Source organism: Oenanthe melanoleuca, chromosome 3 (assembly GCF_029582105.1).
Source record: "Oenanthe melanoleuca isolate GR-GAL-2019-014 chromosome 3, OMel1.0, whole genome shotgun sequence".
NCBI classification, from domain to species: Eukaryota; Metazoa; Chordata; class Aves; order Passeriformes; family Muscicapidae; genus Oenanthe; species Oenanthe melanoleuca.
Genome location: NC_079336.1, coordinates 80,557,044 through 80,811,123, shown reverse-complemented (window position 1 = coordinate 80,811,123; position 254,080 = coordinate 80,557,044). Strand labels below are relative to the sequence as shown.

At 37.2% G+C, this 254,080-nt stretch overlaps 3 protein-coding genes across 3 annotated transcripts; all 3 read left to right on the top strand.

Annotated features, from left to right (window-relative positions):
• The first annotated feature begins 10,692 nt into the window (after nucleotides 1–10,692).
• On the top strand, nucleotides 10,693–159,299 carry KIF6 (kinesin family member 6). The gene is made up of 22 exons (XM_056487306.1): nucleotides 10,693–10,778; nucleotides 11,611–11,717; nucleotides 13,733–13,807; nucleotides 25,729–25,876; nucleotides 28,418–28,527; nucleotides 35,924–36,053; nucleotides 44,239–44,445; nucleotides 49,383–49,526; nucleotides 53,779–53,865; nucleotides 56,825–56,928; nucleotides 71,673–71,778; nucleotides 72,633–72,759; nucleotides 74,737–74,949; nucleotides 103,013–103,115; nucleotides 108,034–108,089; nucleotides 129,510–129,560; nucleotides 143,543–143,624; nucleotides 144,602–144,737; nucleotides 146,205–146,293; nucleotides 153,032–153,121; nucleotides 155,052–155,158; nucleotides 157,916–159,299. The coding sequence occupies exons 1-22, from the start codon at nucleotides 10,713–10,715 to the stop codon at nucleotides 157,930–157,932; spliced, it is 2,355 nt and encodes a 784-aa protein (XP_056343281.1). The 5' UTR covers nucleotides 10,693–10,712; the 3' UTR covers nucleotides 157,933–159,299.
• Nucleotides 159,300–165,096: 5,797 nt separating this feature from the next.
• On the top strand, nucleotides 165,097–174,005 carry LOC130251033 (potassium channel subfamily K member 16-like). The gene is made up of 5 exons (XM_056487364.1): nucleotides 165,097–165,309; nucleotides 169,282–169,396; nucleotides 169,914–170,080; nucleotides 172,383–172,548; nucleotides 173,782–174,005. Exons 1-5 carry the CDS (start codon nucleotides 165,097–165,099, stop codon nucleotides 174,003–174,005), a joined length of 885 nt encoding a protein of 294 aa, XP_056343339.1.
• A 4,548-nt stretch (nucleotides 174,006–178,553) lies between these two features.
• On the top strand, nucleotides 178,554–204,635 carry KCNK17 (potassium two pore domain channel subfamily K member 17). The gene is made up of 5 exons (XM_056487363.1): nucleotides 178,554–178,805; nucleotides 189,913–190,027; nucleotides 198,230–198,396; nucleotides 199,539–199,707; nucleotides 201,467–204,635. The coding sequence occupies exons 1-5, from the start codon at nucleotides 178,602–178,604 to the stop codon at nucleotides 201,721–201,723; spliced, it is 912 nt and encodes a 303-aa protein (XP_056343338.1). The 5' UTR covers nucleotides 178,554–178,601; the 3' UTR covers nucleotides 201,724–204,635.
• The last annotated feature ends 49,445 nt before the right edge of the window (nucleotides 204,636–254,080 follow it).

Sequence of the window (254,080 nt, the reverse complement as noted above, 5' to 3'; positions counted from 1 at the left end):
AACTCAGAGAATCTTTTTTGTGGGCATGAATGCAAAAGTACATCAGTGGCCCACAGAGCTGAACCAGTAAACGTGAAAAGAGTAATAACCTATAGCTAGTTACATCACATTTTTAATTACACTGAAAGATTGTCAAGGTTGGAAAATCAAATGCTGAAAAATTATAGATAGCAAACATTTTATGATGTGGATATGTTTAGCCACTACCCATGTATAACAGCTGTGGCAGAATGTGGGATGGGATCCAGCTGTCTGCATTTCAGTTCAAGACACTTAGCTCAAGACAGCTCTCTCCTTGCAGCTCTTGCCACAGTTGATGTGAGCCTGCTGCAAGCTCAGTGATGAAGCAAGCACCTAAAAATGCAAGCACACAGTTGGAGCTGGTGCAAGTGTTTTGGTTCACCAATGCTTACGCTCTTTACTGGCATTATTTCTGTATTTGCTAATTAAAGAAACAAATTCCCAACAGTTCCAAATCTTTTGCCCATGTACTCCTGCTGAATTTTTGAGATATCAACATAATCCCCAAGGTTGCCTGAGTACACTTTTACTCTGCTGCTATCAAAATATTATACTTCTCTCCTCTGGTGAAGCTGCCATTTCAAGAAGTGATGTAATTTAGCTGTGACATATTCATGCGTCTTCTCAGGCAGGAAAATGTAGGAGAGTTCTTGAGCTTTGTTTCTGAAATATGCTACAGTATTATGGACATAGGCAAATAGTCTTGGCACAAGTATTCTTGGAATTTATACAAACTGTAGAGACTGCTATGCTTCAGCCACAAGTTTTATTATCACACAAGCCATAAATGACCTTTTGTGTTATCCCACCTGAAGAAGAAGAAATTAAGACAGCCTGTCTATAAGATAAGAGCACGGGTTCTTGACTGGTAATGTCAAGAAATATTTCCTAATTAAAATGAAACCACAACATATAGGCATTCATTTTCCTTTGTATCTATTAATAGCACAACTAAGAAGTCATTCTTATGTGATATTTAACATTCATTGTGAACACTGTTTCCAGCATCTACACTGTAGTCTATACTAACATGTATAGAATCAATTTACAGGATTAAACAGAAGGCGACCAAAGTCCAAATTACATTTATTTCTTCCTAGACAGAAGAAAAGCTAGTGTTATAAATTAATCAACGTTTGAAGGCAACATACTCATTTAAGAATCAGATTTTAGACTGGTCTTGGGGGGGCAGTGAAATATGACAGAAGTATAATCAGTCTTCTAGTGAAGACTGGCAAGAAAAAAACTGTTTTACAGACTTGCACTAAGCATACTGACTTCTCCAGTGTCTGAGTCACTGCTGATTTACACGTGGTTCAAGATATTCAATATTCCACAGCACCAGGATTTTGTGTCTGAAGTAAAGCAATGATGCTGGGTGTGTGTGTGTGGGTGTGGGTGTGGGTGGGTGTCATATTATGTAATGGGATGGCTATTGTACTTAAATAAAAAATAAAAATAAATAAAACAACAAAAAAAACCACCCCAGACAAAAACACTTCACGAAAATCCAGTGAGCTGTAAATGAGCTGGAAATTCTGAAAAATGAACCAGAATCCCCGAGTGTGGTCCTTAGGATCCCAAAGCAGCTTGAAATAAACAAAGTTGGGATGCTCAGCACATTCTAAGACCAAGGTACAACATATTGTCAAACATGCCCTAAATTAGTCCATTTTGTTCTGATATAATCTTTATAGAAGACACACCATTAGTGAAATTATTAGTGATGAACCAGTTAAGATAAAATTTGCTAACCAATTTCACAAAAACAGTCTATTGTACTTTTCATTTGTCATCTCCTTTGATCATTTCAAGTACAGACAGAAAGGTAACAGCCTTAAACAAATATTTGTATAATTTTTGTTCATGTCATAGATTTCATATCATAAAAGCTTTTACTATAAAATTCTTGTCCCAGTTAGATACAGGAATTATCTAAAACCTAAAAGTTTTGTTCTTTCTTCTCCCACCTTCTCCCCTTGCCATTAATTTCGCAGATCAAAGAAGATATAACAATTTAATTGCCCTTGATCAATTTTGTCAAGACATGAAAACACAATTTGTTTAAAAAAGAAATTCTTCAAACTTCTGAAGACTCAGTAGTCTCTAGCTGAGATGTAAAATCATTCAATATTGTATGTAAGAATTAAAATATTATGCAATGATAATAATAGTATCTGTTTGGAGGAAGAGACCCTTTCTAAAGCCTTAAACATATGATTAGATAAAAATTACATCAACTTAAATAATTTGAAAAAGTAAATTGAGGGCTGGAAGGTATGGAATGGCCTGTGAACCTGCAGGAAGAGATGGGGTTGTGTGGGGACTGCTCACCAGTGGATCACAACCACAAGGTTACCACCAGAGGACTGGCATCAATGCCTGGCTTCCTTGAAAAAACTGAGTGAAGGCACTTCTACTTCCTCCCCATCTCTGGAACATGACGAAAACCACTCTATATTACAGCCAGCCATAGTAACTCTCTGAAGCCATTCCAGAAGCACAGGACCACTGGAGTGCAGTAATGTTTGGAAGCAGCAGGGGGGATCACAAGCAAGAGGCTTCTTTCAATCAAGTCTTCTGAGGGTAGTTAACTTATCTGAGAGGCTAGCCATGAGCATCCCCAGAAATTAGAGAGTGTAAAAGGAATCCAAATGCAGGAGAATTATTAGAAATTGGTGAATGAAGTACTTTGTGAACTGTGCTGACAGAAGCGCACAGAGCAGCTGACTGTGGCAAAGATGTTTTTTACAACAAATAGCTAAACCAGCTTCTTTTCTTCACACTAGTATTACAAATCAGATTTTGTTAATGTCTGTAAATCTCTTTAAGATCATCCAATGGAAATTTCTATTCAAGTTTTATAAAAATATTATATAAAGGAAAAGTTACAGCGCCAGAATATATACAATGAATCTATGGGAAATCATTATTCTTCCATGTTTCAAGAATTGTTTGACAAGTTTTGAAATTATTTCTCTGGGAACTTGTCTGAGTAAATGTGCTTATCCCTTGCCTTTTGTTAGCTCATGTTTGCATTTACTATTCATTAATAATAGATGAACACAACAGCCTAAAGTACTTGATTCTTTTACGAACTGTAGATAACTCCACATTTCAGTTCTACATAACATCAACAGCATAGGGAAAACTGGAATGTGGCAAGAAGCCCAGGAAAAGGCAAGTTGAGTTGGATTGGGATTTAGCTGGAAGGATAATAATCCTGCAAGCCAATATTCATTAAGTAATTTTATGTGTAGCAGAAGAAAATCATGATACGCACTTGGCATCTGGAGATTTTAAAATGCTAAGAAAAATATTTCAATAACTGTACAAATCAGTTACCAATTGTGACGCAAAACAATTATTTCTACGTCACTTGATTCAACATGATTCTGTTTTATTCAGCACTATTCTGAAACTCCAACACATAATCTAAAGAACTGTTTATCAGACAGTTTATCAGACAGCCTAGCTGTTTTCTGAGATGTTATACAATCCTTCTTCCCATTTTCCTTCTGCAGCCATCATTTGCCCTACATCCAAACCATGTTCGCTTCAGCAATGTGAGATTAAAATTCTAAAGGTTCTTTGGCATACACTGGGACCTAGGCAAAGCCTATGAGGGCATGCAAATATATATCAAAACTGTAAAATAAGAATTCAAAACAGCCGATAACTAATAACAAAAGTGATAAAAAATGGCATACCTAAACTGCCCTTCTGGATTAAATTCATATCTGTTCTCAAACTATTAAATATGAGCCAAAATAACACTACCACCTTCCAAAGGTGTTTCATCCTTTTGTAGCTCATTATTTGTACCAGACTGCATGTTTTAGTGACTCTTCTGATAAGCCTTTCAATGCAAACTGCAAATAATATAAGCTCCACTGAAAAGCAAATGTTATATTGCTAGCAACAATTTAGTTGCTGAGCTAGGCATGTGACTAACCCAGGAGGACAGTTGCATCTCAAGGAAGACTTTTGGATTATCCAGTTTAAGAAAGGTCATTGCTACTCCATCTATCTGGATATCTTTTCATTAGTGAAGAAGATAATATTTATCTGAATATTGGTAATAGACAGAGATTTGGGGTTGTTCCCTTTGTTTTTCAGGTAGGATTTCTTGTTCATGAATTTCAGTGGATTAGGACTGACCTCTGAAAATGTAATGGAGTCCTTACATACCTTACTAGATTTATACAACGCAAAGTTGGGTTTTTTTAGTCTAAAAAATCATGGCCTTTTCGCAGACAATAACTGCTAAAAATGTTATCTGTTGTTTTAAAAGTGTCTATGTGCTAGTCATTTGCAAGAAAAAATATGTTCTGAAGAGAGTCTCAGAAATTAATTTATTTACTGCCCAAAATTCTTTATTCATGTCAACAATCTCATATACCTATGTTTCCAAATATCCTATCTAGTACTTCATGTTTATTACCTCTGGATAAATCTGTCTGGAGTGTGTGCAAACCACTGACCTCTCTCATGAGTCACAGAATAATGCAAACTTGAGAAGAACAGGTCCTGATTTTGTCAACAGTTCTCCAGTAAAAGATATGCTATTAGTTTAATAATGACATAATCTAAAAAATCAGTGCTGGCATATATTTGTCTGTCAAATTACCATCAAGACCTATAGGAAGTTGCTTTCTGAATTGAGGATCCTAAGTACATGGAATTTAAATATGTGAATTTATAACTCACCACCATAGTTTGTAAACAAACTATGAAAGATTAAAACTTTTGACAGTGTTTACAATAAGACTTAAGTATGGAGAAGAAATAATGGACATAAAGTGGAGTACAGTTACTAACCTAGGAAAAGGAATTTATTCTGTTTTCACCTTTGGCTGGTTTACTCTGTTGTCTTTAGCCATATGTGAGAAACAGGTAACATGCATATGGTCATTTGTGCTTGTAATATTAGAGACACAGCTTTAATTTGATGAGGATTTAATTCCAAATGCAAGAGAATTGCAGCTCACTAGTTCATTATAATCTTGGGGATTCTTAAGTGAAAGATTCCAGGGAAGTCTAAACAACGACATGTACACAATCCATGGCCAAGCTAGAGACAGAAGATCAACACTGGGTAAATGAACATTTTGTATTTTAATACAGTTACTCAGACAAGAAGTCTGCCTCTTCACATTGGCAAATAACTGATGTCTGCAGTCCCTGGATACCAACCCTTGCCCATTTATGAGATTTCTCAACTGCAGATGCACAACATCAACACGTGACAAAATTACGCAGCCTTAAAAGTATCTGACATTTGAGACATAGAATCACAGAACAGTTGGGTTGGCAAGGACTTTAAAGATCATCTAGTTCCAACCTCCCTGCCCTGGGCAGGGACATATTCTACTAGACCAGGCTGAATTTGCAATACTAGTTGAATAAGCAATAGTAGTTTACTTATTTTAAACTAAAAACTGAATATTAAAAAAAACAAAAAAAATCAAAAAAACAAAGCAAAAAAACCACAAAACCAAAACAACCAAAGTAATCCTCTTTACCTGAAAATATTTAGAAATATAAGGATTTAAAATACTGTTGCACTGTGCTCACATGGGAGATACTCTATTTGATTTCAAACAGTTCAAGAGTGCATTTAATTTCGGAATTCACAGAATTGTATGGGGAAAAGCAGTGTTGTCATGTTTACAACAAGGCACAAACACATGGAAAACTGTAGTGAGAAGGTTGGTCTTGGTATTTAGTGCCTCACTACTTAATAAACCATTTTCTCTGGCTTCACTGCAGATTGTGCTTGCAAAATTTGACATATTGTTTAATTATTCCACAGCTTAATTTTTTCCTTGAAGAAAAAGGCAGGTACCAACTCTAAACATGCTAATGTCTGGCACACTTGGCTGCAGCATATTATTACATCCAAGTTGAAGAACTTGTGAGCCTGTGGAAATATTAGCATAATAAAATAATGTTCATTATGACAGTTTCCTAACATCCGTGAACCTGGGTAAAATAATTTCCCTCAGTTTTAGGTATGCTAATCTACTTAGATTATAATGCAAATTTTTGCTTCCTTACAGATGGCCATCTTTTCTTCTACAACTCCCTTCATCATCCCCTAAAAATATTTCTTATTTGCTCACTCAAGTAGTGGTCACCCCATCCTAATCCATCTTCTTATGAGATCAGCTATTCTCCTTCCATATTTTTCTTAATTACTCTTCTGTGTCTATTCACTTTCTTCATACTAGCTCCACATTCCATCTATTCCATCCAAACAATAAGGCTGAACAAAGAGCCCTCAAGAGGTTTGCTACCTCTGTTTACCTTTGCCTCCAAAGTAACACTTTATTTTACTTTCTCCTTTTCAGTTTTACATTACCTAAACCATGAACTTTATTTTTACTGGCTGGAGTTCTCCTTTATATTCTAGAGACTCTTTCACTACAGCTTCCTGCATCATGCCCTCTATTTTCACTTAGAAATAATTATGAAACTGAGATCACAACCTTTATCCTTACCTTTTTGAGCTACTATTTAATTTTACTCCATGGCTGTAATCACCTTCCGTTGCATTGCTGAATTTTCCCCACATCTGCCCTCAATGAATGACAGCGTCTCCACCCTCCCCTCTCAGTCAATCCCACACACAGACTCTGAGTGTTGTTGCTTGATATCATCCTTTCAGTTATCACTCTACACTATCAGCATCTGTGCCTGCTCCAGCAACTCTCCTGTCTCTAGCACATTACTTTGTTCGTCTTTAAGGTCTTTGTCCATACTCTAACACCTTATTCATGACCAGCTTGCTTGGTTTCTGTCTATGATCTGTCAATGGTGTCAACTTCATTTTACCCTTTCAAACATACATTTCCCTGCTTTCTGTGATGCTAGTTTCATTCCCCAAAAGAGCTCTGCAAAGATCTGTAGAATTACGTAATTCTTTTTCCTTAAATTCCCTTTACAGTAATAGCGTGATAGGAAAATCTTAGCCTTCGATTATTCTGCTAATATTACCCATTATTTCTATTGATTTTCCTCTTTTCCAGCATTGCCCATCCTAAATTTAGCAAGAGCCATTTGGTACACCTCTAAATTTACATAGTGCCCAACAAAACTTCTAATCCTTGGCTTCAATTTAAGATCTATTGTAAAGCAATGGTATTTAATAATTCAATTTTATAATGTTTTGTTGAAGGTAATGGAATTTTAATCCTCTTAAAAAAAAAAAGCATGCACAAACTAGTTATACAATGACTATAAAAGAAATTATTCATTGAGCAGAATTGAATATAAGATTCTAAATTTCTCACCAGTTTTCAGATAAAAAAGCCCAAACCCTATGGACTTTTCTACTCTTGGTCACCTAGAATGTTATCTCTCCTTAGTCAGAGACAAATCAACAATGGACTTTGGAAGGTTTCGTAATAAAAATCAGTAAGAAAAACTATTATGCTAAAGATAAATGTGGGAAGGAGGTAGAGAAAATTGTGCAGATAGCATTTGCAATGAAATAGAATTATGTTTATGTCTCCTGATAACACTTCTCATGCTAGTTTGCAACAAAGGATCCAGTTTACATTTAAAAGATGAACACCTCACCCCCCAACTGCAGGCCCCCAAACCAGAAAAGAAATGCCCAACTTGAACAAAAAGATTTGCTGTCTGTTGCAGTCAGAGTCCTACAAATCCCTGAATTTCTCATTTCATTCCACGGAATTTTTGTTTAGTCTAAAAGAGCCAAGCAATTGAAGACATAGAACTATGAATATTCATAAACCCTGATGAGGACATTTTCAGATTTTCTAGTTTGACTGAGACTACCAAGACACACATTTTTAGGGCACATATAAATGTGTTGGGTAAGAATGTGAGAACAGTGACATTTTAAGGTACTTTCCAGATGTTTTTCTTATATACATGAAGATGCAGCCCCATTTCATAAGAAACAGATTGTGACAGTAGCCTAAAAGAGGAAAACATCTCTGTCCTCATCTCAGGGCTGGACTATTAAAAGCTGAACAAGGCAGTTTTGTCTACATCACAGCATTAAACATTTGAAGGCTGAACACAAAGCAGAAGAAACAAGGCTTTGGGATGACGCTTGAAATATCAAAAAACATGGTCTCAACTTTTTTACATTCCATTCAAATACAGAAACCAAATTTTCTTGTACTATTTCTGGCAGCGCTCACATAAAAACTCAACAGATATTACACCTAAATTTAGGCCACATTTCAGACTTTAATTTCTGGTCATTTAAGAAGTGTTTCTGGTCATGTAAAAGATACGTATTTGCCATTGATATTTTCAGGAACTGGATGATGAGACAAACTCAGGCCTTGGGAAGAGTTTTGGCCCTTCATCCTGCCTAGTTGATCTATGGAAAGATTTGTGTTCTAAGATCTAACCATTAGCTCAGCCAAATGGCATGATAGTTGCCAAGAATAAGTAAAGTCTATGACAAGTAAAACTTTGGGAAAAAAAGAGAGAGGACTTGAAAGTCTGTGCTATCATAAAACTTTCAAGTCTATTTATTTAGAAGCATAGTAAGTTACTAGGTGACATAATGGAGCATGAGTCCTTGAATTGCCAGGTCCAGTATATATTATGACCAATATTATTTTTCTAATTGGAAGAAATTGACAAAAGTAAAGGCACACGATTCTTGTGATGCTCTATTACTACAGAATGCAATGGCTGACCTTCTTAAAACATGCAATTGCCAGATCCTAAAAGTTATTCAGTCATATAATTATTTCAAATCTATAGGTTGCTTGTGTTGTGTGGTGCATTTCCTCAAATCCAGGAGCTGAAGAAAATTGACACATCTTTGAGGTTTAACGTAAATGTAAATGCTGAAAATTCCTCAAGTACCAGGGAATACAGAAAAAAGACCTCAAACAGTAAATTTAAAGCAAACCAAAGCTTTTCATGTCCTCAGCATAAGATATAATCTCTAGACCTGCACATTTTCAGTTAGCTGTCACCTTCAGGCTTTTCTTGAAAGGCCATTCTTCTATTCTGGAAGCAGCTTGAGTCTAAGCTGGCTCACTGGCTTCTGTGTGCCACAGCATATTCAGACTACTCCATAATAAAAGTGTGCCTTCACTCTGCAACTGGCTCAGAGTTTACAGCTCAGGCTTTAGGTTGAAGAAAAGCACCTAAAACATTTGCAGAGCAGACTTGGCCCCAGAATAAACAGTCACTCACCCAGCTCCATACCCCAGCTACTCCAGCTACTGAACACGGGCAGACACGAAAAGGCTTTCCTCACAATTAACTGCAATATTATCATGTCTGCTGCCCAACTAATTCACAATCCAGCTAAGCTGCTAAATAACACAGCTGACTGTTAAATTTTTCAGCTTTCTAAATAGAAATTCAGAATACTATATTGTCCTGCATCATTTCAATTCCAAACCAAGCAAACTAACATTTCAGTTCCCGAAACTTCAATTCAACATCACAATTCTTTCAGAGTTCTGGAACTGAAATTATTTATGCTTCCCTCCCAAATCCTGATCTCTTAGTCTAAATTCATTGAACACTGTATGTTCTGCTTCTTTCTTGGCTGCAGTTGTTTTGCAACAGTTTTTGACCTGTTGTCATTTCTGCTTCTAACATCACCTTCAACATCCCCATCCCTACTGACAAGAGACAAATTTTTCATAATTTTGGAGCAATGCCAAGAAGATAATTACTATTTATTCCATTATCCCATTCCAATGTCCTGTTTTTCCTTCACTCTTTATTTAATAGCCAAGTAATATTTTCCATTTGTTTTCATTTTTACCCTTTTGACTTTTTGCACTTGACTTTAAATGGTGATCATCCCTTTTCTATTTTATTCCCTGAAGGCTCACAACTTATGCCTCATACACTTTCTGAGATAGTTATTTGCTCAGCTGAGAAGGAGAACCTTTTCCCTACTATTTTTCCTATTCGGAATACAAGTTCAACATATTTTTACCATATCTGAGTTAGAAAAATTCTATCCTTCTCTGTAAACAATTCATTCCTGATTTTCCACTTAATTTAAATTAGTGTGCTTGCAATCACTGTAAACTGATCCCTGTCGCTATATCCCACCAAAACTAAGGCCAAAATAGAATCATGTTGTTTGTGCGACTCTTCACAGAATAATGTAACCGCTTCACAGAATGGAGTTCTGCTCTTATCGCTAAGTTTACTTCTCATAGCAAGACAGCATCTTATTTTTACACTAGAAGTTGTTTGGTTTAATTTCACAACCATTTTTATACTAGAATTAAGGAGCTGATAGTGTTTCACGTGCATGGCGGCAGAAGACCTTCCCTTGAGCCTTACACAGGTGAGCTGAGCCGGGACATCGCTGCGGACAGACAGGAGCGGCACAGAGCTGAGGCGGGGAATGCCCGCACGCCCCTCAATCCCCGCACCTCTGCGGAGCACAGCTGCTGGGGAGCCGGCATGGCAGGCTGGGCCACCGGGCACCTGGGCAAGCGGGCGGGCACCTGGGCAAGCGGGCGGGCACCTGGGCAAGCGGGCGGGCACCTGGGGCTGGAGGGCACCTGGGGCTGGAGGGCGCCTGGGGCTGGCGGACTCCCTGAGGGGGGCGAGGGCCGCTCCCGCTCCCTGAGGGCCGCTCCGCGAGGCCGCGCGGCGGCGCGTGCCCGCCGGCCGTGCCCGGTTACCGTTGCCGGGGCCCGGCGGCGGCGGCGGCGGCGATGGTGAAAGAGACGATCCGGGTGTACGCGCGGGTGAAGCCGCCGGGCAGGCGGCAGCCGGCGGGGGTAGGCGGGGAGCTGTGCCCCGGGGATGCGCTAGGAATGCACCGGGCAGGACGGGGAGAGCCACCCGCGTTCCCCGCTCAGTCCGGGCAGCGGGGCGCGGCCCCTGCCCTGCTAGAGGCTCGGGCGGCGGGCGGGTGTGCTGCGAGGGGCTCTTGCGCTCCGAAGCCTTCGGAAGTTCATAAAATCACGAAGTAGAGAAGTTTAGGCTGTAACTTTTGGGAGAGTGGCTGAGGAACTTACTTCCAGCCTAACTATTAGAGAAAGACTTCGCAGGCAAACGCTTGGCACGCGTCAGTGGGTTTGCGCAGCTCAACACAGTGTTCTGAGCAAGGGAGGGGAAAGTGTTGCTCCCGGGCTACAGCTGCCTTCCCAAGGGATAATAAAGATAATGGAAGTGTCCCTCAGGAACCGTGCATTTGGGTCTCTTAATTGCCTTCTTGTTTTAAACTAGCTCTTCTCCTCGCAGCCTCTGTCAAGTCGTAGCCTTTCCTAATGTGTACTCTTCCAGATTTTTTGGAGAGGTTTGCATTAGGGCCGTGCTTTGTGTTTTTTATACTATCGCAGATATTAAAGTGGTTTAGTAAGCAAATTATGGCAAAGAGGCTGCGCTTTTGTTTCAAATATTATTGCAGTGTTTACATGGTGACAGGATAATGCTGGTATGTGTAGGTTTTGTTGTGCAGTAGTTAAGGAAGATCTGCTCTCGTACTTGGTGCAATTTGTAACAAGTCTGTCTCCAGACAATTGCAGGTGCTAAGCTTATGTAAGTGTTATGTCTAAGGGTAATGCTATTGATGAAGTTATTCTGTGAATTTGTATCCATCCTTATTAGAGTTATTCAGTTGATAATGAGGAGCCTTTGTCCAGTCTGGAGATTACTGTGCCACGTGACTTAGCAGATGGCTTCATCAATAATAAACGAGAAAGCTACAAGTTCAAGTGAGTAGAAGCCTTGTCTGTGTACCTTCTGCCTTTAGTGATTAGCAATGCTGTGTGTAGTGATACAGAGATATAGAATTAGGAAAAGTCTAATTTTAAAATCAGATTATGGTATAGACGGGTTTATTTTTCTATAACTCCCTTAACAAGAGAAATACCTCAGGATATGCTCTTCACTACAATGGGTCTGATATCACTGGATAAAATTGTCATACTACTGTCTGTCCGTTGCAAGTCATTATGCATTTCTAAATCTTTTCTCAAAGATTCATTTATCATTTCTTCTGTTTTTGCACCTTGCTTTTGCATGCAGGACTGCGTGTTCTCTTGTGATCTAATGAGTTGCCATGGGCTGGCTAAGGCAGTCTTGATGTAAAGCATTCTGTTTAGAAACTGTTTCAGACATAGCCAAAGCAAAGTAAAGAACACCAGAAATTGTTGAAAGAAATAAATCCTTGGTTGTAGAGTGTAAATATTTTTTAGAAACTTAAAGTCAGTACAGCACTATCAAACATTTTTATTACTTCAACGGAAAAGTGAGGCAACACTTTAAAATTTTTATGACGAATAATGCTATATCTATAATCACTTCTAATGATGAGGTCAAGACTGACTTTTTCCAATTTGGATATGCTTTACTTTTTATTGTAAACAACAAGTAATTTGTTTCTCTATGCTATTAAAAAAAAGAGCTCCACATAAACAACTGCAGCTCATAATAATGTAGTTTTACATCAGCTAAGGTAACCCGCTTAGAAAGAGAGGAGCTGCCCTCTCCAAATAGATTCATACACAGCACTACCTTAGGCTGTAGATGCCCAAGCCTGGCTTAATGAATGCTGATATTTTTGTCTGACTTTTTAATTTATTGAAAACTCTGTAGAGATGCATTTTGAGAAACCCTATGCCTTATTATCCTTAAGACAATGCAAGAATAATTGTTTGAGTTACTTGACTAATTATCAGGATAGAATTAATGCTTTTATCTTTTGTGTATTGCATTTGTCTGTGATTCTGTACCCACTGCATGGGTCAGCACTGTGCCTTTCTACACACCCTGGGAATTTCTGTGTGAGAATAGAGTTCCTAACAGGGGGACAACACAGTAGGGCACCAGCAGCACCAGGGGGCTGCTGGAACATGTGGATGACAACTTCCTAACATACAGTTAAGCCAATCAAGATATTTGCAAAAATGGATGAACTGTTGAGGGATATCAAGCCTGGAGGCAGTTTTGACTGCAGTGGCTGTGAGATAATGAAATTCAGGATACTGAGAGAAGGGAGTAAGGCGAAAAGCAGGACCACAACCCTGAACTTCATAAATGCAAACTGGCTTGTTCATGGATCTGCTTGAAAGAATTCTCCGAGACACATTCCTGGAGAGATGACCAGGAAACTGGCTGATGTTGAAGGAGAATGATCACCTTCTCCAAGTCCAAGAACAGTCCATCCATATGAGCAGAAAATAATGCAGAGGCAGCAGGAGGACTGGAATAAATGGTCCCTTCCAACCTCAAGAATTCTGATTCTGTAAAATAACTGCAGATATTATATATAGAAAGTGACAAAACATATTTAATTAAATATCTCATTGTGACCTATAGTAATTGTGCAGCAGAATGAAGGAAATGGCCTGAAAAAATGTGAGCATGGCTGTGCTGGTGAGATGCTGTATTTGGTTATAGTGTAATCTATTTATCCAGGATTCACTGTGGTGCCAGTTACAAACACTAATTCTCTTGATAGATTTAAAATACGGTTTCTTTTTTTCTAAGCCACATCATTTTATCAGAGGATTTTATTGTACAGATCTTGTCAAAGCAGCTCTGTGTACAGCTTATTTATGTACAATAGCACAACAGCAAGCTGTGGTTAAGGCTACAGGGAAAACATTGTACTAAGTTATGTAAGCCTAATGATGTAAACATTGACAATTACAAATACAAACAAAAATGTATGAATCAAGTACTGTTTTAACATTCTGAGCAATTATTATTTGCTTCATATTTTCAGATTTCAGAAAATTTTTAATCAAGAGGCAAAACAAGATGTGATTTTTGACAGCATTGCCAAACCAGTAGCAGAATGGTACGTTGTTGATCTTGCAAGTAACCAGGGAAAAGCTATTTCTGCTTTTGTTGTATTACTTGAAGGAGAGCTGTCATGCCTTTGTCTCGTTGTTGTAAAAGTGGATTGATGTTCTAATTTACTAAATACTGACATGTCTGAATCCAGGAGATATACAGCGTCCTGAGTTTTTTTTGCATACTAAGGTTCCATTTTTGACTCTTAAAATAGTAATGCTACTGTTGCCTCTTTTGTTATGTAGCAATAGAAATCCATGCCAAATTCTTTTTTTTTTTGTCTGTAATACAAGCTGACTTCATTGCCTTAGAATAGTATTTTCCTTATAGTTTCATGTAGAGGCAAACCTAATGAAAATTTTATCCCCTCATATTATTTTCTTTAAGCTAGGGACTCTCATTAATGTTTGTGGAGATATTCCTAAATCTTGTCCTTATTTCTTTTGTTTTAACATGCAAGGCAGTGTTTTTGGCACCGTTTTTTTTTTCCCTCTTCCATTTTCATAATCAAACAATGCTCATATCTGACAGTTTTCAAAGGCAAATGTTTAAGACTGGTTAAGACTTCTGTATTCATTGTGTGGATTGAAAGCCACTCTGAAACAGACGGATTTTCCAATGGAAAATAGATTTAATGCCATTCTCTTTTCTCAGTTTACTATCTGTATTGCTGAAGTTTGTAGTGGTTTTAATGTGGGGGAAAATTCCATGCTGGAGGAAGCAGAATTTCTGCATAACGTTTGCCTATTTATCAAACTTACTGCTCAAAATCCAGACTTGTAGTGAGTTGGGAAGTATTACTTCAAGTGCTAACTTCTTTCTCATTCATTGTCTGACTCATCTGTTGGTTTAAGCCACGATTCTGCCAGTTATTTCTCAATCTATTGCACAGTCCTGTGTTTAGCACTGGAGGAAGACAAATATCTTCAGCTGGACACTGAGCCTTTCTCAAGCTGTTAAATGGAAGAAAAATATATCTATCTCTTTATAATTTCATTTTCTTTCTCCCCACCCCTCCTGATTTGTTCTCTAAAGTCCCACATAAAGAAGAAAGCTAATTCACAGTGAAAATGAAGAACCAGTGAATTTGAAAATTTATTAGAATAAGCTTATTTTTAAGCTTAAGACTTTAAAGTAACGCTTGCTATTTTCTCATCCAAAAGATATTTCTTTGCTTATCTGACATTATCACATATAGCATCACATTAACTCATATGCTTAATTTTAAATATTTCTGAGTTAATGTTGACTGCAATAAAAAAGTCTTTATCTAATTTGAATGTGTTTGGAAAGAGAGGAGTTAAAACTCTCACTGTTACATCCTATGGACTTAACTAGTAAGAAACTTTTTTTCCATTTGCAGTATTTTGCTAGAATATTGAAATGTTCTCCAGTTGAACAGTTCATCTATACAGTCCTCTAATAAATAGGAAGGGGTATTCTTCTCCTTTATTTCAGTGTTAGCTGATAAAAGAGTTGTTTTATATATTCATTTTCTCCATTATGTAGACTTTGGTTTCAGGGTTTAGATATTTTTAAGTACTTGAAAGTACTCAAATGCTACTAAAATCAATGGTATTTAGGCAGGCAATTATCTCCAAATAGCTGAGTATTTAATGCTAAAATTGACTTATAAAACCATTCTTAATGAAATCAAGATTTTTGCCTCTGAGCGTTATAATGTGGTAAAACTTCTAAATTGTGTTTGTGTTGTTACTGATAATTTTACTTGTGTTTTTATAAAAGACAATAACTGAAGTATGTTCATGTTTTTATCTACTGCTTTAATTTTTACCTCTTTTTAGATAAAAGTATGTATTTCAAAATATCTTCAGAGTCATGAGGTTCCTTGGCTAATGGAGTCCTGAACTGGGCCTGAAATTTATTTCACTCTGTAGTTAATGATACCATTTTCCTTTCCATCATGGGACAATAAGAATTGCCCTGTTTCTCTTAAAGACCACAGTTTATCACAGCAAAATGTCCTTCATTATTTGTTTCTTTCACAGTCAATATTCTCTTGCATGAAAATGTTGTTGCAAGTACACACATTTCTGTTGTTGGAGTCCCTTTACTAAGGGAACAGTTTTGATGTGTGTATTGCCAGGGAAAAGAAAATAGCAGGACAATATCAATGAAATAGTTTAGTAACATTTTGAGGTTCTTTGTCATGCATTCTTACAGTCCTCAGAAAATTCAGTTAGAGACTTGAATGCTCAGGAAAAAAATAAAATCTTGGGCATTTTTTAAACTAAAACCATAAAGGCAATGCTCAGGATTCTAAAATCTTTCTAGTTTGTTCTTGGATGGATGGAAATTGAATGCAACTTTCTTTTCTCTTTCCTTTTTTTTTTTTTTTTTTCCTTTTTAAGTGTGTTTTCTTTGATGTTGGGCCACTGCTTCTCTTTCTCTAAGTCCAGTTACATTGTCATTTTTCCTGTGGTTTCAGAGGCACCAGACATTAGGTTTTTTAATTTGCTTCTTCAGTCAAAAGTGCCAGCCTCTGCAAACCATTATAAGCATATGATTTGCTTGAACTTTATTACTTTTTTTCTATCCAAGAGTCATCTCTTACATTGTTTCTTTTCCTTCTAATTTTAAATATATATTCTTAATAATGTTATTTTATGCAGAGTCAGCTTGATGTTTATGAAGCTGCACTAATTCTGTTACTCTATCAATAACATAATAAAATAGCACCCTACTTTAAAAGTTTGCTAATGATTAAGCATTCCTTTAGCCTCACAAATATACAAGGCTGCTCTCAAATTGTTTCAAATATTAGTATTATGATTATGTACACAATCAGAAATTAGGTAGAAAATATTAATTATCTTGAATTAGCTAAGTTTTCAGTTCTCATATGGCCAAGTTTTGGTATTAGATTTCTCGATTTGTTAAAGAAAAACATTTGAAAATATATTCTCTTCAGTTGTCTCATGCAAATAAGAAATAGCTCAGTTATTTATAAAGCTAATGGCAATCACCTGTGATCTTGTGAAAAATCTGATGGCCTTGGGGGATAATGCTCCCATTGCTGCAGGTGCTGGCTTCTTCTATGCGCTATATTTATCCTAAGAATTAGCATCCTTAACATATAGACCACTTCAGTTTACTTGCAAATGGTTTTGTGGGGCTTTTTTTTCTGCTGTGTATTCCTACAGAAAATGTAGTAAAAATATTTTTATTAAGAATTATTCATTTTCTACCTGGATATATTTGTCACAAAGTGTTGGAAGGAGTGGTTTGGCTCATCTGCAACACAACGACCTGTAGAATCTATATAGAGCAAAAGAATACATTGTTTTGGATGTCATCTTGAAAGAAATGTAGCCTAAACTTTCCCCTCAATTGAGAAATTAGTAATGCTGTTCTTTCTCAAAGTGAGTACAATTATGAGGCAATAAAAAGTGAGAAGTGTCATTGATGTTTCTTCTCAAATGACTATTAGTTGCTGTTTTGATTTAAATTGTGCAATTTAGAATTGTTCAAGAAGGTTGCTTAATTTAAGCTACAGTTTGAGATCTTTGGTTCAGAATTACTTTGTGTCGCTTATCTGTTATGGTGTTTATGATGAGATTATAAATGTATTTAGAGATCTTAGTCAAAACAAGAAAATATATTAATTCTTTTTCTGTAGGAAAACTTCTGAAATTTCTAAGGAAACTTGCCTGCACTAATTTATCAGAAACAGCTATATGCACATTTGGAAATCAGTTTTCTTTTTTAAAGATGAGGCATTACCAATTTGGATTTGTTCCACAAATCTGGTGAAGACATAAAGAAAAGAAGTCATACTGAGATACTTTGTTTATTTTAATTAAAAGAAATTATAGTCTGACCTCCAAGTGTTAGAAGACATCTGAGAGCCGAGTCTCTGTGAAGACAAATTCTCCTGAAAACTTATTTTCAAGAACATTGAAATTAAGTTCTTCTTTTTATCTTCAATATAATCTGGAAGGGGAGTGAAGTGGGGGAAGGGGCGAGGAGGGTTAATTTTTTTAGGACTGTGTTAATTTTTTTTTTAAATATCAATGAATTGAGGTTTCTTGAGATAGAAGGAAGGAAGGAGGGCCACTGATGAAAACTTTCAGGTCAGCAAGAACTGAGATAGAGGACCAATAGTATCCAAATATCAAAGATACTCGTGTCTGCTTTTTTCATTAGTCCGGTATTTTATAGTTATTGAATATCTGTTTTGATTATATACCTTTGTTACTAGTAATTTAAAATTAAGACAGCAGAACTCAGGTAAAAATACTAATATGAAGGCAAAATAAACAAAATTAAAGTAAATAAGTTTTTAAGATGAAAATTATTTCTTGTTCTCAGGATTTTTTCTTATCTACTTAAAAACACCTAATTAAAAAAACCCTTGATGAGGGGTTTTCATTGTTTTTTTATTCATACTCTAAACTTTGTACAAAACTTTCACTTTGAACTTTTTGAACCTATTAGAATAGTTAGGTAAGAAGGGGTCTCTGTAGATCATCTGGACCAATCTTTTGAGGAAAGCAGGTCTGGCTTCTAGATGACATTTCTCAGGCCCTTGTCCAATAGAGCTTCAAAAATGTCCAAAGATGGCAATCCCACAGTCCATCTAGGAACCTGTTCCAAAGCTTAACTACTCTCACTGTGAAGAGTGTTTTCCTTATGCTCACTTGAATTTTCTTCTCCTGCAACATGTGAACAACTGCTTTGTGTTCTACCAGTGTAAACCTCTAGGAGGAGTTTGAGTCCATCTCTAGTGATCCATTGCAGAAGGTGGTAATTAGGTACATGTCAGGCTTTCTCTTCCCTGTGTTGATAGGAAACAGTTCACTCGGCTTCTTGTGCGGGATGTGCCACAGCCTGAACTCAATTGGTTCTATCAGTCTGACTCCAGTTTCTTTAGAGCACTTTTCATCTATTGGAGAGCCCCAAACTGGGAACAGAACTCAAGGAGGAGAGCTTTTCTTTTCTTTTTCTTATTTTTTTCTTCTTTTTTTTTTCTTTTTCAAATTTTGAAGGTAGCTGTTCTGTTCAATTCAGCAAAAATGGTGCAGCAACAAAGGAAGCAGAGTTCTTGGTTATGCTTAGGCAAAAGCCTCCCTAAAATCTCATTAACAATGAGCACAGAAAAAAACGAAAAGTTCTGTGTCCATAAGCTTTAAATAGAACAAATGATCTTCACTGGAAATTAAAACAAAATGTAGTCAGAAAACCCAACCACAATAAAACAACCTCAGTCTGCTTTCAACCTCTGTCTACTGTCACTGGGCTTTTACCACTATTTATATTGTCTCAGATACTCAAGGACAAAGTACTGAATGATATTTTAGACTATAGTAACTACCCATAAATTGTCTAGCTCTCACTTGAGGAATTTCTCACTTGAGGAATGTTAGGCAGTTGTAAACATAACATATCTATCAATATAAGTGGAATTGCTTCCATGAGTTATGCTTCTGTATCACACTATATTTAGGAATTAGACATCTTTGAGGAATGAGACAAGGCAGTGGAGTGACTGGAAATGCCAGTACATAACTCTGTGACAGCATTCATTTAAACAGGGGTCTGAACTGAATTTTCAGATTTTAAGTTCATATCTCACTATGTGTGTTTTTAAATCACCACTAATTACAAGTAAGTTAGAACTTGCAAGTTACTTGATAAGTGAGTAAAAAAATTTGAGGGGAAAAAAGCCACATGGTATTCCTCTCCTTTACATTCATGTATAAAATTGTACTTTGCTTGATAATTTATAGTTTCTCAAAGTCCAAAGTGCAGAATAGAATGCATGTCATAACTAATTTTTCATAAAGCCAAAATTGATTTTCTTGAGCAACCATCATTACATAAATTTTATGTAACAGAACTTGGGTTATTAAGTGGTATTAAGGTTTTACTGCAAGTGGAATATATAAAGAACATTTACTTCAGTTTATGTTGGAGAAGATGAAACTGAGGAATCTTGCAAATACCAGGAGTCTCCCGCAAGTTTACTTTGTTTTTCTATTATATGTCTCTTTTTCAAAACTAGAGAAGTATTAAAATTAAGAATATTCCATGTTAATTGGAAAAAATATTTGTAGAATGTATGTTGGGAGTTTCTAAGGTATTAGTTGTACTTTCGATGCATGCAGATAAGCATGTACACTACAATCCTGTAGTCTTTTCAAGCATTTACAGCAGCAAAAAAATCTGCTGTAATCAAATTTGCCCCCTAAAACTCAGTGACATAGTGTCAAAGTGGTCATTGAACTGAGTAAGATATGGATCATGGTCTTACTTAATACTTTCCAGGTAGAGAATTCTTTCTTAGTGGAGGGGAAATATCCCTTAGTATTCTGCTTAGAAAAAATACTAAAAGTATTGCAATTCCTATCTCAAACCCTCTTGTTGGAGGAGGTTTTTTGATAGTCTATCATAGCTGGAGGTAAAACTTGAACAGTTTTGATTTATCCCATCACATTGCTGCCATCCATAATATATGATTAGCTTTATTTAGCAGTGGTATCAAGTCAATCTCCTTAGTCAGCTGTGTGCACAAACCAACTTTTGCTTGGAAAAGGTGAGATTTAAATTCTAAGCAACATAGAGGGTGTGTTCAATGCTTTCTTTTTGTTTAAACTTGTTGCTTTTAGCTCTGTAAGGTGAAGCACAAGCTGTTGTGTTCCTAAAATCCAGCAGTTAAGTTTTCAGTGCTTGATCAGAAAAGAATCATTCAGTTATTTGGGTAAAATGTAAGAACAGGTTTAATCCTTTTCTAAATTATAATCATCTTCAACAGGACATATAATTTGATGATAAATTATAATGCCGAATAAAAGGATAAAGAAGATTTAGGAATTTAATAAACAATAATTATTCATACTTTGGGAGTTGCTTGCCTGCAATTTATGTGTTATTTGCTTTTTCCCATGCACTGTCTTATTCTGATCTCCACCAAACAAAATCTTTTTGCACAGTTTTGTGTTATTCGATGATATTAACTTTGCTGAAGGGACTTCCTTATTGCATAAATGCTTCTTCATGAACTCATCATACTTGGCAGATAATCATGACATTTCTTCATCAATATTTTGCTTTAAATTGACTTTTCTTATGTGATCAAAAGACAAGACTAACATTTGTCATCCCATCCACCTCAACATACAGGAAATGTGTGTAGATGTGGTTACATAGATGTATGTGTTTACATTTCCAATATACCAAGCAAACATTATTTTTCATTCTTATATTCGGTTTTGCAGTATTTGAGTCTTCATATGACCACATGTATTTTCACTGAAACATAAAAATGAATATTCAATTAAAAAAGTTATATTTGGCAAGTGTTGACATAATTATCATTTATCTTACAAAATCTAGAAATCCTGGTTCTGGTATCATGAGTTAAATCTAAAATTTTAATATCTAATTTGTTTTGTTCTGCTCTTTGAATTTGCAGCTTTTGACTTTTGGGGCCTTTCTTGTCAGTCATGAAACAGATCTTCCATACATTAATAAGCCATGAAGAAAGCTCAGTATATTAAATGAGATTGAAATGATTGAATGGAAATGAAAACTTTTTGCAGACCTATTGCATGTCTGTGTTTTCCCTGAAATGTCATGTTTTTTTGTGGAAATCTTGCATTGAATTTGAAGTCTTGCCCAGGTTTCTTTGAGATTTCCTTATATGCAGAAATTCAGGCCAATGAGATTTGTCCCCATTCAATGCATCACAGGTATGAACTTCAACAAGTCAGACTTACTGCTCATGCACGTGGGAAATTAAATTTTCTTTGACAAGTTTAAGGTGGTCCATATTTTCTAGATAGAAATATGGACTATGTGGTTATAAGCAGTACAAGCAAAGCCAAATCTAGAAACTGTTAGAAACTGACTTTTTAATATATATTATTTTCTTCTTATAGAAACTAAGTCTATCACAAAGTCCTACAAATATATGCCTGCATGTTTTAGTGAGTAATGAAAATTATCCCTCTGAATTCTGTAATGGAATGAAGCAAGAATACAAATTTATAGAAGATTTTAGTGATTGTATTTTAAAGTTATTTTTCTCTGTAGTACGTGTTTTTAGGTCTAGCTTGGTGTTGATAAAAACACAAGATCCTCCAGTAACTCTTGCAATCATACCTTTGGTAAAATATGCTAGAGATAGATTTCTCCAACAGTATTTCAGCTAATCTGTCTGGAAGGCTTCTATGAACATCTGAACAGGGTGCTATACAATGTTGTATAAGTGCATGAAAGATCTTTTCTGCAAAGCCTCCCCTTGGATTGTGGGTCTTTGATGTATTTTGTTTGAAGTAGTAGAGACTACTTATTCAACAAAATATCTCCTTAACCATGCCAAAATTCATCTTTCCAAGAAAAAAATACGTAAAATTCTTGATATTCTGATAGCACGAAGAGGTCATGTGTATGATTTTAATTTACACATAGTTTTAAGTCTTCACATGATTACTATCACTATCCATGTGAACCTGTATAGTTTCAAATACTACTGAGTTTAATAAAAATTTGTGACTTTTGTTCAGAGACTCTGAAGAGGAAAGATGCAGGCTTTGTCTGTGGGAACTGACATCTTGGAAAGTAGGTTTTGCTGAAAAGGCAGAAAAGAGCTGCTAATTCTCTACCAACCTTTCTCAGCAAAGAATCACTTCCACTACTCTTGGGAGCAGTTTAATTTGCAAATGAAAATCCTTGAGGATCCCTTTTGTAGATGCTATTTGGAGAATATGCTCTTCTCTAGTCTTTTCATAATGGGTGTTGCCAACTTTTTTGGTACCTGCTGTAGTTATATTTTAGGATGAAAAGGACAAATATTTTCTGCTCACTATACTGACTTCTCGCATCTGAGGGACCCATCATTTTGCCAAGGGTAATTATGTAGTATTGTTTGATGTTTTCTTAAACAGCATTTTATGAGTCGCTAATGATTTATGAAAGTTTTTGAGCTTTTTATTTTCCTAAAGGAATTGTGCATCTTGGGTTGAAAATACTATGTAAAAATCTTAAACTTTCTGAGCATTTAGTAAATAGGTATTGATTTATTGATTGATTCGGTATTGATCCATCTACATATGTTACCCATTCAATGTTAAACTCCTTGGGACAATGAACTAAAATTAGATTGATGGAGTTTTGGTTGGGGTTTTTTTGCCTTGAAGTATTTAGAAGTGGAAAAGCACAAAGTGTATTTCCAGCAAGTATTTCCTATTGTGATAAGCTGTCCTTAAGGCTCATTGCTAAACCAGCTGTATTCCAAATGAATACAGCTGATTCCAAATGAAGTTACTTAAAATAAATGTGAATTAGGCACATCAGGCATGGATTTCTATGACTTAATCCATGTTATTACATACAGACCTTCAAAATTTACATTGACTAATATTCAGAATATTATACTTAGAATGGTAGTTACACATCTCCAATTTTGAAATGTGTTCTTTCATAAATACATGTGTATGCACAAAGCATTAACTTCTGTGTAGTTCATAAGTTTAATTCTTTCTCCACAAGCTGATGCAGTGGAGGCTTTTCATTTTCACTGCTTCTTCCTCCCTACTCTTTTTCAGGAGGCAAGATCATAGTGTACAGCTTGATTCTGAGCCAATGAGCTTTGTAGCCATGCCTGAACTCCTAGTCCTTTGTCTCTTATAAAAGTGTTTTGCTTCTCATACTTAGAAACGAAATTTTTTCTCCATCCTCTCCTCATGGAGTTGCATGTTACTCTTAGAAGGCTTTGCCAGCAGTTTCACTGGTATTATTTGTAGTCTTTCCTCACAGGCTTCCTTCGTACCTCAAGCAGGCTGTCCTTAAATTGACTTGGTGGTAGCTATAATACACTCTGAATGAAAGAAGTGCATGCAGGATACAATTATTTGTGTGTGTATATATAATTATACACACACACACACATGCTCATACATAAATTTAGAAAATAAGGTTGACTTTTTGCTCAGAATTTAAAGAACATAACTGTGGAATCAAAATAATCTATGCAATGCAATATTAAGATAACATATAATTGCATTGGATTAGAAGAATGCATTATTGACATGGGTATGAGTTGCCACGGTTTTCTGGAACTTTTCAGGGCTCTGCTGATGCACTGCAGAAAATATAAAAATATAAAAATATATATTAATCAAATAGCAGAAAGAAAACTCACTGACTTTTGCAGCTGTTTTGACAGCATATGGTATGTGACATTTTATCCTGTGTTTACATGTGAGGTGATTCTAATCAACAGTTTTTTCTGGAGTATAGGCATGTTGAGTTAATAGTTTGCAGCCACGCATTGACTAGTTTTTAACAGGTTGCAAGGCACACCTTTAAAGAGGAGAAGGAGTAAGAAAATTTAACAACCCCAGTTGCTATCTCTGAAGAGCCAGACAGGTTTTCTGTACAAGCTGAAGAGCAACTGTGCTGTCAGACCAAGGTTCCATCTGGAGCACTATGTGGTCTCTCCCAGGGACTAACAGAGATGCTCAGAGAAAAGCAGTAAACAGAGTAAGCATGTAGGGCTGCCTCCCCTATGTATCCTCTTAGTTTTTAGTTATTTGTAGTTAAGGGACTTTCTGATTTCTCTGTCAATAGTAGCCATGAAAAAAAATTATTTGGTGATTTAGTCTAAACTCTGCTGAAGCCTCTGTGACATTTTAATGTCCAAAACATGGCGCGGCAAAGAGTTTCACAGCTTAATTACAATTTCCTTGAAGAATCATTTCCCCTTGCCAGGTTTGAATCTGCCATGTCTGAACTTCTGTTGATACCCCCTACATTCTGACAACTCATTACTGTCATCAGCATTCAGATATTGTGACAGTGGGCACTAGAAATTCCTAAGATAGATGAATGAGGTGTTTTATCATAAAAATTGTTTTGATTTTTAACATCTGGAATCTAATATCTGTATATATTCCGTCCTTGCCCATTTTGGGAGCAGATGTTCACTGTTCCTCCTTTCAACATATTTCAATGTTTCTGTTTTTGTCTTTGTCATCCTACTGTAATGGATTAAAATATGCAATTTGGCAACTACTCAGGCCTTTAAATAAACTTTAATAAGCTGGAGAATCATTGCATCTCTTGTGGCGCCAGACCAGCAGCTATCTATATACATGTTTCTTTTCCTCTTATGCAAGGGTTGTTTCCCTCTTTTTATTTATTAGAATCTTAGCTTCTTTATCATTTTTTCTTTAAACAAAATGCACGAGATAATTTTTGCTTTTCAATTAGTTGAACAAAATTGGTAGGTGCTTAAGCATAGTAAATCCAATCTGAAATTTAAGATTATTAAGTTGGTCTACTGTTCAGTGGAAATCAGATGGAAGTCAATGGTGGCAGTGTGGTGAATTTAAAAAAGATATTTGAACTGGACTCTTATTAGGCACTTCTTCAAACAAAAGTAAAAGGTGCTAAAAAGATGATGAGTCTGAATGCCATTTCATACTATGCCATTAATAGCTATTTTGTCTGTTCCATTAAAGCTTCTTGTACAATCATAATTATAACAGAAAAGTTTGCTGTTATCTATGTGGGTTTGTATGTTTTCATAGTAAATGAAGATTTTATTACATTGATTTAAGCACAGGTTCTCCTGCATACCCTTATCCAAGCATAACCTGATAGTTTAGTATAGTTGTGTTCTCAGTATAAAAACTGTACCCTAGTAAAACAGTATCCTTATGTGAGTTTCTAACCACAATATAGTTTTCTCTGTTTGCATTTAATGAAGTCCTATGTGAAATATTTCTTGATTCTTCTAGTGTATGAATGGCACAATTCCTGATATGTACAGTCTTTAATGAGACAGTTGCTATGTAATTAGGAGTTACTCTTAATTTTATTTTGTATCTATACAAAGTTGATAATGGACAATATGTTCTGCCTTAAATATTAATTATCTTCCTTTTCTTAATTGTATAGTGTTTTGGCTGGATACAATGGTACTATCTTTGCATATGGTCAGACAGGCAGTGGCAAAACTTTTACCATCACAGGAGGAGCTGAACGTTACAGTGATCGAGGCATCATTCCTAGGACTTTATCTTATATTTTTGATCAATTGCAGAAGGTATGAAACATTATTTTTCTGGTTTTTTTAAATGTCTGGTTTCAAATATTTAACTATTGTTAAAGGTTGTTTTTGTAATAGAGTTAGTGGTTAAACTATTATGTATATCTATCTAACTTGACATGGTACTTACTGTGGGCAAGAATATATTTGTAGTTGTTTTGGCTACCTGGTTTATTGCAAAAGTCTGAAAAAAAGTCTAAACCAGCTTGTGGAGGCTTTTGTAGTTTTAAAACCCAGGCTATTTTTAGTTGGTGCAGCATACCTTCAGATCACACAAGTGGTTCTTGTCTAACACTTATATCAGCTCCACTCTGGTTTTGTATTGCATGCATTGCATTTCATTTTTACTTTCCATACACTGAAATGACTCAGTAAGCAAAAGGATGTGCCAGAGTTAGCACACTGATTGTTTGTTATGTTTACTATATTTGTGAGAAATTTAATTTTCTTTTAGTGTTTGAAATACTTACATGAGTGAACACAGTCAGTTATTCCAGTGCTTTTATAATTACAGGCAGCAAAAGTGAAGAGAGGAAGAGTCTTGTGTAATTTATGTTTTGTCTCTTCATTTACTCCAGCACACCTATGACTCATTAATCTTCACATTTTATCAAAGTTATTTAATTAAGCCAATTTAAATATTATTTTACATTAACATAAATCATTCCACTGTGCATTTATACTCTCTCAGTCACGTACTGGAGAGTACCAGTCTGTTTGCATAAGGGTGTATGTCTCAGTCACATTAATATGCCTTGTTTTAGTAAGGATTAACAACAGTAAGTAATTACTTTGGCTCTTTAGAAGTATGGCTTTGGCAGGTAAATGTACACAGCATATGGCAGGTGCACAAAAGCTTGCCATTGTGGGAATGATAAAAGCCCCACATCATGTTATCTTAGACCTTCTGCTGCACTCACACAACCTCCATGAAGGACTTTTGTTGTGGAAAGTGAACAGTGTTGTGGAAGTGATCGTGTAATTGCCAGCAACAGTGTCAACACATCAACATTATTTTCTAATTTTAATTATGTAATAAAAACAAAATAGGATGAATAATATGTTTGTCACCTTCTCAGCACAGAAATACCAATATTCCTCTCTTCAGGCTGGGTTTTAGATCAAAAGCTGTATGTAGTTATGCTTATAAGCATCTCAATTTTCCTGCTTCCAAATCATTGTTTCATATAATTTTTTTTATTAGAGCCTTTTAAAGAATCTCTTTTTGGTGTTTTATCTTTCCTCTTGCCTTTTTTTAATATCTTTCCCCTGTTTCATTTCTTTATACCTACAACTGTGGTTTGGAAGGCGGAGAAGAATCATTTGCCTTCTAACCCTAAGTAGGATGAAACAGGAGAAAGTGAAATCAGGGACATGAAATACAAGACTTGTTAAGCTCTTACTTGGACAAAGACAGTGCAATTTAAAACCAAAGATATAAAACTTATTACCCTAAATGAGAAACAAATCAAACCCTTTGTTTTTAATAACATCTCCTTTTAATTTAAAAATTCTCTTATTTCCACAGCATCCTGTTTGAGCTATTCCTTACTACATTTTTTCCATCCATTTGTAGTGTATCTTTTGAATTACGTCCCTTAAAATACTGAACTGTCAAAACAAATTTTAAAAAAAGATAAATTATTGTTAAATGAAAGTGACAAGTTATATCTCAAACTATTTTGAAAAAAAAAAAAAGTGATGGATTGAATTATTAAATTTCTACTGTGTTATGAGTGCTTTCACAGTGGCTTTGTCTGCTGCAAAGAAGTGACTGATTTTTTTTTTCTTTAATTTTGGAAATCATAACCCACTATTTTGAGGTTTATGTTGTTTGGATTTGGCTTTGGGGCAGGGGAAAATTCTGTCTGCAGAACTCAGTTGTGTTAAATTACTTTTTGGCAATGTAATTTACCAAAAGAATTGTGATTGCAGAGAACAGCTGACATCATATAACGTGTTCTAATGTTATGATGAAGAGAGTGAAAAACAGTATGTCACTGGTGTTTATAAATTAAGTAAATCTTATTTTTGTTGCTTTTTTTACTTTCTTTTTGGTTTTTTTTTCTTTAAGCATAGTCTTTCTATCCATAATATGAGCGTTTAGCTTTTTATAATAACATTGTTTTTATAGTGCAGAAGTGAAAAAAGTCGCGTTGCTTAGTTCTGTAAGCAGTTCCCATGTTCTAAATATATACAGACTTTTTAAAGTATACAGAATCAATTAAAAATCCCAGACTAAACTCTTGGTCATGGTGAGGTTTTGTGGGGGATTTTTGTTTTAGTGAGTTTTGTGTGTGTGTCTGTCTCTGTTTTGATTGGGGTTTTTTGTATTTTTTATTCCTTTCTTCTTTTTGAGTCCTTATGCATATGGTGACACATAAATCTGAAAGCATCACAAATTGAAAATGTGCACCATAGCCAGGAAAAGAGACAATGTGAGAAAATTACCTAGAAGCCATAGAAATAAATTTGTCTTCTAATCTACCTCTGACTTCTGTTTATAGCACTATTTTTTTTTTTTCTTTTCTTATCCAGGATAGCAGTAAAGTATATACAACTCATATTTCCTACTTAGAAATCTACAATGAATGTGGTTATGATCTGCTGGACCCAAGGCATGAGGCCTCCAGAATGGAAGATTTGCCGTAAGTAATACAATTACAGAAAATCATCAAAATCAAGAGGAATCTTTTTCATATACCCTATTATATTGTTTGGGGAATTTTTGAAGTTATGCTACTCAGTATTAGTTTAATCAGAATACCTTGTTTTCACAATTTTATCAACAGTGCCTATATATTCTGCTATTTGGTGTGTATGGAGGCTAGGGAGTAACTGAAGGTGAAAGGATTAAAGTGTTTGCTGCTATTACACAGAAGAGGTTTCTTGCAGCCACTGACAAGGAGAAGGTGCACTTGTTTTTCTCATGGCAGCCTGTCTCTTTGTATGACACATATGACTGTGTGTGGCAGAGATATGTAACAGGTGGTATTTCCTTGCAATAGTAATGAGAAAATGTCTCTATCTGGACCTTTTCCTTCAAGGATAATTATTTTTCTAGAATATGCAACTATGAAATAAGGTAAGTTGCATCTAGAAAATAGGCCACAAGAAGCTCCAAAGAACAGTATACTTCCTTCAGAATGGATGGTTGTTATAATAATTGTCATTGATACTAATGCATGGAGAAGGGTAGCAAATGATGGTTTGTAGGTCATGAACACTCCAACTGATGAAGTTAAAGACTGCTAATATATAGGAAATCCAAATCCTAGTCTCCAACAATACCTTATAGTCTGTGTCATTTTTAAATAGCTAAACAAACACTGTATAGGTGTGAATAAGTGAGTTGTTTACTGGATTCACAAGTGCCCTGAAATAATGCTGGGCACAATGAATTTTGTCACTCAACAAGCTGGTACCAGACACTTACAAAAAGCGATGAAATCACTGCTGATACAGGAGCAGGAAACATACAAAACTTTCAATAGGGCAATGAAAGGAAATCATTAGAATTTTATTTTGAAATAACTAATTATGTCATTCACATATTATTATACTGTTTTATTTATTTTAAAAAATCTTCCAACAGAGTATTTTTTTGTGTTTAAATGCAGCTTTATTTTTCCAGTATGGGGTATCTAGGACAATAAGTACTTTAAGGTTTTACTGTACATGGACATTATTATTTCCACTGCATCATTGGTCAATAAAAATATGTTCTGTAAGCTATAAGCTATACCTACGTGACTCGTATTTAGCATGTGTAAAAGTATTTAATTAATAAAGTATGTTTTGTTTATTTCTTAATATTGTAGTCTAGGGATTCAAAACTTAAAAATATATTGTATCATTCTGAGCTAAAAAGAGAGTGAAAGTTGCTGGAATGGGTAGTTGCATGATTAACTATTTCAATTACTTGATTAATGTACTTAAGTTATAAAGTAGAGGTTACATATAAGTAAATAGTAATCATATTTTAAAATTTATCAGTGTTTATTACCATATATATATATATATTAAGAATTTTATGTCCTTAAAATCTCTTAATATTTTAGTGATAGCAAAATACAAAATAATAACTTTAGGTTTACTTGAAAGTCTGTATTTAGTGAGAATATGAAAAAGAATTTATGTTTTTGTACTTTTAAGGTGTCATAATGTGCATAATTTCTGTTAAACTCCACAGTGGATCATTTAAGCTTTAAGCACCATAAAAAGCCAAAGGGTATTCACCCAATGTTCTTAATAAGTGTTAGCAGTCAGTGCTGATACTTTCTGAAGTATTTAAGATGGACAAGAAGACTGTTGAAGAAATGTGTCATTTTAGAAGAATAAGAAAAAGATTAGTTAACTTCATATAATGTGTAGATTGTTCTGGAACAGTATTGTTATCCATATTCTTGCACAAGAGGGGGATATAGTTTGAATCAAAGATACCTTCTTCTGACCAGGAAACTGCACTCTTAGCTTTGTGTTACCAGTTTAGTGTAAGGACTAAACACAGATTGCATTCAGGTGATAAAATCTATGAAAAGCTTGTGGATACGTTACAGACTTGTTGATATTACTTGAAAAAAATATATTAAAATTGTATTTGATGCCTAAGGCAAAGTGTGGAATAAACATTTTTTTAATTGTCCGTTGCTTCTAAACATTACATGATTAGACTTGGAATCTCAGTTTCTGAAGTCAAGGTTTTGTGTGTAGGCATACTTTGTATATTCTGTAGCCTATGAAATTTTTCATCTAAGCACTGCTTACTCATTTCATCCAAATCTGCCTGATGAGAAGGAAAAAGGCTCTCACAAGAACAATCAGTACTTTTCTGGAAACAAATTCCTGACAAGTGCATGAATGTGGGCCATACAGCTGCACATCAGTATGTCTCTCTATATGTATGCGTGTACAGATTCCTACGCAGAATTATGTAATTATTTACATATCCATGCATATATAGGGATATATATACATATACCTATTTATATACATACATTTATATATTAACATATGTATACATTAATAGGTATCATAACAACTAAGGTTGGTTTTGAAATCTCATTGAACTTCTATTTTAGCAGAAAAAACTAATTTTCTTGATGTTTAGTTAGAATATTACTAATGACCTATTGAAGATATCATTTGATATACCTTAATGTTTCATACAATACTTAGTTTAGTTTACAATTATAACTTGTTTCATTATACAAATCTGACAGTGTTTTAATTTTGTGACACTGTAGATTAAATATAGCATATGCAGATGCAAAAAATATTTGGAGAATCTTACTTGGTAGAATAAAGAAATTTAATTTAATATTGAGAATCTAATTCTATTTGTAGCTGTAGAGAATTCCACATTCATACAATGAAATTATGATTGTTTTCAACACATAAAGGTATGAAATTATTGCTATAAAATAAAGCTGGTAGAAGACTATTTAAATACTTACTGCCACCTTATGTTTTCATAAAATTTTTGCAGGAGTGTTCAAATTAGGAATACTTTTCTAAAGCTCTTAATTTACTGTGCATTTGTGTAAGAGCCTTTTATCTCCAACAAGTTCTTGCTTGTAGTGTATTTGTAATTTACATAGCCCAATGTTACTGAATTTCACTTTGGTTACAACCTACCAGTAAAACTCTTCTTAACATCTTGTTGTTTATTCAGAAGTAAGAAATTTTTGATGACATATATAACACAAAAGTACAGACTGAGGTTACAGAACCATTAGTCAAGAATGACTAGATTAATTCGTAGGTAACCAATAAGTTACTGCATTACTGTCTGATGGCAGGTGACCCTCTTGCATGGGAAGACACACTACAGTTAAGTGCCTGTGTCGCCTTAGACAGTCTAAACTACAGTAATTGAGGAGCTACTTGTCAGAGAGCTCAGACAACCATCACTTTGGGGTGAGGTGGCCAGGGGAAAATAGAATCTAAACTTCAAGTCAGCAAAAGGGATTCCCTATGTTTGTGTGAAGATCCTTTAAAGTCCTCTTTGACGGGGAAAAGTATGATGCTGTCTGACTTTAAGAAAACCACATTTTAACCTGAGAGCCAATTAACTTCAAACATCAGCAACAACGTCTTTATCAACATATGTTAGTAACGTGCAGAACTGTTATGTTCCATGGGGTCAGTATGACATAATTTCCCTTTAAAACAAAACCTGTTACTGCTTATTGGTAAATGACCTCAAAGGAGTCTGTACTCTTCTGTTTCTCTACTGCCCTCCAAGGGCTTTAAGAATTATCAAATTTCTGACGTGGAAAGCGAAAACAAATGCTATAATAATGCCTGTTTTCCTTAACAAAGAAGAATAAAAATAAAATAAGGTTAAAGGAATAATTTTCAACATATAAGAAATATATTTTATTCAGTCTGATTTTTTGATGCAAATAAATCTGATTCTCCAGTTCCAACAGTGTTAACATCAGCTCATTTTAATGGCTGTACCAACTATGTAATCTGGAAACTGACCACCATAAACCTTCAAAAACTATATTTTCAGTGTTCTGAGAATTATCTGAGAACTATTAAAACTCCTACGGCTATTAATATTACTAGTTCACTTTTTTATTTATTAAACACATTATTTCAAAATTAAGTGTTCATTGTGTTACTACTGAATACCAAAGGTTAAGAGAATACAAAGTTTTGTAAGGTAAGACTTTTTATTAATGAAGGGACAGCTAAACACTATTCAAGAAATTGAATAATTTCTTCTAATATAATGATTTTTTAAAATTACAGTTCAAACAAATTAGACTTTAAATGCATACAATAACTTCAACATACAAGATATATTGGTTATTCACATCCATGTTTTATGTTGATTTGTTTCCTGGAACAGAGTATAAAGTCCAGTGAAGCTTTTTTAAGGTAACTTTTCCACAAGCATTTGATAAGTGAATGTCAGTTTATTTAACAAATATTTTTTTAGTAAGTGAGGTTATTGAAGTTGCCTGCAAATTCTAACAGATTTTGTATGTTTTGTTGGTAATGAGCCACCGATCTCGTTGTTTCAGTTTTGATTCCTTGTTCTACATGGTGGGGTGAGGGGGGAGAGAGAAGTGTAGTGCACAGCTTTTTCCAGATCTCAGTAAGAAAGGTTTAGCAACAAATGGCTTAATAGGGTAGCTGCTTTGTAAGACAGAATAAGAGGAGGAAGGTGGATGGCAAGAAAATCTTGCCTCTCATCATGTGCTGGGTGCTGTGCATCCATGCAGCATTGGACAGAGCCTCAATGGATTTCCCCATGGTGCACTGAACAAGAGCAGTACAGTACTGGCTGTGAAGAGAAGGTCTCCCTTTTGCTCTTTTGAGCCTTTGTATAATTTCCTTACAAGAAAACAGCTTCTAGAAGGTGTTCTCCTGAGAACTCAGTGAATTTATCTGGCAGCCAGGGGATCTGTGCAGCACAACTCAGGCCCGAATGCCCGGCTGTGTGTGCAGTGCCTCACAGGCTGTGCCTGCTTAGGTTCACTGTTACGTGGATCATTAACTCCCAAATATATAGCGGTCTCCAGTCATGTCCATAGCATCCAGAAGCCCAAACTGTGTTTTTGTTGTCTCAAAACAAAATCCATTGGAGACAGTGGGAAGGATTTCCTATCGCAATATGGCTTGTCAAGCAATCAGTCTGTGTGAGCACTTACTCATCTCATACATCTGTCTGTCTCATAAGGGAGATTAGGCTCTAAGTCTCTACTTGAAAGGAGAATGAAATCTGTGTGCTATTGAAAGTTGCCTCTTAAGTGTTAACTTGTCCTCTATTGTGGTGTTCAGGGAGTTGTACTTCTGAATGATCATTTTTTGGGATGGTACACATAAGATGCTTATCTCGACCTTCTCTCCTAAAAGCTAAAATTCTTTGCAGTTTTACAAAACCTTACCTGTATGTATCCATTAGTTTATTCTGTTCTTCTGAACATACTCCAAGATGCATACTTACTGCTTTTCTCTTTTATTGTTTTCCTAAACTTATTTTTGGCTCTATAGTCTCCTCACAATGAAGTAGTATCACTATATCCTGCCTATTGGCAAAGAAGTCATTTATCTTCATATGTTGTTTATTTGCATCACTATGATTAATTTTTAAATGTTTATAAAGCTTTTGAGATTAGTTTAGATTTCTTCAATTCTAAGCCCTAGAGACATATATAATAATAGGCAACTTGACTTTTGATGATCATTTGTTTTCTAAAATATATTGTGTGTTTTTATTATTATTTATAGTACACAAATTAACGAGGTGGTATTAATTAATCAAAGAAAGTTTTAAGGTCAATGTTTGCCAGTAACAAGAATTTAGTAAGTGAAAGCATTCAGTGTGCAAGGCTCTCCTGCTTTGATGGCAGATCAATTGATGCAGGAAAAGGCACAAGTTAATAAGAGTATGCTGTAATCAGGACCACTCTGGGCTTTAGTGTGTGATGCACACACTGATGCAGAAGCAATACAACTTTACCTTATCAAAAGTTTGATATGCAAGAGCAGAATTAAGCTCTGGAGTTTATACTTTTAATGGGGAAGCTAAGGTTTGTGATTATATGAGAAATGTCTTGTACCACCACACAAAAATAACGCTAACAGTGGGAGGCAATTATACTTGGAAAAGCAATTGTTATGACTACCAAAGAAGCTTTGTGTGAACTTTTACATGCAATTTTTCTTTAAAAGAGTGAGTGCATTACAATGTGTTAAAATTATTTCCCTATATCCATTTGAATGTTTTGACCGTCAGCCTGTGAACTACTCCCACAATATCTAAGAGTAATACTATGAAATTCTGCTTTGATGCTTGATTTCATTCTCCGTTTGGGGCGGGGGGAAAGCCCAGTAAAGCAGAACAAAACCAAATCTCTCTGTTTTGTAGCAACTTGAAGTAATTAACATGAAAGAACTACCTACTGATAAAAACTCAAGCCCCATACTCCCTCTTGTGGTTTATCTTGAAGAACATGAAAAAATATTTATATACATATACATATACATTTAGGATATATGTATAGATAGAAAAAATTATCAATACTTACACAGAAAATAAAATTTTAGTTTAAATAAAAACAAATTCCTACTTTCAAAAAAAAATCCAATATGTTTTAAATTGTATCAGAACATGTAATTCACCCTGAAGTATGTGTTATTTATCCTCAGATTTAGTGTACCTCTGTTTTAGCAGATTCTTCTCTCATAGTTTTCCAAATCCAGTGAGGCTCTCCATGTTGGTTACTATAGAATTTCCCAAATGAGGATCCCTTATGGCTACTCAGCAATGCCAAAAAAGTTTAGTTCTCAGTAACCATTTAGAAAGAAAAAAATTCTTATGTTAAAGGGCTTTTCAAAGAAGTGAAAAGGAATTTCAGTAATATTTAACAGCTTTTCTGGAGCTTTTACTGTATCCTTACTGCTTGCATCCAATTCCTTTCTGAGAGCTTTAGTCTTGTAGAAGCTAAGAACATTTCTAACAGGGGGAATAAATAAAATCATTCTGTTAGCTTGTTTTTAATTTAAGAAAGGGATAATTTACAGTTGTAGTTACTACCATTTAAGAAGGATGAAAAGAGAAATAATCTTGACAAATGCAAAGCTATTAGAAACATGTTGACTACAGATGTGTTGATTCTGAAATATTCCATGCCTATTTGTACGTCAAAATAATGGTATGCTTCATGTATCATCTGTACTTGGTAATAACAAACAAACCCTTATGTATTATTTATTTTTGATGATTCATCTAATCTCTTACTCTTGAGATTTTACTATATCTCACTTTAAAAAAATCCCAAAGCTTTCTCTAAAACTTAGTTTTTCTTATATTCCTTTTCTATGTGAAGTTTCATAATAAAGGAATGAAAAGGAGGTGACAGTAAAAAAAGAAATAAATACTTTGTGTATAATTTTTTTTTCATGTTCTTTCATTATGGTTGGGTGTGAGTTTTAGATTGCACCTTTTAGTTGTGTTCAAAATGAAAGTATGAAACAACATGACATTAAAACTAGTTTTCACTGTAGTTTTTATTTTCCATGTAGAAAAGTGACAATAATGGAAGACTCTGATCAAAACATCCATCTGAAAAACTTGTCTCTTCAGCAAGCAACCAATGAAGAGGAAGCCTTAAACCTACTCTTCTTAGGGGACACGAACAGAATGATTGCTGAGGTGAGATTTGCTGCTCCAAATCTTTCATAACACCATTGGAGTAAAATGGTCAAAAACATCTCTCCTCCTCTCTCAAATAAGATGTATGTTTTAGAAGTCCTTGGACATAAATTAAATTAAATTTGAGTGTATTTCCACAGTGAATTTAAATAAGCATTTCTCAGATTATAATGCTCCATAGTGGATCTCTTTGGCGGTTCTTGATGTTACTGAAATTCAAATAAGTATAATACAAAAATCATTGTAAACTATAGACTGAGTTTTGAATGTGGCATGTATCAACACACATAGACATGTAAAGATAAAAAAATGTCCTTGAAAAGCATTGTCAAACATTCCCAGTGAAGTTTATTCCTTGAAGTGTTCAACGCCAGGTTGGATGAGCAACCTGTTCTAGTGGAAGGTGTGAGGGGTGTGAGCAGATTGGGGGACTGGAACAAAATGGTTTTTAAGGTCCAGCTGAAATAATTCTATGATTCTATGCTTAAGCACTCAATTGCTTTTGAAGAAATTCATGTAAGTCCCCTCTTTTTTCCTTCTTATTGCATCAACACGTGGTGTTGTGTGCAACAACACAAAACAACCTCCCCAACAAAAAAAAAAAACCCAAACCAAACAAATAAACAAAACTCACCAAAAACCAAAAACCCAAATTGTAGTTCAAAGGAAGTTCAAAATAAATATGTGCCAATATTCAAACACAAGGGTGTTTTTACTGATTCTGAAAGATTCAAATTAAATGTTTCCGTATCTGACATCTGTAAATTTCTTTTTTCCCTTGGATATGGGATGTAAATATAAAAGTGTATTGTATAATATGGACACTGGCAATGTATCTTTACTACTACTAGAGTTAATTCTCTTTTAGAACTTTTTGGATTTTCTTCCTCTGCATCTCCAAAAGGACATATCATAAATCATTGACAAGAAAGACTCTTAAGAGTATATGAATAATCAGGTAGTTCTGTCTTCCTGCTGGATGACCACATACACCTGAACACAGGGAAAGAAGCATTTGATTACAAACTGTAAATAGGGAACACAAATATTTCTTCTTTCTCAAGGATGAGTATTTCAAGTTGTATTTTGAGGTAGGAAAATGTTAAAGCAAGAGATAATCAACATAAGAGCTGATCATAAACCTGCGCATTGAGGAAAGGAACTGCTTCATGATATTGAAATAGAAAAATTGATACTGTGTGGAGGGGAGGAACTTGACAAAGTGTAATAGAGGAGAAAAGGGTTAATCTAGAGATCTAAGAAAGAGGACTTGTGACATAAAACATAACTTCTCCAGAGATCCATATTTTTAAATCTTGACTTATGATAATACTTTCTGACCTCTGAAGATTAGAACTGTCTTAAATAAACTTTAAGGAAAATGAAGCAAGATTAATAAACCTAAATAGAAAAGAAAGTAAAATAAATGCTGGATTCATCTTTTTTAATGATGATGGATCACATATGAGATCTGTAGCCTCTACAATTGCAGTCTAGTGCCTTAACCCTGAATAACTCTTCTTTGAAGAGCTGACTGTTTTGAAAAAAAGGACATCAGTTTTATTTCTGCTTTGCCTATGCTAATGCAGCCTAACTTGTGGTTTGAGGGGTGCACTTTTCACTCAACACTGATTGTGCTAAAAAGAAAGTCATCACAATGTTAAAAGTATTTTATAGGCAAAATTTCTTTGTTCCTTTATTCATTACATTTCATAACCTAAGGGAATGTTTATAACCAAATGTTTCTTTCCCGCATGTAACTATATAGCCCAAGAGAAGGAAAAAAAGGAAATTAATCTAATTTGTGCTGCATTGTTTTATTAGGCAATGTAGGACTGGTCCTTTGCTCTAGTTTTGATGTGTACTATGAGTTGTGGAAATGGTAAGATGGGAGACATTTGTGCACTGGTAATTCATAATTCAAAAATCCAAGTAGGACTTTTTTGTCTCGTATTGTACACTGGCAATTCATAATGAAAAATCCAAGTAGGACTTTTTTGTCTCGTATTTTGCCAGAGAGAAATAGGCAGAGATCAAAACAAAAAAAACTGAGTCTTTTTTTGGCAGCTCTACTAAATGTAAGGACTAGATTTTTGTGTGCTTTCCAATAAAGCATTTTCTTGATACATTTGAATGCAACAGGTTATAAAATCCGAACATTTTTCTTATATTTTCTATCTGTTAAGACAACTTTATGATTTCAGTATCTGAAATGCATGCTGAGGATTTAAAAATCAAATTGGCAATATAAGCAGATGGTAGAAGCAACATCTAAAACAGTTCCTGTGTAGGAGTGAGTGTTCGGCCATTTAGGTAGTGTTCTCAAAACACTTTATTTTGTTATACTAATAATAAAACTTCACTGAAGCAGTCTTTTCTAAGTTCTTGTGATGGAAATCTTATATGACCTCTGGCTTTTGAAGTAATATGCCTAAATCTCTGTGATTTTGAAAATTCTTAGTGGTTTTTTAAAATTTCTCTCAAATCAGTAGAGTAAGGTAGCCTACCAAGGATGTGCAGCAACTGTAAAATCTTTTCTGAGATTAGTACGTCTGAAGACTGCAGTTGCATGTGCAGTTAGAATTTATTTTTCCTCTAATGAAAAAAATTGTTTTAATGAGGAAGGAAATGTTTCAGTGCATGATTTTATACCTATAGCACTCCTTTTTTAAAATTTGGGACACAGTGTATACTACCCAGTATTTGTTCCATCATTTAAAATGTTTGAAGTACACTTAGGGCAATCAGTAAGCTTTTGGCATTTTAAATATGTTTATTTCAGGAAAGAATGAAACTTAATGTTTAAGGATAGTTGCAGGAACTGACTTGTGACCTGTGAATTGAACTCATTGTATTTATTGTACATTAGTATTCTCTTGAATAAATTTTAAAACCACTGGTAGTATTTGACTACGTTTTTATTGGATGAGACAGGAAAAGTAGGATTTTAGTGTGTTAGCATATGAGATGAAATACCACCTTTGACAAAAATGAGCACTATCAGGGATAGTGCTGCAGTCCAGAAGAAATTGCAACTTTCTACTTTCTTAGGTTCCTCTTTTTTCAATTGTTAACTTATTTCCACTCGAACAAACCTGTTATATTATGTTATTACCACCAAATGGCATCATTATTTCAGCACAGGTGCTTTAATTTCCATATGTGGTAAAAAAATTACTGGTCATACATACTACTTTGAAAAGTCCTTAAAATGCTTTGGGATTTATATGGATAAAAGGCATTATATAACATAAGGTTTAAGAACGTCATTACCAGGGAATATTAATTACTTTAAAAGTTAACATAGTTTAACTGGGAAACCGTACTTGTGATAAATATGGAAAGATAAAGTATTGCTTTCAGGAAGTGATTGCACCTTTTCTGATTCTTTCAGTTTCAACAATGACAAGTGTACCTAAGCACAACTGAAGAGCCCCTTCACCTGTGACATATTATTTAGCAAACATACTGAGGTCTCTCTCATCTACCAGGTATAAAGACAGGCACCTCCTATTCTTCAATTTACATCCTCTTCCTTATAGCATAGTTCTTTTGGGACCAGTGGAGGTTATGGTCATTAGGCAAAGCTATCCATCTAAACTGTGAAAAGACAGCATGTAGCTGTCAGAGCATTGTCTTACAGATATCCCTCTGATTGTAGCATGAGAATGGAGAAAATTGATTTGATATCAATCTTGGATGCCTTTACTACTTTCTTTTTTTTCTCTTGCTCTTCTTTGAAAAGCTCAGAAGCAAAAAACACCTTAAGAAGAAAAAGAAGCATTCCTTAAAATAAAATTTTGTACCTGTTCACTGAGACATTCTCTTAAAAAAATGTGAGCACTCGGTCTCTCTTTATGCATTGGCCAGTCACTAATCACTCACACAGGAAAAAAATGTTCTGCTGTCTAAATATTTTGATTCAAGGAAGAAAAGATTCCTCTGGAATGGTATAAGTTGCCAAGTGGAGATTGCTTGCAGTATGGGCTGAACAACTGCATTTATCACCTGCAAAATTGTTTCATCTCAGTGGTCCTGAACTCTTTCATGTATTATCTCTATCAGGGTGTTTTGGCAGCCATGATCATCACATTATTCTTCCAGATAGTAGCAGCTTCTGTTAATCTAGTGGTGATTTTCAAACAGTATTTCATATGTCTTTGTCCTATTTAAGAAACTTTCTCTTTCTTAGATCCTCAATCCTTAATAACTCTATTCAGTAGCATCCATTTCTGGCTATTTTTAGTGGAAACAACATTTGTAACAGCAGCTGCAACAAATAAAAGGTTTAGGAAATGCATAAATTCCTGTATAGGGAAGAAATCCTGCAGTATTTTGCTGATTTAAGATAGGTAAGAATTAGATTAAGATGGACATCTTAGGTTCCAGCAAGTTTTTGGATGGTTCTTGACCTTGTATTTCTTGACAAAAATATCCAACTCAGAAGCTTCTTGCAGTATGACTGTGATATAGATTCTCATTTAAGTAGACACTGTCTTCTTTCAACCATTGTATAAATAGATGTAGTAGTTTAAGTCACAAATCTTCTATACAGTTTATTTAATTTCAGAAAACACAGGTATATTTTTGTCCTATATATTTTGCTTGTATGGCTTGAAATACACCTTGTACACATTTCCATGATCAAATGAAATGCTGATGCCTAACCAAGTCATGATCTTAAATGTAACTGAATGTATCCTATACCATGCCACAAATGGGCAGCAGTAGACCTGACATTAAGTCCTTTGTAGTGTTCACGTGATATCACAAAGCATCTGAAGTCTGCTTATGCGGTTTATGATGTCACAGAATTCCTGGAAAAAATTATTCTTTGTAAGTAACTGCTGCTCATCAGTTGTTCTATATATAACTCTCACAATAGCAACCATCTGCTGACGACCAGGCCACTCCCCTCTTTCTTTTTTTTTCCTTCATCAAATCAAATTAGTGTGAGGATGATTTCATATACATATGGTTTGAATACTGCTAACAAAGCCAACATGAACTCTGAAAACCACTAAAGGAACATTTTAGTAGGCTCTGAGACACTGTCCAGAAAATGTTATTTGTTTTCTGTTTTCCAATTTTCTAAACAGATGAATGGTGATACTCAGAAGTTGCATATGCAAGATAACAATCAAATAACAAAAGAAAAAGCTTGTTTTTGGACTGGAGATACCAACAAATCATCATTTCTGTTGTGTGCTTTACATCTACTTGTGTCATAAAAGTAGCAAAATGTGAAGGGATTATGCAATTAGCATTTCATGATCACATTCCATTTAACAGTTTAAATATTTATTACTTTATTCTTTCTGCAAGAGTTCTAACTGAGCTTTCTATATATGGGAATTGCAAAGCGGAGATAGAATAATAGTGTAAAAAGCAGTATTGGTGTCTTGATTAAACCATGGTTCTACTCTGAAGGACTTTAGAAAAATATTAGTTTGGGATTCTAGCCAATGGCTTCCAAATCAACTTCACTCATTTTTTCATTTACATTAGGAAAAGAAGCTGGGGAGAGAAAAGCAATGGAATTTCTAATGACTAGTCCAGCCAAATCTACTTGGAATATGCAAAATAAAGTTGTGGCTAGTGTATTGCAATAGACCTTTGCAATAAAAACCTAGTAGAGCAAATATTACCATGCGCTTTTCAGAACTCAGAATTCTGAAATTATTTTCTTTTAGGGCTTGAAACATTTTTTGCCTCTGTCAGCAGTACACAGGTGTGACTTAAAGCACATTTTGAAATGCATGAGGTTTTGCTGCAGCATGAAACTCAAGTTTGCTTAAGAATGCTTATTCAGAAGTGTGATGACTTCTTCAGCTTCTGTCTTAGCAGCTTTGCTTTGTGCTTCCACCTCTATTCATATTTGATCTGGCTTAGACTTATCTGCAGTACAGGGTGACCATGTCTGTAGTGCAAAATGTCCCTGAATATCGGTTCTGTCAGGGAGAATCTCCTTAATATTAATTCTGTTGTGGTTTTTTAGCTGGAAAAAATAAAATATCCAGTCCTGCTTCACAGAGCTGCAAATAAAAAGAGTCATAGCTGTCCTAGTAAAATAAGTGAAACTGGCTCTGATTATTCATGGAATCAAAATTGCTGAATAAAGTACATTTTCACAGCATATAACTTTTTCTTAGTATAGCTGCATTTTAAGTAAGTTTGGGAGTGCTTTCTTGCTTGACAACTTTCCCTCAGCCTTTTTATTTTCATTCCAGCACTACAACTCACTTCCCCCTCATTTGCCCAGCATCACTTCTGAGGACAGCATGGCATGTGACTGCACTCTAATGCTCATTTCACAGGATCATGTATTCCAAAATTCTTCATCTGTATAGACTAACGATCAAAACTCTTTTCCTTCTCCCTCTGAACTTGCCTTTATTAGGTAAGGCAGCCCAAAAGAAAATACTGCTACAGCTGAAATTACCTTACAGAATCTTCACCAACAGCTGCAAGTGTATGCTATTCCTGCACACTGCCTTCACATACTAAATGCATTCTGCCACAACTGTTTTCTACAGAGGTGTTATGGCTGAAACAAGAAACTGATCCAGGTTAAATATCTATGGTTTACAGCTTTTTGGGGTAGGTTTTTTTTGGTTTTGTTTTGCTTTAGGTTTTTTGGTTTTGTTTTTTTTTTTTAATTTTATTTTGACCTGCATCAATTTCCAAAATCCGTTTGGTTGTGCTGGCACTATTAAGGCTGAAAAAAGGGGGAAGTTGGAGTGGAGACAATTGAACCAAATGGTCCATATTAATCCTGTTAAGGGACTGTTCAGTTTGCAGTCTTTCTGTTAAGAGCTGTCCTTTCTGGATCAGTAAGACATCATCTTCAGTATTTGCAATGGGCAGGCCATTTTAACATCTGCAGTGCTGCATGCTAAAGCAGATTATGTAAAAAAAAAAGCAACATGTTGGTATATCTGGTCTGAACCACAGGATAGGTCTACATTAAAAATTACTGCAGAATAAAGAGGAAAATAGTAGAGACAAGAGATTAATATAAACAGTTTAGCCAGGATGTTTCTATTTATGTTTTTGGTAGCTATAAATAAATATAGATTTAGTTCCTGACTCAATTATATTGATTTATTATTTTCCTACTCTATTTTTTTTCAGGTCCAGCATTAATGTCCTGAAAGCAATGTAGTCATTATAGTTTATGAATAAAAAATATTATCTCTATGCTAAACCTTTAATCTCCATATATAGTCTAAAGCTTTAGCTGTTTCTAAAATGAGGATAGTGAAGAATTATTTCAGATTTAAGTTTTTAAATACACCTTGATAGAACTAAACAAAAGGTGTTTTAGATGCTTAAAGACAATTTACATGTTTTTTAAGGAAGATACATGTGTGATGGCACATGGTCATTTGAAATCTAAAGCTAAATGACTGATGGCTGTTTAAAATTTTCAGATCAGCAATTAAATTATATTGAAAATACCTCTGAAGTGATTCTAATACTGCACATTTCTAAAACTTAACCAAGAATTTCCATGTTTTAAGTTAAGGGAGTGTGGCTGTAGCTATTCCCAAGGAAATATATTTAAAACCAAACATTTTATGAAAACTGTCATGACACCTGAAAATCTGATACTGATTTTGCCAGGAGAATTTTTTCATGAAAGTAGTAAGGCAAAAGTCTAAAGCCTTATAGGAAATTGTTGTCCATGTTACACTGGTAGATATTTGTCAGGGAAAAAAACAAAAAACAAAAAACCAAACCAAACCAAACCAAACCAAACCAAAACAAAACAAAACAAAAAAACTAACCAACCAAACAACAACAACAAAAAACCCCCAAAGATGTACCAATGGGGAAATTAATAACTTATCTGAGATCAGCATTCAGAACTTTCCTTCAGCCAAGGTGCTTTTCTAGTATTCTTCATGTAGTAAGGCCACTTGTTTGGCTGATGTTAGAGTATTTTGAAACAACCTTCATTGCTTGAAGTAAAATTTATCAAGATTAAATCTATCCAAGTATTTGTCCAGAATGATGTGAATGTCAGGTAAATCCTTTTGGGTTCTTTTTGAATTTTCATTGCAGGTCCCATAGCTAAAAAATCAGATAGATTATTTCATTGCCAGATTATTGAGCAATAAGAAGCTAAATTTATTTATCCATTGAACACTGAGAGTTTGTTTTTTTTTTCTTGTCATTGTAGACACCAATGAATCAAGCCTCAAGCCGGTCTCACTGCATTTTCACTATTCACATCTGCAGCAAGGAACCTGGATCTGCAACTATCCGACGCTCCAAGCTGCATTTAGTAGACCTTGCTGGATCAGAACGTGTTGCAAAGACTGGAATTGGAGGTCACTTACTGACAGAAGCCAAATATATCAACCTGTCATTACATTATTTGGAGCAGGTAAAATTCAAACAGAGAAATTAAACTCCTGTTTAACAACGTGCAATGGTTTGGAAAACTTGATTCCAATATTCACTTCATCATAGGATATTTATTGCTGTTTTTGGGTTTTGTTTTTTTATTTTTTCCTAATTGTGGAATTGATAGGTCTTTATTTCAAATAAAATATTTTAAGTTAGAGAAAGCTTAGCAATTAAGCAGTAAGAGTATAGTAGGTATACAGGGCACTATTTCCAAAATATCTTACTTGTTTTCTTTGGAATGCTAAAGATAATTACGAGATTTCAGCTATATTTCTCCTAAAAATGTTCATCCCTTCCACAGCTGGGATCAGGACATATCACTGAAAAGAAAGTGTTTGGACTTTATTTGCTTCAAGCATTGTAATATGGTAAATTATTAGGCTTTCATCTCATATGTTGCTTTATTCCTCTACAAATTTAATTCTTTGGTCTTTTTGAGACAGAAGTTATCTTTGGTAATGTATTTATGGAGTGATTACCATGATCAGATTTATAACAATACAACTCAAAAATAAAACAACAGTAATAGTGATAATAAATCTCCACAAATCATTGTTATTCACCTGTTGTTGCTGAAAAGATTTAGCCTCTTGATTTGAGGTGTACTAAAATCCCTGTTCTTCTTACACTGTTTTTTAAAATTCTTCCTCTTTGGAAAAGGCAAATATTGAGCAAATAGATTGCTACTAACTTATCTTTTAAAAAAAATATTTACTTCAGACAGCAGCAGTGAAAGGAAACTTTGGAGATATTTCCAGTAGAAAGGTTTGGTTAATTATGATGATTATTATTAATATGTGTTTTGGAATAATTAGATAATTGTTACATTTATCATTAAAATTAATTATTTTAGTACTATACTATAAAAATAATTTTAAGGCTGTAGTGTATATCTCTCTCTGACCTACCATGATGTTTTATATGCTTGATGTTTATGATGCTTATCAATTTATGGTAAGAAACACTTGGCAATGAATGAAATCTCTTTTGTGAATGCTTTGCTATTATGTTGCAATCACTGAAGATTTTCAAGTGTCCATTTCAGATCTCACACCTGTAAGATAATTTAATTTCTTCCTAAGACTGAATATATAATATTGTTTTCACAGTACAGTAAACTGTGCCTGTTACTAGAAATTAATTATTTTGGGGGTTCTGGTGGAGGATAAAGAATTTTCTCCTAAGGCTTCTTTAAATATTTCTGTGTGAAAACATTCAGATCTGTGAGGCTGTCTTTTAGGGGGATAAGGAGGGTAGGAAGAAGAAAAAAGGCTTAACTCTAAAATTCAAATCTGTACTTTTTAATTTACATTATGGTACATGTGCTATTTAAAATATAGAGTTGAAGAGATCATTAAATCTGAAAATTTTGTGGGTGTGTATATGTGCAAATGATTAGGAAATATAACAGTTCTACTTGCTGGGAAGAATATTTTTAATTTTTGTGCTACGTTTTTTTCTGTTAAAAATAAATCTCTTGGATTTCATTTTATTTATGATCGGAGATATTTCATCTGTCAAAGGAAGAAGCTTAAGGTACAGCAGGTGGCAGTCAGTCATTTACTATCACACTGGATTTTTTTCATGCCCCTCATTTGTTTAAATATTACCTTGAAGAAAAATGTCTGTATTTGAGTTGTACTCAAGGGAAGTGATAAGGATCAGTGACTCTGAAATGGACATTTTCAGAATCATACAAATCACTCAGGATCCCTTCTTATTTATTATATGATTTTTATGTATTTAGCAGGGGAAAATATTATTTTTTTCATGCAACTTATAATTCCTATTTTAGAGAAATACTGTTGGAAATAGGCATATTGGGTTCTGTCTGAGATTGTGTATAAAGAGTAATGATTTCTAATATTGAATAAAAGACCACCAAAGACAGTAAAAATATATTTTTGTTTAGTGGGAATTGAACCATTCAATCTTGAACTTGCAGTGAATAATATTAAAGTGCACAAATGCCTTAAAATCAGCTTATTAAAATTCTCAACTCTCTAGCTGTCTAGTGGTGGTCTAGTGTTGATTTATGCCATTTTGAAATACTTTTCACAGTAAAATAGTCATATAATAATATATAATAATATAATACATATATTATAATTATAATAATAATTATAGTCATATAATAGTCATAGTTAAATTAGCTGTATTGTAATAACAATGGGAACACAGTTCTCTGTGTTCTACTTGATCTACTTGTTGAATATCCACAGCGTGTTAAAAAGGTCTTCAAATAAATCCACTGCACTTTTACTCCAAGCGGCCTCTGTGTTTAGAGAACACTGAAGACAGTTTCATGCAGCTGATCTGAAATGATAGCAGGAACTTGGAAGTCCTTAATTCCATATCTGGGTAGCTTTTTTTGTCTGAGAGATGTTGTACTCATGTCCTGGAATTACGACTGCAGTGTAACTGTGCATATGTAGATATCCCCTTATAGACAAATATAGAGGATCCTGGATCAGATTTAGAGTTGCAAATTAACAGTTATACTGCCATGTGATTTGACACTGTATTGGAATTATAGGGTACAATGTTCTCACTTCTTAAATGAATGTTTGTTAACCATCTTTAACATGTGTTCCATTTAGGAATGTTCAAAGATTTTATACATTAGAGAATGAATGCTACCCATATTTACCAAAGGGGTTTTTTAATTAGTATTTGTTTGTTTGTTTGCATGTTTTGTTCAGGTTTGTTTTTTCTTTTGGTTTATTTTTTGGTTTTGTTGGTTGGGGTTTTTTTTCTGTAAAGAACAGAATTTAAGCTTCTAAACTCTACTAGAAATGGAAGTAGGATGGGAAACATAAAAAAGAAGATACCTCTGAAGCAGTAATATGGCTTCAGAGCATGTGATGCACTAAACAGCAAGATAGAGGAGTACCTGACAGCTCTTTTTGCAAGTGATGCACCTCAAAATCCCCATCTCTTGAGGATTCGCTGAGAACATGCTGGTGTGAGATACTGGTGTAAATCTGTTCCGTGCACAAAGGATGTGGACAGAAGCAGGGACTCTTGGGCTCACTTCAGATCATGTAAGAACCACTTGTGAGTCCAGCACTTTTCTTTATGCTTAGCAGTGTTTCCACATGTCAGTGGAGTTATTTATGAGTCATTGTACCTGCTCTATGTTTCATATAGGATGTAACTTTACAAAAACTGACAATAATTCTGACAGCAACTAGGCCTTAAAGTGGTTTGTTTGACCCACTCAAAATGAAACTTTCTGCCTTAGTAATATTATTAAGCTTAAATTTACAAGTATTTTAAAAAAAGAAAAAGAAAACCGTCCTTTTTATATCTAAAGGATAATAACACCTTCTTTAATGAGACAATTTTCTGGTTATCACATTTGGTGCCTCTTAGAGAATCCAGGTTCAGTTTGTGTGCAGTCACTTTGTCAAATAGTATTACTTCTTTCTCCTTCAGATTCTCCTCTCTATATTCCAGATTCCTTGATTGGCTTGTAAAGATTGATTTAGTGATTAAGGTGAGGTTTTACTAATGGCACTTTTGACTAAAATCGTCTGCACTATGGGACTGTCACATGACAGGACAATGGGTTCTCTGACATGAGAGCTGGTCACAGCTTTTCAGCATTAGTGTGGGAGGGTCCAGATTCTAACTGGGCTGCAGGCTTCCTGCATGAACTTCAGAAAGAATGAACTTCCCCGTAAGAATGTTTCCATTTGTAATGGAAATAACATATCTTCTCTCTGGCTCTTTTCCCATCTTGTCTATTCTTATTATGGTCTCTGTGGGGCACAGGCTGAGAATGTGCTTATTAATGTATGTGCTAGACTACTATGGGCTTTCTATATAATATTATTAACCAACAAAGCTTTAACATGTTTCTGTATAGCAAGTTGTAACATAGGAGATTTGAAGACCTTGATCTGAAAATGGGTTTCCAAATTCCTTTACCAGATAGTAATTTTCTTATTTTGCATTTGTGTCTCTCAGGGCTGCTAGTGTAAGATTTATAGTTTTAACTTTTCACTTTCTGAAGACCATTAAGAGAAACTAATGCCACAAAAAAGTCACTACTAAATTTTCTAAAATAAATTTTTTTGTAAATGTAGCATAAACAAAATATACACTGGTATGTAACATTTATTAAAGAAAAATCAACTCCTAATCATTTAGGAAAGCTTGCACCATTCAAATAGCTAAAGTTTTTCAGTACAGTGCTTGGCCAGGTAACAGTTCAAATCTTTTATATCACAGGACATCATGGGGTAATCTAGCTTTTTATTTAATAATTAGGTCTCATAATGTAAACAGCTGAGGAGGGAAACTGAGAATAGTAGGTGTACAATTTCCTTTTTGGCCAAGGTATATATATTCTAAACTGAATAATTTCTTTCCAGCAGTACATTGTAATCATGCACCCTTTTATTTGTGCTTTGCTTTCCAAGACATTTTCTCAGAAATAAATATATTGTACCATCTAAGAAGTGAGTGTTTTAAGAATGTGTAATTTTTAAAGCATGCTTCAGCAAATATTGAGGAAGTTTTTACTTTAATGCTATCCATATTTTATAGTTATGACAAAAAAAGTATGAAGAAGATTTTCAGTAAATTCCTGTCTTAGGAAAACCTGTGGGTTTGAGTTTATCGTATTCAGTTTTCATGTTGCTGAGAGACTGTAAGGTTAGGGCATGATAAAATTTAATGTATTTGGTCTTTCAGGTCCAGCTCCTACAAAGATGTATAAACATGCTGAAATTTAACTTGGAATTCTTTCAATAAAGCCAGTGGGTTTACAGCTAGCAGTGGGGGTGCATAAGCATTGTTTCATTGCACCAAAATTCCTGAGCAGATTAGATTTGTTCTTTATATGTGTCAAGCATTAATTAATATACATATAAGTTTAAAAGTCTTTTATTTTTGTTATTATTTCAGGTAATAATTGCTCTTGCAGAGAAAAACCGGTCCCACATTCCTTACCGAAACTCTATGATGACCTCAGTGCTAAGAGACAGCCTGGGAGGAAACTGTATGACTACCATGATAGCAACACTTGCTATGGACAAAAGAAACATAGATGTATGTTCTTTCTATCTATCTTGAACAAAAATCTTGTCACTTCTCTATAGATCCTGCTATTTGACTTTTAGTATAGATTAAAATTCAAACGTGTAAGCTTTTATTCTTTTCCTTTTGAAAGAACATTTTGATTTTGTTTCTAGGAGATAATTTTATCAGTGGAAATTGCTGTAAGATAGAAGCAGATCATTTAGAAAATGTGATTTTCTCTTAGTAATCACAAGTCAAGTAGCATTTGGGAAATAACTTGCACCTAGTAATGAACTACTCTTTTTTTCAATTTACTGATTTCCTGGTGAATAAGGTTTTGAGTTATAAAAGTGCATTTCCACTCCAAACCTTGGCAGAACTTCTGCTAGACTTCTTTGGAGTCAAGATTTTATAGATTATGGTAGACAAATGGAGAGTTCACTAAGAAAGAAAGAGAACTGGGGAGGTAGTTTGGGATTCATGGACATTTTTCAAGTATTTTGTGCCCTGTCACTGATTTCCTGCCCTGGTATTATGTGTAGTGATGTTTTCTTCTCTCTGTTTACAAATAGGTCTGTAGTTTTTATCAAAAGGTTGTAGTGAATGGGGCTGCATCTGGCTGGAGACTGCTCTGCAGTGATATTCCTCAAGGTTTGGTTCCAGCCCCAGTTCTGTTCAATTCATTCATCAATAGTCTGGATGCAGGAGTTGGGTGCCCCATCAGCAAGTTTGCTAGTGATACCAAACTGGGAGGTGCTGTTGACTCTCTTGAGGGACAGAAAGCCTTGCAGAGGAATCTAGATAGATTGGAGCATTGGACTAAGATTAATGGGATGAAATTTAGCAAGAGTTCTGCACTTATAGTGCAATACAAGCGCAGTTTGGGAGACCAGTGGATGGAAAGTAGCCTTGCAGAAATGGATCCAGGGGTGCTGGTCAGATGAGCAGCAAGCCCAAGTGAGACCAAGCAGCCAAGAGGGAACCACATTCTGGGAGCATCAAACAGAGCACAAGCAAGAGGTGTTTATCCTGATGTCTGCTGTTCTCACTTTGAGCACTTCTGTGCAGTTCTGGGCCTCACAGGTAAAGAAGGATGTGAAGGTCCTTGAGTGCAGCCAGAGGAGGGCAACAAAGCTGGATAAAGTCTGGAAAAGTCTGTGCAGAGCAGCTGAGGAATTTGGGCTTGTCTAGTTTGGAGCAGAGAAAGCTAAGGGTGACCTCATTCCTCTCTGCATGTCCCTGAGGAGGGAAAGTGGAGAGAGAGGTGTTGAGCTCTTCTCCCTGGTATCCAGTGATAGAGTGTGTGGGAATGGTTCGAAGACATGCCAGGGGAGGTTCAGGCTGGACATTAGGAAGCATTTCTTTGAAAGGATGGTCAAATACTGGACCAGGCTGGAGAGGTGGTTGATGCCCCAAACCTTTTAGTATTTAAGAGGTGTTTGTACAGTGCCCATAACAACATGCTTGTACTTGGTCAAGCAGTTGTACAAGCTGATCATTGTAGGTCCCTTCCAACTGAAATAGTCTAGTCTATTTTATTCTAAAGCATGTAGCAATGTGAATGCATAGAACACTGCTCAAAGCTATTTATAATCTGTTTGTTTCCTGATTTTCCTAATATAAAAGCATTCTATTATGAAGAAACAAGAAAAGAAAAACTATTTAGTCTAAGACTGTTTTTTGTAATATGGTGGAAAACGTATTCAAACCATACTTCATCTAGTTATAGACTTATTCTTTAGAAAAATGGACTTTGCTCTTAAATGAAAACATATTGTTCAGACTTGCAAACATAGTTATGCAAACATATTGTCTGGTTACAAATGCAGCTGGATAAGTTTGTTAATTTTGTTTTCACCTCATCAGAAGATCAGAAGCCTTTCATATATAGTTCGTAAGGTATGTGTATCTCACATTGTGTTCTAGATTTCTATTTTGGAAATACTTAGATCAAGCAATTATCCACAGTAAGCTCTGACAATTTTCATATTCTTGCTTTAACATATACTATTTACATAACAGATCTTACTCTTTGATCCTCCCCTCCCCCCAAAAAAACCTCCCTTTCTTGCTCCCCAAAATCTGAAATTTCCAAGGTGGATGATAAGCTAATATATCAGAATAGTATAAAAAAATAAATTGCTAATCATCAGAAAATGTCAGAATTGGAATAGGTGCATGAGTTATTATCCATAATTACATTAGGTTTGCATGTTGATTTTTTCCACAGTGTACATTTTATTCATGAACAATGCACAAGACAGAACTACCCCCAGTATGAAGTTCTCTACTAAAAGCCACTTTCTTAAAGACCTAGTATTGTTTCTTGTAATGAAAACAATGAAGCAGAGACTAAGAAAGGGCACTCATATGAAAAGGACAAATAGATGATTATTATCCTAGAGAACTAGATTATATTCCTACTTCTACCAGTGAGTTTGTACAGAATTTCTTAGGTCACTACATCACATATATCTGTGCTAGTGTTTTTGAGTGCTTGGATGAAGATATTGATTCTGAATTGTAGATATACTACTCAATATAGCTGTAACTGAAGTAGAATGGAAGCTGTTTAGAACAGCAGATCATAAAATGAAAATAAATGAATATAATTTTTTGGTAAAGTGTAATCGTTCCACACACTTGCAGCAAAGAAGGTTAAGTGATTAATTCAGTAAAGCCCTGAAATGCTGTGATGATAAACATGGTATAAAAATGGTTAGGAAATTAGATGTCTGACTTGATTACCATTTTCATGGCATAGAATAAACAAATTGTAGGCTAGCATATTGAAATTTGAGAACTGAATTGATTGCCTACTCATTAATTTAACACGTGCTGTACACTAAACAGGGCAAAGAAATCTAGTGGAAATGTATGTGCATATACTGTACATATAGCTGTACTTACTATATGTATAGAACTTAACTAAAATCACATTGGCTGATCATCATTGTAAAGGAACAGCAGAGGCAGATAAAGTGCCCAACAAATACCATGTGCAACTCACTTAATTGTAAGGCCTTCCTTTTCTTTTATTCTCTGTGTATATATTGTGTCTGTAGCAAGAAACATCTTTTTCATGTACCCCTTATTCAGGGTTCCAAACTGAAACCTCCAAGCACTTAAAGAGACAGAAGTTGTGTGGAAAAAAGGGCATGAACATAATACTTAAACTGGTATTTTCTTCTGTTGGAGGACTGAAAACTGCAGAATTGCTTCCATTCTAAAAATCAATTCTGTTACATTAGTGAATTAATTTAGGAGCTATGTACAAATTCTCTTTAAAATGCAGTCTGCCAAATCCCATAAGGGTTTATCATACAGTTTCTCAAGCATCATTTTAATTTCTAAGGCTACTGACTAATATTTTAGGTTTAATTATTTGACCTAACTGGAGACAATTGCTGACTTTTGTTTCATTAAATATATAAGTTGTATAGCAGGGTCTGGCATTTCAATATCAGCTGATCTGGAATATGAGAACAATACATATCAGGATTTTTGATTTCTTTCTGTGCACTTAATGGGAGTACACAATGGCTGTCACAGAGTTTCCCCAACCAACTGTCTTGCATCTTTTTTTTTTTTTTTTCTGCCTTCCATTCCTACTGATCCCCATCTTAGTTCATCTGACAGATTTTTATCTGGTATCACAATTCTCCTGTATACTTCCTCGTTCCAATTCTCCAAGCTTGTTTCTCAGTTGTTCTGGATTTCCACTATTCATCCCTTCATCTCTTTTCGCAGCTTCTTTTACATAAAATTACCTATTCCCCTTTTCCACCAAAAAACCAAACAACCCAAAAAAAAAACCCCAACAAAACAACCCATAACAACAACAACAAAAAATAAAAACCAAACCCACAAAAAAACAAAAACAAAACCACACCAAAAAAACGAAACTAACAACAATAAAACCCCAACTTTTATTAGATTTCTTTTGTTCTCATCATTCAAAGGTTATTGCCTTCTGAGTAGCATAGCTTTGTTATCCTATTGTTCCAGCTGGGGACTTACCTGAAACACAGTTGGTCAGGGGATAAACTGTATCATCAAAATATGTCCTATGATTTACAGTTTTATATGCCTCTGTCATTAATATGTTAACCTGATTTCCCTCAAATATTGTTATTTTGGAATATGAAATGATAGAATATTTCTGTAACATACTCAGAAAATGGAAACATGCTTTAATGACTTAATTAGCAGTCTGGCTACTAACCTGGTGCAAAGGTAATTGGAATTCTCTCCTCTCTCTCTCTTTTTTTTCCCCTTACAGGAATCTATATCAACCTGCAGATTTGCACAGCGAGTTGCTCTTATTAAAAATGAAGCAGTTCTTAATGAAGAAATTGACCCCAGATTGGTGAGAGCCTTGTCTTGGGACAAGGGGAATGTTGTGGATTTTATACTGAAACGTCCAATTAAATTGTTTTCAGATGCAAGCTCCAATTTTTTTCTATAAAATAACTGCCACTTAAATTTTTTCTTTTGGACACAATTATAATTTAGTGAATCTTTATCCAGTCTCTAAAGGCTTTTTCAACTCTTAAAGCATCTAATGAGAAACGGTCACTTTCATTATCATCTTTATGATAATTCCTAAATCATAGATCACTGGATGGTTCTAAAACTCTTTAACAATGTACTAAGACTTCTAGTCAATTGATGAAGGCACACAGCTGCACTGAAAACATTTGTGTATTAAAAAGCTAAGAAACATACCAATACTGAGTTTTTCCCTGAAATTGATTCGAGGACCATTTTAGATAGGAAGAAATAGCTCTGTGAAGTTACTGTTAGGAAAAACGAGGAAGACTAGAAAAGGAGACAGAAATAGCTAATTATATAGCTAATGATTTCATTCATTGTTACATGATAGTAATTAGAATACTTAATTTACTGTTAATAATCGTGCTTTTATTTCTTCTTGTCTCTTGTTCTTGAAGTTCAGAGGGAATAAAAAATCCTTGTCAGGTTTTCAACTGGTTTTCATTTTTGTTATTATTTATTTTTCTTTCCAAGCAATTTCTAATAGCAGTAGCATCACAGATTTTTTTAAAAAGAAAAAAGACCAAAAAATAAACCCAGGAGGTATTGAACAGCTTCTTCATTTCTATCTCTCTCTATTTTTCTCTCTCCATAACTTTCTACTAACAAATCATACAAAACATTTCTTACATGGCCACAGAAAACTTTGACTGAGGTAAAGTACAGGCAGGCTCCTGAACATTTACAACATCCTGTGGAGTATACTCCACAAGTTTGGTATGTCTCACTCTGCAGGATCATTTAGCAAGTAAAGCAAAAGTGGACTCATGAGAGTTAGAAAACCATCCCCTCTTGTAGAAAAGGCAGGGGAACACAAGTAACTTGAATTTATATGGCCCTGTGCTCATTGTGGAATTTGTTGCCCATCTTAACTATATTCCCAGGGTGCAACCCTATTATTCAAAGTGCTGGATTTAAGATCTTTCTCATAAAAATCAAATGTTATTGTATTAATTTTATGAAAAATCAAAACACAGTTTATTGGCAGTATCTATTGTCTGTGAATTGATAGCATGCTTTATAAAGGGAGTTCACAATACCTCTTGGTGGATCTGAGTTAAGTCAGATTGTTGTGTAAACTTTATTCTTCATAAAGGAGAATTCCTGACTTTTTATCTTACTGAGAAGATGAATTTGTACCTGTTGTACTTTTAAGTGACTCATCTTTGAACCTCTCTCACTCATGGCTAAAGGACATAATTTAAACTGAAAATCAAGGTGTTGAATGAGATCTCCTCTATTCTAGCATTCATGGAAAAATAGAAATAAAGTTATTTTGCTTCTGTAGGTTTTTGTTTGTTTTAATAATACTTGAGAATTTATCTTCTATGGATATCCTGAAATTGGTATTTCTGTTGTTGTCAGATTGAAGTTAATTGTCCTAACAAATTTAAACACTGAATAGAGATTGTTACTGTGATTCAGCTGTCCACAATTTTCCACTCCAGCCCCAAATTTCATTTTCTTGACTCAGTAGCTGGCACAAACTACACCAAAGTGTGGCTCCAAAATGGGGTAATATAAAATTGGGTTAAATGTTTGGCCTGTAATATTCTCTATATATTCTATGACCTTGCTGCTTCTCTAATTAATAGTTATTACTTTAGTATATTATTAAATAAACTATTATGTTAGACTTTCATACTTTATTGTAAAAAATAGTTAGCTATAGATTTTGAGTTAAAAGAAATAATCATATGCATGTTTAAAATAATTTTTAAAGTACACATTTAGAAAGTTATGATTAAATTTAACCATTAAAAGAAAAAGAAATGTTTGAAGGAGTTTTAACATTCAGTGAAAATATGTGTCACCGATTTCAACAATCTCATTTCTGGAAAGTGCATGCAATCAAGAGTGATTAATTTTTTTCCTTGAAAACATTCTTCTCTTGAAAACTTATTTTGCACATGGAATCAGTGTACACATCAGTATCCACCTAAGTATATTACTGGCCTACTGATACATTTGTGCCATGTAAAGGGAGGCTTCAATAAATGATCAACCACAAAGTACCCAAGAATGTGTTCATTCATGTCTTAGACTTAGGTAAATGCATATTGCCCACTGCTTTGTAGAATTTGGCTTTGAGAGTTTAATGATAAGTAAAATTTAGTTTTATAAAGACTTTTTTTCCCAAAGTACAGATTCCAACAAGGACTTTCTTACACATTAGCATTCATTAATACAATTTAATTTCAGTATGTTGCTTTATGCCTTCAGTTTGCTGCTAGCAACCTAGCTGGCTGATACATCCTACAAGTATACTATGCTATAATTCTAATAATAGTGAAATGTCACATGGAAAATAAAAAAAAATAAGATTAAAATTAAGATAGTGTTTTGAAACTTGTATTTCTAAAAGGGAAAGCAAAAAAAATCACTTTTGTTGTATAGTTGGCTCTTCTCTAACAAAGATGTCAGTTCTTAAATATGTTTTCATCATTAAGAGGCAAAAATAATGAGTCAGAATTATCTTTTTATTCCTATGTCAAATTGTATTTCTCTTTTGCAAAACTCTTTTGAACCCTTTTTGTACAGCCAAGTCTTCTAACACAAGAATTTACTGAATTTGGAACACTTTTTCTTGGGTTTATAAATGGAAAAAATGGGGAAAAAGATGCTTGGTGTATTTAAGGTATTTTGACAGTTTTTAGAAAACAGACCTTGTTTTTAAAAAAAGAGAAAACTAAAATATAATACTTACCTAAACTCAGCTTTCTACTGGAAAAATCATAAACCAGCTATTAATTTGTATGCCTTGCTGTTTGTAGATGATTATCCAGCTGAAAAAGGAGATCCAGGATTTGAAGGATGAGTTGGTGCTGGTGACTGGAAAGCAAAGAACATCAGAGCTTTCCCAAGAAGAGCTACTTCAGTAATGTCTTACATTGTTTTCATTTTTTTCTTTTATTATTATGCTTTTCATCAGTTTCTTTGTTGGCATAAATATTTAAATTCATCTCAGAGTTTTAAACTTCCTTGAGTGAATAATAAAGTGGAGTTAGGTGCCAGTTTAGAATGGCAGATTTCCATGAAAAGGTCTATGAGGCTGCTGGCTGTGTTTTTGCAGCCTCAGCATTGAGGAAGTGAAGTAAAGTAAATGCAAAGGATGGGAATGCCTGTCAAATGCCAGGCAGAAAGAAGTGTTGTATAATAGGGCAGAATGAAAAACAGTCTCTCTCAAAACTGGATATGCAATCTGAGTAGAGTTCAAAAAATATTCTTGTGCTGAGAAGTATCCTGCTGCAGTGTTAGTTTGACATAAACCAAAAGAAATCTCACATTTCTGTTCCACAGTTAATCAATGTCTCAAAAGCCAATTTTTTTTTTAACTGAACATGCTGCTGAGATACAGTGTTAATTCATGTAAATACTGTAACATTGTGCAGCTTTTGGTAACAGGTCAGTAGAGCATATGAGAACTTTCTACATATGATGTATTTAATTTGTTCTAAATGCTCTAAATTAGGTTTCCAGGCTTGAAAAATTAATTCTGTGATATGGACCTATTCAATTGCTGTACCTCATTTCTATAAAGAAAGCAGTAACTGCCTTATTTTCTTTGATTAGTACGTTAACATCAATCAAACCGAAGCTGAGGGAATATTTAGTCTTTAATTTCTCAAGGGAATGGTTCAGAAGACAACTACCAGTGCTAACAATTTCTGCCGACACACAGGAGAGTCTGAAAACATGAGGACAAGTTGCCAACTTGAACCTTGAATTTCTCATGTAGATTGTTGTCCTTATTAATAATTTCCATCAGAAATTATTAGCATATTCTCCTAACCAGAAATGTCTCTGCAGTTCCTACTGAATTAATATATATTTATCAGCTGCCCAAACATGAGAGTCAAATGCACAAATAACAGAGTAACAGAGTAGCACTAGATGTGAGCAAGACTAGCCAGAGAAAGAAAAGTACCTTTCTTTTTCATTATATGCAGAATTAAATGCCCCTTATTTGTTAGTTTCTTTTTACCCTGGCAGAAAGGTAGAAAGAAACCCTTCTTTTTACTGTTGAGAAGATTATTGACTTTCAGTGATTTTATTCAGACATACTTAAATAATCTGTATAGTGGTTTAAATAAGTGTTTTCTTTATTGTAAAAATCTGTCACATGAATTTTCCACTGTGGTCTTATTTGCTCCTTACTTTGTATAGAGAAACTGGGGTTTTGGAAATTGTTTGGGTTTTCTAAGACCACAGTCACAAACCTTATTTCCCAAGAATATTACTGTTTTGCCATGGAAATGGCAGTCTTATAAATTGGAATGAATGGGTTATAAATAGTAATGGATTAATGGTTGATTACATTTTTCATTATGATTATGCACAGGAAAACTAGAAATGTACCATATGCATACAATTGCACTATAGAATACAAGTGGGAGGCCCGGTTTCAGAAATGTGACTTAAAAGTGTATTAGTTGTATGTTTTTCCTTATTATCTATGTAGCACAATATATCATGTATTACACTATCAGAAAATATTTCTTCTGAGATCATAACAAGGAATTTTGCATCCCATTACTCCAGAAGGAAGCAGGGTAGAGACTTTAATAAGTTTCTACCTGCATTAAGTTACAAAATGAAAAGTAACTTTCAGGGTTACATTAGGTCAATACAAATTTTTAAGGTTTCTGAATTTATCATTTATTTATATTTATTCAGGCTCATGTAGCATAGCACATGTATTCATTGTTTAAGAAATAAGTTCTTTCTTGGATCAAATGCTGTGGAATTAAAATACAGAATAGCACTTAGGTACTGCAGACTGGGATATAATAATTTTCCTGAGGATCAAGCAAGGAGGGCCTCAAACAATTAACCTCACCAGTCATATGATGGCATTTTTCAGGGATCATTTTCTTAATATGATTTAAAGTTAAAAAAAAAAATTGGTTATACAGAGTTTTTTCAAACAGAGGGGCAAAGAGAGTGCTAGAGAATAACTGTCACGTACGTGAGTCAGACTGGCTTGTCAGTACTTTGGGCTGCAGTTACATGGAGTGTTTAAAGCTAAGTCAATCTTTTCTAGAACAATTCAAGGGAGGGAAAATATCAAATGTCAGGGTTTATGAGTTTTGCATTTGTCTGTGTTCATGCAAACAGAGTGCTTGCAGATAAACAACTGATGTGGCTCAAACACCCAAATGAAAATATAATGAAATGAAAGGATAAAAAGCCACTACTTCAATGAAAGCATCTTTTTGTGGTTTTGAACATTTACACTTTTTGAGCTTGCTTTCATATGGCAATAACATTTGTGACCATGCTGATTTGCATGTCTGAGCTTGAGGTCTGTAAATGTTCCTAGGATTTATGACAATCAGCAGATAGCATCTGAGTGTTCTGTCTCCAGTTAGAGTCTGTCAACACATAACAGCAAAACTTCATGACAGTTGTGTTTATGGGGACTGGACATCTGAGTTTGGAGCTACTCATTATCTGGAGAGTTTGTACACATTAAAGAATAAATATACAAGCGAGTAACCCAAACAGAAATATGGACCTGAATGATGGCTGATAAAATCATGATTGACTAATACTGGAAAATATCTATGTTGGGATTTGCATCTGGTTTTGCATCTATAATGAAACCTAAATAATATTATTTGTCAGGAGCCATACAGATTAGTTTGTTATGACAGGCAGAGGAAGAAAAGAAGCATGGTATAGGTGATAAAGCAACATACTCTGTTGTGCTTTATTTCAAGTGGCCACCCAAGAAAGATTCTTAAGTAGTATTGTAGGGATTATTTTATATTATTATATGTTTTTATATGATTTTTTTAAATGTCAAAAAGGAAAGTCTAATTAAGGTCATTATGAATTTCAAATCCTACTTAGACATTTTTGCTTAGTTAGAATATTTTCTGTTTAAACTTAAATAAACTGTATCTCATCATGTGTGTATATATATCTATATATATGTATATCTATATAAATAATTCAAGTTTATATAGTTCTTTTCCAAATTCTTAGACTTTGACCAAATTCTAACAGTGGTTAATTTTATTGCAACTAATGGACTAGTAAGGAGAAATGTTACAAAGGATAGTCTTAGAAAAATTCATGTGTTTTCTTCTTTTCTGATTCATCATATTTTAACAGACGTCACACCAAAATTAATCTGTTGAAAGTATTCTGATCCTTCTGATCCTGGGGTTTTTTTTTATTTTTTGATGCTGAACACAGATGGTCAAAGGTACAAAACATATCAGTGAAAATCTCCATGAACTGAGGACACATTTATTTTCTTGTCCCACACAACACTTTATCTCAGACACTTTTTGGTAGACGACAGATGCCAAAATGAAACAGAGTCCAGTTGTTTAGATCCAATATTTTTTTAGTCTAACACAATGCTTGTGGTGCTGCATAGGTTTTTTTGTTCTCTACATACGTTGTAGGAATTAAGTGTAAGTGATTGCCCAGGAATAAGCGTTAACAATATGTGAAAATTATATTTTGTATGTTTCTTGACTTACTAAGTCAAGAAATGTCAAACATTTCTTGCAACAATGAGTTTCATTCCAATTTTTTACATTCAGAACATTCCAAATTAAATTGGCGAGCTACTCGATGCAGTTGAAATTGCTAAATATTTACAGGTAGCATATAAATAAGCTGATTTTCATTCTTGATTGGTTTTGCCTCAGTTAAATCAAATAAGTGTCTTCAAGGATTTATTTTCTTTTTTATCTTTTTCATTTAATGGAAGGAAGAAATCCGTCAAATAGGCTTTCCTCATAATTGTTGTAATGTGCTACAACGTCACATTACCATTCACTAAATTTAAAACAAAATGGAAAACAAATGCGCTTGACTTTTCTTGGGAGTGGTAAATTATAATATGATGCAGCTTATCAGTTGTGTGACTAAAGCTACAACTCTCTGGAATTGAGAATTCTGTGTTAAAAGGTGAGCATTTGCATTACTGCATCTTATTTTTGATTTTATTATTTTGTTCTCATAAATGTTAAACATAAATAAATTTTTCTGCTCTCATTTTGTTTATCTAAAAAGCAAAGCTTAAAAAATTCGGCTAGACTACATAAGTGCTTCAGAATGTAGTTCGTAAAATGCTTCCAAAATCTGAATTGCTTGCTTTGGATCATACCTTCTACTTCCTCAGCAGTAAAGGACTGATCTAAATACTTCTTTGAGCTGAAGAATTAGTTTCATGTTTAAGGGGAAAAAAAAATTAGAACAGGAGTTCTTTGAACTATTTTTTAAAAATGAAAAACTTCATACATCCCAAATACAAGGAAATTTTGCTCTTTGGGCTTCCACATTATGGTTTAGAATTGAATTAAATTATCTTTAAATTAGTTTTTTCATGAATTGTATGCCAAAAGTAGAAGGGAAAGTCCGTTTTGCTTGAATCGTTTGGGATTTTTTATTTTTAATAATATAAATGAGCTCACTAGCAATTTACAGTGTGTGCACAGAAAGTCAGGATTTCAAATCAAGGCCCTATGTTCCAGAGCACCCACGCTTCCAGAGCCTTTGCCAGCTGGAAATCTCTAAGAACAGGACTGGAAGTACTGGCTTAGCACTTTAATTTATTAATAACTTTACCTTATTTCTTTCAGATACATATGTTATTACAGACGCTTCTATTTTTTACTTCAACAGTCATATATTGTTCATCTTACTCAAGTCCTGGAGATCTCATTACTTCTGTCTTTCATTTTTTCTGTTTCAATGTTGTGACATCTGTATGCTATCATAGCATTAACAATATTGTACTGTTGTACAATATAGAGCTTTAACAGTTACTCAGTTAAGCTGTTGAGCAAATGGCTTCCTTTACAAAGTAGATGTCAATGTTCAATTTCAATTGCAAGGTGGAAGAAATAAAGGCATATCACCTTGCCTTTTGTCAACACAGCTTTGCAGACCATAGATCTGTGTAGAAGGTAGAAGATTGACTGACATGAGCTGTGTAGGCAATATTCAAGAAAAAACAAACTACCTTAGCTATAAAGTAGTCTTAAAATGTCTCACATTAACTGCTTGCTTAGATGCCTGATTTAGAATGCTATTAAATCAATGTATTCTTGGAAAGGACATTTTTTCTTCTACAAGTTATGAAAACTGTGGCAACAGCACAGAAAGATCAGAATCTTAATGCATGTACCTACATGCTTAAAATGTTAATAATTTTCTATGATCCTGCTTTTTGTTCCAAGGCCCCTGAAAGTAGGGGGGAAAATCTCATTTAAACTGATCACCTTTTACATTGAAACTATTCAGAGATAATAAACTGTAAAGTTCTATTCAAAGGATAGCAAGTTTGTTTCAGTATGGGGGTGAGAGTGAGGTAATGGTGTGCTATGTCCTGTTTTTTAGTGTTCAGAATTATACTGGTCATCTAATGTTATATGGTTTCAACAATAATAGTGAAACAAACTCATATTAGTGAGGTGTATGGAGAAAAGATAACATAGCTTCAGTTGATTATTTGTATGTTTGAAAAAAATCTTGAAGCCAATTGTCAAATGAATGTGACCAAATGTGATAATAGAAGCATTTTGAATCTCACTGAAATTCATTGAATATTTGGTCAGCTGAGTTCTTCTGAAAGTACCACTAAATACGTGTTTGAATCACTGGCACTTTAAATACCTTTCCCTTTCCCTTTCCCTTTCCCTTTCCCTTTCCCTTTCCCTTTCCCTTTCCCTTTCCCTTTCCCTTTCCCTTTCCCTTTCCCTTTCCCTTTCCCTTTCCCTTTCCCTTTCCCTTTCCCTTTCCCTTTCCCTTTCCCTTTCCTTTCCTTTCCTTTCCTTTCCTTTCCTTTCCTTTCCTTTCCTTTCCTTTCCTTTCCTTTCCTTTCCTTTCCTTTCCTTTCCTTTCCTTTCCTTTCCTTTCCTTTCCTTTCCTTTCCTTTCCTTTCCTTTCCTTTCCTTTCCTTTCCTTTCCTTTCCTTTCCTTTCCTTTCCTTTCCTTTCCTTTCCTTTCCTTTCCTTTCCTTTCCTTTCCTTTCCTTTCCTTTCCTTTCCTTTCCTTTCCTTTCCTTTCCTTCTTATACATCTAATTAATAACCTGTAAGTGATACTTTACAGATTTTTTTAAACTACTTCTGTCTTCTATACTTTAGGATTATCTTGGTGTTCATCCATAGGAGTACAAAGTAGTTTGACCTCTTTGAATTGTGGTTATGCTTGTCCTATGTAATTTAATTTTATTTCAAATTCTTCCTAATTTGCAGATATTTTGATTTTTCAAATTTTGATAAACTCAAGGTTGGTTTTGTCTTGCTACTTTTAGATATACTCCAGTGATTAAAACATAACTACTGTTATGGCCACAAGTATTAGCTGGCAGTAAATAGCATTCCTTTCTGTATACGCTTTTGGGTTGTTTTTACAAAGTGCTGTTAAAGAAGGAAATCATCTACTCAGCAAGCTACTTGACATGTTTCTCTTAGCAAAAAAATAAAATTTGCATGTGTAGAATTACAGGCAGTAGGCACCTTTTCCCCTCATAAGCCAGTCTTGGACATTTTATTGTCTAGTACAAATCACCCCTTTTCTTACCGATACAAAGAGCTGTGTGCATTTCATCATTGAAATGAATGATTTTCAGCGTGTAGAAATTCATCTTACATCTGTTTGCCACATGGTAGATAGCCACCTAATTCAGAAGAATCTCCTGTAATATGTAGTTGTTAAGAGAGCAGTGTATAGATATTTTTTTAAAACTGTAAAAATCTTCCAGACTGTAGAAATGTAAGAGACTCAAAGACTTACTTCTCTTAATACCCTGGTCTAAAAGACCAAATCAATGCAGCCTATACCAGGGCTATGATAATAAAACTATTCTATGAAATATCTACTGAAGGGATTGTACAAAGGCTTATGTAACTGCTTCCACTATTAGTTACCTTAATTATTATTATTTCAGGAGTTAGCACACTGTTGTTAAATGAGAGGTTAAGCAGTTATTTCTGGATACATAATACAGCATTATCCTCTATAAATGTCAGCTGTACTGTCATGTGCACCACCGGTCAGTAATGTATAACAGCTCTTCTCAGGGCAAGCTGGATGTATTTTGAGTACTTTTACCTTCTGTCATTTCATTCACAACTATTCCTGGAAATACCTTTCCTTTTTTCCCTTATCTTCCATAGCATTATTCATAAAATCCAATACTTTGAATCTCCACAGTCTTCCCATACTGATGTACACTTGAAGCTAACTTAGCTTCAAGTTAGCTGTTCTTAAATGTAATAGTCACTATCATGCATTTTTTAGATCAATGGATTCATAAAATTTGTAGAGATGCTGAGTTCCTATTTAAACAACATAGACATCATTTTTAAACTTAATGATAATTTTTTGGAATGTATATATTTTAAAACAAATTTATACCAATTATGTTACCAATAGGAAAATTATTGCAAAGTCAAGGTAAACAAACTTGTTTAATTAAAAGTATCTCTGATTACCACAAGTCGTTTATTAGCTGCCTTGTTAGCAGCCTATTTTTCATAAACTTGGATTTTTTCTTGTGACAGAGTTCACAACTGACACACAAAATTAATTGTTATTTAAGTGAACTTAATTTTGATACATAATGTGCAATGTCAGTGATCAGGGGTTAAAAGGCAAGTTCTCTCAGAAATGAATCATGGCACATAAAGCAAGGTCAAAACAAGTCCTTCCAAATCTGTGTTTTGAGACGGTGCATCTTGCAAGTTATTGAGAGCTCCAAACTTTAAAAACATACTCAGTTGGCTGGGAGTGCTTTCCTGATGCATTTCAGCTGTGTAATTTGTATTCTGGTTCATCCAAACAAATGACTGATTCAGAAGCAGAGTTTTTAAAAAAATATAGGTGCTTGTTATTTAATGAATGGGTAAAAGTGAAGTAGTACACTACTCAGTTAATCATACTGCAGTTATGCTATCAAAAAAAAAATTGTATGGAATCTGAAGTAATGTGAGTAGAAAGGTTGTGTGATTTATGTGTGGTCTAAACAGTAAGCAGTCTTCATTAAAGAAGAATTTCCGAAGGGTAGAAAGTAACAGAAGAGAAATAAAATTGATAATGTAAAAGCTGTCCCTAAGCTGCAGTACAGTGTGTGTTTACATTATTTGCAAAAGAAAAGATATAAAGGGGGAAAAGTTGGACCAAGAATTTGGGCCTGATTTACAATCACTAATGAAAGAGCACTGTTAGTTTAACACATTTCTATCCCAACTGTTTATAACTGTTCTACTGTGAGTTTTTCTCCAAGCATCAGCATAAGGACTTGTGCTTGACACAGCTTGTGGTTTCACATTCTGGTATCATGCTTCAAACCTGCCTGGGTCAGAACTGTAATACCTTTCTTTTTGTACATATTTTTACATATTGTTAATATGTAAAAGGTCACTATCAAAATTAGTTTTAAATTAATCTTGGAAATCACTTATTACTTGTCCTTTGACATGGACTTAAAAACTTTCGTGTGTGTGTAATCTTTTGTTCATTTTAGGGTCTTGTTTGGCTTTTTTTTCCCTGATGAGCACTGGGAAGGAAAGCCCCATTTTTTGTTTATTGCTGTTTTTCACAGAAAATGGGTCTCTCTTTAATACTTTCATATTCTTCATCCTTTGGAGAATTTCTGTTGGGAAGACTATTTTTTTCTGAAACAGCAGGGTTCTGGCAACAGCCTTCAGCACACTCTTGCTCTTATTAATGTAAGTTTGGCTGCTCTCAGGGCAGAACCTTGTACTAGTAGAATAATAGAAATCTATTAAACGTTACTTTGTATGTTTCCTTTGCTTTAATAACATTAAATAATATTTAATGCTCAGTAATTTGCCTTACAAGATACAAGACAAAAGAGAAAAAAAAGAATAACTTTGGATGTCCATGAGTTATAAGAGACATTTTCATATGATACTTATTTTCCTGTCATGTGAAATTTGCTGTGGTCATCCACGTTCCAGTTTTGATTAGCACAAATTCTCCATGAAAACATTATTGAGAGCCTTAGTAAGCTAAAATGAATGAAGAATGCAGCATCTGGCTTGCTAATATTATTAACTACAACAAATGAACGATAATTAGTTTTATATTTGTTTATACATAAAAATAGAATTTTTAGGGTTTCTAAAATATACTTTTAGGTTTGGGGGTTTTTTTAATACTAGTTTAATACTTTCAGTGCAAGTATCTTGTGGCTAGGTACTTCTATTTTGGAATAATGGAACCTTTTCTGAACTAACTTGCGAGCATAACAAAATTCCCTCTAATTTAATAAATTGAATTTACCATCTTATGTTAGAAGAGTACCAAATTCTGAAATCCATATACATGCTGCATATTTCCACTGAAGTAGTTAAGTGCAACAAGTAAGCAATTCAGTAATTTTCAATTCAGTGCCTGTATCCAACTCCGTAATTAGGTTTCCATTGAATTTCAGTTAATTTAACAGCTTTCATCATAGTTTTTTTCCTATTAAGCTGACTGTAAAAGCAGAGCAGTGTGAATTCTTAGAGCTAAGTATTTTTTTATAAGGGTCTCTCCAGCGTGAAATAAAATTCCTGGTGTTGATCTTCAGATGATAGTACAGAGCATCTCTTTATCTGGTTTTCTGCTCCAGTGAGTGACATGCATTTGTTATGAGGTTTTTGGTGTCATTTCATGTCTTTGGCTTGATTATCTTGAATTTTAACTTTAGTTGGGGGATTTATTCTAGATGTTTTGTTGGGGGATTTATAATATTCTAGAATAGTTTTATTCTTTTTGCTACCAATTGATACCTTTCAGAGCTCATTTTGTAAGTTTAACAGAGAAATAGAATGTCAGAATGGGAATTTATTTCTTCTACAGTCCATCTTTCATATAACAGGGAGGTCCAGGACTGCTGTAGTGCTAGTCTTCAAAAATATAGTCAAGAAAGGAAAACATAATATCATACTGTAAGTGGCAGTGTTCACATATATTCAATGTCATGGAGAGTAGTTTTGGTATGTTGGTAGTTGATTTTTTTTTTCTTCTTGATTCTGGCTGGTTTTCATTATATGCCTGAACCAAAGCATTTGGCCTTTTTTTTTACTTCCCTCTAGTTTATGAGTTACCTTGGCCCTCTCAGTTATGTTGTAGAACCTATGTATATGATTCTCCTAAATTATTTTCCCCCTGATTTTTGGAAATTTGTGTAATAGGGAAATTAAGGTTCCGCCTGGGTTGTTTTTGCGAGAAGAAAAGCTCAGTCACATACTTAGAAATTTTTCATACATGGTGTATATTCTATTCCCAGCATGCTCTTTCCATTAGCAAGTTCATTATCAAAATGCCCTCCTTTGGGCAGCTTTATTTTCTAATTTGTGTTTTGAGAGGACATGAAAATGTTGACCATTTTGCTTGGCATAACAGCATAAGTAAATAAAAGAATTAATTGTTCAGGACTTGTTAAAAGAAACTCTAGTTCACAGCTCTTACAGAAAATAGGACATACTGACTCTCTAGGTGTATGGTCTCCGGGCTGAGGCACAATAGATGACTAAAAATGCTTTTTTGTTATTTTACGATGACTGAGTTGAAAAAAAACGTTGAAAAGTCCTTTAGAAAAATAATATTTTGATTTTACCTCATGATTTCATATTACTTTTGTTCTGCCACATACCTGTGCCTCTGAGTAGGCCAGTAAAGAAAGATTTGCTAGAAAGTTCTCTAGACTTCTTGTTATCTATGAATTTCTTGCTACTCTTGAACTGCTAGACCCTACTTTGTTCAGTTTTGGGGTGTTTCATCTGTTTTTCTGGTTCAATTCTTACTGACACATTTTCTAGCAAAATTCCTTGGTTTCAGAAAACTGGTTTAATGTACATTCTCCTTGTAGAAAACTAAGGATCAAACATAGGTGACTATGTCAGAATATGATAGTATTGCTAAGGAGAAGGTATTGTCCATCTCGTAAAAGTAACAGAATTAAAAACACAAGCTATTTTGGCTCTCCTTTATTTCCAAAAAGGTTTTTATCACTATCTCTCTATTGGAGGATGACTACAGCCTGTGCATGGTTTTGACCAGAAAGAATGTGTTGGACTTGTAACTGTGGGTGCCATATGAATTTCATAAATCTTTTACTGCCCATTTTATATAATTCTGTGCTCTAGTTTTCATATATCCCATAATTTTATGGAGTATTTAGCGATAAATAGTAAACAGATTTAGTCAGGAATATGAGAAATAAAAGGATATTCATCCTGTAAATTCTATTTGTTTCTGTGCCACCTAGCAGACACCATGTCTAATATATGTTAGTAAAAAGAAAAGGTACAGTCATTATTTTTTTATGCTTATTCTCATCTGTATTTTTTTCCTGTGCCTTGTGATTTTTTATTGTCTCCTTGAATAATCTTGTGAATGTTTCTGAAAACAAAGTAGCATTGCATTTTTTTAATTTGTAAAACTGAAGTTCTAAACTGTATAAAATCATGCATTATTTTGACAGTCCTTGAGCTGCTAAATCACTTAAATGAAGGATGGTTCAGTTTACTAAGATCTACTCATCGAGAAGAGAATCTTCAAGTTGCATCTTATTCACATTGTTTATTTTGTACCTTTGCTTAACGCTTCAATTTTCTGGAAGAACTGCCAGAATATTTAGCATGATACCAGACTCTTAACTTATTTCAGAAAAAGTTCTGGCATTTTTTACATGGAAACCTAAAAGAGTGAGGGAGGCTGTGATTTCTTTTCCTAGTATTCATGGAGACTAGAATTGGTGGTTTTCTTTCATTTATTTATTTTTATTTTATCCATAGTGTTTACACTTGGATGGTCTGTTCCTTTTCTTATTCTCATTCTTAAAGATGAAATATTGAAAATTTACCTAAAAATACACTGACAATCTAGGGTTTCCTACAACTGGGAAAGAGGCTGAATTATTTTATAATTTCAGATTTACACTATGATATTTCAGACTTGACTCAGTCTTTTCGTGCTCATATCTCTTTTGGCTGCTATGTACTACTTGGAAATCAAGAAATGAATTATACTGTTGTGTTTTTTCAAGAATTCAAAACAGTTAATATAAGAGAGAGGAAATAGCAGTTTATAACTACAGCTTGTCAAGTTTGTTACCCTAAGAAAATGAACCTTGACCCTTGACTGGAATAAAATTTTTAAAAATAGAGCATAATATTTCAGGAATTATAAATTCTTCATCTTTCTCTTGAAATATTTTCACATTATGGCAATTGTAATTGTGCAAGTTAGTGCATTTTTTAATTGATTCCCATAGCCTAAATCTGTTGTAATCTGAGTATGGGTAAATCCCTGGCAACTGGGTAATCTTTGAAAGATTAAAACATCTCCTTCATAATTTCTAATTCAAGATAAAGGCCCATTTTTATAGATGAATTCATATAGTCAGTCTAGACAATCTAATTATCAAAAAAGACTTTTATTTGTTTCCTCTTACTGAAACCAATAAGGTGCTTAAGATAGTGACAAGTACTTTGACTTAATATAGTGACTTACTGTGTCTGTGTAATCACAATCATATTCTCATTATTAGTATAAATGCCTCTCTTTCCCAGTGCTTGCATATATGCTTGCCTCTATGGATGAAGAATTAATTCTGCTCTTTGTGCTTAGGGTGTCTGCAGAGACTATGAGTAACTTTGTACTATTGGCTTCTGCTCTGTTGTGCTCTTAATGCTGTAACAACATCCCGTAGCAATAAGTAAAATTTTGTTTTTTCAGCTGAGAAGCAAGTCAATGCCAATGATACTTCTGAAGTTAATATTTCTCTTTAAATATCCTCTCCTTCAAGCTCTTCAATGTACAGCTCACATTGACTTCAGGGAATATGAAAAATTCAGAAGTTGTCAGTTTTGGACATTGGATGAGTGGAATAGAGAACTTATATGTCTCTTCTTATTTAACTGAAATTATGAAAATGAGAAAGCAAATTTTTTCTGAAATTAACCCACTTGTTTCCTTTTTCTTCTGTTTTGAGTATTGCCACTTTGCTATCTCTAGAGGAGATAAATACCAAAACTTTCTGTTAAGTTTTCCAATTTTCATTCCAGTGTTGCAGCTACTGATTTTCAGATATTTATCTCTTGAAAATAATGTTGGGATTTTTTTTCTGATTGTTATGTATCTCATTGTTTCACTCTCCAGCAGGGATTTCCTACTACTGTAATGTGGAGAATTTCAGTGAGAGAAGTCTTCAGAAGCAGGGAAATACCACAAAACATACTCTAGGGTCAGCTTTGGATGCTGTGATATTATAATGCCTAAATTTTTTCTATGTGATTACAACAAAGTGATTCTGATAATAAAATGGCAACACAATTCCCAGTCCTGTAACTGAAGAGGATAAATGACTACGAAGAGATGTTCAGAAGGCTTGCATATTAGGTGGGGAGCTGAGCAAAACTAGTCCAAAAGAAACACTAGGCACAGAGATGAACTCTTGGGCAGTTGGGCACTTGATGCAGCTACCTTAGATTCCCTGGCTCAGGCTCAGAACTTAATTTCATCTTCTGAGGATGATAACTTAAATAAACATTTTAAATTATAAAATTATGCTTTACAGGGCATATGCCTGTCATTGTTGCCCACCACTTGCCTATTAAATAATTGAAATAGCATTTATCAGAAATTAGTAAGCCATATATCTGAACCTAGTTGATGGAGTTTGAATTTGCACTTGCAGTTTCCCAGAAATATACCTTAGTAAGTGGGTTAAAAGTCTAGTTTGGGCTTAGAAATCTTCTTCCTTTTGTCTTGAGAATTAAGTGCAATACATCCTGAAATATGAGACCTGGAAAGATGGTGACAGCATATAAGAGGAAGTCTGGCTCTATCTATATAGATGTGACATCCAGTCTAGAACATGGTATATTATGCCTGTATAGGTTTCCGGTCTGATAATTTTAGTTTGGTTTTGAAAAATTAAGAGGGTGCTTCTCTATGCCAGATTGTCACATGAAGACCAAATTACTGAAATAATTGTTTCTCCCTGAGGAATATTTGGTCAGTTGTTTGTATAGAACACATTGCAAGAGATTAAAATGCTGATTACATTTCTCTCCACAGAGGAAGAGCAGTAGATCTTTGAGAAGTGTATAAATATTTGCATTAAAAGATATTTTGCCTCACTTGGTAAATAGAGCAGGTAATTTATGCATGAAAGCTATTGTATCTGCTGACTATTGTAATAGAAAAAGAAGGCGACTTTCCTTTTGCACAAATAATCGTATATAATAACAAATCCTATGCCCAAACCTCTTAAAATCTAGTCTCTGAAAAAGCAGGTTTTAAGTCTTTTCAATTATGAGGTAGCAGAAGAGCAAAAGGTTACAAAATAAATGAGAAAAAAAAAAAAAGCTTTTTTCTTAGATGCTTTTAGTTTCAGAACTATTCCTTAGCAAGTGCCAGTATATTCAGATATGTAGTTGGAGAATCTTCAGGATCAAATCCAGGTTTCATTAATCAGAGCAAAATACTTTTCAAATGCATAGACCTTGAAGAAAAATAGCCTATTAATATCAGGCAGCTTGGTACATTTTTTATTGTATTTGACATGCCACTTTGCACAGTTGTCTACTTGTTTGTGAAATTTTTTTCTTCTCTTAAAAAATGTTATTTCCAGGTTGGATGAGTTAATTGAAACATTTCTCAAAGATAATGATCCTGACAGCTCTCTGGATGTTGGTGCTGACATGCGCAAGATCAAGTATTGCTTCGTTCATATGAAGGTACTTTTTTTAAACAGAGATGAAAGTGAGCCGGCATTCTGAAAGTAAATTGGAGATATTAATCGTTGAAAAGTGCTAAGAGAAATGCAATGCAGTTGAGAGGTACTGGAAAATGGTAAAACAATCGAACTTTAAAGTACATGGAGGACTCATGGAAAATTTAAATTTAGCTGGGAAAATTCAACAGCATTTTGTGGAAATGTCAGCAAGGATCCCAGCATACAGTAAATTGTATGAGAGCACTGGAAGTTAGTGTAATTAAAACAAGTTGTTATGATATGGATAGATATTCCCATCTGTATTTCCAGCATTATGGAGGCTTTATTTGGAACAAATTACATTGAAGGAGGTAAAAATGTAAATTAAAAACACTACATCCCTTTATCTGATACACTAATTATTCTGATGGTGTTGCAAGACATTCTGAATCGTTGAGAAAACAAGATACACTTGGTAATTGTGAAACTATAGAAGATAATGCTTTTCTGTATTTTGGGATATAGTTTTTCCAATATAATAGTGTATACATTCTTGGTCTTAATTTATTGTTCTTAAATAATTAGTTTTTAATTATATTTTTAATACTGAAAGTTCTGTGATACTAGAGAACACTGTTCAGTTCATGTGTAGAAAAAGTAAAATAAACCACACCCTTGCTAGTGAATATTTAAAAATCCAGTTTGTTTCATACTTGATACAATGGATATAATTTGACAGTCAACTGTGGCATGATTTTCTGCTGTCAAGAGTATAGAAAGATTTACCTTTCTTACTATAGCTAGGCTCTCTCAGAATAGAATACAGAGCTGGAGAGAAAGTTGAAGGGGTGTGCTTTTTTTTGTTTCTCCTAATAGCAAATTATAAATCATCCAGTGACTTCAGGTAAAAAACTGCTCTCGCAAGACATCTCTGAAGAAAAAAACAGTGATGAAGAACTGGAAAAATTGAAAGGAGTTCTGCAACAAAGAGACAATGAAATCAGTATCCTTTGTGGGGAAAAAGTATTATTTGGGTTTGAGATGATGTGACTTAGAACCATTTTTCTTTGTGTGAGAGAGGCTGTACTGTGTTAAAGGAAATACTCATTTCCCAGCTTTTATGTGACAGGACTTCTGCTTTGCACCTGATTCTCTTTCCATTTTTACCAAAATCAAAATTCTGGATCCAAGCACCACTTAGTTTTAGAATGGTCCAGCCAATAACGAAATATTGTGGATCAGGCCACACCTAAAAGATTCTCCTCATGCAAATTAACTACCTTTTAGTGGGGGAAATTCTAATGCTATACAAAGACCAATCTATTACCTTACAAAGAATAGAATTTCCTGTATGTGTTATTTTTAGCCAAATGAAGTGTTGCTCTGGGGACTACTGGGCAATTTGCCCTTAGAACAAATAAAAAACTTGTACTTTTTGCATTTAAATTTAAAGCTTTTTGCACATAAGAGTGCTGAACTGCTCAGATGTGCTTTGTCCGTTTCACTGCCTCACAGGAAACACGAGTAGCTGCACTGCAGTGCAATGGGTGGGAGGTATTTTTAGCAGGCTGATAGAACTGTGGGCAAACCACAGCCACTGTGACCCCAGCTTTGTGGCTACTCAGAGGGCAAAGTTTGTAATACAGCCAAGAAATTAAAATATGGGGTTGTTGAATGTAAAGGTAGCAGGGGTTTTTTCACGGTTATTAGTCAAGAGCAAACTGAGTTTGCATTCTTTGTGCTCAACAATTCCAGCTCAATTTTATATGTCAAATGAGAATGGCATTTTTCACTGGGGTCTTGTATGTTACTTGCCTGAATTGAGGTGACAGGAAAGCTTCCCTATTTCTGCTCTGTCACAGATGATAAGATTTTGTTTTTCCAAGGTGCAGTTTCAGATAAATTTAGATAAAACACTGACTCATTTGTTTCAAAAATATTCTTCAATTTTTTAAATATAAATGTTAATATCTAAATTCCCAGAAACATTTCCTCCTGAAATAAATTATTTCATTAGTATTAGATAAAAAGCCAAAGGTCTCTATCAAATGCACTTGTGCTCAACAGATTTATACAGCTTTGCTCACAGAAATAAAAGGAGGAAACTCATGTAAATCCATGTTAAATAGAAAGAATATAGGAAGACTTTGAAGACAAGACTGATTTAGGGAGCCTGCAGTGGCTAAATGACAGTACATTAATAACATGTCTAATATGATGAAGTGGTAGGAAGTATGGAAGCTGTTGAATAAACTACAACTTCCTTCTTGCCTACAGTAGCTAGAAGCTATCATAAAAACTGAATTGGAAAGGGTTTTATTGTTATTACCTAGTCCAGTTAATAATATTCCCCAAAGACTACTTAGATTTTCTGCTGTTCATTAAGAAGATTAATTAAAAAGAACAGCATATAAAAATCATATCTCAAGGATTTCAGCGTATGTAATTGAATGTATGCAGGATTTCCATTATACATCCTCTATAAGCTGTTAGGCAAAATGTATTTATATCTAATATACTTTCAGTAAATTCATAGTGTTATTGCAAGAAATTTCCAGACTTTTTCTGAATTTTAGTAAACCTTTTGTGAAAAGTATACAGATGGGCTACACTTGCAAGGTTACCTGTAAATTTCTTTTGTTTGCAAGTCTTTTTTTGTTACAGAATTTCAAAATCAAAGAGGCACTACCACAATGGCAGTAAGATCCCATTTGTCTGTAAATACTTTTATCAGGAGTTGATTGAATGGGGTCAGCAATTGTGATCAATGTGTGACTTTGTTATTGTCTTAATAGGAATTAAACTGCTGTTTGGAAAAAAGGTAGATGAAAATAATTGCAAAGAATATGTCCAGCTTTAATTTCACATTCACACATATGCTTCCATACTGTGAATTGTTTCACTTTGAAAAAAAAATGCTTATGGACAAACAATGTTTGTTGCTTTAAAAAAAAAAAAAAATCCTTAATATATCTTGCAGATATTCTGGTAAATATGCTAAAAAATGAAAAAAAGAAAGCACGAGATGCTCTTTCCCAGCTTAATGCCACCTCTGCTGGTTCTTCAGTCTTGGAGCAGTCTCCTTCTATGAGCTTGGAAGAAAGTCAGAGTCCATCTAGATGTTTTAGTCTGAAAGAGGCAGAAGTTTTCAGCTCTTCTGTTCCCAGACTACCTTTTCTTTCCGAAGCAACAGGTTAGTGTAATTAATTAAGTGAGCAATTATTGGATTATTCCAATGTTATTGACAGTATAGCCTTCAAATGTGAACCAAAGCAAAGAAGCTTTATTTTCAGTACCAGACATATTGTGCTAATATATCTACCAATGCAGGGTTTTAAATTTAAAGTCCTCTAAGATGCTGCTGCCTTTTAAAACTTACATAAATACTCTGTTGAACAGCCCTATGAAACCATAGTATGAATTCAGTTGCAGTCCCTTGATTCTTTCAATAAATTCACAGTAAAAAATAGGGGGTTGAGCATAATTCATTAAGAAATAGAAGGAAATAATATTTTCCCCTGAAATATCCATTTTAATTTATCCTGATAATTCAGGATTTAAGTTCATGTTTAAATCATTGTAGAAGCAACTCAAACAATTGAAATTATATTGACCAGTTAAGAATTGCATAAGTAGAGCAGTTTTATAGTGGTTATTTGAAAAGGGTTAAATGTTGAGCATTACAATTTTCTTTCCTTACATTATTTGAGCTGGTTATTTATGAAAAGTAGGGAACAGTATTTTTGCAAGTTGTTCATTTCAAAATCCGCATTAAAAAAACCTTCCAATAACTGCAGATTGATTTTTCTTGCATGGTTTCATGTTTTCTTCATTTTCTAGTTGAATTGTTAAAATAAAAAGATTTTTTGGTGTTAGTAGGTTCTAGAAGTGTTTATGTTTCTGTCAGTAAAGAGCATGCCTCATCCTTGATTATCAGAGATGGCTATTGCATGTTCATGACTTATATTTCTGTATACTTTTTATGCGTTTTGGGGGGTAGCTAGCTGAAAGAAGAGTTTTCAGTGTGAAACTCAGACATGGCAGCTGGCAAGTAGAAACTTCTATTTGGCTAGAGTACTCCTGAGAATGGAATTCTTAAACTTTTAATGTTGCTAATTATCCTCTGAAATTGCATTGTAATTGATCTAGTCAGTTGTCACCCTTGGTATTTGTTTCAGTTGCTCAGCTACTGAGGAATTCCCTTTGCCTTCTATTTCTCCTATTTACTATGCTTCTTCTTATTTTACAGGAAGAATTTATTTGATTTGGTGTAACAATAGTATAAATTAGATATAATCATGTTCTTGGAATACAAAGCTTTTCATTACCTTAGAAATATGCTAGCAAATAAAAGCTATGTTTTATCAACAAATAGCTGATGTAGTTACCTCTTTTATACAGTGCCACTCATTCTTCAGTCTTTAAAAAATACGCTCATAAGCATTAGCAAAATCTTAGTATTGATCACTGCATTCCCTTTTCGCAAACACTTGTGTGGTTATGCTCTTAGGAGTTTTGAATGTAGAGTAGGAACCAGCATGTCAGCTGAAACTGACTGTATTGTAGAACTGGATTATTTCCTGCACTCTGCGCTGGCAAGGCCAGGTTGGATGGGGCCCTGAGCAGCCTGGTCTAGTGGAAGATGTCCCTGCTCTTGGCTGGGGGGTTAGAACTCAATCATCTTCGAGGTCCCTTCCAACCCAAACTATTTTGTGGTCCTCTGCTAAGTTTGGATGATGCATCATTCTCACTTGACACAGAGCCTCATTTTTTCATACATTGAACGCCTGAAAATTATCATCATTATAAAATTATCCACTCATTTCAAAATCCATCTGAACTGTATACATATATATGCCATTTTTAAAAATTCACTAAAGACTGTGAAAGTGCTTGGGCCTGGGTCAGGGTCAAACTCCAAGGCAGAAGCTTTAGTGTACTATTAAAACTATTCTTCATCATTTAAACTCTTTGCATACTTTGCATCATTTATGAAAATTTCAATTTACAGCATAAAAGCTATATGGTAGGTTAATATTTGAACAATGTATGTTCCTTTAATTCTGTACTCTCAAACTTGCCATCAGCCTGATTTAATCCAATATAATGTGGTATTTCTAGTGTCTCTAATGTATTTTCCATTTTCCTATCTCATTTCCTTATCCTGAAAATTAAATTAGGAAATCAAAAATAGTATAGAAAAAAAATACTTAGTTGAACAAAATAGTTGTTGGAATAGTTGAAAATGGAACGTTTATCTAGTAATTTGTTTTAAAAAAAACAAGTATTTAGAGCTACTCATTTATTTTGCAGTTGATTTATCGTGTAGCTTTAATGCTTGCTTGCCCAGAAACAGATCTTTACCATTTGGTGATAGAAGATAGAATAATATTCTTAACATTTTTTCCCATATGGTCTAGGACCATATCTACATTGAAGGATATTTATAACTATGTTTCTTGTCTATCCTATCCAGGATAGGATATTTATTGCTTTAAGCAGGAGAAAGGCAGTCATATTATTTCACTGCTGAGCTTGATGTAATGATCTGTGATAACAGGAAATTTATCTTCATCTCATCACAGTAGCAAAACAATTCCTGGTCCAAATTTGTCTCACAATAGGCTGACTTTGGAAGTAAATGAGCAGTGACTTCTACAGCAGAAAATGTTTTACAGGTACAGCTGTAATTTATCTCTTTTTAAGTCCATCCTGCATGGAATATGCATGGTCTTTTCAGAAGAAACTGAGTGAACATAATATACCTTCAAAGGTTTGACATGTGGTAATATTTACCTTCCTGTAAATTCTGCCTTTTCTCCACCACGTGTATGCCTGGAACTCTAAACAGAAGCCTTTAATGGCTGTACAGACTCTGGGATTAACAAGGCCTAAGATTTGATTTCCACGTCGGTTTTTGGGCACCATTATATAATATTATTGGCTGAAAATACTAAGTTGTAAAGAGCTTATTCCGTTGAATCATAGAATGTTTTTGGGTTATGTAAGAGTTCTTAAGAATCATCTAGTTTCAAACCCCCTGCCATGGACAGGAATACCACTTGCTAGGCCAGGTTGCTCAGGGCCCCACCCAAGCTGCCCTGGAACACTTCTACAGATGGGGTATCCACAGCCTCTCTGAGCAACATGTTCCTGTGCCTCACCACCCTCTGAGTAGAGAATTTCTTCTAAACATCTATTCTAAACATACTGTCTCTCAGTTTAAAACCATTGCCCTTATCCTGTCACTATTTGTCTGTATAAAAAGTTCCTCTCCCTCCTTTCTATAAGCCCCTTTAGATAACAGAAGAAGACAATGACATCTCCCTGGATCATTCTCTTCTCCATGCTGAGCAACAATAACTTTCTTTGTCTGTGTCTGATTTAATGTTGAAAGGTACTTTTTCAGAACAGGTATGTCTTTAGCTGCTTGTTTGAATAGCATATTTGAAATAATATCACTAGCAAAATATTGTTGAACAGGTTTGACATCACTGGAGACCTAACCAAGACCAGATGAAATTGGACATGTGGACCATTGTTGTGTTTTGTATTGTGCTTTTTGCAGTTTATGTCAGTCTGGATTAAGCTGTTCTTGATTGCCACAGCAGAGGAGTATGCAAATGCAATGTCCTAGTAATGCCTTAGCTTCCCCTTCTGGTATTGGGTTACATAGCATTGAATTCTACATTAGTTAAAAATGTTTTATATGATGTCAGTTTATATGATGTCAGATTTCTTTTTCTTGAATCCCTGAAGACTGACTTCTTTTAGGAAGGAGTGGTAGGTGGGCAGGCAGTGGGGAAGCAGTGGAAGGCTGCCTGCTGCTGTCATTTTGTCAAGTCAGATGGCATAAAACAGTGAACTAACACTGAACAGACCAGAACTTGTTATCTTAGTCCAAGTGTTTCACCATGAAAGGAGATAACTTGCCTTTTAATACCCATCTTCCATCACAGAGAGCTATAAATTATAAATCCATAACTACCTGAGGGAGAGTGAGCAAAATAGTCTAACATAGTAGCTGTTATTATTGCATCATAATATTTTTCTTGAATCTGAAACAGACATAAGTGGTATGGATTTAAATTATGTTTCAGATGAACATTCCAGAAAATGCAAAGATAAGTTATGGGCATAATAACCTGAGCTTTACAAATTCTTCAAGAATTTTGCTTTTAATATAATCATTTAGTTAATAATAGGGTATTTTCTGCAGCTTTAATTGTGTTAATAATTCATTCCTTCTAGAGATATAATTGTAGAACTGCATATAATCGTTCTTAGGAGTTGAGTCAATAATAAATCAGTAGTTTCAGGATAAATCAGAGAATAAATGAATGCAGTAAAACAAGAAAAAAATCAGACTTTATCAGACAATAGAGTGATAAATATTGTGTTATATTTTACTTTTATTGCATTATATTACTTCTCCTGTAGAGAGAAGTCTTATTTTGAAATCAGTCTCTGATTTCAAAGACTGCTACTTGCCTCTTAGGATAATTCAGTCAGCATAAAAGGCGTATGATACTGTTTTTCCTCCTGCTAGATTTGTTTTTCTCCTGAAATATAAACAGTTTGGTTACTAGAAAACAGTGTGACTATTATGACATTTAAAGAATACAATAAATCTTAGTAAGAGGTTCAAATGGTTGTATGTGCTGATGAATTCGAGAGTGATTATTTTGCTCTCACAAGATTTTGTTGCAATCATGTTTTGACCAATTTGAGCCATTTCCATTTTCTTTCATGGAATACTTGTGAAGTATTTACCTCCTGTGTATCCCATTCAAGATTTAAGATCGCTTTTTTGCTTGGCTCTATGCAAACACCTTTATGAAAAAGTATTCCTGCTGCAAGGCTGACAAGCTGGCTTTGAAATGTAAGGTGAGAGATGGTTTCTATAAACTGATGGTGCTTATGAATAGCATGAAAGTAGTGATGTTAACACACATACTGCTTATTTCTGAATGCTAAATATTTTTTTCTTGTATTAAGACATTTTAAAATATTTATCTTGTCTATTTTATATATTTATGTAATATTTTGGGGAAAATTGTTCCTTCTATTGCTGAAAACCCACAGAAAGCTCCCTAATGGAAAGGACTGACTTAGGTTTTCCATCAGAATCTCTTCTATGTCTTTCACTTCAGAAAAAATAAAAAGCAGGTCTCAAAACTTCAGAAAAATTAAATGCTTAGCAAACCCATGTGTTTCTTGTAGTATTTTCTGTGTCCAGTAGTGCTTTTAGATATCTGGGGGCAGAGTTTTGGCACTGTGCTCATGACAGACCTTTTGTTAACAAACACATGTAGTCATTTCATTGCCATTTGGCCAATAAAAGAGACCACTGGTGCATTTAGGGCACTGTTCAGAATTACTGTTGATCTTTCTCATTAGTCAGAAAAGAAAGTATGTTCTACATTTTCTGTTAAAGGTCCAGGAAAAAGTACATATTCTGTTTGGTCTCCAGCTGAACTTCTACCAGCTCCTAGTAAGATGTAGTGCATTTTTCATTGCTACTATCACATCTTTGTAACAACTACTTAAAACAAGATGTGTTGTTTTGCTAATTTCTTAAGCACTAATGTTTTCTATAATGTAGAGAGATTATTTGCTATAATATGTTTTTCATTGTTGCCAAGTTTAAGGACCAAGCAGGAAGTATCAGACTTCGCTGCTTGATTTAGTTGTTTTAAAACGTCTTCAAAATAAATTCAGCTAATGTTAACAGCCAGCATAAACTTTTGAATAATTTTATTGAACTTCACTTTTGATAAGCTTAACAAAATTGTTTTCTGGTATTTCAAGTTATCTGATAGAGCATGTATTGCTAGGGCTCCATTTTATGTCATATGTATGAATGGCTATCATCAGTGAGACTTATGTTTGTAGCATGTAGTTGTGGAAATTTATTACTTTGTCATGTGCTGTTGTACATTTTGGTATCTCTGTTTTAAAGACCACAGTTTTATTCCCTTTTTTAATCTTGTGACGTGAGCAAAAAGTAAAAATTAAAACTCAAGGTAGTTTCTAAAAGAGAATTACTCTATTTAAATGTACACTGACTGCAATAAATACCAAGCAGACTAACTCTGCAAACTTATAGGAGACTCAGCTAGCTTCTGGGGCTTGCTCTTTTGTTGTTTTTTGGGGTTTTTTTCAAAATGTATTCTTCTATCTGTACTGCTTTGAAAAGCTTTATTTTGTTGGAATTCACTGTGACTTTTGCTTGAGTGAACTCACTGAGATTAGTCAAAGAATTGAACTCACTGAGATTAGTGAACAACAAAAAAAGACTGTGTTTAGAGGTTTGAGACTCAAGAAACATCTCTGTAAGAACAACAGATGACTATTCTTTGCGACAAAGAAGTATAATTACATGCTATAGAATCTAAAGTGAGCTCTTGCAATTGATATTCAGTGATAAAACCCTGCATGTTACATTTTTTGTCATCTTAACTGAGTGTTTATAAATATAAACATAGGGTTATTTTTAGGAGATGAAGCCCAGATTTTCCTCTTTGGAGCTTGGTCCCCATTTGCAACTTCAAAGGCAAATTTTGTAACTCGTAAGGATTTAATAAAAGTGAGGAGCAAATCATTGCAGTACTTTCACTGATTTTTCAGAGACACTGTAACTTACTTATATATTGAAAATGTTGTTATGTGAAACAATTTACTGCTTCCATCAACAGCTTTTTCCTTCTCCACATTTATTTGGTTTTACAAAACATTTCTATTTTTTCTAAGATTCTCATCATGTTGTTCTTTCCACTTCTCAAGTGGGAATCTCTTCTGATGTAGAACGTATGTTTGGAAGCTTGTTAAAGATGCTTTTGGCAGTTTTTACTGCCTTCCTCTTGAATCATTTTAGATGGGGAAACTTTCCAGTATTTTTATGCTAGTTTACTGTTCTCTTATCCAGATTAGTCTGCTAAATGTAACCTAGTGTTCCTTGGAACTTCTCTGCTATTTCAAATCTTTTTGGCTTCCTATTTCATTAGCTGTATTTTTGCTGTCTAAAAATAATAATAGATCCTTCAAACTAACTCCTTAAAGTTTTTGTGGGGTTTTTTCAGTGGCTAAAGCTTTTCAACTCTTGATATTTTAGAGATAAAATATGCTTCCGAAAGTTTCTGCATGCTTGAAGGGTGATCAAATCCCTTTATATATTGACTGTTGGGTTTGGCAAATAAGTTTTGTAAAACTTCTTCCATATTGTTGCTGTTATGAGCACCAGTCCCAAGAGACTATAGTGCCTTTTAACAGAGCCACTACATGCATATTACGTATGCTTATGGGTAATCTAAATACAAGAAAGCTCTTCTATTACCTTAAACTTCAGATATTCTGTACAGATATTACTAATTATGCTAAATAATGCAACAGTCTAGAGTCCTGTCTTCCTTTTGTTTGTGTATTTAACCTAAAAAAATTATTTTTTCATTCTGTTCCTAGCAGAAACAGATATTTTCTTTAGACTCTAGTCTCAGCATATCTGAATATAAAACCAGAGTAGGAATTATTGGAAATATCCAACAAATCCCTACCTTTTTTTACTGATATTTGCAGTACATTTAAGCAGGCTAAGTTTCATACAAGTGTTTCAGGCCAATTTCATGCTTCTGTTCCTTCATGATTTTTACACTGAAATTTTGTATGCCTGTTTGCCTCAGTGACAATTGGCTCTTAAGTTTCCGATGCTTTTGTTGAAAAAATCATTGCACAGTTCACTTACATCAAAGATGCATCATCTTTTTGTCTCTTACAGTTTTAACTCTGAAATATCTATTTAATACCTGTGCCTTTGATTCATTAATTTTCAGCCCTGCTATAAGTTTAGAAGGATACATTCAAAAAAACAACATTATGTTCACAGGATATATTGTATTAAGGTTAATTTGACAAAAATTAGACCATTATTGACATCTGTGTGAAAGAAAAGAGTAACCACATAAATGGAAAAGAGATAATGACTGGAGATGGAGTGATACTTGGTTTTCCACACTTATACAGGGAGTTTGGTAGATTTTATTTCTAGATCAGGTAAAAGCTCTCACTGATTTTCACTGCAGGGCTGGTCTTACAAATCTTTGGCTGAGATGCTCTGCTGTAACCATCTACCAAGATACACTGAAATCTGTCTTTGATCTTTTTGTTCATAGAGTCAGGTAGCAGCTGGTCTAAGACTTCCTTAAGTTAAGGCAATTTTGGCATTTGAAATGATTACACTGTTATACCAAGAGCTGAAGTTGTCCTTTGTAAACCTGTGCATATCAGGGATCCTTCACATGTAGGTAATTATGGCCATTTTCCTGTAGCAGAAGTTGCTTGACTCAAGAAATTATTTAACATGTGTAAGCATTTAGCAGTAATTCCAGCTCTTCTTCAAATCATTTGTATCTGACTTGAATGCACTAAATGGTGGAGTGGGCATGGCAAAGTTCTGTCGAATTTTGTGTTCTGTTAGTGTGCTTATGTTTAATCTTCCCTCCCTTAATAGTTTCTCTGTTTTCCATTTCTCCTGGTAGTATTCTTGCTAGTGGTGAGTTATTTGGTGATGTTTGCACGAAAAATTTGCTGAAAGATTTTGTTGTTGTTGTTGTTGTTGCTGTTGATAATGATACTATGCTAAATAGTCGCACAAATTGCCCTATCATACTGTGAGCCCCTACCTGATTTTCAGCATACTTTTACTAAACCCTTATTCAAATAAAATGAAATTTCATCTTTTACATTTCCTAATCATCAAACAATTTTCAATAACCAGTATTCTCAGTCTTTTATTTTATTGTGTCTTGAGTGTAATTATCTCAAGCCTTTTTATTTTGGTCACCTCATGGCCCTTGAACTGCTGCTCTATATTACTTAACTTGCTTACAGTTACTATCCTAACTATTTTAATGTTTATTGTAACCCTGTAATTTCTTAAAATAAAGATCATCTCAGAAACAACATTCTGAAGTTCAGCTCTAGGCAAAACTAATATAGACATGTAATCTGAAAATCTGGTGCTGCTGAAGGCTTCTGCAATTTATTTTATTATGCATATTATAATGTCACTATCACTTCCTGCTGCCATTTTAGGCTTTCTACTGCCTAGATATAAAAGCCTTTCTGAACATCAGTTTATTATGCTGGAAGTCGCAATAAACTTTCCCAGAAATCTAAATGGAGAGATTAACTTCTTTAATATTTATGTTATATATTTGAAGCACAAGTCTTATGAGGAGAGGCTGACGAATCTGAGATTGTTTAGAAACAATCTGAGAAAAGGAGGTTCAGGGTGGACCTTATTGCTCTCACCACCTACTTGAAAAGAAGTTGTAATGAGATGGGGGTCAAACTCTTCTCCCAGGTAAAAAGTGACAGGACAAGAGGAAATGGCCTCAAGTTGTTCTAGCAGAGGTTTAGATTGGATCTTAGGAAAAATTTTACTCATAAAGGGTTGTTGAGCATAGGAACAGGCTGTGAAGTCACCGTCCCTGGAAGTGTTCAAAAAATGTGTGGATACAGCAGTTGGATATGGTTTAGTGGTGAACGTAGTGGGGTGCTTGGTTGATAATTGGACTTAAAGATCTTGATCTTGGATTTCGATGACCTTAGAGATGTTTTCTGTAAACAACTAATGGTGTTTTGATCTCTGCAGCAGTACATGTAGGAACATTGTCAGTTCCCTGTGATGTCAGTTGGACCTAATCATATGTCTAACACACATGTAATGTTTTGATACTCTGTGAATTAGAACTTTAATCTATTTATCCTCACTGTTTGAAGAGGCAAGGTTAACTCCAGAGAATTTCTTTCCCTTGTCTGACTTCCTTTGTAAATCATCACAGGTTGCTATCATGGTGTTGTTCTTAGGTATGACTTTGAGTCATACCTTTAATTTATATGGATTTCTGAACCTTAAGATTGCCTGGAATGGATTTCAGTTATATTTTGAAATGTGGCCTGTTTTATTTTGATTAAAAAATTTGATAAATGTTTCTTTGAGATTGGGATATTAATGAGGATTAACATACACACTTCAATCCACAAAATTATTATGAAGCACTATGGAAAGAACTAATGCAGAACTTACGCAGAACTAATGGGAAGAACTTCTCAATATACATTACCATTCTTGAACAGAAAGTTTACCTGTTGTTTGTAATACAACTTTGTGGTATTTTAGACTCCAATAAATAGGCATGTTTTAATCTGTGACTGACAAGCACTGAATGAATAAATCTTTTTCCGAATAAATGCTTCTGCTACACCCTTCCAGGCATTTGTTGCCCTAGGTTTGATTCCTGCAGTGTAGAGCTACAAATTTAAACTGATTTGAAATTGAATTTGGTAAAAAAAGTATCTGCTTGTCTGTCAAGTAGAAATTATCTCTGCGTATACGTAATGGCACAGTTCTACAATATGTCTCAAATTAAGCCTTTGGCCTAGATATATCAGTCGTTTGGGACCTGCCTTGTTGAGAAACGCTGCTAGAAGTTGCATCTATTACAAAAGGGAAGATCTGTGGTCAGGCCATTGTTTCAGAAATGTCTTCACTGTTGGCATCCTCATGAGGTGCCCCAAAGTTTTCTTGTTTTCCACACTGTTATAAGTCTGATTTTCTCCAGAATTTTGAAAAGAAGGAATAGATTGCAGGGTGCCAGCCATGAGAGGAGATGTAAATTTTTATATTCCTATGGCTGACCTTGTTGACTGTAGCTCTTAATACTGAATAATTGAATTGATATTTAGGGGAAGAAAGCTTGAGTAAATTAAGTCATGTCTTGAACTTTTTGAGTATAATAACTTTAATGCTGAGTTGAAAATTTGTCTGAATATGTCTAAAACAGTGGAGGGGGACTCAAGAAGAAGGAAAAAATGGAAAGACGATTGGTCTTTTATTCTCTCTTACACTCTGTTTCTGGGCATTTTTTATTCAAATGTCAGGAATTGTTTTGATCTGTTTAATGGAATAAATTAGGAGACCATGTGCTGATTACAAATAGCAAATGTGTTTCTGAATACTACTTTTGTCTTTCTTGAGAAAATACTGCGGCTGCCAGGAAACTGTAGTAGGAGTAGGCAGTGAAAGCAATTGATACTACAATAGTTATTGTGCCTCACACTTGACTGTCTAAACTCTGGGAGGAGAAAATTGATTTGGAAGGGGCAAAAGGAAAGAACAGGTATGGATTCCCTTTTATAAATAGGATAGAAAAGAACAAAAATATTTGTGGCTTAGGATGTGTTCCCAATGAAGTTGTGGATGAGATAAAAAATAAGAGACTAAACCAAAGAGAGTTATTGAATGGGAAATGGCTAGAAAGACAAGACAGTAATAAGTGTTTTTAAATTACACATGCAGTAAAATGGAAACGATAGTTGAGAAGTGGCTGCTTGTCATGCTTAATTTACCTGTAGCACCCAAGGCAGGGGCCTCAGAGGAGTCACATTTTAGATTTAACAGGGCTTCTTTAAATTAGAAGTGCTGTGGGAAGAAGAGGTACTGATACATATATAATTGAAATCCCTTTGGCAAATTTGTCAGTCTTTAAGATGAAGAGATTGTTCTGGAGTCAAAGCAACAAAATTTTTAGCAGGTTTGGGGTTTTTTTAATTGATACTTTTACATGCTTGGTTTGGAAAAACTGTAGTTACGGTCGAAGACCTAATTTTGTCATAACAGAAATTGTGCAGGGCAAGGTCTCGTAAAACACCTGTTAACAAAAAAATATGATTCAGTCATTGACAGCCTGTTCAGTTCGTTCTGTGAGCATCATGTATGTCATGATTTTCTGTTGCAGCAGCCCAAGTGCCTGTTATAGAGGCTTTCTAATTACAATTTCCTTTTTTATCTGCCTCTGAATGAGGCATAAATAGTATCAATGCCAAGAATAACAATGACTATGTTATGCCATGTTCCAATGAATGGTTTCTCTGCAGGCTTTTCATAAGTTACTCTTTACAGTGCATTCACATGTGAGACTGTACAAAGAGAAGAAAAATAGAAAAATGGAAAAATGGAATAGTATCAGGTCATGCATGGATGAAGTGGTCAGTGTGTTTTTTGTTTGGAACCTGTTTGATACTATTTTTCCTGAGAAATGTAAAAATGAATTTATTATTACTGGACTGTAATGCTTTGAGTGGTCAAATATGTAATACTGGCATACAGTTCTGGGGCTAAATTGAGGTTTTGTGTGGCTGAATGGAATGCCCAGCTTAGCTGGATTGAAAAATGTCATAAGACTTTTTTTTCCCCAAACATTTCTGCCAAGTGCGTACAGGAAGTGGCTTTGGCAGTTGTATCCAAATAAGTAACTTCATTTCCTGGAATATGCGTTTTTGCAAAATGTGGACTTTAGGAAAGAAAATATAAAGAGGGATGTTAAGCTGTAAAGGAAAGCTCACCCTTAAAAGCCTCTGAGAGGAAAGCACAAATTATTAAACACCATTTTTTCTAGATATAGTCACAACAGTGTTATATAATTGATTTTTTAAAAAAATGATAGTTTATTTATATAATAAAAATAATAGTAAAAATCTATTGACCATAATGGCACATAATTAATGAAACCATTATGTTTATTATGGTCCATTTCACCATGGTCTATTTTATGGCTGTTTAGTGTTTACAGGCAAGGCAGCCACAAAGCAGTTGAGATATAAGAGAATGTGTTGTATGACCACTCATGTTATAAGGACCTATTAGCAACCTGAGGTTTAGCAAAATTTCCGTTTACTATCATTAAAAAAAAAGAGAATAGATGTTGCAGGTATAGTTTTCAGATATAAAGAAGACATGAGTTGATGTAATACTAAACATATTCTGCTAAAAATATAAACATTTTATCTGAATGGTCAGGTGTTATTTTTTTAAGCTATTGCAAATTTATCTTTTTCTAGTCTAACTTGCTGGGTTTGAACCACACTTCTTTTTTTCTCTGTTTTTTTTGTTATTTGTTTTTTGGGGGAGGGGATTGAGTTGTGGGTTTTGGGGATTTTTTTGCCTTCTATCTTAAAGTTACCAACCTTAATATTTCAATAATAGTGCCTGCACTATAGTGTAGTGCTGGATAGCTGCCAATAATATAAGCACAGCCTTCATCTTCCTAAACCCTGAATCTCAGGGTTAAATCATTGGTATTTTTCAGATGCTTGAAAAGCAGTGGTCAAAAGCTGTTTTGTATCAAGTAATTTTTAAGGGGTTGTTGATAGTGAGGGCTATTTCAGAATTGCTAAAAGGGAAAAAAAGTACATTGAGAAATGAAGTAGCAATAAGTCATATTATGATGCATCAGATCAGAACCTTAGAAAAATTTCCATTTTCTTATTAATAATATTACAAAATCCTAAATTGTAGACAGCAAGTAAATACTTAGAAAAAAAATCTTAATTTCAGAATAAGCTGCAAATTTCACAGATAATCAAGAAATCAGAATATATTTTTTTGCAATAGATGTAGTTGCTTACTATAGAATGACAATATATAAAACTACTTTGTATAGCCATTGTTCTATGTAGAGTCTTTTTCCAGTCATTAAAGATTCTGTTCATGGATGAAGAGACAGGAAAAAGTGGTTTGGAAACAGTTCAGAACAGTAATTAAAATATAAGTAAAGATAAGCAAACATGTATACCTTTCCCAAGTGGCACAGCCTGTGCATGCTATGTCATAAACAGCAGCTGCTGTAGATTTTGAGGGGAGTGAAAATTTTCCCTTTCCCTTATCATATTTACTTCTTTTTACATTTTATTATTCGTGCAATCATCTATTTTTTGGTTTTGTAATGTTCACTTTTTTATTACTTAAGCAGAGAAGCTTCAGACAGCTGTTAGCACTTGTGCCCATTTATTACTTGTGCCACTCTTATTATTCCAAAAGGAATGAAACTGCTTTGTAAGAATAATGTAAGAGCTCCTGTTAACATTTGCCTTTGTATGTTTCTGATTTTTCACTGAATGCTTGTGATAAAGTGCATTGTCTAATGGTGGTTTGTAGCTGGCTTATTCTTTTTGTTTGTCATAGATAAAACAACTCAGTTTTCTACTGCATTATAGAGGCAATGCACTGCATTTAATAAGATCCTAGACTGAGATACAGGGCATCTGTTTTTTATTTCAATCCTTATTATTTACTAAGTTTGTGAACTTACACAAGTGACCTCATCTTTCTGAATCACTTTCTTCAACTGTGAAATAAATTAAGAGTGGCTTATCTTCCTTGATCACTTTGAGATTTCATGTTCAAAGGCCATCTGTAAGAGCAAAATCTTGTTTTTCTAACATTGAGGAGCAGTTGAAATGATTTGTGAAAGTAAGACAGTGAATTAGATGCAGAAACCAATATAAAATCTTGGAAGTCTTGACTCTTCATTTTTAGTCAGCATAATTATTCAACCCAATTCATGAATTTTTTTCTTTTTATTTATAGCTAATTTGTTTGGGAAGCTTTGCTGAAACTCTAAACTATGCTGGCTACTTGAAATTTATACAAGCATGGGCAAACATATGGTATGTTTCATATTTATTGTCAATTCTGAGAATAAGCTGCATGCAAAGCTGCCTCTACTTGCTCAGTAAAAGAGAAGTGTAAAGCACTCAGAGTGGGTTGGGAAAGTTAAAATTATTGAATATTTCATTATTAATCTTTTCTTCTGCAGTACCTGCCCACTTAGATCAGTACTCTTTATTTATGCCATTTACATCCAGTTATAGTTCTTGGAAGAAATAATTTGAAATATTTCAGATATTTCCTTTAATCTTTAAGTGCACAGAGAGAGAGTGACATCAGTTTGAATAATGACCAGTGGTTGGAAACAGAGTAATGTCATTGCTTTGTATCAGATCTGTTAAAACAACTTTGCATTAGGGAATACTAGAAGAGAAAGTGTTCCGGGAAGATATCCTTTTGATTTTCAGCAGGTTTATTTAATTAACTAAAGCCTGATACAAGAGCTCATGGCTCTGATACAGCACATTTAATATTGTAGTAAGGTTGAATTACAAGGAATGTCCATAATTTATTGTCCCCTTTTGATCTTCTGGAAAACAAGCAGTTTAAAGCCATCAAATAAACACAGTGTACTTGGCTTTCAGGAAGAATTATGCTATTTTTCTAGTGATAGTCACTTATTTCAACAGATTTTCAAGGGGCAAAACTGCTTTTAATTCTATGTCCTGACATAAGCAGATTTAGAGCTACAGAGGTTGTTGGTTCAAAAATTGTCTTTTGATCCTCTGTTGCAAGTTAATTATATAGGTCAGTTGATTGCAAATTTTGGTTAAAAAGGAATTGAAAGAAGTTGCTTTTCACAGTGGGAATTGTGCCAATGTGAAATGGAATTTCACTCAAATACTTTACATTACATTATTGGTTTTTTTTGTTTAGTTTAGTTTTTGGTGAGAGAAGTTCCCTCAAATAGATTCTGAGACCATTGAATTTTCACCAGAAAAACTCTGTGGTATGATGAACCAGGGAGATAATAGGGCATTCTATCCTCTGTGAGCAATCAGTTTTGCTTTTAATATCTCTGGTACAAGAATGTAATTCACTTTTGATTAAAATGTGAGTTTTTTGAATCATGGAAATAAAAGGCAATAATTAAAATTCAAAACAACCCAGATTAGTTTATTTTTAATTATGATTATTCTCAAGTTTAATACACTAAACATGTTAAGCATCACAACAATAAAGTTTTCCTTTTCTCTTTTTTATTTACTGTGGAGAATATAGACAGTAAAAATAAAGCTGACATTAAATTAGGGGGAGCAGTTCTCTGAAGAGAACATATTTATGTTATGTCAAATGTATTGCATGTTATTGTACAATTGTGTGCATGTTGTATAAAAGAAAAATAATTTGTATTTTGAATAATGAAGATGTCGTTCTAATACTGGGGGGTGGGAGGATTTCTGTTGTTTATTCTCAGGAGCAGGAAAGGCTTTGTGTCTCCCTGCTATCCATATGTTTATCGTGTGCATATGTTGGCTTTTCAACTGCCATGAAAGTACTTGGGGGAAAAATATCTGTGCCTGTTTGTTTGCAGGATCAGGAATTTAGCTTCTAAATTAATTTGCTTTCCATTATCATTGTTGAGGATGGAAATAAATATGCAATCATGTAGTGCAAATATACATCTAATAGTAAGGGATTTGGAATCAGTATAATTTTTCAAAGGCTCATGGAATTTATATATTTCTATAAATAGGTACCCATCAATAAGGCAAAAAGATAAATGGTCAAGAAATTGCTTAAGATGCATGGATAGATTTCTGAAAGACAAACATTTTGTGAATTATTATAAGCAAGTAGATGTTGCCAAATTGTAGGTTTATTTTACCACACTCCAGTATCACATCTGACTTTTATATCATGGGGAATGGTTGCTGTACATGAAGACAATGAATGATTATATTGCTGACTGTGGCTATTTGTTGCTTTGGAAGCAGGACTTACTTTTAATGTGATAGACCACACTAACCCACAACTAGATGGCAAAAGGCAGTTCCTGCCTTTAGGGACAATTTAAGATGGAAGTTTCATCCAAAATTAGAATTAATTTTAGCCTGATGCGGTTTCAGGGACTGACTTTGGAGTTGATATCTGCCCTTCTGTTTCAGAACTATAGACCCTTTGTAAACCCTGACCCATTTATTTCTAATGGTTTCTCTGAAGACAAAAAAAATAATATGAATAGTACTGTTCTTTTAGTCAACTTAGTGGCAATTAATGAGGTCTTAACTGTCTCTAGCTATTCATTCTCCCTTTGTTATGGTAGAAATTCATTCTCTGTAGCAGATCTGCCCTCAAAGAAGGTATCTTAATCACTTTGTGACCCAATAGAGTGGGATTTCACCTTGAGAGTATGGGAGAGTAGGAATTAATTGTCCAGTAATTGTACAGTGCTCATAGTTTTATGACTCTAAGCTCAAAACAGAAGTTTCTTTTCAATAAGTAGTAGTTCTTCATTAAAATGCATTAAGATATATTTAACAAAAAAACCTCACTCCAACTTTTTACAGCATCGATAGCATAAATATTGTTCATGCCCATTGTGATCCCCCTTACTGCTTCCAACATGAAGCAAGTCTGAGATTGTCAGGTGGAGAACTAATTTTTAATGCATATGGTCCTCCTGTGTTCACCTCTATATTCCTTCTTGGTCCTTGGAGTAGTATTGTAGTTAGGCATAAAAGGTGTTCTTCATTCATGCTCCTAGGGTGCATGTACCATGCTCCAAAAATGAATGTGCAAAGAGGAAAAGATTCAGGTGAATCCCTGGATTGAAAGGAAGAGGCTTTGACATCTGGATGCAAAGAGCTAGACATACGATGTAGTAAAGAATATTCCTTTTTTAGCTCCTAGAAAATTGCAGAACTGGCAGTGGGGAATCTCACATCCAGCCTTATTAATTCAAAACTTAGAGATATTTATATATTTGAGTCCTTATTTTCACAATATCAGTGGACGTTAGGGTTTGTATTTCAGGTGAGAATGATAGTACTAGTTGGAGAATTTAACATTCTTGGTTTTAATTTACATTTTCAATGTAAAATGTAGAGATTTTAAGCACTGCTTCTAGGTCAGATGGGTTATTGGAATCCTATGGGTTGGGTTTTTTCAAATGTTTCTCAGTCTTCTCTGAGGAGTGCCTGTGCCAAGAGGAATAAACAGAGATATTTGTTTGAATTCCAGAAATACTTCTGTAGTGTATTAATGACATTTTTCAAGCATTTTTTATTCCTTCAAGCCATCTAAACTAACTCTTATTACCACTTACTACTTTTAGTCTTGATAAGAGAAGTAAGGTTATTGCTTTTACCATTTGGTCATACATAAGTCCCAAATTTACCACATACAAGGTTTTAGAGGATTTTAGTTAATAAATAGGATTGAGTAGTGCTATACTAACTTTCATTGACTGATAACACTTTAGCCCAACTTTCTTCCATCCTCCTTCACTCAAATGTGCATTTAGGTGTTGTTTTTTTTTTTGCACTGCACTGAAATAGCAAGTTACATGTTTTGAGTATTCACTTTAGTATATATCCACCCTAAGAAAAAATACATCCGCATACTTAACCTTTTGCAGTTGCTCTGTGATTTTACAATGACAATTTTAACCTCCTTTGTGGTGAAATTGCCAGAGCAGAAGTACTGTCATACCTAAAATAACTGAAGAGGGATACCAGTGGATGCAATCAGAGGATAGGAACTCTGTTGTCACATTAGAAACTTAGAAGCATGAAAGCAGATATTCAGTAGCAATAATTAATGTCTCATTAATTTATAACCAGAAAAAAGGGTCACCTCACAAGGGCCTAGATGTCAAGCTGGGTTTGTTGTCAGTTAAATTTTTGTTAATAAAAGCAGTACTTCCATTCAGTATACAGGGAAGATAACTCATTCTTTAGTTTTCTCTACAGAATGAATATTCTAGGGATGGAAATTAAACTTTCCTTTTAACAGTTTTCAGCTGTATTTCAATAGGTCTTGCTATAGAAGCAATATGACATCCTAAAAATTTGATCAGCTGTTCATATATTTTTTTGTGACAAGGACAGCTACTACTTTTCCATTTTGATTTATTAATACTTCCATAGAGGCAAACAACTTCTAATGACTAGAGCTCAAACCCATGTGAATTTAAGTAAACTTAGTATTATATATTAGGAATGTTCAAGTTAATATTTATATTCCTGCTCATGGAATCTGAAGGTTTTATTCTTAGAAAATTGAAAGTGAATACTACTGATGTATTACATAATTTTGTTCATAAAAATGTGATGTGCATGCTATTTGTCATTATTGTCAGAAATATGGATTTAAATTCTGACGTATCTGTTTTACTTTTTCCAACTTTTAGTGAGTAGTAAGATTTTTGTAAAACTAACTTAACTATAGCTCTAATTTGCAGTTTTAATAAATTATTTTGATGAATGCCTCTGCTAAAAATGTTTTATAAAGAATGCAAATTGCAGCTTTACTTAAACCTATTCTGCCTTCTAGACTGTTAACACTGATTCAGAAGGGAAGTATACTTACTGCAGGGGTTTGGCAAAACTTGTTTTTAGAAAGGATGTATATGGCATTCAGAATAGTTTTTCTTTTTTCTAGAGTCTGCAAAGATTTAATATTTCTTCTACAATTCAGTCCTTCAAGATAAATATTTTCCCCCATTCAAAATGAAATGCAGTCAAAAAAGTACTTGAAAGGAGTAAAAAACATTTAACAGCTGAAGAAAGTCTAAAATAATGAGAAGTTTTACCTAAAGATACCTGAGAGTTTTGTAAAAATAACAGTGTGATAAAATTTGAAATGCAGAAGTGAAAGTTCAGGAGAGAAATTAGCCAGTTTGATTTTTCAGGCCCCATTGCTATCTCCTCCTTTTCTGCTTTGTCTGCTATTCCAAAACCACTAAAGATAAAAGATTTAATATATGAATGTGACTGGACTGGCAATAAGTGCTCTCTTTCTATATTCACTCATCTTTACTTTGTGTTACTAAAATGCACTCTTTGTGTAACACAAGAGGCACAATGTCCTTAATTCCAAAGTGAATTTTGTCAGAGTAGGAGCATGCAAGTTACACAAGTGTTCTCTAAACTTCTGCTGATTTTTGGGCCTAGGACTCTCATTTTAAGTCTGCTGGACTTCTGGAGCTTGTCATGTGCCTAGAAGTCCTCAGTTGTGAGATAAGTTGAAACTTCTGAAGGCTCAATTTTGTGTGTATACTTAAAATACAGTTAATACACATTGACGCAGTCTGTAATGTCGCAGTTACAGAATTCCTACAGAGGGATAAAATGCTTCTTCTGTAGGTGAGTGCTTGAAATTTATTGTGGTCATTGCTGAGGTATAACATGCTTAATTACTTTTTCAAATCTAGACATTGAACACAGAAGCCTGTTGTATGCCATTCTCAGAGAGGAACCCCAATAAAGCTTCAACAGAGAATAATCAAATTTCGTTTTTTACAGATTAATTTTACTTATTTCTTAATTCCTAATGTTCAGCTTCCAAAAGATCTAAGTGATGGAAGTGATAAAGCTGTTCATCTTGAATATAGACAGATAGTAAATTTTAAAATTACTTATAGCTTACCAGGAAGTTTATCTCATGGTTTCTTCTCTGAGTGCTCTACCTTAGCATACCCCATTCAATGCTGGTGTTCCTGCTGGGAGGGAAAAAAAAAAAAAAAAAAAAAAAAAAGATCAATTTCTCATTAAGTGGCCCCTGCACTCCTGTATTTTATAGCATGAAATATTAAAAGAAAAATATAGTCTCAAGATGTTACTAATTAATGGTGCACCCACTACAGAAATTTTCTACCAAAGATGTAGTAAAGACAGGCTTCTACTTCAGAAAACCTCAGTATCTTAATAAAGAAAAAGCTAAAATGTAATATAAAATTAAAAGTATAGTAAGTTTCCAAAACCAAATTGATGTTTATGACAAGTTCTTTTCCCTCTCCTAAATTGTTCTGAAAATGAAATATGCCTCTTTTGTGGTTTATAGTGTTACTGGCAAGCCTGGTGGTAGAAATGATTCTCCAGCAACAAAAATACATGCAGATGTCTACAGATGTCCCTAACAAAAAACTTCACTTGCATTTGGTCCAAGCTGTCATGACTCCATTGATGTAGGTTGTCATTTTGTAGAGCTCTTAAAATATTCTTCTCCACCACTCAGAGTAATTCTTCTAAAATTAAGATATATTCAAAAGGAGAATTTAAATACTGTATCTATCACATAAAACAGCCTAAAACATAACTTGGACAAAGGTTGTTGAGACTATTCTGGTTTTTTATAAATATGTTGGTCTGGTTGAAAAAGGCAGAAAAGTTTTTGAGCCTAAAAGCCATTTTTCAGGTCTAAAACAGAAGTGACAAATGTTGCTGCTGCAATATGTCAAGTACATGAAGCATGTCAAAACTAATTTAATTTGCTATTACTCAGTTTAAATCCTTATCTTAAGCTTCATGATCTAAATTTCATTTAAAATCAACCCTAATTGTTGACACAAATGCATAAATATAGGCCCTTTCTTGTATTTAGTGAAAACTTTTACAACTGCATCAACCATTGAAGGGAACAGTTTTAGATTCCTAAAAAACAAGGGAAATATTTGTTTATTTGTAATGTCTGGTGTTTAATGTAAACTGCAAAATGCAGTATGACATATATATCCTGTTTTATGAGAAGTTATCTGAAATTTGTGATTCTGTCATATGCAGAAATGAATCTTATTTATTTAGAAGTGGCAGCACCACTGGGTGGTTCTCCTAAAGTTCTTGTGGGTTTGACTTAATTTTTTCCTTCGTATCCACCCACTGAGCTTCTGCCAAGCCTACCATGCTTCATTTCATGCTTTCCCTTTGTACCTACTAATTAAGGACTTTCAATATGTGTGTATATTACACATCGAATATGATCTCACAGGCAGCTCTAGAGAAGTAAATGGTTGCCAATAGCAGATGAATTTTTTTTCTCTTTTGAAACATACACGGTGTCATACATGAAATGTAAAATATTTCTCCAATAATATTTGTGTCAGAGCACAACTATTTTATTTCCCACTGCCAAGATCTGCAAACATTTTTGTTATGCCATATAATCTCTAACTGCATTCTCATCTCTATGCTCCAGCTTTGACATTGATACCTCTGGTGCCCACTGGCTTTTTAAAGAGAATATACTAACAAAACTAGGCAACACAAAAGTAGGCACACTGTAAATCATCAATACCAGTGCAGGTATTCTAGAGTATCTTGATTCCATGCCATGTAGTCAGAGAAATTATAATAAAAATTATACCTGAGAAATATAACAAATTACATCTGAGAAATCTGTAAGAAATAGAAACATAATCAGACCAAAATGATCCTGTTAGCTGAGGAAAATATGCTTTGCCAGGTGGAGGTCATGACCATATTTAAAGTTGACAGCTTCCTTTTATCCTGCAGCTCTCTAAAATTGTGCAACATATGACAGGGAGGCAAACTGGAATACTAATTTTCCAGAAGAGGAAAATGAGGGAGAGATGTTTCAATAGTTTAAATCTTTAGATGTAGGTATCACTCTAAGATTCAACCTGATGTCAGACTTACCATATTTCAGTAAGAAGCCTAAAACCACATTTCTGACTTTCATTAGGCATTAAAAGTCAAGTGGCTTTTGTTGCAAAAGTAGAGGTGTTAAAAACACTGCTACTTGAGATTTCTTCAAATAATGAAACTGAAGAAATTCAGCGTGGTTGAATTCAGCTGTCATATCCCATTTAGAGTTTTGTTGTTCTGTGGTCTTAGACAATCTTAAAAGAATAAATCTCATCTTCTTTAAAATTATGTTTATACTTCATTTAACCTTTGGTTTTGAAATACAGTTCAATATTTTCCTTACTATTCCTGCAGAGGAATATAATTAATGTACTAATCTACTCCTTATGAGATTCTTGTAAGTAGTTGCTTGCTGGGTTTTTTGGAAGCATTTCGGTTGAACTTTATAAAAATTGACTTTTACAATGTTTTACAACATTGTAATGTTGTAATGTATATATGTAATATATATACATTATATATGTAATATCTGGGTTTTTTCTGTTTTATTTCAATCATCTTAAAATAATCCCATTTTTAGTGATATTAATAGCATTAGAAATAGTGCTTGTCTTTAATTTGTGTCCAACATGCCCCTGTACAAGATTCTTCTTTATTGCTCCTCATTTTCAGAGTTTCAACAAATTGTTCATTTTACCCTCTTCCTCCCCTGAAATAAACAAAGACACTCCAGAGACAGAGAAATTAATTTATGCCCATGTTTTATTTAGTTCATTGCATGTGAATATTCTGGTTTTCCTTCAAGGCTTTTAACTTCCCCAGAAACTGCTCAACACTGTAGGAGTTCTGTGAGCAACTTTGTCTTATGTCTTCCCATTTTTGAATTCTAGTCTAGTTAAGGTGGCCATATATAATACACATGCTTTTCATGGGAAATTTAGCTGAGCTTTGCAGTGGGGAAGTATTTGTTGTATATTGTTTTGCCATTTGCTTGCCTATTTTTAAGTATTTATTCTTTATTGACTCATTATTGCGAGCTCTGTTACATATTTTTCCATTCTGAGCGGATGGCTATGACATCTTCATGGGTCTTGGTAACAATGTAATGAATTTTGCTTACATGACATCTAATACCTTATTTCTATTGCAAAGACTTACCAAGTAATTGATCTTTAGTTTCATTTGAAAGTTTTTGGAGTTCCTTTGTTCCCATTTGATAATATGTGGAAACACATAATAGCCCAAACAGGCTGACAGTCCTCATAAACGTGAAGACTCACAATTCACACTAGTTGCTATCCTGAACTTCTTCAAACTACCCTCACTTGAATGAAAGCTTTCCATGAGCCAAGGGGACTCTTTGCTTCTATTGATTTCAGTGGAAGACTCTTGTCTAACAGCTCACTTAGTAAAAATGGAAAGCAAATGACTGACAAAGTCTTTTACTCTGAAAATGAAGTTTCTGCAAAATAGATACATGGGCAGATACATGGACAGATGCCTTTCTCATCAGAATGCATTATCTGAGCAGTTATTCCCAAGAGTTTGCTTTTGTCAACAGTCTTAATGTTCCTCCCTCAGAACAGATCAACTTGCAATCTTAATACTTCTCTTCTGAAGAGTTGTTTCCAATTTTTTGTGGGTTAAACTGGCAGCGTCTGGCATGAGGGCTGCTGAAACCCCCTCAGAGCTCTCATACCAGGACCAAAATCTGGTTACAGGGTTGTGAGGAGACACTGTGGTTCTGCTTTCAGACAGAGATTATGTCAATTTCATGCTATTGTTTGGCAGATTTTTCCAGACTTAACTGTATACCAATGTAATGTTTTTCTGTAGGTTTCATGCATTAAACTTTAGTAAGATCTTCTCCCTCTGTGTAATTATCCTTTTACAACAAACAAACCAAAAAACAGAAGGTGGCTAGATTGAGCAGTCTTAAAATTTGTTCGGGAGAAAAAAATTTTAAAACATTAAAATAATATGCTTTAAAAATGTCCAGTATTTACAATTACATCACTAATACAAGCTGCAATGGGATTTGTTGATGTTAGATACACTTAAAAATCAGTATGGTTGTGTAAATATACAGCTGTGTTTGATCACTTTTAACAGCAAAACAAGGTCTGTGTTTATCCCCTTTTATGCTCCTACTACTGAATGTAGTCTTTGAATAATCCAGTGCATACTATTTAATTTAAAGATAGCATTCAGCGAAATAATTTCTCCATTGGCAGTTGAAGACTAAGTGCTACCTATACCCTACACATTCCTTCAAAGTTAAAATTTCTTGAAAATTAACATTTGGCGTTTAGGATGGCTGTAAATGTATTTGTGTATGTAAGGGTATAGAATAAATGTTTAAAATCTCTAAATTAGTGAGTGATAGAATAGCATGCATAATATCTACCAGAGTCTTCGCTGATATGCAGGCTTCTACCTACTGTAGGCATACAAACTGAGTCCTTAAATCACTTGGTCATTTTTTACCTTTAAAACTAATCAGCATCCAAAAGCCTTATTATGTTTTTGCTCACTGTATTTTGAATTATTACTGGGTTTGAGAGTTTAGCCGACTATCAACACTAAAGTAGCCTTTCTATTTCTTGGCCATGTCAGATCTTGTTGCTCCATTTCAGAGCTTGGAAGACATCACTGCCACCCTGCTGACTTACCCAAGTTCAGTGGGACAGCTGTAATTTGCACATTGCAGCAGAAGAGCCTATTGAACCAAATTTTTTTGTTTAATGTGAAAGCTGAGAGAGTTCACTGGGTCAGAGAACAGACTGAAATGAAAACTTCAATGAGAACATTCCTAAACATACAAATTCATGATGTGGATTGAACCTGAATTTTACCAAAAAATTTCAGCTATGTGAATTTGCTATAAATGATGATAGGTTTGCTGTGAACTTCACATTGTGTGAGTTGGCCATATTTGTGTTCTAGTATTTAAGCCAAGTTACACAATCTAACAGGAAAGGTATAATTAAAATTAGGCTGATACAAATTTTATCTTTTTTATGCAATCCTGTTAACTGGGGTTTCATGAATCTGATTGAAAGAATATTTTATGCTTTTTCCAAGGATCTGAGTTATTTTTATGGTAATGACTATTCCAGGTCATATTGTAATGACTTGACATGTGTTTCCTGGTTCTCATCCTGCAGGATATGATGGTTCTTCCTTAGATAAGATTTTTCAAATATTTATTTTGTAACACTATGCAACGGTAATTAAGAAGGAGAGGAGAATTTTTTTGGCTTTTTAAGAGTGAAAGAAATTGTTTTCTCTAGAAGTTTTAGCTGAACTATTCCACTACCCTGCCAAAACTTTGTCCTTATCATTGGTTTCTTCTCTTCATTTTCTGTTTGTTTTTAATAATGTATGTATTGCTGTACATAAATTACAATAACACATAACAATACATAGAATCCAATAACACATTGGTTTAAAATAACAAATATCTTATTTTTTAGAATTAAGCCCAGGAGAAAAAGCATGCCAATAATGTTAATGCACCATGGCACTTGGAGATCATTTGAATGAAAGTGAGGCTATTTTATGAAATTACAGATTATTTAAGGATTGAAGATAGCACATCAACCATGGAAAATAAATAATCTTCATTACTGAGCAGAATGAAAATACAACTTCTCCATCATGCTTTCAATGTTTCTTGAAGTCTTTTACTGTTATTAACATGATTGTCTTCTCTTATTTTCTTCATAAATGTCTGTGCCATTACACATAGGCTGCAACATTATTCTGTAGCTGTTGTATGCTCATATTATACTGAAATACAATATCAATGAGCCCTTCTAAGTTTCTTTCCTTTTATACCATTTTCAGAATGGGTTTGTTTACGACTTCTTATGTTTCTGTATTTTGTTAAAATGAACTGCATAAACCAGAAAATGTCCCCTTCCCAAGTGTTATGGGGATCTATTTTTGTGTGTTTTGTTTGGCTGTACAAATCTGATGCCTTTTCAAGCTAGTGCTGGAAAATGATTATCAGGTTACCTTTAATTTTGGTTGATGCTTTTATGCCAAGGAGTAGCAATAATCACTGTAATAGTTTTGTTTTCCAGACTTACTTTACTCTTCTTACTTGTACTCTCAAAGAAAGCACACGGCCAGAAGAGTTAAATACTTTACATTACAATGTTATGTGTGGGTAAGGGCATGTCATTGTTTATCTTAGGCTTGATGATGCATTTTTTCCCAGTCTTTCTGCACTTAAAAAGCTTGTAGCTTTTTCTGCAGCAAAAGCAATTCTAGGGGGTCAATTCAGGCTGCATGTTAAAATTAGTGCTAGAGATGGGATGAATGTGCTATAAAATTCTGCTTGCAAAGCTGCCTGTTTTTCTTCAAGGCAAGCATGAAACATGAATATTATACTCTCAGGTCATCACCACAGAAAAATATATTTTCCTGAATTCTCTTACTCTTTTGGATCACACAACAGTAAATAGTGCACTGTATCTTTCTTTGATTTTCCTATTCAAAAAGGGTGGAGCATTTCTGCATGCTTTGCCATTCAAACATTCCTGGTGGTTCTATTTTCAACTCAAAATTTTTGAATTAGTAACAGATGTGCTGATTCTTTTGACTGAAACAGGGGGCAAAATTTTCTCTATATTTTAAAGAAATCTTTTTACACTTTTACCGATCATTGAACCCTGAGCCCTAGCTTTTGTTACCAGCCTTCTCTGTAAACAGCATCTTACATCACAGAAATCCTGCTGCAGTCAATGAGAACTTATCCTGATATACATATGATGAGGTACACCAGAAAATATTTAGAATGGCTTTAAAATTCAGCTTATGGACCAATAAGGGATAACATCCCAGTATTGCACATCCCAGCCTGTTTAGTCATGTTTTACCTATTTTTTGCCTCAGCTTCACTGATGGAAATGAATATAAGATTTGGTGATGCTGACCCTGAAAACTTTGTATTTCATGCCTATGAAACGAGAAAATTGTGTTAAAGAAAGCAGAAGAAACAGGGGAAACCTGGAGAAGGAGTAAACCCTTACACAAAAACTGCAAAGCGGGTAGTACTGGTAATGCTGGTCTATTGGCATAAAACATAGAGAAAACACTTGCACAGCAGAAATCCTAGGGAGTTTTATAGCTCTTGTTCAAAATGGATTTGGGGATCTTTATCTGGAAGAAAAAAAGAAAGACTCAAGAGGGGGAAAATCAAAAGATAATCAAATTCCAATTTAAGGAATATCATTCTTTAGGTTTAAGTTGCAACTTGGAGGTTGAATTAAAGGTGGAGCTATTTTTCAATCTTCACAAAGTTTGAGAGTTAGAATCTTGCCCCTCTCTGCTTCTGAACTATCTTCATTCCTCTAATTTTTAAAGTGCAAGTCTCATCCTTTCTTCTTGCTTATTTTTTGGCATATATGTACTGGTGATAAAACAGATGTTGGCATAAGCTCTCATTCTCCTTAAGCCTTTGTTTTTTGTTAATGATAATACAGATACAATGTATCTTACTTTGATCTATAGATCATCATACTTCATACTAAGAACTGATAATAATACAGACTGTAATATTTTTCTGTAGTGATTTTAAAAGGTTTGAAGGCCAAATAAGTCTTGACATTCTGGTGCACAAAAGGAAATAAACACCATGTTGTAAATGCAAAAAGGCACCGACCATTTCTGTAGGTAAAATTCTTGCTTTACCTAAAAGGGTACGGAAAAGATTTATTAATACATAATTAAAGAAGTCTGACTTTTTCCTCCAAGAATATTGAAAATATTTGAGGTATATTTAGGGCCCAATGTGAAACAGATGAAAGAAGTACAAAAGCAAACTGCATTGTGCTGTTGTGAAAATACCTCTGGCTCGCACTTAAGACTATTTCACATATTTTAAATTTTCAAAGTTCAGTTTTACTTATGAACATTCAAAATTGGCTTGAGGAATTTTATGCCTCAAGCATTCAGACTTTAGAAAAGTGATGTGAAACATAAGTAATTTGTCAGATAATAGAAATCTTTTGTCAAAAATGCTTTTCAATCAGTGGAAAACCAGACTTAGTCTTCTCTTTGCTTTATGGCCGCTGGGCTGACTTGCTGCATTCATCTGAAAAGGATTTAAATAAGTGCAAAATCTCTATGTTTTCATGACTCTGAAGAAGTTCTCTTTTATCTTTTTTTTTTTTTTTTCCACTTTGGGGCAGGAGGAAAGATGTCACTTGGACGTCAGGAAGCTTTTGAAGTTTTCAAGAGGGACCATGCTGACAGTATAACCATTGAGGACAACAAACAGCTTCTGAAGCAGAGGTGAGTGTCACAGCAAAATACAGCTGGGGGAAGACATCTGAGAGTTCATTACAGTCTGGGCAGGAACAGGTAATTTTACACCAGACATCCCAGGCTTCTGTTGAGGACTCGTTACAGGCACTTCACCTTTTCTTACTTAAGAGATTTCATACTCAGAAAGTACTGAGCGGTGATAGAAGGGAAGTCTGGATAGAAATGAAAATAGCGTGAGGAATCTTAGTGCATATTTCCACTGGTTTTATTCATCTTCACAGCCATGTTGAAGCAACGTGGCAATGGCATTCATGATCAAGAATTATCTAGGGGGAAGTAAAATCCATGGGACTGAATCAATTATTTCAATTTCCATTGTCAAAAATGCTTTACTGGCTTCAGCACTGAATTGGATAATAGCTAGGAGATACTTAACATATGCATGTCTGGTGTCCCTAACCTGTTTGCCAAGTCATTTTAGCTTCTCTTTGCCAGTTTTGCATTCACAAACAGAACTAATACTTTCCTCCTCCACATTTGTTGTTAATGTTGGCAAAACACTTAGTGTGTCTGGTGAAAATAGTGATAATGGCAAAACCTTGAAAACACGAATTTTCATACAGATTTTAAACCTCACAAATTAAACCACCAACACTTGTCTACTTTTTGTCTGGATAACAGTACTGCTTCAGTGCCACCTTTTCAAGTGTTAACCCTCCTATTACTGCAAAAGAAACACACTACATTGAGATTGCAGATGCCAAAAGCAAATCTCTCAATCTGTGTTTGTAACTAACATTTCCCCTAAGAGTTGCTTAGGGGTATTTTGTTTGGCTTTTTGTGTTTGGTTGGGGGATGTTTGTTTAATTGTGGGGTATTGTTGTGGTTTGGTTTGGTTTGGTTTGGTTTTTGTGGAGTTTTTTTCCTGAGGTTTTCTCCTTCTCCAGGTTTCTCCTGCTTTATTCTGTTTTCTTTAACACAATTTTCTACTTCATAGGCATGAAAGCCATTTTTTCAGGGTCACCAAGTTTTATATTCATTTATTTCATTAAAATTGAGGCAGGAAATAATCTCCATATCCTTGTGACTTATTCAAGTTCTTGCTATTTATCACTTTTCTCAACTGATTAACTTTTTACCCGGATCTATACCTCAGCCACAGGGACACAAATTGCTAAGGTATTAGATGTATGTAAGCATTTATCCATGTAAACTGGATATTTAGCAATGCCTTTCTTCTGATCAATTTATCTGATCTTGCCACATCACTGCATCATCACTGCATAAATGATTACACTGCAGTCATTTCTGGTGTTCCTATTCAGCAGAGCACTTAATAGTTACAGCATGATAATGAGAGCAATACATTTCTGAGTCATGCTCTGGTCTTCCTCTAGTTAATTACAATTCTTCCATATTTTTTTCTGTATGTTATTACTATGAAACAAACTAGTATTTCCTTCTGGTTTCAGAATATATAATAGAGATGAGCAGAATCTACTAAGTTTGATGACAGATTTGCTTTCCTTAAAGGACAGAGAGATTCATACTAATGCCTTGTGTAACCTCTCTCTAATAGGCATCAGCTGATTGCTGAAATCAGTGGTAATGTGAATCTTGATACTTTGGAACAAAGCAGTTTCCCCTGCCATTTGCAGTCATTTTTAGCAAAGATGCTTATAGCTCCAAGTTTACCGAGTTCATTAGAATGGATTTGTATCAAATCCAGTCTGTAATTTGGAATGCAGCCTCTGAACTACTAGTTACACAAAAGTTTTGTTACCCAGCCAGTGTTCAAATTGCACAGGAAGAGGAGTGTGGACACCACATGTTTAAAGGTTACCATAGCTTCCCTTTATATGTAGGCTTCTCTTGTTAATAATTTTGTTTATAGTTGCATAACCACTTCTGTCATACCACAAACAGTGTTTGGTTCACAAATTACTTATTTTTAGCTGTCTTATTTTTTCCTTTGGGTATTTTGGATAGATTTTCTTGGCTTGCTAATTATCATAGAGTCAGAGAATTGGCCAAGCTGGAAGGAATCTTTTACAGTCATCTAGTCAAACCCTGCTGCAGTAAGCAAGGACATCTTCAACTAGATCAAGTTGCTCAGAGCAAAGTCATGATTGCCTTTGAATGTTTCTGGGGATGGGGCATCCACAACTTCTCTGGGTAATCTGTTCCAGTGTTTTACTACTGTCATTGTAAAAAATTTCTCTCTTATATCTAATCTAAATCTGCTTAAAAGCACTACCCCTATCACAACAGCCCCTGCTAAAACATTTGTCCCCATCTTTTTTGTAATCTCCCTTTAAATATTGAAATGCTGCAGTAAGGTCAACTTTGAGCCCTTCTCTTCTCCAGGCTGAACAACTCAATTCAATCTGTCTTCCTAAGAGAGGTGTTCCAGCCCTCTGATAGTTTTTCAGGCCCTGCTCTGAACCCACTCTAACAGTTCCATGTCTTTCCTGTGCTCCAGAACTGGGTGCAGTTGAATATATTTAGTGCTGGTAGCTCAGTGTGCAGCTGCACTTCCAGCTCTGGTTGGCAGGAGCCCGAGGCAAGAGGCCTTGAACTGGCACTGACCCTTCACATAACAGAGGACATGGGGATCTATGGTTCCAGGCAGGTGGACAGCCACTTAGAGACACAGGAGGAGCCAGTGCCTCAGGATGAAGAGCAGAGACTTTCACAGTCTCATAAACTTAGTTTCATATACATAGTCATACATATAAAATATGTATTAAAGATGCATTTTTTCTGTAACTACTGGCATCAAAATGATCAAAAGCACTCAGCTAATTAAATCAAATACTGAAAACCATATGTTTTTGTTAAAAATATGTATATAAAAGTAAAAAATCTGATTTTGAATAAAGCTTTTTACCTGCTACATCAGAGCTCTTCACAGGTGCAGTAGCTTACACTGTAACTCAGTAATACCTCCGAATTTAAAAAGTGGGAAAACTGATATAGTCAAAGATAATTCAAGTGAAACAAAATTGATTGAATTTGCCTTCAAGTTGCCAATGGGAAGTGCCTTTGTAAGATAGAAAATGTGATGTTCTACAGTTTTATAGCCATTCTTTTTCATTTTTCTTGCTTACAATAATAACTGTTTCCCTGGTTCAAAGAAACCAGCCTGTGTTTATACCCAGGCAGAATCAGATTTCTGCAATTTGGGCTTTCTATACTTGACTTCCAGAGGACTTAATAGTATCCCACTTCTTAATGCAATCATGTTCTCTTAGGATTGTTTCTCTGCATCCCATTTTCTGGTGAAATATGCTACCAAGCAATCTTTCCAGCTGGGCCACTCCAATGTAATACTGCATACTGCACAAAGCTTCTAAATCCCATCTTAGTCAGAACTTCCAGTAGTAAAATTCTACTGAGCTTACCGATGTGGTGTAGGTCTGATTTCCTTTTTGTTGTTCTCCATTATTTTTTTCCATTTTCTTCTTTCCTTGCTTTCTGTTTTTTAGCTGGTTAACAGCTAACTTGTTTTGTCAGTATCTATGGGCAAGTTTCATGGAAAGGATGAGTTTCACTTGGGCCACTTGTTGTTGTAATTTCAAATAATTAAAAACAAGTGAATATTCATTTAATTCACTGAATGTCTTTCTCATTAGACAGCCTCTGAGTTTGTCTTGGTTTACATAATGAATTAGAGATCTGTTTTCCAATATGTTTATATTTTAATTACTGACATTTGCATTCAAAGAGTGAATTCTTTGCCAAAAACGCTTTTTCCACTAAAATTAGTGTCTAAATTCACCCTGGAGTTTCATCATGGAGTATTTATCTTATAGGTAATAGAAGCCATGATTTGGCAATTTCAGCCTTTCTGTTGAATGGTTTCCATGTAAGACATACATGAAGTTTTTCAGCTAACAATATAATTGTTCGTCATCACTATTTGTAGCAATATCCCCTTAATGCTAGATAATGACAACCTTTTTCTAAATTAAAGAAGTATTGGAAATAGCTTTTTCTCATTCAATATTAGAGTCAAGTCTTGTGTATTTACCTGACTTGCTTTTTTTAACTAGGATTCATAGTCACAGATGAAATCTGTTGTAATGTCATAAATTAATGCCAAATTTCAGTTTATGTAACTGTGCTGGTTTATAAACTATGGTGTCTGAAAAACAGATGCACGACCTATTCAACTATTGGCAGTAACCTATGAATAAAGGCTGCATAAATAGCTGGCTTCAACTTTTTCAGATAAATCTCTCTGTCAACATGGATCAGAGTCAATAGCCAACATGAGATTTGTCTCAGGGATTAGTAAGTAATAAGTAATTGATGAACTTACTATGGGACCTGAGAGAAAGAAGGAGAAGGTACTTCAGAGCTTCTTCCCTTTGATATTTAAGCAATCCTTAATGCCTGCTCAGGGTTCTAGGTTAACCTCTGTAGAAAAAGCTTTTCTAAAGCATAACAGAAGCTTCAATGACTCCAACCTTTTTTATGTCAGAAAAATAAGTGTTCAAGAACCCTCCAGCTTCAGCCATTTAGCCTTGTGGAACTCAGGCTTGAAAGCAAATGTTTGTGAGCAGATACCAACATAGGCACTTGAAATTCAAACTGGTTCCAGTCTTATGAAGAAATGGGTTAATTGGGAAGGGGGAAATTTTCACATCCCACCTTTTAGGGAGAAGCCATATTTGTTTATTCTGTTTTGATATTTTTCTGAGTTAGACAGAAGAACAATTTGTGAATTTCTTCAATTACTTTGTCGAGATCAAGACACTTCTAGACGGTTTCACTTAGACCTGACAATCTCTCCTAATGGAAGATTGTTTTCACTTAGTTCTACTTAGAGATGGAAAAGTATTACTGAGTAATTCTATATTTTATTGTGATAAGCTTCTGTAACTAGTTTTCTTTAGTATATTTAGTATATTCTTCTGTATCATTATGCTTGCATTGACAGGTTTAATGAAGCTAAATGCCTTGGAGAGAAATTAAATGAAGTGAGAAACAAAATAAGTGAGTACATTTTAACTTCATTTTACCTTTTAGCTGATGAAATCACAGAATTCAAATATATGGGAGGAGATTCTAGTCTCTAAAAGAAAAAAGTCAATGCATTGCTAAGGCTAGCAATAAGGTAAACTGTAAGCTGATGACAGCAGTAATAATTTTATGTACAAGTTTTGATTATTTCAAATACTGTAATGTGAAAGCCAGCTCTCTTCTTCATCTGAAATTTATCAAAAGGAGAAGTTAAGATATTAGCATGGGTTTTTTTAATTTTATTTTGGAATAAAAGGATCCAAAACCATCATTTGAAAATTTCATATCAATCAATCATTAAGGATTGTATTTATCCATAAATCTATGTCACTGCTGATAAAAGATTGCCACTGTACACTTTCTGCAGATGAATTAGGGCAATTTTCAGGAGTGCCTCAGTTTGGAAGGGAGTTTCATCATTTTTTTCTTTAAGGCCCCAACAGCATATGTTTGGTATGCAGTTTCTGATTGCTCAATGTCAAAAATCACCCATAGATGATATTCAACCCCAAGGCAGCTCTTATATGATCCTCCCAGCAGGCTTTGATATGTTCCTAGTTGATTTTAGAGTTCTGTTGATGCCAAACCTGGAGGCTGTCCAGAATTTCTGTCAGATGTTTAACAGTGTTTTTCTGTCCCTGAAGTTCTTGCACACATGCAGGTGAGCCATGTCTCTTCAACCTTCCAGATGCAGGCTGTGAGGGACCAGATTGTAAAATAATCTGGCATCCAGGGCAAGTGGTGTAGATCTTGATCTTATTTTCTATATCCTCTTTCTTCAGATGGCACCAAAATAGATATGGACAATGAAATTATTGTCATCACTTCATGTCTTAGAGCACCAGTTGACTTCTGGGAAAGGAAAAATATCTCACAACACAGGGCCAAGTGCTCTGTACTTACACCATAGCCATGCTTATATTCTCTGTGGTCATGAACAATAATTACTGCCAGATTCCCCTCCCAGTCACCTTTGGTACACCACAAGTCCCTCAGAAATATTATGCAGTATACTTAAATTATGCTGGGTATGGGGAAAGCCTCAGCCATGCTGGCAATGTGCTCTCAAATCACAGCATGACTGATGTTCTGGAATAGATCCAGAAGCAGAGACATCAGGTGCTGAGCCCTGCTGCAGAAGTTTTCTGAACATTTGGTTATTTCTGTAAGACATGAGACTGGAATTCACCTGTATTCTTTCAGTAGATTAATTTGCCTCTGCCAGGCTGGTCAGAACATGTCAGTACAGAACCTGTTCATGGATACTCATAGATTGACCCATGCAAGAAGAATTTCAACATCTACCTTGCATCTATGGGTCCCTGCAGTTTCTATGTAAACTCTTTTAACTCCATCCAAGTAGGCTTTTTACTATGGCAAACTTGGAAAAGCAAGTTAAACATACTGTGGGGGACTTTTTTCCTCTGCTGCCATCTTGAAGTCCACATTGTCCTGCATTGCAACTGTGCTCCTTGAAGCACTCCTAGGAGCCTAGCAACCACCCTAGATGCACCTTTTTCCTGGGGAAGAACAAATGTTTGGAGTGTATGGGAGACAGTAAAAGATGCAGTGGGACACAGGCCAGTCCTGAAGGGACCACTTGCAGTGTCACACTAGGACAAGACTTGTGTGATCTCTAAGTCCCTTGAGATTTGAATCTCTCAGAAATAATGTAACAATGCAATGTAGACATCATCTCTCAAGACTCTGTTTCCATGGATTGCTGCAAAATCTAGAAGAATCCCTTGGTTTGGACTGAATTGCTGTGGGTTTTTCCTCAGTAAATTAGGCAAAACTTTTGATAGCTATAGTGCAGTAGAGTATGGATTTAGCTGCAATTAAAAACATCTGTTTCGAACTTGCTTTTGGTTAAGTTCTTCAGCGTTAAGAGTGAAACAGTGAAGTATATCTGGGAAACGTAAGCAATACAACAACAGCATATGTAAACTAAAAAACCAAACTGATTCCTTGAACAAAGCAAGCAGCCATGTAACAAATCAGTAGTGTTGCACTGAACTTGACAATGCTTACATGCCTCCTGTAGGAAATTGTAATAGGTTGTAGACCACATGAATGTTGAAAATATCCTTTAAGAATCAAGCTAGAAATGCCTCCACAGTTCTAAGAAAAATTGCACAAAGCATATTTTGATCTTTTTTTGGTATATAAATGTAGCTACAAGTAAAGCGTTTTCAAATTAAAAATTGATTTCCTTACTCTCTCTTTTTTTATTTTGGCAGCAACATGGGCAAATAGTATTTTCATTGAGTTTTTACTCTAGTTCTACTGTATAAGCAAAAAGTTCTATTCATGTTGGATCCATTTATAACTATCTATATCCTGATTAACGCAGATTATTAAGATGCAACTACTTTTTGGATTGTTTTTATACACTGATGTCTGAGGCTTAAAAGTGATCATACCGTAAATTCCTTTCTTCAATTCTTTCTCTGTAACACCCTTCAGCATTTGAAAATTAGCACCCTGGCTAATACAAATAGTACATTTTATTAATCTGTCCTTCCATTCTGTCCAGCTTTGTTTAGAACATATTTGTTTATGTTTCTACCTATAAGCACCCCTTAAGAAGTATTAAAATTTTGTATCAGTTCAGCTTAGTCAATTACACTACCCTATACAGTTTAACAGCCTGATGCATTTTTTTCAGTTAAGTCTGTTTCATCATAGCAATCATACTCAGAAGATGATTAAAGATGCTAAGTAAGTTTACTAACCTGCCAAATTTTTTACTTAAACTGTGGTACAAGAAATAAGAGTCATCTGTGGACTGCAACTAGATCTTTAATTTACTTTTATTGTTGTTTTGGTTTCCTTAAGCATTCCTGGCTGCCTTGTTGTGCACAATCAAGAACAGATCCCATCAACATCAGTTTCCATTATTTCTAAGTTACCCTTAATAGTATAAAACTATGCACCACAGAGGCCATAATAATCCATTTCATGCAGTCTGATTATATTTTGAGATAGTGACAGCAGCATCTGGCTGTAACTTTTATGTCATAAATACCCTTTCATTCTGACTTTGGAAGTATTAGCATTTTGCAGTGAAAAGTACACACAATACTCCAACCCCTTCTCAATTACACAAGCATTTCAAAATCATCAGGAAATTAGGGCTGTAAAAAGAAATTTATAGGATTTTCTTGGTAAGCTTTTGTAGATGTTACTGCTTGCACAAAAAAGATTAAGGAAAACCATGTCTAGATGTAAGGTGCATTTCAAGTGTGAAATAACTATAATATCAGAAATGAGACATTGTGACCAGCATGCCTCTTTGCTACTATATCTCTTAGTCCTGGATTCTGTCTCCTTTTATGTTTAACAGAAGTACAGAGTTTTTGTTTTTGTTTTTTTTTTTTAATGAAAAATAATATGTCTTAGATTTGTCATTATGCTTACTTTTATCAATGACCTCCTAGAAGTAAGAGGATTAATTTTATTGAAGGTGAAAATTGTCTTTTTCTGATACTTGGGGAAAAAAAAAAAGAAGAAGAAGAAAAAGAGGGAAGTGTTTCTAAGTCAGGGTCATTTTGGTGACACTGTTTGCTGCATTATCACACTAAACTCTGAATAGGCACAAATAAAGGAGCAAAGGGTTTTGGTGCAAGCACTGAGGGGCAATTCTTTTTGCAAGTCAATATTGCATAAATACACCATAAAAAGCAGAGAAATTGTATAGATTTTGAACATGTAGATATGTCTGGATTTGTTTGAGTGAACTATTCAGAATTGTTTACATATGACTGGAGAATGTACCCAAGGACTGGGCTTTAAGAGACAAATACAAAAAACCAACATGAGTGAAACTGGAAAAAAATAACTGAGAGGTCAGGAAATAATGAGAACTCTGTAACGAGCGTAGGAGAAGTGGAAAGTGGGCCAGCACTGACACAAAGTACGTTTTTGCCTTTCTAGTCCAACATTAAGAACTTTCAAAGTGTATGTTTTGCTAGCTAAAAGAAAAAGGTTTCTTTTCTTGGTGGAGAAAACTGCTGTGTGGCTGCATGTGTTTTGTATTGTATCATTTTCAGAAAGTTAGGGTCTCTCATAAGAACAGTAGATCCTTTTGGTATTACTGAAGAAGACAGTGAAGGAAACTTGATGCTGAAGCTTAAGATTTAATTTCAGAATAGTGGAGAAAATTTCTCATTGCAAAAATTTGAGTGATTGTGCCTATCCCAATGTGGTGCGTCAGCTTCAGCTGACAATCCAGCAGCTCTCTCACATCCCGTCCTCAAAAGAATAGGGGGGTAAAGTGGAAGAAAAAAGTTGTGGGTTGAGATAAAGATGAGGACATGACTTACCAACCACCAGGTGAAACAGACTGAAGTCAGAGAAAATTAGTTTAATTTATTGTGAATTAAAATAGAGCTTATGACGAGAAGCAAAGACAAACCTCTGAAATAAAAACTTCTCCCCTTATCAGGGCTAGCAAGATTTTTTTGGTTTTTTTCTAGGATGCTGTTATCAATAAGGTAGTTTTACACTAGTACTGCAAACATTCTGTGTCAAAGTACTGTGACAGTAAGGGCTACTCTACATCTGAACAAACTGTAAAGCATTAAATAACAAAAAAGAGCCAACTGCTACTAAATTAATCAAAGAGTGAGTCAGGGGAATTACAACTTCTATTTTCAGTGTAAATTAAACTTATATATTCATTCAGAATTTCACCTCTAAAAAAAGTTTCCTATATGCAAGAATGTGCTGTGTGTGAGAAGCATTTAAGAGTAGTAAAGATTTCCAGTTCACTCCTATAAATGTCTGACTATTTTGGGTTATTTTTACCACTATTAGATTTAGTTTTTTCCTAGAGGAAAAAAAGCATACTATATGGTATTTCATTCCCAGAGGGAAGCAGCTGTTGTTTTTAGTCTGTCCAGAAATCAGCTAACATTATGATTGAAGCTGGGAGAGGAAGGGCAAACTCATGTGGGAGTAATAACTGTGTGAGGAAACAGGCACTCTCGGAATGAAAAAGGGTAGGTGGGTGGATTATGTGCACATGATGTTGATGGTGCATCTATACCCACAGGAATGCTGAGCTGTTGCACTGCTCTGCCTCATTTCAGGCTTTGATTTTTGTGCACAAGATCATAGAATACCAAAGCAAATTATAATCTTTAGTGACAGCATGTTCTAGTCTTGCAAAGCAAGATTATTGAAGAGTCCTCATTTAATTTGGTTGCAAATTATTCACGCAGTGTTCATATACATCACACTTAATGGCATGCTACAATGAAATGGTGAGGATGGAGGAGAGCAAGGACAGGGCATGTCAGTGCTCAAAGAAATATTGATTCTGATTCACTAACTTGTATGTCACACTGTTCTATTCTGTGAATAGATAATAAACCTACTCCAAACCTAATTAATTTAAACCCGGAATTTTTATCCACCTTTTTCTCTTGGTGCAAGGTTCTACATATACAAAAAAATCAGTCTTGTTACTGTCACTCTTCCTCCCTATACAGATGAGCCAAGCAGACCTATATTAAACTCCAAAGTAAGAATATTTTATGTGAGGGGTTTTCTTTACACCTACACAACTTTATGAAGGGAACTGATGGCAGCATTTTGGCACAGAGAAGAGAAGAAATAAGATAGATGAAGTTAAGTTTTTTTTAGGCAGAGATGGTCTGAGAGCACTCTATCGTCTATGATGTACATCTACATTGTAACTTCATATGAGGGCAGTAAGTTACTTAGAAAAAGAAGAATCAGCTAGTTAAGAACTAGAATCCCAAGGCTGATACTAGGAATGCTACACATATTTTAAGCCATGATTATATGAGCTGAAAGAATTGAGGGAAGTCATGCATGAGCAAATAGCACTTTCAAAACTTTTGCTGAAGGAGTATCTGTACTTTGGAAGGATGGAATTTCTCTGTTAAAGAAAAGTTCCATGCTTTACATGGAACTTAGATGAAATGAAAAAGCTGTGATGACTTGCTAGATGAAAAGAAAACCCATCAAAATCAATGCACTGCTTTCTTAAAGCACAATAGTATTGGTAGTATTAGCTATTTCTGTACAGTAATATAAATATTCTGAGTTACAGACATTTACTTACTGGACATTGTTTCAACCATGAATGAAGTGAGGCTACAATAAGAGAGAAATTACTGTGCTTTGAAATGCATTCCATTCTTTAGTGTAATATTCTGAGATACTTATTCTTTTATGGAAATAAACATTGTGACTTCCTAGTTGCTGATTTAATTCACTGTTCCAGTGTAATTCCAAAACTATCAAGTACTTACGAAAACTTATATGTACTTAGCAAATTTTACTGGAAATTACTAGTGTAGAAGAAAAATGGCAATATTTGGTTTAAAAAGGGATTGAGAAACTTCAAGAAGAAAGGTTACATTCCACAAAAAATATGGTTCAAATGAGAAGCAAACAACTCATGAATAAATTAATTCTGAATGCAGATTTAATGAGCAGATAACTCAACAATGTCATCCCACAGCATTTCATTCGTCAGGTAGCTTGAAATCTTGAAATACTCGCTAAGGAAAAACTCCAGCAGAGGTCAGTTTGAGTTGTACTTGTGCATGGAGTGCAAAGAAGATTCTGCAAAGATTTCCACATTTATCTTTATTGTTCTTTTGGTTGATCAAGGGCATCATTAGCTATACAGTCATTGAATGGTTTGGATTGGAAAAGAGATCATCTGATTCCAATACTCCTGCCCTGGGCAGAATCACCTTCCACTTGAGCAAGTTGCTCTGAGCTCAATCCCATCCAGTACAAATGGGCACTTGGTGCAGCACATGCTGTGCTGCTCATTCAGCACATTCTCTGTCAGATCTACTGTGTGTGCCTTCTTCAAAGCCTGTTCAGTGTCAGGCTGCACGCATGTACCATGATTTATGTGTCCAACATCCCTAGCTGGATTGCTCAGGACCTGAGAAATTCCAGATGAGCAGCTAGACCAGTGATCTAGAAGAAGCTGTAACACTATTGACAAGAACACGTCAATTTAGAGTGGAAGCTCCCTGAGCAAAAAAGCCTGCCTGTCTGCTGCTTCACCACTTCGGTCCTCCACTGGGATATATGGAAAATTAAAGCCTCAATACACATAGTTTCCACTGATTTCTTTTCTCCTGGAGTGCTGCCTGTATGTTGCAGATGTCCTCTGTCACTTAACAGTCAGTCTTGGTATCAGGAGACATGTTGTATCAGTAAATAGTGCACAAACATTATTTCTTCCATACTTCATCTCAGGCGTGTAGCTATGCCTCTCAGGTGTGTAACTATGTTGCTTACTCCTGAGGGATGTTGCTTATGCCTAACATAACAAAGCATATTAGCTCTGCAGAACCTGCAGCCATCTGTGAGGAAAACAGAAGAGAAAACAGGCCATGGGGACAAACAGTCCCCCAGATGTAATTTCCCAGCTGGGATGTTATTCAATGTGGCCCAGTGCCTAGAAGCCCCAGTCTGTTTCTGATCTGCAGGTCAGTTTCAAAGCAGTTTTGTAATAAACGAGGCATGTTTATGTGTCCACCAAAAATAGCAGTAGCTGTTAAAGCTGAAGCCATTCAGCATGGCTGACACAGTCTTCAGTCTCTTGCTCCTTAATTTCTTGGCCCAATTGTTTGGCGACTTAATGCTGAAAAAACAAAGTTCCTATGTGTGTTTGTTTTGGATAAATATCTAAGTATCGTGCCATTATGACGGCAGCTTTGAAATCTGTTTTTTTAAATGTTACATTTTGATTTTTGGAAGCAAGGAATTGAAAACACAGAAAAAGAGCTGAGTTTCTAAAGATTTTATTTTCTTAACTACTTTGTCACCATCTGCAGTTTCTTCTTTGTTAGAAATGTAATTTACTTTGTTTGCAGGGTGCTACATCTTATTTTTCTGTTTGGTTACAAATCTTTCAGTTTTAACATATTTCCTTCTTTCCATTATGAAATATGGCCTACTTTCATCCTGATTCTGTCCAGGTTATTTTTCTACCACTTCAGGCACGATTTCTCCAGCCTAGTTAGCCAGGGATCTGTAGAGCACAAGCTAAAAATGGTATGGTCTTTCATAGTGGCTTCTGGAAGATCTCTCTCAAGGTGCTGTAAAGTAGAATAGGTGTCATGACTTTCCCACATGCCTGGCAGGTACCTACCACATGGTAGCTGATTACTATCCTCTTGGGGCAGACTGAGTGCTGTGATGCACATTTCCACAAACTATTTTCTTGTCCTTCGAGCAGCCAGTTGGATCATAATATCAAGCAGAGTGACGGGAATGTATTTTTCTTTCTTGCTGGCACTTCAGTGAAAGGTTCATGTTAATGATTTTTTGTTTGTCTACTTTTTCGCAGTGTTCATAGTGAGAGTAATCAATCACCTTATTTGTAATCGACAGATCATATTTTTATTCACATGAAATTTTTTTAGAATTTTAAAAGTCTCTGCCAATTGAGCACGGCTTAAATTGTCTTGAAGTAGTGCAATTATGTTTGCTGAACCTATGACTAGGTAATTTATAATATAATAATACTTTTAGCTGAATGAAGAGTCCCCAGAAAGCTACTAGTAATATGTGCAAATAAGGAGGAAAACCAAACAAAACTATAAAGTATATCAAAAAAGCCTGTGAAGTGTCACTGTCCTTTTCTGAAAACAGTAGAGAAAGCCTGGCTTTGTTATATGTATGGTAAGCATTGTACATGTTATAGGTCCTAAACCCTAAGCAGAGCAGGAAAAATCAGCATTTTCCAAAGCTGAGGATCAAGACACAAGGGATGTGCCAAAAAGGAAGGTGTGAGGGAGCAATGTTGGGGCAGCACCATGCTCCCCTTGGCATGCCTAGTTGCAGTGCCCTAAGGCTCTGGGTTTTGTGTTTTTTTTCAAGCCTAACCCTAAGCAAAACTTATTATTTTCAAAGTAAAAAAATTTTCAAAGTAAATTTCCATCTTGTGGGTCATGTCAAGGTGTGAAGGGAGCAATGTTGGGGTTGGCATGCCATTGCTAGTTGCAGTGTCCATGGACTTTGAGGCTCTGTGGTTTTCTCAACACAGGCTGTAAGCATAACCCTAACCCTAAGCACAGCAGCAAAAGCATTTTCTTTTCTAGGTGCCCAGGACATAAATTGCACCAAGAAGGAAGCTGTTGAGGGAGCAACCTTTGGGAAGTGGGCTGTTCCATTTTCTATATACAATGCTCTGCAACCTACCAAAACAATATGCACTAAAACCTAAGGGAATGAAGTCAAAAGAAGAGACAGGAGATGAAATTCATTAAAAGAAATGAAAAAAAAAAAAAAATTAAAACAAAGAAAAAACAATGAAATTACATGGGGTGCATAAAGAGCAGAGAGAAGAACCAAACCCTGATGAATTGATCCTCATTGAAATCACAAGAATTCTTCATTTCAAGAAAGGAAATGAATTCTTGATAACAGAAAAGAAAGGGTTGCAAAGACTCTGGAAAGGAGACATGATCCAATAAAATGAAAAAAAAAAAAAAAAATTGGAAATTGCGTGACTACAAGCAAATTGATAGGAATAAAATTAAGTGCAGCAAAAAGGACCAAAACTTGCCAAAATTATTCTTACTGAAATCCCAAGATCAGGAAACAAAGTCAAAGGAAAAGACAGAAGTAGAGATGTATGAAATTAAATGCCTAATGGAAAAAAAAAATCTTCACCGAAGGGTAAGCAGTAAAAAGGCATTGGATGCCATGAAGTAAAGGGAAATGGGCAAAACCTTCCTAAGTTAATTCCTCATTAAAAATGCAAGATTTAATTTGCTTACACATCCTTTTCAGGAAAATTTTCTTCCAGGAAAATAAATCAATTACTTCACAGTAATTTCAAACGGCATGGCCCCCTGATGTTAGGATTTCAGTAAGATTAATTTAATTAATTTAGGCAAATTTTGGTCTTTTTCACTGCACTTCATGGCATCCTGTGGTATTTGATTGTTTTCCCTCTGGTGATTTTTTTTTTTTTTTTTAATTAGGCAGGACATTTCATCAATATCCTGTCTTGTATTTCATTTGGGTTTGTTCCCTGTTTTGGGATTTCTGTACAGTTAATTTTGGCAAGTTATGGTCCTTTTCACTGCATCTCGTTTCAGCCCAATTTATTTGCTTGCAGTCTCTCCATTTCCAGATTTTCTTTTTTCTATTGCATTTTATTTGATCTTATCTCTTTATCTGAGTGTTTGTAATTTTTCCTGCTAAAATTAACCTTTCTGAAATCTCAAAATCTGGCAATGAAATCAAATGAAAAGGCAGAAGATATCCATAAACTACAAGCGTGATGAAAAATAAAAAAAAATCTTCCCCAAAGGGAAAACAATAAAATGGCATCAGATGCCATGAATTGCAAGGAAATGAACCAAATCTTGCCAAATTTATCCTCATTGAAATTGCAAAATTTTATTTCTTTTCTGGAAAGGAAGAATTTCTTTTCCATAAAGGAATTGAAATCTTGAAAACAGAGAAGAAATTGTAACCAACACTCTGGAAAGAAGACATGATCAAAGGCATTTTGTGTTTTTTCAAGCCTTACCCTAATTTTGGCGTAATAAGTATTTTCATAGGCACGGATACCCAGCACATCGGTATTTTTATGGGGTAAGGTGTGGAGGGAGCAATGCTGGTGCAGTGCCATGCTCCCCTTGGCATGTCTTTTCCTGTGCAGATCACTGGACTGATCTCTGTTAAGTTTTCTCTACCTTAAAACTAAGCCTAACCCTGAGGAGAGCAGTAAAATCAGGATTATTGTGAGGCTGAGATGTCCATCACGTGGGTGGCACAGGCTTTCTCCCTTCAGAGGTACACCTAGGTTTATGGTACCTGTGCCAGAGCTGTCTGTTCTGCTGCTGCTGCTACAGCACAGTTGTGCTTTGGCCATTTTCAGAAAAGAAAGAAGGACACGTGTCATTGTTCTATGTAATTCCTTAGCTGGTTTTCTTAGGATTTTTCTTATATGATTTGGTAGAAATGAGACTGGCAAGAGTACCAGGCAGTTCCAGTAGCCTTATTGCAGCCTTTTCCTCTTTTCTGCACCTCCTTATAAGAAGAGGATGCCATCTTTGGTAATATGAAGTAGTCTTTGCAGCAGCACTCAGCAAACTTATTTCAGAAGGTAGAAGTCTTTTGGCTTCAGGGGGCAATGCATATGTTAATGGAAATGCTAAATATTGTCTATTGTTTCAGAGTCACTTGCATATGTTTGTTTTTACTTTCAAACAATAGACAGTGCCCCAGGGTTACAGTGCATATGCTGAATGGGTCCTCAGAATGAGAAAACATGATTTGTCAAATGACTTATTCTGAAAATACCAAACTGAATGAACTCATTTGAACAGCTCTATCATGCTCCCCTGGTGTGCTATTCTTTAAACAGAAGAACCTTATTAGTGTAACAGTCACTCCAGGCCCAAGATGTTAATGTTTTCTTTGGCTCTGAGTTGGAATGTACATATGTAGGAAACATTTTCATTTTCTAATTATTACAAATGTTGTTCTGTTCTTTACAAACAGAACTATTTTCAGGGGAAAAAGTTATGCTCAGGAAGAAACCAAGTAAATATTTTTTACTTAAGGTTTCACTAGAATAACTAAAACAAATTGACCAGGCTCATTGGATTTAATCAAATCATGGCTATAAACTTGGAAAAATAGTAACAGAATTTCTGCTTGTAAGATGTCTTTTGACTGAAAACAGATAGTCATTGCTAGATTGCTACACTGCATTTTGCTATTTTATTAGGCTATTTATAAGGCTATAGTATGTTCTTATGTCAATCTATTCAATTTGCTCTTTTAAAGAAAAAATGCTGGGTGATAGTTGATGCTGTAATACAAGGTATGCGTGTTAAATCCTACAGTCTTTTGTACAAAAAGTTTTTCTTGATCATAAAATCACAGAATATACTGACTTGGAAGGGACCTATCAGGCTTACTGAGTCCAACTCCTGGCTCTGAACAGGACAACCCCAAGACTGACACCATGTGCCTGAGAGCACTGCCCAAATGCTTCTTAAACTCTGTGAGGTTTGATGCTGTGACCACTTCCCTGGGAAGCCTGTTCCAGTGCCCAACCACCCTCTGGGTGAAGAACCTTCTACTGATAGCCAGCATAAACCTCTCCCAGTACTGTGCCTGATGCTCCCAGGGCACTCTTGGCACTCCTGGCTGCCAGGGCATTGCTGACTCGTGTTCAAGTTACCACAGACCAAAACCCGAGGTCCCTTTCTGCAGCACTGCTCCCCAGCCTCTCATTCCTTACTCTATATAGAAAACAATACAGGTTTGCCCCATCCCAGGTGCAGAATCTGGCACTTTCCCCTGCTGAACTTCATTTAGGAGTAATTGCTCATCTTTCTAATTTGTCTCTCTGCAGGCCTCTCTGCCCTCAAGTGAGTCAACAGCTCCTTCCAAGTTAGTGTCATCAGTAAACTTAGTATTCCCTCAAGTCCTGCATCCAAGTCATCTATGTCTTTCATACTGGATGGCCAGAGATTTTAACAGTGAAAAATCAAAGCTTCAAATTTTAAAGTAGACCTCAGCTTATTCAGAGTAGTAGTGTCCAAGAGTGATATTCCTTCCTGAACACAGAAATAGAAATTTGTTTTTCATAATATCTCATGGTTCATTTACACATCTAGATAGCATTCATGCAGACTTGTAGCATAGGCATGCAGACATACACATACTAAAAGACAATAGCTTTTTTTTTCTAATCAAACTATTCCCTAAATCATGTGATGTCACTATAACTGGTTATGAATGTTGCAGAAGGAATGCAATCAACAGCAAGTAGCTGTAATAAGAAGATTTTGTCATGTACTTTATTTAAGGCTGATCTGAGCTGATTACATCATTATACCAGTTAACATAATCAGGTTGTGTTTTAAATTGCTGAGCAATTTAAGAACTGGACTTAGGCTTATCCACAACAGTGGATGCTGTGTCTTCACAGGAAGTTATTTCAGATTTTACTGGGTTGCTAGTATGTGTCTGACTCTCAAGGAGTCACTTTTCAAAGGTTTGGTACAAATATTACAGGTAAATGTGCATTAAAAAATGTGTCATACACTCATTAGTAGTCTGACTTGTTTCCATCACCCTGAAATGTTTACATGAATGGTCTCAAAACATGGTAGAGTATCTAATCAGCTTCAGCATAGTATTTTTTTTATTTATTTTCTTTTTAATTTTGTGTCGTATCTGTCAGATTCTTGACATCAGTCGGTCTCATCTGACCAGAAGTTACACAGCAGTATGTGCTTAAAGCTAGGAGAATTCCTTGGGTAAGAGCAAAATTTTAAAAGTTTCGGAAATTGAAGCATATAGCGAGCCCTAGAACTCTATATTTAACTTTATGTTGCACAATTCTGTCCAGAAGAAATGTCACAAAATGAAACTGGACATCAAATTGTTACATAGAAATTACAATGCCATGAAGACAGTATGGTAACAGAAAACAACCATGTTCATCTGAAACATGAATATAATCACTCTCTGCTTAAAATAATGCTTAAAATAATAAGTGAGACCAGAGTATTACTACCAGAATACTTGTCGGGGACAAAATCCTTTGGTTTTGACTTTGCTTGTTTGTACTCTTAAGAACCCTTTATTTATTTTCTATCCTTCATAAATTTGCATATTTGAAAATGTGAAAAGGATAGGAACTATATACAAAGCTGTTTCTCTGACTATTTCCCTTATTCTTTCTCTTCACAATAATTTCTGAGAAACAATCAAGAGAAAAGAGGCATTTAGTCATATGAACATCCAGATCACTAAATTCACAGACTATGGCTGCTTATCCATATGGCATTGCTTTTCAGTCATGCTTTTTGGACCAATTTAATATTTAATTAATGAACAAATAGATGTGATAAACAACAGAACAACAGTTTCCAGATGTGCATAATTTTTGTTTCTTTTCTAGCGCATGAAGATAAATAAATGGAATATTTGTTCACTTTGGACAATACCTAAAATAGCACTCTGGCATCTAAGGTATAGCTTAAGTGAATTTAGGTAACTAAATTCAGGAGAGCCATCTAGGAAAAACAAAACCAAATAAATCCCCCCCAAAAAACTGTTCATTTTATTTCCTGAATGCAACAAACTGCCATTGCTACAGGACGTACAGAAGTACTACTTTATTGGCTGAGCTGCCTATTCCTGAGCTCTGGAGTACTCTGACATAATGTGTACTTCTGCTGAAGTCCCTTGGAATGTGCTTGCTGCTATATATCCATGCTTGGCTAAAAATGCCTGGTGAGAAATTAGTGACAGACAACCTTGGGACATGAAAATAAAGGTCCAAGTATTTCTTTTTAAATTCAGAAAGCATCAAGGTTTTGATTTCCAATTTCAAGGAGATACTGAGCTGCAGTCCAGAGCCCTTAATGTTTTATGTTGGTTATTCTAGATGTTCCAGTGTTGAGTATCTGTATTTTTAGAAAAAGTGTTGAAGTGTACCTTTGGGAACACTTCAACAATTAAGACCTATGTAGCCTACAACAGTCTGAGTCAACTCAGTCAACTGTCTCAACTGAGTATGGCAAGGAAGGGGACATGCCCCAGTCAGATATTTTAAATAGTAATCTCAAAATGTACAGTATCCTACATGATAGTAAAATATATCCATTTGAATCTGAGATATTTAAATTCCAAGGAAGGAGATTATGTTGGGGAAACTCTGTATTTCCATGTGTGCTTGGTAATGTGCTGAGCTTAGGCTTTGGTTTGCAACTATGAATTTATGAAAGTCAGGGTTGTGCTTCAAATTATAAACCTGTTGTCCTTCCTGGGAGCTCCAACTGGTGAGTTCTGTTAATTCCCATCAGCTTCCTTGCTCCCAATTATCTGGCCCATCTTTTTACTGGCAGTTCCTTTCTCCAATCTTTTCTTCCCAGCTGGAAAAAGAGAGTGTTTACTTGTGTTTCAGACATTGTAGTTGAGTTGATGATAGTGTCTCAGCTTAAATTGCTGGTATGTTTGTGCTGATGTGCCAAATTCTGCTGCTAGAGCAGCCAGAACATGGGCAGATATTTCCTTCTACATCCTCTGCTGTGGGGCAGTCACCTTTGACAGAAAACTTTGGGATGGAGGGAAAGGAGAGGGAAGAGGAGAAATAAGAGGAAGTAAAATCTTAAACTGCTGCAGAAGGCAGAAATTTGCTGCAGCAGGTTATACTCTACAGTTTTACCTAAGGTATTGTCATCCATATATTTTTAATGCTGATGAGGGCCATATTTCATACCTGGAAAAATGTATGTGCATCAGAGAGACCCTGAGTATTGCAACAGCATGTTTTCCTCCCTGATGCCACCAAGGACTTCTTGAAAATTAGAAGCTATCAAATTACATGGGGATTTGGCCAACCATGTATTCCAAAACAAAGCATTTCTATCAGACATAGTGTTGAGCCAGTTTACTAATGCAGACTACTTTGTCTCTGCACATTGTCCTAATAGAGCCAACTGACATGTTTTTGCCATTGGAGAAGGACAGTTTGAAAAGTAAATTCAGAATTTGTCCTAAATATTTCTCTGGGTCAGAGAAAGGCTGAGTGGTTTATTTGCTCTTAGCACTGCAGGATTTTACATTAGAACATAATTTTTTTTTTTTATTCCATGACTTTCCTTGTCAGATAATTTCTATCATAGACTGTGTTCTCATACAATTTCCTCACAAAATTTTATAAACTATTCTAGCACATCTGGTAATATTTCCTTTAACTATCTCTGTTTGATCTTCTCAGTTTGAGATATTGTTCCATTTGAATATTAACACTTGGGTTCAACGTCTTCTACTTTCAGGAATACTTTGTAAAAGCTGTTACAACTCTAACATCAAGCTCAGTTAAAAATATATCTGTACAAGGCTCATGAAAGTTATGAGACTTCTCCCTTCTTTGTCTCTGAGTGATTATTTGTTGAATATGCATATTTAATTTCTGCTCATTCAGCAGGACTGATTCAAGTGGGTGCATGCAACTACATGAATCAGATTTAATAGTTCCAGAGTCTTAAGTTGGTCTTCATAGCTGAGTACAACAACAAATATAGGGGCATTACATTACAAACAAAGCCCCCACTTACTTCCTGTCCTGGTTGAAGCCCAGCTGGCAAAAAAGCACCACACAGCCACTTGCTTGCTCTGTTCTGGTGGGACTGGGGAAAGAATCAGAAAAGTAAAAGTAAGAAAACTCATGGGTTGCTATAAAGATAGTTTCATGAGTAAAGCAAAACCTGTGTGTGCAAGCAAAGCAGAATAAGGAATTCCTTTACTCCCTATTGACAGCCAGGTGTTCAGCCATCTCCAGGCAAGCAGGGTTCCTTCACTCCTAATTGTGACTTAGGAAGACAAATACCATCACTCCAAATGCCTCTGCCTCATTCTTGTCCCCTCTAGCCTGTTTTAATTAAACATAATGCCACAGGGTATGGAATATCCCTTTGGCCCATTGGGCTCAGCTGTCCCAGCTATGTTCCATCACAGCTTCTTGTGCACCCTCAGAATATTGTCTGGTGTGGTAGTGTGACAAACAGGAAAACAGCAACATCTAATACCATATAGCATGATTAGGGATCCAGAATCCCTGGAGGGTGAATTTCAGGAATCAGATGCCATGGATGCACGAGAGGATGTTCTGCTAGATATTTTATGTAACACCTAAAATGATTTAACAATAAAGAAAGTGAAACATACGGCATCCTATTTGAGGTGTGAAGGTTTCAGGATCTCCAGGATGTATTAAGATAAATGCAGGCTTGGAAAATGTAAAATAATAGAAAAATACTAAAAAATAACAAGAGATGAGGAGCCATTGACAAAGGCTTTAGCCTGTCAGTTCTTGAGTTAGCAGTCTTTGAAATCTTATAATAGTATTATATTGAGGATCTAATAAGGCATAAGAGAAGTTTTAAAACCTGTAATGTGGACTCAAACAAAAACAAAAAACATTTTCATAAATTAGTGCAGTTTTTTAATTATAACATATTCACTTTTGTGTTGTCCTGAAGCATATGCCTCAGGACAAAGCATTCCTTGTCTATAATACATTGGAAGATAATTTCAGATCCTTGAAACAATCTGGAACAACGCAAAGACAAGAAGTTAAAGGACAGCCATATTATTCAACTCATGTTTTCTGTCATATTTAGTCACCATATGGGACACTTTCCTCTGCTTTACATCACTCTTAATTAGATTTCTCTATTCCATTTTGTCTTCTCCATCTCCCTCCTTGCTTTTGACTCCTGTCACAAAGCTGAAGTTCTGTGTTACCAGCTCATCTCTTTTCCATACCTACATATCTCCAGAAAGGCAGGCCAAAACCAACAGATTTATCACAGCCTTAATGACAGCTGGCTGCATGCTGAGTGAATTCTTAAATTCCACAAAACTACTTTTCTTGCCAAAACATGTGGAGTTGCAGCAGTCAACATTTTATTGGGGCCGTTATCTCCAGATGAGGAATGACTCTGCTGGAAAAAATTATTTGGTATCAGCTATAGATCTATTTTTAGCTTGTTGTTTGGTGGAACTTCAGAAAATATAATTAGCCATATGCTGAGATATGTTCTCCATTCAATTAAATTCAATTTTTGCAAACCACATTTAAGCACTACCTCGTCCACAACTTTACACTTGAAATCAGAAGGCATGGTGGGGTTTTTTATGAGAATGTGATTCTTCATAGTTCTTTGGGTATATAATTGTGTTTATGAAAATTGTAGAATGGGCAGTACTTAAAACTGAAATCTTCCTTTTGTTTATATGGGAAGATTTGTGCAGGCAACAGTACTGGAATCATCCCCTACTTCTGTCACTTATGAACTTCAAGCCTAGCACTGGGGCAATGGTGTTCTCAGAGGAAGAAAAGTAGAGCAGGTCAGAAACATTTATTCTCCCCCACAAGTATTTATAGTGAAAACAAAACAAGATTACTTTAATCAAAAACATACACAGAAGATCTTAAGGGTTTGTTAAAAATAAGAGCTTCTAAGTGAAAACAATTCTTTCCCCAAATAAAATCTAAACAAACTGTCAAATTTCAGATTGGATTAAAACAAATTGAAATATTCAATCATATCTGGCTGGCTAAATCTTGGTATGGAATTATTGTCACGTGCCTTATGATACCACCATGTCCCCCAAACCAGAACTCGTCTTTGCCCTACTTTTCCCATAATAAAATTTCAGTTTCTCTTCGGGAAATTTTCTGGGAAATGAAATTCAGTTTTTGCTGCCCTGAAAAGGCAGTTTGGACTGTGTGAATTGGATAAATCTCATCTTTCTATTTCTATTTAAAGAAGAAAAAGAAAACTCTTTTGCTAGAAGAATAGTAAGGCTGGAGTTTTATTTTTCTAGCTGATGGAGTTTTCTTTGATTCCTCTCTGATTACCGGTGGTCTGATTCAAATTTCTCATTCTTTCACAAAGCTGCCAAATAGAAGAAGCTTTCTTGCAACATGGTCCATGTCATGGATGGAGAAAAAGTGTAACAAAGACTAGAAAGAAGGGAGAGAGAAACATTTGGGACAGTTTCACACTTCTGAATGGTCTGACAAAGCTGGCAATACAAGTAGAGCTTCTGCAGCCTCTGTGTGTTCTATGCCAGCTGTGCTCAGAGTAAACCTTATGTAATTGAAAGTCAAGGTTCTTGGCTGTAATCATTCAAAACTCAATCCCAAAGTTCTTGTGTTTCAACATATTTGTATTGATGGCAAACTGTTGTCTGTTTGCTTGATCTCATTGACTTTTTGGTCTGCTTTTTTTGGTTGACCTCATTGCCACTTGAAATGCAAAACATTTAGATTACTCTGTTTCTAGCAAGGTTAAAGAAGGGGATATAACACCAGTTATTGACAAGACTAAGAACTGTATGTCACCCTTATTTTCAGGTGGCTCTTGATGAAAAGCCTGTTGTCCCTACTGGAACCATTTTTTTTCAAACAACAGTGGCAGTTGCCTTTAGCAGTTCACAGTGCTAAAGAGAGTTTCTGAGCCTGTACATAAAGAAAAAAGCATAGATTGTTTCTGAGGTACCTCTTATTAATGGTAATCCATTGAGATAAGTTTCAAGATTACTACAAATTGTTTCATGGCTGTCTCATGGCTCAATACTGAGTGAGTAACATCACACAGTGTAAAACAGTGCAATATAATACAAGGATCTAAATAGTCAGAATAGCAAAAAGCAATTTGAGAAAAAAGTAGCATGTTTAATCACATTTCATTGAGTATTGAAATCAACTGAGTTGCTTTATAGAGCTTCCAAAGCACAAATAGCATGAATGTTGCTCATTCACCCAGGTTTTTATCAATAAAAATTAGTAATCAAAGGTGTTTTTTCTATAGTTAAAGGAATCAACTTGTTTAACTGAATGTGTTTTTTGGTTGAGCGTTAGTACAGCTGAGATGGAGGATTTATTTGTTTTTATAGCAGGGTTAGATGAAGTTAGCTATTTCACTTAACCTGTTTCTCAGTAGCTGAAGGCCTAATTTTACAGATTATATTTGCCTAATTTTGTAGGTACCTTTAATTACAGAAAAATTCATTGGTTTAATTAAAAATAATTAAAAAGAATAAAACCTCCTCTGCAGAAAAATACAACTCTATGTCTAATTTATAGACAAAGAGTAGGTAAGGTGTTTTCTTTTGTTTGATTTTTATAAACATTCAAATCAACAAAATTTGACTGTTACACTGTAATGTATTGCAAATAATACATTTCCTACAATGCTACTAAATACTTAACAATTATCCTCATAACTTCCAAAGAAATTCAGTTTGTTATGGTCCTTTTGTTCTCACAGAACAATCTAATTCTCATGACCTGTGAATTTAAATGTTTTTTTGTATTCTCTGGTTAAGCTTTTACCAACTTTTAATGAGTAATTTTCCTCTGATTAGCTTACTCTGTAAGACTTCACTTGCAAGCAAAATTATATTTTAATTCAAAAGGCACACTAATATGATATAGATAATCACAGGTCTGAGGGGAAAAAAGTGAATCCACAATGAAATTTTTTTCTTTCCCTGGTATCCAGATATACAGCTTAGTAAATATTATGAAAAATCTCTGCTTAGAAATTGTTTTAATTTGAAAACTCAAAAGGCATAATCCCATCCCCCTTCTGAATATATTTACTGCTGAAATTTCATATTTAGATTTATGTTTTTCCTTTATTGGTTCCATTAATGTCTTTGAATAATGGTTTCCCATGTGGTAATCTAATTATTGTTTGAAATAATTGGGAAACTAGCCCATTGTCATAGATCAGGTAGAAAATTGATAAAAGTGAGTTTTATTGGGCATGGGTGTCTTAACTAGGAATGTTCAGATAATGGAATTGGTTAATTTTTGATTGAAAATTAATGGCATCTACACAGCAAGTCCTGTTGAGTAGTTGCCATGATCTAGGAGTGTTACTGCCCAACTCGGTGCCCCCACCAAGGCTCTCCAAACCACACACTGCTGTCTCTCACTGCCCTGTTCTCCCCTTCCCTTCCCAGCTGTGGTGGGATGGAGAGAATTATTGGAGGTAAGAAAGGCAGAGATAACAGATTGAGGTAAGAACAATTTACTGGAAACAGCAATGAGATAAGACAATGAACACAAGCAGCAACAATGCTAATGGCAGAGGTCACAGGAAAAGAAACAAGTCACACAGAAAACCTCCCCAATTTTAGACAACATAGGATTACTCCCTCTGCCATGTTTACTTGTCCCTTCTCCTGAGAAGAGTGTTCCTTTCTCCTGCCCCCAGCAATGATGTGAGGTAGTGCAAAATAACCTCACTGTCCTCTCCTAGCTACTGAAAAGATTAACCCCAGTGAGAATCAGGACAGTAGTAGAACTTGCAGAAGCTCTAGCACATGGGATACTTAAAACTGAGCAAGACAGGCAGGAAAAATGGATTTTGGGGAATTAGTTTTTTGCTGGCAAAGGGGTGGATTAGTGACCTACTACCTCAGAAGCACCTTTAAGTCCGTTTGAACAAATACTTGGGATTCCATATGTCCTCTGGTCTCGTTTGGACTTCTTTTGTATCTAGCAGTAGGAGATCATTATCCTGTGAAAGTAATGACAGTAAATGCTTGACAGCTTGACAGTAAATGCTTATTTTTCAGTCTTTCTTACTGGACAGTTAAATCTCAGTATATGTAGAGTCACATTGTGCCTACTTGTTTACTTGCAGTAGAGAGGAGTGAACTCAGAAATGAACTTGTCCCATGGATCACAAAAAAACCCTAAAATTGGCCAGCAGCACAGGGAGTTTCAAATGATAGCAAATAAGCAACAACTTCATTGATTTTTGATTCCAATTCTGATTCTGATTTTGAATTCTAATTATTTGCATTTTGTGTTTTTTACAGACAATCTGAAAAGAAAGATAATCCAGAGGCAGATTCAGAGAGCAGCTCTAGGTAAGAGCATAACATTTTAGATAGGATACAACAGGGACAATAACCTTTCTCCCAAGGCTGAATCTGCTTGGGAGGCAGATTCTATGACAGTTTTTTACCACAGTATTTCTACAATACTCCATGCCACAAAGAACATGGATTCTGTGAACTTTGCCTGAGAGAAAAATAATTTGCAATTCTTACAGATTGGGAGTTTGGTTTCTGATTATTCTAATCTGAATTCCCATTAGCAGATATTGATTTGTCCTGAGGCTGAGCTAGTAGCCATGTTGCCACAATCTAACATTCTTTTTAATTTTTCTCATTTCAAGGGCGACTGAAGGCATATACAGTTCATTTCACTTGCATCTAGTTATTGAAGTTGAGAATTTATTTCTTGCCATTTCTGTTGACACAGCTGTAAAGCTAAAATTGTTTAAGTTGTTCACAAAAGTGTAAAGTCATCCAGATTTGGTTTAAGATACTTTAAACAGACTCCACTGACTGTGTATTGAAATGGCCTAGCAGTATTCATAAGAGAATTCCACTTTGAAGACAGTAAACTTCAGTCAAAATTTGACAGAAGATTGCTGGGAGAATCCGTTTATATCCCCCCTCATTTAGATCTATAAAAGAATTCCAAAATGTGCCTTCTGGACCTACTTCAAATAAAAGATGAGGCTCACTGAGACCAGATTGTAGCTGATATGTGTACTTCTATGTGTACATAACATAGAGAACATTTGTCTCTTAATAAGACAGAGAAAATTTGGGGACTATCTTTTCTTCCAAATGTCAGGTAAGTTACTTCAAAATAACAAAACTGTTTCTCTTTCTAATTTACCCTTGCATCTCAAGCTTTGTTGATGATATTATGGTTTCATACCTTTATCATTTTTTATTTTGATTTAAAAATCAGCACTAATAATAATTTTGTCTATGTCTATGTCAATAAAGTTCAGGAATCAAACTCAGTTGATTTTTATCAGGATGAGAAGGGGAAGTGAAAGAATTGCTGATCTCTTCTTCCTGTTATCCAGTGACAGGACATCTGTGAAAAGTTCAAAGCTTCATCAGGGGAGGTTCAGACATGATATTAGGGAAAGATGCTTTACCAAGAACAGGCTTCCTTGACAGGTGATCAATGTCCGATACCCAACTGTTTAAGCAGTATTTGAACACCGTGGTTTAATACACTTTAGGTCAGCCCTGAAGAGAGCTAGATGACTGCTAGAAGTCCTGTCCAACTCCTCCCTTTCCCTGCCCTCCCCTTCCCTCCTCTGAAGTTCAATTTAAAGGTGCGATCTTCAGAATAACATGGAGTTTTTTCTTTAATTCACTCCAGGTTTGAATACCATCTATTTAGTAAAATTTTTAACACTCTTACAAGTTACATCAAGATGAATCATAGAAATGCTGTTTATGAGAATTCCTTTTTCAATGTTTTGAAAAAATGAACTAATGCATTCTGAATGCGTCTTTCAATCTGAATGATAATATCTGGTCTTGTACACTGACTTTTTTACTACATAGAAAATTTGTGTTTCAAATGCTGTTTTCAATAACTAAGCTGGTTTTTTATGACATAGGTAGGTATAACTTTACATGTCCTTGGAAAATGCCATAGCAGTGACTTTATCAGCTATACATTCACAGAGTGAATATTCTATTAGTATTTCACCTCATAGCAAGCAACCCATCTGGTTTTGCCTTTTTGTTTTGAGCGTTGCTGTCTGCTTATTCTCACTAAGTCTGAAATTGTCTGGACCGCACAGAGTATTTTTCAGTATTTACATTGTTATTTTAAATACTCTGGATATTTTGACTTACTATTTGTTCTATGTTCTGGGGAGTATTATTTGCCTGCCTGCCTTTCTGAATGAATGTTCTTTCAAAGAGTAACAGGTGCCAAGTCTTGCAGGAACTTCTTGATGATTAGAATGTCATCAAGATATTTTTAAATGAAAACTGCGTGGTCAAAAGTCTAATTATAAGGGTCTGTTGAAATCCCAACATGAAATAAAACACACCATTGTTTCAACTAGAAACCAAGTTAACGTCTTCCAGCTGCCTTTTTTCCTTCCCCTTAGCTTAAAGCATTTTATGGTAAAAACTCTTTGAGAAACTATTCTAGTCAGATTTTAAAGAGTGTAGATCTGTCTCCCTTATGGCTGTGCTTAAGATGTGGATTTCTTTTTGAAGGAAAACACCACTATTTAGCCCTTGCTCTTAGCTGTCTCTTTTAAAACACCATATGCTGGGTGGTATCCTACCAGATGGGAGGTATCAGCAGAGACAAGGGATGCTCAAAGTTTGTCAGTACACTACCAGAAACATTGAATACTTTATGTAAATTTGCAAGGATTCATCTCAGTGTGCCTCTCATCTTTATTAACTGCAAAAAAATACCTTATTATGCAAATAAAATATTTTTGTTATCTTTATGAAGATCTTTCAGAGTAACACAGCTGCATTTTTAGGCAGGATTTAAAGTTCCTTTTGCATGCCCAGTTGCACTTCAGGAGTATTTAAAATGAAATAATGTTCACACTGCTGAAGTATTGACAGCAAAAAGACTGAGTCACAAACATGCTTCTGGGTGAAAAAGATGGAAGAAAAGAAAGGAAAGAAAAGCTTTCCCTGGGGTTTGCAGTGTTGTAGAAAAAAAGTTGGTGCTTTATTTGACTCCAGTGAAGCATTATCTTATGATGCTTTAAAGTAGTATTTCTGTAAAATACAGAGCCTAATGACAAAATCTTTTTTCTTCTGAGGAGGTTTGTTAGGAATAAATTACTGTCCAACTCTGTTGTCATTGTTAAAGCTGCTTGAAAAAAAAAAAAGACAAATGTGGGTCTTTGTAAAGAATTAGCATCCCTTGTACAGATTTCAGCATTAAGGCATAGTTTTATCAATATTTTATTTAAAAACTGCAACCAAACCGAACAAAAAACCCACTTATTTTTCCAGGTTTCTTAACTCGAATTTTTAGAAATAAGATTCTGTATTTCTGTTGTTACTCAAAGAGCTGTTCTCAAGTTCCTTTTTAAGCAAAATTCCCTTGAAAAAGTGATTTCTCATTAAAAATAAACTGATGAGGTGAGTCAGAAACAACAGATATGTTTCAATCCCTGAAAATGCATACCAGCATTTGATTTAGTGTGGCAAATGCCTGTGAGCAAAGATTTTGGCATGTTATTTTTATATTTGGGGTTGTAACACATATTTGCTTTTAAGCAAACAGGGAAATTTCTGCTTATCTTTCTTCCCTTTATCTGTACCATCTTACATTTTCAAAGCTAGATGGCTGTTCTAAAGATGTTAGTATCAGCCTATGTCCTTTCTCATTCCTTGCTGTGTGTTTCTTTATGGCATCTTTTATTCTGCTTACTCACTTTTCCTTGTCTGGAAGTGAATGAAGATGATCAGCACAGAGTACAGCAGGGACAGACAGGGCTGTATAATGGATGCCTCAGGGCATTCCTGCAGGAGTATTCCAGCCAGTCTTAGGAAAGGATTTCAAGCAATGATTCCTCCAATGCTTGTGATGCTGCCACTACCACGTATCTGATACCAGGATGCAAATATGTTGTCTGACACATTTCTGTAAATCAGAAGGGTTACAAAGGGAAACTGCTGCTCCCACTTGTCCAGAGTGTCACATCACAGAATCACAGGATGATTTGGGTTGGAAAGGAGGTTTAATGATCCATTATCCAGTATCCTCCAGCTATGGAGAGGGACAGTTCACTCTATCAGGTTTCTCAAAGTTGCATCCAACCTGTCATTGAACCCTTCCAATGTAGCTCATGCCACTAGAAATGCTGGTCCACCATGGTTTGTACCATACCCTATATGGTATATTCATGAAGTGCATGGTAGTCCTCTCTGCAACCATTGCAGTCTCTTCCAGGCATATGTAACATTAATTAGTCCAATAATTATGATTGTCTTGAACTCATCTGCTGTGATCTGTGTGAATGGAAAGCACATAACACTTCCAAACTGCTGGTTTGCATCAGAGTTAATCTGTTCTTTAAATAAATCCATATTTAAATAAAATGAACTTGGTTTCTTTCACTGCTTTACATCTTGTAACTGAGATGACATTTAACTTTTTTCATATGAAGCAGAAGAGTCTTGATCAGTACTAATGCCATGAAATTAAGAGACACAAGTGTTTTCAATCACAAAATGACAGAAGCTGAGGAAACTGGCAGTTTGTGTTTTCCCACACAAATCCAGCACACTCCATGGAGAATAATAGATGGCCTGTTTTAAGACCGTCATTCTTGGTGATGAAAAATGATATCTTATGTATGGGCTAAATAAAGCACTTTAGAGAAATAATCTGAAGTCCATAATTTCAATGAGGTTTGGTTTTTGGGTTTTTTTTGGGTTTTTTTGGTTGGTTAGGTTTTTTTTCTTGGTTGAGTTTTTGGTTTTTTTGTTTTCTTGTTTTTTGAGTTTTTTTGCAAGAGATAAGGCAAATATGCCCAGTACTGCCAGGCACCCAAGAGCTAAAATATGCTAAAGAACAGTGTGGACAATTTGCAATGACCTCAGAATAAGGGAAAGATTTCTCTTAGGAATTCACAATGTTTCTATGTGTTATGTTCTTCTGTACACTCGGGCTTGAAAGATCAAGCAGCAGTGGTGTTTCCATACAAGTTCCTGTGCATGCAGCACACTGATTTTTATTCCTAGGGTGACCTCTAGTGGCATCAAGGCCATTTTCTTTAGGGATGAGTTTCATTTCTTTAGTCTATTTCAAAGGAAATAGGAATTCTAAGTGACAAAAAGCTGATAAACGGGACATTCATTCTTCATTGTTGCTACAACAAAGACACCAATAGCAAAACTTGATGAAAATTCAAAACCAGTACCTCTTTGCCTTTTTTTTAAGAGTTTTACTCTGCCAAATATACAGATGCTTTTGATTCTGCTTTGTACAATTATTGAAACATATTAAGTACTTTTTGAAATATTTACCAAAATAGTTTTTAATCGAATGCTTGCAACAGTTAGGAGCAATTAATTTTGAAAACATATATAAATAGTTGTTTGTACATTACCAGTTGTTAGACTTTATGCTTTGGTAACTATGAAGCTATAACAAACTTACTGTCTTGGTTTTGTACACTGTTTTGTGCTTCAAGTCAGTACAGTTTATGGCTGAAACTATGGGCTCTTGAACAGTTTTTTTGGTTTGTTTTAGTACCTACCAAGTTCTTCTGTAAAGACGATCACAATCAGGAAAAAAAACATAGATTCAAAGCAGCAGCTAGACAAGCTGCAATGATGTCCTTGCCACAGTACTTGAGGTTTCTTCTTAAGTAATATGTTTTGGGGTTTTCACAGTATTACATAGTAATTGAATTTAAAATTGTAGTAGTATGTTCCAATAGGAAGACACTTCTTGCACCTGTCCCTTCAGGTCTCAATCTCACAAAGACCTTTCTTTCCACAGGTTTCTCTCCAGGCCTTCTAGGGTGTTTTGTAGGTTTTGTTGGAGTTTTTTTTCTGTATTTTTTCTATTACTCTTTTTAGCAGGATTTACTGTGTCCAGTGTTAAATTCTAGAGGCAGGCATGAGTCTTCTCTTTCAGTTTGTCTTCAAAAAAGGCAATATTCATATTTACTGGAAGTCTTTACAAATACGTCCTTCTGAACTGTCAGAGAAAATTCTGAGATTACTTGTATGTTCCTATTAAGCTTCCCATGTGACCCACTCAAATCCAGCTATGAGATCTCAGAAAAGAGCAAAGACATTTTTGGATCAAGTGATATTTTTATTAGGAGTCATGAACTTGTAGCACAACTACCCAGTACTCAGCTTTATTGACATTGACTTTGGCATTTCACTGTTGTTGGAACAGCTTGTAGTCTCTGTAAGCTTTCTTGTAGTATTTCTTCTGAAAGAATGAAAAGTTCAGTGACAGTTGTATTATTATTTAGAAACTCCTTCTGGTATCTAACAAGACAGAATCTGGAGATGAATCTTTCAATTCTCTAGTTTGGTCTCTTAAGATATTAAGATTCTGCGAGGGTAGTTACACATTGAAAAAGTCATTAAAGAAGTTTGCAGGATCTCTGTTCATGGAGTTTTCACAATATATCTGGTTATTTTCACAATAATCTGATTCAGTTTTCACCCAACTTGAGCAGTTTGAACCACACAGGCTTCCAAGGTCTCTTCCAACCAGAATGATTCTATGATTCTAAACCAGGGCTTGAGGTGGAGGGAACAAAAACTAAAGCTGGTTCTAACCATATAGACTACAGATTCTAGGCCTAAGCTTGTTTGCTTAACTTCGGTATGTATTTGAGTACCACTCTCTCTTTTGGCTCTAAAAAGCTGGTAGAAAGTTTAACTAAGAATAATAAGGGGTTTAAAGTGCTGTAGGCTTCTTTCTTCTGATCATGTCCAATGGGTGTGTTGGGCAGCTTGACTAGTTCTGTTTCAGTCAAGGCTTCCTCCATGAAAAATTCTGTAATCTAATGAACTATAAACTACAAATGGAGCCCTTTCACATCTGTATTTCTCTGAGTTTTTTCAAGGTCAGACCTAGAGTAGAAAGTTCTGTCTAGCTGATTATGTAAAAGACAGGACAAGGGGTGAATGAGCAATAGCATGGCAAGTGTGATATCCAGCATTTCAGAACAACCTGCAGGTCTGGTAAAAAACTTTTGCTGTTTTACTTTTTGCTGAAATAGCTAAAGGAAATTAATTCATTCCTTCTTTGCTGAAAAATGTTTGCCTATTTGAGATCAAAATAAATAATTACTTGGAACAAGTAGCTAATAATATCCCACAAATGTGCAGAGGTTGGATATAACTCCTCCAGATAAGAATCTTGTGGTTAAGTTGTAATTGTTTCTGGATATGTCAAGATTGTCTCTTCTCAGTATACAGCACAGTGTAATTCAGCCAACAGCTACCAGAACATCAAGCCCAGTGTCCTTTCCTTCACAGGTCATAGGCAAGAACTAAGTTATGAGAACTCCCTAAATACCTCTGTATTTCTTGTACTTTCTTGAGCTGGTAGCACAGCACAGACAGCCCAGCTGTTCTGCAGCCAGCAGGTATGTGCATGGGAGATCCAGCAAAAGAGTGGCACTCCATGTGGGATATGAGTGTGGCCAGCAGGAATAGGGTGTCCCAAAACCATAATCTGGTCCCTGCAACTGCCCAAGTTGCTCATGGCCCGAATCTAATACATGTGCCAGAACACTGAACATCAGAATTAATCTGAAAGAATGATATTCCTGGTGACATGAAATTCTATAGATGTAGTTTCAGAAATTTTCTGGAAAACTCATACATCATACCATTTAAAAAAGCATTTAGGAAACTGTTTTAGAGGACCAGTGGAGTAACCATGTGGGAGAGTGGCAACTAAACTTTCTGTAGTACTTTTGTCTTCATTCTACATTTAACTGGGGTGGGGTCTTAGCACATCTCTCTGCTATCTGCATAGAAAAAAGCCATCAGATCAGTGATAGAGGATTTTCAGCCCAACACCTTTTGTCTTATTTGAACCAAGAATTAAACAAAATAATTTATAGTGCAACCCCAAGCTCACAATATATTGATTTCACCAATAATGACATGTCTTTCCTTTGCACTCTCCACTCTCTTGCAGATGAAAGTAGCAGAAAGATCAAAATTTCTCAGATAGGTGCAGCCAAATACATTTGTTTGATTAGTATTCACTTCTTGAATCAAGGTCAAAACTTCATTTATTGTCTAACTTGAAGTTAAACATCAGTTTCATGGCCCATCTATACCTATACACAGCTGAAACAGAAGCAGTTAGGGATAGGCCTGTATGCTTATTTTTCCTTAATATTCTTTCAAATGGCATTGCTATAAATTTATTGTACAGTCCAGAATAAATGCTTCAGTGCATTATCACGAGTGTTTCTACTGACAACCACAGACAGTTCTATACAGAATGCAGGTAAAACACTCCTTATTTTTAGAAAACACTAGGCCTATTGAATTAATCCCACAGTTGCATTGCATTCCTAAATATGATCTGCAAGCACAGACTTTGCTGCCCATGCCTGTGTATGTTGTTCATGCACAGTAATCTGTGACACTCCATATGACTGCACCCTTAGCAACCTCAGGGATGTCTTATTCTTAGGAAAGTTAAGCTATATTATTCTCAGTCAAGTCCTTCTCTTGTACAGGCATTACTTTAAAAAAGTTGTGGTGCTTATTGAGCTGCAGTCTGGATATTAGTGGTGGGGTATTCCTAATGTCTCCTGACAAAGTTTAGAAAAGAGATTTTACTTTTTTTTTTTTTCTATGAAAGCTCTTGGATTTTGTAGAAATTAATGTTTATAAAATCTCAAAGCTTATGGATGGCAAATCACACCTCTTTTTGGAGGCAGAGAAAGATCATTCAAACATATCAGGTATGATTTTATCTAATATTATAACAAGATAAATAATGCAAGATGAATTACATGTAATCAAATGGTAAAAGTATTTATTAAGTGTAGGCAAGAATCTGAGTTAGTAGGGGGTTCCTGGCTAAGACCCAGCTATGTTACTGTTCCATTAGATTAGCTGGCATGTATGGAACTTATTAAACTTGAAGCTGCTTGTTGGTTTTTTGGTTGCTTTTTGTTTTGCTTTGTTTTGTTTTTCCCCAGTATACTTTAATTGTATATTTGGAAAGCAACAGAGAATTTTTAGCCATGATGGTTTCAGAAGCTTGCATGGTTTAACTGCAGCTGGCATGAAGGCAATGCCTTCTGTTTTGTACACCATGTATTTTCAGGAAGAAAAGTATAGATGGCTAGTTTCAAAGTGAATTTGAATTGAAGTGTGACTCTGTATTTAGGAAAAACAGCTCACTGAGATGGGAAAAATAGCTCTGCTTTCCAGGTGTACATTGAAAGTTATTTAGTTTGAGCCAGTATTAAGCCAGTAAAACAATAAGCAATGCAATGTTACAAAAAAACCTCAACAAAACAAACAAACAAACAAACAAACGCCTCAAGAAAAGCAACATACCAATGGACCCTTTTACTGAATTCAGTGATTAAAATAATAATCCAAATCAACAAAATACACATCCTTAATTCCCTGCACATCCATTAACTTATAAAATGCTGAAAATAGGACAGCATGTTTCAGTGTATTCTCTGACAAACTGGCTGAATATTTTAAAAACCTATTACATTAGGGTTAAGTAAATTGCTCTAAAACCCACAATATAAACTCATCCAGTTATTAGGATATTTTTTTCCTCTCTTGAGTTACATTATGCCTACTTGTCTTTGCTTTTGCTTGTATAAGGCACACATGTGGTGCCCAGTGACAAATGTAGACTGACATGGCCCAGAGGAAACATAAAGAAAAAAAGGAGAATTACTTGTAAGATGATCTTGAATAATGATAGATGGATAGTTCTTTCAAAAAAAAAAAAAAAACAAACAAACCAAACAACAAAACAACTTGAAACATATGTTCCAGTTTGAAAGCACTAATGCTTGAGTTTGCCAAATGCTGCAAAGTTGATAAATAATACAGTAAATATATTAATGGTATGCTAAATTCAATTCTAAATTTGGTTACTTCAAGTGACTATAAATTTAAGCAGATAAACACAAGACTGTCCAGTGAAAAAAATGAAAATATTTGACTGCAAAAGTACAGCTGGAGGGCAGGGCACAATGTTATTTGAGGCACAAGACAATAAATCTCTAGGAGTTTGACTTCCAGGATACACTCAGGTTGAGAAATATATGAGCACCCCAGAGAGTATAAAGTTCAGGGTCATAGAGAGTTTCTTGCAAAATTTTCTGACAGTAGACAAGAATCTGCCAAAGTATTTTAGGTTGTTGCCAGCTTGCAGTAAACTATGGTGATAACACTTGGTATCATTCTAGAAATAGTGTGTTTCATCCATGCTTTCCACGTGGCTTTGAAATAGTGATCCAGTTAGCAGGTGCTACAATTTCTCTCTGGTACTGTGGATTTGATCATGTGGAATGTGTTGTAAAATTTACCACTTCCTGTACTCCAAAATTGGCCCTTTCATTAGAATAAAATAAATATCTTTAAATGTCTCTTACAATCTTCTATATTGGAAGAAAAGCACCAAAAATTACAAACTTATGAATTTTTTATCATATGAACTGTCATCTCATGGAGAGCTCACCTTCATCTCTCTGCATGCAGCTGGTATCATTTGTGTCCTGTGCTCACTTCACCAAATGGGTTGTATATGACAATGAAGCAACCATAAAATTTGCTATTTCCCTACCCAGTGTAGCATAGTGTCAGTCTCTTCTTTACATCTTGTGACTCAGTATTCTTAAAAAAGACTTCACAACTTAGGATTCATAATTTTTGTCACTCAGCTCCATGTGCAGTTATGTTAATGTAAAGAAACTTAATACTCCTTATCAGTACATTGCTGACTGCTGCCAAAATCGTTCTGTTGTACAGAACTGGATGCCAACAGAAACCCCTAGTATCCACAGAGCCAATGTTTTCCTAAGCATGCATGTCATACCTCCCCTCACCTCTGAAACTTGGGGCTGCATTATCCAGGATTAAATTGCAGCAACTGCATTTGTTGCCCAGGAGAAGTCACTGGGGCATGAAAAGTGCATGTGGTATTACACTCCAACTGAATGGAGTCATCTCAGCTGATGCACTAAAAGCGTAGAGCTAAACTGTACAGCTGAGTTTCATATGACAAACTGTCAATCAACGAATTAAAAGTCAACCCCAACTGAACAAAGCAGATACCACTTTGTGTTCTGTGTAGTTGCAGAAATTATATCTGATAGTTAATATTTTAGCAGTAGCATCTCTACTACATCTTTTAATGCAAATTTTTTCATGGATGTGGGCAAAAGCTGATGTCATGATTTTTCAGTGCTTTGTAATCTACATATACTTTGTATATGTGTGGTTAATATTTACTTTCTGTTTCTGCATGGGAAGGCAGATACATACAATAAAAAGAAATTATTTGGAGAAAATAAAACCTGTAGCCAAAATAAAGTATTTTTTTCTTAGCTGTCTAAATTAAATTTGTGAGTAAATATTACACTTATGTTTCACAGTCCATTCAATGTCCCTCTAACTTTATTTTAAAATGACTGAGCCTATGTACTGAAGAGTGCTAACATTAGATATGAGATACAGTGAGTAGTAACCTCTGCCTTAGCTTCCTTTCTTCAGCTGTAGCTGAAATTGCTGGACTGGTAAGAAGAGAGGGGTGTGAGGCAGCAGAAGCCCGGGGGCAGAAAGAGGCCACTGCAGGGATTCATCAGGAAAGAGAAAGAGAGGAGAGAATAGAAGCAGCAGGGAGTGAGGAGAAGGCAGAAGTGGCAGGAAACATAAGTGTTGAAATATAGTTCACCAGACCTTAGATGCCTTTTAGCTTGGAGCATCAGGAAAAAGCCATGATCCTTTGTATATATTAGAGTAGGTATATTCCAAAGGTGTTGTCTTTAGAGCAGAATGTTATTCAGTTCACAAACATATTGCTGCAATGAGCAGGCATGACAAGAAACTGAAATGGACATTGCAGCTGCTTGGGGAAACTGGAGAACTTGCAAAGCAGTACCCTGGCAGGCATGCCCTGGACTTGACTTACTACTGGACTTCACCTGACACTCTGATCAGATCTCTTCTGCTTTTGTGACCCAAGCTCAGTGATGTGCACAGGGATGTGTAAATTTGAGCCATTTATCTGATGCCATTTCTGCTGCTGGGGCCACACCTGCTTGCAGTATACTCATCTCTTTCCATTCATAAAACTTGCTGCTCACCTTGTCTGCAGTTGTGCTTCTGTCTTTCATCACCAGCTAGAGATAATGGGCAGACTTGTACTCGTGGGTGTGGATGCTGAAGGTAACATGCAATCAAATAATCCTTTCTACAACATGTAATCAACAGGGAAAATAAACCCCACATTATTTTGCTGTTTTTATATACAAGTGACAAAATTTTGCCTAAGTTTGGCTGACCTTTCAGAGCTAATATAAAAATATTTTTTCCAAGTACTTGATGTCCTAATAAACCAAGGACGGAAAGCTATACTCTGACTTGTATCATCTATTAACTAGCAGAATTTGGTGATGTTTTCATGTAGGGAAGTCCTTGCTTCAGAAACAGCATTATCATTTTAGGATGTTACTCTCTTCTACCCTATATTATTTCTCTTCTTTATAAGGGGCTAGAGCTGCTGCCTCCTGAACTTAGGCAGGATCACAGATTGTGCAGATAGGACAAATGCACTTCAGTGTGCTCAGACAGTCCCCTTTAACCTGAAATTGGCTCACACTAGGTCTGGCTGAAATATTAATGGAAACATAATAAGGATTCTCACATGGTCTGTGAGCATGGCTCACTTGAGAGCCAGTAACTCCCTAAATAATTTCAGTTTGTTCCACAAGAGCACATTTCCCTCAAGCCTGGCTGCTGTGTGTTCATGAAGTTCAGAAAAGCATAAAGCCTCAGGAGCTCAGCAGTTAGTGTCTCCCCGCAAGTCCCATCTGTGTGCTTTCCCACATTATGCCTTCTCTTCGGGATGAAATGTGAGAAATCAGAAAATACTCATCCCTTTTAATTGTGGAAAGGTTTGCTCCTTTCCTTGAAGGTTCTGGCACTAATATGAAGATCTTTTTATTACCTGTTATGTTCAGGTGTAACTTGTTATACAATGTCACTGTTGTAGCATCTCCTTCGCCTCCTGTCTTGTTTGTTCACTTCCACATTTCAAGCAGTTTATATTTTTATCTTTTAAGGGTACTCTCCCCACCACAAATGTATTCACCCTATCCTTCTTTGCAATCACACACAGCAAGGCCTTTCCATGTATGAAATGAGGCTTGTGCGTGGGCTTTGTCCACCTTGACTGTCTGTATGAAGACGCTTGAGCTAAGTAATGGAATAAAATGCTTTTCAACTTCATCTGTATTAAGCTACAGGGTGCTACTACAAAAGATTAATGGTTTCAGTTGATGTGCTGACAGGCAGAGAGGGGTCATTGCTGCCCTCTTGTTCCAGAAAGAATTCCTCTCCTTGAAGAAAGGGTGCAGTCCTCAGGCTTCATGACAAACTGACATAGAATTTATTTTCTTGGCAGAAATAAGAGTTGGGGTGGAAACTTGCATGTATTGTACAGCAAATATTTTGGTTTTTTCCATTTCTCTTGAGTTAAAAAGGTCCAACATGTTTTCTTGGGAACCTAAAACTCTTCTCATTCATCCCAGAAACAGAAACTGTTGTAACATTAGTAGGTAACTTTACATTTCCTTTCACCACTGAACATATAAACCATGATGGAAACACTGTTTTACCATCTCTCAGAATAAGCACATTGTGTATTGTGTGTTAACTAGCTCTGGTACAGAATAGAGAAGTCATAAGCTGCTTTCTTAGGCTAAGTTAGGCTACTCTTAAGGTATTTCCTTACTTCTCTTTTACCTTGAAAATTTTCTCACATAGTTTCAGGATATTTTCTTTATTTATACTAATTATCTGAATTTATTGCTTTCCAAATTTAATCTCTCTTTCAAGAGCTACAGCTGTCTCTTCTTTCTGCAACAGTTTCTGGTCTTACTTTTTTGCCAAAACCATTGCAAAAAGTTGAATTAATTTGATAGAGTTTTATGCTCAAATAAATAATGTGTATTAAATATATATATATAATGTATTTTTAAATAAATAAATAATTTATTATGCTAAATAAACTTGATTTAATTATATGTAAAATTAATGTTCCGGCCTTTAATGATGGAAAAACCCAATTATAAGCAATTTTATCTAAATCACTACTTATTGACTAGGTCCTCTACTAAATAAGGCCTAAATAAGGAATTTGAAGAAGCATTTCCAAAAGAGAGAAGGTGTTAATGACTCCCATTTTGTTAACTATCTCTTAAAATCTAGTTTTTATTCTAATTAGAAGCTGCTTCTTTGGACACAATATAGTCATTGTTTAAATCTGAACATTTATCCTATAGCTGTTTCAAATCCTTCTGAAAGACTAACGTTTGATCCAGCAGAAGAGAATCTCCGAATGCAAATTGAAGAAGAAAAAAAAAGGTATTACTTCTGCCTCAGATTTCTCCATCCTTCAGAAGATAAATTATACTGATAGTATATTCCAATTACAATTCTGCACACACTATCTACCCTCAGGGTTTTCTCTGACATTTTAAAAATATCATCTTTGTGGTTCACTAATAGTTTTTATATTTGTGTATTTACAGTTGGTTTGTCAGTCAGACGCCACTGTAGATGAGAGAGGAAAATTTATGCTTGAGCTAAAGGTTAAAAATAAATAAAAACAGCCTAATGTCCTCCCTGAGGATTAGTGTTTGCAACTTCTTTGAATCCAAATGTATTGTGAGCATTTTGGGTTGATTCAAAAAAGTGCTGCCTTTCCTGACCTAAAGAAAACCTTTAAGTTATACAGGACTCACTAAGTGTAAATAATATGCAGAAAGCACACTGGTTAATCAATCCTTGCTCTCTTGTCACTGTAGCCAGGAGGCTAAATAAAAGTAGATAAATGGGTATCAGTATTAAGTATTTTGCTAGCATTTATGTCATTCATGACCTCTGAGGAAACTTCTGGCTCTTTCATACTCCTGGTAAATCTCCAAGTGTCTATAACCAAGAGGATAATGAAGCTTCCACCTGACAGGGGAACCAGTCTCAGTCTCTATCTGAATCCAAGATACCAGTTATTTATTAAGGCCAAGCTATGTTGAGAATTCAAATAAATAATTTTCATAGTTGCTTGAACCGGTATTTCAACTTTTAATCAATGTTGATCCCACCTGAATTTCACTAACTTCTTTATGCAATAAAAGATTTGTGGAATAAGTTTCTTGTGCTTACTTCCTGTGAAGCTTTTATAAAATATGAGATGTTTCCTTCTACCATCTATGTCCTCTGCATCTCTGATTATTATATATTATTTTGTAGTTTAAATCTCTCACTGTTCTAAGTAGGATTAACCTTTGTTCAGATATAAGTTGGAAAATCTGTAATACGCTTTCTTCTTCTCATATTAGCTATAAAATAGTGTACAGTCGCTTCAAAGGGCTGAAGGTAGAGATTGAGCACCTGCAGCTTCTTATGGAAAAAGTGAAGATGAAGCTGCAAAAAGACTTTGAAGTCTGGTGGTCTGAAGAGGCAAAAAAAACCCAGGTATGAAATCATTTTGTATTTCTTCTATTTTCATGTAAATATAACATCTTCAGTAATTTCTTAAAGAAGTAGTTAATTGACTAGATGGAAAGGAGTATGAAGGATGGGATTCAGGGTCTGGTTCACCTGAGCTTATGCCAATGTAAGTTGGATAAAGGTAATGTGAATTATACTACTGTGAAGCTAAAAAAACGCCAAACAAGCCCATTTTTCCTGCTCTATTTTCTGTTTTGATGTTCTCCCAAACAACTTGATTAATAGGAAGGATGAGCCCAAAGTCCCAACAACTCTGGAAGTACATTATCAGACTGCAAAAAATAATCTTTTTTGCTGCAAGCAAAGCTATGATTTAATCAGGTTTTTTGCAGCAAATATAGTTACATTTTAGCTTCCTTTGCTTGCAAAGACTCCAGTAACCTTTCAGCTTCCCTAGGCTCCCAGAGGATCAGCAGCTCCTAGCACAGAGTTTCCTCACTCTCTAGCTGAAGTCCTGCAGTGTTTAAGCACAGAGTGCTCTGATGCAATGACTTGTGTAAAAATGAGCTAAAGAGCTGTCATTTTAACCAGTGCATTAGAAGTTCATAACACAGCCAGTCAGAAAACTACTGAAACAACCTAGCTTTCTACTGTTCCCCTTCTGACACTTTTTTAATGACACAGGAACTCACAACAAAGCTCTGCCATGAAACGTACATCAGCCTCATGAAAAAGAATGCTGAGTGCAGTTCATCCCTTATCATTTATTATTAATTGGAAGAGAAGATTTACTCCATGAGGAAAAGTTGCTATAAACAAATGAAGTTTTAGCCTATATTTTGGTTCATTCTCTTGAGTATAAATTTAAGCCATATTTTTAAGAAAACAGCCTAAAATAAGTACAGAACTTTACATGGGGAAATTAGTTATCCAAACAGTGGCACCTAAGTAGCTTAACTGCAAGTTAACATTGCCAAGTACTTTTCCAGTTAAAATTCCTAACCATATTAGTGGAAAGAGGATGATGTTTTAGTCACCCTCCTGTCTAAATATTTAGGCTTTTCAAAGCATTGCAAGTAATAGTCTTAAATCCACTGCAGCATATTTTTCTCTGTCACTTAACAGGAGAGTTCCAGGATTCAACCTCTCATGATTCATCAGAAGATTAGAAAACTAGAAAATGTAATTGGGATTGATTTCTTAGATCTTGACCTATCTATACATCTGAGCTCCCAAAGAAACTGAAATCAGTGAATATATGCTGTTATATATTAAAAACCTGTAACTTGAGCTTAAAAATACTTGAACCAATCCTAAATACTTTTCTCTTTGTTCAAAAGTGTTTGTGCAAGTGGAGAAAATACTGTGTGATTCAGACTGTGTTTTCTGAATGAGCAATTGCTTATCTTGTTATTGTTGAAATTTATAGGCCCATATGAAGAACTTTAAAAAATCCTATCCTCATAATTTTGTTTTTCAATCTAAACCCAGCAGGAAAAGCCAGAGATGGTTGCCTCTCCAAATACTGGCTCTGTTTATCCACAGTTTATCAGATCCTCACAGCATCTATCACCTAGCAGGTAAATTGTTTATTTTTCTCTTCCTTCCTTACATGAGAAAAAATGCAGTTTTAGCATAAGTGCAGTTGTCCAGAATGCTTTTGGGAATATCACACTGAAACACTGTATTTTCAGTTACAACAGAAACGATTGGGTAAAAAATGAAATTTTATCATTCAGTTATTTGGAAGTTCCTAAAAAAAATAATTATTGAATATATATCCTAGATAGACTTGCTACTGAAAAATGTCATGTTACTACATTTATGCAGCATATTATTTCACAGTGATATTATATTTGATATTGTAAGATGCTGATGTGCCATCAACAGGAGAAAAATGCAATTATCTTGGTTGTTTCATCAACAGTCACCTCTGATTTCAAAACCTCTAATTTAGATTTGCAGTAATAGGTTTTTCATAATCATCAGGGAAAGCAGAGTGCAAGAAACCCCATACCTGGCTGTGTAGGTTTCCATCTTCAAGGACAATAAATGGAGGTGTTCTCTCCTTTCTTTCTCCCTCCCTCTTCCTCTTTCCCTCCCCACCTTTCTCTTGCTCTCTTTTTCTGCCTCTCTCTCCTCCTTCTCATTATACAACTAACATTTGTCTGATCAGTGCCTACATTTTTATGACAGTAATCTGCATAAATGATGTTTCCTGTTTTCAGCAAACATAATATCTCCTACATGCCATTAAATAATGAATACTGAATTTTCTTAAAACTGTAAAATAGATTCTGTTTTATTTTACACTTTCATATGTCTGTAGTAAATGCTCCATAATCAGTACAGAAAATCATAGGCATAGTCCTCTAAAGTTTTCTAAGACATTTTCAGGTCTCTCAAACTGATGAAAACCAACTCCAGTCTTCTCTACTTTGCTTTGGTTCTTATTCTGTGTCCTCTCAAGACTTAGGCATTAATCTCTTTGCAGATGGTTAGCAGGTTTTAGGCCTAATCTGTGCTGTTCTTTTCTGGTCTCAGACTGAAGGTTATTTGTCCCAAAGGAAAGCTGACGGAACAGAACATGAGAGCATTTTTGGTCTAGCTTAGCACAAATTCAGCCAAATTAGCTCAAGCAATCCATGACTGTCACTTTCTTTAACTTTGTACTGTCCTTTGAACTAAGCACCTTTTGCACAACCTCTCTGTCCTGCTCATCTTGGGAAAAACAAATTTTGGTTGGTGTGCTGATGAATTGCTCAGGACAGCAATACATTACATATGGTAATGCCCAGGCACTTGTCAGTGCAATGTGGGACTGGCCTCCAGCAGTGGTGAATCCTCCTTTCCCTATCCTAGCTCAGAAACAAAATTGCATAACTGGTTTCTTTATTTTTTTAAGCTTTTCTATCAAACGCCTTTACTGTTCGTATTTATTACTGGAGGACAAGTCTAAAAAAAAGTCCATCTAGCATTTTGACTAGAATGGGGAAAGGTGTGTGGTTGCTTTCAGCTGCCAAGCTTACTTCAGAGTCCTGTACTGCCCCGGATGATTTCCTGCAAAAAGCAGATGCTCTTTAGAGTGAACAGTTTCTCTGTGTCTAAGTAATGGGCATATTGACTGAGGCTGACTGGATGATCCTTGCATAAATGTCACAGACACAGAATATTTACCTTCTGGAACTAAAATTGGAGAGGAGTTGGGAATGAATGTAGTTTTATTTTCCCATCTCCAACAATATTCTTGCAATAATCTTTAAAAGTCAATCACTCTTTCATTCCTATGGTTCTAGAAAGTTTATCTTAATTTATGTAAGGCTGTTTAAACATATTTTACTCAGGTACATTTCCAGTGGTATGTATATGGAAGTAGAAACACTATTTCTGCTTTTTCTGAGGCAGGAGCTACAGGCTTAACATCCCACTGTACATGGAAATTTACTTTTTCCCAGTCAGTAACATTTTAGAGTAATGGTTTCAAATTTCACAGACTTTAACAGAATAAAATAGCAGAATTTTATTTCCCAAGGATTTCCTTGGTCTCATAGTTGACACAGGAACTTTATTTACCACTTCCCATAATTCTGTAGAATTAGTCCAGGCTACACGTACTTTTTTCACATAGTCTTGATACACAAATTACTATTTTTTTCTAAATTGTCTAAAATTCAACCACCACTTTGCTTGGAATGATATTGCTATCTTCACCCAGCAGAATAACCAGCCACCAAAACAAAAGCTGACATAAATTATGTTTGATATAATATGGTGAAAATAAAACCTGTTTCCAAAATGGGATTCAGTTCACAGGTGTGTTCAATAGATGTCAGATCAAAAACTTGGTAGGCTAAATTCTAAGACTGCTGTTGACAGAGTAAGCATGCAGTAAAACCATTCAGACAATCTCCTGAATGGGAATGGATGTAAATGCAATCTTCAAGCTAGAAATAATAAATTATAGAACTCAGCATACAAAAGACACAGGCATATTTCTAACCTTTATATGTATTTGAACAAAATATTTTGATCTCCTTCTAGTGCATGATTTGTGTGGATTGTTATTGTTTGACACACCTTAGTCATGTTTCCAGAGAAAATTAAGAGCCAGAGAAGGCTCAAATTTTATTTTATACTAAGTTAATTTATAACTAAAATAACAGAGAAGGGAGGCTGGTAATCCTTTTGAAGCTTAGAAGGATATACACACCTAAAAGACAGTTTATTAATGGTCAAATATGTCTCTTTTTTCAGTTGAAAAAATGGCTGAATTGTTAAAGTGTTGAAATTAGTCTATGTTAATAAAAGAGTTGAATAGACCATTTCTGCCTCAGTGAGGTCTGAAAGGCTGTAGTGCTACCTGCAGCTCATATTGTATATATGTTTATGTCTCTTAATGGATTCCTCTCAAGTCTGCAAGAAGTCTGAAATTGCATGTTTGGCTCAACACTCCATGCTCTCACTCCACACATTCAGAATTCAAGCACAGCCTTTTCTAGTTCCTCATACAGTCTCTCCCACAATGGCTTTCATTTAAGGAATTTAGGAGATCCTTGTCTATTCAAATTGCTTCTCTCACTGAACATTTAGTTTCAGTAGTGCTGACCTCTTATTCTCTTTGAATCATATAAATGTTAGATAGTTATTCAAATCTTACAAAAATTTTGGAATTTTTTTCCTCCTCTCAGAAGGAATGCTTTCCTTTTTATCTCAGTCAAATCTTTCTTAACCTCACTCATTTCCTTTTACTGCATCTCATTTGTCCTGTTCCAGCAAGCTCCACAGTATGTTCAGCCTCAGACTCCTCGGCTGTTCTGTTTCTTATTCAAAACCTTCCTGGCACTTTAAATTCCCTTGGAGACAATTTTAAATTGCTCTCCATGCTGTCTGATGCCTTTGAGCATAAGATTTTTTTATCAATTATTGTCCTGGATTGCAACATTTACTCCATATATTAATGTTGTGTGAGACAAAGCCAATGTTTACATATTTTTCAGCATTTTCTGTCTAATTATTTTTTATTCCTGCCAATTTTCTGCAGTGTTACATAATTATAAAAATATAATATGGGAATAACATCATCAATTAGTGACATTTCAAAGATTTTCACATTCTTTGGTAACAACTGAAATATTTATCTATGAATTTGCAAGTTAGGCCAAATTTAATTTTGTAGCTAGCTACTAAAATGCTCAGCTTTTAAGCAGCTTGAATCTTTCTTGTTTGTACACTGAACATCTGTTCCCCTCATGTCCAAAGCTCAGATGATTGGACAACTGCAGCTGAGGTTTCCTTAACTTTACAGAAGTTGCACACCTTCAAATTTTCACTCTCCATTTTAATCTACCTGATTTTCCATTATTTTTTAGCTGGCAAGTTAAGCACTCATACCATGACATGCATCATCTCTGCAGCTCTTCTGCCCTGTGTACTTGATGGAGCTGATCAGTCCATGCATCAGCTGTCCTTGGGTTCCCTCAGCAAGGGAAATGCTGCTGGAACCCTGTGTACATCTCTATGGCCACTGCCCTATGCCTGACTGAGAAATACACCCCAACAGAGGATTCTCATCCTCAACTCCCCCAAAATTAAAGTTATCCACTGGAGGAAAATTCAAGTACTAGGTTATAAAAACAAATACACATATGAAGTTGACAGACTATCTTTAATCTCCAAAAAAAGTAGGAATTTTACTGAAGTTGTCAGGAAACATTCTTTGAGATTTCTTAAATTCAATGAAAAATCAGATAGATTCAGAATGAAAATGGGACTTATACACTGTCAAAACAAGCTGAATAATGTTAGAGTTTAAAGCTTAGGCAACAGACAAAGAGACAAGGCTTACATAATTTGTACATCCACCCAAATCCAAAATGCGATCCAGGAATGCCTGTTTGCACATTACAGAAATGCTGAATGGCACCTCTAGAGATCTCTGGATAAGCCTCCTGATTGGAGAAGACTTTGATCACATTAAACTGTGTCAGGCATGGTTTCATTTGGCTTTGCTGGAGCATCCTGAGATGTCCTTCATGCTGGTCACACAGAGAGGGGTATCATTACCCCCACGCCATGTTGGCATAATGACTTTCCATTAAATATAAAGCATTACATTTCGCAATTTTTTGCATTACTAGAATAGCATCTAACACTCAGATGAATAAGGAATGTCCTGACTTCTAAGATCAGGCTAGGAACAAGTTGTATCTGAGCATACCACTGCACAGCAAAATTACACTTTTTTGTCCCCTTATGATTCAACTTGCAATGCCATTATTGGAGCTTATGAAGGGTGTAAGTTATCCCCACACAGACCATCCCTCTATCATAGGAATTAGAGAAATCTCTAGGATATAAAAAAGATGGATTTGAGTTGTGCCAAACTGAGGGACTCATTTGTTAGATTGTTAACTAATTGTTAACCTCTTACATGGAAGAAGAATTTTAGTCATTTCCAAAAAGTAGTTATAAGCTTCCTTATAAATTTTCTTAACTTGCAGAAGAACAGTTTCCATCCCACAATAAAAATGTCTGCTTGTAACCCCAGAAGCACAGGGTAAGATGTTAAGGTCCATCTCTAAGCACAGTAATGTTAATTTCCTGATTCTGGGCATAATCTCACTCAGTAAAAGAGGATTTTTGACGATTGCTTTCTGTGGGTGCCAAATTCTCCCAGAGCATCCTAAAGCAAGTTTTGTCATATTGTTCTTGGGTCCAGGAATGTACTTGAAAGTGACATCCCTTGAGTCCCAACTGTGCCACAACTGTACTATATAGGTTTTTGGTTTTTTGTAAATCAGTCTGAATCTAAATCCGCTTTCAAATGGGGATTTAACAGTTTTGGGTAGTGTTATTATTATTATTATTATTATTATTATTATTATTATTTCAATGGAAAAAAGTAGTTCAAATATATAAAATAAAAATATATATATAAAAATAAAACACTTCAGCTGACCCACAGCATTTGTAAAATTATACATTTTGTGCATGGCAAAGAGAAAGCAAAGACACTTATTTCGATGAAAAGAAAGCAATGAAAAAGAAATACATTAAGTCACATTACTTTCTATTTGTTGTAGGCTAAGAATAGAGTCAGGGATGGTTGCTATGGTTCAGTTGATGTGTAGCAATTTATTAAATCGTGGTTATGTGACTTGGATGCCTCAGTATCTCAGGGCACATACACAGGGGCCTTTTAGAAAACTGAATTTAAACACTAAATCATTTCATTTTTAAGAACTGCCAAATCAGTGGAAAAAATGTTCAGGAAATCCTGAAGCATATGAGGTTCCCAGATATTGTTAAACCACATAGTAGGTAATAACATCACACATCCTTTCTAGCTCTTGTAATATGTAGGTGCAATAAAGTACAGAATATTATTAACATTAAATAAGATATTGCTTTAGTTGAATTAGGCAGGTGTGAATGGTGTGGGACTCGAGGAGTTAAAGAGAATCATTCAACAGACCTGGAGCTGTTCAACTGAAAATGACTTATACTCCTGAGCACAATATCTTCTGCAAAACTGAACCTGGCACAGTGTAATACAGTAAAATTTTAGTAATAAATTTCTTTCCCCTTTCAAGTTCTCTGCCAGAAATATCAATTCATCAGCCAACAATGAGCAAACTACTGCAGAGTTAGAAAAGCAAGAACTTGCCAATCCTGCCATCTACTGGAAAAATCCTTATACTGAGTAATTTACTTTTTCCACTCAAAGATTGGCACCAGATCTGCCAGTATATGCAACCCCCAGGAAAGGCAGAGAGTCCCTAGATATCCAGTGGTGGAAAACTGCCTCCCTAACAGTGAGCTTCCTTGATAATGATATCTGCAGAGGCAGAAATGCACAGCAGCTGTTTGCAATATATTTGGCTATCATCAACAAGTCCCATCCCAAAGTCTTCACTGAGTTTTTATACAGTCTCTTACTGATTTTGGTAATAATTTTGCCTGACTAAAGAAAGAATGGAAAATGAGCTAAGGCCTCACTTGGCTAATAGTCAGTTTAGGAACTAAATATATCATTACAAACTGTTCATCAGACAGTTAGAAGGCAAATACAAAAAGTATATTTTTTATAAAGTTATTTATCACTCTTTCATAGCCACATTCTTTACATAAACATAATCATCATATGTATTAAACTGAAAGTCTTCTTGCAGTAAACAAGTGTTTTATATAGATTTGAAAAAATCTTGAAAAATCTTCTTTGTAGTTAATTAGTGTATGTATTAATATTGTCTATACAAGGGCTAAATTCTTTTCTTTATTTCCTTCATTTTCCTTCATTTCTTCATTTACCATTCCAGTTTTTCAGACACCAGCAGAGACAGCCCTTATGAAGATGCAGCTGTGAAAAACAATTCAATCACTTCTGGTAACCCAACTTTAAAAACAAGGTAAGAACTGTACCTTGGCTGCTCAGAGGAAAAAGCAAAATACAAAATAATTTAATGCCTTCACAATCCTCCATCAGTCTATTTAAAAACAGTCTCCTTTAAATACAGAAATAAAAATTTTTAGAAAATTGCAGATTTTCTTCCAACTTCTAAAGCAGCTGCAGGCTTCCACATAGCTTTACAACAATCTGCTGCATCATCAGTATTACAAAGGTGGTTTTATGTTTGGCCTGAGGCTTTTTTCTCTATAAGCTTATGAATACTCATGACTCTATCTTTCCAGCCTTCTCAGAGAAAGGGAGTCTGAAAGAATAAATAAAAACATTTGAAAATAAGAGAAATCAGAGTGTGTATGTATTGCAGAATTGTAGAATGCAGGAACTAGGCACAAATTTTTTCATACTTGTGATTTTGTCTTTAAAATATTTTTAGTCTCCCTCCCACAAATTATGCTATTCAAATAAAATGGTGACAGTTTCAGGCTTGGCAAAGATTATGTGTCTTGTTTTCTTAAAGGAGGTACTGCTTTGTGAAAATTAGCTTAGCAGGTTAACAGAAACTACTAGGGGTTTGAGCCTTTCTATTTTTTCTAGTGTGTTTATTTCCACGTTCTTTTCTCCCACTGAAACATTATGCCAAGTCACTCTGCTTCCAGAAGTTATATACTTATTGTGCTCAACAGTTCTGGCTATTAAAGCCCTTAGGAAAATATGGTCAAGTTACTATTTTTCCTACTGCATTAGTAAGAAGAAAGCACAAGGGGTTTTTTCTTTCATTTTCCAAAACAATCCATTTCTAGAGCAGAAGAAAATAGTGGAAAATTTCATCCCCCAAAACCAAATGTTTTAAATTGCACTTGGGTTTAAGAAAAGCAGAAGAAAAATAGAAGCTAAAACGGAATTTAGAGAGCGCCTTCTCAATATACTGTGGGTTTTTATGTTTTATATTGTTGCTAAATAAAGGAAAATCCATCAAGAACAGTCCCTTATTGGTGTTTTATGATCACCTTGCAAATTACATAAAAAGAAAGGAGTTTTAAATTCAGAGTAATTTCTTCTTTGTTTTTCCATTTTGGTTCACTGATTCAGCAACTGAGAACTTAATTAGTAGCACGAAGACAAGGATATTAGACTGCTGTATATGTCAGTCACACAAACCATCTACTGCTACAGTCAGTAAGGAACAGTGAAAATAACCATAATTACAGAGGTAGGATATGTAAAAAAGAAGTTTTTCCTTTCAGTTCCACATGTCCTTCTGTATTGCAATTTTTGTCACTGTATTTCTAATCTCCCAAGGTTAAAGATGCAGGTGGGAATTCCTAGCTCTCTCAGCTGATTAGAACAGTTTCATTGTATTACATCATCTTCCACCACCAGAGGATCTGTCAAAAGCAGTCATAAGTCAATGATTTAACAGCATAACAAGAGTTCAGCTGGGACTGGAGACTCAGCAGCACAAAGGATTTAATCTGTCAGATGTCCTGAGTGCCATGTGATTGTTTACTTCTGCATGTATATGAAAACTTAATTCTCCCACAGTAGGCAAAAATCCTATTGATCTGTTCAGATGTATAGCAGCCTGAAGCAAGCAGACACATGGCATAGTCACATCCATCATTTCCTTGGTAAACTCACTACATTAAGCTTTTCCACTTAGAATGAAGTCTTTGACTCAGCACTACAATATTTTTAACCCTTTGTGAGCAGTCTATAGCTGATAAGCAAGTAGCCTTCCCACACTAAAGAAATAGTGGCTAATCTTTGGAACCTACATAAGACCATTAAGTTCTGAGATGAATTCTCTGCTAAACTGTGCTATATCTAACAATGCATCTAAAGAATAAAATCCTTCATGGTGAAAAAAAGAGGAGACAGAAAAATTAACTTTCTTACTCACTCGAGTTCACAAGAATACTTTCTTATTTCAGGACCCCACCAAATTCAAGTACATCTATTCCTCTGACTGGAGACAGCCAGGCTGATGCTGACATCCTAGCTTTCATTAAAGCAAGACAGAACATCCTGCAAAAGAAAGGTAAACCCTGCCAAAAAATAGGAAGCCAAACCAAAATCTCCTGTACAGCATTTTAAACCCAAAATAGCTTTAGTCAATATTATACTGAGGCAAGTAAGAACTGATTCTGGCTTCAGTTATATTACATTATGTGCTCAGCTGTTGTAAACATTTGAGGTTCTTCACATGTATTTCTTAAGTAGCTCGCTGCTGCAGTGCAAAGCTATGAAGGCTCTCAGTTTTACTAAGCCACCATCAGTGAATGTCTGGGACATGCATGTCTGTGCAACCTGTGTAGTATATTATTCTACCCTTAAGCAAATTCATTTGAATGTGGTTTCTTGATGATCCAAATTTTTCCGTATAGATTTTCTTTACACTATCTGTACTGGTTTTCATCTGGTACAAATTTAGTTGCAAAAGTTGAAACCAAAGATTACTCAAATGATTGAACTGTACTCCTACCTCAGGAGGCAGACAGGCCCACTGTGCCTAGCAAAGAGTATGTCCTTAACAGGTATTTCACTATGCCAAGGATAAATGAAAATTTCTATGAGTATTTGTCATCAAATCAGGTACTGAGAGCAATCATAGGAAAGCAATAAAGTTCACTCTAGAGTGTAGATAAGCAAAATTGGCAGGAAGCAGAAAGCAATAAATAAACAACAGTGGCACTGCAAGGTAGCCTAAAAGTAATTTATCATGATAAAGAAAAATGACTTGTGCTTTTTTTTTTTTTTTCCCTGAATAATAGTTTTCCGTGGCAGCAACCAATTAGACAGAATATGAGCATGTTAGTGGTTAGTGAAGCAATAACTTTCCATCAGCACTTAGGTGCTGATGACAGCATTTTTCAACAAGCTATCTGCACCTGGCAGATGGTGTTAGCACTGTCACAAAGTGGGGCTTTGGTATCACACTGCTTATCAGAAAACTGTCAGGTAAACACACACTGGCTGAAAAAACAGCCTCCCTACACTCATCCAAAGCAAACACTTAGCACACTTAGGCTTTGGGATCCCTTTTGTCTTTATTTAGAAAAGCTGTTGTCAGGTTTCTTTTGCAAATGGAATTAAACTGGATTTATAGGCAGCTCATCAGGAGGTTAGAGATAAATGTCTTACAACAAACATTTCGGGCCTTCAGGAGGTCCAAACCTGACTCAATCTGTGACATAGAGTAATGTAATTAACAAGAACACATCTCATCCTATGTCTCTCTCAAATGCCTTTTCCATCCAGATTGTTTTCAGCCAGTGGCTATTACCTGGCATCATCCATCAGTTTCAGAAGGGACTAGACTTTATCATCATTGACAACTATTTAGACCCCAAGTCATAGATGGCATTCTTACAGAAAAAAAGGACAGTCAACACTTTTTAAATTATTCTGAAGTTCAGTCAGACAAGCTGCCCTAAGTAGATGAAAAAGGAGTGGGGTAGTGTTTGATCATCCTGGCAGTGCAGGGCTGGATGACTCAACAAATTGCTAAGCAGAAGCAGGAGAACGAAAAAGTAAAGAGACTATATCAGTTCAACAAACATGTAGGGACCTGATGTGTCATAGACAAGAGACAGCTCAGCAGCAAGTTCTGAGAAGGATTTGGAGTCAACCTAGCAGATAAAAGAAGGCTTTTCTTCCTCTTGAGGAAAAGAAAAACCTTCCAAATTTAAGGGATGCAGCCATTGATAGCAGTGTAAATTGTAAATTCTAAATTAGTAGGATGAAGGAGGAGAACTAGAGAATTTTCTTTTAGGGGAAGGGATGGGAGCTCTGATGTCCCCATTTCTGCCCCCACAAAGAAAAACTTTCAAATGTAAAGTAGAGTTAAGTAGAGAGGAAGAGTAGAAGAAGAGTGTAGTCTCACTTCAAACTTTGGGGGAAAAACACTATGTATCATCAGTCACGTAATTTTTCTTCAAGAAATTTCAAGCATATAAATAATGAACCAGAGAAATTATTTGCCCAGAGCCATTAAGCTGAGTCAGACACTTTCCCACAGTATCTAAGTGTGCTGAGTCCCAGTTCAGTGCTCTGTTGCTTTCTTACCAAACTCTCTGCAACTGAGATGTACAACAAGCCTTTCTACATTTGCATGCAAATGTATTCACTCTCTGCACTGTTACACACACAGTGCCCTGCAGGAAACAACATGAGGAAGCATAGGGGTCAGCCAAGCTAAAGTCTGCTGGGCTTAAAAACTGTCAACATCCTTATTGCTCTTTCCTTTATTGATCCTGACCCTTTCAAACTGTTATATTAGCATTTCAGAAGCAAACTGAGGACTCTACTATACATTAGAGGGAAAAAAAGAAAAAGAATAAATGTGTGCAGAAGCCAACAGAGTGGAAAATAAGTTTCATAAGTAGAAAGCATGGGAATGTTCAATATCCTCAGTGACAGTAATGCAAGGGTGGGAACAAGAGGTCTCAGTAAAAATCACCTCAGGGACTGTGGGTTATTACCATTTTCTTTCTAAACAGAACAGAATTAAAGCAGGTACATTCACAGGGCCTTGCTGGGATTGTTAGAGCATTGTAATAACTACACTGGAAAGCTTTTTAGAAAAAGACTACCTGCCAAACGTGCTTTTGATGCCATGTTTGTGTTGGGGTAAAGAAATGAAAATGCAGAAAAGTAGATTAATTATTTTTGTGTCTTAAAAGATTTAAATTAAAGAATTTTTTTTCTTTCTTCTGTTTTGAATTTCTGAAGTTTGTTTTAAAACAGACAATGCTACCTGAAATGCAGTCTAATATATTTCTTTATCTCCTTTCAGGCTTGGGCAACAAATGAAATTCTTGTCACAGTCCACTATTTCCTTTTAGAAATAGTGAAAGATCTTTATTCTTTCCTTTCCTCTTCTGTTTAGAAACAGGTACATGTAAGTACTTCAGATGTACAGGTTTAATTGCTAAGGGCATATAAATTGTCTTTGACAGCAAAATCCATTTCTCTGACAATAGATTTTTGAGTATTGCACTCAGTATTTTCACCCTGCATTAAGATTGACAAAACTGAAACATCTAATCAGGAGTTTGCAAATATATTTGCTTATGAGAATTCATTGTACATTTCTAAATTTCAAAATTATCTCATGTATTAATGCTCTTATACATCTTTAATCTGGGAAAGGCTTATTAGTACTGATAGGGTTTTTTACATCGATTCGCATAAGGCTTTGTTAATTATCCCTATTGACCATCAAGAGACATCCATTCAATAACAGTAGTTATCTGGGTTGTAAAATTTCATAAGATTTCAGTTGAGATTTTTCCCCCCAAAGGAATAGCAATTTTCATATCAGATTGTTAGAATATTGAGATTGCAGTGTAATATAGAAACAAATGCATTTTAGAAAGTAATTCTAGAGTTCAAAATTTCCCAACTGTTTTCTTTTTATTTTAATGGATTAAATGTTGTGCAAAATGCATACCCTCCCAAAATACAGTTTTCAGAAGAAATAACTACATAATAGGCTTTAAATAAAACAAGGCCAATACTTCTGAAACACCAACAAGATGTGAAAATTTAAATGCAATTATGTCTTGCATACAATATAATTTCGCTATTGACTTGGTACTATTTTATTGCAGAATATCCAGTTATGAAACAATTTGTTTTACACATCAAATTAAAATAAAAAATGCAATGCAAAGTACAGTCTTTGAGATATGCATACTACATTGAAGCTGTCACTTTTCATGTTAGTGATAATCTTATAGTCATGCATTTAGAAGCATATGGGTTGTTCACATAAAAATAAAACAATTTATTGCCAGAAGTCACATATTCTCAAGGATGTATATTTCTTTATATACATGCTGATACTTAATTCTTTTTCAAATTCATAATTATACAGATGTACATGGTGAATTGTTGTGTTCAAACCTACGGAAGATATGTTTGTCAAATTAACAACTAATATGCAATCAATTTAAAAATATTAAAGTTGTACCCTTTTTTGCATTTTAGTTTTCTGTAAAAGTCAATACAGATATATAAATTTGTAAGATTTAGCACAATTTAATACGTGCAAACTGAGATAAAAGTCAGATCTACTCTTGCTTTGAGAAGAGTTCAAGGATTTGGTAAGAAGTGGAAAAATCCACAGGCCTTCTCCCTTTTATATGTCTGCTTTGTTGGAGTTATATTAAAATGTCCAGAATTTTTATCTGCCTGTCATTAGTTTTCTTCTTCTCACTCTGTTATATATGAACACTGTATTAAATATGCACTGTATTATTGTTCATGCAGCTTTGTTGAGGAGAGCAGGGCCGCATTCCTGCTTCCATTCAACACTGCTAGCTGGAGAAGAGCCACAGGTTCCAAAATGTTGCAACCATCTTTTTTTGTTTCCAGTGAAACATCCATTGTGGTGAATTTATTTGAAGGTGGCTGGAAGGGAATCACTGGTCCAACATCTCCTTCCTTTTGACACTGGAGCATTTCCAATAGCTTTAAGTAAAAAGAAGGTTAAAAGAAGGATCTCAGTGCTATCCTCACTTGAGTTATGTGACGCTGCTCCTACTTGATGATTCAGTGTTCTGGTCTCAGTTTGCCACACATCTCACTCAGAGAGAAAATAATTCCTTGCTCTTCTGTCTCAAAATTCTCTAGCCTTTTTTCACACTATTGAAAATTTCATGAGAAATTCAATCACTGATTGGCACAATGGTCAAAGATTAAGATTATACCAGGCACTCTGAATAAAAATGTATCCAGTAATAGAAAGCCATATAAATATATAAAACCATATAAATAAATTTTTAAAAAGTCTTTCTTGCATCTTTTGAAAATTTTCTTAAGATCACATGGAAAGAAAAGATTGCTCATTTAGTAAATAATAGTCTTAAGACATAAAGCATTCTCTTTTTTTAAAAACTGATCCTCGCTTCAAAAATTGCCTTTTGGGTCCACAGGAAAATTTGGGTTTCAAATTATCTCTGCAGGTCTTTAATCCTACTTCTTCCTCAAAAGAGCATGAGGTACAAGATCAAACCAAGCTGCTGAGTTCAATAGTCTTGAAAACCTCCAGGAATGGTGAATGCATAACCTTTCTAAGCAACTCATTCTAATGAATTCTAACTGTCATCGTGACAAAAAGGTTTTCCTTAATGTCCAGCCTGAACTTTTATTTTTGTCATTATGTTTCTCCCTCTCACAAGCCACACTGTCAAAAGCCTGGCTCCAGCTTTTGATGGCTTCTCTTCGGGTGCTGGAGGGCTGCTTCTCTAAGTCTATGTGGCTTTGTGAAAGCATTTATTGCTTCAGAAAATTTTTGTTGGCCACAGACAACCAAAGTTCCTTCTTTTAATAATATCTCTTCATATAACTTCAAGATTAATTTAAAACAACCCAAGCATTTACTACACTGAAGAAACAATCAGAGGCCCACATTTATCCTGGTCTTGAATTCTGTCTAAGCCACCTTTAAAAAAACACTGCTAAGCATGGCATTCCTCATGCACATCCCACTCCAGTCAATTCACATGATATCAAGCTGGATTTGGTTCAATGTTCATATGGTAAATAGAATTTATTTATTATCTGCAACCAGAATAAAATATCCAATTTTTTTTTCTTTGGTGAGGATATCTTAAGGAAGTAGCTCTAGAGTTCTAGATTCCATACAGATATTTCTGGGATTAATTGATGCCAGGCATTGTAGATCATCTCATCTTTTGTTTCAACACATTTCCAGTCCTCTGTATCTTTAATTTCAGAAGAAGATACACATCCTCTGCTGTGTTACAGCACTGTAGCTTCTGGGAGGCTCAGGATATGACCCAGATTGTAACAAAGGCCAAGGGGTCTGTTCTCATTTGTGTTGAATCTGCCAGGGCTCTGTACACAGTCTGGGCCTGCATTAGTGAAACCCTTGAGCTAACCATGTTTTGGTTTAGGCATTTCATTACTTCCTGGCCACTGCAGCTTTCCAGAGAGCTCCAAGAAGAAAATGGCATAACCTTATGTTGAGATTCTCCTTCTTGGGAGATGGACATGGCCCAACTCAATCTCCTTCTGTCACTCCTGTGTTTTTTTAAGAGGCTTTGAAGAAGAGTAATGAGCTTCACACGTGTAACAATGTAAGTGTACAATGTAATATATACTTACCTGGTTCAATCAATCATGGGATGCCAGTATTTTATGTCAGTAGAATAAACTGAGAGCACTTCAACATAATAAAATGTTAATATCTTATAAATATTGCTGCAAACATGCAGCTGTGAATATGGATGCCAAGAAGATGAACATCTGGTTACATATAGCATATTTGGTAGCTCTATATAGAATTTGTTTGTCTTTTCAAAGTGAATTTTAAATAACCACAAAAATCAAACTGGTGGTTTTATGTTATTTCAAATGATTCACTTTTGTTGTGGCTTTAATCAATGTCAAATAAACTTTTTCTAGTATTTTTTTCTTAATATTTTTTCTTCCTGCAATGTTTGCTTTGGACCTATAAGACAAGCAAAGTAAACTGAATACTTATAGTGGCTACTATTCATGCCTTGATTTGACACCACCACAATAAAACTGAAGATTCCTTTTCTCTTTTCCTTGAGGAAAAGCTCAGGAATGACACCTAAGATTTTCTAAAGGTTACCTTCTGTTCATTTTAGAGAGCAGCTGCAGTGCTTCATTTGACACAAACAGTGAACTAAACAAATATTTGTGGACCAACAGTAGATTTACTCAAAGGCATTTATACAGCTAAAGAACAGAAACAAGGTCTGCCTCCAATACAGTAATTACAGAATGCAAAGAAACATTTTTTTTCTTCCTATGGAATCTGTCTGAGTAAAACACTGTTGAAATCTTAGCATTCTTTATAGTATTTGTCTGAAAATGCTTCATGTTTTTACCTATGTGAACATAAATCAGGAAGTCAAAATAATTGGAGTGAGAACAAAATCAGAAGTAAAAAATTGACAGATGACAGTGTCATGCCTGAAGAAATGCAATGGTTCTCTTATTTATATTTAATATGGTTCTAAAATAATTTTCTTAATTATTCTATGCAGTGCAGAGTTTAAAAATCATTCAAGGAGTATAACAAATTAAAATAATTCAGTATTTCCTTGTACAAAATGTTCAGGCTTAAATGCTTAGCATGTGAAAGAATGAACCCCCAGATCTTTGCATTCACTTTGTCAACTATTTCTCTACAGAGACCTTTCTACAGAAAAACTACTCCAAAAATCATTCTCCGTCAGAAGCTTGAGAATAACAGGATCAGTCAATATATCTTTCAACTTATTTTATTACTTAATTTAGAAACAGCTTTTTTGTGTTGATGTAAATTGTACTTCTGATTAAAATGGTATTTTTCTGGCTTTTGAAAACCAGTGAGGAAAATGAAGAAGAACTGTCAACTTCCATGTTCAGCTACTCTTAAGAAGTTCTTGTATTCTGCATTTTTTAGTCCTGAAGTTTATGTACACAGGGTTTTTTTATTTTTTAATCAGAAGAGCAGTAGAAAAGCAACAAGAGAAATTAAGACTAGAGTGTGCTTTGTCACCTTGTAATAAAAAGCTATTTGCTAGTATTGTTATTTCAGCACATTGTACATGACATATTTTTACCTGGAAGCTAAATTTAATTTCTGATGTCGTAAGCCATGCTGAACTCCCTCTTCCAGATTCAGAACTCACACAAACACCATAAATCTTCAGTTTACTTCCAAATATACGTATTTAAGTTTCTTTTTTCCTCTCACAAGGTATAATTTCTGGGCTGCTGCACAGATTCTGGCTTTATTTGTTCCCTATATTGCAGCCTGACACTAGAGGGGGAAAGAACCAAACCAGTAGGAATAACTGTAGTATAGAAATAAGCACACTTCGATGATGTTACTGAGTCAATTTGCAAACCTTAGAAAATTAAGATCCCAAAAGTAAGTCTGAGTGGACATTTATTCTTAAGGCGTAATTTACACTGCCAAGTTTATCAGCTGCCATGCTTTGTTGATCTGAACTGAAAGAACAGAAGAGTACAAAAAACTGATTATGAGCTGTATTTGTTCATTTATATCTTATAGTTTCACACCCTTATTTTTGAAATGTATTTCAACTGAGAAAATTTGTCCCAGCCCAGCTGATTACAATTCCATGGTTTGCATCCATTTCAGAAAACCAGCAAGCTGGCATTCTCTTAGCATGGTAGTCATAGGTCCTATCAACAACACAACAAACACCTGGATCTCCCACCAGAGACAGCCCTGCTAGTGCAATACCCCAGGCTTGTCCACCCATATCATTGCACTGGGAATGGAATAACAAGCTGTACTTTTTAGTTATGGAAGTCACACACAAGACTGATGTTCTTGTTAGATCCTGTGTGAGTAAATGTCATCCTTAGCACAGAACAAGAGAAGGCCTTCCATCCGTGATAATAAGCTGGATGTCTCAGCTGATTTAGATCAGTTTGCTTTATAATGTTGTTGCAGTGCTCAGTAATATCAATGGTACAATAACTTCCATCTCCTAAATATTTGCTTTTTCAGCTGAAAAGAAACACCAGACCACCAAGGCTCTGAGTTCTTGCACATAGCACTTCCCTATTGAAACCTTTCCGTTCTCCTACTCACACTGACAGAACAGTCACAGACAAAGTCCAGGACACCTTCCTGGGAATTATCCACAATAGTTTTCACTTTTCAGAATGGTAAGTGACCATCCTCTGGATGATGACTGGCCACAGGTTACAAACACAGTGCAAATGGCAAGTCCAGGGATTTTCCCAGATACAGATATAAATGACATCATTTTTCAGTCTTGTTCTGTGAGCACTATCTCTTGTTTGAGGATAGATGTAAAACCATATGAATGCTAAGAAAAGTAGGGATATCTATATTCAGAACTTTTTAACTGTAAGGGAGTATAATAACAAAATTGCAACCCTAGCTACCTGGCCATCTTCGCATGTGTGTGTGTGTCTGTGTGTGTGTGTGTGTGTGTGTGTGTGTGTGTGTGTGTGTGTGTGTGTGTGTGTGTGTGTTTGTTTTCTTTCAGAAGCAGTGTGACACAGGTGACACTTACCATAAAGCTCTTCCTACAGAAAAAGTGCAAGCCTAGCTCATTTCTAGCACCTGAAAATTATTAAGGCTCCCATGAGTGAAACACTGATATTTTTTTAGCTAATGATTAACCTTAAGCCCTCCTTCCCCCTTAAGTATTTGGATTAAAAGGGCAAAACAGGGACTGAAGGCAGTAGGCATGAGAGGTTTATTCTTGGAGTCATCTTACAGGGTTCAGGAGCAGTAGGCCAGGCAGTGAGGGGATTGATCCTGTTAGGACTAGAAAAGAAAGAGGTTCTCTTGTGTGACCAAGTTAAATTCAGGATGTTTATAAGCTTCGCCATGCTGGTTTTACTGGTGTCAGCAATGTTTGTATGGTACAGACAGCAGCTATTGACTTTTCCATTTATTCAGCTCTATACTCTTTCTTCTGGGGAGTCTGCTGTAATTCAAGAGTTTAGAGCATTTTGTTGTACAGAAGTCTAGTGTTTAGAGTAAGGTTTTACTTGTCAAGACTTAAGGAGTCTATCTGTAGCTCCATATTCATATGACCTGGGGTAAGTCATATAACCACAGTTTTGATTCAGCTTCCCAGACTAGAAACCAATTCCATCCTCAGAGGGCTTTATTCATTTGATTGAGATCTTTGGATAAAAGCTAATAGAAGAAAAACACTATGATTCACACTCTTATTAAGCTATAAATGTTCACCCTTTATTTTTGATAGAGAACAGATGTGGAGAGATAGAATTTCTCTGTTAGTCTCATTTTGTAAGCCCTGATAGCCTGATGTTTTATTGAAAAACTCTCCAGGGCAGTAGCTGGGAACATGGATGTGTGATTCCTGGGTGTTTTGGGTAGGTCACATCTTGGATCAGTATTATTATACTTCAGATTATGAAGTACTGAGCAGGGACTGGCAAGGGGAGATCAGCAGCATGCCCCTCCTCACCATGCACAGCCAGCAGATCAGCTGGACTCCACTGCTGGTACTGGGGTACCTCTTTTACCTCCTGCTGGGTGCTATGGTGTTCCAGCTGCTGGAGAAGCAGGCAGAAACACATTTTCGGGACCAGTTCCAGCTGGAAAAGCTCAAGTTCCTGCAGAATTACACGTGTTTGGACAGACAAGCCCTGGAGCACTTTGTACAGGTAAGAGGAAAGGGTTCCCATTATTTTGGCTCAAGCATTATTTTCATTAAAAGAAATTATACGATTTGGACCAAGCAGCTAAGCATGATATAAACCGATCAACTGTCCATGATATTAAATATCTAACTTTATAAATAACTCAAGCCCATTCATGTACTTCTTTATCTTGATCTGTGGAACTACTTTCTTTCCACAGTCATGGACTCCCATAAATATAAGAGCATCTAGTGATGCACTTGCACTACATTGCAGTAATTCTGCAAAAATAAATGGAATAATAAACTAACTTCATTGTTCTCATGTCCCTCATTAATTATTACCAGGGATTATGCATGGGGAAAAAAAACAAAATCAAACCTAAAGACACATATTTCTCTTCCAAGGTTCCATAGTCTAAACCTGTGCAAATTCTGCCCTTTTGTATTAGAAATTTTCTACTATCTTTGAAGTTGGTCCTGCACTCCCAGGTCTAAAGAAAAGATAAAGTCAACCATCACAAACTGTGTTATCTGTCATTTATATGAAGAGATAAAGGGCTTTTGTTCAATACAGGTTATCAATGACAACTTCAATTACATTTTAATCTTTTCCTCAAAACTGACTGGAGACAAATTATTAGACCTTTCCTGGTATTATAGATATATTCTCATAATAGTACTACAAGAACTGGACAAAAATCCTTGAACCTTGAATCCTTGAGTTTCTCTGTGCTCAAAACATATCCTCTTGCAAAGCTGGGTGCTTAAACAATTTGAACTCTTTCTACCATGTCATTAAAACTGATAAAAACTCAAATCAGAGGACTTCCATGAAGGTACAAAATTTTGATCAACAAAAACCCCTCGTATATGGATTTAAGCAAACAGTGAAGTTCAGAACAGAACAGAAAGGGTAGAAAAGGTGCCTGAACCTCCACGTCTACAAAGCCAATGTTCTGATTACTAATACTATGATATATTACTTGTGGAACATTGGGCATTGGCCAGAAAATGACTAGAGCTTTTAAGAACTTACATGCCTAAAGACATGTCTATTTATTCACCTTCATGACTTGGTGGTATTATCTGTCTTTCCCTTATCTCTCTGATAGTGATTGCAGAGGTGAAAACCCTGATTTTCATTCTAAACCTGTGATACTTTATGTACTTGAAAGGTTTTTTAAATCTCCACTGCCCTCAAAACATTAGGGGAGGTCACACATGTCCAGATTCTTCTCTCTCTGACTCCAGTGGACTTCTCTCAGGTCCCCTGCCATGCCACTCAGAGAATTGCATTTTGCTGCTGTGTCTCTGCTGAATTAAACACAATTTGACCTGTACGCTGTTCCAGATAAAACCAGCTGAGGGCACCAAATCATCTGCAATGGACCGAGTTTCAAAGTACTGAGACTTTGTAGTCCTCAAGGTATACATAAGTGCAAGTCCTCTCTGACCCATATGTTGCTTATAAGACCTGTTAACAAATTTGTCTAAGTTTTATTAATATTAGACATATTAAATCTCAAATGCAAGAAAGCAGTTGTGTCTCTGAATGTTTTAACTGTATGGTTAAGGTGGCCTGTTCATCATGTCACAAGTTCCAGTATGAAAAGTCACAGTAGTTAGTGACACAGTGAGAAACAGCCCCCAGACTCAGCCCATTCAGCTAACAAGCATAAAATGTCCTGTCTTAATGCCCATTCTCTGAACCTTAATCCTGCAATGTGAGATTAAAAACAGTTGGGTTTTTTCTGCATATCTATTATCACTTATAATGAGTTACCACTTATAATTCATTAACTTTTTATTCCATTGTGCATGCAACAAATTCTATGATTCCATGTCAATAAACAGCATTGGTTCTGTGTAGCTAAAACTGCCTAGCTGAGCGATGGCTCTGAGCTGCAGCTCCTAACAGGAGCAGCCTGGAGCTTTGGGAAAGTGCAAATCCAAACTCTTTTATCTAATGCATCTCTGGTGGACATACTTGAGTCAGGAAATTATGCCAGTCTGACAGCATAACTGAGAAGCAGATGCATTAAGGAGTCCGTGTTTTGATCATGTCCATACTTTTTCAATCCCAAAGGACATGATATAAATAGATTATAAATTAGATTATAAATAGATCATAAACAGTATAAACAGACCAAAAGGACCAAATCCTTGTCTATAATCACAGGTGGCTGCAATGTGCATTGGCAGAGGGACAGGAGCAGAAACAGCAGGCAGTTTTTATTCTTTCCACATTCTACTATAGCTTAATGTAGGTTTCATATTCTTACTATAAATTACAGCATATTGCTTTTACATACTGACATACTGACGACTTCTCTCCCAAAGGCAACAGCAAATGTTCACCAACCATTCAGCATCTGTCATAACCCCTACCTGAGCTGTAGAAGGAAGGAGCCAGGAGCCTTTATAACTATCCCACAGGAACCTGTTTGTTGGGCACCAGGATGCCATTTCATTTACAAGGTTCTTTCATGGGGTTGTACTTAACAACATCAATTATACCAAGAAATCTGGCCTTGTCAGACTGTGTCTGAAAGGCTCAACATTCAAAGTTGCCTTACTCTTCTGTGTTGGCTATCATGATGTGAATGTAACTCCTGTAAACTCTTGAGCATTGAAATGCATAGAACTGTCAAGTGTTCCTTATAGTAGTAAATTAAACCTGTGATTATTTCAAAATACTCACACCTCAGTACCTTCTGTGTGTTTCTTCTAAGCAGCAAATGAAGTAACTCTAGAAAATCTAACTTGCTGAATTGTTGTCATTCTAAGAAAAGGCTTTTAATGGATAATGCAAAGTTCTTTGCCATATTGAAAATAAGCTCTGCTAACACTTCAGTCATGAGATCACACGTGATGATGTCCAGCAGCTCTCTGATAAATTTGACAAATGCTGTAGGATTTTTTACTGAAGGAATCAAATTATCTACTACGGATACACAGTGCACCAGTACAGATCAGCTAATATTACAGAACCTGTCCAAAATCAGACACCTTGAGTATTAGTTACTTAAGAAACGCAACTACTAGAAAAGCAATCTTTCTGGGAGTGGTTAACATTTGAATCAAGAAAGTGTATCTTCTTGGGTCTCATACTCCTGGAACCAGCTAAAGCTGGGTTTGCTGTTGACTCCTGCTCATGTCTTGCATCATACAAAGTCTTTAAGAGAGATGAACAAGTAATTCCTTCAGACATTTTGCAAAATTATGAAGGCTTTGACTTAGCTTTTGTAAGGTATGTGACAAACAAGGGGATTCTTAAAACCCCAACCACTGAGCAGAGGGAAACCATTCTCCCACAGAGAAATCCTTGGGGACAGAAAAGGAACACAATCTTCATTAAGGCAGTTGACAGGATATTTGATGCAGAAACAGTAATTTTTTGGCACACAGTAGTTTTGGTCTGGGAAGAGCTATCTGGAATAGCAGGAAATATTTTACTAGTTAATCTTTCAGAGTAGGAGAAACCTAATATTCACTGAAAAGTATATGGAAGTCATAGCCAAAAAGAGTAATTCATCCTTACTAGTACTCACATGAAGGGAACAGAAATGAGCATGTTCCCCATTCCCCTGCCCACAGACACAACTATACATTTACACATGCCTAAATTAAAAACTTGAATGAGATTACTAGATTACAGAAGTAGAGAAGAGTAACTAGTTTATTTCTTGTGGAGCAACTTGATTTTTTTTCCCAGTTTGATCACTTTGGGGAATTCTCCACCCCCTTCCCCTTAGATTTCATCTAGCTGGGGAACCTATCATACTTCAATGACCTGTTCTCCTGTAGAAAGAGTTCAATAGGCAGGCTCTATTTCCAAGTTTTGCCATGTCAGCAGAAGTTCTTTTTAGTCCAACTCTACCCTTTTATCTGCGCTGTTTATCACTCTGGTTGCTCAAGATGGAAAACAGTATTTTCTTATCTCTATTTCTGACATTCTTCCTCATCTCTGCTCCTTTGACCTTTTCCGCTTCAGGTCCTCATGAAAGCATGGGAAAAAGGGGTCAATCCAGAAGGAAACTCTACAAATCCCAGTAACTGGGACTTCAGCAACTCCTTCTTTTTTGCAGGAACTGTTGTCACCACTATAGGTGAGGTACTCTCCTTCCTTAAAAACTGGTGTTTCCTCCAACTGTCCTGTAAAGCTCCCAGAAGTGTGTAATTAGTGGTCAGAATACACCTGCAAGACAATGTGGGTTTTGGTTTTCTATTGGTTTCCAATTATGTCTGTTATTTTTCTGTATACACTATGTTATGCCCCCAAAAAAGCTGAGTGCCTACTTGGTACATGCAAGATTATTTTGTACATGGACAGCACATCTTAAGTTTGCAATGAAGCACTGAGTCGCACTCACCACAAAACAAGAGACCTATAGAAATGTACAATAGTACCTGGAAGAGAATTATTTTTTATGTTTAATTTTTAGCTAGTAGTAGTGAATGCAAAAGGCTTCATCATAAGCAATGGAAATTTGCAGATTGATTTAATTGCAGAAAATCATAGATCCACAGGTTCCTGAAGCTTAATATAGTTGAGCTTCCAAGATTACGAACACTCCATGATGCCTACAGCCTAACTTTTCATGTTTTCTTTTTTTTTCTTTCTAGGTTATGGTAACCTGTCCCCCAGCACAGTGGCAGGGCAGATCTTCTGTGTGTTTTATGCCTTGTTTGGAGTGCCCCTCAACCTGGCCTTCCTTAATCAGCTGGGGAAAGCTCTCAATGCTCATCTGCTTACCCTGGAAAGATGGGTGCAAAAGCCAGGGCGTGCTCAGGTACTGTGTCAAGTTGCCATTTGTTTTCACTATTTTAAAACTAGTTAAAATTCTTTTCTCAGATAGCTCCTGCTGCTTAGGTTTCTTTGTGTGAACTATAGCAGTTACATTGCCCTCTCTATCAGAAACTTGATAGACTTAATTTACCTATGATAGCTTGCTACAGGCTTTTGCTTGAGGGGCCCTAGATTTGCCTTTTCAAAACCTTACTCAGCAAAACCATAGACCTGGTGACCTTGGCAGAATACGTGTGTGTACACGCATTGCCAAATCAAGCTCTTATTCTCCAGCCTATGCCAGCATCTATCCAGAGTCTAGGTCTACACTGTGCAAAGGCAACTTATTTTTATGGCCTAATGATCTGGCTGGAATTAGCTTTCCCGTTAGTGCCAGCAACTGAGCACTTCCTTCCTTTTCTTTTCTAAAAATGCAAATACTCCTCCTTACTTACAGTTTATTGGTGAGTCATTGAACTAGTCCAGATATTTTTTTATAAGAAAAGCACTGATAATGGAAAATACATGAAGGTCATTTACTACAAAGTTCGTGCATGTTTCTGAGAAAAGGTTAAATGAATTAACCCCTTCAGTTAGGGAAAAGGGAGATCAGATATGTGAGATATGTTGAAACATTTCAGAGTTCCGGCACAAGTTTTCACATTTACATTTGTAAAATCTCTTGGCTCACTGCATTCTTTATCTACAATGGGAAAGCTATAGAGGTACCATCAAATGCAGACATGGATTATATAATCAAGAAATTCTTTAGCTGCATAACCTCTGCCTGTTCCCCAAACACATGAAGCTGTACCACCAGAAGGATTTTCCTGCTTGTACAGCTGAGTCTTTCCTGAGGTTTCTGATAGCAGCTCAGAGATGTAATCTTTTTTTTCTCCCTTTTCACTCCTGAGTTGATACCTCATTTCTGACATAGATCAGACAAAGCTTTGGAGCTTGTTTGCTCTGAAAAGTTTATTCAAGAAAGTTGGTTTATCTTCGTATAAACAGAATTTTGTCATGCTTTGAGAAATAAATTGCAACAAGTTCTTCATTATTCCTGACTTACTGTTTTCAACATTACAGGTTTATACAAGAAAGTTCTCAAAAGACAGGTTAAAAAGTAAAATTGTTCATTTTGGTATGCATTTTTATGCAAAGTTTATTATGTAATTAAATGCTTTTACAGTACTGGAATTAAGTAAATGAGAACAATTTAATTATGTATCAACTATACTCATGCCAATCAGTAATCCTCAAACTACTCTGCAAATGAGGCAAGTGTTATAATACAGCTAGAGAGAAAACAACACATAATATAGAAGTGACATGTCAAAGTCACCCAGTCATCTCAAGACAAGTTTCTCAAGCTCAGAGCATTACTTTTTATGTGAGATAATTCCACTTTGTAAACAGTGATTTGGCTTTTCATCCAGTCACAACAGACTTCTATTAATTTCATTAGAAAATCATACTCTGGTTTGATTGCCCTTGAGGACATTTTTAAATAATTGCAATGAGTTTGCATCAGCCCACACATAGTCAAAAATTCACCAGAATGTGTTCCCTGGAAACCCATGAGTTCCTGATCATCAATCCTAAACTCCTAAAATCCCTTCAGGACTGACCATTCTTTGTGCCTATTTACTGCAGACACATATTCAGTAACTTGTCTCCCTAAGGCAGATGTTTGTCCTGAGAGGCACAGATCTGCCCTGTGCTAAAACAAACCAGTTCTGCTCTGAGCACTTCTAAGTTAAAAATCAAAGCAGGCAAACTGACTTCACTTAGGTTTCATCCAAGCATATTTTTGGCTGAGCTCTTGCAAGCCACTTTATAAATCTTTGAAAACAGTCATAGTGAAAATAACTCTAATTTGTTGTTGCCAAATTTTGTTTCATGAGTTATGCAGTACATGGTGATTTTCCTCAAAGACAAGAGCTAGTTGACTACAAGAGCATCTCTATTTGAATTGAAACTGTAAAATGAGTATTTCATTCCAATGGCTGTCATAGTAAGTCTGAAAATATGACTGGAGCATTTTTGAAAACTCATTGCAAAAAGGTTTTTAAAAATCCTCATTTTTTTCTTAATTTTAAGACTTTTTTTTCATGGCTAGGTACAATATCTATGTGCAGAGTAAACAGTGATCTCAACCTGCAGTACGTGGAAGCATTTCCTTGTCCTCCTTTTTTTTTGCCATTGCTCCCAGGTGGGGTGGGTTTCTGATTCAAGAGTAAAACAGACCCAGAAATTTTGACAACTGTTCCATGCTCTTTAGCTGCCATCTTCCTCTTTTCTTTCAGGTGGTTCAAACACTGGCAGTGGCCATCTTTCTCACCACTGGGACCTTGCTTTTCCTGGTTTTCCCACCATTAGTCTTCAGTTATGTAGAAGGCTGGAGCTATGGAGAAGGCTTTTATTTCACCTTCATCACCCTGAGCACCATTGGATTTGGGGACTATGTAGTAGGTAAAAAAAGAACATGAACTGGATTGAGCTTTGTTGAAATTCATAACTCTAGTATAAAACTAAATACAGGGAACATAGCTATCCATTTCTCTATAGATCTGGTCAAGAGTGAGCTCAGCCACAGCAGTAACGAGCTAATGACCTAATAATAGGATATAAACGTTTATTTTTCCCTTGACAGTCAACCTGAGAGTCACCCAACCCATTTCACACATGCCACTGTACACTCTTTCAACAGTGGCTGTGTTCAGGCTGGTACAAACATTATCAACAGTGAAAGGTGGAATATACATAAAATTCCTTTTTCAGTATTAAGCCTTTGAACCAAACTCTCCTAACACTGATTTGTTTTAGCAAGTGCCTATAATTCTCAACAATAGATCATATAAAATATTAAATAATCAGTACTGAAAATGGGGAGAAGATTCCTGAAAACCACGGGATGCCTCTGAGAGAAAACAAACCCAGTGACATTACACAGTCTTTAGACCTCTACGTTGAGAACTTTGTGGGAGAGACACAAGGGGCTATTTTTCCACACACTTACTTGAACAAATGCATAATCTTAACAGATTATGTGTGTCTAATGTGTTTATTTGTTAAAATCACTAGTAATAGCTCTCCTCTCCTAGAGGTCATAAATATGTAGCAAAAGGATATAAAAAAGAATCCCATGCTGAATCTGGCACTGTGGAGTTTCATGACTGTATCAGCTGCAGTGATTATTCATGCTGTGGAAATATCAAACCAGGGATTAATATGCTCATAACCACTTAATTAAAATGGCTACATTTTCCATATTATCCACATGCTTGTGAATCCCAGGTACAGAGGTAATATCACCCTTTAAGAAGCAATTAGTGCATCATTAAATTGCAGCTTTCTAAATCATCTGATGTCCTCTGCCTTTTGAGTAAAATATGGTTAATATGGATTCAACATTTAACTTCCAGGATTTTTTTTCCTTTGTTGTTGGCTAGGAACCATTGACTTTGAGTATCCCTCATTAATATTAGATATGGCTATTTTTATTATACAGCCTCAGCTTCAGGGATTTCATGCTAACTGTGCTAAGCTTAACCTGAGAGCATGAAAAAAAATCTATCTGCTGATGGATCACACAAGCTCATTAAAACATACACTTTTGCTAGGAGTGGGGAGGGTGTGTGAATATATTTGTTTAGCAGTCCAAAGCTGCCAGTATAAATATACACATTTTCCTGGATTTTTCAGGCACGAACCCCAACAAGCACTATATCCCCGTGTACAGGAGCCTAACTGCAATATGGATTGTTTTTGGCTTGGCCTGGCTGGCTCTGGTCTTCAACGTGGGAGCTGAGTTGATGGAAAGATACCTTCAGCTAAAGTGGCACAAGTCTGATTTAAGCTTGGCAGAAGGAGACACCACCAAGTTGGAAGATGAACCTGAGCAGCCTAGAATCCATATTCCCAGCTGAGCAAGGTACAAAGAAAGTGGTCTTGAAACTGTATCTTCCATCTGTATCTCCCACTAAGCAACCCCTGTGGATAAAGCACTAAACCACGGGTTATGGATTGTTTCCTAAAGAGGAAATGTTTCAGATAGGTGGAAATTTCCACACCCTATGTAGGCATCAGCCAGTTAAAACTCCAAGGAAGGAGCATACATGGTAACACAACTGTGACAGGATTCATTTTACATTTCTCATTCTAAGGCAACTTCCCCTGAAGTAACCAATTATTATCCTTTCTCTTTCTCTAGTGGGATTCAGTTCTTACAGTCACTCATTTTCAAAAATACAGAGTGATTGCCTCCCAGATTCAATAAGAAGTCATTTCAACAAGAATCTCAAGTGGAAAAAGTCAGGTACAGAAATCTTTCTTCATTTCCAATCAGAAAACAAACAAACAAAAAAAAAAACCACAGAGGAATAACATCGGTTATGAACACCTGCTTAATGATATCCACCCAATTAAGATTCAGTTGATATTATCTGAAATGAACAGCTTTCATAGAAAATGACTTAACTTCTTTATTTCCTGGGCTAAAATGCTTCTCTTTTAATTTTGAGGAAATTATGTGTCTGTCCAGCTCTGCCTGGATTGTTACAATTTGTCTCAAAGCAAACTGCTAGCTCAGAGCAGTTCATTTCACAGCCATCTGAAAACAGCACTTTAACCTAAACCTAAAAGCAAGGAGACATGCTTATTTCCAGCCAGATCACAAATACCATTAAAGCCCAGAATTCCCTTTGGGCCAGTTCATAAAGGAGCTATTATGCACCATACAGAACTGATGCTGTACATTTACCTCTAAATAAGGCAAATGGTAGATTCTTGCAATAAATCTGATCCTCAGTCAGACCCATTGTGTGATCCATCAGAAAAAGGGAGATTGAATTTGTCCTAGTTATTGTAAGTCAAAAGCAGCAGCAGCCATCTCCAAAGGAGCTGAGAAACCAAAGTACATATAACACCTAATAAGGTACTATCACTGAGATGCAGCTCTGTAGTCACACTCTCTATTAAACTCTAGAAACTTGATAAAACAATTATCCATTCATTTGGGTATCATGCTCAATCATCACTAACATATTCCATGGGTGTGCTTGTAATTATATACACACTGCTATTTATTCAGTATGTTTATATCTCATAGTAACCATCAATTAATCCCTTTGAACTCATTTATAAGTGAAACTTTATTGTAAAGGATGAGTGAAATATGGCTGGGTACGTAGACTAGCTCCAAGCTAGCACATGTCTGACAGACTGCAGGAACATCAAATGTCAGCCTTTCAGCAGCTGCTTTGATATTTCATTTTGGAGACGTATCCGTAGAACATGCAGAGACTTGTATAGGTCACTAATTTTTTCCTTCATACTTTCTGAGCTAGATTTTTACTTCTGAGGAGAGTCACAACAGATGTTTGTTCTTACACCTGACAAGGTGCATGTTTTCTTTGCCAGTTGCTGACTCCTGCATAGTGCAGTGTGGCTACTCAAATCTGAAATGCTGGCATATAAGAATGCTGGTTATGGTTTATTCAACTAATTTTAAAAATTAATATTCAAATGCTTATTCCATCCAAGATTTCCCTCATGTCTTACCACTACCTACCTCACAGATTTTTATCTCCTCAGTTTTTGCACTGATCTTCCTCTATGCCCTCAGCTATTCCCATAAGTTTATGCAATAGCTTTCTCTATAGACTTTCACTGAGAGCAGCCAACTGTCTCCTGTCTGTTTTTTTGTATCTTTGCATATCTCATGGGAAACTTTGTCTCTCAGTATTTCTGTTCTTTGGACACAATGTTTGCACTTGCACTTGTTAACATCATCACTATCCCTGTACTCTGTACCTGCCTTGTTTTAATACCATGAGGCCTCTTTATGGAAAAGACTAAACTGAAGTTCTGCTGACTTCTATATCTGACCTGTTTTCTTCGCCTTGCCTTTTTCCATTACTTTTGTACTTTATCAAGCCACAGTCAGCCACAACACATGCACTAGTCTAAAGGTGATCCTATCCAGTGCTTTACTCCATGCTGCATGCCATAAACCATGATAAAGAGGTTTATCAGGGATAGCAAGCACTTACTGACAAAGTGTTTCTTAAAATTATCCTTACTTGACATCTGACTGCAGGAAGTTTGGATTGTTTTTACTGCAGTCCAGAAAATTGCTCCTGTATCTGATACTGATTTTGCAAAGTAGCAGCAAATGGTGAGACTTCCTCCTGGATTTTTTTGCTACTGCTGCATTACTAAGGCTGACAGTAGCTGCAGCAGTTCTCCAGCTGCCCAACAGAAGACTCAGAAAGCTACCTTTAAATCATGCATATGGCCATGTTGGAAGAGAAATGAGAAGGATACTGATGCCCTCTCCAGTGCTACATAAGCAATAGAAATTTCTTGCTTATTCTGTCAGTTTTTCAAGGTTCTGAAAAGCTCCTAAAGGTCATGCACATCTATAATAAAAGTTACTTTGAGATACATACTGGGAGCATTGGCCCCCAGTTTTGAGCATGGATGGACCAAGTGCTTTCTAGTAGTGTTCTTGGAGCAAAAATGTATCAAGTATCAACTGACCAGCTAAGAAAAGTGGAAGAACTGCACAATCACAAGGACTTGCTATGAGCCAGAGGAGCGCACAAAAGGGACTCTTTTGGTCTAATAACCCATTTTACCAGTGGTATATTTCTGCCCCGAACGGAGAGCACACATGCTCAGCTCCAAGCATATAAAGCAGCACTTTTGCAGCCTCTGACTGTGGCTCTGCAGGCTGCAGCAGAAGCAATGGCAGTGTTCATCTGTGATGGGGGAAAGTAGCACTTTGTCCTGAGCAGCTACCACCTGCAGTCCAGGGCACGACAAGGAGCAAATATCCTTCCAGGCTTACACTTACCCTTTTAGCCTACTCAACAAGCCCTTCTTCATCCTCAGATATGCATGCTGGCCTTCCAGACAACACCAAACTATCATTGGCAAAGATTTGAGCCTTTCTCTGTGGAGATGTAAATAGAAGTCTGGCAGACAAATGACGTTTCTGAGAATACTCAAGGAAACAGCCATTTAAATATTATATGATTCTGTAAAGATTTGCTGTAAATCTCTATCTCTTTCTTCCCAAATTCCTTCTAGTAAGCACGTGCCTGATATCCTGTGTTTTTATAGCAAGTCTTGTAGTTAAAATCCCCGAGTTTTTATCTGTAATTTGTTTTATATATTTTTAGTATAAGCATTAAATTCTGTATGTTTAGTCCATAATGTTTCAACATAGTTACACTCAGTGCGCTTTGTATAAATTACCTGGGTTTAAATACAGCTAAAATGTCAAAATATAGCTCAGATATGTCTATTTCCCAAATTTTAAATGTGATAAGTAAATATAGACTTTTTAGTATCCTTGCATTTTTTCTTACTTGTGTATATTTTTATGGAAGGTTTTCTTTTATATATAATTGCATTTTTGTCTCTAAATAACACTGAGTAATGGCTATCTTAATAAGGCAGAATTATGACTGAGCAATAAGCAGCATTCTTTTTTTTTTTTTTCCTAAGACTGTGCTCCAGATGATATCATTACTCTGAAATTGGTCTAGCCTTTGCATATTAATTTTTGCATCTCACCAGTGAAATAATGTGTCTATGCTAGTCAGTTTAAAGCACATCTTAAAAAATCACGAACTGGGACACTACCAGAACATTTCCAGGGGGACAATACACGTTTGGAGGCTGCCTTTCTTGTAATAGTACACACACCTCTGGCAAAAATAATCACAGGGCAGCATCAGAAGCCATTTCTCTCTGACAGTGTATAAAGTCAACCTGTGCAGAAACTTACTGGCTTTATTCCTCTTTATCTTATATTATGTACAAAATAGGTAAATTACAAAGTTCTTATACACCCAAAAGGATTTGTTTTATCTACCAGTGAGAGAACAGAAAGGAACGTTGGATGCAGTCTTATACAAGAACGTAATTAATCAAACAGGTCTCAGAAACTACCTATATGAAGAAAGTAGTCCCGTCTTCCACACCAAAACCACAAATTATAAAAGGACTCTGAAAAAAGCTGCTACTTTTTCACTTGTTTCTGTCGAAGGATTGTTATCACAAACACCTGTTTGCTAAGTTTAAATGAGATTAGCAGCCGAGTACAAGAGGAATGCAGATTTATTCAAGGTGCTATAGCGTAGTGCCAGCTGGGGATGAAAGTTTTTAGGTTTGTCGGGGACTGGGTAGCATCCCTCGGGGAGCGAGCGTGATTCGGAGCTGGCTGCTGCTCAGGAGCAGCATCGCTGGGCAGCCTGGCGCTTTGGGACAGACGGTGGGAAGCAGAAAGGCGCAAGAGAAGGGCTCGGGCGCGCTGCCGCAGGACGAGCGGCACGACCACCTCCCTTCCCCGGCACGGCCGGGCTCCGGGCTGCCCTCCTCGCCGCGGAGGGTGGGAAGGGGCAGGCAGGGGGAGGTGCTGGGGGCCGGGCGCCCTGCCGGGCCGGCGCTGCCCTCCTCCTGCCCCGGGCCGAGCCGCTTCTCCAGCGCCGGGGGCGGCGGCGGCGGCGGTGCCGATGGTGGCGGTGCGGAGGAGGCGCTGGGGGGTGGCCGTGCTGCTGGCGGCTTACGTGGGCTACCTGGGCATGGGCGCCGCCGTGCTGCAGGCGCTGGAGCGGCCGGTGGAGGTGCAGGTGGCCCGGCAGCTGCTGCGGGAGTACCTGGGGCTGCTGGCCAACCACAGCTGCCTGCGGGAGCCCGCGCTGCAGCGGCTCATGGAGGTGAGCCCGGGCACGGCGGCACCAGCCGCGCCTCCGGCCCGAGTAACTTCCAGCAAAAACCCCCAGGCTTTTCCCTGTGTAAGTGTGTGCGCACACATCATCTGTCCCGAAGGAGCCGCCCACGGCGTGGGAGCTTTCCGCGGGCAGTCGCGTCGGGCTCCCCCGGGGCTGATAGAGATGCTCTCCTTCTCTGCTGCCGTCCCACCAGCTGCGTTCGCGGGTTTTGAAGCGCCGCCGTCCTGACCGAAGGCAGGCGGAGTGCCCCGTTTAGTGACAATTGCCTGCGGTTAATTACAGGTGGTTTAGGTTTGCTCTTGCGAAACGTGAGTTATAGTCTGTGACGTCTTGCAAGTGGTAAATTCTAATGGGAAGGCTTTGCGTGGTAAATTTAATTGATGTTTATGCTAGTGTCAACCTTTTTCCATCTTCTACTTGTTGTTTAAAGGGAAATAGAAAGTCCTTGGGTGTCTTAAGTTGTCCTTGAAAATGCTTTTGAAGATATTTGCAGGGTGGTCGCAAAACGTAAAGCAATAACAAATGCAGTCTTACTAAAGTATAGATTGTTGCATTTTTATGATGTAGATGCAAGCTAAGTGACACAAATGGGTTCTCTCTTTGCTCAGCTTTTGCCTAGAAAAGAAAGACCTACAAAATATTGGAGTGTCTTGAGTACTCAACCAAACACTTTGATTTCAGTAGGTGGTGTGAGTGAGTATGTACTTCTTGCTTTGATGTGTCTGCCTCAAATAGATGTTGCCGAACACAGAGAAAACCCGGTTGGTTTATTTTGTTGGGTTTGTGTTTGTTTGTAAAATCAGTGTATGATGGTGTCTGAAACCCTAGCAGCTGACCACTGCAGTTCAAAGAACCTAAGAGACTTGGATATATACTTCCTTTTTTTTTTTTTTTTTTTTTTTTTTTTTTTTTTTTTTCTCTCTCTCCCCAGCAGAGAGGAAAATACAGAAGCCGTCAAATAGGATAATCATGTCGGGTGCTTCAGCAAGGCTCTGGCAGACAAAATTATGCTGATGCTCTATGTCACATTCTCATCCCTTGGCTTTCTGGATGGTGTATTCTCTGTTGGCAGTCAGTAGTACAGTGATCATATGCTATAAATTTGGACTTTGTAAGCTACCAAAGCAACCACTTTTATTATTTATGGTGTGTGCTGTGCTAGCTGTGGAATTTAAATAGAGAGAAACGAGAAGTGTAACAGAGAAGCTAAGCTTCATTCATCACTGGTCCATTGTGTAGTGGGCACCTTGTATGGCACTTGCCAAGGGGTTGCAAGGGCTTGGTGAATGATGGTAATGAGGTGCTAGTAGTGGAGAGAAGATAATCACAACTAAATAGGTAGAAATGTCATTGTGACAGTTTGTTTTACTTTGTTTTACTGACAGTTTGTTTTGCAGCATGACCTCTACTCATTCTTGATACCTCAGGAATAGGACAGCCACTCAAATCCCTTTAGACCAGAGGCTTTTATAATATGCTGTGTGAGTACTTAATTGTGACCAAGCAAGCCCTTGATGGAAAAGTTACAAATAAGTTTTGTTCCATTTTATGCAGTGTCTGTGTGTGCCTTCATACTCTGAGAAACCAAACTCTGAGTATGAATGGCTTTGTGTGTGGTTTTGAATAACTTTAACACTGAGAAATTAATCCTTAAAAATCCACAGGACTGATGCATTCCTATACTCTTCTCTAATTTCCTATGCACCAATCACTGGCATGTTCAAGGTGTGCTCAAAAAGAGGTGTTTTTCTGTGCAGTAAACTGTTATTGCAATACACTGCACATGGTTTATCAGGCAGTGTCATCACTGGCTCTCTTCAGATAAGAAACTTGTGTTCTAGATACACACTAATTATTTGCTTATTAAGAAAGATATATAAAGAGTGTTTGTGAAAATGTAAAGTGGTGTGTGAATTTTAATTACCTTGACATTACTGGCAATTCTTCATTGTTTTCTTATAGCTCTTTCATTCCAGATAATCCTAAACTGTTTATTTTAAGTGTATAGGGGCAATATAAAATAAAATCCTAGTTTGCTGAGCAATGTACAAACATAATTTTACAACCTGTTTATCGCTTAGTTCCTAGTTACCAACCGGGAGTGGAAATCCACTGTTCCAACCCTTGTGCAGATGGGAGAGCAACAGAGAGCTCCAGCTTTGAGGAGCCAGCAGGAGAGCATGGAGTGAAGATGGGCAGGAGGGAAGCAAAGCAAAAAATCCACGCTGTAGTAGCTAGACCAGTGAATTACTGTTGAGTAATTTCTGTGACTCGGGTCCTTTCCAAGGAAGAAGTCTGCTAGTTAACAAAGGAGAGGACAGAAGGAGGTGAAAACAGCAGACCAGCAACAAAAACAACAGTGGAGGAGAATGTGTTGCTAAGTGTGACACCTGTGCTGGTGGGCCCCTGCTTCCTGTAGCTGGGGCTCTCTTGTCTGGAGGGGTTGGCCAGCTCTTCCCCTGCAGGAGCAGTTCCACATCTCCTGAGAAGCTGAAAGTAGCATGTGCAAATGCTTTACATATAAGCAAATGAACAATGTGTGATCGTGTGTTTATACACACACAATGACCACATTGTGGCCACAAGTCTCTCTGCAGTGCATCCAGTGACCATTACTCAAAAGAACATATGAGTTTGACTTTGACCCATCTGATCCCAGGCCATTGTTCTGCCATTGTATACAGTCTGACTGAACACATGCTCACCAGGAACAAGATTGAGAGCAGGCCATCCTTAAGACCCACTAGGAAACATGCAAAGAGGGCAATATCTGGCTTTTATTATCATTATGGTGGTGATCTTTACCTGCCAAAATTACTGAATTTGATGTCACATTAAAGGACACTCTCAGTGACAAGACTTGCAGAAAATGGCAGCAGATGCAATGGTAAGACAGGTTGCAGGCGACATGCTTTCAATACAATGGAGATAAGTAGCTGGGTTCAGCTGGGGAGAAAAATATTCATGTCCAGGCAAAAATTACGTTAGTTCTAGATTCTAGAAGTGAGAATGCACACAAAGAGGGAACTTTCTGTTATGGTCGTATTTCTTGGAGCTGAGACCCTTTCTGACCGTTTGGAGTTGGGAGCACCTAGGCACATTTAGTGTGAATCACTTCTAGTGCAGATGTGCCTCAGCTTTACTGAATATTCTGAGTGTGTGTATATGTGTATATATACGTAGTTCTGGTCCAACTGTCCTCCAAACTCTCTCCTTTTCTGCATCATTTTCAATGATTACAGGCACTCAGCTGCTGTACTTGCCAGTGTCTCTTTAATCAGATGATTGGCTGTAGGGCCAAGCTTGGAACAGCACTTTTTGTGTGTTACTCTCTTACCATGACATCCCTTTCATGTTGTACTTCCTTTTTTTTGATAGAAATCTTGTGTAATATACATATCTCCCTAGTATAGATGTTTCCTATATTTATTATAGGGGTCGTTTAGTTTTATATTGTAGGTATATAATGCTATTTAAACACAGTTGCTTTCATAAATGAGGAAATGAAAGCTGAGCTAATTTTTTTTTCCTAGAAAGATTAGTGAAAAGGGCCTGATGCTAAAGGGCAGGTTATAAACTAAATGGCTACAGGTGGATTCAGATACTGTTATCTCCAGAGTCAACAGCTAGAGGAACACAGAGTTTGAGTCGATGTTTACAAGAGCAATGAGATCCCACATGACTGAAAGGTCCTCATCAATACCTTGGCTTGGACTGACATTGAACCAGCAGAGAATTGTGACAGCTGTCAGGAAATAAAACCCTGCAAACACATTTTACTAAAATAATCTTGTGCTCAGATGATGCAACAGGAAGGGGGTGAGGATCAGCGATCACCTGTCAGTGGTGAGGGTCTTTAAGGAACAGCAAAGGCTCCTGGTATTGTGGAGCTGTAATATCTATATAGAACCCAATCTGGTCAAATTAACTTGTTACAGATGTAGTAGGGTTGATCCCCTGTAATTCTTCTTTCCAACTTCATGCCTATCAAAATGTACTACTAGTTGGCTTAAGTTACAGCCAATTCATCATTCTCCAGACCTTTTGATTGGAAGAGCTGTGAGTGCCTTACCAGGAATGTGCATTCTGTGCTGATAATACCATCTTCTAGTGTACATTTGACAGAAGATGTTGAAGATAAAGTCATTATTCTATAAGGCAGTAGGCTGGCACTGTATCATTAGACTTCATTGAAGGTGATGAGAAGACATACTGATGATGTCTTTCTGGTTTTGACTCAGGTCTTCTGGTAGTGTCTAGTACCTGTGTTCAAAAAAGAGAAAGGGAAAAAGCGTGGCAGCCTATTATATCATACCTCTGCCTAAAGAGATATATTCCTTTGATATTATTAAATTCCCAGTTACAGCTGGTCAGGCTTGGTGGGAAGTAACAAGGGAGTGAGTGTAGCCAGCTGGCATTGAGTGTGAGTGTCTCAGTAACCTGTCCTACCACTGGTTTCAGACCCACAACTAGCAGTGAGTAGTTTAAGACTGGGGGTGCCTTCTGAAAGGAGAAATGGTAATTATTATCAGTTGTTTGAAGATGTGGGTTATTCTTATATGTACTTGCTCTTCATACTTTATCTTTTTTAATGCAATTAAAAGCAAAACAACTAGGGAAAGAAGTCTGAGTTTTACAAAGATAATACAATGCAACCTGTGTTCTGTAAATTATACAGGCAGCTTCTTTGAACTTCTTTCAACAGGTCCTGCCTATTTCTGTTTCAGCCCACCTGTCGAGTAGCTGTTCTCATTGGGGTTTGGGAAGTGACTGGAAATCAGCAACACTTTGTCTCAGGAATCATGCCACAGGTTCTTTCTTGATATAAAAGCTTAATTTTCAGAAAAAAATTCTAGTGGCTTAGGGTAGCAGCATTACTGCTACATCTTTTGCTCCTTTCCTGTTGGTGAGTCTAGAGAATTCCAGAAACTGTAGTGCAGACCCAGCTGCAAAGTAAAAGTGCTTTTGCTCTCAGGGCTCCTTTGGTATTGAGGAACTAGTGCCAATTACATTAGCAAACATTGCTAATATATGGGGATATGGGGGAGCAGTTGCTTGGTCAACTTTCAGGAGTATTTTTTTGGCTGTTGTTTTTATTTTGGTTTGGTTTTTTGTGCCAGCTCTTCTTTCAGGTAGAATTCATGTAAGTTTCCTCTCCAGACAAAGACAAGGGATCAGAGCTCATGGGTGGGAAAGGTGTGGTTAATAATCTGTTTGTCAATTATTTGAAAGTGAATTGGCATTTGTCCTTGTAGTCTGAGACCAAGGTTAATGTTAACCATTTTCTTCTGATTTACAGCTGGTATTCTGTGAGCATAAATGAATGTTTATATGCCAACATTGCACAGAATGTCCAGTGCACAAAGTTTGTGAGTTGTTTTCTCATTAATCTAAATTGTAGCTTGGTGCCTTTTGAATACCTTCTTTTCCTCCTTTATATGTTGCAAAGGTGAGGAAAAGTGTCTGAAATGATGCAAGCCATTTTCAGGAGGACATGTATGCCATGGAAAAGTTGATTTTTCTACATGAATATGTAAACTTCAACTAAACTTGGAAATAAGGTTTCTTACACCAGCCCATTTTTGCCTTCCTTAACACACTTAGTAAAGATTGCTTTTGCCTTCAAAGGTATCTCAAGATTACCATGACCTCTGGCCAGAATGCCACAGTTCAGAAGCAATGACAGGAGTCACAGTTTATAAAAAAGTCATTTGTGTGACTCTTTCCCTGATGGTTTCCTCCAGGAAAAAAAAAAGTCATGAATTCGTATGGATGTATTTGGTAGGGCCATAATCCTTTGGGGATTTGCTTTTGTCATTTTCATTTAACTTGCTCATTTTGGAGAGGGCAAGCAGATTAGAATCAGTCTGTTTAATCATTTATATAAAGCTTTTTTTTTTGCTGTAAAGATTATGGAGGAAAAGAGAAGCATAGTGTTCTGAAGAAAGTGATTGCAAAGAACATAGTCCCTCAGTTTACATATACACATTCATTCTTTACTGCTGATCTTACGTGCCTTTTCTGAAAGCTGTATCCTAGTCACATGCTGTTGTGACTCAGTGCAGAGGTGAAAGATGGGATTTTCAGTTGGTGTCAAGGAGGTCAGATCAAATAATGGTCCTTCCTTTTGCAGCCCTTGGTGATCAGAAGCTATGCTGCAGCCACAGACTGGTGGTGGAGGGGCCCACATGTGATGATAACAGTGGCAGGGAGGAAGTGTGTAAGCTGAGAAAGCTGGGAGTTGTCCAGAGCTGATAACACAGCAAACATGGCCCATGAGGCTTATGGGTATGGCTGAAGGATAGAGCGGCTCTGCAACAAATAGGAAAGAATAAACCTACATTTCGTGGGAAAAAGATGCGATGCGATAAATGTCAAGTGGGAGCCAAACTGCAGTTGGGGCTGGGTTTTGGTGGTTTGATTTTTTGCTTTGGAGGTGAATTTTTTTTTTTTTTTTTTTTTAGCTAAACAATATGAACAGATCTTTTGAATAATTTGAAGTGTATGGTTTAATTTTTGCTGGTATGACTGTCATAACTGCTTTGGGTTTATTGCTGCAAAACTGTGTAGAGTGATAGAATTCTAGTATCGGTGAATCACTCATTGTCAGTCATCTGTGGAAGAGCAGCCACAGAGCTGTGAAGGGTTAAAATTCAGGTTGTAGGAGTGATTTAATTTTTTTAGTTTCTTTTTGATACTTAAATAAGGAAACTCTGATAATGTTGTGTTTGGATGTTGCTGCAGAAAGAATGAGCAACTGGTAATAAATGACAAGGAAAGAAAGGAGTATTGCCATCCTAAAATAAGTGTGATAAGGGAATCAACAGAAATCCACATCTTCCTCACAGGGTTGCCACTTAGTCTGAGCTCAAGGGGGGAATTTCTTGCAGAAGTATTCCCAAAGCAGGCTTTTGTACTGGGATGTAATCTAACATAGAGCTTGCATTTGCAAGCATTAGCTTATGACATTCCTAACTGAACCTTCGTAGCTTATACTTGAGAAAGGTGGAGCTGGAATTCCGATTTGACTATTCTGAGGTGTGTTTTTATCACAAAGGTAACAGGACAGGCATCTACATTTTGAGTAGATCTGTTTGTGGGGACACCATGCTGATGTTCCAGTCACCAGCCATGGCAATATTAAGTAGCACCATGCAAAGCCTACTTGTGTAGTCAAAAACCAGAGCAGCCTACTTGATGAGAAAATGCAGCATCCTGCAAATGAAGTTTCATTGATCCTTGAAGGTCTAAGTATTTAAAATCTCAATTTATAAATATTCTAGGAGTTAATTTTATCTGTTGCTTAAAATTATGTAAGTATTGTCAGCTAAAATGTAATAGTCACTGGGAACTGTAAATTATCATCACTTTAGAGAGGGGGAAATAAGTGCAGAGAAGTGAAACTATGGTTTTACGTTGAATAGCCTGTCTGTAGAAACCGAAGAACCACTGCATTCTGTTTTTTTCCAATTATTTTAACCACCCACCTGTTTTCTTTCTGCTTTTTGAGTTGCACATGACCTTTAAAGTTCCCAAAATATCAAACCCAAGCTCTTCAAGTTCAGTATTTTTGAGGTTTGAGCAGTTGGTCATATGGACTGGAGTCTTAGGTCAGGCAGATCTTTTGAATGATGGATTTAAGATGCTACTTCTACTAGTACCTTTTAATGCATTAGCTTTTGAGGCATTAGCCTAATTGAGAGAAAAAGGAAAATCCCTAGGATTTAATCTAAAACTAATCATAAAGTAAAACCAAGTTTCTGGTTCTCAAAAAGGCTTGCTAAGGAAACTAAGCACTTACAATATAACATGTGATTCACTTTCTTTTTAGTACCTCTTGAACACGCAGGCTAAAATATACTTCAAATTTATTTGAAAATCAGTAGCAGAGACATATCAACACCTCTTCAGTGGAAAAAGTAGGGAGAATTCAGCTGTTCTGCTAGAGTGTTTATTAGCTGAGTTTTTTCCTGTACTCTCTCTAAAATTATAAACCATTTTTAATTTTTCTATGAAAAAGAGCAATAGCCAAAAGCAAAAGTCTAAAGGAATATAGTAAGTTAAGGAGAATATTCAGTGATATCTCCCTGAATGCTCGGTCAGCCTTCAGGAGTTTGCAGTCCAATGACTTCCTGTGCCAGAAGTAATTTCTGTGCATTAAAAGCCATCTATGGATTTCTTTCATGAATTTGCCCCCATGGGCACATCTGCAGGAAGGCAAGCTCCATTAGTTCTACTATTCTCAGGAGAGTCAATCTTTCATTTTCTGTCATCATTGTTACTATGTCAAAGGTTGTTTCTAGATAGTATAATAAAACATTTTTTACTTTAGGAAAACAAAAGCCAATATCCTTATCTCTAACCACTGTGACTCTTCCCTTTTAAGGGTGGCATCAGTAGTTCTTCCTACCAGTAATGAACTTGATATTTTGTTCTTGGTGTTCATTTATTCAAGTGGCTTTGATTTGCATGTATATTCAGTGGTCCCCATTGGGCTGGCTTCAACAGGTGGGTGGGCACAATGCTTAATGATGTTGTCTGGGTGTTTGATAACAAGATTTAACAAAGAAATGCTTAGAGACATTGCTGAAGGGGCTTGGAGACCTCAGCAAGCATGCCAAGTGCTCAGTACCAGGAACAGAAGGCATCTGGCCCGCTGTAAGCCAATGAGTGATGGTTATGTGGTACTTCCTTCCCACTGACAGCAGTGCAGGGCACCCTGCCATTCAGGGCAAATGCTGGGGCCTGTCTGCAGAGCCTCAAGACACATCCTGGCAGCTGCATCACTGCTTGGGGAAAGTTAACAGTGACCCTGGGATGCTGAGTTGTTACAAGGCACTGCAAAGCTGGCATGGGTGCTCACAGCTGCTCAGCCTCTTGATTCTAAACCAGACAGAACAGAAGTACAAAGATGTGAAATTAAACATTTAATGACTTGGCTACTGCTGCTTGCTTCTCACATGATGTCTTTTGCAGGTTCTTTGTTTCCTGTTTCTGCTTGAAGGTTTTTCCATTTCTTAGGGTCAATTGTGCCACAAGTTCTAGCAGTCCTCTCTGGTTCTTAAGTGTTTCTGGCTTTAAAAACTTGATGTTGAGTGTAATACTATCAACTACTGAGCTTGTATCAGCAGGACATCAGGCAGGAGAATGGACAGTAAACATGCTGCATGTTTGAGATTTTCAAATATCCCTGATCCAGTTGATAACAAATTTATCCAAGAACTGCAGAGATCACAGTTTACAGGAGGAAATTTTGAGGAAAATATCAAGCTTTTTATTTCAAATTTAACTACTGGTTTTGGAGGGGAAAAAATTGGTCATCTGTATAATTTTCCAGTGTCTCTCTTGCCATTTGACTTGCATTGGGAGTTATTTTATGTTCATGCACAGTGATTCCTGTCTAGGCCATAGTCTGCAGAGTTTCAAGTACTTAAACTGAAGGTCAGGTGTTGTCAGGCTGCACCCCATACAACCTGACAAACCCCAATGCAGACACCAGACCTGGAAGAAGAACCATGAATGGGGGAATTACACACAACTGTTCAAAATAAATCCTCCTGGAGGCTTCTTGAAGCTACTTTTTTTTTTTTTTTTCTTTTTGGCAGTGGCGGGGGTGTAGTTGCATGGAGAAGGGAAGCAGGATTTGGGTCTTCTATGTCACTAATGCTATATACAAAATCTTTTTTTGAGATGCCCCATTCATGTTACAGTGACAATTCACAGAAGGAAGCAAAATGCAATGCAATATGTATGGTCCTTAGCCCTTCTCAGAGCACAGGCTCTCTGCTGTGTCTCATAATTTAAAATTTAATGATTATAATGTGACCCTGAGGGGTTTAAGTTGCCTTTAGTTATGAGTAAATCAAGATATTTCTGAGAATGCACTATCAAACAGTGTTTATTGCTTAGAAAAATGTGTTGATCTCTGAGCTGCTCCTTGGTCTTAGTGTGAGAATTAGTAGCTCTAGAGAAAAGAGATTATGCTCCTTGTAGTTAAGCTGCTGCTTGGGACCCTGGAAGCAGTTTTTAATTCACAACCTTGTATAATATTATATAAATAATAGAAATTATGTAGAGCATGTTATATCAGTAAAATGGGACAAAGCTTCTTTACTTTGCAGGCTTGATGTGCCAGTTTGTTTGGGGGATCTATAAACTCTAACTTTTTTGTAAAACCAAAAACCGATCAAATCTGAGTGTGGTTCCTTTTATTATGAGCGGTGAAAGCCTTATATAATCTTTTTTGTTAGGATAGGGATAGTATTATTTAGTATCTGAACGTCTTTTTCAGAGATAATGAATTCTATGTGTTCTTGGTTACACTTTGCATTGAAAGATAATCAGCTGTTGAGTGTGAAATGTTTAGTGTCCATGCTGTGAATAATGTTGTTTTGGACAGAACTGCCATTAATTTTTGGCATGGGGAAGTATAGTCAGGTGTGGGCACTGTTAAGCCATCTGATATCTTCTTTTGGCATAACTGTACTAGTGACTTCTAAGCCTTTCCCAGGAGGACTGAACAGAGTCAGGCAAAATGCTGATCTGATGTGTTCATTCACATTTGTAGTCCCAGCGTGGGGACATATTGGCCAACCTGAGTAGTCTCTGTCTCCTCTAACATACCAGATAGACTCCTCCCCAGTCCAGGGGGATCCCCTGCAAGAGATATTTACATATGCATATATACTTGCTGCTCTGGTCTTCTGCCATTGGAATACCCCATCTGGAAACATTTCATTTTCCTAATGAGTATGTCATAAGGCAGCCTTAATTATTGTCTGTCTAGGCCTTCTCTAGTTAGATCTTACCCTCCAATCTCTTCCACATTCATCTATATAATCTACCATGTACTTTTGCAACTTTCTTTTATTGCTGTAGATGCCCTTTTCTTAGAAGCAATATGCTGGCTTTTGGCTTTTTTGACCTTGCAGCTCTTCAGTCTCTAAGGCACAAGATATCCTCTACAAAAAGGGAAACAGCAGAATCAGAAGTGATTGTAATTTGGGATTTTATCAGCCAAAAGTGGAAAAGCCAGTCATATGAACTTGTCTTAAAGGAGTTTGTGGGATCTCATGTTACTGTCTCTTTGCAGGGTATCATCCAAGCCTACAAGAGTGGCATAACCCTCCAGGGAAACACCACTAGCCTGGGCAGATGGGACTACAGTGGGTCTTTCTTCTTCTCCATCTCTGCAATAACAACCATTGGTAAGAGCTTCCTACTTATGGGGCCTCCTCATAGGTGGGAAAAGAGTGGGAATGAGGACCTCAGATGCTGCCCCAGCACTCTGTGGTTCCCTGGGGCTTGCAGTAGGGAAGCACCCATGAACCCAGCCCTGGGAGTGCTTTGTCAGTGCCAGTGCAGTAATGATCTCTAAGTGATCAGACACAGGGCTGATTAGCTCAGGACATATTACTACTAAGCCATGTGGCTTCTGGGGCCTGAACTTCATGGTGCTGCACTGCCTGGACTTTCCCAAGTCTTGTGCACTCTGAAAGGTCTGAGGTGAATTGTGCATTGAAATGGGCTTTTCCTGTCACAAGGACAGGAATGATTTTGGAAAATTCTTAATACTGGCTACAGCATCTTCAGAGACTATATTGATTAATTATTCCTCCTTTTTACTAGCTGTATTAGATGAGGACCTGCTTGTTCAAGTGAAAGTTAAATAGCTGGATAAACACCACAAATTCAGTTTACTCAGGTTTCAGCAAACGGGTAATGCAAAGCCATGAAGAAGTGACAGAAATAAGTAGGGGGAGAGAAAATGAAAAAAATAAAGCTAGTTAAGACAGATGATGTTAATTATTGCCAGTTTGTGTCCCCTGTCCCCAAAACCATTAATAATTTGCCCTCATGTCTTTTTCTTATGGTGTGACCCAGTATTAAAAAAAAACATGGAGGGTAGAGTGTGTAAAGAGACAGTTAATTATCAAAAATCCCTTATGAGTGTCTTGATTTGTCTGCTCTTTTCAATCTTAAGTGTATTTTTAAATCAATATTTTTCTTTTTGTACCCAAATGGAACCTTCTTTTGATTTCTGATTGTTTTTGAAGATACGTTGGCTCCAGAACACTAAGCCCCCAAGCATGAGCACAAAGAGAGAGTTTGTGGGTTTTCTGTGGGGATGGAGTGGGTGGTAGTGTGTCATCTTCCTGTGACTCAGTGCATCTTTCTGCCCTGCTCTATTGCCCATGCATTGCTCCGGTGGGGAATTCACTTTCGGTGTGTTGCACTGCCAGGCAAGGGTTGCACCAGATGATGGCAGTGGAGGCTCATCAGACAGGGTTACCCAGGCTGTGGGCTTCCAGCAGAGCCCGGTCAGTTCCTTGCCTCCTCTGGCTGCTCAGAGCAGCTTTGCTTGCCTCAGTGGTGAATCCTGATGAGTTTCTAAGCCATCAGAATGACTTTCACCACGGCCAATTTAAATTAATGGTATTCAGGAAGAATCAAATTTATCATGTTAAAATATTAAAATATAAGTGGATGTTGGCAGAGATCTAGACTAAGTGTTTGTGCTCTTCTGCTAAGAGTAGCTACTAAGCTACTTTTCCCACCCCTTGCTCCCACTCCCCTCTTTTTTCTTTAAGTAAATTCCTAGCCCTGATTGCTATAGAGGAGGAGAACAGGACAGGGCTTGACACAACTGCATTGATAACAGAGGCAATTGAAAGTTGAAAAGAACCAGCTCTTACAGATATGAATCTTATAATTTTAAGGCTGATGGTATGAGTCTAGAGACTTGTTTGTGATTTTTCAGCTGGGGATTTGAGAATGCCATACAAGCCACTTCTATGCAGAAAACTTCAGACGACTGGACCCTACATTGTGCTTTTTTGAGTTAAATTTGAGTTAGTTGCATACTGATTAGTGTCATAACACTGTTGATAAGAATATGTTGTAGAAAACAGCAGATAGTTCCACAGAGCCTCACCCTGAGTCTGTTATCATAATCTCTCTTTATGCAAATTCTTGAGATAGTGAGGGGCTCAGCATCACTGAGGATACCATGGCTTGACTGGGAAGGAAAATTGGTCAAGTAAAGAGACAAGCTCCTTTCCAAAGAACTCAATAAAGTTCAAAGGGATGAGTCACAATAGGCAATGAGCTAAATGACAATTGAGAAGGCTTCTTGAGGATTTGTAGAGGTTTTAGTGTTCTTAGGAAGGATTCATCTCAGTCTGTGATTATGGAATCAATGAAAGCAGGTCCAGCTGTGCAAGATTAGCCTTTAGGAGTTAAAACTGAAGGCATTCTGGCAAATGAGTTCAGGAAGGGTAGAGTTAAGATGATAATGCAGAAGAAAGATTCTCAGGAATTTAGGGGTACTATATAAAAATTTTCAAGAATATGGATGGTCTCTATTCCATGTTTTCTAGCTGCTGCAAGTCCTTTGGCCTGTTGTCTCTTCCACATTTTTTCTTTGCAATTAATGCTATCCATGCCTTGCTGGCCTCTTGTGCAAAATAACATCTTTGTGACTCTTGGCTTGGTGTTCTCAAACAGTACTGCCAAAACCACTATCACTTTTACCTTCATCACTTTCATTTGGGATGCTCTTTTTGTTCTGCCAGATTCCATATTTTACTTTAGGTTCTTTAACCCCCCTCAGGCTAGGTCCATTTCTCAAGTCCTTACCAGAATACTTCCTCACTGGGATACAGGAAGGGATGTTAACTGCTTTTCCCATTAACATCAACTTATTTCCCCACTGACAAGGTTTAAATCCCCATGTCTCCTGTTGTAGCATCTTCTGCACTGTATCCTTCTTCCATTTAAATGAGAGTCTCATCTCTTTTCACTACTAGTGATTAAAAGCAACCTGTGAATTTTGCTGAAAAACAAAGCAAATTCCAACCTGCAGGCTGGACGTAGTTGGTGCCTCAGTCACAAATGTTGAAAGAACAGATATGCATGAACTAAAATTTCTTGCTTAAAGAAGCGCCCCAAAGCCTATATAGTTTTTGGCCAATCTCATAATTTGAATGGAACTGCATTTATAACTTCTGGGATGGGCACCCCTGGCCACCTGCTGATTCCTTCTCCTCACTGTTAGGCTTCTGTGCTTTCTGTGTTGCTGTCTTTGATGTATTGTATTATGCCAGATTTTAGATGTTTTCTCATTTTCTGCAGATTTTTCTTTTCTTCAGTGCCTTGAAGGGTCATCTTCAGAGTTCCTGTAGAGCTGTAGTACTAAACATGATTAAAGAAAGAGAAGCTAACTTGCTGCTGGTTTTATCTCTCAGACTTCTTTATCCCTTGCCGACACAGAGTCTCTCCTTTCTGTGTTTACTCTCCTCCTACTTAGTTTGGACTAACAGGGCAGAGGTCAAAGCAAGTTCAGAGCGGAGCACAAGATCAAAGTTCCTAAAGTCAAACGACCACAGGGTGGTGTCATTTCAGAGAAGGTGCTAGGGAAGGGCTCTTTCTGTAGTCAGTGATGAGGCTGACTCTTCTGTGCAAGCCTGAGAGTAGAAGGAGTATTGTCCTTTCTAGCCTGAACATCCCACTTAATATTGGGTGGATGGATGCCATTGCCTAGTGCTGTATTACCATTTTCTGGTGGCACAGCTAACAGAACTTTCCCTGCCCTGTGACAACTGGCAAAGCCTCTCTGCAGGGTTGGCCAAGTAGGATGTGGCACAGTGGTCCATGGGAGATCACTGGTGGGTTTGGGGACAGCCACTCACAGCAGCATCCTCTGAGCTATCTCCTGAGCACTGGAAGTGTGGTCTGCTTTCCTGACTGCATGCCTTCTTACCCAGCTGAGACTAAGCCCACTGTACAGCTTTCAGTGTATGCACAGCATGACTCAAAGACTGCAGTACTCATCTGAAGCACTTTTTTTCACTCACTGAAGGAATGTGCAACCAAATTTTACTCCCATCTGGAACTCCAGAGGGCTAAAACTGTTAATAACTTTCCTGGTTCAATCTGCCAGGGTCCCAGTGAGCTTCCCCATCTAAGACACAGTTCCTGAGATTCTGCTGCCACTAGCTTTAAAATCAAATTCTTCAAATTTTTGGTTTGTCCTAATCATAAAATTGAGAAGCCAATGCAAACAGTGTGGCTGCTTGGGTTTGTGTCCTGTTTCTGCCCTAAATGTACAGGCTCCATGCCTGTAGCATCCTCCCTGGATGGATGAATTGGGATTAACTGTGATTCCCCATGACAAGTGTCCTTAGCTGTGTCCAGCTGATAAGTGTTCTTGAACTTAGGGCAGACTCGGTGGGTATAATGTGAAATCTCACAAGGAGGTTGAAAAGCCAAGCATGTTAATGTTTTAAATAGTCATGGAGACATTTGAAGTATGTGGGAGGATAGGAATCTCTGACTTGCTGATCCTCAGGTGAGTGTAGGTGGCACCAAATGACCTTTGAAAATTCTAATACTTGTAAGATCATAGGATAATTCAGGCTTCCTGCTACCTTAGGAGGTCTCCAGTGCTTAAAGCAGTCAGCTATGAGCTCAAAGCAAGCTAATGAGCACTCTGTCAGGGTCTCTCTCCAGCTAAGCTGGGACCATCCTCACTTTTCAGGAACCAAACAAACATTACCATGGGGCTGTGTGAGTGATCAGTAGGTGTGTTTGTGGCTTTTTCCACTTTGAATTATACAAAGTCTTTCCCATCTAGAGTGAATTTACATATTTTTTTCAACAAAACATTTGAACTTTTCATGAAAATAACCTTTCGTTTCTCCTGGATTGAAACATCCAGATCACTTGTAAAGACCACAAGAGAAAGAGAAGTTTAGGTTGCCTAGAAAGTGTTAAAGGAGGAGCTAGTGGTGGGAGGAGCTGGATGGCTTAAGGACTTAATTTCCTCTCATGCCTGGGAAAATAGGAATGTGGCTTACTGAACATCACCCCAACTTCCAAGCAGAGAGGTTTTTGAGTATTTAAATGTATAACACAAAATAAAGTAATTCTGTGCAGTAATTCAGTGAACTGCACAGTGAATACCTGGCCCTCAGGCTTAGATGAATTACTGGTTTTCAAAGCAAAATACTGTCAACAAGAGCAATCTGTAAATTTGGGATTAGACCATGTCTGTAGGAAGTGATGACTTGTATGCCTTCAGGTAGGAGAAAAAATTAAATAAAACAAGAAGAATTGCTTCTCTAACCAGTAGCTTTATCAGTGGTTTTAGCACTCAAACACATTTTTGGGGGAGATTTAGTTTTATGTTAACTCTGGGATTTTTTCTGCAGATGAAATTTTTTGGTAAATCTTCAGATGTTTTTCAGCCTATGGTAGACACTTTTTGTTCTAAGCACTTTTTGATGAAAATACTTTTATATCTGGGCAGTGAGAACAAACCTCTCATTGTGGGTAGCAGGAAGTTGCAGCTGCCTCAGTTAACAGAGGGCATTGCAAGTAATGTCTTGTGAATGAAAAGATCTTTTACCAAGAAGTCTCATCTCCTTAACAAGTCTACAGAGCTTCTGAATCCCTTATGGGCAGGAATGTAATGAGAAAGCAGGGAAAAAATCCTGAATTACTTTATAAATGTAACAGAAGCACATGAGTTAAAGCACGTGGTTATGTGTGTTTAGAAATAAAACCACTCTTGTTTTGTTTCCTCCAAAGAAGCTTAACTTCCATTACACCTGATTCAAAACAAGAGGAGCTATACATGCACTTAATCCAGCTGCCTCAGTGGAAGCACTTACACTTTGTTTCTGCAGATTTTAATGGTAATTTCTCAGAGTCTCTTTGCTCAGACATGTACCAGGAGACATCCCAGCAGCCAGCTTGTGAGGGATGTGACACAACTGGCTGTGTAGTTTTAGTTTCTGAATCTGGTTCAGATCTTCTGATATATAGCTCACAATGGTTTAAGGCACCAATTAATACTGAAGAGGGAAAGTCTTATTTTCCCATTCCTGCTTGATTTTTATAGCAGTTGAGGTTTATATACAATTAGGTTGGCATCTCTTTGTCTAGTGCAAAGACAAGTGAATGTAACCAGACAGGAGTAAATTTCTGGCCATTTTGCATAATGTAAAGTCTGCTATGCTATTTGATTATACTTTGTATACTGTATAAATAGCTGGTGGGACATGGCTTTTTGGCATGTGTATGGATAGCAACTGTGTACCAAGTCTTCAAAAATTGTCTCGTGCTGCTGAGTCCAAGGGAAAAGGGAGCCAGAGAAATCAAATGCAAAGCAGGTCTGTTGTTTGGAGGGCTGGGTTTATTGTGCACATTAGACCTTCCTCTATCACTCAATTTGCCATTCTAAAATAAATGTAATATTCAAGTTAAGTGTAGGGGCTCTGCCATCCAGCACTGTGTGACATCCCAAAAATTCTGATGACTTCTGTGCTTCACACACTGACCAGAGACCATGGACCTTTCTTCTTTTATGTTTTTCTGTGGAGAAACTTAGAAATTTATGGTTAAAAGAGCTGCCTAAGACATTGCACAGTCTTTTAAAACTTGATATAGAAGGAAAACAAAGGGAAAGGATTGGCAGGAAACCACCTTGGGAATAACTGGCCGTAAATGTGTGTCATTTCCAGCCTACAGTAAATGCCCCCCAGCACTTTCTCCTGGGCCAGGTCAGGCCACAAAACACCCTAGTCCCATAAGAGAAAAATTGGAAATAATCCACTGAAGTGTCACAGCTAGTGTGAAATGCATCACACCAGACACCTCTTTCTATAATTCACTTAGAAGGGATTATCTACCAGATGTACTTGCCTACATGTCTCATTTACCACACCTGTTAGTCTAGAAATGGTGAAAGATGGTAGAAATTAGCAATCACTGGGGAAAAGTGATTTACATTAACATTCCAAAGCTGCTCACAAGCAAAGGAGTAGCAGCACTGGCATGAAGTCTTAATTTACCCCCTTCTGTTTGACTGTGTTTCAAAACATCTAGTTACATCACAGCATCCCATTCTTTCTGGGGGATGCCCTCCCTGTTCCCAGGGACAGGCTCCTGGAGCTCCACTGGAGGTATATTGTGTGCCTAAAATTATTGAATTTCCTCCATAGAATAAAATCTGGGATTTATGGGGGTACATACTTAGGAATAGTTTGCCCCCAGACCTTTTTCTGGGTGTAGTTTGCTGACACACATGCACAACTAACTGCAGAGTTGTCCATGGTGGGAGATTTTTTGTTAGCAAAAACTTGGCACAGACTGTGGAGATATCTCAGCTCACAGCTGCACACATTTCTATGTTGTGGGTCAGTGGCTAGTTGCAGCTGGCATGTGACAGTGGTTAGTGAAGAAATGAGACTCTCCAGTTAACCACAGATGTTTGCACTCTCACTTATCTGGGATACAGAGCCCAGCCCTGGGGCCTCTCCCTGCTGGGCACTGCTCACTTGCCTGGGGCAAGCAGCACCCAAAAGCAAGGCAGCAGTGGAGGGAGCACCTCTGTGCTCACTGTGCCAATGGCTGGGCGGTGCTGGGAGAGGATAACGCTATTTGTGCTGAAAAGATAATCTCCTGTGTGGGCATACACCAATCTCTAATGAGCAGAGGTGATTTTGGAATGTAGTCAAGGCCATAGGTCTCTGACTGGCTATGGCACTCTTGAAATGCTTGTGGTCTGCTAGTTCTCTCTTTGAAAGCATCCTGTGAAATATTCCCTAGTTAAATTTGACTTGCTTGTGGTAAAAAACACTGGAAATTAAAAGTGTAAGTCTTCAAATTTATGGGACATTTTAAAAACAAAATGTGGGAAATGAAGACAAGTGATTTTGAATCGCTGGGGATACAAGCAAGGCTGTGATTGCAAGGCAGGACCTTTTATTAGATCACTTCCTATGACTAGAAGAAAGAGGCAGATTTTTAAACACTGTTTTATTTTCTTTAGGTCTGAAATTGAAGTATTTTACACAGTTTAAGTATAATTTCTCTGGGTATATTGACTTTAGACAATAATTTTGACAATTTAAGGTGTATTTGGTACTTGTGGTGCAAAAGAGTATAAGGAGGCAGTGTTAAGTTCACTAGTCTTGTGGGACAAAGGTAGAAGAGGGTGGTTGTTATAATTAAAACACTATTGTTGTGATTCAGAGACCATCTGACAGCCATGCAGGATCATTTACCAGTAAAGCCCATGCCAACAATGCTTACAAAAATTAAACCAAACGGAAGGTTTGCATTTACGTCAGATCCTAGCCAGAGCAGTGGGTAGAGGAGAGGAAATACACTGGTAAATGGAAAAGGAACTAAGTAAAATTGGCAGGGAAAGAAATGTTGTTTTCTAGCCCACAAATAGGATATGACAAACAATGAATGTAACTTACAGTTATTTATAACAAAGGTCCTTTTGGAGCACTGACCTTCTCACCTAACTTCTGTAGATGATGGAGATTCATCTCTTCAGGGGGAAGGGGTAAGCAGAGAATATTTTGGATTTAATGTTTTATTCCTCTCCTCTCTAGGCTATGGGAACCTGAGCCCCAGCACTGCAGTTGGTCGAATCTTCTGCATCGTGTTTGCACTTTTTGGGATCCCCTTGAACCTTATACTCCTGAATGAAATTGGGCAGCTGATGCTGCTTGGGGTTCAGCATTGTGCCCGCCGCCTAGAGCAGGTGTTGCACTGGCAGGTAAGCAGTATGGACAGGCATAACTCAAAGAAAAAAAAGACAAGAGGGCATTGTCTGGTATTTGAGATCCTATGACTAACAAGGATAGCCTAGCTGACTATTTGACCAAAAAGGCAATAATACTCAGGAATAACTGGAAGCAAATAAATTTAGTTTATGACAGCCCTATGAGGTGTTAGATAAGGTTGTTTATTAATTGAAGGAAATTCTGTGATGAATGACTTCCCCTATAGCAACAGAAATTATAAAGCATGTGAGCAATGCACAGTCCTAGATTATCTGGTCTGTTTATCATCAGTTTACTGAGAATTGCATGTATAAGTTACATGGAAATATTTGTGGAGCAGGCTTTAAACTGGCATGAATTTAGGACTTATGAAAGTGATGCCCAGTTTGTGTTGTCTTGGTATCAGAGTTTAACCTCAGCTGGCATCTAAGCACCACACAGTTACTCACCCCTTCCCAGTAGGATGGGGAAGAGAGAAGAATAAAAAATTCATGGGTTGAGGTAAAGACAGTTTAATAGATAAAACGAAAGTTGTGCACACAAGCAAAACAAAGGAATTTGTTCACCATTTTCCATCAGCAGGCAGGTGTTCAGCTATTACCAAGAAAGCAGGACTCCATCACACAAAACACTTACTTGGGAAGACAAACTCCATCACTCTGAGCATTCCCTGCTTCCTTCTTCCCCCAGGTCTATATGCCAAGCATGATGCTATATGGTATGGACTATCCCTTTGGTCACTTGGGCTCAGCTGTCCTGACTCTGTTCCCTCCCAAATTCCTGTGTACCCCCAGCCTACTCACTGGTGGCGTGGGATGAGAAGCAGAAAAACCCTTCACACTCTGCAGGCACTACTCAGCAGCAATAAAACACCTCTGTATTAACAAAGCTGTTTTCAACACAAATTTACAGCATAACCCCCTAGTAACTACTGTGAGGAAATTAACCATCCCAGCTAAAACCAGCACTCGTGTGGGACAGACACATCATTTATTATAGTGGAATTCAGTGAATGTCTGTAGGCTTTTGTGGAGTCCATCATCATATCATCATCTCCATCTGGAAACCAAACTAAACTTTCCTTGCTGCACTTCTTGTGATAATCTTTTTCTTTTTTTCCTTCCTGTTTTACTAGAATAAAGCTTCCTTCCTGATGAAGACCTGTGCACTGGTAACTGGCTTGTTATTGTTCCTCCTGCTACCTCCCCTGTTGTTCTCTGACAAAGAAGGCTGGTCTTATGAAGAAGGCTTCTACTATTCCTTCATTACCCTCAGCACTATAGGGTTTGGAGACTATGTGATTGGTGAGTAGTTCTCATTTCATGGCTTTCACCTACTGAGCAGCAAATCCATGATATACAAAACTCCCCACTTGGTAGTCTGGCAGCAGTAGCAATTCCCAGACCTGATGATCAGTATGCTGTGGTGGGCATTTGACAGGTTGGAAAATCAATTATTTCTCCCATAGCAGTGCCACCTGTGGAAGAACAAAGACACTGTTTCCCATTCAGTAAGTGGCATTAAAGTGGCCTGTCCCTTGAATGACTACAGCACTAGGCAGGAGGGCTGTGGTTTAATCACAGTAGCTGCTGAGGGCACACATATCACACTCCAGGGCATTAGCAGCCATTAGTTTTAAGCAGATGCCACTCTGCATCATCATTAACATACAGGGAGTGTTTCTTCTGTCAAAACCCTAGAAAACTGCTTTCTAAAAGGCACCTTAAGTCACTTAGGTATAGACTGTCAGGCACCGGGCACTACCTAGTTTTGGATGCCAAAACCCTTTACCACAGGAAATGGGACTGGATCCACACCCACTGCATTTGCTGAAATGCAGGACACACCTTTGTGATAAAGACTTTCTCATTAAAAGCAAATTGATTATAGAAACACATGCACCCTTGGATTCCTGAGAGACGGAAAGACTAAAACATCCTTTTATGGATTTGCTATTTTTTTTTTCTTTCTAAGCACTTGTTTGATGCTTAGACAACTTAGTGGCAGTTACTTTAGGATTTTTCTGTAATGCACAGGCAAACAAAGTTGTGATCAGAGTTTGTGTTTGGCACATGTAAATAAGTTAGGAATAAAGTTAGCTTGGATGTGGGTAGCTAGATGGAGCTTGACAGAAGCTGGGTCAGCTCAGCATTTTCCTATACTGGTTTTACAGATGATGCTGAGCTCTGTGCAACAGCAGCTTTACTTCTCTCACTTTCTGGTAAGGCATTTGGTGTTCCTTCCTCTTCCAGGTGTATCTCCACCTGTGTAATATATTTGTAACTGGAATACTGACATGGATCCACTAGGTTTGGTATGGGAATGATTTAATATGTCAGTTGTGGTATTTTGCCTTACAATCCTGTATGAGTGATTTACACCTCAAAAATAAGGTTCAAGTGACCATCATGCTGTTTCCCCACTAGTGTGATATACAGAACTGGGAGGAGTAACTGACCTGCTGGGAAGCATCTCTGCAAAAAAGGACCTGGCAGTCCTGATGGACAACAAGCTGTCCATGAACCTAAAGAGAGTGCCTCTGTGGCCATGAAGGCTGGTGATAATTTCAAACCTGTCTTTCAAGGTTTGGTTGTTCTTGGAGGTTTTAGGACTACTCAGACCTCTCTTCTGCTCTCAGAGACTCTCTTGCTTATATCTGGTTTAACAAGATACATACAGTGGTACATAAAACATGCTTACCTCTCTGCCTGCAGGCACCCCTGTTACATGCTCATAGAATATTGTGGTGCTGAGTGATAAGCAGAGAAACTAAACTGTGTGATTGAATGAGAATAATTTCACTTTGACATGGATGTATAATTTCAGATTTATTTTTCTTTATGGGTGATGTTTATAATTCCTGAGGAGTACTAGGCTGTTGCTGACACATCATGAAACATACTCACAACATCTGTTCACAATGCAAAGTGGATGGTGTACTTGTTTTTTATGAAGAAATCACTAATATTCAGTGATATTTCAACTGTCTTTGCTTTACATGTAATGTCTCCTTTGAGGCACTCTTGATCCAATGTAGAAATGTTTTGGGTGATTCTGTTGTAGGGATGAACCCAGATCGCACCTATCCAAGCTGGTACAAGAATGTAATCTCTCTGTGGATCCTCTTTGGGATGGCCTGGCTAGCACTGGTTATCAGATTTTGCATCAACATTCTTGAGACCTCCAGTGACTTCTGTCAATGCAGCAAGAAGAGCACGGTGATGGCAGAAGACTTAATGGATGGTAACAAAAACAATATGACTGGACTTCAAAATGTGGAGATCTGCACTGACAAAGACAAAAACGAAAGCACCAGTTGAATGTCATTCTTACACAGCTCCTACAGAAGCCCTCCAGGGAAGAAAAACATCCTCAGTGTCCTGTAGGTTTTAGTGCCACCAGAGATTAACCATTTAGAAATGTGTAAGTGGAGCTGCCCTGACCTGTGAATGGGGTGACAGTTTGCTTATTGAGTTTGAAATGCTTTTATTCTGAATTGAGCAATGACAGAATGTTTCATTTGCAGTACCACCAAGTATTACCATAAGGACTCTTAGCCAGAAGTAGATTTATGGAAATATTACCTGCCCTCTCACCTCAATCTATGAGGTGATCTTTGACATCCCTGAGCACCACTAGCTGTTGTCCATTTCTTTGCATGATTATTGCAGCCTCTAGTTATACATATGGCACTTTGCAAATGCCACAGCCATAAAAGCAAGTGCTATTTAATGCAGGGGACAAATAGCATATTGTCTAAAGAAATGGAAAGCACTGTTTAAAGCTATCTGGCTGTCATGGTGAATGTGCACCATCACCTATACACTTGTGCTTGTGAAAGGTAGTAACAAGGTTTTGCTCTCTGATCTTTCATATGGGAATGGCAATGAGGAAGAGATTGTAGAGGTGCCTGGTAGAAACAGATCATTCCATTTTTTAAGAAGTAATTTCTACATCAGAGGTCTACTAACAGAAATACTGTTATAGTCAGCTATTAGTAGGCTATTCCTTACTTCAGAATGTATGTGGGTTCATCCTGTAAAGTATTTTGCAGACCAAATGTCATCAGCTAAATGTGAGACTTCATTCAGACAGATTTGTATTTTACCACAACTTGGCAGTCAGAAAAGGAAGACTAGAGGCAATTTTAAGAATCAGTGAAGCCAACATTTTCCTATCTTCAATATTAACAAGGGCTACTTCAATCTAGAAAGACTGAATTTTCTTCAGCTGTGATCAAGAGATGCTATTGTGATGAACTTCTCATGTCACGAATGATTAATGTACCTGATCTATCTAACATCTTATATATATATAATCACAACTGTCTTTGATCTGCGGAATGCCAGACATGCTTCTCTGGCCTTTGTGTCAGTCATGAAACAGAACTTGGTTGGGTCTTTTTGGTTCCACTAAATTCTCAAAAACTTTTTGATCTATCATGCCATTTATAAAGGTGCAACAGAGTCTAACTCCTGGTGCTGTTTGTGTTCCATTACCTGTTCTTCTCATTTTGTTGTTCCTGTTGTGCTATTTGCATCCTAAGCATTAACTTTGAAAACTTCACCCTGGCAGCAAACCAGAATGAAGCATTTGGTTTAGCCTTCAGCTTTTGCCATGAACCAAGACTCCGTGGGGTTGTTAGAGAAAAGACTGAAAGCAGAGTCTGTTGGAGTATGGGACGGAGGAATTAGAAATATCCATAGCTGTATTCACAGAAGTGGAGTGAGTGAAAAGTGTGTGGGCTTCAGAAACAGAAGTTCTGAAACACAGACAGTGAAAGAAATGTTTCCAGAAGAGGCCAGTCTGAGTGTTGATATCTGGTGGAACTAATTACAGGAAAAAATGCAGCAAAGGGATCAGCTGAATGAAATTGTCTGTTGACCTTTTTCTGATTGCACAGCAATAAATGTTCTCTCAAATACCATTTGAAGGGGCAGCAGAGATCAGGAAGGAAAGCAGGGGACCTCTTAGATAGTACTGATGCAAAATAAATGCATTTCAAATTTTCAAACATTGGGTAATTTCTTTAACAGCCTTTAGCATAAACTTTTCTGTTCCATGTTTCATCTTGCTTATTTTCACTGATGGATACACAATGTAGGTTTTACTGGCCTATGTGAAGAACAAAGTGTATTTCTTTAAACAAGAGTAAATTACAATTCCACTTCACAAAATGTGATACCCTTTAATGCACATCCTTTGCATCCTTTTTCCCATGCAAAACTAAGTAAGTAAAGGTATTTTATAAAATCTGGATGCCCAGGAGATAGTAGGAGTTTCTGCTGTCAAAACACAAGAATGGCTATGTTAATCTGTTTCAACTTTTCTTGAAATGTCACAGACTCTGTGGACTTCTACCAACTCTGCTCTTTGATGAGAAGGCTTATAGAAGAGTTGAGAAGAGTTTCTTCTTTTAAGTTTCAATATCTATTGTATTAATCTCATTTTATTAATGTTCCCATGTATTTTTAGACTGTGGATGGGGTCTTCAAAAGTGCCTTAGAAGTTTAGGCAGCCTGGTCCCACTGAAGAGCAGTTACATGTCTTTGGGCAGCTAATGTACATTTCTGAGAGGGAAGGGGAGAGGAACTCAAGGAATAGTCTTGAGGGGGGAAAAAAAAGGAAAAAAACCTTTAGCAGATCTTGGTACTTCCACTGTATATCAGGGTTCAGCCACAGACTTAGGCATGTGGCTGGGTCTCAAGATGCCTCATTATCTGCCCCAGCTGTCCTTTCTGAGTCACTTCCTTCTGCAGCCCTGCTGCCCAGCTGCTCACCATCAGCAGAGCTCTGCCACCCACAGTCTGATATCCCATATTTTATGGGAGACACATCAGAGCTGCTGGCAAGCCACACGGACCTCCAGAGCTACAAGTGCTTGCTTGGATCGCCAAAAATTTTAGGAATAAATGAGTCAGCATCTCTGACTGGGTTCTCTGACACTATGTTAGCATGTTGTCTCTTATGAATATCCTTTTTTTGACAATTCATCTCATCTAGCTTTTGATGTGGACAGTAGATATTAGTATATCTGAGTCCCCACAAAGCGCTGTGCCTCTGGTGTTTCCATTGTTCATAAAGCTGTGTTGTGGTTAAATGATATGAATGAATTGGTTCCCAGAGGGCTGAGAAGAAAGTGCAGTTTTGCAACATCACAAAAACATCATCGTCAATGTGTCTACTATACTGAAATATGAAAGGTTATCTTCTCGAGGGTAAGATAAAGAAAACAAAAGCATGTTCCTGTTATCATTCTTGTCACAGCTGACTTGCAGTCTTCTGTAGTCTGCACTGGAAAATTACAGATGCTCCTTGATTGTTTTTTGGAGTTTTTTTGTCTCTTTCTGAGGTAAGTATGCAGTTTTCATCAGTAATTTCAAATTAGACTCTCACTGCTATTATTTTCCACAAGTCAATTTTTCCTTATTATCCTGCTTTCCTCCTTGGGAAGAGCAGAGGTTGGAAGCAGGTTTGGTTAGTAGTGTTAGTTGTAAATATTTATGTAACATCAATCTCCAGAGGCTTTTTCACAACCACATTGAGCATAATGTGCTTCTGACCTTTATACAGTTTCCCAGGAAATCAATCCCTTGAAGCAAGAAAATAGAGGGTGCTATCTCCCCTGCTTCAAGGACAAGTTCTGGCTTCAGCCTCAGTGTTTCTTACACTGGCTCTTTCCACTAGCCAGCAGAGATGTTTACCCCTTGGGGAGAGATGTGCCCAGAAATCTGTAACAGGATGTCACAGCACTGTAGTACAGACTGCTCAGAACTGCACAGTTTTTGTCTAGTAGACTACAATATTTTGAGATCCCTAGACTAGAACAAGGAGGCTCTTTTCCCATGATGGTCTATGGCTTCAGAAGAACTCCAGGATGTTATTTGTCTTGCAATGTGTGGCTGATCTATTTTGTCTTACAAATATATCCCAGGTCAGTTTAGAACTGAAATCTGTTAGCCCAGAGGAGGTTCAGGGGGATGTCATCAATGTATCTAAACATCTGCAGGGAAGGAGTGAAAAGGATGGAGTGAGGCTCTTTTTCAGTGGTGCCCTGTGACAGGGAAAGAGGCAATGGGCACAAACTAAAACACCAGGAAACACTTTTTCAACAGGGGAATGGCCTGGCACATATCCTCTGGAGAGGTGATAGTCTCCATCCTCAGAGATCTTCAAAAGCCGTCTCTAGGTGACCCTACTGGAGCAGGGGAGTTTGACCAGGTGATGTCCAGAGATCCCTCCCAACCACAACCATTCATGATCATGCATTATAAGTTCAAATCATCCTTCTCCTACTAGTCTGCTGTACACAGCCTTCCCCTCTCTCCAGACTGTCTCCATTAACATCCAGCTTGTACTGACAGCAGGCCTGCTAGACCTTCCTGCAATTTTGTAGGTGCTAATTAATTTTTTATCTCACAGCCATAAATGCACTTTATAAGAAGGGTGGTATGGAGCAAGTACAATTATTTGGGGAGAGGGAAGGTGTCTCATCAATATGTTAGATACCATTGTACTCTTCCAAAAATATGCAATGATGTTCAGCTTTTCAGGTTGATATAGTCTCCTGTCAGTGTTATCTGTCTGCAAGTTCCAGAAGGAGGGTTTGGTGCTTCATCTCTGACACACTTCAGGTAAGACAAACCTCATTTTGGTTTACCTTTCCTAAAGTAGAGGCTTACATTGGTACAGGTGGCTACTTATCAATTGAATTAGGGCAAAATTTTAATGTACTTCTAAGCTTGTCATCCTTGTAAATAAATAAACAAATGGTCTTTTTCTGCACTGTAATGCCATGGCCTAGGGAACTGTGTGCTTGATAGTGTCCCCTTCTAGTGGTCCTGGCTGTGGGTTAGGTGTCATCAGGGCAAATAATTTTTGTGATTGCCTCTGAGCGCCTTTTTGGTCTTAGAAGGTTTCTTCCTCCTTTTCCTCCTCTTCCTCTGCTTCTACTTCTTTTTCTGCTTCTTCTGCTGCTGCTTCTGTTTCTTCTGCTTTTTCTGCTACTTCTGCTTCTTCTTCTGCTTCTCCTCGTTCTCTTTCTTCTTCTTCCTTCTTTTTTTTTTTTTTTTTTTTTTTTTTTTAATATCTATATATATCTGTAAAGTGAAAGAAGTATGTGGAAACTTACAGTTGAAATAGAGTTGGGTCTAAACATCTGGGCAGCTGTCACACTGTCTGGTCCTGGGCAAAGATTCAGAGGTTTCTCAGAAAGATGGGTGATTACAACGGAACAATATCTATGCCCTGAAAAATCTTTAGACCTGATATTTAACTGGATGTTTAGGGAGAGGTTTTTTAGAGGGAAGATGATAAATATTTAAGCTAGGACTAAACAGGAAGAGAGGACCTCTTATACCTCTTAAGTCAATGTGTGTTGCAGTAAGAGCCACTGAAAAGCTGTCACTGTTGGAGGAGACAGCAACAACATGGATTATCATATTCTTAAATTGTTTAGGATAATATAAGTGAAGATGTGGTCTTCAAAACTTTTATTTCCTTTCAAATTTTGAGCTAAAGTACCTTTATTTTTAAGGGAACTTGTACAAGAAAACATTCCTCTTAGAAAATTGATAGATCTATAGTGCTTGAGTCTAGAGCTACCTCTTGAGGCAGAAGCAATTCAGTGTAAATTAGAGAGGCTTTGAAAATGTTTTAATTAATATGGTAATATGTAACCTTCACTTGTACTGAGTTAAACTCACTGGAACATAAGATTTAGTTCTCGAGTAATACAAGTTTCCAAAATCTCTAAATGAAAATAAGAGCATGCTTACCAAATAAAGCTATAACAGATTAAAACAGAAAGGGAAGGAAAATAACAGGAAAGAAAACGTTGAGGAGAGAAGGCTGTGGAGTTTATTACTCATTCCTAAGGAACCTGGTTATCAAATTTGATTAGGTTCAAACTTTTTTTTCTTAATGCCTTTAAAAGCTATGCCTTAAATATATGAATCCAACTGTATTTAGTTAGTGAGTATGGAAATGCTTCAGACATCCATGTATCTGAGTGAATAGGAAGGCCCAATGTATAAATTTATGGGTGTACAAACCTGCCCCAGAGGCAAAACTGAAGAAGACACAGGTGTGCAAATTGAACAAGAAGACACACAATAAGGATGGGATCAAAAAGGAAGGACTAATTGAGGCAAGGAGAAATCCAGCAAGGCAGCATTTGCCCAGCTGCCTCTGGTAAATGAGAAAAGGTCATTGAAGGAACTTTCCATATAAATAATAAAAATTAGAAGTAACCTAATTTGGATAACTACTGATCAAAAAGTCATGATTGTACTACAAGTGCTGTAATTTGACATGTAATTCTATTACAGGTTGGAGTTTCAAGGCTGTTTTTAAAACATTTCAATTCTCCAGGTTAATGTTGCTAATTGCTCTTCCCACTACTCTTTTGGATCTGCTAAGTTAGAACACTGTTGTGGCACTAATCATCCTCTGCACCTCAAACTGATAAACAGGGTGCCTTCCAAACACAGGTTTAAATCTGTTCATTAAGCTTTGGTTAAAATGTAAAAATGCAAATTTTGTGAAGTATAGTACAGAAAAATATATTCCTAGAGGGAAAGTAGGATGGATGACTGTATGCTGTACTGAAAGTATCATAAAAAGTGCCTGGTTTCTTGGTTTTATACAAAGCACAATGAGGAGTTTAATTAGTTATGAGCTTTAAAATAAGGGAGAATTGCTCCTTAGTAATCAATGAGTGCCCCAAAATAAAGCCACATCTCAGATGTACTTAATAAGGAGTCTGAAGCATTGGCAACATTTGGATGAGAGGACTTTTGAAGTCTTACAGCACCTTTTAGTCCAAGGATTTCAAAAATGCTGGGTCATACTTTTCTGTCTCTGCCCTTTGAATTTTGTACTGTTACTGCAGTGCACAACATTGTCTCTGTGTGTTTGTGTGAAAGTGCTGCTAGAATTGCAAATTATATTACGGTCATGTTAATTCCTACTGTATGTTCCCCACATGGCTCTCACCGCATTCCCAGCTTTCCCTAAAACAATATGTCATGGTTTCTTCTTCATAAACCATTTCTTTCTCATCATTTTTTCTGGTCAATATTCTTAATTTTGAATCACATCATATTCTGAATTAGAAGAGACCCACAAGATCCATCCAGTCCTACTCTTAAGTAAATAGCTCACAGTGGGATTGAACTTGCAACCTTGGCATTACTAGCACCATGCTCTAACCAGCTCTGATCCTACATTAGTTTCCTCAGAACTCCAGAGGCAAACTGAGCTCTGCTCCTCTTGTATTTTCCTTGTGTGCTCAAACCCTTCTCCTGTGCCAGGTATGTATGGCAGAGTCTTCTCTACTGTGCTGGGGCCAGGACTGCATGGAATGCAAAGAGAAGGGGCAGGAGCAGAGGGTTTGTAAGATCTACTTTTCCTGCTCCCTCTCTCCTCTCTCAATGATGTTAACTATAGGATCCCAGCTCTGAGGAGTGCTGAGATCTCCCCAATACCTGCCCCAATTCTTGTCTGCTGGTCTTTACCTTGAGGGGAGTCAGGGGATGCAGACAAGGTTGGCTTGCTTTCAGGTTGGTTGTAATGTATTGGAAAGCTGAAGCTTTTGTTGTCAGCTGCAGCCATGCTCCAAGCTCCTTTGGCATGTGGGCAATTTGAAGGAATGGCAACACTTCAGATCTTCAGGAAAATCCTGGAGTAAGATTGTGATGGCTTCACACAAGTTTGTCTTCCTTCTGAGAGGATGCTAGCTGTAGTTATCCAGAAGTGCCAGGCGGCAATGAGTGACCCCAGGAACTGAGCCCAAAATAGTTCTCCCCATGGATTCTCTTGAGACCCAGCAGCTCTGGATGTTATTGCTATTTGTTCCATGACAGTGTTGCCTTTGGAGTTCGGAACAAAATGTTTCAGTGAGCAATGCATTGAAGGCACAAAGATTGAATCTGAGGATATCTTTTGATGTGACATAAAATGAATGACAGCTAGTAGCCACAAGAGAGTGTACTGCACAATGTTCTTGTTATGACTATGGACTAAAACTTTTGAAGTTTAGAACCTGTCCCAGAATTTCTTCATGATTTCACAAACAAGGATATTTACCACTCTATCTTGCATCACCCCTATACTACCTCTAATTCTCAGAACAACAGTACAATATTCCCTGCTATGCATGGAGTAGCTAACAGAGGAATTCACTGAATCCAGAAAATAATTGAAGGAGTTAACCAAGCCAGTAAAACAAAAAACAAAACAAAACAAACAAACAAACAAAAAAACCAAACAAACAAAAATAAAAGTGACTCCCACTTATAATCATAGTGAAGTACTTTTGTCTGGACTAGGTCCAAATGCTAGGTGTAAAGCCATTGCTTTTTCTTGAAAGACAATGGAATTAAATGCTTGGGACTAGTATCTAGGAAGGAGGGCTCAATTTTCAAGTCTTTAGTCTGACTCAGGTAGGGCAGGCCAGCAGTATGACATGATTGCCACCCACTTAAGGTTCATGGGCAGGCCATTTCAGCCACTCTCAAAGCTGTTTCACTGCTCATAAATTATTAACTTGGCTGTGAGGTACAGAACTATTAGCTATCCTCTCTCTTGCTTCATGAATCACTACATGTGTAAATCTTTATGTGGATTTAGTCCTTAAGGAATTACTACAGTAAGAAGCAAAAGGATATCCAGTTTGGATAGCAGTAGCCAGTGGTGTGAAGAATTACTATTACAGGTGTCACCGAGTTAGCTTTCATGAGTTTAGATGCTTGTTGGTTCTCAGGCACTGTAAGAACATCTCAGTGTTAGATAGAGCTCCACTGTGGTACAAGTCCTAGCCCTAATAATGTAAACATGTTTCCCATGCAATTATGACAATACTTAGACACATTTCTTGTCTTGTTCATATGAGGTTGCAAAGCAAGCAGAAGTGAAAACAGCAAAGGATTCATACAGAAGTAGCTGACTGGCATTTCCACACAGAATTCAGCCACAATTTCTTTGGCAAACACCTACCTGCAACTTTTCTGTTTGTATAAACCCAACAGAGGCACCTTAAAACAGCCAGCAGCTAAATGGCTAGGGAAGTAATTTAGAGTAAAGCAATGTATGTTCATATTTCTCTGTGTCTAAAATCAAAGGGTTTAAATCTGTATGATAGTAAAAGCCCCAGGCTAAATGCAAGTTGGTCTTTCTCAGTCTCCTTTGTTAAATGTTTGTGAGTGGTTCAGTCTGTTGCTCACTTGTATGGGGGTTGTGGGAAACTGGTGTTTAGGATCCATTCCTGTGAATGTTAAATAGTTGCTCCAAGTGGGACCACTTCAGGTGGGGCAGAGCCTTCAAATCCTGGCCCCAAATCCCAAGTGATCACCTGCTGAGTAGCTAGTAGCAATTTTGAGAAGGTCAAACTAGCCCCTAAATAGAGCATGGAGGCACCTAGAAAGCAGTTGACACTGGAGAGCTCTGAGGATACCAGCTACAATGCAGAACTGCAGAGGGTAGTTAAGCTCTGCTAAGCTCAGGTTACATCAGACCTGAATGATCTATCTGTTTTAAAGGATGTTGCTGTACATACAGCTGGAGCAACTGTGCAATGCCATTACACAAATAAATGACGTGCAGAAATAAAGTCAGCCTGTGGGTGGGTGAGCAAGTTTCTCACCTATAATCTTCCTCACCATTTGCTTTGCAATAAAAGGGAGCTGTCAGAGACTGCCAATGGGAGCTGTGTCTCCCAGCCTTGCCCTCCCTTATCACATTTCTGAGCAAAGCCAGCTGATTAAGCAGCGTCTGGTGTGACTGACCTTGTATCTGAGGTCAGTCAGAGACGTGCAGAGCAACCTGTTGATTTGTTGATTCACTCTAACAAACACAGGCAGTAACTTTCAGGTTTGCAGCCCTCGATGCAAACCTCACTCAGATGGGCATGGGAGATATACTTTAGGTCCTAGTTTAGATGTCTGATAACTTGCAGTGCAGTTCAGGGCAATTTTAGCCTGAGAAATGGGGGATGACAGAACTGTGCCTGCACACAGACACACACAGGTGTGCACAATATGGTAGGAGCAGGATTTGGAATGCAATAGGATATGTCTATGAGGAGCAGTGAAGTAGAATGGGGAAACATAAGATCATATTGTAAGAACATGTGTTTCTGGAGTAATTCAAACCTTATCAGCACAAGGAAGTATTTGCCAGTAAAACTTCAATTGGTATTGCTGTACCAGGAAACCCTTCTAGCAAGTATAAACCTCATATTACTTTCCACAAGGAAATAAAGGCTTATCTTGTTGGAAAAACTGTTGTATTCTGGCCTAACACAGTTAGGCTGGCAATCTTGGAAGGAGAAGTAAGACCTCTCTTTATCTTCTCAGTTCTCTCTAAGTCAACTTCAGTCACAAAATGGAATTAATGTTTCTTATTCTATAGCTCCCGAGAATACTGAGAGAAGTTACTACTTAAGCTTTGTACAGTGCTTTCCAAAATATCTCTAATGCACTCTGCTGATGCAGTGGTGCACTGTTAGCATGCTGTGAGCACTCACACCACCCCTTAGACTGCCTGCTGTCTCTAGCTGGTGGCAGCAGTTGATGAAAATTAGATGTGATCTGCTTGGCTGCCAGTTACTCAGAGATAATCTAGTTCCAAAACACTGAATTTCTACAGGGAAAAATGTTTGATCACACCCAAAGATTAATTAGCCTCATCAGACTAAGCTCGAGCTAGTGCATGTGTCTGTAGGCCATGTGGGATATGACAGAGGCAGCTTTGGTAAAATCTTTTGGTGTACAAGAAACCCAGGGAATCAGTGTCACTGCACAGATACCACAGAACAGTTCCAGTCTTCCTTCTGCTTCTACTGTTCTTTAAAATGCTTAATTTGCCTGAAAAGAGCACTATAATGTAGCAGACTGAATTCTTAAAGATCAGGGAAAGAATTAATCTCAGCCAGTATTTGACATCTATAGACAAATTAATCAAAGTACTTCATGATTTATCTGGCCCATTTTTAGGATAAGATGGATTTCCCCTAACAGTGTGTCTGTCATTCAGTTGGTTTTACAGGAGGCCCCAGCATTGTGCACATTTAGATGGCAGATGAATCACATCCTAGAGCTCTTTACTCACCCTGCACCTAGGCCTCTGAGTAGTCTCCTGTGTGGATCCTAATAAAGCAATCACTTTTGCTTTTATTTTAGGTCAGTTTCACATTTTGGTATTCAGGCACTTGGCAGCTGTGTAATGTTTGGTTTGCAAACACTCCCAGGGAAGGGCTCAATCCAAGACAATTATTTTCTTTACAAAGAGATAAAAACTCAAACATTTTTCTTTACTCTCACATTTTGTAAAACGTTTTTTTGTTTTTCTACCCCAAAAGGGCCCAGGATCATTTCCTATACCCTTCATGTATGTAAAGATCTCCTCTCTCCACACTTTACTCAGGGTTATTGTGTGGCCCTGTGCTCAATTTTTATGGAGGTAGGAGTATATTTAACTCTTCTTTAGCAGCCCAGACATTTTAAAAGCTGGAAAAGACATGGGCACATCCACCCTGTGCATCACAGGCACATGAAGTAAGGCTGACCTGTTGCTACCTGAGCTGGTGTGTCTGAATGATGCACAGCAGCTCTTTGGAGAAGCTGGCCTTGGGTAAAAGCAGCAGATTTCCTAGGAAAAGTGCTCCATTGCAGTGCTGTGCTGCACTGGGACCCTCACACTTTGTGCTGCTCTGCTGCTGGGTTAGGTATTGCTGTGCCTGTGCTTTGCTGGTGATGCAGACACAGCAGCCACCACGCAGCACTGCTGTCCCCCCTGCTTTGCTGCCTTGCAGAGGAGAGTGCTGTTCTGAGGAGCCTCCAAAGAGGAATCACAGGGAATGTTTAAAGCCAGCACTGTCTCTGTTTATAAAAGCCAGGTCTCATTTCAGCTGTTTTCCCACTGAGAAGTTCTCCATTAAACTGCCAATCCAGTCTTCACGCTTCCTCCCACTCATGGAAGCCTAGAGATCAAGATAATCTACTTCCAAGATAATGGCAGAATACTAAATATATGCCAGATACTTGATGGGATAAATGAGCATATTGTGATTAAAGGAAGTGAATCATATCTTCAAACAATGTAAATTTGTACAAACTTACCTCAGCCAAGAATGTATGCCCACGGTCATATTTTCAATTGGAATTGAAAGTTAACTAATAAATGGGAGGGATTTAGGTAGCAGGTCAGTCAGGCTTGTCCAGTCTTTCTCATGCTGGAGGCCAGGTAGGAGCTCTGGGCTTTTTCCACTAAAGCTCCAAGTCTCCTAGTGGTATCTTTCACATTCCTGGTGCAGGAGGGACTCCTTTGATTTCCACTTCCACTTTTCTGCACACACAGCAACTGCTGCATCCACTGAATGAAGAGAGACTGTCTGTGATGCAAAGCAGGCACTGAATCTGGACAAGACCACTTACCTGTCTGAAGTAGCTTGGTCAGTCTATGCTGTTGCTCAAGAAGTGTCTCATCTGGGATGTTCACATTCTCATTTTCACTAGTTAACCCAAATATAGGGGTGCTTGTAAGGCAGCCCAAGAGTAGCTTTCAGCTCCTTGATGAGTCCATCTGTTCCCTGAGCAGTTTCTCTTTTTTAATCAAATGGTTTTAGATTAAGTGTTTATCTGACCATATAATTTGCTACTCTGCTGTTCAGAAGCTGGAACAAACCTGTCTTTTATTTTGTTTCTCCAATCTGTCTGAGGGCAGGGATACAAGATAGAGGAGTTTTGATTCTTTCTTAGTTTTCTGTTTTCTATATAGAGACAGTTGAACAGCTTTACTACTCCATATCTTTTGAGCATAGGCTTCTCTTGCATGGAATAATAAAGAATGAATAGAATAAGCTGCTGGATGACTCCAAATGGATAAGAAAGACAGCAATTCTAGACTACCAGAGATGGAGAAAGCAGGTGAGAAGGAATCAGCTCAAAGATAACACTATTAGACTCCAAAAGCAGATAATGTTATCTGCATAGAATAAGTTGATTTGGCTTTTTGTTTGGTTATGCTGTGTGGGGTTTTTTTGTAATAGATGCATTAGATGGTGTCATCTCTTCTATTTTTTTCAGCTAAAATGCTTTCAATCCTTTTCTTTAAAGATCATTTTCTTCACAGTGTTGGAGAATGCAGAAATCAACATGTTGGGCTTGTTTGATGCTGATGCCACACTGAACAGACCTCTGGCATTATGGAAAGTGCCAATTTAATTGGAAAGATCTAATTTTCCATTTTCTGTATCTGTGAAATGTGATTTTAAATACAAATGAGAGTCAGACCCAAGGAGATTATCCAGATTTATTAATTTAAATTATCATCAGTGTCTGAGTGGATGCTCTTGTGTCAGTTTCTAAGTAATTTTTAAGGCAGATAGGTTGGGAAGTACACAGACAAATGTATGAGCAGGTTAGTGGGTGAAACATGAGCATAGCTCAGAAGTCATGGCTGCTAAACAGGATTGCATGAACAGAAGGAGCTGCTGGATGCAGGGATGCATAAACCTCTATGGGCAATGGTGGGTTTAGATCCACCCCCCTTCTCTTGATCAGCCATCAAAATATAGAGCTGTCCCTGGGGCCTGAGATAGGTCCCTATCCCTCTACTAAGGCTCCAGCTATGGAATTGCTCTGAGCTCCCTCACTTGACATGGTGCTGCCTTTCATTCAGGGCTGCCCAGGCAGTACAGATCCACACAACAGCTGGGTCCTGAAGGCTGTTTAAGGATGTTTTCTGCAATGAGAATCTGGTAATGAGATTGCAGAGCAGCTCCTCAGAGGTGAGGTGAAGTAATGCTAGTGGCAAAGTGCACTGAGGTTGGTAATGCAGTGATGAAATCTAACTCATCCTGTCCTCTTGCAGAGTTTACAAGTGTTATGAAGTGAAGATGTGTGGCAGTATTTCCCAGCTTTAAATGATGTAGGTTATCCAGGCTGTAAAATGCTTTGGTTTCCTTTGAATGATTTCTATAACCAGCTACAAATGTGTCTCTACTGATGCTGCACTCAGGCCTGCTGTAATCCCACTGCCTATTGTTACAGATCCCAATGGCTCTGCAAGAAAGACAGAACACCCTGTTTATTGGAGCAGGCATCTCAGAAGACATTTTCCATTACTTTCAGTATCACTGCTTTCGCCCTCTCTTTATACATCTTTTTTGATTGAGGTTACCTGACCCAGGCTTTTCCTTGCCTCTGGTGGGAATTTCATGGTACTCTGGGAAGAGGGGAGTGCTTGTAAGAGTCAATAGATGCACCAGCTGTCTTGCTGTTGGGGAAGTCACCATGTACAGAATATGATTGAATACTGAAAATTCAGTTGTTAATCATTTAAGGTGATTTGTGAATGCTGGCTATGCCTGCTCCTGCATTATCACAGTGCTGCCTGCAAGATCTGGCCTATGTGGTATTTTGTATTGTACTATTTGTGAACACTGGTTATCATGGATTATTTTATTATTCCATGTAATTCATGCACACTCATGCAGGCAAGCCAGGTATCAATTCGGATCCTCTTTTCTGTTATAAAATCTTGCATGCCTACATGTAAATCTACACTAAAAAAAGCTCCATTCATACACTAAATCTCAGTTTTCTCTTTGCCTGCTTTACTTGAGGCAGAACATGTCTTGTGTTAATCTCAGCAATGTGTTGTAGAAAGATGAATGCAAACCAGTGAACTGTGTGGTTGGCTGGTAGTTTAGAGGTCTGGGTCTGTTCTCTGTTTTCATTTTGACCTGGTGCTTGACCCTGGGACATCTCTTTGTTCATCTTGTCTATTCAGATTGATGGGTTTCACTCAAGTCTGTACTGGATGGAAGTACTCAAGTCAAGGGAATCAGGGTTTCAGGGTAAATCTGCATTGCAGTTTTAAGCTGTGATCCTGCCTCTGCATTTGCCTAAACCCACTACTGTGTCTGCACAAAAATCTTGCTTATGTGGCTTGGATTAAGTGATAAAGCTCAAGCTATTCCCAGCTGCTAATCAGTGAATTCCTGAGAGTGCCTTTTGTTATGTATTCTTGGCTTGACAAGAACTGTTGGCTAAAATTACTTGTCTCCTAAGGCACCATCCTGTGCCCGGGGTCACAGGAGCTGCTGGTGCCTCCAGGCAAGTGCCAAGTAAACACAGCAGGTACCAACATTATTTGTGAGGTGCATACATACATTTCTCTACAAGCAGTAGAGAAATCTTTGTCCTGCAGTTGCAGACTGGTGTACCTCACTCCTGCAGCACAGTGAAGCATCCTGGTGTGAGTGACTGCAGCAACTTCAGAGCTGTCCCCCTCTCCCCTGCCCTCTCACTCACAGAAGTGGTGGAGGTGCTGCACTAGGTCAGGAGTCCTGCACAGTCCTTCCAAAATGCTTCCATCAGACTGGGACCCACCCCACAGTGAGCCTTTTCCTCATGTTTAGCCTATGTCTGCTAACTAACATGAATTACTTCAGCTTTGAATTACTTTAGCAAATAAATGTACTGGTTTGATATAAAGACCATTTATATCCCAAACTTTGGGATGGCTGAGTGTTGCAAAAGTCTTTCACATCCATGACTGATGATGATTTGAGTCTCTTTTCTTGGCAAGGTAGTATAGGAGTTATTCTTTCATCAATTTCTTAACAGTTTGATAGTATTTTAAGAGAATATGATTCACTGCTCTCATTACTAGGTAGTTTTTGTCAATAGTCAATAATTATTGTTGGCAAACATCAAGTGTTTCAAGTCTGAAGACTAACATTTTTGCTGCCCCCAGTTTCTCAGCTAGTGTATGAGAATACTCAGTCTGCCTGTGCCAAAACTGTGATTGTTGATGACAATTTTGCTGTTGAGATGTAGGAAGATGAACACCTGAACACCCTTATTTATCCACACATTACTGTTTCCTTACACTGCTACACAGGGGCCCTGAAAATTCAAGATACAGATCTGATCAGTAATGTGTTCTATCCATGAGACAAACAACTGTTATTCACCAAAGTAAATTAATCACTCTTTTAAAGTAATTTGCCCACTGGATTTTAATTTAACCTTTATCTTGGAGCATGAACCAGGAACCTGAACAATGAACGGATGGTTAAGGAGAGTAAATGGTGTTTCCTCATTCCTTTCAAGTGGTTGTGCAGAAAATTGGTATTGTAGCTTTTGTTTAGCTTGTGTACTCATAAGCCCTTCTCCTTTTCTTGCTCTGAACCACAGTATATGTAGTACTACCAACACCATTAAAAATTAGATCATCCAAAAGGACTGCTTCTCCAGGAAAGGGTGGACAGCCAAAATCCTTCACCTCAGAGTTAACTGGCTCCTGAACTACTTAGAGTGTGGCAAGCTGCAAGAAAGAAACCTACCTAAAAATACCTATCAAACTGTCCATCAGGTGCCCTTTATTTTGTGGGTGCTTGGAAGAACAAATGGTTCAAAAGAAGGTTCAGAAAACTAGATCATGTTAGTTGTACCTTGACATCAGTGAGGTTAGACCTGGGGTTCCTATTTCTTGTGTTTTTCTAGGTCACAGAGACTTTCATGGCTGTGAAAAGCCTCAGATCATTTCTCTGAATTGTTTTTCATTACATTTATGTGCAGTCTGAGACTTTTGTTAAAGTAATTTTCAAGATGCTGAGTATTAATTTAATTTTTTAATTGTCTGTGCTGCAAGTACACATTATTTCCTGGGAGCCTGGCTAGCTGTAAGTAACCTGAAGGCTGCAAAGTCAATATTACAGATAGGAGTAAGACTCAGAAATCCTGTCTCTATGACAGTTCTTCCAGTCTTAAACTATTGCTTACTTAGTGATGTTTTTTTGTGAATATGTTATCCAGATTTCTTTAAAGACAAATATCATGACAATTTAAAAAAAAAAAAATGCATTAGCCCACTCCCATGCCTTTTCAGTAGGCCAGATAAATTTGTAGGCCAGATCAATTCTGATACTCACACAAATTGTTCCTGGGGAGAAAAACCCTCATTAACCTCAAATTAGACCCAAATGATGAGATTTTTAGTTATGATTATATCAGTGAAAGCTAAATTACAATTGTGTAATGTTGCAAGTACCTGGCAGAGGAAGGTGAGGTTCACCCAGTTCAGACACATCTGAAGTAAGATGTGTCTAAAAATACTAAAGGTACTAAGTGCCTGTGATAGTTAATGGAGACAAAAAAGATATGGCTAGGGCATGATTAATTTAATTCCCAAGTTATTGATGAAAGGACATCAGATAAATCTGACTATAAAAGTATCTATTTTCATTAACTATAAAGTGAACTTCTTATGACTACCTTAGACAGAGATTCACATCACAATCGTCTAAAGGTGATGACACAGAGAATGACATGCCACAAATACTAATGTGAATACAAATGTGGAGGTCACCCTGCAAAGTGAGCTCTGTAGTGCCAGAACCCACAGTCAGGAAAGAAATTATTATGCTGGAGAAGTCACCACCTGCAAGGCCCACAGTCAAATGCTCCAGTGTGTACAGGAAGCTATATTAAAATGCCAACAACAAGATTTGCAAGATACCTGCTAGAAAAGTGATCTGTTGTGTAGGCTGAAGGATCTTTGGTTATCTACCAAGTTGGTTAATTGAACAAGATCAAAGGTCAGCAGGGTAAGGCCATGCAGGAACCTTGTAAGAAAAAGCCCTTTAGTCAGACTAGGGCATGTTTATGGGACTGATACACCCAGCCTGTAAATGCCTGCAAGGCAGAGATGCAGGCAGGAAAGCCACATGAGCACCTGCATGTGTGAGGATGTGGTGTTTCCCAAAGCAGTGACAGTTTTTTCTCCCTGCCCACACTATGAATTAGTCATATTCCAAGGGCACTGGGGCTGCCCAAATAGGATATCAGGTTCCCATAGGTTGTTGCACTCCATTGCTGCCATTTCCCTCTCTCCATCCCCTCCATATCCCCATTTTCAATCTCTGTTGCAAACAGAGTAAGCTCCTGGACTTTCTCCATGGAGAACAAAAGGTTCCCATTTGGTGCTGCAAGCAGCAATGGCTGTGGCCTTTGTGAGTCTGGACAGGTGCAGGTGCAGCCAGCTCCTGCTGAGCTCCTCCATGCTGTGAAACCATCGCCCCCATCCAAGCCAACATCTACCTGCACCCGTGTTACCATGACTGAATGAACTCAGGCACTGCTGCAAGGTTTCAGTGGTGATAGCTCAGGTGTGCACTCCACCTGGAAACTTTACCAGTCCAGTTGCTGATGAGCTGCCTCCTGTCCCCACTCCACGAACACTGCTCTGACTTTGATGACAACCTGACTGCTGAATCAGCTGCGTTGACAGGAACATTTGACACCAGCAGGACTTCTTAAGTCAGCTAAGGCAACCTGTTTGTGGTGTCCTGCTGAGTGGTTTAATGCCTTGACCTGAGGACTGGGATGTTTACCTTAGAGTGTTAGATGTATATCCTTTTTTCCTAGATGCTCTGTTAAGTACCTCTTCAAGTTTACCCTGTTCTACACTTCTGCCCCTAGGCAGAGGGGTGGGTGTGAGATCTGGCTGTTTGCTGCAGTGGTTCAGTAACCTAAATATTATTGACCAATGTCCTTCATTATCAGTGTGAGCTGAGTTCCTCTGGTATTCTAGACAAATCTAGCTACCACAGCAGGCTCTCATATACCTACATTACAGCAAGAGTACTCAACAGGCCAGAAAGGGTCTAAGCCAATAGCTCCCAGATGCCAGACTTTGACCCATACTGTGAAAGCAATCTCAGTGAGGAGGTTTGCCATACTGAGGAGTGACTGCTGCAGCTCTCCTGCTGGAGAGAGGCTGGCATGGTGCTGAGCACAGGACATGAGTGGTGAGCCAGCTGCAGACCATGCCCTGGGGTCCCAGTCAGCAGTCTTGGATGACATTTTGGGACGTCAGCATAACACTTTGTATCCTGGAGTTCTGACCCGTCACTCTGATTTCAGCTCATTTCTATAATTAAGAAAAAAAAAAGGAAAACAACAAATCAAAACCTGTGTGTGTTCTTTAAGAACCATTACTTTAGTGAGAGACTGGTAATGCTGTAAGAGTCTTCCTGAGCACTGCAGAGATTTGTCTGTTAACAAGAACTTTATAAAATCTTCATTATCACCACCTACCTACCAGGGGAGCTAACAATCTCACACCCTTTTTATTCTTAGCTGCACATAATACCCTCTTAACAACAATTTAAAAATAACTGCAGGAAGAACTGAATCACACATAATTTGAACAATTAGAAGTGACAAGCTGTTTTTCTCATCTAGTAAAGTATGTCCATTTGGCATACTTTGCTGTCTAGCAGAGCTCTTTTATTCACACCACTCCAGTCTCTAAGGAAGACAAGCTATTATTATTATTGTTCAATTGAAGAAGTGGACATCTGTACTTTCAACAAGATTAATATATTGAATGCACCAGAGTTATTTTATAGACACTGAATTTGTTGTTATGAAGCAGACCCAGGAAACTGAAGACACAAGGCCAAGCCAAGCAAGTCCTTGTGAAAATCCTTCCTCCTTGGTCCACAGAGTTAGCCAAACAAAATGAATCAGCCCTCCCATGTGTAGCATCTCCTATTTATAAACTGGGCCTCGCAACAACATTTGCTCTTGAACTTTAAAAAGCTTGAAGTGTTTTGAGAAGAAAGCATGTCAGAGGTGGCATAGCCACTCTCCAGAGAAAACAGGGGCCCTGAGTTGAGGATGTTATGTACATGTTATACCAGCCAGATTTTCTTTTGTTTTGTTTTCATCTATGAACAGTAAAGTTCAGGCTTCTTGCTGAGCTGCAAGTTTGACCTAAGAGTCAAGTGGAGAGCCCAGAGAGGGCTTGCAAAGACCTGATGCGTGAGGGTGCTTAATGCCTAACTCCTATGACCTTTTTCCTTGGAGACCTACTATAAGGCATAGCTTGAAGCTTCTTTATCACTTTCAGAAATGAGGCACTTGCATCTCATTTTTAAGGATATATGTGTGCCTAAAAAAGCAAGTAAGGCAAGTAATTTTGCATCTAACTTGTATCAAGAAAATGTCAAATGACTTAGTGCTTTGAAAAATCCTAGAAAGATTTCTGAATACATTTACATCTCTGGCCACTGCTACCCCGTGAGTGAAATTAAAGCTATCATAATTCCCCATGTTCCTGGGGATAATGATGAGATCTTGCTAGGAAATAAAGAGCTCTGAAGCACCAGTGCTGCTAGGGAACATTGAGTGGATCTGAGGGTGGTGAGAACATCCTTGTTGCTGACATTGTGTCTCTTGCCATAGGGAAAAGAGGAGGCAGCAGCTGAAGCACTTCTTTTTACTGTATTCTTATTTTGCATTTTTTCATAGTGGTTATCTTCTTGCCTTCAAACATCTCTGACCCTCTTCACTCTGCCCTGTTCCTCCCACCTGCAACATGCACAATTTATTTCATCCCACCATCTTGAATAGTAATGGGAGCTTGATTATCCAGTGAGAGACAGTGTGGTTCCTTTCTTCTATCTCTCTGAGCACTGACATAATGCTCATAATTACAGTAACTTCAAATAGCATGCTAGGTATTTCAGAAGGTGAAAATGTTCTCTATTTGCTACCAGCAAATCCCATTCTTCTCTGCTTGATCCAGTTTTTTTTTCCTTCATCTGTTTTCTTGAAGCAAGTCAAGCATGTTTTGATTGTGCACTCCATTAGCAGAAAAGCAATGTCTAATTCTTAAAAATATCATGTTGGTTTCCTGTGTGCTTCTGTGCCATTGAGGCTAAGTAATCCCTTGTGAAAAATCTGACCCTATTAGGATGGAAATCTAAGCTCAGAAGAAATCAGTAAGTGTCCGCTTGCTGATGTGCCAAACAAATCTGGATAAAGCACATCAAAAAGATAAGATTGATCCATTCCCGTGGTCCCAAAGGGAGAAAGCTTAGTGCATAGCTGTGCTTCCTTGCATAAACTGTACTGACTACAGGACAGGGTTCTGCCTGGTACCCAGAGTTTTTCACTTTCTACAAAGCATTAGTCTTAATTCTTCACAGGGGAGATCTTTGTTCAGTAGTCCAACAAGTAATCCTTTAGTCCCTTGGTTCTGTATTATAGTGTAGCTGTACCCATGAAGCACTGGTAAACATTCCTTCTCACTGGAAAGTGATAGTTCTGATTCATGTACAAGATCAGACTGCAGAGAATTCACTCCAACAATGATAATTCGACCCTTAGCCCTTAATTGCCCCAATATTAGGCATAGAATTCTGGTCTTTTTGGCTATGAAAAATTGTATTTGAATGCAGGTGAGTTTGAAGTCAGGTGTTTGAGACACTCACATGGAGAGGTGGGAAGGGGGCTTGCAGGCTTTACATCCTGAAGGAACTGGCTGCAGGAAAAAGGAAATGAAAGAGGTTCCACGATGTAGTTAAGGAATGGCAGAGATTTGGAAAGCACTGAGATTCTCAGTGTGTCACTGAATGGAATAGGAAGCAGCCACACTGCCAGCAGCTGTACCTACCTTGCCTCCAGCAAGGATTATATGTTAACAGCACTGTTATCATCACTGTTCTCAGGAACGATCAAGGGTTTGCCTCAGGAACACCCTTTTGGACAATAGCAGCCTTCCTGCCCTCTCTGCACCTGAAGCAAGTAATAATTTACAGCTACATCAACAGCAGTCACTGCAGCCCTCAGGCAACTGAATTACAACTGCAGCTAATGCACACAAGACCTAGCAAAAGCTACACCCTTTCACTATCATCTACATCCTACAAACGGCTTAAAGCGGTGATAAACCCTACAGATTCCCCTGTGACATATTTCTAACCTGGGCAGCCTGCACAGGGCTGTGGAGTCAGTGCCTATTAATATGTATTATACAAATTACTTACGATTTTGTGGAATAACATAAACTTGTAAACCATGGCACAAATTGCCTCTAGTTCAGTTTCCATTGAAGCCTAAGAGCTTGTGCTGATGGTGCTTGTGCTTCCTGAGCCCTATTCAGGCAGCACATTCAGGGCTACATCCAGAGTAGGGCTGTCTGCCCTGAGCCATTAATTTGGGTCCCTAAAAGGCAGGAGGGTGCCAAATTCACAAACCTGGAAAAGCTCACTCTACAGCTGTGTTATGAAACATCTGTGTTTTCTTTTTGTGTTGAACTACAGTCTGGGGAATAAATTACGACTTGTTGGGTTTGTGAGGATCTTTTTCCCTGTATAATGATTTTTTTTTTAATGAACTGAATTTTAGAAATGGGAAATATTTGCCATTATGTAAGGAATAATCTGGTCAGTAACAGCCAAAAGATGGTCTGTTTCTGTCATAGCTTTCCTTTTCTGCAAACATTCACATCCACAGCCTCTGTTTCCTCTCACAAAAGTTTTTAATGAAAATTATGACAGAAACAGTCCAGATTTTCAAAATAAAAATCGGCAGAACCTGGACACCCAAACTTTCCCTGGAGAAGGTATTGCCAGAAAGTATATCAGAACAATCCCTGGTATGGCAGGAAACCTAGTAATGGGGCATATGGAAAAGGCTGAAGATCTTATTTTTTTCTTTTCCTCAGTCTTTGCTGTCAAAATCTGCCTTCAGCCTCACAGAGCTGCGTGCCTTGTGGCAGAATTTGAAGGAGACAAATATTGCTAATGGGAAGGGAAGATTAAGTCAGAGACTGCATAAACAAATGCTTCAGCGTAAGCATGGGGACGTGTGTGAGTCCTTGGGATGTGGTGGCACGGATCCAAGAGCTAGGAGGGAGCTGGCTGGTGTCATTGAGCATGGCAAGGCCATGCTCTATCACATTTGAAAAATTATGGTAATTTGATGAGGTGCCCAAGGTCAAGAAGAAAGGCAAATGTCACACCCACCTCCAAGAAAGGCAAGAAGGAGTGCATTTCTTAGCAGGAACCTTGCTAGGAGCACAGTCTGGTACTAATGAGGCTGAGTTTGAAGAACTGTGTCCAGCTTACAGGAGGACATCTGGCAGAGGACCACAAGTCACAGAGCATGGGAGAAGACACTGAGACAACAAAGTTTATTTAGCCTAAGAAAGAGAAGGAGAATAGGGAAGCCTATTGCCATCTTTCACTGATGGGGAAGCTACAGAGGGAACAGAGCCAGATACTTCTCAGACATTTACCAAGAAGGTACAAAAGATAGTGTTTGCAGTTTACAGTACAGCAAACTTCAACTGAATATAAGAAAAGAAAATGTCATCCTGAAAGCAACACTTCACTGGAACAGGGCAGAGAGGTTGTGGAGTTCCAGTCCTGGACATTTTCAAAATTCAGCTGGTCAAGGCCTTGAGCAACCCCACTTAGCTTTGAAGTTAGCCCTGCTGTAAGCAGATAGCCTGTCAGGAATGCCTTCAGCCTGAATTAGTCTGTGGCTCTTGTGTTGGGGCTTGGGAGTCTTTCATGGGCTTTCTTTCCTACATGTATTCCCAAGACAAGAAAAAGATAGGAAAGTATACATATCTGTTAAAAAACAAAAAATATTCCTTACTCAAATAAGGAAAATAAATACATACTGAAATGGACCAAATTATGCATTTGCTCTTAGATTGTTGTTGTATGGCGGGTAATGATTCCAGGTGGAGAACAATTGATTTCTAGAAAAGTAAGGATGTTTTGCAAGATACCTTCTGGCCTTTTAATGGTAGCCTAAGTTTACTTGCAATGACTGGAATTTCTTCCAGTGTGTTTGAATGCTTTAAAATATAAGGAAGTCCAAATCATTGCTGCTGATGGCTGGGTCAGGAGATTGTGACTTCTGATGTGTGGAATGCAGTCTCATCTGACACATGTGTGTGCTGGCCTTCTGCTGGGATCTTTTCTTGCAATCCCAACATTGCATTGCATCATCACTCAAAGCTGTTCTCATTTAACTCCTAAATTTAACAAGTATCTAAAACCTCCAAATCCACATAAAAGGTGCTAACCTCTAAAGATTCTTATGACATCTTCCTTTGATACTGGAGCTCATTTTTCTTAAGGTATTTCCAGAATGAAAGTAAATATGCTGGGGAAAATAAAATCAATATGATGGACAGACAAACACTTATTGATTAAAAACACTTTGTTAATGTATCATCAGTTTGGTATGGTCATTTACCAGCAAGCATAATTTTACTAATATTGTGAGGCCAATACCAGTCTGTGACAAAGACCTATGGAAAAACCATCTGGCTGCACAGCATTTCTATTACTGTTATGCAGCCAACAGTAAATTTCACCACCTTCAATTCCACTTTCAAATTTCCGTTCTACAAGAATCTGTAGGAACATCTTGTCTGCATTCTCCACCCACATGAATACATGCATGCACAGGCAGAGTGTAAAACAGTTAATCAATTGTTGTCATTCATATGCAGTTTGTTGTATATTCACAGCCACAGGTTTTCCAGCTGAGGTTACCAGCCTGGTTAACACAGTGGCAGTACACAGGTATTCCCTCAGCTGACAGTGCTAGTGCAAAAGTGAGAAGTGATCTCTCTAGAAACAGCCTGAGCACCTGAAAGTAAAGCTAACTACTGTTCTCTTCTGAGCATGAAATGGGACCAAACTCCTGCCTGTGCAAAAATGGGTGAGTTTTGCCTGTGTTTGGGCTCATCTTCCAGTAAATGGTGAGCTGCACATGCAATAGGGACGTTCCCAAGCATTTCAGTATCACTCTCAGCCAGCACTTGGCAAAGTACAGTAATAGATTAGAACAGTCTCTTATGACAGGGCAGATCTGTATGATGTCCCAGACCAGGTCTATTTTCTGCACTTGTGTGGAGCAGTGCCATAGACAGAATTCTTGCAGCAGCTAGCTCACCTCAGTGCCTTTGTGGTGTCTGAACACCACCCTGCTTGATGTTTCCCAACTCCACACTTCCTCCTGTTGGCCAGATTCAAATTCAGTCCTCACTGAGTAGCCTCATCTCCCATGTCTTCCCACAAAAAAAATATGCTCTCAAAATGTTGTCATTCATTTCTGTCATGGAAAGAGCTGCTTCCATGCACCTCCCTTGAGAGCCTTACATACACACAAAGTCATGCTGAGATTCATCCTACTTAGCTGGTGTGCCTGATGTTATGATGCTGTGTGCTCCACCTTATATTAATACTCAGACTCTGAGTCCAGAAAAGCCCCCTTAACAGCCTCATGGACTAATAATGATCCAGCTCTCTAATAAAAGGTTAATTCTGTTTTCTCTTGTTCATCTTATCTCTTGGCCCAGAAACAAGCTAGAAACATTTTTTGCATCTGAAGCTGCCAAAACCCAGCCGTCTTACACAAGAGCAGATGCTCAGAACTTTGTCCCTAGCTGGCTGGCAGAGCAATGCTAGAGCAGAGCCCAGTTTCCTCCCCTCCTGGCTGCAGCTCAGCTTAGATTACACAGACCCTTGAACCTGCAAGTTCCCACATGGCAGTGAGATCTCTGCTTTGGTTTCAATTGGGTCATCAAAGTGACACCACTGCCATGCACCTAATCTGGGGATGCTCTGCAGGCCCTAAAAGGAAGCTGTTCAAGGGTGGATGCTTGCATATGGGTACATCTGTCAATAGGATAGTTTCATCAACTCTAGGGCAGATGCTCCCTTCTGTAATTAACTTTATGCTACAAGCAAGAGCTATCAGCTCATTTGCAAGATCCTCACTATCTCTGATGGTTGAATGTTCTGTGGCTTTAAAGTTCCCATTCTTTGCAATACTTTTTTCCCTTGACCCCTGATTTATAGAAAATCTCATGTCTTCCTTCTTCTTCTTCTTCGTCTTCTTCTTCTTCTTCATCTTCTTCTTCTTCGTCTTCTTCTTCTTCTTCTTCTTCTTCTTCTTCCTCTTCTTCTTCTTCTTCTTCTTCTTCTTCTTCTTCCTCATCCCCTTCTTCTTCTTCCCCTTCTTCTTCTTCCTCATCCCCTTCTTCTTCTTCCCCTTCCCCTTCCCCTTCCCCTTCCCCTTCCCCTTCCCCTTCCCCTTCCCCTTCCCCTTCCCCTTCCCCTTCCCCTTCCCCTTCCCCTTCCCCACATACCCTCACATTATTTCTTTGCATTTATCAATATCAAACCATTATGAGCTTGTGCATAACTAGGCAATAGCATCATTACTCATGAGTGCAAGCACAAGTCCCAGCCTGCACTTGTGCCTTGGTGTTTCAGCTGAGAGCCTCCTGTGCATTGCACATGGACAGTCTCTCCAGCCTTGCACTTCTTTCTTAATCAAAGGAACAACTGATTTTCTCTTCTACAGTACTGTACACAGTTTAATGAAAAAAAGTAAGACACGAGCTTACAAAGCTGAGCATACAGATGTAGGAAACACTATGAAAGCCAAACATTCTGTGTTTCAAGAAGCAGTAGCAATTTCTTGTGTTCAGTGGCATTTATACTCTGGGGTTCTTTCCAGATTGAACATTTGTTATTTGAATGCTGTATGAATTCTCAATGCAATTTGCATATAAACATACTTACACAACTGCAGGAACTCTGCTAATGTTCTGTGTAGACCTTCTTGTGCTTTAACAGAGCAAAGGGAGCTGTACAGGACAATATACTCAGTATTCCTTGCATAAACCTGTGAGAGCTTGAACTCACAGTGAGCTTTTGTATCTTGAAACAAGCAAAAGCATCTGATCTCATGTATCATCCTTCTAAACTCTATCCTGGCTTCTTATAATACTTTGATTAATATCTCATCACAACAGTCTCTCCCCAAGCACTGAATCTGCACTCTGCCACTGACAGCAAGCCCTCTTATCAGGCAGAGTCCAGATGGACAAGTGCAAATATACGATGCAAAACTCATCTCAGGACTGGAGTGGTAGTGAGAGATGATCATCTGAGTACTTTCACCCTAAGATATATTGCTTATGAGGAATTGTGCTGTTTGAAGGCAGGAAACCCTTATAGCATTAAATAAGGATGGAGCTGTGTGTAGAATTAAGCAGGACTCAATACAAATTACTTTTAGAGTAAAAAAGGAAGGAAAACAGGAAATGTTAGTCATCAAAGTATGAGATGACAATAGACTAGTAAAGAACTTCAGCTGTATAAGTGAAGATACTTGTGAGAGGCTGCCAGAAATAAATTTAACCAGCCTAAGGAGATAAACAATCACTTTGTCCAGATTACAGATATGTACAATAAAATGGTATAAGAAATTTAGAAAAAAGATCCAATATTTTGGTTAAGATTAAATAAGGTTAAAATGACATCTAGGCATCACAAGTAGAAGTTCTGTTAAAAAAAACAGAACACCAAAACCAAAAAAATCCCAAGATAAATCAGCAGGGATGCAATAACTTTGTCAGTCCTCTACACTCAAGTGGTCACTTCCAGGGGGTGACGCACGTCTGCAGAAACTGCAGAGCAGTGTGGCAGTGACTTGTCTCCCTGAGTGTGTTTTACAGCTAAATAAAAAGAGGCCACCAGTGATGATTCTTTAAATGTTGTTGCTTCTGTGACTTGATTTGCCTTTTGCTTCCCACTCATTCATAAACAAAACAAAAGTAGGAAAATGCCAACCAATGCTGAGGGACAATTGGTGTTGCTGCATCAAGGATTGCTAAAAATTGGGAATGTCTTCTGCGTCTAAACCAATGACTCTTTGTCAATTTGTTTGCAGTGCCAGTTCTGCCTGGCTCATTTGTGATAGCTCATCATATATCCTGAGAAAATAGAAATACAGCTATTGAATGTAGGCCACTTAGAGAGGTTTGCTTTCTTTTATGGTCACTGATGGAGAGCTGTTGTTCAGCTGTAGCAGGGTGCAGGCATGTGCTCTCCTCATAAGCTCAGTCCAGTGTGACAGGCAAGCTCCTGGTTAAGTGCCACAGATTCCAAATGTCACTGCAGACCACTCACCCTTTCCCCTTGCTCTCCCCTTGCATTTTACCAACATCTTCATAACCTGCTGTGAGATGAGAACTGGTACCTGCTGTATACCTGTATACCCTGTGACTGATTCAAGCAGCAGAGAAAGTGCACGTTATCACATCCTTTCTGAAGATCTGTTACCAGTTTTCCTCCAGTCACAGGACTCGTATATGTTGGCTGTTGAATTGTAGAATGCATTTGAAGGCAAGACACTTTCTTCTTGCTTAAAACTTTGTCTCTGAACACTTCTTGTACCTCTTTCCATTGAGGGAGTTAAAAAATCTGGCGATCTTGTTCTGATGCATTTGGGCCCACCATCAAACACTGGCTGTCACTCCCCTTCTTTTTCTGAAAGCCCCTGCAAACTTAGCTTTTGGCAGTACCTCAGAATATGACTACATAGTTGTTTTAGTTGACTCCCATTACTCTTTTGTCCCTTTCCAGTACACTTCCTGCTTGCAGTTGAGAGTGTGATTTTGATTTTCATTGCCTCATATGTCAGTTGCAAGCCTGAAGGGACCTTTTTATAATTGTAATAACAATTCTCAACAAAATCAATGGCACTTTCATTAGTGGTATGGATCATCCATTTTGTTTTGCCCCAAGGAACAGATGCCTTATTGCAGAAGATGTTACAAGAGAGGCTGACACTCAGCAGTTACAGAGTAGAGCCACATCACAAGGAGGATCTGTCATGAGGCTGCCTTTAATAGGCAGCCAAAAGAATTTGGCTCACACTACACTGAATTATCTTATCAACAAATTTGGCATCAAAGGAATTACAGTCTTCTAAATTTTCTGAGTGTGCCTCAGCCTCAGTGATCTGGTGATCTCTGCCCTCATAGCAGCCTTGCTATGTGTTAGAAAGTTGGAATAGAGTAACTGCTCCAATTTGATATGGGAAAAGGAGTTTCTCAAGCAAATGCCTGCCCAAAATGTCACATCAGTATAAGGACTGGCATCACTGAATTATGTTTCAGGCACTTGGCTCACAGCAGATACCTGTAGATTCCACAACAGATGCCAGAGGATCTTGCTCCAGCACCAATGCACAGGAGCACATCCTAGCTGTGCTCTCACCCACGCTTATGGGTTTCTTTCCCATGAACACAGGGACAACAGGAAGAGAAAGATAGAGGAGTGAGCCTGGTGCATGCTCAAATTTACTCTGTTAAGAGAGTTAGGCCTTGGACCTAACTAGGACCTATCCTGGCCCTAGGAATATAATTTTTTTCCAGAAGCACAGAGGCAGATTGAGGTGCTTTGGGGCGTTATGACTGTGCTAAGCCAGTGCTGTTCCTTCTTCCCTCTGCTGCTATATTCTTCCCCCAAAAAGGGTGCACCAGCTGTGCTGATAGACTGCTTGTGTGGTCACTGTGTGGACCAGATTGGGAGACACCATCTGAAAAATAATTTCCTTTTTGTTACTTTCTGACTGGAGTGGTTGCGCAAAGCTGTTTCCAGCACAGCTGCACTGCTGAGGGATAGCGTGCCACTGGACAGGGTGTAAATGAGAGGAGGCATCTCTGGGGAGGAGTCTGTAAGGAGGGGAAGGAGATGATGCTTTAAACCAGCATAGCTGTGAAACTCTTTGTAATGTAAACTACAGCTGAAGCCAGTTCATCTTCTTGGGCTTTCTTTGTGGTCACTAGAGAAAGATAAGCTCTTTCCAAGTGATGGAGAGCAGAAGTCCTTATCTCCATTGATTATAGAGAGACCCCAGACAGTGAAGTGCTTAATGTTACAAATACCCCAAAACAAGCAGTGAAGCCAAACTCCAGTGTCTCAAGCAATTTCCCTCTTTCTTTTTTTTCATATTAAGGAAATAACTTTCATTTTTTGTGCCAAGAGTCTGCCAAAATAGCAGAACTATATTCCTGAGTGTAAAGCTACTTTGAAATCTGATCAGTCAACAAACAGGAATCTCAATCCTAACTTCACCTACCAGTTCTAACAACCCTCATCTCCAGAATTTTTTTATTTTCAGATATTATACAGTGTTTAAGATCCTTAAGATCCCCATCCTTACCTAACAGAGATAACCTTTTAAAGTCTGCCTTGACTTCTTTTTTTCTTCCTCTGAGTATGCCTTTCTCAGTCGGTGAGCCACATTTCACCCTTGAAGTTGTTTACCCAGCTCGCACTCCACTCCCCAAAATGCTCCTTCATTAATTCAAATGGAGTCTGGGCTGACGGGGGGGGAACTGCACTATCCATCTTCTAGTTGAGTGGGAACAATCAATACCATTTCTGTGCTCTGCAGGATCATGTGGCAGTGCACATCTGATATGGGTAGATCATGAGTTCAGGACACTCTTTTGGGCAGATTAGTTGTAGGAGAGCAGATCTTACCTGCTAAGCTACTCCTTCAAAACATTTTGAACATCCTTGAGCCAGCAAAGAGAGTAAGAGTGGTTCAGTGTCTTGCATTCTGAGGCCACTGTGGTTTTAGACCCATGACTATGGACCCTGAAAGTGGAATTACCATAACAGGAAAGCCCAGCTCAAGCAGTGCCTGCTGGCAACACAAGCATGCTGTATTTTCTCATGTGAGGATGGCATTTGTGCTCACTCTGGTCCAGCCATATCAGAGTCTGCAGTGTTTATTTATATAAGCTGAAAAAAGACCACCCAGCTATTCTGACCGCACAGTTGTCAGCAGCCATCACCCAAGCAAAACAATATTACATGTTAATTGACCATGGAATAGCATGCTGGGGTTTTGTCTTTCCTTGTTTTGCTCATTCTCCCTGCGAATTAGACCAATAAATCTACCATACTGTAAGTCTGTTTTTTCATTTTTAACTCACCAATATGAAAGTCACTTCACACACACTGCACCAAACATGGTTATATCACAAATAAGATTGCAGATTTATTTTTGTCAAGTTACTTTATAGATGTAGATTATGCAGTAACATACCAAGATACCTGGTTAAAATGTACTACACAAAAGTATTTCATGCAAGATCAAGCTATGTCTTAACCATATCAAGAACTAATCAGATCCCACATGAAGATACAGTTTCCTGATATACATGAGAATTAATGCATGTATCTTTCAAAGACTTGCAGTTTTAAACTGAAGTTATGATGATGTTGTGTCTTATATAATTCCAACCTCCAGTACTAGCAAATGTAGTTTTAGTTTATATCTGTCTTCTGTGCCATACATCCAGAGAAAACAAGCCATAAGGCAATGTCAGAATGCAGAATTGAAGTGTTTAACTAAATCTCTGCAGTATCACAGTATTTGTCAAAATGATACACCTTTTTCTTTCGGGCTTATTATTCCCTTCCCAATCTCACACCCAGACAAGATTAGTTAATTTTTTTTGCATTCTACTTCAGCTCATGTGTGATGAAACCATCCACATAAAACTGTCAGCAAAGTCATGCCTCCTATAAGAAAATGCAAGATTATTCCCAACCTGGTAGTGGGAGTTTAGGCTAGTTATTTATAGTCATTCCAAAATAAGTAATTAATAGTATGTAAGAGATACTTGACAAGTATTTTCCTCTTTCTTACAAATTTGCACCTGCTGACAAGATGAACATTAGCGATTTCCTTCTGCCTCTTCCTCTTGTAGTTGAAAGAAACAGGAGCACAGAGACATCATAGATTTACCTGTACCATGTAAAAATGGCCCCACCCTGTTACAGTTTGGGAATCACCATCCCCACACCTCTGCAGACTGATCCCTCTCATGCTGACACAGCATGCTGAAACAGTTTGTGGGGCCATGGATGGAGATGAATGGAGATGAGTTTCAAAGAGGTGCATCCCTCCCCTCACCCATGAATGGTTGTGGAGGGGCTGGTGAAGGAGCATCTGGAGATGGAAGGGATCAGGGCAGGAGCAGCCTGATGGGTTCATTGAGGTGCCTGCACTGTGGCAGCTGAGCCTGGGCAGATGGTGCCACTGAAACAACACCCAGCCCCAGCTGAAGGTGGGGTCAGGGCTGAATTACTGGCTAGCCATGCTGACTCAGGTGAGATAAGGAAGAGATGTGGGCTATTCCTGTGATAGTGAGACTGTCTCTCAGGCAAAGGTCCTGAAGGAAAAACATGCCTTGTTTTAAGGGCTGTACCATGATACTGAGTTGTGTTACAGTAGCACTAACAACAGTGTCCCATTTTGCCAAACAGCTACAGGCAAAGAATAAGGTGTATCCTGCTTCAAATGCTTCAGCAGATGATGGAAAATTTGCCCTGAGTTTTCCCCATATGTCAGATAGGTGCATAACAGCTCAGTTTTCCCATTTCAGAATTTTCCCCGTTCATATCACCTGGCTGTGGGATGTCTTCTACTGGCACCCCCTAGTTTGGCCAGATGGCCACTGGCATGCCCTATTACTCCCAGTAACACTGGCACTGGGAGAGCCAAATGCCCCCACAGCATCTGAGTAAGATCTGTTCATTACCAAACATGGAGTATGGAAAGAACATTTTCTTGGATCAACCTGCCAAGAACTAACTAACTAACTAGTAATCTCTCTACCTATTTATTTTGCCTTCTCCTGTAATGTAGGGCCACAGTCCTAAATATTCTGCATATTGTTTATCTAATACATCCTTTATAGGGCAATGATGCAGGGCACTAGGAACTCTCTTTGATACTCTGATATCTTCCTATGGCACAGTTTCTGTTGTGTCTTCCCTACAGAATTTTGTTGTGGAGTATGGTAGAAAGCTCTGTTGCCCATGGTGGGGTGTGGAGCAGATGGCATGTGGAGTTTTTTGGAGCAGCATTGTCTGGAGCTACTGGTACTGAACCAAGATTGTTATCCAAAAATGAGGATTTTTTGCATGTTAAGTAAAATAAGAGAATCCATCATCTTTTCCCCTTGTGGTTTTTCTCTTGCATCCTTATCCTTTCATAATATATAAGGGATATCTTGGGTTCCTGAAACTCGATTTATTTTATCTTCTGGCATGACAGAAAGCCTTTAATGATTAAGACTTTTTCCTGCCTAAAATGATCCTTTTCTTCAGGACCTCCACTAACATCCCTTTGGAAATTCCATTGGCACTCCCATAACTCACTGTTAGACTCTCCCTTCCATGCCTCAGTCTCCTGAGAGTGGTGCCCATATGACTCACCCGTGGGTTGGTGTACTGACTGCCTTGCCCCACACCATGGCTTTTCCATACTCATGGTCTTCATGTTGTGGATAGGAGTAAAATCATTGTCTGCCCCAACCCAAAATATCTGTCAGTCTTCCCAGGTCACTCTGAAATTGAATCCTTTGTTATTAGCCATGAAACTAAAGCACAGCTTCATTCCAGTGCAGCCATCCACACATCTGCTCTCCCCATGGCTGCCAGACCCAAAGCAGAAACTGAGCAGTTGTGCTAGCACAGTCCTGCCCCTGAGCACACCAGCCTTGCTGAGAGCAGAGCATCTGAGCTCAGATGTGAGCTCCATGCTAAGGCTGTCACCTCTGTGCCAGAGCTGGCTCATGTCCTGGCAGCTTGGAGAGCAGCTGGAGCAGCCCTGGCTGCTCCTGAAAACATTACTTCTGGGGGAGTCACATCCTAAAGGGGAGAAACTCAAGGTTTACATCTAATGGTGTAGAAAGGACTCCAGTCTAAGCAAGAGAAGGAATATAGCCTAGTAATGGATCTTGTTTTTAAGTTAAAGCATACAAGTTATGTTATTTCTGTTAAATAAAAAAAATAAATAAAAAAAAAAAAAGAAGAAGCCATAATTGAAGAGTCCTCTGCTAAGCATCTTCAAATGCTTTAGTCACTACAGCGTAGTTAGGCAAGAAGTTTGCCTGGATCTGGAATCATTGTACAAGCTTTATTCATTACCTGTGCAACTTGGCAGCAGTAGAGAAGCCCATTGCAGCATCAGTGGTGAAATGCTTGCTTACTTGCGTGGAAAATTAGTAGCATAGTTTTCTTGTTACCTAACACAGTCTGAATTCCTGAAAGGGATAAAGGAAGATGATCATCTTCATTCTTTCCAGCTGCACCAAATAAACAGCATTCCTCTTCCATGTTTGTTATTGCTTACAGGCAAAGAGACCCATTTCCTTCTCCAGCTTTGATGCTTATGAAAAATTGGAAACTGTAGGGACACACCCTGCAGCTGCCTTCAGCCAGCAAAGAGTTAATTGCAATTGCCCCAACATTTGGCACGTGAGATGGATGATAAAACCTTATCTACACTGAAGCAAAAAAATCTCACCAGGATAACAAGCATTGCATTGAGGAAAAGGCAGTTAATGAGGAAAAGGCAGTTAATGAGCAAAAGCATCTTAGTAATAGGGAGCTTTGCAGCCTTTACTGTATTTGTATAATCAAGGCAAGCAACCTTTCCCCACACTTTATCACAAATATAAAGATATCAGCTGAAAGTGCTGCACAGTTAATTTTGGCTTGAGAAGCACTTAAGTTTATATTGGTGCCAGGCAGCTTTATTTAGGGCCTAAATATTTCTCTGGTAAAAAACAATATATTGTGTGTCTGGTTGAAGTACTCATAACCTGTCTAGGATAGACCAAAATATCTAAATTTTAATTTAGAAAAGTGCAAATCTATACTGCTGTGTAAATTGCTTTAAGGGTATAGTGGCATTAAGAACTTTGAGCCATTTCTGGAACAAAGGAGACTGAGCTGTTGGAATGAGTTAAACCTCATGCAATTGGGTTGAATACCTGCTTTACTTTCTGTAAATTGCAAATTTATGGAAACAGCCATTGGGAACAAACACTGAACTGAAAGGAAGAGCCTGGTCACTCAGGGCTCTGTGACTTATAAATGTAATAGTTTGAGATGAGTTTAAATAACATGTGCCTTTGCTCACTCAGATGAGTGCAGATTCACCTCACAGCCTCATGTCATTTCAGCTCATCCTTTTTTTGAGCTGCTGATCTCTTTGAAGTGATAATACTTCTATGGGTTCTGTGTCTCCAGGAGCAAAGGCACTGTACCAACATCAAGAACTCCTAACACTCCAGATAGAGAGAGAAAGATAATCAAAGTCTGTTTTTAGGCTTTAGCTGCATGGGCTAAGATGGATGTTGAGCCAAAGAGGTGGAAAAGATATCCATCTCCTCCTGAGTTTTGTCTGCCATAATAATCTGTTCTCAAATTTTCCAGTGAATGGCTTACATTTGCCTTCCTCTTGGAAGAGCTGTTTTCTTCTGTTTGCAGTCATGTAACATTCCTGTGCTGTCTTCAAGGACTAACATAAGGAAAATATTTAATCTATTTTACCTAAGGCAAGTACTAAACAAACTACTGTGATTTAAAAGGTGACAGTGACAACCTTCTATCAACTTTCTATCTGTCACGATGTAAATTGAACTAAGGTTACTTTGGCTGCATATGCTCTTACAGTGTAAAAGTAAACCCAGTAGAGGAAAAATATGCTTTAGCCTTTCATTTCAACATTTACATTGATTTTATCCATGAATAGTTATTTTATCCAAGATAGTTATACTGACAATCTTCCTAATGGAGTTATACCCAATGCATATAAACTAATTAGCTGATTTAAATAAACTAGAACAACCAAAGGATTAATTTTCCTTTTTTTAAAATTTATTTACCTGATTTTTCTAATTCTGTTTTAATTGCATCTGTATGAGCAAAGGTGTGATTTCATCTTTCATTCTTTCTTCTGAGCTTGCATACCTTCCCTTTTGCTTTCCATGAAAATTCTCACCAGCAGATTCAAGCAGTTTAACGGAAACAAAGTAAATTTGTAACAAATATCAGATAAAAATTTAATATAGATCTTGAAAATGCAGCTCTCCATTCCCAGAACAACTGCACTGAAAAAAGGGACTGAAAAAACCCAAACATATCAAATAGCTGGAAGGTTTCAGTGAAACTCATCTCAGAAGTAGCAGCCAGGTACCTGTAAAACACATTTTTGCTGAGATATACAAAGCAGAACTCGTGGTACAGCAGGGCTGGACACAGAGTATGAGGGACTGCATTGACATTGCTTCTTCCCCTACCCTGGTACAGAGTGACCTCCCCAGTGGCCTGTACCCTTGGATGAAGAGTGGGAGGGAACAAAGTAGGGTAATAAAAATATTGGGTCAAACCCAAACAATTATATTTTCATGCTCTGAATATTTACCTTCTTATTCCTACCCCTGTGAGTAAATCACACCCAGAAGTACCTTGCAGATTTCTGTGGGTTTACTTTTATCTTCTGTGGAAAGGAAAGGGGCATGATTCCTCTCCAGCATGTGCTGTGCCAGCAGATATCCAAGGGGGTGACTCAATTATTTCCCAAACAAAGTGCCTTTGTCAGTGCAATTAATAAGTGGTTCATAATTTGTGAATGTATGACTGTTCTATCACTATGAATGTGTCCTCACTAGGTGTTAGTATGGGGTATGGATGCCCCATGCCCCAAGTAACACCTACAATAAGTAGTCTGAAATCTATTTGCCAGATTCAGGCAGAAGCTGAAATGGATGTCAGATTACACTGCTGCTGAAAGCAGAGGGCAGCCCCAATTCTGCCCCTTCTGTGGGCCATGGTGATGCTCTTGAGGGAACTGCTTCTGCTCAAAAATTACTTCTGTCAATAAAAACTTTTGTTTCTTCTTCTTCAGGTGACTGGCCCGGCTGTCCATGTGGATACAGCACATAGCATGAAGTGCAGCATTAAATCAAATTAAGATAATTGGGGAAGTAAAACTTAAGTCAACAAATAATGTTGCTTGGTGAATGAATATGAGCAAATTCTTTTCTATTCATGGCAACTATCCATGCAGAAAGACAAAAATGTGTCAGACAGAAATGTCAGTTACAGCAAAGAGATGCTTGGGTTCTGGTTAATTCAGAGAAAGAAAGGGCTGATAAGACACATTAACCCTTGAATTAATGAACAGAATGTTTCAATTTTAGTTTGGTTGGAGCAGAAACAGAAGTGCTTGAGCTGCTTTTTTTCTCTTTTGAATGCAGCCCAAGATGTGGGCGGGTAACAAAGCATCTGAAAGGTTGCAATTGATTTGGAGCATATGGCAAAACTCTTTGTCAAGGAAAAGGGGGGTAAAAAGTTTTGTTTGCTGGAAGAAAAAGAAATGAGAAGACCAAAGCAATTCAATCTGCTGAGTGTGAAATGCATTAGGAGGGTAGGAGTGCTGCACAGCTGAATGCTGTGCTGTCACTGCCAGACACTTCTCTGCTGGCTCCTGCTCCTGGAGCTCTGAAAGAGGTCTGGCAGTTCCAGCTCCATGTCAGTCACTGCCACAGAGCTGTGTGGGCAGGAGCACACCGACCCAGCCCAGCACAGACACAGAGGAGCAGAAGGAGGGTTTGTGGGCAATCTGAAACAAAAGGAAAAGAGCTTTTTAAATATTTTGAAACAGAAATGCAGGCAATATATACCTTATTCAGATATGGATGGCATTCACATCTGGAAACTGCACATTTGTAGTGAAAAATCCGAAGTTTCTCCTGTGTGCCCAGTTTCCCACATTCCCAATGCTGCCTCTGCCACCGTGGAGTTCTTTACAGCTCCCTTCCCCACACACCACCATCACTTCAGGAATCAAGTTAGCTGTGGTGGGAAATGAAGACCTGCTTTGTTTTAACTCTTTCCATCTACCAGAGCATGCCTAGTATAATCACAGGCTCTGTCTTGCTTCCAGTGAAAGAAGACAGTTGGCTATTTTCTCTGTTTTGGGAGTGAAGAAGGATCTGAGAGATATAAAAGTGAAAGCTCCTCTATAAAGCTTTCTAAGACTGCTGCATGGAATTTACACTACAGTTGGGAAACCACTGCGCTTTGTGAGTTAAATTAAAATTTGGTTGCAAGTGAAGCCACAGAGATGAAGCCACTGACTACAGAACCCAGAGCAAGCCTGCAAATTTTATTGCTTTCAGCAGACTGCTTTCAACTTCAGCTGGCTGGGAATGAATCGAGTCCAAGCTCACTCTGTCATGTAGGCTTTGTGATCTGCTATCAAACGTGCAATTAGTGGAAAGTGCACTGCTGCCTTTCTCGGTTTAGGTGTGGCTGCATTGCCCGCACGAAATAGATACAATTAATTTATGTATTATTGAAGTTTCCATTGACAATCCAAGCTTTGATCACAGTGCCATGAGAGGTAGGACATAACTGGAAACCAGTGCATGGTCTAGCAAAAGAGCACAGGAGGAAACCTGGAGGAAGAGGGACCAATGCCAGCCACAGTTTGTGAGGAGATGCCACCATGAGGTGTTAGGAAGCCCACACTTATTCCCTTTGGACTCTTCATGAAGGCTTTGTGCTCCAGTTAATGGGTTGGAAAGTTGTTAGTGTGGACCCTTTGATGTCTGAAGCTCTCTTTGTCCATTTCATCCACAAAAAAACTTAATCTTTCTTTGGATTTAGATGTTTGGAAGGTGTTAGATAAAATGTTTTGAGAAATTCATGCTCATGAATGGATATTTATTGCAGAAGAGATTGTAACAATTCCCTTGTTCAATTCCTGTAAAATCCAGCTGAAAAAATTTCGTCTTAGAGCAATCATCTCCTACTTAAGCCCATGGAACTCTTTCTATAATGTAATGATACATTATAAAACTGTATTCAGAAAAGAGAAATTTCAGTTTTACCCAGTGTAGATCCAACCTGGCAGGGAATTACTGCTCAGGCTCGGGACAATAGTTTCTTATCTTAGCTGGGGAGGAAAGATGAAGACAGGTACTGTAATTCATAACAGCTAAGCAGACAAATTTTTTTTCACCTTAATCCTTTTTTTTTTTTTTTTCCCCCAGTTTGACTGAACAAAATCTGGACCAATACAGCTTTGAAAAAAGTTTGATATTGCCTGGCATCCAGATACACCCCAAAATCTCAGATGAAAAGTTTATAGCAGTCAAGCAGCCTCTTACTGTCTTTCCTTACCATGGAGAAAGTTGGAAAAACAGCTGTACTTTCTTTCTTGATACTAGCAGAAGGGTCCTTGAAATGAAGTCCATAATCAGCCTTTATAATATTAAGATATATTTTACAATATTAATATATATTAGAATTTAATCTTTTGAAGCATTCCAGCTGCTGACCAACTCTCTGCAGTGCTTAAAAATTGTATCATGATAAATAGGAAAGAAATTGTGAGTTCTGATAAACCTGTAATGTGTTCAGAGCTGCCTTGAATGGTTTTAGTGTCTGTAGGGGTCTGTTGTGAGTGTTGCTTCTGTATTGTCTTGGAGAGGGAGTGGGCAAAGAGGCAAAATCCAGTGGACATGTGTGTATTTCTTTTCTATCCATATGCTTAATTCGTTTAGTCCTTTTCCTCAGTGGATCTCATAGTACTGCACCAGGAATAATCCATTCCATGTCTCAGACTGAGATGCACCCTCAGTGGAGGAAGAGAAGACAATATAAACGTAGGGCACTCACATTTCAGGGCTTCAGGTGCTTTCAGGGGTTCACCCAAGGGGCGTGGCAGGGGGTTCATCCTAGGATGCTCAGCATTAATAACAGACCAGGGAACAAAGCCCTGGAAGCCTAGCTCCTGGCCTTTGCTCTGACATCAAACTTATATATTTACTGAGAACATATTTCTATTACTTCCTTAGCAATTTCCATGTGATAATCTTAGATTTTGCTTCCCCTGTTTGTTACATGCCCACAAAAGCTAGAATGTGGGCTTAAACATTCTCTTAAGTGCTAATGAAAAACTGAAATGCCAGGAGCACAGCTCAGGAAGGTATTACTGTCATATGGCAGACCTGGATTGGAAATGACAATGCTGATTAGTGCCCTTTAATGGTAGGCACTTCTCAATACTACCTGCATCCCTGACAGACATAAATAAATAAATATAAGCCATTTCTAAACTTACTCAGTATCTTAGTTGTACCTGCTATTGTAAATAACCAACATGACCACAGGGAAAACACTGTGTCTGTTTGCTTTTATGTGTCTGCAGAGCATATTTGTACTCCAGTGGTGTGCAAATATCCAGTTGCATCACGTTGCCTATAACTTCATTTATAACACACCTTGCTCACAGCAGCCAATCAGCTCAGCAAACTGTCCTGCCTACAGTGACTCATAAGAAAGAAGCCCTCAACAAGCAGCCAGGTGATGGATACACAGCAGAACACGAGGCTAATTTTATTTTTCTGAGCAGTTGACTTAACTTATTTCTGTACCTCACAGAACTGCCAAAGTGCTCACTGACAGACTACAGAGGAAACCAAAACTACCATTCCTAAAACTTACAAGCTATTTCTTCTAAAGCAGGGTGAACTCTAAAATAATGGACTGTTATAAATGAGGTGCATTTAACCCTCTTTTGTATTTCATCCTCTTTTGAATCATGAAACACATAAAAATAATTTTATATAAAACTGATGCATACTTTTATGAGACAAATGACTGAACACTTTTCTGGACAATAGTGTTGAGAAATGGTTTGCCATAGATGAACTGGGGATTAGGTATTTTCACTAAAAAGATAATAGCACAAAAATAATATCTCTTAGCCTCAAACTTTGTTAATTCGAATTCCTGTGTACATCTAGTTCGAAGGGTGCTCAGAGTTCCTCCTTTTAATCCTTGCAATCACAAGGATGAACCTTTGATGATTTGATATCTCCCATCTCAGCCTTCTGCCTCATTTTAGTAATTCTGGAGTGGGAGAAGGCTCCCACATCGGGGATGTTCCTAAATTCATTGACAGAAAAAGCATCATTTATGCACAGTTAAAACTGTCCCCTGGTATTTCATGCCCTTCAAGTCAGCCTCAGATCTAGCACCTACATCTAAAAATATGGGAAATAAAGAATTAAAGGACATATCTCTGAAAGCCTGACACTCGCCCTTCCCTGTCAATGGCACTGGAACGATGTGCAAATCCTCCAGCTCCCTTGCCTGTGAGAGGCGTGATTAGCCAGGATTAGTCACAGCAGCTCAGCAAAGCTGTGATTCGTGTTAAAAGCTGATGTGGATGGACCATTCCCACCTGTGAATGGAGGGAGAAAATTCCTTGCCAGGTCCTTCATTTGAATAAAAGAGGCTCCCTGCAGCTTTATTTAACGCACCTTCTTTAAGCACTGTATTGAGTGGGTCCCGTAAGTAAGGATGCCAGCAGCTCTCAGAGCTCGATGGCAGGTGAGCGTAGGGCAGGATGTGTCAGATACATAAAGGCAGAGAGTACAAAAGAGGAGCAAAGGGCTTATCAAATGTGAGTGATCTGTGTTCTGGGGGTGAGGTGCGCCAGGAATTTGGCTGCAGGGCAGGTGGAGCCACCCCCCTGCAGAGTTCAAAGCCACCCTTCGGAATGGGAGCGATTCCCGGAGCCGGGGCGCGCAAGCCAGGCAGGGTAAAGGTTGCCTGAACATGCTCTTTAATTCTTCCTTTCTAGTGTTCAGAAACTTGTATTTCTCTTGATTCTTTCTAAAAAGACATGAGTCTTCATCAGATAATCTTAGCTATGCTTCAACAAAACTATTTGAAGCTTAATTTTCTATCCTTATTCCTTTTCTCTAAGGGAAGGGAGAAACACGGCTGGCAAGGGTTAGAAATCTTTTAGGAAGCCACAGCCATCACAGTTTTGCTGGAGTGATGCTATGGCAACTAGTTAAATATAAAGGAGGCTATATGATCTCCAAGTGATTTTTCTGTTATTTATAGAAATGGGGGCTGAAATATTTGGGGTTGCTGATATGGATTCTCTTAAAGACACAGTGATGTGCACTGGATGGGATAACTATTTTATGACTTGAAAACTTGGAGCTGCATCCTGCGCCCTGCCTGTGCAAGTACATCCCTAGTTCAAGCAAGATTTTGCCCCCCCACTCCCTCCCAGATATTCTCTGTGTGTCTGGGTTTCAGGGCTCCTGTCAAGGAAAGGCAGAGCTAATTAGGATTTCCATACAGATCTGTACTGTAGCTCAGATGAAGAATACAAGTGTGAAGAGCTTTAAAATGTTATTCCTAAACACCTAATCCTAGTCTTCTCTCTCTCTCTCCATACACTTCTCTTCTGCCTGTGCTATTCTGGTCTTCCAATTTCTTCCCATTTATGTCCTTAATCATATGCTTCATCCCCTTAATTCCAGCTATGCTTAAATCCTCTCTTTCCTTAAAGCTATAAAATCATATACTTTTCCCATTTGATACAATCTCTCTGTAGCAGCTGGCAAATAAAACTGTGTGAAATAAGATTGCACAGTGTAGCACACTGATTTTTGGTCTATTCCAGCCTCTCCAGCAGTAGGAATTTTCTCTTGGGCACCCAGCATGCTATTGCTGCTCTACTACCTACTGTAATGTCACTGCGATTTTCAAGAATAAGAATGATCACCTTATTTTTCCAGAACTTGAATGCTAAATGTTCCAATTTTATGGTGGCAGAAAATTTTCATCCAGAAAATCTTAAAGTGAATACTAGCAAATGATGCTACAAAAGAGCTTAATTGAATTGGGATACTAGAAATAACAGAATAAAATTGATCTTGATAAAGAAATAATATCTGAGGATCACTTAGGCTTAGCTTTAAAATGAGGGGAGTTGCAGGGCCTTATTAGATCAAACAGTGAATTTTTCAGAAATGGTGACCTTTAACCAGCTGGATTTTGAAAAAGACTATTTGATTGTGCAAAAGTTTATTAGAGTTGGTTAATTATCTTCTAGTACCTTTGTAGAGTATTATAAGCACGTGAATTTAAAACACCCCTATAAAATGGGTAACTGCTGCTAAAGAAAAGTTCAGTGACTTCCTCTAAATGAGCAATAAGGGCAAGCCAATGGTCTCTGCCATGAACAAAGTCTCTCTCACCTTTCTGTTTACTTTCCTGTCATTAAACACCTCCCCTTCTCTCTGTTTATAACACTAGTGTCTCTCCTACCACACCTCTCCCAGAAACTTGTTTCTGTAACATGAACTACCAAATACAAGCTTGTAGAGTGTTAGGAAAGTACTTGGATATTCTCTTATTTTAACTGTCCAGCTGAAAAGTGTCACTGTTGCTCTGCTCTTCCCCTTTCTCCGTTTACATTCATCAGTTGTCGGACAGCTGACATTTTAGGCATATCCCTTGCAGACACACAGCTGCACCTGATCTTTTCTGAGCACATAAACACATCTACTAAATGATGGCTGCTTTTATAATAGTGATTGGCATTGCTCTTACACCTTGACTCAAGAGACCTGGAAACTGCTCCTGATAAGAGTGCAAAAGAAAACAAGCTCTCATACAGATCCTAAAGTTCTGCTGAGCTTTTGACAGTCACCTGTGAAATGACTGCTCCTGACTAAGCCTGGATCTTTCTGCTCTACAGACACCAGATGTGGAGGCAACCCGAGGGTGTTGTGGGCCAGAACTGTAGTTTACATATGAAGATATGGTCAGAAAGGAAAAGCTCAGGCAGGCACAGCTCAAGAGTGAGGATTCTTATTCCCAATAAAACTCAAAGAATTTAGCACTGATTTTCTAAGTGTGTTCCTTGAAGCAGGTAAACAGCTGCAACCTGACAGTGCCTGGGCAAATGAAAAAGCCTCACTCAAGATGAAGGTTGCTCACAGTCATTTCTTGCCATGTGTGTGAGTAACAACTTGTAACTTGACTATCACTTCTGTATTAGACCTTTGTTCCCATCCTATCTCCACACTTCAGTTTAAGCTCACAGCACTCCTGTAGGACACACCAACGCTCTTCTTCCTTCTGAACAGGAAAAAAATAAGGCATTGAGACATCATTTGTGGATAGCTTTAATATGCAAGTAATAATAAGATGAATTAGGGTTTTCCAAATCCATGCTCATTAGTCCAGCTGTTTCTTGCACAGTGACTTCCGCTTCTCCTGTTTTTAAGTGTTGTATCTTCCCTGCATTTTAAAATCCTTCCTACACGGCCTATATCAATGCAGGGCTGGGGGCACCTGAAATACAGTGTCTGGTTTCTGAACTATCTCAGAAGAGCCTCTCCAAAAAGATTCAGAGAATGTGATATTCAGTTCCTGAATTGTGTGTGCCCACCTCCAGAGAGGTCCCTAGTGCTAAGTGGGGTGCCCCACACAACAAGCAGACAAGGGCAGATGTTTAAAGCTGATGTTGACAACAGGCATCTCAATATTCAGGGCACTGAGCCAGGCAACAGGACATGCTGAAGAGAGGTTTGAGTTTGAAGTTAATCCCTCTAGTCTCCATATAGTGGTTTAACTCAGATTTAGGTGCCTTGGTGAGGCAGAAACCGAAACCACCTCCTGAGCATGGACATCTCAGTCACGGATGAAGGAAGGCAAATGAGGTGGAAGAACAGCCCGTTCCAGTGTCCCTCCTCAGCCCCAGGGGCTTTGAACCCAGAGCTCCCTCTCTGCAGCACAGCCAGATATTGGCCATTCCTGGTGGACACCTCCTACTCTTCCTTGGAGGATAAGGGGTCAGGACTACAGGACTCGCATGACAAGGATCAGCAGGACAAGAGAGACACAGAATGTCACCACAGGGCTGGGGACTCAGGAAGGAGGGCAGGACCTGCCTCTCCTGTGCCATGGTTGGGTAGATTCTTTGTGTTGCTGATCCATTCTGTGGATACAAGAGTGAAACTTGGCTTCTCAGTCCAACCTATGTGTCCCTAGGCAGTTTAGATGAGATTTGAGTTATTTGCCTCAAGTTGTTGGGAAACTGTCTTAAATTGCTCTTCATGTGGTAAAATGCTGTTATGGATCACTCTGTCAGTTGCTGTAATTAAGAAACTAATTTAGTGAGAGTTAGAAGATCTGGTTTCTCTTTTTTGTTTTGTCACAGATTTCCAGCACGGCCTTGGCAATCGAATCAATTCAAGTCAAGTAACAGTGAACTCAGTGTTTAAGGCACTGGCTAATACAAGAAATTGAAATTATCTGCACCCAATTTGTGGAGTCCAGCATTTATCCATTCCTTATACACATTAGTCATACAAGTTTACTTATTTTCTTATATTTTGTGAACATGCTGACCGAACAGGGTAATTTATCCTGCAGTTAAATTGAGATTTTGATATTTTTGTAAATAATAGGTAGTGAAATAATGTTTGCAAATCAGTCTGAGACTCTCATGTGCATCAAATTGTGTGTAGATGCATATACTTAATGCACTTACCTTAGTTAATAATTTTTAATCTCCTGAAGTTTCACAAAATATGTCAATCTTTGGTATGCATGCTACCTTAGGCAAGAAGTTTACAATACTATGTCAATCTCTGTTTCTGAATCTGTTCCAGGAGGATCTGGAGCAACCATTACTTCAGACAAATGTTTTGATTATAGAACTGTCTTGATCTCATCTCTGTGATGAGACAGAGTCATAGACAGTGACACCACTTAAGACATAGTAATGTATCAACAATATAATTTATAATTAATGTACTATCTATGTTGTGGTAATGTTTACAAGCCACAGTCATCAAGACCCAAGTCTGCTGTACGAATACACACAGAAATTATTTCTCCCCAAAGAGCTTAAAATCTAAATCAGGAAAAAAAGCAATTTTCAGGCTCTGGAAAAAGGAAAAATATCAAACTAGTGACAATAAAAGACTCTGCAAAGCAATTCATCTACACTGTAAAAGGGAACTCTTGGTTTCTCTGCAAGGGAAAGCTACTCTAATGGAACTTAAAGAGATTTTAAACAATGTAAGAGGTTATGTAGATACTCCTATTTCAGAATATTAGTGGTTAATTTAAGTGTAGATAAAGATTTGCTTAAGTGTTTGTCTACATGGTATATATTTTTCTCATTATCATAATGTAATTAGCTAATGAAAAAATAGGTGCCATTTCCTCATGTAGGCATCCAGAGGAATACAGAGGTTGGCAATTATGCAGTTGATGCAGGGAAGAAATATTGGCACACTCAGTTATTCTCTGGAGACTTGCTAACACAGTATATGCACTTAACTCAGATACCTACCTTTTGGGAATTCCATACTTCCACATCTTTTCAGGTGTGTCCTCTCTTTCTGCTCAGAGATTGTGTCCAGGTGCCCAGTAGCCCAGTTACTACAGTAGTACATCCCTGCCTGGACTGTCTGACAAGAAAGCCCAAGGAAACTTCCACAGTTTTGTGCAGATCAAAGTTAGAGTTTGTGCAGTTTGTCCTGTGAGCCCCACTGTATTGGATGTTCATGCACTTCATGGTACAAATATACTTCTGTTAGGGAACTTATACAAAGAAGAAAGGGAGCCCTCCCTAAACAAGAAAACTGGACTATATGCTGTCCATGCAACTATTTTTTTATAGTAGAAAAGGGGCTCTTCAGTTTACACTGTTGAATTATTCAAGGCACACAAAGTTAACTGGAGAGAAAAAATTATACATGAAGCGTCTGAATGGTGATTATGTTCCTCTTCACATGGGGAAGGAGGGGGGATTAAGTAAATCCCCATCACAGTTTTCTTCTCATTGGACAAGTCATTTGAGAGGGAATAATTAGAGCTGTACTCTTGAACTACAGCAGTGATTTTTGCTGGTGCTCATCTGTCAAAGCTGCAGTGGCAGTGTCCACATCAGTTAAATCACATTGACATAAATTCACTTCTCAAGTTAAATTAAAATAAGGTTTTCAGGCCATAATTATGCTGTCACATAAAACCCATTACTATTTAGTGGATGAAACTAGGGGGATCTCGATAGTGCATATGATTCACCCAGGTCTTTGCAAACTGACACGAATTGATGTGGCCTCAGGTCACCCTCAAATGAATATTGCAAATTCAGATGGCTCAAGAGGATGGGAAGACCAGAGTACTGGCAACTGCTGAGACAGGATATCACATCAGAGCCCAAAGCCAAGGGCAGCTCCAGCACAGCAGTGACTGCCCAGTGCTGGCAAGCCACTAAATACTTCAGATTCCTTGTAGGTAAACAGCATGTACCCAGGACATGCCCATCCGAGTGCAGGAGGGCTGCAGACAAATAAAAACCATATGCTGGGAAGAGAACAGAAGGGATTAAGCTTTGCCTCAGGTGTCTGCATCAAAACCAGTGTTTTTAGTGCAGTTACCCTGGGTTGGTGTCTGTGACACAGGGCAGGGAGCTGTTGTTGCTTGGGGTTGTTGCTGGAGGGCATTCAGCCAAGACAGGCACTTGCTGCTGCTGAACATCTGGACACATGCAGACACAGAGGGAATTATTCCTGCTTGGAGTCTGTTTTCTCCAGGACTCACTCTGAGCCTTCAGCAACCTCTTCCACCGTGTCACCCCACGTCTCTGGCATGCCCATGGTTTCTCCACTTCCACAGGCAGGCTCCATCTCCTGCACACTCCCACCTTCACCCCCAGCCCAGCCCCCTGGCCTGCCAGCCCAGCTCTGTCTCCTGCATCTGCAGTGTGGGGACCAGAGGGATGCTGGCAGTGGCCACCCTGCTCTGCACAGTGCTTAGCAGTGTGGGACAGCTGATTTGTGGCATCTTGCTTCATCCAGGTGAGGGCCCAGGTCCCAGGGATGTTATTTACAAACATATAATTGTTCACAAGGAATCTCAGATGCACTCTAGACCAAGAGATTAAATTCCAAATGGTTGTGATTAGACTTGTGGCAAGGTTTGCCAGTCTGTATGTTATTCACCTATATTGCTTGTGGACCTCAGCAAGTGTCTTGAACATTTATTCTCCACACAGTTATCTGGAGGTGCTAAATGGGTAACCTCTGTATTGCTCCATTATTTACTGTACACGTGCCCTAGGATAAGTGAAATTAAAATGTGTGTTGCAGAACCAAAAGCCCAAACATAGTCATTCTGAGGAGAAAAACATATTTATAGATATCTATCTGAGAATGTCTTTGCCCAGTTTTAGTGCATACTTTGGCCAGAAGAAATCCAATCTTTATGAATGTAAAGCACCAAAAAATGAAAAAATAGGGAGTAGAAAATCTGGCCAATTTACACAAATTTATGTAAAGATTGTTTACAGTTTGAGCTTCTGATTGCATGTCAGAAATGGCAGGGTCCTCACCAGTACTTTCCATACTGCTGAAGTCCATGAAAAGCCCTGTATATCTTGTCCCCACCATCTATTGCACAGCTAGGGACCTTCAGCCAGCACACTGAATTAGTGCTTCAACAGCCTTCCACAAAAAGAACTTAAACAGCAAGCCTCAGGCTCTCTCTATGAGGTAACAATATACCTTAGCCATATGCATAACCCAAGATCACAATGAACTAACACAGTTAGCTAACTGCTACTTGCCCCTTTGGACATCAGGAATGGTGAGGCTGGAGTGGCATTAATTAATTACACACCCTCACTGCCCAGCTGCATTGAGTATCCTATCCTGGAGTTCATCTTCCAAACTAATTTTATACTTTTCTGGGCTTTTAAGCCCATTTCTGACTGATAGCACAGAAGGACTATACCTGTACTTGTAACGGGGTTAAAATCAGGCATATATGCTCTCTTTGTCGGTGTCTGGAAATATTTCCATGTTATGGCTATGAACTTCAAACATACTTTTAGGGGAGATATTTCACAATTTAAAATCAAAAGCACCTGATTGTATTCATTAACAAGAATGAGCAAAATAGTGACTATTTAGGAAATATTTTCCTCTAAGATAAACAGTGATACCTGAAGGAAAGAATGGAGATAAGGAAAGGTGGAAAATCATAAAGTACTCCATAAAGTGAAGCATCAGAAGAAAAATATGTTCTTACTTTTCCCTGTTGTTTTCTTCTGCCTAGAAACTGTGTCCTTAGTGTGTGTAGTGCTCTGCAAGGCAAAAAGAGATGCCTCTGTGCCTGTTAAACAAGCTGATGCTGACCTGCCTTCCTGACCTCACTGTTCCAAAGATGGGATATTTTAGCTGCCTGAGTCTGCTACACACACAGGTGCTGTCTGTTGAGAGGCATTGCTGAGGGAGAATTGCCTTTCAGAAAGCTCCCCATGGCAAAGGGCAGCTGAGGCATCCTTGAGGTTTGCTTGAGAACTTGTGGCAATTTAAAAGGAGGAAAACAGGGATTGGTGGGAGATTAGGAAATTAAAAGACTGAAGGACAGCCTTTGAGACCCATAATCTAAATCCCATTAGAAACTCTTCATGCAGTGTAATGCAGTAGCCAGCCTGAGTCTGGCTCCATGGAAAAACTCTATCATGACTGCTGGTTATTGCCTCCCCTGGGAGAGCTGTGCTGGGAGGTTTCACCCTGCCTGGTCCCTGGGGGTGGCTTGGGGCTGGTTGTGGCAAAGGCTAAATGACTGCTTTTATGAGCTAGAGAGGAGAGGAATGGGGAAACAAGTGTCCAATAGCTGTGGAAAAGAGCTGAGGACAAAACTGAGAGCAATGGGCAATGTCTGTGGCCAGAGCCATGGTTATAGTTTAAAATTCTGCAGAATGAACTGAGGGGTCCAGGGTGGGCCAAGGCAGAAATATGACTTGGAAACAGACTAAAGAATAGAATGATGGTGGTGGTCATTTGCTGTAAGAACACATGGCACAATGCTGTTCTTATTAATGAAAACATGAACAACAAGGCAGGAAGAGTCACAATCAGAGAAAAATGTTAGGATCAGAGTGATTTCCAAAAAAGCAAAAGGACAAGGAGTCAGTGGCCATATACAATTTCATTCTCATCCAGTACAACTGCTAAACAGTAGTACAGATACAAATCAATTATTTGTGGATGGAAGTCAAACACCTAACTGCAGACAACTTGCTTTTTTTGTCCTAGAAGCTCTGAATTAGTGAATTTGGCCTGGTTGCCTGAACAGCTCTCAGGCTGGACTTTGTGTGCAGGTACACGTGTGACACAGCAGTGCACCCACAACCCCAACACCTGAATCTCACAACAGAGTCATATTAAGAATGATAATCAACTGGGGTATCTCTTGACAATTTTTCCATCAGGGATAACATCAGAAAAACTGATCAATTTTTGCAAGAAATACAGTGTAATTTTAATGTCAAAAAGCCCATTCAGATAGGAAAGTAAAGAAACTGTTAATATAAAAAAGCAGTTTCTATAGAATAAGACCTTCAAGCAGGAGTGAAATGCCTTCATAGTGTATTTTAATAGTGGTAGGGCTTTTTCTCTCTCTCAGATATCCATAAAGAGCTACAGCTGATGAGGGTGGATTCATTCGGTAGGTAGTGTCCACACAGTTTGAAGTTATGGCAGAACAGATTAGTAGGAAAGAAAAATAGTTAGTTTAGGAAGAAAAAAAAAAAAAAAGTAGCTAAATAGTGACAATCAGACAGTTTTTCTAGTATTTTCATGGGTTTTCCCATGACAGCCTCTGCAGTATGCCTACAAGAGCAAAAGAACACTCCATGTGTTGTAAGATGGTCTTTTATTCACAGTATCTTGGTTCAAGCTAGGAAGTTTAAAATCCTTGGGGGTTTTGGGTTTTGTTTTTCCTTTTTTTTTTTTTTAACCAGACATAGTTGTGGCTTTAGAGAACTGGTAAGAGTTTCAAGGACTGTTCTGTAAGTGTGATTTTAAGAAACAACAGAAGCTGAAAAGCAACAGCATTCTGCCCAAAGGAGCTTCACACTGTGGGCTGGATCTGAAATTATATTCAAGTCAGTGGATTCATATAGGTAATACATGTGCAAGGAGGAGCAAGACAAGGCAGACTCCAAGGTTAACACTCTCAAACATGTTCTGAAAGAAAGGACAGTGCTCAGAACCACAGAATTACTGAAGAGGCAAACCCACTTTTGTTTATCTCCACTGAAATACTGCTTTGCACATGTGCCTTGCATGAAGGAATGGATCAAGATCAGTGTAACAAGCAGAGTCTTTGGTCATGTAGAATTTGAGTGTCACACAAGTTATGTACCTACCTCTTTTCAGGCAGAAGTGATTGGTGTGGCTGGCATAGACATTATATGTGAATATCAGGTGGTATAAATTGGAAGTGAGATAGTGTCATTGGACAGGGTGAAAAAGGTGAGTGCTACAGGATACTTTGTTGATATTCTGTTGATATCTGTTGATACTGGGCTACTATGTTCAAACCCACAGGTCTAATCCATGCATATATTTTCTGGAAACTTTGCCAAATATTTAGTCATAAAACCAGTCCTCCTTACAATGGTATGTCAAATAAACATATAGACACCAGTGAAACAAAAGCAGTTTCTTTTTCTTTTCACAATATCTTTTTCTTTTCTGTGATACTTTTACACTCAACTTATCCAATTAGAAGTCCCTATTAAGCAAAGGAATTTTTTTTTTTTTTTTAATTTACCAATACAGCTAGTGCTCTTAATCCTTATTTAGTTGATAGGTTTCTGAAACTAATGAAATCTCATGCCTGAAGATGTCCTGGACATTTATCACACTTGGTGTCTGGCTGTGAACTCATGAGTTTAGGCTCATTTTAAAAAGCAGGTGAAGCTTTCCTTTGTATTTGAGTCCAGTTTGAATGCCTATTGCACAGCAAGCAGGTGAAAGGGCAATAATAGTAAGGTGAAGGCACTGCCTCAGGTATCAAGATATCTGGATATCTGGATTCTGTGCCTGGCTCTGCCAAGCCTTCTTTAGATAAGTTGCATCATTTTTGAGCCTCATTCTTTCCTATCTACAGAACAAGGAAAACAAATCCCAAATTACATTGGCATTGCTTGCATTGTGAGCATTAATTCATTGCTGTCTGTAAAGGAGATCAATCCTCTGATAAAAGGTGCTAGAGGAATGCAAAGTATGCCTATAATATAAATATGAAAATGAGGATACTGTCAATGTTTGCCTTGGCTAAATCAAAGGTTCCAATGCCAGCTGCAGTCCCTCTGAGAGCTGAAACTGTCTGGTCTTTGGATATGTGGCAGGATATGTGAATTCTGATGAGGGCAGGAAAAATATTTAACACTAGCAAAGATTTTCTTTAAAGGTAAAGCTGCTGTTTCTTGGTAACACACAGCAATTTACTGTCCAGCTTGTCATGGTTGTGTGATTTGTGCTGCAAAGAATGTGCTTCATCTTTGTTCTGTATTCCTGCTGGCTTCTGTCAGCCAAGGGTACATCCAGATACTCAAGGACCTGCAAGTGTCCATCACAGCTCAATGGCCCCTTTTATTTCTCACTATCAAGTCCCATAAGGTTCTAGTGACAGCCATTAAGTCTTTATGACATGTTATGGAAGCAAGGTAAAAGGAACATTTAGTGAGAGACTGAGTGAAGCTTTCTATTCAAAATTCACCTCAAATGAGGGTCAGTGTAGGACACACAAGTGCACAAGCCAAATGAAATAATAAAGGGACTGTTTTGCAGAAATAGAACATCCAACTTCTGGACAGTGGCTGGAGTCAGCTATAGCTGAGACATATGTGATTCTTGGTGTACTAAACTAACCTATTAAACATACCCTGTGTGTATTTGTAAATATTAGCAAATGCTGCTCTTAACTGCAAGAATGCAAATTTAGAGGCAAAATTTCTCAAATGGCCTGGTCCCATGGGTGAAATAACTAGTAATGAGAATATGAAGAACAGTAGTTCCTTATTCAGTGGAGTGCTGTTAGCAGGGGCAGGGCAAGGATTCTGAGCATGGTCTTGGCCAGCCTTTTGGGGCCTTCTACTGTCAGTCTCACCACTTAGTCCTTCATCATCACACACCGTATTTCCAGTGTGTGCCTCCCTTTTGGCCTCAGCAATATTTTGTAATGATTCCAGACCTCAGGCAATGGAGACTATTTAAGCACCACAAACAGAATTGCTTCTTAACTTGGTTACAACTTTTTCCACCAAAACACATTTTCCAGAAAATAACACTTTTTCACTGGCAACTCCATAACTAATTTTTTTTTGTTATTTTCCCCCTGGAGACACACTGGTACTTTGAAAGCTCTTGGCAGAAGCCTGTCGAGTTGGCTGCCTGGCTAAAGGTGTGACTGCCTGATGGACTCAGAATCTGGCTGAGCTTCTTGTGGAATCAGCCAAGCCCCTTGGCTTCCCTGCTTAT

Excerpts from the sequence above, each read along its gene's own strand:
- KIF6 (XM_056487306.1), top strand. The coding sequence starts at position 10,713 with ATGGTGAAAGAGACGATCCGGGTGTACGCGCGGGTGAAGCCGCCGGGC. Across the intron at positions 10,779-11,610 it reads GCAGGCGGCAGCCGGCGGGG|AGTTATTCAGTTGATAATGA; the intron begins GTAGGCGGGGAG and ends CATCCTTATTAG. Across the intron at positions 103,116-108,033 it reads AAACAGCTTCTGAAGCAGAG|GTTTAATGAAGCTAAATGCC; the intron begins GTGAGTGTCACA and ends TTGCATTGACAG.
- LOC130251033 (XM_056487364.1), top strand. The coding sequence starts at position 165,097 with ATGCCCCTCCTCACCATGCACAGCCAGCAGATCAGCTGGACTCCACTG. Across the intron at positions 170,081-172,382 it reads AAAAGCCAGGGCGTGCTCAG|GTGGTTCAAACACTGGCAGT; the intron begins GTACTGTGTCAA and ends CTTTTCTTTCAG. Across the intron at positions 172,549-173,781 it reads ATTTGGGGACTATGTAGTAG|GCACGAACCCCAACAAGCAC; the intron begins GTAAAAAAAGAA and ends TGGATTTTTCAG.
- KCNK17 (XM_056487363.1), top strand. The coding sequence starts at position 178,602 with ATGGTGGCGGTGCGGAGGAGGCGCTGGGGGGTGGCCGTGCTGCTGGCG. Across the intron at positions 178,806-189,912 it reads CGCTGCAGCGGCTCATGGAG|GGTATCATCCAAGCCTACAA; the intron begins GTGAGCCCGGGC and ends GTCTCTTTGCAG. Across the intron at positions 190,028-198,229 it reads CTCTGCAATAACAACCATTG|GCTATGGGAACCTGAGCCCC; the intron begins GTAAGAGCTTCC and ends TCTCCTCTCTAG.